The sequence below is a fragment of the Erpetoichthys calabaricus genome, chromosome 4 (assembly GCF_900747795.2).
Source record: "Erpetoichthys calabaricus chromosome 4, fErpCal1.3, whole genome shotgun sequence".
NCBI classification, from domain to species: domain Eukaryota; kingdom Metazoa; phylum Chordata; class Cladistia; order Polypteriformes; family Polypteridae; genus Erpetoichthys; species Erpetoichthys calabaricus.
Genome location: NC_041397.2, coordinates 82633192 through 82921549, shown reverse-complemented (window position 1 = coordinate 82921549; position 288358 = coordinate 82633192). Strand labels below are relative to the sequence as shown.

Sequence of the window (288358 nt, the reverse complement as noted above, 5' to 3'; positions counted from 1 at the left end):
TTCTATGCAGATTATTGAAAATCCTGCTGCAATCTTTATATGCAACTTAAGGTTTTGCAGGACTTAATATAACAAATGATATTACTGACATTAGTTCAAGACTAATATTAAAAGACAGTTCCCCAGAGAGTCTTAAAAACATTTCCTGTAAAGATTCAAGGGAAATCAATGTAAAAATATTTAGCATTGTGCAAATAGCGCGGCTGCACTCTGTGTAACTATATTAACTTAAACAAATACTGATTAAAGGATTATTAGCGCTGTAAGAGTCGGCTATTAATATATGCATTTTCACTTTCTCTCCTTGTGCTCCAGGTCAATAATCTTTAAGTAGCATTATGAGCGAAACATTTAAAGATGTAAGTAGTGTAATTTGTCCCATAAATATGGAAATGGAAGGCAAGTTGTTGCTGAATGGCTGCATTGAGTGTATTCTTGGCTAAAGTGTTACCTGTATCATCATTTCAGTTTTGATTGTATGATAAGCTCATATCATTTTTCCACATTTTACAATGATTTCAAAAGAAGTAAAGAACGTTCCAGTTAAATAATAGACTAACCGGTAGGCAAAGATGCCATTAATGATACCCACTTACTGTACATACTGAAAAAATAGACAAAATGTTTAAAAATGTATGCAGTTTACTCAATGTTACTGGAACTGCAATGATCAGACTGACAGATTCCATGCTAAAAAGTATGTAAGAATCAACTGAAAATCAATGTTAGTTGGCTATCTTTACAATCTTTTGGTTATTGTTGTTAAGGTTTTCGAGAATTTGAAATGCGCTTTGCAAATTAAATGTATCATTATTACTATGACATGAAATAACTTACAGAATTTATTCTAAGAATACTCATTCATTTTCTGAATTCACCTATTTTAAGAACACCATAGGTGCATGGTCCTGGACAAGGTGTCATGCCATCTGGGGGCACATTCACTGAGACAAAAATGAAGTGCCTTTCAAGTTTAAAAATAGATAGACTGATAATCTAACCTTCAGATCTGTGAAACATGGAAGAAAAACAACTGGAGTACCCACAGAACACCCAAGCAGAATATGTGCAAATGTTCCACCAACCATATCTAGGCTGAGAATTGAAGCGAGGGCTTAGAGGCAGTGTGTCATCATGCTGTGCCATAAAGGGAGCTGAGAGTCAGTTTTAATAATAACCATAAATAGATTGTGAACTGTGCTCATCAAAAAGAACCTACAGGTCAAAATCTAAATCACTTTCAAATAAAAAGTTAAAATAAAATTGAATTAAAAAATGGTAAACAACAGGAAAAGAAAAAAGGAAGCATTAGATAGATAGATAGATAGATAGATAGATAGATAGATAGATAGATAGATAGATAGATAGATAGATAGATAGATAGATAGATAGATAGATAGATAGATAGATAGATAGATAGGAAACCAGCCCAGACACCAACACAAACAGACACAGGAGGTCCCAAACACACATTTGTAATCACCATATTTACAATATTTACAGTTCTGCACACAACACAGTGCCCCCTACACCAAACACCTCTCTAAAGTCCAGGCATCTCATAGTCCTTTCTTTAACCGCCTCTGCTCCTCTGTCCCGAGCTTTGTCCTCTTCTTCCCGACTCTGGCTAATGACTGGAGGAAGGTGGCCTCTTTTATATCCACCTGGACATGCTCCAGGTGCCCTCTGACGATCTTCCTGCGGCATTTCCTGGTGTGGCGGAAATGCCGCATGAGCACCCAGAAGCACCCCGGGTATCCCTGGTAATCCTTCCAGCAGCACTTCCAGGTGTGGCAGAAGTGCGGACATCCAGGGCTCCTCAATTTTCCGGGCGCCCCCTTGTGATGGCCATGGGCCCCAATAGGGTTGAGCTTCCTGCTCGGTTCCTGTGGCCCCCATTATAGACCAGGGTGGCTGTCCTCTTGTGGCCCAGGGGAGGCATAAGCCCCTAGCTGACCACCACAATAGATAGATAGATAGATAGATAGATAGATAGATAGATAGATAGATAGATAGATAGATAGATAGATAGATAGATAGATAGATAGATAGATAGATAGATAGATAGATAGATAGATAGATAGATAGATAGATAGATTGATTAATTAATTGTGTCCAGGGGAAATTTGGCTTTTCACAGAAGACCTTTAAATAAATAAATAAATACACAGAAACAAACAAAAAAACAGTAAAATGGATATTCTGTAATAGGCTAAATGAATATTTTTGTAACGCACTTTCGTAAGAGATAACACAAATTTATCATAATGCAAAAGCTGAAATGTCACCATTGAAAAATGTAATATTATATAATTTTCTACATCTTCTCATTGAGCGCCAATAAAGCCCCACTTCACAACACTCAGCAAATGCTACTTATGAAAAGTTACACAGGTAGATTTTTCCTGAATGTTAGAAATTTTTCAGCAAGTTCTGATATTTTTTCATCATGGTTTTGGATCATAAGGAATTCAAATATATTTTTGCTTTCTACACATATATTTGTTTAAGCCGTTGTTCATTTTCTCGTCATTATGTTTTGAAAGTTCACTCAACGCCATTTTGTTGAGGCAGCAACTTGTTTCTAGGTCACAGATGTCACACGTGATGATGTTGTCAGCATAAGCATATAAAGATTGTGGATCCTTCAAAATGTTTGCTGAGAGTGTGTGTTTGCTAAAGAATGTAGGACTAAGAATATTTCCGCTTAAGGAGTTTGAGGTTGGATTTAACATTTCGGCTTTTTGGTTTTGACCCAATGCTTTGCTTAATTGCTAAATTTTTTGTCTCTTCCATTTCCTATGGTTTTGTATAAAAGCTGTTCCTGCCTTGACAGAATAAATGTTACAGTGGATTCAGAAAACATTCACATTCTTCACATTCTGCACACTTTATTCTACTGTAGATGTAATTTTAAATGGATGCATTTTCCATTTGTATCCATTAATCTACACTCGATAACTCATCATGACAAAGTGAAAATGTGTTTTCAGAAATTATACAAAATCCAAAAATAAAATCTCTTATTCATATACAGTAACTATTTAGACCCTTTGCTGTGGCACTCCAAATTGTGGCCAAGTACATCCTGTTAGTTTTAGCTATCCTTGAGCTGTGTTTAGAACTTGACTGGAGTCCATCTGCATTAAACTGAATTGATCAGACCTCATTTAGAAAAACACACACCTGTGTATATAAGGCCCCACAATTCATACTGCATATCAGAAGAAAAAACAAGCCATGAAGTCCAAGGTACCTGCTACAGACCTCCGTGATAAACTTCTGGTGAGACATAGATCAGGGCAAGGGTATTCAACCATTTCTACAGATTTGAGTGCTCCCAGAAGCACAGTGACCTCAATAATTTTGAAAAGGAAGAAGTCAGGAACCACCAGGACTCCTCCTAGAGTTGGCTGTCTGGCAAAATTCAGAAGCACAGCAAGAAGGCCCAGGGTCAGGGAAGTGAGATGGGAGAACCTGTCATTAGTACAACCATGTCAGTAGCACTCCCTCTTGAGTAAAAGACATTTAAATGACTCTAAGAGCTGTTCTGATGTGACAAAAGCAGAACTCCAAGCACTATGTCTGGTGAAGAAGCTCATCAGCTGCCTAATACCATCTCTACAGTGAAGGATAGTGGTGACAGCATTGTGTTATGCAGGTGCTTCTCACGGCTTAGGACAAGGAGACTGGTCATAATTGAAGAACAGATGAATGTAGATGAATGTAGCCAAAAATAGAGAGGTCCTTGAGGATAACCTCAGACTGAGACAGCGCAACAATGATCTGAAGCGTAAAGCCAAGCCAATGCTGAAGTGGCTCCAGGACAAGTCTCTGAGTGTCCCTGAGTGACCCAGTCAAAGCCCAGGCTTAAACTCAAAGAACATGTGTGGAGAGATCCGAAGATGGCAGTTTACGACCTTTCCCATCTGATCTAACAGAGCTTGAGAAGACCTGCCCAAATACAGGTGTACATTAGACCTTAGAAACTTATGAGTCTAAACAGAAAGTTATGCCAACAAGACCCCTGCAATCAAGCTTAAAAAATTAATGCATTTGCATTTTAGAGGTTTTAGAAAACCTTCAGGAAATTTAAACATGAATGGTTAATATTGTAGTGTTCTACAAAAGGAATACTATAAGCCAAAGCAGCATTTTCTGTAAACTTATTTCCTTTTTATGAGGAAAGCTTAAGTATATATTTTTGCAAAATGTGCCTAAGCTTTTTCCAGACATAATTTCAGAAATGAGGAAAAAAGAAGAATAATCTAAAATAGCAATACTTAAAAGAAAAATGTAATTAAGGTTATTAAAACATAAACATTTCTCAAAGGGTGACAACAGAAAATATTAATTCAGCTAGTGGCAAGTCATATAAATTAATTAAAATGTAGTTTCTTGCTGCCTGTAACCAATTTAAATATGATTTTTCCTTTGTATAAAAAAAGACCCTAATCAATAGCTTTATCAAATTTCACAATGAGTCAATTTAATTTTCTTCCAGTCAAACAACACACTGGGGCTTTCTACATCATTTTCATTACTTTGCTCCAAGTCATTGATTGTGATTCCAATTTAAAATTACTTATAGCTGAAATGCAAAGGAACAAGTGTGTAATACTGGCTAAAAGATGTGTTCTTTACTGCTGTAAACTGAAAATGTCACTAAATGTACTCTTTGTAACTGGATTTAAAAAGATTACTCTGGGGAAATAATTGTATTAGTAATGTCCTTTAAATTTAACAGAAGATATTACTGAAACAAACATTATCTTTGTGCACTGAAACGTACTTGAATTCGGCCACTGAGTATCCATTCACTTATTTTCCAGCCTGTTTTCTACAAGTCAGAGCCATGGAAATCCAAAGCCGTAACCATTTTAATCACAAGAAGTCTGACAAATGAAATCATTCAACCCGACAAACATGCTTCTCCTTAATTTTCACCAGTGTTTTCTATTTAACTGAAAGATTTCACAGGTGGCGCAGTGGTAGTGCTGCAGCTTTGCAGTAAGGAGACTGTGGAAGATTGTGGGTTAGCTTCCTGGTTCCTCCCTGTGTGGATAGCGCTTTGAGTACTGAGAAAAGCGCTATATAAATGTAGTGAATTACTATTTCTGCTGGAAAAACTTTAGTGATTCCCCTGAGAATTTTGAAGACCTGGAGCAGGACACCACATGCCGTGTTTTCTCATAAATATTAAAGGTTTATTCCCCTCAGCCCATAAAATTAAACACATTGGGCCAGTTTAGAATTACCAGTTAATCTAAAATGCCCACCAATGGGATGTAGTAGGAAATTCAGAGTACTCATAGAAAAACCCAAGGAGAAACAAAAAACAAAAAAAAAAAAGTCATGTAAACTCAAAAGAGACAGTGACATCGTGAATTTGGACGAAGTCCCCTAGAGTTACTAGTCACTACACCGCCATGTCTCTAGCAGAATTCAATTTTATTTATTATAATCGTGACTATTAATTTTTTTACCATATTACTGTGTTTTGGATAGATTAATGGCAAAAACTAGGCATGAAGTGATTTTAATTGTGCCTTTATATTTTGTTATTATCGTTTTATCTGACATTGTGGTGCAGCCATTATGATTTGGTTCTTAACATTCAAAAAACTCAGGAGATGATCATAGATTTCAGAAAACTGTCATCTGCTCACCTATCACTTGCCATAAATGGGTCAGCTGTTGGGAAGACAGAATCATTTAAGTTTCTGGGCACGGTGCTGTCACAAAACTTTAAGTGGGACAATAACGTCACGTGCATTTTAAGAAAGCCCATCAGAGAATGTTCTTTTTGCATGAGCTAAGGAAATTCAATCTCATTCAAGAAATATTGGTCCAATTCTACAGAGCCGTCATCAAGTTCATTCTGACCTTATCTATAACTGTCTGGTTTGGTGCTGCCTCTGCTTAGGCTGAGGCCAATCTGCAGTACATCATCAGAGCATAGGCTGTAACCTCAGAGCACACTTAAGTCCTAATATAAGTCCAGGGTAAGGCCGGGTTTATACTTCATGTGACGCATGCTCCAGTGGACGCTCCTGCTACACAAGTATTTTACTGTTTATACTTGCGTGCGTACTTTACGTAAATCTGGAGGAATCCAGCAGGTGGCAGTGCGAGATATTATCATGGTGAGAACAGGTTTGGCTGTGTTGTGAATTGCCTAGAACACCCATTAAATTCCAATGACACCTTACCACAATATCTCTGAAAAGGATGTTTAATCATTAAATCGATCAATCCAGGGATGTGTCCATTCCAGCAAGCATTGGGCACGAGGCAAAAACAATCCCTGGATGGGGCCTCAGCTCATTGCAAGGTGAATACAAGCACTCACATACATTGGAGTCATTTCAGCGGCACCAAACCAGCATATTTTTGGAAGGAAACTGGAGCACAGTGTGGAATCCAAGCAGGGAATACCAGCGACGTGCCATCGTGTCACCACCATGTGTGTAATTATGAACAGTATTCATTATTTAAACGAAATTAACAATTTATCTGTAAAATGTAACATACATACTTTAATGCATTTCATCATGAAAGTGATATCAAGTATAAATCTAAAGATTCTAAATTTGCAGAGAGAATTGGAATATCATACATTTAATGTGTTCTGTGTGGTGATCTATTGCTGTTTGCTGTAGTGATTAAAAACTGGGATGACGTTTACAACGGTCTGCTTTAATGATAAAGTAAACTACGAAGTTAAAGTGGACATTTTGAGATCAAAGCCAAAATTTCCACTTTAATCACAAAATACACGTTTTCACCATGTCCTTAATTTTTTTTTCTCAGTGGCTCAAATACAGAGCTGTACATTATGTTGCTGCTGTGAAGTTGCGAAAAAAAAGACGGCACAGAAGATGGTATGTGAGACTTTTAAAATGTATTATGCATTATGTGAAATGCATTATGATTGGGAATATGCAACGCTTGAATATAAAAACACCACGAATGCATCTGTATGTCGGCATTTTGCTTCACCACATAGAACCATTCATCAAACATCGAAGCACGCACATCGATCCCCATAGGATCTGCATAGAGGCTTTCTGTCACAGAGACTCTGATGTCATGTTCTGAATTTTAGCACAATGCGCCCCCTGACTTTTTGCTGGTACTGCAACTCGTGCACGCGTTGCGTTAATTTCTGAGGGCCTGCTCAGAGGATGCGTCAAATGAATGCTGGGAACGCGTGGCAGCCATGATGCGGGCGCGTACGCATTCTGAGCGTGAAGTATAAATGAGCCCTAAGGAAGAGGGCCGCAAAGATCATTGCTGATGCAACTCACCCAGAACATCATCTGTTCCAAAGACTTCCCTCCAGCAAACATCTTCATGCAGTGAAAGCTAAAACAACATGTCAGCTAAACAGTTTTTTTTCCATGTGCAGTTATTCTTACTAATCAGGTCTGATCTTCTACTCAGTATCTATGTACTGTATACCTGCACACTGGACTGCCTGGACATTTTAATCCTACTATCTCCTTTATGTCTTTGGATTGTCTTTGTATGTTGCATCATATTTTATCATTTTATATTTTATCTTCTTATATTTATCTTTTGTAATCTGTGTTCTCCTCATATGTTACCAATAATCATCATCATCATAATAATATGAATACATTTTATTTCTATAGTGACTTTCCCATGCTAAAGGCAATACTATCAAGACAAATTCCTAGTACACATTAGTGTACATGGCCAATGAAATAAATTCTAATTCTGATTATGATTCTGGTTCATTACAAATTTACTTGCACAGGCTCACAGCAAACAACATACCTGACAAAAGTGCTCAGATGGTCTAGATACAAAGAATTAAAAAAATAGTTTTAATAAAGGGCTTGTCAAGAACATTAATAAAGACTACTTTACATAAGGATGTGATAAGAAGTTAAATATGATTAAAAATATTAAAATGAAAAACAGAATAGCCAAAAACTGGACAATGGATGTGCAAGAACTACTACAGTAAATGCAGTTTTGCAGGCTATTGTATTAGGAAGCTTGTGATCTTTAAAAACTAAGAGTTAAAAGAGAGATTTCTGAAAATATTAGTTACTTATTCATTAAGGTTTGAACAAACTGGAAACCAGTGTCTTTAACCATTTTAAAATGTTTTGCCCATTTTAACACTCGTAAATCAAATCAAGTGTTAGCTGGCATGAATAATATGTGAATGAAAGATGGAAATTTGACACTCAGACAAATGTGAAATGGTTGAAGAAAAAATGTATTTGTTACAGTTTATAAATATACTGTATATATCACCTTCTGGCCTTGTCAAAGAGATAAGCACTACCAACCTGGGGCACCAGAGGGTGGGATCGCTAAACACTTTGCTTCTTTTTCCACCCACAGCTTTGAGAAGACGCCGAATGAAGGAAACTAACTGTGCCCCTTCCAGTCTGGGAACTATATAAACAGGGTGCGCCCAGGAGGAGGTGTCTCATTTGGAACAAGAGCAACCAGAAAGATGGGACTTCAAACCACAAACCAATATACGAACATCCTTCTATTAGCTAATGGCTAGAAATATTTCTGTTAATTTCTGCACCATTGACCGTTTGTTCTTTTTGTTACAACATTTTTTGAGCAAACAGGATGGCCCAGTTTACACCCAAACATTTCATCTGCGTTTCTGTCCTTACAACTGGTCATTGACTACAATATAGTGTATAGCATAAGAAAATAAACAGACAAGAGATCATTACATTTTAGGGCACCAGATCGTGATCTCCAAGAGTGAAGTTTGAAGGAAAAGAAGTTTGGCAGAATGAGTCTGTTGCAAGAGTAAAGTTAAAATGGCGGCAATGGTGGTTATGAGGCCATGTTGATGGAAGAAACTGGAAGTGATGGCATCTTCATGCTGTCGATCTTCTGGTCTGCAGCCAAATGGAGAGGAGAGCCATCAGGTGACTGCTCCAACTCTCAACTCGGCTTGGAATTATCATTTGACAAGCCCTGAAGTTGTCTCCCAAGTGCAAGTGTGTGACACTATATGTATGCAGTATGTGAGGGGGACACAATTAATTCATGAAATTATTACAAAAAAATCATTTATCATGAAACTTACAGTAATTCCTGTTTAGTCATCTTCAAAATGCACTACATTTGTCGCAGCGCCTGTACTCGTCTTTTCTTACCTTGTTTAGAGCCCCCTGCATCTTTTGCTGGATTTCTTCCATGGTAACAAATCTTCCCTTTAGTGTCAATTTAAATTTTTGGAACTAAAAGAAGTGACAAGTGGTGAGATCTCATGAATACAGGGGTGCAAAGCAACAAATATATTGTTTTTGGTCAAAATCTCTTTGAGTGATGGCACAGTGTGTGCAAGTTCATTGTCATGATCCAATGTACTGTTTTTTGTGTTTTTATCCCTGATGCTTTCTTGTAGGTGCCTCAGCAGTTCCATGTAATGTCACTGATTAGGTAACAAACTCTCATCGGTGCTGAAAAATGCAATCATCGTAGTCTCTTAAAAATTTGTCATGGTGACTTAGAGAAAATAAATTGCCAAAGTTCCCTGTGCAATTGTAGAATAAATGTTCTTGATCAACTCAGCATGATGCCACATGATGGACTGATTGGCTTGACTGTAGGCATATGATACCTAGCAGCATGTTCTAGAAACACCACCTGCTCCCATGCCATTGACCAAATCTTGGAATATTTTGGGTCCCCCCATCACACATATATGGGAGACCCTGTTTATTTGACAGAATGAAAAATAGAATTGTGGCATCTACTAGCATCACAAAGTTGAAACGGCATAGTTGTAGGAGTGACGTCTACTCGCTTGCTCACCTGGTGGACAACATCTTGTTGGTCATTTGTGTTTTTATTCTACCTGATCGGAAGGACCAATGCTGGTGACATGGTGGAAGCGATGCCAGGATCCATCCTGTTGGTGTTCCTCCATTCTGTGGGAGGAAACATAAACCTTGTGAAAAAGCGTTCCATTCCACTACTAGTACCATGGTGCACCCATAAAGTGGTTCGCGTAAGATACTCACCAAGATTATATTGACAGAAGGTACACTTAGGAAGCGTGGGTCATAAGAAAGTAGCTATCAACAATTAAGCCCACTAAAAGGATGATGGGGTCATATGAGCACAGGACAGGTAGGTAGCTCAAAAGCAGTTAAGTGTGCCAAAGTTACTTTGATAATTTAACGATGTACTGAAACCAGGGGCTGCTCTGTCCTTGGGTCCCATGGTGTTTAAACAAGAGGGTTGCAAGGGGAACCACACAGCATTTCAGTATAAGGGTTCATACTCCTGCACATTAGTTTGTGTGAGTTGTGGCCCTGACTCTCCCTGTTTAATGCTCTAACACATAGAGGTTGACCAAAAAACCAAGGAATCCAAATTAGTAAGCAGCAGCTTATCCAAGTGAGCAAGTTATGCAGCAGAATTCGGACTAAGGGTATCACATTACACAGTGGCATGGTCACTCTCTCTCTGTCTCTGCCCGTCACTACATTTGGATTCCAGTCTCAGTCCTTGTGTTTGTGGACTTGGCACGTTATCCCTTTGTACTCATGGGTTACTCTTGGTAATCCAACGTTGATCCACATCATAAAGACATGACTGTTTAGTGCTCATGTAGCTTAGTGTGGGTATGTGTGTGCTTGAGTGTGTCCCTATGGTGAACTGGCACCCCAACCCACAGATGACCCCCCTCCCCCACCTTCCCTTCCTCTTATTCATGATTACCTTTAATTCTGCCAAGAAAGACTCTGCCTAAACACAGTCCTATAGCATATTGGAATAAAAAAAAAGAAAATGTACAGCTGGACTAAATGTCCACCATTCTACAGGATGAAGGCAGTAATGGAGAGAGCGAGAGGCATGAGAAACATTAAAGGGCGACAGGAACTGCAGCTCAGGTAAGCCAAGACACTGCTATACACAAAAAGGTACTGAGGGTCTTCCCAGGTAACCCCAGGCAGTCAGGTTTCTTTTTATCCCACATTTCTGTCCTCATTGAATTCATTTTTTATTCTGGATCAGAGACCTTCACCTGCTTCTGTAACTATATCGAGATTATAAAAAATTAGTCTATTTATATACAGATAAAATATAAAAATTCAAAAAGATGAACAGTAATAATCATGCTCATCGTTATTTTCTTAATCAATAAATACAATTTCTTATTTTCTGAGCATGTTTTTTGCACAAATATAGATTATGCTGAATGACGCCGTCTTCAGCCACCTACCATGCCATCCATGCCCTTCGCTGCCACAAGGAGATTTTTTTTTTTCTTTTTCCTTAAGACTGCCTTTCGCTGTACAGAACACCTACAAGATATTCTGGGCTGTTTAATCCTAAAGGCGTGTAAGGAAACCCGCATCATGAGTAATGTAATGGCTGTAAACTATGATTTATGGAGAAAAATCACATGCTGAAGAAATGAGCAGAAGCCTAATCTGATTTATGGATCTAATTTTGTTTGGCCACTGTGTTACATGGGATTTGTGGTACAGTGGAGAGTTGTTGTATAAATTTACCCGGCAAGCCACAATAAACTTAAAACAATCAGCACCACTGAAAAGAAAAGGCCATGCATTTAAAAGCGAATCGTTTGTTTGCCGCTTTTTTAATTTTCTAACAAAAAGCTCCCTCATGAAGTCCTTTTGTTGAGACGGATGATACGAGATTGCTGAAGATAATGCATGTGCATCGCCTGTAAGAAAAAGAGATCTGATTAAGACTGTTTTGGGGTGTTATTGTTTTATATATTTGATGTGATCTTGTTCATCCTATAAACTGCGGTGTAAGGGTCCATGCTGATAACGGCACAATGTGGAACAAATGTGCATGTTAGGTCAATCATTGCCTCTAAACTGGCTCTGTGAGTGGGTACATAATGGTCTCCAATCTGGAGTCGACTGCTTGTGCCCAGTATGGCCAAGATATCATCTGACTCCTCAAAATCCTGGACCAAACATGGAGGTGTTCATCAAGCGGATGGTAGCATTTTGATGTCACCTCCAGCCTGTGTGCTTAACAGCCATCATCAGTTATCTCCTCACTGTCAGAGTTTTGAAATCCAGCCCCTACATACCCCCATTTCTCACTGTTTTGCGGTATGGGGCAAGATTATCAGCATTCAGACCCTGATCATCAGCTGTTTATTTGAATTAGGTAACATCTGTCAATTGCATATTGCAGATTTGGCTACTAAGGATTATTTTTTCCTTTATATGTTATCATTTTTATGTAGAGAAGAACCATAGTCTATACAAAAGAAGCTTTAGAGCTGTTCATATGTAAAAAGACATACAGGTATGATTATTACAGTAACTTTATTAACTTAAAAGAACATCACAATGGCACAGACACTCTTAAGTGTTCACATTGCCAGCCTCATGTACTCACAACTGTAAACCTACTTTTGCCCACTCTGTATATATATACTGTATATACTGTATAGTATATATTATATATATATATATATATATTATATATTATATATATATATATATATACACACACACACACACATCTATAGCTCTCTTCTGTAAGTTAATTCCCTCATTCATTTTCTCAGCTCAGTTATGAAAGTTTGGGGAGTTGTCCAGCAGCACTGGGCACAAGGCACGCAGCCGGCACAAGATACACTCCCCCCTGGGCCATTTCAGAGCCACCAATCCAACTAATTTGCACATTCTGATGATAAAGGTGGAAAATCGGGACATCTGAGAAAAAACCTGAGCAGATAATAAAACACATGCAAAATTGGAAATCTGAATTGAGTTGTGTTCTGAAGCAGCAGTGCCAAACATTGCGTCACTGATATATGAATTTATTAAGGTACAAACAAGGTGGAAATTGTCCATGGGGAGATGTTGTCTTGAAGGGCTATTGGAAAATTTGTTCAGCGGGCAAATTAGCAATGTAATAGTTCATAGTAGTGTTTTATAACAGAGTAGTCACTGGAAAAACACACATTTAAAACAATTTGTCAGCTAATTGGAATTTAAGTCAAGGGTGTACCGGCTTCTTGAAGCTGAGAATGTTTATCTTTCGATAATCTTGTTTAGAAATATTATTAGCAATAAAGAGGGTGGCAAAGTGGTTAGTGCAGCTTCCTAACAACTCAGCTTGAATTCCAGTCTGGCCACCTTCTGTGTAGAGATTGTCCTTCCATTTTTATGTGGGCTCTCCCTGAGTAGTCCAGTTTTCCTCTGGCATGAAGTAGATGCACTCAATAGGAGGAATGGACCTTCTAAACTTAAACCTTGAAATACCTTGGTGCCTCTGTTTTGCCCAGTGGTGCTCGGATGGACTCCCCATGACCCTAAATTTAAATTATAAGGTTAAGAAGTGATGGATTTTTACCATAATAAGATTTCTGCCTGAAGCTGTAAGGAAATTTTCACATGTGCATGGTGACACATTGGCTATAAAATGCATGTATTACTTTTGGACTTTTTTATATAGCATAGCCTTACAATACACTGTCTTAATGTACTGCCATTCACCAGGACTTTGTCCGACCGATAAATGCAAAAATTATAATGTTAAAATAAAATTCTTTACACCTTTCTTGTTAATTGCAAATAAAAAAGAAGAAAGTGACTCACCTTAAGTTAACATACTTAGAGGCCCCATTAATGAAAATTCCAGCTACGGGCCTTTTCTTTATTCACTTCAGGCTTGACCTGCCCATTCCATTGTGGGTTACATTGCTGCAGCCGCTCACTTGTCTTGTTAATCTTGACTGGACAGGGTTTAAGCAGCCCACTCAGAACACTCAGTTTTGTTTTTAAGTTGTACCACTGGCTTCGATGGCATGTTTTGGGCTATTGACTGTAAGAAGATTAATCTTTTCACACTTTACTCTGGTAGACTGCATCAGGTTTTGCCTTTGGATTTGTTTACACATGCGTCTGTGATAAGCCGAATCTGCAGACAACTTAAAAGTGGCGATTAGTATAGTTATATATAGTTTATTACAGCAAATAAATAGTTCTAGAGGTAAAAATTACTTACCTGTTATTTTAGCACTTCAGCAAGGAAAACGCACCAGTGTTTGGTGTCCCCTTGTGAGTCGGCCCACTAACTTGAATGCCACACTCTAATTGAAGAGGCCTGACAGCAAAGCACATGCCTGAAGCTGCTGCGGGAAGGAAAGAGCAGAGCGCTGAGTTAAGAGATTGCTGGCAGATTGAATAAGTGCGTAGAGAAAAAAATGATGATGTGAAGTAGGTGAAAGTTCACAACGTAACTAACCTGTAGAGGTAAATGTGCAGCCGGCACGACGTGGTTGCAAACACGTAAGTGAGCACATGGAAAGTTGGAGGTTTAAAACAGTGACACTGCATCTGATCAGATGAGGACGTAGGGTCCATAACTCAATTTTGATTTGCATTGGAGGACCCCGAAAGATGTGAGAAATAATTAGCTAGGGCTAGTAGTATAAACCTGAAGTCCACACCGCCTGGGGTCATCTTTTGACCGATCTTCAGAATGGCTTTATTGCTGAGTTGGTAGAGGAAAGAGAAGAGCGTTTAAGTCTGCAAGTATTAGTAGGGATAGTTTATTTTGGATTTGTATATCTATTTGGGTGGAAGTAATCTGTGTTTATGGGTGCTCATTTTTCCATTATTGTCTTTGTGCATATTTGTTTCAGTTTTTGTTTTTGATTATTTTTCTGTCTATCCTTCGTGAACTGCCTGTTTAAGAAGAACGATAAAGAAAAGACTTTTTTTTGGATTTTCTTGTCACTTTTTTGCTTTGGAGTCACTGTACCTGAACTTGTTTTTCTTGTTGACGATCCGCTGTGGCAAACCCCTAACGGGAGCAGCCGAAAGAAGAAGAACTGTATATCTTTGCCAGGCATTACTGTAAATGGTTATTGGCACCTCTTGAATAAACCAGAATTCTGTTTTTTTGAACAGCCATCATTGTCTGTGTCTCAATTTTCCCATTCTCTTGTCATTCGATTACAGACCCAGGTGCCCAGGGTCTGAAACTGTGTAACAGTGCCATTGCATGGGGCACCACAGCTTCATCCATTTGGGGCCTACTTCTCCAAGTCCTCCGGGTACTTAAACAAGTCCTCACTCTTATACCACAGTATAGTTGGGGTGTGAATGTCTCCTTACTTTGACTAAATACAAAAATTAAAGACAAATTAAACAGAGTAGCTCAATTATCACATGCTATAAATTATGGACTACTGTAAAGTGTATTAACCTTATCTGAACTCATAGATGATCTGTGTGGGTGTCGAACCATTTGATGCTGTTGGATGCCAGAAGCTATGAGTTTCATGGATGGGGCCAGGGCCGGATTTATATGAAAAGAGGCCCTAGGCTATTCCACTTATGAGGCCCTTTCACCTTCCATTTTTAAGTTTGTAAATTACATGAGAGATAATAAAATTTTGCTAACAATTTGAATGTAGGCCCCTCTTGATCTTGAGGCCCTAGGCTGAAGCCTAGTTAGCCTATAGGAAAATCCGGCCCTGGATGGGGCTTACCTTTATGAGGGTTAGCTTTTCCATTCAATTCAGAAAGAGGAGCTTATAAAACCAAATAATTTATCTGACACACAGGCTATGCTTTTGCCCTAAAGTCTTCGGGGCCAACAGAAAGATTTCACTGGCACACATTGCATTGTCTAGGTGATTCTCTCTGTCTATGTTTCATCACACCTTGAGTCGTCCTCCACTGCTAGCGTAAGCCGTGTTTGCTGAAAGATAGTGATTAGTTTTTGTTTTTCTTCAGTGAGATACACATGTCACTGATCACACAAGATCGCTGTTGAAATGTTATTTGGTCCTCCCAAAAAGAATTAAAGATTAGTTCTACTTTTTTGTGGACATAAAGAGCAAACAACACTATGTATTGCATCACTCCAAGTACAGTTCAACCACAAAAATGCCATTTCTGACTGACCCAGTTATTTTTTTTTAATTTATTTTATATATCTAGGCAGACAGAATTAAATCAATATAACTTGGTCATGAAATAACATTATTTTGTGTAGCATCCATCCATCCGTCCATTATCCAACCCGCTATATCCTAACTACAGGGTCACAGGGGTCTGCTGGAGCCAATCCCAGCCAACACAGGGCGCAAGGCAGGAAACAAACCCTGGGCGGGGCGCCAGCCCACCGCAGGGTGCACACACACACGCACACACCCACACACTAGGAACAATTTAGGATCGCCAATGTACCTAACCTGCATGTCTTTGGACTGTGAGAGGAAACTGGAGTCCCCAGAGGAAACCCACGCAGACATGGGGAGAACCTGGGTCTCCTAACTGTGAGGCATAATTTATTTCTCTTCATTACTATTATTATGGTACATTGCTTGCTTTTCCTTTTTACAATAAATACTTGGATTTGTTTTTATTCTTATGATGTGAAGTCTGTGAAAAAGTATTTCTTGGGCTTTGCCAGGAATTGCTGATGAAGGTCTTTGTTCACAGAGATTTGTAGCATGGGTGTTGGGGGAGTGCTGTGGGCGATGAAGCTCGTAGTTAGGCTCTGATTGGTTTATTGTGTAAAACAGTACTATCTACAAGTTATAGAAATTGTTTTTACCAAACTCTGACATTGAGAACCTCACAACAACTTAATCCCTGGACAAGACAAGAGGCAACATGCTGAGAGCACCTCAACTAATCTTGAGGGAGTAAGGGTGAGGAGGTGGGTACAAAAGAACATCCTAACTGCTACAACCACCTTCACCCTGCTGATAATCATTTGGGCTCTTCTAGAAGAGCCCGGAGAGGACTGTACTGAATGATTCCTTAATACAGTTTTGCTAGAGGAAATACTAACCACGAGGAAATAAGGGATCAAAATAAATACACAGGCAAAAGGCAAAGATCGTTCTCGAGTAATCAAGAAAGAATAAGGGCATCAGAATCTAAACTATAACCAAAAATGAAAGTCAAAAGGATGAGTAAAAATCTTAAAACATGAGATCAAAAATGAAACGGTTCTTCCAAGAGGCTCAAAGAGGTTTGGTACTGTATATTGTCAGTCTCCAGGTTGTTACTGAGACAATGAATGAACAAATGACAGCACCCATGAAACACAATCAAAACATGTTATTTATTTTTAAGCACCTTCAATATGTGCCAAAATAAAAAACCATCACAGAAAACTTAATTTCCATAATCAAAAATCCCAGATGGGTGCAAGAAATACAACAATATCCATTTGCAAGACCAGAAATAATTAAACAATAAATTGAGATTATAACAAATACATTTTTGTCATGATGGGTTTTTGTTGTTGTTCGGGTTATTTTTTCACTATTGCAGTAAGTGGTGCAACTTTCCCAGCACTGAACCTGGTCTGTTCATGGAACTAATGGTGCCTGCTCAGCACAATATACTCTCTATATATGACTGAGGTGTAAAGTTAGTATTGTAGCACCCTTCAGAAAATTCTAGTAGCACTGTTTTTATCCAAATTGTCCGACCAGAAGCTTCCATTCCAAAGGGTGTTCATGTGAAACTTCTGACAAGGAAACTAGTATTTCTAATCTGTCTGATAGCACACAAACAAAGCATAAAATGTGCAACAACGTAAACGCAGGTCTGGACCTGAAGTGAGAGTTTCATGTGTCATACCAAAATAATAAAAGGGTAATGGCAGTTTGACATTCTGCCCCAACACCTGTCCAACTCTGAAAGAATTAATCCGTTTTGAATCTGTGCATACTGTATGTTATTCACATCCACTTTTTGGTGTAAGCATATTGTTACACTCAAATCCAAGTAAAGTTTTACACAAGAGCAGCGTTTGGGGGTGGCAAGTGGGGCGACTGCCCCAGGCCTAGGACTTAAGGGGTCCCCACTTTTGTGATTCGCGTGTCCCGTTCAAGCGGATGTGTCAAGTTATATTCTCCAATATATATATATATATATATTGGAGATGCTTCTAAGAGGAACCCTTTTAAAGTCCCTCTTCAAGGTCAAATTCCGTACATGTACGTCTTTGAAAACATTCCATAGTCCAAATATTATTGCACAAAAACATGTATCACTAATGATAACCGGCTGACATGACATCAACGTGAGTAATGACTATGACATCCTGCATATCAAGTCTTACTTTTCTAGAAGAGGCCCTGCTAATTTCCGCATGACACCGCATCACATTTCGCACTGTCGTGGTATTGTCATAAATTATGAATTGCACTTTTTAAATAGATTATATCATTATATTTTGATAAAGTCCGCGTGTTATCTTGCAAAAATTTAGCTGAATACTGTAATGAGTAAATCCGGTGTATGTTAACATTATTTTTATTAAATTCTCGCTCAAGTTTATACAGTTCACACATACCGGTAACAGCGTTTGACGTAACTGGCCCCACGTGGGGTTGGTTAGTCCTAGGCCCCGCACACCCCTAAGGCCGCCTCTGGTTTTACAAAGGAAACCTCTGGTGCGGAATTTTCTACTTGGAGCGTTGTGTTGGTACTCAAAAACCTTTGGATTTTGGAATTGAGGATTAAGGATACTCACATTAGTAGCACTAAAATTAAATTTTAGACACAGGTATTTTATTATTAATAATTGTTAACTTTCATCTTTGTTCCTCATTGTATATTATTCTGCACTAGTCAGTAAATTTTTAAAACTTCTGAAAAGTTAGTGATGCACTAACACTAAAAATATTGTAACATGGGGACTGAACCTGAGACAGACAGAAGGTGGAGAGAGGCAGAGAGAGAGTGAGAGAGAGAGTGAGAGAGAGAGAGTGAGAGAGAGAGTGAGAGAGAGAGAGTGAGAGATAGAGAGTGAGAGATGCTGTGCAGACTCCTGTGTCCAGACTGATTTATGCAGCACTCACCAGTTACAACCCACACTTTCTTGAAAATCAGTCATTTTGGGGTGTTGTTAGCAGGCAGTCTCCACCAGGGCAAGGATCAGCTCAAAGAAGCGGAGAGTGAGAGGGTTCTGTGACCTTAAATCCCACTGGCATTAAGTGGTATGGGTAGTGGGCACAGAATAGGAAAAGAAGGTTGGGTAAGCAAGACAAGAGAGTAGAGACTCGCCACAGGATTACTGAGAGACAAAGCGGTGGAAATTAAATGAAGCCTGTTTTTTTAAGGCTGATTCTTCCAACCCCCATTTTGATTTTTTTTTTGTGTTTCTGAACTTGCAGCGCTAGTCTGTAACTACACTGACACAGGAATACGTTTGAGCAATGACTGCACAGTATTTTCAGTTATATTTATTTAAAAACTACATAAAACAATTTGAAGGCAATCTTCAAAACTGAAATTGATTTTTTTAAGAATGTCAACCTCAACAGGAGTATAACATCCCCTAAGGGGGATGCAGCCCTCGGTTTAAAAACTATTGGTCTCAGAGAATGCTTTGTTAAGTTTTTGGCTCATTTCCCTATAATTCTGACCAGGAAAGCAGGTTTTGAAAATGAAGAGGACTTAAAGTAAATAGAAAAACTGCAGGTTGGCATCCAGGATGCATTGGCATGAGCTCTGTGGAGGAACAGGACCTAAGCGGCAGTTCACCCTATTCAGGCTTTGCTTTACGTCTCGTCTTTTGTTTGATGCAGCACAGAGATGGGTTTGATTCCCATTTTTCTGAAAAATAAAATTACAGTTTTTGTGTAGGCTGAAGAAGGAAGAATGAGAATAAAATTTGACAGTTTTGAGAAAGCTTGAGCTTCTTTTCTTCCCAACAAGCAATATGTCCTTAAGCGTAAGCAGATTGCATTGACACACAAACGCATGGCTCTGAGCAAGACGTGTGCTGTCCCTGTGATCCCCTTCTAACAGTGGACATTAATCGAGTAGAGATGGAGTTTCCTGTGACATTTTTCCATATAACTCAACAGACCATTGACAATACAATATTCTGCCTTTATTTCTTTGTATGCGCAGAAACTGACCGCTGAATTTTTACCCACAAGGAGGAGATGTGTGCCACACCTGAATGATTTTAGTTTCCACTTTTAGCTCAAGCGCGAAGTTAACTGAAAAAGGCAGGTTTAAAGGAGGATGCCATGGAAAAGATCTTAAATTAATCATGTTCCTGCTCAAGTTGCGGTGGATTATAAGCCATGAACACATAAAATATTTAAGAGCTTCTTTGGAATTGGCAGGAGGTTATGGCACAGAAAGCAGAGGAGAGTATTTTGTCTTTGAGAGATACACGAAAATTGCATAAACAAGAGCATTCAAAGAGCATTTTGTTACATGCAAGACTGCAGAGCCCTCGAACAGTGGGACTTTCTGTTTTTTTTTTGTATAAGAAGTACTTTGCTGCCCTGCTCATTTTGCTGAAAGGAAAAGGTACTTAGTAAATGTTACATTTTTCCAATCTGTATATTGTTTGTGCTCAGAGGGGAGAGGAGACATAGAGTGTTTCATTTTGGAAGACTAAGCACGGACTTCCAGCTGGGCCAGTTTAAGTAAAGCTTTAAAACGCTACATAAATCCATGTAGACATGTCAAAGAATTTCCTTGAGATTAAATAGCATCTGGTTACAGCCTTGTACCCGGGGCTGCTTGGATAAACATACACCCAATAAAAGGTAAGGCTGATTAAGGAAATGAATGGGTCTTTCAATATACAGGGTGAGTCAAAATTATGTTAACATTTGAATGGCGGAAACAATTTATTCACAAAACATACTTCATATGTGCAAGATGATTTACAGGAATGTCTCAACCTGTTCGCCATCATGTTCAACACACAAAAACCAATGAGCAACAGTACCATTTGAAGCCCAGACACACATTTTGTGGGGAATAGATGATAACACTTTCCATATTCTGTCCTTCAGGTCATTGATATCCCAAACTTTCCTGCTATACACACACTCCTTCATCATACCCTATCACCAGAAATCACAGGGTGTCCAATCAGGGGAGTATGGAGGACATGGCAAAGGTCCACCATGACCTATCCATCGACCTGGAAAAGTGTGGTTGAGATAAAAATAATCCATTAGCATTAACATAATTTTGACTCACCCTGTATATATGTCAAAATTAAAATTTGGGAGTATAAATTGGTGTTAATAGAAACAGAGCAGTTCAGGGCACAATGGTTTGTTTTGGTGCCCTTTGTGATGATGTGGGTTCCATTTCATGCGCCCATCTCCTTTTTTGGAGCTCTTGTACCCGACACCGTCGGTAATGTAAGCAGATGAGCTGTTCAGTGAAGACATCACGAAGCAAGGGAATGGTGCAAAAAGGTGCAAAGTGCTTTTATTAAAAACAAAAAAATCAACACAGTGTCCAAATAAATAGTGCAGTGCAATCAAAATGTTATTAAATAAATAATCCAATAAAAACAGGTAAAAATCCCAGATGTTTAAAACAAGGTTAAAATGAGATTAAAATCCTACTGACGTCATTGGGGTCACACCAGCCAAGCTCCGTTTCTTCCCAGTCTCTCCAGCTCTTTCAAGGTATGTTCAGCGGGAGAGACTTCAGCCACCGCACATTACCGAGTCCCGTCCTGGCTGCCTCCACCGGCATCTGCCTGACCACTTGGGGTCGGTTGTCCTCCCATCTTACTTCTCAAACTCAAAGTCGTCCCTCGGATCCCTAGGGTGGACTTGTCCCTAATCGTACCCACTCTATTAACTCAGTGGGCACAATCCTGTCCCACGAGCACAGATCACTCACTCCATCTGGGACCCCTGACCGTGCTCACCTTCTCTTTCTCAGCTGGCTGGCTCGTCCACTCTTTTTTTCCTGTTGCTGCTCTCTCGCTCTCTACCTCTTCCTTTCTTTTACTGTCCCCCCTTTCGCCTCCCGCTTCTGCTATTTATCCTGGGGATGTGGCTCAGGTGTGGTGATTAGCAGCTCCCGGCTTCAATTACGGATGCAGATGGTTCCTCACCTGTGCACAAAAGCAAGGAAACACCCACCTCACGTACAGTCCAGGAACTGCTCGGCCATACTACCACACCCCGTCTTATAAGCCACGAGTGCGGCGATTATTTATTTAAAAACTGGGCTTTCGTTCTGAGCCGTGGACCTGCTATATTACACCCTTGGGTACTTGCATACATAGATCCCCCAAACAGGCCTGTGGGGCTCAGAAGCCAAAAGGCCAGATGGAACCTCATGAAAATTAAGCTAATTATACGCAGGAAGTTTTTCATTCTAATGGCCATAGGAAGTGAATTCACAAATATCTTGAATCTGATGGTATTGCTAATGTGTTTCTGAGGACAAAAGCCAGACAGGAGCTTCTGTAAGACAGGACAACTGGTTTATCAATTATTACTATTCTTTATTTCTTCTCTAGCTGTGTTTTCTACTGTATTTTGATCTGGTCATTGTGGTGGCCAATGTTGGTTGGTTGAGTTAGGATATAATGCAGAGGTCATGTTGAGGCTGTAACATTATTCTTTCTAGCTCTAATGATTCTCTAACCAGTCAGAAAAGTTTCAAAACAATCCCATAGCCAACATGCAGCTCATTCATATGGGCAGTACCTAAGTTAAGTAGAGGAACATCTGGGAAAATATGGGAAAATTGCTGTAAATTACACAAGTAACCTGAATTGTAGACCTTCAAATAGGCATTTAAGCGAAGAATATCACAGTTTGCCAATGGGCTTCCTTCAGCTGATATGTTTTATTTTCACACCCATAATTAATAAATCTGGGGTGGGCACCGTTGCTGGTTTAACTGCCATTTCTCTTTCACAGAGGCTGCTAATTCAAGGTGCAAACCACTCCCTGTCCCTGTGCATAACAGATGACAAGAATCAATATGGCGGTGGGGCCTGTTTTCCCAACACCTGCGATGATGTCACTTCCAGTTCAGTCAGCCGTGATGACGTCACTTCTGTTTCCAATCTACAAAGTCCAACCCTTTTTGCAGTCAGAGCATAATATATGGGTGGCTGCCCCAAACCTTTTTATGTCTCCTGTCCATTCTTGTGATAGGCCACAGGCATATTGTTGTTGATGATGATGTGCCAGTCACATATTCACCAGTACTGGTTTTTCACACATCATCATGTCAAAGTGACAATGGCTCATATTTTTCAACACCCCAGCTTTGGATACCGTTAAAACCAAAAAAAGATTTTGGTTTTTTAACTAGGGTAAAAATAAATGGTTATTATTAGGTTGTTTTGGTAAAGCTTTTTGATTTTTACTTTTCACTTTGGGTGTTCCTGGTTTTCAGCTTTAAGTTAGTTCTTCACTTCCTAGTGTAGAGGCCCATCCTTTTACAGCTTGAGATCCTCATAACTGACCATAAAACATCGGCAATGTATACAAGGACTCAGTGTTAGGAAAGTTACTTTCAAATAAAATAAAAATTACATTGTTATGTTCTGTACTTTGGCCACTAGGTGGAGCTAGAGAAGATGAAAAGGAGAGAATGATAAGGAAAATCATAAGTTTTGGAGGACTAATTGTTTCCTGTTGTTGGATTAAATGTTTAACTTTTGGGCACTGAGTCTTTTCATTTTACCCTCTGACAACTTAACATACATACAGTAATCCCTCGCTATATCGCGCTTCGCCTTTCGCGGCTTCACTCCATCGTGGATTTTATATGTAAGCATATTTAAATATACAGTAATCCCTCCTCCATCGCGGGGGTTGCGTTCCAGAGCCACCAGCGAAATAAGAAAATCCGCGAAGTAGAAACCATATGTTTATATGGTTATTTTCATATTGTCATGCTTGGGTCACAGATTTGCGCAGAAACACAGGAGGTTGTAGAGAGACAGGAACGTTATTCAAACACTGCAAACAAACATTTGTCTCTTTTTCAAAAGTTTAAACTGTGCTCCATGACAAGAAAGAGATGACAGTTCTGTCTCACAATTAAAAGAATGCAAACATATCTTCCTCTTCAAAGGAGTGCGCGTCAGGAGCACAGACTGTCAGAAAGACAGAGGAAAGCAAACAAATCAATAGGGCTGTTTGGCTTTTAAGTATGCGAAGCACTGCCGGTACAAAGCTGTTGAAGGCGGCATCTCACACCCCCTCCGTCAGGAGCAGGGAGAGAGAGAGAGAGAGAAAGACAGAAAAACAAACAGTCAAAAATCAATATGTGCCCTTCGAGATTTTAAGTATGCGAAGCACCGTGCAGCATGTCGCTTCAGGAAGCAGCTGCACAGAAGATAGCAATGTGAAGATAATCTTTCAGCATTTTTAGACGAGCGTCCGTATCGTCTAGGTGTGCGAACAGCCCCCCTGCTCACACCCCCTACGTCAGGATCAGAGAAAGTCAGCGCAAGAGAGAGAGAGAGAGAAAGTAAGTTGGGTAGCTTCTCAGCCATCTGCCAATAGCGTCCCTTGTATGAAATCAACTGGGCAAACCAACTGAGGAAGCATGTACCAGAAATTAAAAGACCCATTGTCCTCAGAAATCCGTGAACCAGCAAAAAATCTGCGATATATATTTAAATATGCTTACATATAAAATCCGCGATAGAGTGAAGCCGCGAAAGGCGAAGCGCGATATAGCGAGGGATCACTGTATATCGTGGATTTTTTGCCGGTTCGCGAATTTCTGCTGACAATGGGCAAGAAATAGCAAATATTTTTAAATTATTCTATTACCTGCCTTTGACAGATAACGTATCTCGTAAATACTTGAAAGTCATATATTTTTCGTTATTGGTCCTAAATTAAATGCTGAACTGCTGACACATAAAGGCGTCCTCATTTTTGTGTTTAAATACAATTAATTTAAAATTGGGTCAGTATTAATCAACACGGATAATTTAGGAAACTGCACACTATAGCCATGGAAGGAATCATTTCACAAAAAGAGTTCTGATGATATCTCACACACTCAATGATAATCTTTTCAAAAATGCACCAAGTACTTTTCAGAAACATGATGGGGTAGCCTGTTTGTGTGACAGTGAACGTATGATGACCCTAAGAACACAATAATTACTAGAGCAATTATAAAACAAATATTAGCTATTAACTTGGTCATATGTCTTTCAACATGCAGATTTTGCAATGAAAAATGAGTATAGACTCCATGAAATACCAAATGTAGGACATTGGGCTATAGAAAGAAAAACTGCAGGCAGAGGTCTCACTCTACATCAAGTTTACTCCATAGTTAGTCTTTAGTGCCTTGAGTGTAGATAATTCAGCTTCACAAGGATCTGTTGCTGGAAATGGCTTTAAAAACCTAATCATTTTAAGTAACATGCAACCAAATATTTGATAAGAAACAATGTGAAGAAATCAATTTTAAAGCGCCATCACAGGACAAGTCCACAAGGCTGTCTTGCTCCTTTGTACTGTGCAGATTTATAAACGTATTTTCAAATCCAACTGAACTGAACATCTGAAAGCAGAAGTCACAAAGCTGGATTCTCGAATTCTGATGACCCTCTTTAATCAGTTTAGTAACTGAATCTGGTAGCTGCATCTCTTCTGTTGTTAAATTTAGACTAATTTTCAAATAAAGCACCTCAAAGTTTGATTTGTCCATATGTCTGGATCAAAGTTGCAGCTTTTTTCTTGTGGCTTCTGCTTGAATTTGGACTTTAAAAGTCATCCCTGATTTGCTGTACAGGAGAACTCACTGACAACATCCCCAGGATAAGCCAATTTAGTGAGTCATTTAAAATCATAGAAACAGTTTGATAGCTCATATTTGAGTTGGATGAACAAAATTCTTATGTCAGCACACAACACAAAATACCAAGTATGTATCTTGGCCTGAGAAAGCCATTGTACCTAAAATATGTCACAGAAGCTGAACATGACCACTATAACTTTCTTCACATGGCGCACGGAATAAATCAGACTGCAGAGGCCAGATCTTTATGAAGTCGACTATTTTAACTGCTTCATCCAAGATGCTCTTATGGTCTGTTGACATGTTTTTAGGTATCCAGCACTTCCCTATGTAAACTGCAATGTACAAATGTTACAAGCGAAACAGAAAGCTTTCACACACATCATGAGCCCACTGTGTTATCCCATCATTGCTAGGTCTCCATCGGTGCTTACTCCCTCCAATTTAGATCATTCTGTCTTATCTGACACAATAAATACATTCAAAATATCAAAAATGGCTATAGAAGTTGAATGTGTGAGTAAACGCTTTGTGCACTTCCACTTCATGTTCGTATCTAACATACACAAATCTCTGTCCTCTGGGATGAAGCATGGAAGCAATGAGGAATGACTTAAGCAAATTTATGTTAGGTAGAATGCCCATTTGGTGCTGGGCAGTGTTTTTGGCCTTGGAACACCTACAGATTTTATTTTTTCTCCAGCTTAATTGGAGCTTTTTTTTGTCCTTGGGGCGATCTGACCTTATTTTCATGTTCATCTGTAGAAATTTACATTATAATCTCTCTCTATATATATATAAAATCTAATGTCTGTCTTTCTGTCGTTTTCATGAGAGAACTACTTAATGGATTTAGATCAGGATTTTTTTGTATAATTTGCTTGGACATTTCGGTTGATTTTTGCAACTTCTCTCATTGCACTAAGTATCATAGTTCATTTGCAGGAGCGATATATTCATGCTAATCTGAAACAGAGGCTATAGCCCAAGGGAAGAGGGAACCGGGCAGGGCCCTCCTCACTCAGGCGTCAGCCTCAGAGTGTACCTTGCCTCTGCTTAGCTAGCAAATGAGAGAACTACTTAATGGATTTAGGTTGGATTTTTTGTATAATTTGCTTGAACATTCCTGTTGATTTTGCGACTTCTCTCATCGAGCTAAGTATCACAGTCCGCTTGGAGGAGCAATATACTCTCGCTAATCTGAAACAGAGGACTTAAGTTATGTCTCATTTCATCAGTCCTTATGTGGAACCTGGCCCGGACACAGACAGGTAGACATGGTAAATTCACCACCACACGTTTATTTACAGTCTGTTATTTACATTAATAAGTGCACACAAAAACCCCCAAAACTCCCCCAAAGTCCAGGCCTCTTTCACTCAATGCCTTTCTCCTCTTCAGGCTGCCTCCACTCCTCTCCACCAAGCTCTGTCCTTCTCCTCACTCGACTCTAGCCCTGAATGAAGGGAGGCGGTCCCTTTTATAAGCACCCGGATGTGCTCCAGGTGTTTCCCGGCAATCTTCCACCAACACTCCCCAGAGTGGCGGAAGTGCCGGCTGCATCCCCGGAAGCACTCCAGGTGTCCCTGCTCTTCTTCCAGGTGTGGTGGAAGTGCTGAGGTCCAGGGCTCTCCAGGAATTGGGGCGTCCCCTGGCAGTGACCACAGGCCCCTACAGGGTTGAGCTTCAAAGCTCTGCACCTGTGGCCCCAACGCAACCAGGGCAGTCGCCCCCTCATGGTCTGGAGGAGACACAAGCCCTCCTCCGGTCCTCTTGGGCGTCCCAGCTGGGTACCACCCCCAGCCGCGTGCCACACTTAGTTTAACAGTATTGCTTGAAAGTGATATGAGATTTAGCTTCTTGAAGTCATTCTCTCCTCACGTGACACCAGCCGTATTTTTGGCAACAGGCAAAATCGAAGTCTCCGCAGTTATACGAGACTTTCCTGTCTTTCCTGTAAGTTGCTCTGCACGGTAGGATTTCTTGAACTGCTCTAGTATTTTCACTTCCTATTCAAGCTGATTGAAAGATCATTTGCTCGCTCTTGTTTTCCTTAAGTTAGTTTTCAGATAAGCCAATAGGTTTGGACACATACTCACTATGCTTTGTCTCCTGGCATCAACATAAATCATTTGTTAGCACTTCAGAACAAACAACACATAGCACCAGTGGCTCATTCTCAGGTCTGACACATGTAAAGACCACCTTGCTGTCTTACTGATATGAGAGACTAAAGATGGACTTGTTACTTGTATGAGAAGCAGATGTCAGCCACGTATTCACGTCACACATGGTATTTCAGCAGGCATATTACATAAGGCATTTTTCTGCATTTGCTTTCTTTCCATGTTGCTAGGTGGGTTTGTGAGTATTATGTTATCTTGTCCTGTATCGTTTTTGATGGAATGGCACCCTGTGTAGGTCCCAAAGCTGCTGCTGAGATAAGCTCTAGATCCCTGCTACACTGGGTTGGGATGTACGAATGGTCTGAAGCACTCGAACATGGGATTCCAGCCTTTGTGATTACATATTTTAAATGCTACCTCAACAGCACTTATTTCTCTGAAAATTATTTAAACAAACATCAGTGGAATTGATATAGTTGATCTTTTAATGTGGGAATAGCTTGAAAATGAGAAGATGATTAAATTAAAACAAATTTTAAAAAAATGTTTGTTTTGAACTGACTTCCTTCTAGTACTGCTTAATGAAGAAGATATAAAAGTATGGGTGAGAGTCTACGAGTTTCATGAGAACGTTGCAAACACCCTGAAGGCGAGGACTCCAACAGAAGTACATTAGAATGAGAGGGCTACATCTGTGAGGCAGCTTCAGGCAGTTTACAGCTCGGCCAGGCCCATCATACTCAAAGAAATAATGAGTGTGTCACGGGCAGTGGAATGGAAGGAGGAAAACGTTGTTTGAAAAATAATTGTGTAGTCTGTAATTAATGATGAGTGAAATTGCATACACTTTAGCTCCTAAAATAAGTTTTGCATGTGATTTTGCATTTGCGATAAACAAAACATCACTAAAATAAATTGTTTGGGGTGCAGGGAATGCCACTCCCTAAAGGCTATTCCAAAGCTGAAACCTACAGCCCTCCTATACCGCTACCACCTTACGATCTTCCACAGCTCCATCCATGCCATTGAAGGCCGTCTCATCTGCCTCACCCACTGCCCACTTTCCACTTCGCATGGCTCATTCTGGGTCAGAGGTAACACCATCTGTGCTGACTTGCCCATATCCATAATCTGATCCAAGCCAGGATCCTTCAAGATACACACCCAGGTCAATGGATCTTGTGCTCTCTGTCTGCACTCCCTCTTTCTAGGCTATGTACCACAATACATTTCTCCAAGCTTCTGTACATGGAGAGAGAGGTTGCAGATTAGTTGAAAATATATATGATAATGGTGTGAATATCGCTGAATTGTTTTGCAAAGCGAAACTAAAGTTTCATTACAAATTCTACTTTGTGTGAATCCTTTTGCTCATCACTGTCTATGGGTAAATTCTTATGAAAAGACCAACATCTGTTATTTAGGGAGAGCTGTGTCAGATCCATGTGGTACTTTATCTTTTTTGAAAATATATTAGTCTAAAATGGCTTATAGCCTAAAAATATTCTTGAATAGAGAAATGATGATGTATTTTGTGAAATATTCTGTGGAATTTTAGCTCCATTGAATCTTAAACTTTGCAGGCACTTAAGTGTGCCATCAGCTATCCTTTCCAAATTTCTTTTGGTTTGAAACTTTTTAAATATCTAGATGTAACATAAAGGGGGTGCAGTGCTCTATGTGTCCATAATAAAACAGAAAAGTATGACATAATTTTATAGCAAAGATGAAAACAATACAAGTTTTCTAATTCTACATCTTGTGTATTAAACTGTGACAATGCAGACATGTTGCCACTATTAACAGTTCCTTGCAGCGTTCTAGTTTTTTATTTATACTAGGTTTGCAGTGAACTATAAAAGACAACATTTTATAAATCCATGTAGTATAAAAGTCTTCTTTAAATCAACTAAAGGCCTGAGACTTGTATGGATTGGCCCAACTTGTACAGAGAGGCCTGGCTTGCATGAATTCTAATTAAAATTATTAATCCTATTAATATGAAATTAGACTAGAGGGAATGCAAAATAAGTAAAACGAGCAAATTCCGTCCAAGGGACAGGTATCTTCATTCGTCCATGTATACACTTTACGCCAGAGCACACCATACCCCACCATGCAAATAAACCCCTTGAGGCAGTCTTGCTTAGTTTTCAATTTAAAAAACATTATCAGGTCCAAATAAGTTACATGATAATGATCTTGAGGAAAGCATTTAAATGAAGTAGGCAGCAAAATGCTTTCCCGGGAAATGGTAGGGAAAAAGATGCGGAAAACTGGTTCCTCATCCATCAGTATTAATCTCACACATTACAAAGGCCCCTTCCATTTATCTTGTAGACACAAATTAGAAATTCTGGAGTTTTAACAAATGAGCCTGCAAATGTAAACTTATTAGGCCATATATTTTTACTACACACTGTGCTGCGGCCTCCACAAACCTGTCCCTTCAGTGTGTTTTCTTATTTTTTTGTTATTGATGGAAGCTAACTAATCACATTTTTAATGCTGTCTTCAGGGAGCACAGCTTGAGTGAGTAGAAGGAATAAAGCACACCAAATAAATCCAGCCTATTAAATGTCTAGATTATGTGTCTTTTATAGATGTCAAGCTTGTTTTACACACATGTAAAGAGTGCAATTAATTAATGCGAAATTAAAGGAGACCTGACAAAACAAAAAAAAAGAGAAATAAAAATCTTTTATTCTATTGCCTTATTTTCTGATGCTATAATATCATCATGTTAATGTTTGCATATATCCCACACATCCATCCATTGGACCATTTTTGTTTAACTTGGGGTCTATTAAGGGTTTCATGTTCTATCATATTCCACTTACAGTACGTGTGATACCAGCATTACTTTGTGGTAGTCAGGAGGTCAATGCTAGTCTATTGCTGCTATTTTTCCAGCAGAAAATGTCACTGTGATGGAGTGGCGCAGAATTGTTCCAGTATTTCACTCTGGGCCCATGACTAAAAAGTTTTAAATGTGCGTTGTGACCTCCAGGGGGCACCACCAATTCCCCAAATCCCATACACATCCACACTAAGACAGTCCCAAGTGCAAATAAACATTTTGCATTCACAAAATACCTTTGTGTAGTCCACACCACAATGTTCAATTCACAATACTCCTTCTTCTCCTCCAGGTGTGCTTCGCTCTCTGCCTCCCGACTCTGACTCCTTGGTCAAGATGATGTGGCTCCTTTTATCTTTGACCCTGCACTACTTCCGGGGGTAGGACATGGTCTGCAGGAAACACTTCCGAGACCACAGGAAGGACCATATTTCCCTGCTGCGCCCCCTTGTGGCGCCCATGAAATCCAAAAGGGCTGTATTCTGGGACACCAATTCCCATGATACCCTGCGTGTATCCAAAGGAGATCGAAATCCCAGGGATGCTGCCCTCTAGTATAAGGGGAGACATAGCACCCAGATGTTAGTGGTCTTCCCAATGTACTGGCCTCCCTGCCAGGTAATGCTTTCATCTAGTCAGGGAGAGTCCGCCCTTCTGTTTTCTTTTATCATAACATCCCGTCTGGGCAAGGAATCACCCTCTGGGATGCCCTTCCATCTCCTGTGGCACTCACAGTTCTATCTTGGATCTTTTCTAATTCCTATACACTTTTAAAGTTTTACCAGGCAAATATTAAGATACACTTGTCAATATGTAAGCAAATCTCAGAATCCATTTGTGCACACTTAGCTAAATCGCCAGTTGTCATCATTCCCTTGACGTGTTTTACTGTAATTTAATTTCAGATGACATATTATATTCTTGACAGAACAAAAGTGTTTTTATTACGAAATCAAATGCAATTTTCCCAGATCTGTAAGTTATGCCAGTCTTAAATGCCAAAATGCATTTTTACTGTAATCAGTAGAGTGCTTACCATAAATAGTTGTAAATTTGTATCATTGGGGCTTGAAACCAGCCTGGCTGATACACTCTTTTTACTATTCAGCCGTGATGGATTAAAGTCATCAAAAAAGTAGTGCTTTAAGTAGAGTCATTAGGATATACATGCGCATCCTTTAGTTTGATTTTTTTTTCCAGCCGCTGAATCTTTACTGTGATTTATGAATGCGTTTTTGTTTTTAATATTGAAAAGTCAATGATGCTTACATCTTGGTTTCACAGCTTGCTCAGAAATCCACAAAATCCCTGTGTCAGGAGGGCTTCGCTGAGATTTAATACACCAGGAGACGGATTTCTCACTTAACTGTTTGTGTCTTGTGCTGCCAAAGTATTCTGTTTAGGTTGAGGGGCTTATCTTGGATTTTCTTGAGTTTGTATCTTAAAGTTCTCGCCAGTTAGAAGGCTGGTCAAAGTCAAACAGCTTATATTGCACTTTACACAAGGAAACTTGATTTTGGAACCAACTGCTGTGCACACTTTGACAATACAATCCAGTAATAATCACCCTGATGGTGCACATTAGCATGTTATTTCAGTGGATCATGAAAATGTTCACAACACTTCAACATTACTTGTCATTTTACTCTCCATCTGTTTATCTTGGGAAGGAATCCCAGTGGAGATATGTCAGGTTTTACTGTCTTTCTGCTTCTCTCCTGCTAGGAGACTGTGCCCACAGGCCGTTAAAATGAACAATTCGTGATAGTATACCTTCCAGTCAGACGTTTGGGAAAAACATGAAGGAGCGGTGGATCGGTTGATAAATATGAACAAAACCCAATTCAAAATTAGCTTGGTTGATGTGACAATAAAATATTACATAAATACAATAAACGGGTATTACTTTGCTGTTACACATTTTCCTTTTTAAAATAAGAGCTGAGATCACTCCAATGATTCCAATGGATATCCTTTATTCATCAGATCTGAAGGAGCACTTGACGTAAGTACAGTTACAGTTAAACAAATGACAAATATTAATTGCTTGGACTAAGCTTATGAAGACTGAACTCTTGTATAAAACACACGTTACATCACATTATACCACCCCATTACCTCCTATGCATAGGAAACTCTCTGAAAGGTGTGACAGCTTAAAGATCTTGTCATTTGATAAAATCTACTTTATGTGAATAATACAATGTAAGAAAGAGATCAATATTTAACAAAAACATTCTCATTATTTGATCTCATTATCGCCATCTTGAATGCAGACGGCAAGAAAATCTTTGTTACATAGAAAAGTAAAAAAAAAATGAACAAAGACAAAATGAAGGAAATGTCCTTAACAACTACTCCAAATACTATACAACTGGCAAAAGTAATTTCTGACTAAACATAAAATTGACTTTCATTTTACATATCAAAATTATGTGAGCGATCAGTATTACATTACAGCTCTATGAATTAAGGTTGCATATTTTCACACTGGGAGCTCCCGTTTTGTTGGTGCTCATATGATATTGCCCAATGGGATGCTGGTATTGCTTGGCCATGTTTCGAGCACTACATGAGTGCAGTAAGATGTGATGCCTCCAGCGTCTTCCCTCAGTAGTACATTTGCTGTGACAGATACCTGGGCATCCTCACTACATGCCCATACCATCTCCTTGGGCTTCTCTCTGTCTGGTGGAGCAGTGGTTCTGCTCCAAGGTCCTCCAATCTGCTGTTGCAGACCACAATTCATGATTAATGTATCCTGTCCTTAGCCAGGTGGGAGCGGTTCCCTCATTATATCATTAACTATTAAGCAGGAAGAAGGTCTGGAACTGATTCCAAGTGTGGAATTTACATTTAGAAGCTGTCACTGTGAGCTCTCAATATGAGGTCCAAAGAGCTGTCCATGCAAGTAAAAACAGTCCATCATTAGGCAGAGAAAACAAAACAACCTTCAGAGAGATAGCAGAAATACAAAGAGTGGTTAAATGAACCATTCGGGATATTCTTAAAAAGAAGCAACACACTGGTGAACTCTGCAACACCAGAAGGTCTGGAAAACCAGAGATGACATGACAACTGTGCTGGATGATTGCAGAATTCTGTCCTTGGTGAAGAAGAACCCCTTCACAGAATTTAGCCAAACCAAGAACACTCTCTGGGAGGTAGACCTATCATTGCCAAAGTCTACAAGAAGTCTCTACAAGACTTCACAAAACTAAAGACAGAGGGTTAGATAGATAGATAGTTGACCACAAGGTTCAATCCACTGGTAAACCTCAAGAATAGGAAGGACCGGTTAGACTTTGTCAGAAAACATTTTTTAAAGCCTGTTCAATTGTGAAACACTTTTCTTTGGACAAAGGAAACTAAGATCAATGTTGGAAAGAGGAAAGTATTGAGGAGGAAACGGCTCATGATCCGATGAATACCACATCATCTGTGAAGCATGGTGGAGACAGTTTTATGGCATGATCTTGCATGGCTGCAAAAGGAAGTCAGTCAATGGTGTTTATTGATGATATGACTGTTGATAGATGTAGTAGAATGAATTCTGAAGTGTAGAGGGCTATACTATCTGCTCAGATTTAGGGGAATGCTGCAAAACCGATAGATCGACACTTCACAGTACAGATGGACAATGAGCCAAAACACACCATGACAGCAAACCAGCTGCTTTGCAAAACAAAGGAGAGGAAGATTCTTCAAAGGCCAAGTCAATAAACTGACCTCAGCCCAATTGGACATGCATTTCACTTACTGAAGACAAAACTGATGGCAGAAAGCCCAACAAAGAATCAGCAACTGAAGACATCTGCAGTAAAGGCCTGGCAAAGTATCAGCAGGGTGGAAACCCAGCACTTCGAGAAGGCCATGGGTTCTAGTCTTCAGGCAGTCATGGACTAAAGGATTTTCAACCAAAAATTAATAATGACCATTATATTTATGATTATCTTAGTTTGTCCAAATATTTTGAACCCCTGGAAATGGAGGGGTTGTGCAGAAAAATGGCTGTCATTCCTAAATGGCTCCTATGATATTTATTGGTAATCCCCTTAAATTAAAGCTGAAAGTCTACACGTCAATCACATCTTGATTGCTTTGTTTCAAATCCATTGTGATGGCGTACAGAACCAAAATAATTAAAAATGTGTCACGGTCCAAATATATGGACTTGATTATATTTAACATATTAACAGAGTGGAACATGTGAGGGAAACAAAATGGCAAAGATTGTGGAATATAAATTATACTGAATTTTTAGGTAATGTTCAAGTAATGAATCTGAGACAGCCTGCACTTCCATTGGGGTTGATGTTTTGGGGATCCTTCTTCTTTTCACCCTTGAATAGAAAATGTGGTCCAGATATGACCGAATAATGTATTAATGATTCCAAAATGTAAATATATACATACATACATACATTATATATATATATATAGTGTAAAGCAGCCCAAACACAATAAGGCAGACACCGATGGTTCAAACCCAAACACACATTTTGTTGTACATTTTCTATTATTTACAGTGCATACACAACCCAGTGCCCCTGTACCAATTACCCTTAGTCCAGGCCTTTCACAATAATGTCTCTCTCTTTGACAGCCTCTACTCCTCTCCTCCGAGCTCTGTCCTCTTCCACCCGACTCCAGCTATCGAATGGAGGGAGGAGGTCCCTTTTATGTTCACCTGGACGTGCTCCAGGTGCCTCCTGATGAAGGCACACCTCTGGGTGTGGCGGAAGTGCTGACGGCCAGGGCTCTTCAGGCATCTGGGCGCCCCCTGTTGGTGACCACGGGCCCCTATAGGGTTGAGCTTCCATGCTCTGTTCCCATGGTACCCATAACAACCAGGGCATCCCCCCCCAGCCGCTCGCCACAATATATACTGTGTGCATATATATATATATATATATATATATATATATATATATATATATATATATATATATATATTGTGACAGATAGGGGGCGCTATCGCTCCCTTGAACCCTCGGACACCACGCCAGACACCAGGTAAAAGTCCAATAATTATTTATTTTATAATAATTATGTGCACCAAGCACCCTCCTCTCCACAATACTCATATAAATCAATACAATACACTAATCAATAACACTCCACCACTCCCAGACGCGTTGCCACCCTTCCACCCAGCTCAGCTCCACGCTCTGGTGTTTTTCCCAGTCTTTTATAGTCCCTAACCCGGAAGTGTTTCCCATCCTTCAGTCCATGTGACTCCTTATCACTTCCGGTCAGATAAAAAGTCCTCTTCTTCATCCTGGAAGCACGTCATTCCTCTTGTCCATGTGACATGTGTCCATGTGTACTTCCGGGGCATAGGGCAAATAGTCACTGCTCCTCCCTGCAGTGCCTTCTAGCAGCCCCCGTGGTATCCAGCAGGGCTGTAAAGGAAAACTCCAATGTCCATAATTCCCTACTGGCATTCGGGACACCTCCATACTGCAGGGAGGGCTCCACCTGGCAGCCTGGGGGTATTGGCCGGGATGAACGGCCGGCCATATATCACTATATATATATATATATATATATATATATATATATATATATATATATATATATATATATACATACATCCATCCATCCATTTTCCAACCCGCTGAATCCGAACACAGGGTCACGGGGGTCTGCTGGAGCCAATCCCAGCCAACACAGGGCACAAGGCAGGAACCAATCCCGGGCAGGGTGCCAACCCACCGCAGGACACACACAAACACACCCACACACCAAGCACACACTAGGGCCAATTTAGAATCGCCAATCCACCTAACCAGCATGTCTTTGGACTGTGGGAGGAAACCGGAGCGCCCAGAGGAAACCCACGCAGACACGGGGAGAACATGCAAACTTCACGCAGGGTGGACCCGGGAAGCGAACCCAGGTCCCCAGGTCTCCCAACTGCAAGGCAGCAGCGCTACCCACTGCACCACCATGCCGCCCTATATATATATATATATGTATATATATTGTGTATATATATATATATATATATATATATATATATATATATATATATATATATATATATATATATATATATTCATAAATATATAAATATAATTTACAAATATTTACAATATATACAAATATATATAATGTAATATACTATTACATTTTTTTCATTAAAGTTAAAATCAATATGCAAACTATGCACAGTATATTGAAGGAAACAAATGGCAAGGTTACAGTGCTGGCTATCACTGCCCCAGGGTAATGAGTTGTGACTTAAATATCGATGACGCTGTCACTTGTATGACCATTGGCGTCATTTTCAATCAAAGTGTATTGTAATGGGATCTTCAATACCTACATTTTATAATTTGCATAACAAACTGCTGACAAATATGCCTTATGTGTCAATGTAAAAGAAAATGATGTTAACAAAGATGGAAATCATGAATTAGTATAAACAGCAAAAAACATGTTTGCTTCTATTAATTCTGCAATCTAAATGGTATAATTTATGTGTGAACTATTGGAGTACTTCGAATTCATGAACACAAGTGATCAGCAATTGTATGAAATTTTTCGATGGGAAATATGTTTTACTGTTTAATACCTTTAATATGTAATATAGGAATGTAAATGGAGGTTTGTGTAATGAGTCTGGTTATTTATTTATTTTTATCACATTTTTGCCAGTCTGGTTGCTGATTTCTTGGTGATGACTCAAACCAAGCCTACAAGATTTTCAAACTCATTTTGTCAAAATAAAAAGTAACATTTTGAACAATTGCACAGCACTGTGCGCTTATTTATTGAATCCTTGATTTCTTCTGCTCAGAAATGGTGGATTAGATTTTACATAAAGGTGTTTGTAGTGAGCACTGTGATACGGTATCTCTAAATTGGCCGACTCTTGTCGTTATACAGTGTAGCTGAGACAGTATCAGGAGGCCTGCAGTCCCGTATGAAGGTCCTGAAAATATGCAAGTGATGTGTGACTGTGGCAATTGTACATTTTTTTCATATATTAAGTGTACTGTGGACTAAGGTAGGTGGAAGGGACATTTTCTGTGTGTACTTCTGACCAAACCATTCTTTGTAAACAAGACTATTTGTACTCAACATTTCCAGAACAATCATCATGGAGCTGATGGGATTATATGACATGTAACCTTTTTATTATTAGCTTTAATATTTAGAAGTTTAATTTCAATGATAAAATGTTTGCCAAAGACTTTCAATCTGTCTAGATCAGGGGTCTCCAACTCTGGTCCTGGAGTGCTACTATGGTTTCAGGTTTTTAGGCTTTTCCTAATTAGTGACCAGTTTTTGCTGCTGATTAACTCTGTCATAATTTTAATTGACTTACTATTAAGACTCATCCCACTTAATTATGTATTTATTCTTTAATTAGCATTTTCCAATAGTGCCCCATTGTTTCCATTGTAAAGTGGCAGTGAAGGTAAGATATGTTTTTTAATTTAATTTACAGAGAGCGCCTAACTTTAGAACACAATTTTGTGTGGCAAATGCTTATATACCATGTTTGTGAAGACATAACTTGACTAATCCTTTAATAAAAACCTTCTCAAGGGCGCTATGGACTTCAGACTGGACCAAAGGTTCACACTCCAACAGGACAATGACTCTAAGCACAAAGCAAAGACAACACACGAGCGGCTGAGTTATAAAACTCTCTGAATGTTCTTGAGTTTCACAGCCAGAACCCAGAATTGAACCCAACTGAACCTCTCTGGAGAGACCTGAAAATATCTGTCCACTACTGATCTCCATCCAACCTGACAGAGCTAGTATCTGAAGAGAAGAATGGCTGGAAATCCCCAAATCCAGGTGTGTAACGCTTGTCGCGTCATAACCAAGAAGACTCCAAGCTATGGTGCGGCAACTAAGTCCTGAGTAAAGGCTCTGATTGCTTGTCTCAATGTGATAGTTCATGTTTTAATTTGTAAAATATTACCAAAGTTTCTAAAAATTCCTGTTTTTGCTTTGTCTTTCTGAGGTATCGAGTGTTCCTTTATGTGGGGAAAAAGTAAATTGAAATGAGTTTAGCACAAGGTTGTAACATATGTGAAAAGAACAAAGGGGTCTGAATACTTTGTGAGCGCACTTTATGGGGAACCAGCTTGAGACATTATGTGTTTTCTGACAGTTTGCATTAGCCTACCGAAAGAAAGTGCAGAAAGTGGTCATAAGGGAATGCCAATGATAACCAATGATGTGCAGCTATGTTGTAGAATTCAAATGACATACATTTGGTAGGCCTAATGAGTGCCCAGAAACCATTTGCATATCGTAACACGCGGCTGGGGATGGTACCCAGCCGGGAAGCCCAAGAGGACCAGAGGAGAGCTTGTGTCTCCTCTAGACCACGAGGGGGAGACTGCCCTGGTTGCTTTGGGGACCACGGGTACAGAGCTTTGAAGCTCAGCCCTGTAGGGGTCTGTGGTCACCGCCAGGAAGCACCCCGATGCCTACGCAGCCTTGGACCTCAGCACTTCTGCCTCACCCGGAAGTGCTGGGGGGAAGAGGAGCAGGGACACTGGGAGTGCTTCCGGGTGCGGAGCCGGTACTTCCGTCACACTGGGGAGTGCCGGTGGAAGCTCATCAGAAGACACCTGGAGCATATCCGGGTGTGTATAAAAGGGGCCGCCTCCCTCCATTCGATGGCTGGAGTCGGGTGGAAGAGGACGGAGCTCGGAGGAGAGGAGTGGAGGCAGTGAGGGGAAGAGAAAAGCATTGTGTTGAGGGCCTGGACTGAGGGTGATTGGTGCTGCGGCACTGGGTTGTGCGTGATCACTGTTGTATATAGGATTGTAAATAAACGTGTGTGGTGACTTTAAAACATGTCTACCTGTCTGTCTCCGGGCTGTTCCCCACAATATCATAATTTCAATACCATCAGTCTGTGCTGCTTCTCTAAAACATTTGAAAAATTTTGACTGGCATAGGCCATTTGGCCTAACAATCTTACTAACACCATCCTTCTTGAATCTCTAAAATAATATCAGATTGAGACTTGAAAGTCCCTAAAATCTTAATTGCTACTGCACTACTCTGTAATTTTTTCCATGTGTTTATGTGTAAAATTAACCCTGCAAATGTGTCCACATGATGACTCAAGGCAGGGTGCATTTATGGATCCATGTTGTTTATATTTATTTATGCCCCCATCTGCATTTCCCAGCAGAAGCTGAGTTTCATCAGACTAGATAAAATTTTTCCAAACTTCATCCAAGTAGTTTTACTGAACACATGTGACATGTCCACTGTAGGCACATCTTCCTGTTCTTAGTTGACAGGATTGCAACTTACATGGTCTTTTGTTGGTGTTGGCTACAGGCATCAGGGTTGAAGAGGAACTTTCAGAGATGTCCTACTACATACCACTGTTATTTGAACCTTTGTGCTGTTTTTGTTAGCTTTTCAGCCACTCAGTTGATGTTTTTTATATATTGCTCCACTTTCATCAAACTCTAGAAACTATAGTGTTCAAAAATCCCTGGATTGCAACTGTTTCAGAGATACTTCAGCCACCAGGTGCTAAAATCCACAATACCAAAAGCAAAGGTCCTCTACATGTCAATATGGAAAGGCAAGGGCAACAAACACTAATCAGCAGTTGCGATAATAAAGCATGGCTGGCCCAACACGGGAAGTGCCCCTGGAATGAGGTGTAGAGCTACCTTAGGCCAGAACACTAAGAAAGTTCAAGTTAAGAGGTTCTCTCAGTCCAAGAATTTGGCCTGTGGCAGCCACCGGCCAAGCACCATGACTCAGTGACCACTGGTTTTACTAACACAAAGAAGTTGATCATCGTGGAGAGCAATAGAAGAACCTGTCATCTCATCTCATCTCATCTCATCTGTACTTCTGCGTGTGCAACGTAAAGGCTGATCTCTCTTCCAGCATCCTGTTCCTGTGTACACAGCCAGACCGTTACATAGGTGAATTTGAAAAAAGGCTAACAATTGAGAGAAACAAGTAAAAATCTGAAATGAGATAGAGGAGGTGAGGAAGTACAGCTTTTACTGAGATGTTTGAGTTATGAAACTGGGTGAGCCACCCAGATAACAAGATAATAACCTGTTGATGAAGGCTAAGGGGAGCGCAAGCATTATCCCTGCATCAGATTCCTTCTGAAGCCGTACTCTGAATTTTGCTACAAACTGACTCACATATTTTTGATATTCAAGTTTCTTTTACCTTGTTCCATTTTTAACATCTATTGTTTCTTTTGCAGGAAATCAAAAAGATTACATCAGTGAAGTGAAAACAGCACCAAAGATATCAACACAGAGATGATGTAAAGTACTGAGTTCCAAAATCAGGAGTAGTCTCCCCTAGACTTTCTCATATACTCAGATATGGGGATGAATATTTGAGGAGTAAACCACAAGACAATGATTATATTTTTATACAGTATTATGTGCATTAAAAAAACATCAACAACAAATCAAATCAAATTAATAATATATTGAACAATTATTATAAAAGTAAAGTTGAATTAATCAGACTCTGCAACTGCATATATAAAGAAGTACCACTTACGGTTAGCGGAAATAGCTCAAAAGTGGATAGAAATGTATATTTTGTACCTAATACTTGTATGCAAAATTTGGTTGACCTAAATGAAAGTATACTCAAGTTATCGTGTTTACATACACACACACAGACAGACAGACACACAGACATAATTACAAAAATGGTATTTTCAGACTCATCAAGATCCAAAACGTCGAGATTGATGAAAATCTTGAAATCAAATTTTTGGACGATTGCAATGGTTTCCCTACAAGAAAGTAAATCAGACTTAGTCGGGTCTAAAATGTCGAGATTCATCAAAATCTTGGGGTCGAATTTTTGGACGATTGCAATACTTTCCCTATACTTCATCTACGAGAAAGTAACAGATAGGCCTCCTTCAAGTAACAGATATGTAAAAATGACGTCAACTTCCAGCATCTTTCATTTGACCAAGAAATAGAGATACTGTTGGTCACAAATCTCTGTGTTGTACATATGCAACATGTGTTATGTTAGTGTGGGAATTTGTATGACGTGGTGACGGAGACACAGGGGACATTCAAGGGAGCATCCAGGAACTAGCCTACATAGAGGAAGACCTTTGACCCTGGCAAAGCTCTGTGCATCACCTCACAGCTGTACCGACCAGCGGCCCAGCTCCTCAGCCTGTCCGCTAACGACTGGATAAAGAGGATGCGTCAGCATTTCTGCAGTAATGGCTGCACTTTTACAAGACCAGCATCACTTTATTAAATGGGGATTTTTCCTACTTGGGACCACAAACGTTTGTACCGTTTTTGCCTGTTCTTTTACAGACTGATGTTTTCAAGCATTATCATATTGTCTTGTGACATTAATCATAAGTGTTTTCTCCAAAATGTGCTCTGTAACAAACACTGTTTACTGCCTCAACACTTTCATGATAATATAGAAAGACTTTTTTTGGTACACTGTATTAATCCCTGTGGGGAAATTGCCTTTTTGTATGACCTTGGGGGAATCAGAGTGCAGGGTCAGCCATTGTACAGAGATCCTGTACCAATTTTCAGGTTAAGGGCCCAACAGAGTAGGATCCTTTCTGTCAGAAACAGGATTTGAACCATCAACCTTTCAGATAGCCCTGCGGTGGGTTGGCGCCTGGCCGGGGATTTTGTTCCTGCCTTGTGCCCTGTGTTGGCTGAGATTGGCTCCAGTAGACCCCCGTGACCCTGTGTTAGGACGAGTGGGTTGGAGAATGACTGACCTTTCAGATACCAGCACAGATCCTTTTCCTCAGAGCCACCACTCCGCTAAATGCATTTACACAAAAACCTCAGTTACAACAGCATGCTGCTCTTCAGTCAGGTGCACGATTGTTGAATGACACCTGAATGATCCAAAACTAAACTGACCAATTACAAAGGAAACATGAAAAACCAGCAACAAAATGAGAAGTTTAGGCCTATTACATATATATTAAACTTTCTTTATACAGTGCACCTGGAAAGTATTCACAGCGCATCACTTTTTCCACATTTTGTTACATTACAGCCTTATTCCAAAATGGATTAAATTCATTTTTTTCCTCAGAATTCTGCACACAACACCCCATAATGACAACGTGAAAAAAGTTTACTTGAGATTTTTGCAAATTTATTAAAATAAAGAAACTGAGAAATCCCATGTACATAATTATTCACAGCCTTTGCTCAATACTTTGTCGATGCACCTTTGGCAGCAATTACAGCCTCAAGTCTTGTTGAATATGATGCCACACGCTTGGCACACCTATCCTTGGCCAGTTTCGCCCATTCCTCTTTGCAGCACCTCTCAAGCTCCATCTGGTTGGATGGGCATTGTCGGTGCACAGCCATTTTAAGATCTCTCCAGAGATGTTCAATCAGATTCAAGTCTGGGCTCTGGCTGGGCCACTCAAGGACATTCACAGAGTTGTCCTGAAGCCACTCCTTTGATATCTTGGCTGTGTGCTTAGGGTCGTTGTCCTGCTGAAGGATGAATCGTCGCCCCAGTCTGAGGTCAAGAGCGCTCTGGAGCAGGTTTTCATCCAGGATGTCTCTGTACATTGCTGCAGTCATCTTTCCCTTTATCCTGACTAGTCTCCTAGTCCCTGCCACTGAAAAACATCCCCACAGCATGATGCTGCCACCACCATGCTTCACTGTAGGAATGGTATTGGCCTGGTGATGAGCGGTGCCTGGTTTCCTCCAAACGTGATGCCTGGCATTCACACCAAAGAGTTCAATCTTTGTCTCATCAGACCAGAGAATTTTCTTTCTCATGGTCTGAGAGTCCTTCAGGTGCCTTTTGGCAAACTCCAGACGGGCTGCCATGTGCCTTTTAGTAAGGAGTGGCTTCCGTCTGGCCACTCTACCATACAGGCCTGATTGGTGGATTGCTGCAGAGATGGTTGTCCTTCTGCAAGGTTCTCCTCTCTCCACAGAGGACCTCTGGAGCTCTGACAGAGTGACCATCAGGTTCTTGGTCACCTCCCTGACTAAGGCCCTTCTCCCCCGATCGCTCAGTTTAGATGGCCAGCCAGCTCTAGGAAGAGTCCTGGTGGTTTCGAACTTCTTCCACTTACGGATGATGGAGGCCACTGTGCTCATTGGGACCTTCAAAGCAGCAGAAAATTTTCTGTAACCTTCCCCAGATTTGTGCCTCGAGACAATCCTGTCTCGGAGGTCTACAGACAATTCCTTTGACTTCATGCTTGGTTTGTGCTCTGACATGAACTGTCAACTGTGGGACCTTATATAGACAGGTGTGTGCCTTTCCAAATCATGTCCAATCAACTGAATTTACCACAGGTGGACTCCAATTAAGCTGCAGAAACATCTCAAGGATGATCAGGGGAAACAGGATGCACCTGAGCTCAATTTTGAGCTTCATAGCAAAGGCTGTGAATACTTATGTACATGTGCTTTCTCAATTTTTTTATTTTTAATAAATTTGCAAAAACCTCAAGTAAACTTTTTTCACATTGTCATTATGGGGTGTTGTGTGTAGAATTCTGAGGAAAAAAATGAATTTAATCCATTTTGGAATAAGGCTGTAACATAACAAAATGTGGAAAAAGTGATGCGCTGTGAATACTTTCCGGATGCACTGTACACTGAACTTTCACAAATATTGAGGTATGTGGGGAAATAAAGAACAGTTGGTTGTGATTTTGTTGGAAAACTTTTATTCTGCAGCATTCTCTACACTCAATAAGAAGGCCGCCCTCATAATTTCTTAATCTCATCCTTCACAATCCAGATCTGTAACACATCATTGAATCGCACATTTTTAACTGCCCAATTATACCTTATAAAAAAAGCTCCTTGCTTTGATTCCCAGATGTGTAATGGCGATTGAACGGAACACTTTACATCCATCCATCCATTTTCCAACCCGTTGAATCCGAACAAAGGGTCACGGGGGTCTGCTGGAGCCAATCCCAGCCAACACAGGGCAGGAACCAATCCCGGGCAGGGTGCCAACCCACCGCAGGACACACACAAACACACCCACACACCAAGCACACACTAGGGCCAATTTAGGATTGCCAATCCACCTAACCTGCATGACTTTGGACAATGGGAGGAAACCGGAGCGCCCGGAGGAAACCCACGCAGACACGGGGAGAACATGCAAACTCCACATAGGGAGGACCAGGGGAGTGAACCCGGGTCTCCTAACTGCGAGGCAGCAGCGCTACCACTGCGCCACCGTGCCGCCTGAACACTTTACATCTAAAGTCAAAATCTTTTAATGTTACAATATAATCTGCAGTGGTGAAATCATCCTTGATTTTCGTGTTCTCATTAGGAGTTGAAATCTAATCCATCACCATGTAGAACCAAGCAAGTATCAACCCTGGGAGAGACACCAGTCTGTCACAAAACACAGTCATACACACACATCTACACCAGTAACATAAAAAATAGGACGTGGGAGTAAATGGAGACCATCTACAGACAGGGGAAAATGTAGAAATTCCACACTGGAAGGGGCCCAGGCTGGAATCAAGTCCAGGCTCTGGGGGTGTACGACATGAGCACTAGTTACTCAGCCAGCAAGTCGGGCAAGCTTGAAATATTCAAGGCAGTTAACATAGTAATCCAGATTAGCTTTGTGTGAGTAAAATGACTAATTACAGTGGATTCAGAAGGTATTCAGACCCCTTCACTTTCTATAGAAGATTATTCGTGTTATAATTAAATGCAATTCATTGTGTTAACTGCATTATAATGCAATGCATATGCACATGGTGGATTTAATTTTGGCACGGATTTATTTATAATTAAAAACATATCAACCAAATGATTGATTGATTTTCGCAATGGCATACAGTTTTACTGTTAGATTAAAATCCAACACAAAAGTTCATTGCATTTTAATTAATGCCCATAGATTGTGCGTCATAACTAAAAGGAAAAGTATTGCATTTTGCTTAGATTCTGAGTGCGCTGGATTTCATTTCACGACTACACTTTAATCATTCGAAAACTGAACATAATCAAATGACCAATCAGTGGGAAAAGGTGGAGCAAGGGGCATCAGCAATTGGGGTAAGAGGTGTACCAGTCATGAGTTAAGTATGGTGAATGGGGAGTAGAAAAAGCAGGGGATCCACTCATCTCATTGAACAGGTGGAAGCTGGCAGAGTAAATGATGATTTCATTCTCTTCCGTGTCGAATGGTTGCTGGAAAGTTCCAGTATATTAGAAGCAGCAACAGAAGTAGAACTGCTACAGTAACATCCTTAGAACGCACTCAGGAGCTGCAGCATACGACTATGCAGAACATGAACCGGGGTGTCCGCACTCCTAAATATGGTTTGTAGATACCTGCAGATGGGGATTGGGGTACTGCCTACTGCTAAACTTCTTCAAGTCTAGGTCAGGACTATCAGAAGAATGGAACAATATGATATAAAACGTCATTTGAACAACTTAACATAAGAGCAAACTCTTTTAGCAAGACTTAAAACATGCTTCTTACTATTTTGGTTTATCACTCCACCCTGACATAAAAATTATTAACAAGAGGAATGCCTTTTACCCCAACTGTTGACGTCCTTTAATGTCCTTCTTCCAATTTTGATTAGATGTTAAATATGATGCTCCAAGTCCATGATTCTCGGCAGGACCTCCATAGTAAGACACCCCTCTTATATTCCTCCAGCCCAGGAAGGGGATGGGGTTAAGTTTTGCTTTCTGGTAACAGGTTGATGCTGTGGAGGAAATCAGAGATACAGTTAGCGGCAGTGCCCACCCTCTGTTCGGCCGTGGGACTGTTTAGCTTACCTGAGCCCACTGGAGGTAAAAACAAATCCAAAAAATTCAGAAATAGCACAAGTACAGCAAAACCACATGAAACTTACCAACTCCCTAGCGCATTTGAAATGAACCGCCAGGAACTGTGGAAGACCCCCTGGTTATATTGAGCAGAGGCCAGTTGCAATGATTAGCAGGTGGCCCACCCACAAAATCCATGGAGCTTAGCACAGGCTAAGAAAATACAGCAGACAGTTAAAGAAAAGTAACATTCACATAAATAACCGGCTCAACAATGAGCAAAAAGGACACAACACAAGGATTTAAACCCCAGGCCTGGCTTAACTATAACAACCCCATTTTGATTACCAGGCTTTCAGAGCCCACGTATTTTACAGTTAGAGGGGAAAATGGATCGATCTCAGAAACTTTCAGCCCAAAGCATGAGGGGGACCTCAGTCATCTGCACACATCAACACTCCACCACACTTGCTCAATTAATATTGAACATTCAACACACATACATTTGATTAGAAAAATAGAATAACTAGAGGAAAACTCCATGTAGACATAAGGAGAACAACAACATTTATTTATATAGCACATTTTCATACAAATGATGTAGCTCAACGTGCTTTACAGGATGAAGAAAGAGAAAAAAGACAAAATATATAAAAAATAAAATTAGGCAATACTAATTAACCTAGAATAAAAGTAACATCCGATGGCCAGGGAAGACAGAAAAAGTAAAAAAAACTCCAGACAGCAGGAGAAAAAAACTAAACTGCAGGGGTTCTGAGGCCACGAGACCACCCAGCCCAGAACATGCAAGATCCACACTGTGACTGCAATGGCATTCAGACCGTGGACTCTAGAATTTGAAGTAATAGTGTTCACTTCTGCAGCACTGTTTCACTTGTGTAGAAATTTAATTTACCAGCAATAATCAAAAACCACTGAGATGTGACACAATGACTGAGTAGCCCGCTAAACGGAGAACACTATTGATAGGCGAATGAACAGGTGAGTGTAAAATCATTTTAGTTGGCCTGAAACTGAAAAGTGGAGACAACGGGTGGCAACAGGTTGCAAGTTTAGATGTGTGTTGATGGGTGTGTTGCTGGGGTGTGACTTGGCACAGCAAATGTTGATGAGACATCATCAGCCTCTGACTCGGCAAACCCTATTCCTGTCTCCTTGCATTCACACAACTTGACAGAGCCACTGACTTACCCCATCTTAGAGAAACCGTCAACAACTTTTTACAGGTTGTAGGTTTGTGTAGTACTACAGCTATAACTTTATTTCTTTGGTCTCTTATTATTAGAGGACAACCTGTCCAAGTCTTTAGAGTCCTGGTGCTTCCTGTCTTGCTATATGGTTGCGAGACATGGATGCTATCCAGTGATATGAGACAAAGACTGGACTCCTTTGGTACTGTGTCTCTTTGGAGAATCCTTAGGTACCGTTGGTTTGACTTTGTGTCGAATGAGTGGTTGCTCTTGGAGTCCCGAATGAGGCACATTACCTGCATTGTGAGGGAGCGTCAGTTGCGGCACTATGAACATGTGGCGCGTTTCCCCGAGGGTGATCCAGCTCATAAGATCCTCATTGTTGGGGACCTGAGTGGCTGGACCAGGCCAAGGGGTCGCCCACATAACACCTGGCTGCGGCAGATAGAGGGTCATTTCTGGAGGGTGGGACTGGACTGCGTGTCTGCCTGGGGGGTTGCCAACCGGGATCCCAAGTTGTTTCATCGTGTAGTGGGTGCAGCAACGCACTGTACCAGTGTATGCTCCCCAACTTGACTTGACTTGACTGTTCCCACCAGCAAAGTAAGGAAATGGAGCTTAGAGGCTGTAATGACTCTGAATGACTGAAATAATTTGTGAGTCACATGGGGATGACATTGAGCAACTCACTCACTCAAACCCTTGCAGAAGGTGAACATGGCTGCCAGATCCTGGTGGGCATGTCTAACCTGCTCCATCAGTTCTCCATGTTGCACATCAAGCTCTGATCTCCCAAGCTTCCAAAGGATCGACAAAGTAATTAATTAACTACAAGAGACAACGTCAGGTCAGGCCATAAGTGTTAATAAGGAGAGAAACTTGAATTTGTGAAATACCACTAACAATAGGCAGTCTACCGAGCACTAGTGACAATGGCCATGAGCTGCTTGAGGAAGGTGCAGGAGGGCTCCTTTAGGATGAGTGGCTCCTCGGCCCCTCACTGATGTACTAGCAATTCTTGTGAATTCAAGTTCCGCCTGCATCTCTTCAATTTTTTTTGATCTTTCCTCTCACTTGCAGCAGTTCAATTATTTGGAACCCCTTTCAGAGAAAACACCCATTAAGACGTGGTAGTCATTTCATGGGTAAATTGTCGCTGTTTTGATAAGCTTTAATAGAAAGCTGTAAAGGATCTGCACCTACAGTGCCCTTTAAAACTCTGAATGCGAACCGTATAGCGCTGCAAGTAAATAAGAGCTCACCTCGCTAAACAGCGGCATTAGTACACAACACTCAATTTCATGCACCTCCCCTTGTTAATTTTACTGCAGACAAGTAGATTTTTTTTTTAAATACAAAAACAATTAAATGGAAACATCTGCTGTTGTTTGGTTGTTTAGGAGAGGAAAAAAAATCACCTAAGTGCAATTGCAATGTCTCTTCTCATTTCCTAATTGTGTGTTACCCTGCAACATTCGCCTAATTTAGCCAAGTGGATGAGCCCACATTAAAAGCTGGTGGGCTGGGTAAGTAATCCCACGGGGCAGTCGCAGGCTACTTTGTGTTTAAAAGCCACATGCAGAGAAGTGTAAGCTGAGGCAAATTTGGGAAAGTGTCGCAATGATAAACACAGGACGGCCTGCAAATCAAATTTTTCACAATTAGCTGAACAACAGCAGTGACAGGCTCGGTGCTGAGCATTTTCATTTCTGGCCTCTGATTTGGTTATCTGTCCTGTTTTATGCAAATGTGATGTGACAGTCGATGCTGGGAGCACTCACACAGGCCGATCAGTCACAACGGGGGCTGCGGGCGGCACAGCTGAGGGGCCAGGATTAAATGGAGTGAACATGCATGGATAAATGGCAGGGTACGCTGCTGAAAGGCTCGTAAGCAAATTTAGGAGTTGTCCCCCTCCAGCTGCCAAAAATACAAATATAATTGTCACCAATAACAAATGCCAAAAGGATAATCATCATAAAGTGATAAATGATCGCAGTAGTTTATGAATCTTAAGCGATACAAGCCTTCTGACTTTTTTTTTATTTTCATCACCTCGCCCTGCAGCGCAGCATTGTGTAAAATCCACACTTCTTGACAAGCCTTAGGTACACATCATTTACAAAGGCGCTCTCCTTCTCTCCCTACTAAAATGGAGTCGTTCATCCACACTTATTTACTAATATTTTGCTTTCACTGTATCACAGATATTAGTTCAGTGTCATTCATATAAATGATACTTACTTCACCCTTTAGTATTGCTTTCCAGTTCTTTGTCTTTCTCTTGGTCCTGCTGAAACTCTTTGCAATATTTCTTAGCTAAAAATAATCTATGAAAATGGAGTAGCTAAGTGGAGTAAGGGTTAGGGAAAGGTTTAGGAAGCACAACCTGAACACCACCCGTTCAGCACTGACTCTGAAGATGCTACTGTGTCAAACATGAAACTGGTAGGCTGGGTGAGTTGATCTTTGAAAGATGTGTCATCAAACCCAAGGTTAGATCTGATATGCCTTCATTGTGGCCAAGTCGCCAGAGATGAAGTGAGACCTTTTTTGATGAAGGATGGATGGATGGATTAAACCCATCTTTAGAATAGATGTCCCAGTGTACAATATGTCGTAACAACGCTGACTCTGAGGACGAGTCGCCAACTGCATGAGTGGCATTTTATCATTCAGATGAGAAGCTCCAATGCAGAGCCTGCCAAAGTTGTATGAACTTCAACTAGTGCAGCAACAGAAAGTCACATGAAAGAGTGATGGAAAGAGTAAAAATCCATTAGGTCAGCTATGGCAAGCACTAGTGTGGCTCTACATGGTATCAGCAGCAGGATGATAAGAAGACTTACATTCTAATTTAGCAAAATACCAAGTACCATGGATGCCCAATGGGCTGGAGGAGGAGTATAGGGACCAAGGAGCTGGTGGTGGATTTTAGGAGGCCCAGACCCCTCATAGACCCAGTGATCATCAAAGGTGACTGTGTGCAGATGGTGCAGACCTATAAATATCTGGGAGTGCAGCTGGATGATAAATTAGACTGGACTGCCAATACTGATGCGCTGTGCAAGAAAGGACAGAGCCGGTTATATTTCCTTAGAAGGCTGGCTTCCTTCAACATCTGCAATAAGATGCTGCAGATGTTCTATCAAACAGTTGTGGCGAGCGCCCTCTTCTACGCAGTGGTGTGCTGGGGAGGCAGCATTAAGAGGAAAGACGCCTCACGCCTGGACAAACTGGTGAGGAAGGCAGGCTCTATTGTTGGCATGGAGCTGGACAGTTTAACATCTGTGGCAGAGCGAAGGGCACTCAGCAGGCTCCTATAAATTATGGAGAATCTACTGCATCCACTAAATAGTATCATCTCCAGACAGAAGAGCAGCTTCAGCGACAGACTGCTATCACTGTCCTGCTCCACAGACAGATTGAGGAGATCATTCCTCCCCCAAACTATGCGACTCTTTAATTCCACCCGGGGGGGTAAACGTTAATATTTAACATTATACATAGTTATTGTCTGTTTTTCACTTGCATTATTATCATTCTTTAATTTAATATTATTTATTGTATCAGTATGCTGCTGCTGAAGAATGTGAATTTCCCATTGGGATTAATAAAGTATCTATCTATCTATCTATCTATCTATCTATCTATCTATCTATCTATCTATCTATCTATCTATCTATCTATCTATCAAAATAGACTTCTGGGAGGTTGCTGAAGAATCTCACAGTTGAGATCTTAGATCTTGACTGCTGTTTGCAGCATTAGTACAGGAAGGAAGACAGTTGACAAATTACTACCTGTGTGATCAGTGCTGAATTTTAGATTTTCCTATATTGGACAACATTTTGCAGAACCATCATTATGGTCGCATTCCATGTTTCTAGAAACGCAGTCTTCAGGGTTGAGACCTTGTGTTTATCTGCACGATGGGATAAAAGGTCAACATCTGCATCAAGTTTTATCCGATCTTCAAATAAATTCTTTAAAATTTTAATACAAACTTTCTCTTGGTTATTGATCTTCATGTCTTGCCTGGTTTTGACTTCTTGCTTGATTTTTTGAATTTGATTCTTGCCTCTCATCTGAGTTTTGGTCAACTTGTTTATATTTTATTGGCTTTTTTTTTGCATTTTGCACGCATCTCTCAGTTTGTCTCAGAAACCGAGAGCCACAACGCTATCTCTGAAGCTCCACTACTGCTTCTCCATTTGCTAAATTCCATTGGTCTGGTGACTGTCTCCTGGACGAGCTTCAGAACAGAGTGGGTTATGGAACTGGGAAAAGTGGTTTAGACCCACTGAGGCAGAGTGTGAGGCAGACCTTGCAATGAGACTGTGAAGGGAGAGGACAAGGCTGATCATAGGGGTGTAACAAAGCAGTCAAGGAAGGAGAGTCTCAAAGCCGTGGCCCAGGCACTGGTTGCAGTGTTAGTTCTGGGAAGAAACACGATCAATACACCTGTACATGTGCAGCTCCAGAAGAGGAAGTTTGTCTGCCCACATATTATGGACAGATCAGTACTGACTGACAGAGCAGGTAGTGATGTGTGATGCGCTCTGCAATGGCACCTAGCATAAAGCTCAGACTATGGGCATCCTTGTAACCAAGTGTCCAGAGTGACATGACAGAGAGACACAGACACAAGCTTCTTTAGAAAAACTAGGGGGCTTTGCCCCCTGCTTGCATCGCTTGCCAACCCCTTGCCATGGCCAGTGCTATGCTCTGTTGAGTGACAGGGGGGCAGAATGCACCCCAAGAAAATGTGATCGGTCCTCCAAAAGCCCTCCTAAACAGTGATACAATGAGAAACAAATTGTTTTTTTTACCTCCTCTTTGCTCGATCAGCTGCTGGATTGCTGCTGCTGCCGTGCCGTGTGATCTACATTTGGCACGGTGCTTCAGACATTTAAAAGCCTGTACAGTAGCTGTCCTTTTGTCCAAATGCCTTGTCTCTCTTCTCCCCCAGACATCCTCAAACACTATTCAATCTCTTTTCGCTGTTTTGTTATTTCACCGAGTAATATTTTCCGTTTGATTGCACCAATACGATCTTTACTATAATTTTTTTGAGACTTTCAAATTTTCCTACTTCCATTATCTCTAACCTGCTATGCATGTGTATCACACCAGCATTTTTGAATTCTTTACGACGTTCTACTTTGTCTTTTTCCAGCCCCGGGCTGTAATTTGCACATAGATTATTATTGTTCTTTTTGCATTCTTTTCTCTCCAACGCTTTTAGGTCTCTTTTTGACGCACTGCTCTTTCTTCTTTGTTTAGTCGTTGACGTGTCATCTAGAATGTCTAAAATTTTAAAGCGCTGAGAGCACAGGAAGTGTGTCTGCCAAAAGCATTCCAACAACTGAGAGGTCAGATGACCATGGTCTTGTTTGAAAATGGTTGTAAGTAGGGCGAGACTTGCAAAAGTCAAAGTCTCACGGGACTTGCTTCCAAAGGTTGTAAGTATGACGTGACACGACCATCTCACGGGATGTGAAAGTGTCTCTCTGTCTCTCTTCAAAAGATCATGTCTCGTTGCAGGAAAAAAAGTCTTGTCTCCTCCCAAGATTTTTTTTAGAATAGAGAGATACTAAAGCTATTTACTGTATGTGTGGCAATTCATAATCTTGTATGAGTATCATCGTGGAATGTGTGAAGCCTATCAGGTACATTTACTAGGTTCATCTAATCCCGCATTTAAAAATGAACACACACACACACACACACACACACACGCACGCATACACACACGCACACACACACAGATACACACCTAAGCACACAGAGATCCTATCCAGACAAATTTTCAGGAGATGACAGTTGTGAGTCACCCGCCAATATTGGACATTGGACCCTATTCACATAAGTATATATAAGAGTGAGGCCAAAACATCTGTCACTCTTAGTACTCGATATAGGAACTCACGATCACCAGCACTGACAAACATACAGGTGTCCTCATGACCCATGAAAGCTCAGTCACTTTGGTTATAGCTGCACTGTTCCCACACCTGGTGTCCTACTTCAGTCACTCAAGATATAAAGACAAAGTATAACAATGTAAAAGCAATGAGGCATTTATTAAAATACCAAATAGAGGAAGATATAATAAAAAATAAAATAGATAGCAAAGCCTAGGTGTAAATAGTTATAGAAAGGCTTACTGAAAAATTAGCAGGAGTGGATGTCATCCTGGTGGCGTGTTCGTTTAGTGATCGGTGTTACTCATAGGTTACATTTACTGATGTCCAAATCAGATGGTTGCATGTCTCGATCTCTGATGTCACTTCGTATGGCATTCCAATTTCGTTGGCCTTTTCTGGTCCCTCAGACGATCCACATTTATGTTAAAATACACACATGGGTTTATGGGACATGTGACATTGCACCCAGCTAATTGGCTGGCTCTCTCTATGATGGAATGTTTTTTTGTTTTTCATACTGCTTTCCATTCCCAAGCTATAAACTAATTGAATCAGTTTCTGTTCCATACTTATTTTATGTCCTCAGGTTGTAAAGCAAATTGAAACAGCATCCCTAAGTTTTTAAATTACTGATAGATAGATAGATAGATAGATAGATAGATAGATAGATAGATAGATAGATAGATAGATAGATAGATAGATAGATAGATAGATAGATAGATAGATAGATAGATAGATAGATAGATAGATAGATAGATAGATACTTTATTAATCCCAAGGGGAAATTCACATACTCCAGCAGCAGCATACTGATAAAGACAATATTAAATTAAAGAGTGATAATAATGCAGGTATAACAGACAATAACTTTGTATAATGTTAATGTTTACCCCCCCCCACTCCGGGTGGAACTGAAGAGTCGCATAGTTTGGGGGAGGAACGATCTCCTCAGTCTGTCAGTGGAGCAGGACAGTGACAGCAGTCTGTCGCTGAAGCTGCTCTTCTGTCTGGAGATGACACTGTTTAGTAGATGCAGTGGATTCTCCATAATTGATAGGAGCCTGCTGAATGCCCGTCGCTCTGCCATGGATGTCAAACTGTCCAGCTCCGTGCCTGCAATAGAGCCTGCCTACCTCACCAGTTTGTCCAGGCGTGAGGCATCCCTCTTCTTTATGCTGCTTCCCCAGCACACCACCGCGTAGAAGAGGGCGCTCGCCACAACCGTCTGGTAGAACATCTGCAGCATCTTATTGCAGATGTTGAAGGACGCCAGCCTTCTAAGGAAGTATTGCACAGAGCATCAGTATTGGCAGTCCAGTCCAATTTATCATCCAGCTGCACTCCCAGGTATTTATAGGTCTGCACCCTCTGCACACAGTCACCTTTGATAATCACAGGGTCCATGAGGGGTCTGGGCCTCCTAAAATCCACCACCAGCTCCTTGGTTTTGCTGGTGTTCAGGTTTAGGTGGTTTGAGTTGCACCATTTAACAAAGTCCTTGATTAGGTTCCTATACTCCTCCTCCTGCCCACTCCTGATGCAGCCCATGATAGCAGTGTCGTCAGCAAACTTTTGCACGTGGCAGGACTCCGAGTTGAATTGGAAGTCCGATGTATATAGGCTGAACAGGACCGGAGAAAGTACAAACGTGCAGTTCCCAGGACGCACATACTGAGGTCTGTCTGTAAGATAGTCCACAATCCATGCCACCAGGTATGAATCTACTCCCATCTCTGTCAGCTTGTCCCTAAGGAGCAGAGGTTGGATGGTGTTGAAGGCGCTAGAGAAGTCCAGAAACATAATTCTTACAGCACCACTGCCTCTGTCCAAGTGGGAGAGCGATCGATGTAGCATGTAGATGATGGCATCCTCCGCTCCCACCTTCTCCTGGTATGCGAACTGCAGAGGGTCGAGGGCGTGGCGGACCTGTGGCCTCAGGTGGTGAATCAGCAGCCGATCCACGGTCTTCATCACGTGACGTCAGAGCGACAGGCTGGAAGTCATTCAGTTCACCTGGACATGATACCTTTGGGACAGGGGTGATGCAAGATGTTTTCCAAAGCCTCAGGACTCTCCCCTGTTCCAGGCTCAGGTTGAAGATGCGCTGTAGAGGACTCCCCAGCTCCAATGCACAGACCTTCAGCAGTCGTGGCAATACTCCATCTGGACCCGCTGCTTTGCAGACACAAATATGGTACAATACAGAAAAAATGTTTTAGATAGAAACACTTTTAATGTGATTTGCCTCTGCAGCCATATTGTTTTGTTTTTAGGAGTCCTGTAAATTCAGTTCATCCTGGTTCATTTGAGCAAAAGTTAAAATTTAATATAAGCAGTCTGTCCAGGACTAACAGTTGGAGGTTCCTGCCCTTTTTGTCCTCGCCAAAATTGCTCAGGTCAAAGAGACTCCACTGAGCTCACTAACTCATGTCAACAGTTTGCCATATATATCGCCTCTATTTCTCAGGATTTTCTGAGAACTTCACTCAGCAGCCATGGCCACACCTTCTTACACCTGCAGGGACTCTCAGAAGAACACATGGCAGATCCAAACAATTCTCAGTAACAACTATGGCATCTGTCCTTCCCAGGTCCTTGTCACCACTTCACTAAACAATCGTAGGACTTAACCCCAGAACACAGCATCACCCTCTTTCCCTGTCACAAAGCTTGCAGAAGGCTGCTGCACTTAATATCTCTAACCACACCATACCAACAGAAGCTGATCCCTCAATAGCGCTTGTAGCATTTTACGTATCCTCTCCCCCAATCCTGGTTAGACAGCTCTCCAACACCACCCATAGACCTGCATGTTGTGAAATCTCTGGGAGGCGAGAGTGGACAACCCCTTTAGAACTGGTTAGAACATGCAAAGTCACCATATGGACAAAATGTGGGTGAAAGATTCAAACTTGTGATGCTGGATCTGCAAGACAGCAGCGTAAAGTCCTATACCACCATGATGCCCACTGAAGACTGTTAGTGCATGTTAATTACTAGCAGGGCGGGTCTTTGTAATGTCATCTATCTATCTATCTATCTATCTATCTATCTATCTATCTATCTATCTATCTATCTATCTATCTATCTATCTATCTATCTATCTATCTATCTATCTATCTATCTATCTATCTATCTATCTTGTGTTTTTCAACATTGTTTATCACACCACCGTTGAACTATTTAACACAGAAAACATCTAAAAAATAAATTTCAGTTCATTTAGATGGTTTGTAAAGTTCATGTAGCATAAGGGAAACTAATGGGTATTTTAAAATTGTGTTACTTGATGGTCACACAGAAATCCAAATCTTTGAAAGATTGATCAGTTATGAAAATGAAGAAACAAAGGCCTGAAGTAGTAGCAGAGATATTGAAGCGATTGCAATGCTGCATTTTGTTACTTTAGAATCTGATCTCTGAAACTTACATTTACTCCTTTAGCAGATGCTTTTATCCAAAGTGACTTGACTTTGACATGACTGTTTCTTTACTTACTAGAAGTGTTTAAAGTTGAACTGGATTTATAATCTCACTCCTAATCTTTCTGGTCCCATGTGTCTAAAAGTTTTAATGCAATCTTTTCTTTTTGAACAATGAACCATTTCTTCATTTAAAACTTATGGCCATTTGTGTTAACTCTTCTTCAATGCATTCTACTCTGTGTTGGTGTAGTCAGCAAGGCAGCCATGTAACTTGATGGAGGTTGGCTTAGCCGGCGGTTAGCGTTCATTACAGAACGTGTGCTTGTCCCTCTTTTGTTTTCTGCTGTTTGCTTTGTAAGATGTCTTGTCCACTTTGAACAGTCCTGCTGACCCTGCCTGCCTGTGAAATCCTAAATTCTTGTAACAAAATCAACAGTCTGAAGACATGGCAAGAGTTAAAAAAAACATCACCACACAGCGAACATGCAAAGTGGAAACTTGATGACTATGTCCTGAATTCTGGATATCAGCAAACTAAAGGTTAACAATAATGAAACAAAACATGAATCCCCCTAGACCAACCATGCCCCTCCACCTCTGCCGACCAACACAAAAGGCTGCTGTTTGCTGGATATTTATCCTCCAAAGCTTTGGTTTCTTGGTCTACTGCCCAATTATCCCAGCTGTCATTTTTTTTATGTGTGTGCCCCCCACAAATTAACAAGCTACAGATGCATACTTTATGGATCCTCTCCATCAAGCTATGTGCTGAATCTGAAGCAAACGTACCCATAGAGATTACAGATCTGGACTCAAGTCAGTAACAAGGCTGACCTGTCCTTCAGCTACTATCGCCATTTTCACTGAACAGACTGCAGTGGTCAACATGATGCGTACACTGATAAATTCAGCACAGATTTAGGACCATTGACTGAATGCTGGTATACTCCTGGGTGTTCCTCTCCGGCTCCCCTCAATGCTCCGACACTTTTAAACATACACCAGAGGGCACAATATGACAAGAATACAATAAAGACATCAAAGTCTAGAAATAACGGTGGCCATTATTTTGTGACTTTGATATAAATACACTTATTACTGAATTATGTATATTGGGTTCATATTTTCTCCCGGTAGAACAAAAAGGATATAATAGCATGGAAAGTGAGATATTTCCAGAGAGTTATGAGTGAAGTGTGTTTTGAAAGGACCAAATGAGATTAAATCTTTTCAGGCTGAGCAAATATATAAAGGGAATAAAGCCAGTTGAAGTCTTAAAAATAAAAAAAAAATGTTTCAGAGAGAACAAATGAGGATAGGAAAGGGTAGCTGAAACACCTGATAAACACTACTGGCCATTGACTGGGAAAATGAAGGAATTAAAAATAAAGCAGCAGGAGCCATGCATACCATACTCATCCTGATAATTTGAGGAATTTTAGTTTGTTTGTAAGGACTGGTGTGAGAAGACAAAAAATAATAATAATAATAATAATTCAACCACAGTCTCCTTAGTGCTACAGTGTTGTGGTTATTTATTTATTTATTTTTTTGGTAATCAAACTTTTATTAAACTAGGGGGATCTGCCCCCTGCTCGCTTCACTCGCCAACCCCCGGGTGGGCGCTATGCACTAAGCCACTTTGTGGATCTGCTGCTTTCGTATGGGGATGCGGATATACAATTTAACTCTTTGACGGCTGAATATTTTTTCCAAAAAACACAGTTTTCTGAAAAGCACACAAAGAAACGGTTTCACACATAAATCAACATAAAACGTCTGTTGCTATGTGCTGTGGTTGCTATTGGCGTTGGTTGTTCGGCATCTCTGGAGGCAGTGGCTGTGCGGGGGCACCTCAATGGCCTGTAGGAATGCACGGTGGGCTGCCTGCCTTAGCACAGCAGGTGGGCGGCGGTGGCAGCCGCAGTGTGACGCAATATGGTTTGTACCACTTGTCATCATAAGTTGTGGTCCACCCAGGCGAACGCAGCTACACAAACGTGTTCAACACCACGATCAACTGGGGACCGATCGGCTGATGCTGGTACCTCACGTTCGTATTCGATCTCCATGCCTTGAGCATGGGAAAGGCGCTATATAAATAAAATGTATTATTATTATTATTATTATTATTACTTGCATCAAACTCCAAGTCTTACCAGTCAGAGTCCGATTCAGCGATAATATGTAAAACGTCCATGGCGTATTTAGTCTCTCTCCAGATGCTGATGACATTTTAGAAGTCGTTTGCTCTTCGCTACTCACGCAGGGAATCGCAGTTAAATCAACAAAGCTACTTAATTTTCCTTCTAGCAAAGAGAGTCAAACTTAAAGGTAAGGGCGAGTTTTGTTGCAGTTTACAGCTGATTACCATCCTCTACCCCTGAAATTTGGCAAAAGTCGACATCAGTCCTGAAAGAGTTAAACAGATTGTTATTTTCATGTGAATTGTTACATATGAATAATAGAACTATTTTACATTACAGCAAGTAATTAAGCATAGTAAGAAATACTAAAATGTACAGTAGTAAATTGAAAGAAAATTATGTTTCATGCTGCATCAGAGGTATTCGTTGCGTTATACATTTTCGTTTTGTTTGGCTTTGAAATTAACACGCAAATACTTTTTAAACTTAACACTTTTACTGTAAACCTTCAGTAAAAACAATTTTTTGAATTAAATTTTCGTCAATATTGCATTGAATTTTGATTCCATGTTTGGACTTACATCGTGAAAGCACAACGTATAACTGCCTGTGAGTGAATATCATTTCTTTCTCTCTAATAAATAAACCAACTTTTTCGAATGTTTGTCCCTGTGATTTGTTAATTGTCTTTACAAAATCTATTCTAACAGGAAACTGTAAACATTTTATTATGAATCGCATATCAAGATCTCCTTTGTTTTCTAATGTTATCCGCAGAAGATGTACTAGATTACCTTTCATGTCGCCTGTTAAAATTTTACATGTCAGAATTGTTCGACGGCATAGTCTACTGATACGAATTTAACCAATTTGCTGTGTAACCGAGCGACTATTTTTGCGTTAATTCGCTTGACTTCATCATTTCTCGGTGCTAGGATTGCCCGTGTACTCATTTCTTCTGTTGATAACCCTTCGGGATGAAATTCTTCAATAAGATTTGGACATAATAAGTCTTATTTTATTGGGAACTTAAAGTGAGGAAAATGTAAAAATTTATAAGAGCTGAGAGTGCAGGAAGTGTGTCTGACAAAAGCATTCACACAAATGAGAAGTGAGAGGACCGTGTGTGTGCTTGAAAATGGTTGAGATGAGGACGGGACTTGAAAAAATCTCTTGGCAATAGTCTCATCTCAAGATTTTCTTTTATAATAAAGAGATGAGTATAAAGTGATGTGAAAAAGTAAGTACATCCCTTGTACTTGTGTCTCATGTATGTTTGCTGTCATTGTCAGGTTGTGCCTTCTCAACATTACAATAAATAATCTGAAATTGGTAAACCTATGATTTACCTGGAAAGGAGCACCTGACTTGGAGGGCCAATAGAAATCTGAAAGGGGAGGGGCTGACCATACCTAAAAAGGTGACGTTGCAGCCACTAGACAGAGTGGAGAAGAGAGGCAAGGAAGAGCACCAGAGAAAAAGTTGTGGATGTTACAGGACAAACTACGCTGCCTACAGGAGGATTTGGGTGAAGGATTATGGAAGGCCATAATGTGGATTCTAATAGTAATTCCAATCAGCCAAAACAGCTAATTACAAAACTCCTCAACTATATCTTGCCCACCTGAAGCTCACACATGCTCCCAGTGATATAACGTATAATGATCTGAAGCTGGTTCTCGAAGCCATCAATAATTTTTAAGCAACGGGTAATGTTGCTTCTATAATGCCCTTTTCACCCCACAATACACTGTGGCTTTTCTTTAACTCCGGCTGTGTGATCCATTTATTGACTAACTCCCGCACCCAATGTTTTATTACACTGAGCCCTTTGTTCATTTTATGGATTACTAAAATGTTAGCACCTCGGTGGGGGGCGGTTCACGTTGACCACCCGTTACCATGTGCTACAAGTTTTTCCCGCCCTGTCAAGTCCACATTTCCTGTGTTTCTAGCTTTTCTTAGTTGTACTAACATGCATGCATGTAAAGTTTACTTGTGGGCTGGTTGGGACGTGCCAGTCTGCAAGAACATTTTCTTTTTCTTGTCTTTCTTGGTCCTCATCATTACAGACATGTTCATTATGAGGATTTTGGGATCTTTACCAGAAACTAAAGTTTCTGAAGATTTTTTCTGTTGTTGGAGTGGGTTAATAGGATGCCTGCACATTTGCCTGAGATGGATTTTATTATCAATATATCTGATTTCTCAGACTTATGCGTTGGAGGTGATGGGTGGGATATCAAGTTTTCTAATTAGCTTGATTCACTATTATATATTGGGGTGGGTGGCTCTGTGAGTTTTTTTTATTCCACCTCCATTATTTCTTTCTCAATTCCCTGGTTACTGATTGCTATCGAGTCTCTTCCTTTTCTTTATAATGTCTAATATAACAGTGGCATAGTGGAATATTGGGGGTCTTGGTTCAAATATCAAGAGATCCAATGTACTTAATAGCTCATACTGGAAGAAAGTAGACATTGCGTTTATATAAAAATTCACATTTTAAATTTTCTCAGATTTGGAAACAGATGTTACTTTGTGGCAGTTTCTTCTTCGGCCACTAACTATAAATATGGAGTGATTCTTCTTCTGTCATTATCACCCTCTCAAAATTCTAGGATCTGGTTGCGACTCTGAGGGCAGATTTTGCTATTTACTAGTCAATATATGTGATAGGAAACTTGCTTTATGTCCTGCCTAGTTATACCCCAACTCCTGTCAATATGTTGATCATTCCTGTTATGATTCTTAAAGATTTTGAAATAATTCCTGTCATGGATTTTTGAATCCTTTGTTGTCTAAATCTCCTATTCCTGTATGCTGTCACATTCACATGCAACTTGTTCTCTGTGCAGGTTTGTTTCTCACCTAAATTTGACAGATCCTTTCAGGTTGATAAATCCCTCAGCCTAAGACTGATCCTTTTTTCCTGCTTCTCTTCGTTAATCTCATACTAGACTAGATTACATTTTTGTCTCCAAATTTCTAACTGGTTCTGTATGTAATGCTTCCCTTTGGTCCATTTCCCTGTCAAACCACAAAAACTGCTACTCCATTTATCTTCTTTTCCCGAGTGTGCCAAATATTAGTGATTTCATATTTTTCTGAAAAGCACTACATTTCTAAAACATCTAAACTAGAGGTCTTTATGATAACAGCGGCTCTGTTGACAATCCAGGCATTGTTTGGTTGGCTGGCTATCAAGGGTGAGATCCATGATTTCACTTTTACTTTTGTCAGTGGTTTTTCCCATTCAAGATGTGCTAAAATAGAGGAGCTGAAGTCCTCACTGACATCTTTGGAAAGCTCTCGTCCTAGTATAGTGGAACCAAACCACAATGTTAATGTCACGCGCAGAACTAAATTCTCTTCTCCGTCACCATGCCTAGTTTGAAATAAATCGCATTTTGAGCTCATCGTTATGTATCCACTGCCAAGCCCAGTAAACTAATGGAACTAAGACTTCACCATTGTGACACTTTCAGTTCAATCTCTGCAAAAAGTCTGGCATTTTAATTACTATATCTTCTGAGAAAATTGCTTCTTGCAAATCTATTCAGAACTATTTGCAGATGCTTTAAATGCTTCTCCTTCTGATATTAAAATTTTTGGATAATTTAAATCTCCCCAGACTATCAGATGAAAGCCCCAATATCTCTCCCAGACCTTGAGGAGGCATTGAACTCCCAGGTTCCAGGAAAGCCCTTGGCTCTGATGGGATGCCACCAGAAGTTTTATCCACATTTTGAAATCAGTTATCGGTCCCACTTTATTAAATGTCTAATTCTGATATTTCTATGAATAAACTGAACCCCTGCATTAATCAAGAACTGATTACACTTCCTCACAAACAATACAATGATCCTACTAAATGTTCCAATTATTGCACACTAACTAACTCTCATGAATGCAGAAATCAAATTACTAGCACAAGTCCATATGGGTTGTCGTCAGAAAATGGTCCATAAATTGATAGCTCCAGCAGGATGTGGGTTTATTATATTTTGTCAGGCTGTGGACAATACCTGATGCCTCATTTATGTTTTAGATAGAGTACAAACCATATTTAATCGGACCCTCCTGTCACTTGAAACAGAGAAGGCCTTTGATCGTAAGACGTGGGCATTTGTTTGGCAGGTCTAGGAGGGTATGGGGTTTGATGGGTGGTTAATTAATATGGTTTACTCTTCTCCCACTGCCACCTTCCTAACAAACTGAAATATTTCCAAACCTCAACATTTATGTAAAGGTACCAAACAAGGATGTCCCCTACGACTCCTCATCCCCAACATTTCAACCTGTCTCTAAAGCTCCTTGCTGTTGCCCTCTGCAAAAGTGACCCGATCTTCCCAATCATTATTCATAACACTAGACATAAGACTTTCCTGTGTGCAGATGATGTTCAACTTTTCTTAGGCAATGGCCCTTCTTATCTACCTCTATTTCTTAGAAATCATTAGCTGGATACAAAACAAATTGGTACAAATCTGTTCTCCGTCTTTTCAATTCCAGTTTGCGATGATTAAAATGAATGTTGTTACTGGTTTTAATTTTGTCAGTGCCAAGCGTCTTCACTTTCTTTAACCCCTGCTTAAATTTTGAGCTGAGATTCTTATCCTCCTGTCCAATTTTCTTCAGAACCCTAAAAGAACTACAATTAAAAAATTCAACACCAATTAAATTCAGTACTAATATGATGCAGGAGTGTCTCTTCCAGATTACGACCACTATGCCTCTGGTTTACCTCTGCAACCAACATCAATGTCTCATACCATCCGCTTTCCCCTTCTTGTTCCTTAAAATTAAAAACACACTTTTGGAAATAGGGTCCCTTAATTTCTTATGCCCGAATGATTTGGTACCACAGCAGCTAGGCACATTAGCTCTTTCTCAGATTGCCACGACCAGACCCCCATTTTTAAAAAAATGATCTTTTAGGGTTGGTGGACACAGAATATCCTTTCCCTGTTGGGCACATATAGATCCAAGTATAGTGGGAATCATTTTTGATGATGCTGGGCTAATTGCATTCAACATTTTCTATTCCTTTAACTTGTCTTTTTTCTAGAAACATGTAGTGTTCCATGATAATCCCACCTCTCTTTTATCATTCTTGGTATGAACTGTTTCATTCCATTATTCTTTTTAAGAACCTAATTTCTATACTTTACACTATTCTTACCAAAGACTCCTACCATCCCCCTCACAATTTGCTCTATTTGGCCCCTTGATCTTCCCTCTGCTCTTCCATTGCCCAAAAATGTTGTGTCCTCCAGTTTCCATGCTCAAATCGCGATGTATAAAACCTAAACTTGTCATAAAGCCACACACATTTTCACGCTAGCTAAAACCCTGGCATACACAAGATCTCCACTGGGTTTTGCAAACTGGTGGCACCCAGCAGCAAAGCAGTGCTTTTGTTCCAGTGTAGTTTCCTTTTCTTTTTTAGATCCACATCCCTGACGCGGCTTTATCATCATATACACTGAAATTAACCACATATTGTTGATTAGTTTAAGGCATTTGATTGTAATTAACCTGTAACAATATAATGGTCCATAGAATGTCCAAACTATTCCAAATACCATAGCTGGTTTAGCATTGTTACTCTCACTGCACCTTCTTCTTCTTTCAGCTGCTCCCATTAGGGGTTGCCACAGCGGATCATCTTTTTCCATATTACTCTCACTGCACCACTCAGAGTATTTATATCACTGTATCCGAATGTGGAATCACAGCTCTACAGCAGCTGATCGGAAAGGTAGGGCCGCTGCTATTTTTAACATACAAAAATGATTTAGATAGGAATAAAAGTAACAAGCTGGTTAAGTTTGCAGACTATACCAAGACAGGTGGATTAGCAGATAATTTGGAATCCATTATATCATTACAGAAGGACATAGATAGCAAATTTAATGTCAGTAAATGTAAAGTATTAAAAAAAATGTTAGGTTTGAATACACAATGGGAGGTCGGAAAATCGAGAGTACACCTTATGAGAAGGATTTAGGAGTCATAATGGACTCTAAGCTATCGACTTCCCGACAGTGCTTCAGAAGCCATTATGAAGGCTAACAGAATGTTAGCACTAGAAAAGGTCCAGAGAAGAGCGACTAGGCTGATTCCAGGGCTACAGGGGTTGAATTATGACGAAAGATTAAAAGAGCTGATCCTATACAGTTTAAGCAAAAGAAGATTTACAGGTGACATGATTGAAGTGCTTAAAATTATGAAGGGAATTATTACAGTGGATAGAGACTGTTATTTTAAAATGAGTTCATCAAGAACACGGGGACACAGTTGGGAACTTGTTAAGGGTAAATTTTGCACAAACATTAGGAAGCTTTTCTTTACACAAAGAACGATAGACACTTGGAATAAGCTACCAAGTAGTGTGGTAGACAGTAAGACGTTGGGGACTTTCAAAACTCGACTTGATGTTTTTTGGAAACAAATAAGTGGATAGGACTGGCGAGCTTTGTTGGGCTGAATAGAAAACTCTAGACAAGAACAGGCCAATGTTCTAAAGAGAATTATCGGTATACAGAATTGAGCACACGCTGCCTCAGCCATGCTGCCTATTTGAACTTCTCTCATATGGCAAATGCTTCAGAGCTTTTCCTGTACTGACCTTGCGGTTCACAAACAGTTTCATCCCAAGAACTATGAACGCAATCAATCAATCCATCAAGTGCTCCTTGTATAACTGTTTGTACTTATAAGTACAATTACCTCACTGTAAACTTGTGATAGTTATAATATTGCACAACCTGCGGCACTTTATAAAACATGCATTTAAATATGACTATCATTTTTAAGATGAAATGCAGCAAAATATGTTTATAACATTATACAGACACATTTTAAACTTCATTTAAATAATGTATATTGTAAATAATTAAACATGTGAGGACATGGTGGACAGCGGTAGCGATGAGCTAGCACCCCGTTCATGGATTGTTCCTGCCTTGTGCTGTATGCTTGCTGGGATAGGCACGACCCTGGATGGATAGATGGTTGGAATAATTAAACACATACTACGAAGATATTTTAATGTTCCTTAAAAGTTTTGAAGAATCGGCGTTCTAAGCTGACAGATGGCTTGTCATCTACTACAGAGCTGATCGTGTGGCAATTGGTTACTTGGAGAAAGAAAAGGAAGGGCAGTAATTGGAGGTTTGTACATTTGAGAGAGACAGTACTACTGCAATAAATTATTTCATCAAAGGTTGTGCATGGCGCAGGAAGCATTTTGCAGGAGGCAGGAACAATCTCTACACGGGGCGCGAGCTCATTGCTCATACTGCGCTACCATGCTCCCATGTTTAATAACATGTTCATGTTCCTATCATGAAAATATCAAGTATACATCTCAGTACTTAAATTATTCAGAGCTGTAATATCGAACTTTAGTTACGATAGGATTTGAGAAACTAGTAAATTAAATGATTTTAAGATGAAGTTTACGATGTTCTACTTAAATGACAAAATAAACTACACGATTAAAGTGGACATTTCGAGATTAAAGTTGACATTTCGAGCTTTTTTCCCCACTGTGTCCCTATGTTTTTTCTTTATTCTCTGTACCCTAATAAACTTTAATATCACACTTAGACGTTGGGCCACGACTCGCCTTTTCACGGCAACTTTGATATATGACTTCTTTTTTATTTTGGGCACTGTGCGACTTTGTGAACTTGAGCTTTCGAATTTCTCCGACACTCTGTCACTCAATCAACTTTCTTTTGTTGTTTATACCACTGTTTAAACCAACAAATACTACGTTTTTCCTTGCCTCCACTTGGTATTCGCTGAAATTCTTCTGTTTTCCTCTGTGCTTTTGCCATTGCCTTTTCACAGAACGCTGAGCTTAAGGGCTATTTATATTGATTTCCATATTCAAAGAGGCGTAATTCCCGGAGGAGTTGAGGCGGGACAGTAGGCGCGTGCACGTTACTTTTCACGCTGACTGGGATTTATGGAGCGGAAGAACGTGGAAGTTGGCTTATGCACAGATTTATGCATCTGGATTTTTTTGTGAGTACGCACATTTACGCTTTTGTCCGTACAACATATTTTAGTGTGAATTCTATGTACGCCGTTATGCATGAGGCCCCTGGTCTTTTGTCTCCAATACTTTAGCTAAGATCGTTTTCCCCTTCTGCCTCATATTTCCCTTCTTACAGAACTATCTGCATTTACTCTCTTTTATGTGCCGCAAACAACATCTAAACTGGCTCCTTCAAAGTCTCCAGATTTAACTTTGGCCAAATCTGTTGAAATCTCCTTTGAATTTGGAGCTTTAGGATCTGTCACAATCTTAGATTAACTGCTTATCTAGTGTTACTGTCAATGAGTGGCTGCTGGTCATTGGTCAGTGACTGGATGGCTGTGGACTTGTAATTTTGTTTTCTTTCTTATTCAAAGAGTTGTAGACATCAAAAAATAACTCAAGATATGGGGCTGATACACATCATTCAACGAGGTCAGTCAGTCATTGTCCAACCCGCTATATCCTAACACAGGGTCACGGGGGTCTGCTGGAGACAATCCCAGTCAGCACGGGGCACAAGGCAGGAACAAATCCCAGACAGGGCGCCAGCCCACCGTAGGGCGGGCACACACACACACACACGCACAGTATGGCACACACACCAATGCACCTAACAATTCTTACATATTACCTTCACAATTGTGTCACATGTTAAGAATTTATTTGAAAGGCACAAGTCTTCATAGTTTGAGCAACTAAGATGTTGTGCAACAGTCACATTTTCAACTACCTTGGCTAAAACCCTGATCAATTAAGTGCCTTTTACAATTAAGCATGATTAAATACTTTAACCATCTGATGACCCTACCGCAACACATTAGCAATTATCACAAATAGGAAAACATTACATTCAAGAATAAAACAATTTAAATGTTAAAATTAACTGTAATCATAAAATTGAAAATTCACCTCCTTAAAACAAAAAATTCCATTACCAACCGCTCTGCATTTGCATGGCACTGTAAAAGATGATGGTGTGGTGATCACTACTGATAAAAGAATGTATGCATGAACACACTGCTGTTTACAAGAATTCCACTAATGTGATGTTTGTCTACATTACAGGCCAAACTAAACTGCCTCATATCCACCTTATTCTCAACAGCAAACTGGGCACCACTACTTTTTTGACACATTCTTTTGACTTGAGCTTTCCTCATCAAGGGTATACAGTGCAGTACATGATACAAAAATACCTCATTACCTGCTCCATTAGATATTGTCATGATTATACTTTTTGATTGAAGACGACCTTGAACCAAGGGTGATTAGAGCAGAAGTGTTATGACAGTCAAAACATGGATGCAGAGTGCCTTTTGTTAATCCGATGTTGAAATAGAAGAACTACCATTTTAAGCTGTGGGTGCATAATTTGAAAAAGCTGCTTATGAAGCCACTTGTGCTCCTTGCACTTTTAAAAGAAGCCAACAGATGTACAACCCTATCAAGAAAAGAAACCTGCTATGAAACACCCATTTAAAAAAATGCAAAAAAGAATAGGTATGTGGAGAAAGCTTTTAATCAATTGTCAAACTTCACCCATTTAAAAAAATGCAAAAAAGAATAGGTATGTGGAGAAAGCTTTTAATCAATTGTCAAACTTTATACTACCCCAGGAAAAGTATGGACGCACAACATTTTGCACTGTCTAAGAATACTGTGTTTGAATCATGTAGTGTGCGTGTTGTTTGAAGATATTATTATAGGTTATCCTTTCACAACTGAGGGCTGTGCAATTCTAAATTGAATGCAGTTCTTTATCATTGTATAACAGTTTATACAATATTTAAATCTGCTTTTTGGAAGATGCTCAAGGGGATCATAATAATCAAATGCAAAGCGAGAGACCCGGTGCCAGCAAGCACTGGTATAGGGATTCTTGCAAATTATTGTTTTTCACTGTACACATTCTGGTGCACTGCACACTTGAAAGCCCACCTGTCATAATGGTATGGTAGCACAACTGCACCTATTGCTAGATCATTTTTGAGGAACAACTCCTACTCAAGGATGTGCTCAATGGCATTAAATAAGCATGTTTGCCTTAGATGTCATGCAAAATTATAATTGCAAAGACAACGGCCTTACCCTTTACACAATACTGTGGCATTATCACAGGGCTTTCCTTTGTCTGCAATAAAGAAACACCCTTTCATCACCACAGCATCTGACAATGGAATGAGCACCCACACATTATTGTTCTTGCCTTTATCTTAACTTTTACTCTTCCATCTCAACCTATTAACTTGGAGTTTGGGAGAACACACACCAGTTTACTGCTATGGAAGTACTGCCACTCTGGTCTGGTGCTCTTGTAATTTTGCATTGTCTTACTTTTCACTTGGTGGAAGAAAAAAAAGTAAAGCAATTAAAAATATCCCTGTGCAAAGCAGGTGGACACTTGTATAAAGCAGTCCTCCTAGTGTGGATCTGGAAACATTAGGTTATCTTATCTTGATATTGAAATGGAACTGTGCTCCAATACTGGCTGGATGCTTACCATTAAGTTGTCTGTAATAGTGAATTTTGATTTTATTGTGGAGGTGTTTATAGAAAAGTTGGGCATAAGGTGGATTGGCAGCACAAAAGGCACGCATGCAAGTCATTTAAGCTCTTTACCTAAAAGCAGCTTGATGATGCATGGAAATTGAACACTTGCATGGAAGCAGATGAAAATGATATGGCAGACAGGCAAAAAGTGAATAACAAGATCTTGCCCATGCTCAGTTTCACATGAAAACAGTGGTAACGTTTCTCTACTTGCTCTTTATTGGTTACTATTCACAAAGACTTCTTAATGAATATAATTTCTATGAATCAGTAGTACAGTTATTCAAGGGTCCAAAGAATGAATAAACAAATGAAATTGTTTCAAGTATAATTCTTGAATTTGCATACAATATAAAAATATATTTATTTACATGTATTTGATTTCTTATATTAACACTATAAAACTGATGTCAATACGAAAGAAAATACAAAATATGTTGTCAAGTAAATATACTGTATACACAGAATTTAAAGCAAAACACAATTAGTGACTCATAAGAAGCTGAAGTTTTTAGATTGCAATTACACTCTTCTTGAATACTCTTGTATGCAACTGCCTTAAAAGATGCATAATCACTACCAAAGGCAATAGCTTTCAATATTAAGTTTTTTTAGCCTGTTATCTTCTGTATAGGGCACATTGTAACTGATGGTCAGGTACTGGCAGAAAAAAGCATCAATATGAGGCATACATTCGCTGACCTTTGTTAAAGTTCATATTTTATGGGTCCCTTGCTTTCCAGTAAAAGCTTACGTTAGTATTTAAAAAAAAAAAAAAAAAAAAAAAAAAAAAAAAAAAACATTTTCTCAGAAACTTGTGTATTGCATGTACTTTCAGAAACCTCTGAAAAGGACCGACTCCAATGGTTATGTGATGTACATTTTAGCAGTATGATATTCTTTGTTCCATTCATTTTAAAGGGAGTGTTGTGTATCTGTGAAAAAGAAAAAATAATTAAAGCAAGCATAACAATATGAAAAGGGCAAATGGCAATATACAGAATGGGAAAAAATATCTGAATGTTACAAAGTGCAACTGATACAAGGTTTAACATAAGCTTGTAGGATACAAAATATGTAATGAAAGTTTTTTTTCATCTTGTATTATTTTATAACTATACAGTACATGAGTGATTCTGCTGACATTGGGGGGGGAAAATAAAATACTACTTCCACTACATGTCAGATACAATAACATGTTATATTTGTACTGTACTAATAGTAACACTACAAATTCCACATTTTAAAATAGTGCAGTGTATTTTAGGCTTTGATAAAACTATATTAAAACATACTAAACCCAGAAAATAACCAGATATCTGAAGGTATAAATGTGTTATATTTATATTGTTAGTATGATTAGTAATCGGAAAACAGAATTTATCAAATGAGCAATCAAGCATTTTCAGAATTTTTGTTTCTTTTACTTTACATTAACTATAGTTTTAGATTTACTGCATACAAAACTAACACTTGTTCAGACAGCACAATGCAAACAATCTGTAAAGAATTAAAGAATGCAAAACATTACATACAAACATACTTATCTTTATTATTATTATTGCAACCTTAGGTAATATCTTGTTTCCACTGAAATTCAAAAATATTTTTGAAGTACATGCTTACCCCAGCTTCATGCTAATAAAGGCACTGATCATTCAGTTTACTTTGTAAAGACAAACAAAGTCAAGGTACATATCAGGAAAAGGGAATATGTTAATATTTAACCCTTTTCAGGCAGGTCTGAGATCTTGAGTTGATAAACATTTACTACAATGCATCACTCTCTCATTGTTGTTAATGTGTATAAATGAATATACATACAGTGTGTGTGTGTGTGTGTATATATATATATATATATATATATATGTATATAAAATCTTCATTTGGATCTTGATCTTTGTTTGTCCGTGAATGAATTAGAAGAAGCACTAGATGGCAGTAGAGAGACAGCTAAAACATAGGCATTGCATTAAGAATCTCCTCCAGGCTTATACTACTGAAGACTGTAGTACTCCAGTCACACCTCAAAACACTGACATTCAAACTAAACAAATTGTTGTGCTTTAAATTAACTTTTTTTTATATATATATATATAATCTTCATTTGGATCTTGATCTTTGTTTGTCCGCGAATTCCACGCATGCGTTGACCACATTCCAGTTTAGTACGTTGTTGTTACTCATGGATGTCAACAATGTGCCGGTATAACGAAAGGGGTGGTGGACAGTGTTACGCTGGTTAGCTCCTGAGGCCTGGTTAGAGAATGAGATTGCCGAAGATAAAAGGTACGTCCCTACGTAACATATGAATGAAAGAAAGACAGTGGGTAAAATGAATGACAACGTAACAGCACATTCCGGAAATTATTATTGTTACGTTGTAGCCAGCAAGTGCTGCGCATCTCACAGTTGTACCGTGGCTTGCTCACATGTCAGTGAAGTGATCCCTATTTATGCTTTAAAGAGCCTGGATACCTAAGTGTCCCCCTTTTATAACCATTGTTCCGTGTATATTGCCTTACTATTTGGATTGCCACAAAGCAACCTGCGAGATTGGAGAAAGGTTGAGAAGAGATTGTGAGAGGAAACAACGGCTTCGTGAAAACGAGACGACTGAACGGAGAGAAGCAGAAATGCTCCTACACCACCACATTACTACTATTTGGACATTGATTCCGAGTAGGCCGTTCCTATCAAATCAATGTCCAAGGGTTTTCTTTTGTAATTTTGTTTCCCTTATAAAAAAAATCATAATGCTGTGCGACGAAGGGCCCAGTTCACAACTGGCAGCCGCGTTTAGACAGGGAGCCCTTCACAGACAACTTTAACATGCGCAACGTAGTTGGGCGCACATGGCTAGTATATATATATATATATATATATATATATATATATATACACACATACACACACACAGTACTGTGCAAAAGTTTTAGGCAGGTGTGAAAAAATGCTGTAAACAAAGAATGCTTTCAGAAATATAAATAATGATTGTTTATTGTTATCAATTTACAAAATGCAAAGTGAGCGAACAAAAGGAAAATCTAAATCAAATCAATATTTGGTGTTACTACCTTTTGCCTTCAAACCAGCATCAATTCTTATAGGTTCACTTGCACAAAGTCAGGGATTTTGTAGGATTAGTCAGGTGTATGATCAACCAATTATACCAAACAGGTGCTAATGATCATCAATGTCACACATAAGTTGAAACACAGTCATTAACTGAAACAGAAACAGCTGTGTAGGAGGCTTAAAACTGGGTGAGGAACAGCCATACTCTGCTACCAAGGTGAGGATGTGGAAGACAGTTTCATGTCATGGCAAGATTGAGCACAGCAACCAGACACAAGGTAGTTAGTTATACTGCATCAGCAAGGTCTTTCCCAGACAAAGATTTCAAAGCAGACTGGGGTTTCAAGATGTGCTGTTCAAGCTCTTTTGAAGAAGCACAAAGAAACGGGCAACGTTGAGGATCGTAGACACAGTGGTTGGCCAAGGAAACTTAGTGCAGCAGATGAAAGACACATCAAGCTTATTACCCTTCGAAATCGGAAGATGTCCAGCAGTGCCATCAGCTCAGAACTGGCAGAAACCAGTGGGACCCTGGTACACCCATCTACTGTCCAGAGAAGTCTGGCCAGAAGTGGTCTTCATGGAAGAGTTGCAGCCAAAAAGCCATACCTCCGACGTGGAAACAAGGAACAGCGACTCAAGTATGCATGAAAACATAGGAACTGGGGTGCAGAAAAATGGCAGCAGGTGCTCTGGACTGATGAGTCAAAATTTGAAATATTTGGCTGTAGCAGAAGGCAGTTTGTTCGTCGAAGGGCTGGAGAGCGGTACAATAATGAGTGTCTACAGGCAACAGTGAAGCATGGTGGAGGTTCCTTGAACATTTGGGGCTGCATTTCTGCAAATGGAGTTGGAGATTTGGTCAGGATTAATGGTGTTCTCGATGCTGAGAAATACAGGCAGATACTTATCCATCATGCAATACCATCAGGGGGGCGTATGATTGGGCCCAAATTTATTCCACAGCAGGACAACGACCCCAAACATACAGCCAAAGTCATTAAGAACTATTTTCAGCGTAAAGAAGAACAAGTAGTCCTGGAAGTGATGGTATGGCCCCCACAGAGTTCTGATCTCAGCATCATCATGTGTGTCTGGGAGTACATGAAGAGACAGAAGTATGTGAGAAAGCCTACATCCACAGAAGATCTGTGGTTAGTTCTCCAAGATGTTTAGAACAACCTACCAGCTGAGTTCCTTCAAGTGCGCAAGTGTACCTAGAAGAACTGATGCTGTTTTGAATGCAAAGGTTGGTCACACCAAATATTGATTTGATTTAGATTTCTCTTTTGTTCATTCACTGCATTTTGTTGATTGATAAAAAGAAATGATTAACACTTCCATTTTTGAAAGCATTCTTTGTTTACAGCATTTTTTCCACACCTGCCTAAAACTTTTGCACAGTACTACTGTGTGTGTATGTGTGTGTGTGTATGTATATATATATATATATATATATATATATATATATATATATATATATACACACATACATACAGGTCAAAAAAATTGAAGGTACACTATTTAATCCGAGTATAGCATCAAGTCAATGTACTTTTGGGATATTGATATGGTCAGTTAAGTACCGGGAGGGAGGGTGTTAATCAGTTTCAGGTGTGTTGTGTCTCCCACCACAGTCACAGACAGGCAGTTACTCTACGAGAGCTGGACGGGGCTGTAGAAAGTCCTTAACTCATCAGTAGGACCGGTATCTGCTCCTTTGGGCAAGGAGGAACAGGATGAGCCCTGCCAGAGCCCTACAAAATGACCTCCAGCAGGCCACTGCTGTGAATGCCTCTGACCAAACAATCACAAACACACTTCATGAGGGTGGCCTTAGGGCCCGACATCCTCTAGTGGGCCCTGTACTAACTGCCCGGCACCGTGGAGCTCGATTGCCATTTGCCATAAAATACCAGAATTGGAAGATCCACCATTGGTGCCCTGTGCTTTTCACAGATGAGAGCAGGTTCACCCCGAGCACGTGACAGACATGAAAGGGTCTGGAGAAGCCATGGAGAACGTTATGCTGCCTGCAACATCATTCAGCATGACCGGTTTGCTGGTACGTCAGTGATGGTCTGGGGAGGCATATCCATGGAGGGACATACAGATCTCTACAGGCTAGACAACGGCACCTTGACTGCCATTAGGTATCAGGATGAAATCCTTGGACCATTGCCAGACCCTATGCTGGTGCATGACAATACCTGGCCTCATGTGGCGAGAGTATGCAGGCAGTTCCTGGAGGATGAAGGAATTGATAACATTTGACCGGCCTCCACGCTCGCCTGACCTAAATCCAATAGAACACCTCTGGGACATTATGATTCTGTCCATCCGACGCTGCCTGGTTGCACCTCAGACTGTCCAGGAGCTCAGTGATGCCCTGGTCCAGATCTGGGAGGAGATCCCTCAGGACACCATCTGTCGTCTCATTAGGAGCATGTCCCCATGTTGTCAGGCATGCATACAAGCACGTGGGGGCCATACAAACTACTGAGTACAATTTTGAGTTGCTGCAATGAAATTGAGGCAAAATGGACTAGCCTGCAGCATTTTTTTTTTCACTTTGATTTTCAGTGTCTCTTTGAATTCAGCCCTCTGCTCATTAACAATTTGCATGTCAAGCAACAACACACTTACCTATTACTGGTTTACTCAGTCACAACAAAAAGGATAATATTAAAAATAAAGCTCCATAAAGCTTAAATTTAACAGTCAGAATTTAAAATATTAGTAATATTACCCATAAGTTAAGATAAGTGTAACATACAAAATCTTGTTTTCAGAAATGTAAGGTTAACACCATGACATTTAGCTACCACACACGGCTAAGTCCATGAATCCACTTACTAACCGGCAAACCACGTCCTCCAATTCATAACTCAAACTCTTCTCTGTAGATAATATAAAAACAGGTCTACTGTAAGATTTGAAAAATACACATCAATATTCAACACGGTGCCAATAATTATATATTACTTACCTACTTTCCATGTCTGTAGTGATGATCGTTGATACATTTTGAAAAAACAAATTACATTTTCTTATAAATTAAATTTACAAAATTTCTAAGAAAAAATATAACGTACAATTGTAAAATTAAAAAATGGTATTTTTTTCATATGCAATGAAAATGGAATGGATTTTAGCTCTTTTTGTGAAAACATGGGTGGTGTTTGGAATGGTTTTTTTTTTTTTTTTTTTTTTACATTTTTTTTTCTTATTGCTTTCTTCTTTTTCTTCTTCTGTATCAGACCATTCCATTTCTTTATTTTTACATTTGAAAGAAAAAAGTCCAAAAAGACTTGTAAGCATAGCAGTCATACAACGCATCATTAAAATCCATACGTAAAATACATACACAAAACCAACAACCAAGAGGCTAATACTACAAATAGTAAAGCCTACTATGCAAGATTATCTGTGCATTACACTTTTTTTAATCAAAGATGTAACATACAATTGTGGTTGTCTCAAAACTCAACACATTCAAACAATTTCCAAGTTTTACCTCATTCCATAACAATATGGAACCTAGCTCTCTCAATAAAACAAATTTGGTCATTAAATTGACCAAATATATTAAAAGAAAAAAGGAGAGCATGTGCAATCTTTTTAAGGTCACTGAAAAATTTACATAAAGAAAACCTTTACACCTGTGCCTCCTACAATATGTACAAGAGAAGTTCAAACATAAACCGGTTAATGACATCAGTATTTTTTCTGTATTTCAAAAACAAAATTTTCCAATCAAACATTGTGAGGTGTTTAAAAGAAATTTAAAAACATGTCAGATAAAGCAGTTTGTCATCGGTGGAAAAAAAAAAAAATAAAAAAAAATTCAATTTTATTGAAATTATCTCCTCCACGATCGAGACTCATTGTCATCATCATCTTCATCATCATCTTGAAGTAAAGCATCATCTACGAGGGAGTCTTCTGGAAACTGGAGAATAAACAAACATGATATGAATTTTAATACATTTGCATTTTAAACACACATACATACGAGGTTGTGCTCAATAATTTGTCTGAGTATCACAAATTTGTGTTAAAGATCTGAACTTGTCACTGAAGACGTGGCATGCCACTCGTGCATTCTGAAGTCATTACTTAGCAAGCACTAAGAGAGAGTGAGGATGGCAAACACCTGCGAGTCTACAAACAAGTTGATCACAACGGAAGTGAAGAAGCCAAAGGAAATCTACAAGAGGTCGAATGCTGTATATTGTGATGATGCTCCTTCATATCATAAGGTGAATTTTTGGACCAAGGAATTTAAATGGGGTCAGGAGTTTATTAAAGATGACCCTAACACGGGATGTCCTGTGGAGGCATCTTCATAGGAAATGTGCCAAAAATTGGAGGCCATGATTATGGATGATTTTTGTATTAGGTTAATGTTATAGCCCATTAACTAGGTTTCCACAATTATCCATACTCACTTGATGATGTCATAGGTTAGTTCCTAATGGGTTTTCCCAAATGCTGACACCAGATTAGAAAGCATGTTGCCAGGAAGTCAGTCATGAGAACACAAACCTTCATAGAGAAAGTTCCACTGACTTTTTCTCATGGAGTGTTATTTGGGATTAAACATGGGTTCAACACCATGTCTCTGAAACCAAACAAAAGTCCGTGCAATGGAAGCATAACTGGTCTCTGAACCACAATTTTTTTTGTGTGTACATCAGTCAGCTGAAAAAGTCATGGTAACTTGCTTCTGGTTATAAAGGGTGTTCTGTTGTTGGAATTAAAGCCACACAAGTCAATCATCACTGGAGTAACTTGCGCTTCAACTATGAAGTGATTAAATGAAGAACAGAAACATCATGGGAAACTGTCAGCAAGCATGTTGCTGCTTCACAACGATAATCGAAGGCTACTAGCAGGGAATGGCACTTCATAGAGCTAAACCATTCAAAATACAGTCTAGACCTGGTCCCTAAAGATTATTTTATCTTTCAAAACCTGAAGAAACTTTACATAATGACCTCAAGGAGGCTGTCATAAGTTGGCTGGAGGACTAAAATGAATCGTTCTATCCTATAGGAACTACATCACTTGAGGCTAAGAGGACAACAGAAGTGTGTTGAAATCATTGGGGATTACATATTGAAAAGTAATGAGGTAAGTTTGACAATCAGATTCTATTTTCATAGACAGGCAGATAAATAATTGAACACCCTTGTAACACACTGTAAAATATTCATTTCAGTACTCCTAGAACAATTATAAGTATAACATGATTTTAATGTTTTTTTTTGGTATAAAATACATCTCTCAAAAGTAAAGGCTCTTTCATTCTACCTTTAAAGGAAGGCTTGACTTAATTTTTTTTTTTATAATTACCCCCAATTTTGTTTGTAGGGAGCAAGAAAAAAAATTAATCTCGTGTTTTCATGGAGCATGGCCATAATGTTTTTGATATGGAAGCATATGAAGACCAATGCTGGACAACAGAAAATACATATTAAAAAAAAAAATCCATAAAAAAATCTTGTTACTCGTGTCACATTATCCTCATGTCAAGTCATCAAATCAGATGCTCACAATATGCGTAACTTCTGCTAAAATACTGTTAAATAAGTAACTCCCAAAAATGAAAGTAGTCCACAAACAGTAAGGATCACGGTTTTGAAATGAAGATGGGACTCTAATGAATGGGTGGGGGGAGGTGGGTGGAAAAAAAAAAGTGGCAAGCCAATTTACTCATGCTACTTTATCCTAGACATTGTGCAGCTTTGTAGTATGTTGGTGATTAACAATGATGCCCTAGATACTTAAGATTTTTTAGACATATTCAAAGTGTATTTTAATTTTTCTTTGAACAGCACATTATCATAGATAAAATTGTTTAATTACACATTTTGACAGCAATGTTTTCATAATGCTATAGCTTTGTGTTACAAAGAAAGACACTAACCTCCTCTTCATCAGGTTCTACTTCTTCAGGTTCAACAGATGTAAAGATGGTCACAGGCTTGTGCCATGCTAGCCTAAGATTTTGACCTTTGAAACGGGCTCCATGAAGTGCAGCCTGAAACGTGTACGAACAAATTAGAAATGTACTCTTCACACTTACTAAAATATTAATACACAAACCTAAAATGCTTATATACAGAAAACAACAGTTTTGTTTATGTCTCAAATGATCAAAATTCTCTACAAGAAAAAGCCAAGTATGAAAATATACAAATCAAAATATCACTACTTTCAGTATAACTTTGTATTACATAAAGCAACATCAAATCACATTTTTATCGATTTATAACTCACAACAGGCAACATGACTAAGAGAAAAATATTTTTTTCCTATAATAAGCTATATTCAAGCACACAGGCCTGTCTGCTCTAAAACCACTTCCTGTTCTGAAGCTGCATACATCAGTCAATGGGAAAAGCATACAAATAACAAAACAGTATCTTTTACCCACTTCACGCAAATGTTAACAAAAAACACAACTGAAAACACATTTTAGAATGCAAAAATTCAAAAGGCCAGTAACTGCTGTGTCCAACACACGTTTGTTTACAACCAAGTTTATCTACCTAATAACTTGACTAATCTCTAATAAAGAATTTAACAATACATAATAATATGTTTTTATTGAAGAGATTAACATCTAGTTGAGTTGGATTACAATTGCTAAACTGAATTTTAAATGCAAATCCAGAAAATCTGCACAATGTCATGTTTTGTATTTGAAGTATAATAGATTTAAAGTTACTGCCAGGCATTTACATCATTTTAAAAGAAGTTCAGCATACTCTTCTGCTCTTATTGCAGCAAAATACTAAAGGAGTATTGGTGAGTAATGTTATCAAAGACCACCTACATATTGTGTGTCCATTTACCACCATTATGTTGGTGCAGTTTGGGCACCTGGACATTGTACCTTTTGAAACATTTAACTTTTTAGTGGTGTTGGCTTAAAATCTTAAGCATAAATTGCTGTCATTACATATAATGCATTTAGTACTAGGGTGTTGTACCATGTTAGCCATTATGAATGTAGTGAAAAGTCTAGCAAAATGACACCTTTTATCGGCTAACTAAAAAGATTACAATATGCAAGCTTTCGAGGCAACTCAGGCCCCTTCTTCAGGCAAGATGTAAGGGGCCTGAGTTGCCTCGAAAGCTTGCATATTGTAATCTTTTCAGTTAGCCGATAAAAGGTGTCATTTTGCTGGACTTTTCACTACATATAAAGCATTTGAAATTGGAAAAACATGTTTAAAATGAATTGGTAAAAGGAAATCTAATTACTACTCCACAGGGTGATATTAATCCTAAACATAGATCTAACTGCAGTTCAAAGGGTGTCATTTACTTAATGTTATGTCGCTTTCCCTTGCTATACATAGGACAAACCCTACGTTTTATTTATCGAACTACAGGACACCAAAGTTACATCAGAACCAAACCTATGAAGCACCCTATATCTAGGCATTTTCCATACATCCATCATCCAACCAACCATATCCTAACTACAGGGTCATGGGGGGGGTCTGCTGGAGCCAAACCCAGCCAACACAGGGTGCAAGGCAGGAAACAAACCCCGGGCAGGGTGCCAGCCCACCGCAGTCTAGGCATTTCATTACTACAAATCAAAGTTTCAGACCTTCGATTTACCATTTTCGAAATAGTAAAACCACACCCCATCGGGGTAATTCCGACAATCTGTTGTATGCAGGGAAACGCACTGGATTTTTCAATTAAAGATTTTACACCCCATTGGTCTGAATGAGTCAATTGACTGGGTGTATTTTCTGTGATATACAGTACCCCTGAGTGTCTACAATTTCTTGTTTTCATATCTGGTCAAACAGACGGAGACTTCTGTCTTATGTATGGAATCATGTGTTGATTTTGTTTCTGTATAATTTATATGCTGGCGAGGTAAGCTTCACCTTTTGTTATTGAGTTTCTTTCTGAAGTGCTTATACATTTTTGGATACATATATTTTTATTGTTCATACAGCTTTCGACTTTTGTAATTTCATTGAAGGTGGATCTACTATTATTAGCCCTTATACCCATATAACAGGTATTTTAATTGGTTTTTGGTGGTTAACACTTGTATGGTATTTTTCACTTATTCAGTGTTGTATGTATGTATGTATATTATATATATATATATATATATATATATATATATATATATATGTACACACACACACACACACACACACACTGTTTTCCATTTTTTATTGTTTGTTTTTGGTTACACTGACTTTGAACTTATCTTTTCACGGTTTACTTTTGTTCAGTTTTCACAGATCTATTAACATATGTAAAACTAATTCTCTGTTGGGTTTACAATTTTTGTTGTATTACATGTGGGATATTGAAATTGGGTATGTAACTAGTTTGCGGGAACATTTTGTTTTTACATATATTAATTGAATTGTGTTTACTACTTTTATTGTACTGCGATAGGCTGGCGCCCTGCCTGGGGTTTGTTACTGCCTTGCACCTGTGTTGGCTGGGATTGGCTCCAGCAGACCCCCGTGACCCTGTGTTAGGATATAGCAGGTTGCAAATGACTGACTGACTTTTATTGTAATCCTATGAGATTGATTTGTCTTATGTATAATACTTTTTTCAATAAAAATTGCTTTTGGATTATTAAAAAAAAAAAACAGAGGGTCATTATATACTTTGACAATTTTTTTCTTGTAAATTCATTAATTTTGTAAATATATAGAAACTAGTTTTGGTTTGCCGACTATTTTTATGTTAACAGAAATAATCTGTGAACTGTTTAGAACAGATGCTAATTTAATAAATAGAAAACTCTGATGTGAAATGCAAAATATCAACAAACATCACTTTTGCAGATTTTATTAACTTCTTTTATTAGAAAAGTATCAATATAAGAACCTAGACTTCAGGTTTGTCTCATCAACTAAATTTTGCAGTGTCAAACCCTGTCTCTCCTTGTGAACATCACTTTAGTAATTTTTACTTGGTAACAGAAAAAGAAGTCATTAGTTTTATTTCTCAAATGAAACCTATTACCTGTCTCTATTACCGAACCACAACAAAACAAGTGAAAAGCTACAGGACTGCTCTGGCAGTACTCATTGTTAGCATTATTAATAGTATGCTGTTAATCCCTACCAACACAGGTGCAAGGCAGTAACAAACCCCAGGCAGGGCGCCAGCCTATCGCAGTACAATAAAAGTAGTAAACACAATTCAATTAATATATGTAATGCGGGCTCTGCATCAGTCTGTCGTGGTGAAAAAGGAGCTGAGCCGCAAGGCGAAGCTTTCAATTTACCAGTCGATCTATGTTCCTACCCTCACCTATGGTCATGAACTATGGGTAGTGACCGAAAGAACGAGATCGCGAATACAAGCGGCTGAAATGAGTTTCCTCCGCAGGGTGTCTGGGCTTTCCCTTAAAGACAGGGTGAGAAGCTCAGTCATCCAGGAGGGATTCAGAGTAGAGCCGCTGCTCCTCCGCATCGAGAGGAGTCAGATGAGGTGGCTCGGGCATCTGATCAGGATGCCTCCTGGACGCCTCCCTGGTGAGGTGTTCCGGGCACGTCTAACCGGGAGGAGGCCCCGGGGAAGACCCAGGACACGTTGGAGGGACTATGTCTCTCGACTGGCCTGGGAACGCCTTGGGATTCTCCCGGAAGAGCTAGAAGAAGTGGCCGGGGAGAGGGAAGTCTGGGCATCTCTGCTCAAGCTGCTGCCCCCGCGACCCGACCTCGGATAAGCGGGAGACAATGGATGGATGGATGTTGACTTGTCACAGTTCCTAATGAATTGAAATTGCCAATTATCAGACTGTTACTAAAAAGAAAGAAAAATCCAAGCTAGACCCATATATGCTTTAACAATTATAGACCTATTTCAGTTTTGTCTTTTCTTACTAATACTTGGACAAAATAGTTGTCATGCAGCGTCGGTTTCTCTTTACCAATAACAATTTACTTGATGAAAGAAATTCCATAGTACAGTAATTATGTGGTTAGATTTAAGTACAGCATTTGAAACAACTGACCATTCTATTCTATTGCATAGGCTAGAAAATAATATTGGGCTCTCAGACACTGTCCCTTGTGAAGTTTATATTTATCAAAATGACTTTAGTACATAAACAAACACAGTGACAGTACCCCAGTATTATATATAGAAGTAGAGTTGTGTGGTAGACCTGTACTAAAATTTTTAAAACATATGGTACCAGCATTTAGTTTTTTTTTTGGTACCCAAATTAATGTAAGTTTTCAAAATCTTGTGCTCAACCTCTTCATTCTTCTGCACTAAAGACTCCATAGGGGACCACCCTGTGGTCTTCAACGTGCTTAAGACTACACAGAGAAATCCGCTATTCAACGGCCTGGAAAAAATCAAAGGGGAAGTGCTGCTTGCATTGACACACCAAGGAAGGAAGGCACACTATCACACAGCCAAAAGGGAAGCATGAGATTGTGCAGCACACCAGGATAACAGGAGTTACCCGATTATTGTCTTTGGTACCATTTCAGTACCAGTACTTAGACCCAAAAGCTGGTATTAATACTGAAATCAAAATTTTAGTACCACTTAAACACAATTCATAAGTTTAATATACTATCTTGCAGGGTTCAATTCTCAAATCTTCACTGTCTTCATATTACATTAACCTATTATGAACAATTATAAAATATGCCATTCATTTTCACTCATCTGCAGATAATATCAAGCTACACTTTCCTTTTAGAGCAAATGCTGCTACTCAGATACTGTCCTAAATTTTTGTCACCGAGTTAAAGACAGTGGATGGGTGATCAACTACTAATCTCAGAATACAGATTAAAAAAAGATATTTATTGGGGAATTACTGATGAATATCGAATAAGACAACATATTCTGTCACTTTTTAACTGTCAGACTAACCATTAGTTTTACTGAAACAGCAAGCAAGTTACACACATTCTTTGACACCAGTTTGCATTGTGTGTTTTAATAAACAATCTAAAAACATTTTTCCATCTTAAAAATTAGAAAATTATGATGTTTTCAAAACATGGAAGATGCAGAAAATTCATGCATTTTTTTCTATTTGGATTGACTACTGTAATGTGTTATTCAGAGGCTATTCAAACTGTTCTGCATACAGCGTCCAGTTATTTCAAAATAGTGCTACAGGAATTGTTACAAGAATTAGAAAGTATATATACCTCCTGTTCTTAAGTCTTCCACTTGCTTCCAGTTAAGCTTAGAAATGATTTCACAATTCGTCTTACACAAATATTTAAATAACCAAGGCTATTTACTTACAAACCTGAGTGTGCATGAAGATCTCAAAGTGCTGGCCTGCTAAAGATTACAAGGAATAATAAAATAACTGTTTAACAATTTGCATGGTTATACAAGACATGCCCCCTTTGGTTTCATCTTTTAAATACAGGCTGAAGACTCATTGCTCTGGTCTACCACATCCTGATAAGAGCTGCTGATGAACTGTATATGCTTCATCTCTGTGTTAGTTGTTTGTACAAAAACTAAGTAATGCAATAACTATGAACCATTATTAACCCTCATCTATTTCTCTTCTCAGTACTCTGTTGTGGCACCAATTTCCCCATTATTTTAGATAAAATAATCTTCTTGGATAACTTTAATATTTACATAAATGTGGAAACCAACATTTATCACCATGGTTGATTTAATGGGGTCTCTCCAATCAGTCTAAATTACCATTTTCACCTATGACTTTTACCTCTTATTAATGACTAAGATTGAAATCATAATTCAAATTTGCTGAAATGGGGTTCCAACACAAGAATACTTGACACACACTAGATGACAGGGTAAGAAATTCAAGTCATCCTGGTCTATCGAACTGAACATGTCACTGAGAACCTTACCAAGACAAGTGGATAGAGATGGGTGAGAAAGAAAACCAGTTTTATATATATTATTTAATTGAATAATTTCAGGTTAATATCCAGCATAAAGGTGAGGTAGCTGTAGCCTGGTCACAGTTTGTGCGGAATAAGGTACTCTTTCGAGTTTCCTCCCTCCCTCCCACAGCTGTGTGCATCAGGTTAAATAATGACTTTAAATTTTATCTTTAGAAAAGTGTGCATGGGACTTGGTCAGACAGTTGGTTTTCATGCTAGTTTTATTGTTTTTTGTGTGATCTGTGACTGTTTTCTCATAGTGTTGTTTCATAATTACATTAGTCAGTACTGTGTCTCCCTATGCCATACTCAGTCTTTCTGTGCTGTAATGCCATGTGTGTGATTTTACTAAGTATTGTTGGCTTTTTCCCTACAGGAGACACAGCATAAGCATTTACGGTCATTATTTGGGCTGCTTGTTGACAAGAATATAAACATAGTTCTTGACAGCTTGATTAATAGTTATTAATTTCTACTGTCATTCTTTGAAATTTGCCACATCCAGCACAATTACTCATTAAGAATAGGAGGAATCCTTTAGAGAAGTACGATTTTAAAAGTTCATCTTGCATACTAGGCCAGAGGAGTCTGCAAAAGGATGAGCATGACAAACAGCAGATGCTTGATGTATTTTAATTAACCAAACTAATAAAATGGCTGACACAATTGATTAAAATAAATACAAACAAGCATCAAGACAAGAAAACTGTTTATATTTTAAACTTATCAGTTCAAACAAAAACTTACTATTCTTTTCCAGTAAACACCATGCCATGAATCTATTAATAGGTTATAAATGATATTTTTAAAGATGCAGAGGACAGGAAGATATGGAAAAAGATGATCTGCTGTGGCAACCCCTAACGGGAGCAGCCAAAAGAAGAAGCACAACAATTATTTTTATTATGACTAGCAGGACCTGTGCACTTTGCTTCACATAGAAATGGATTAAATACAGTTTTAACAATACATGAATGTTACATTATTAAATTTCTCCAAATATTTAAATGAAAGTTTCCTTATATACCATGTTTTAAGTTTGTCCTGTCGGACTCAACATGTTACATAAAACTGGTCGTGTGAAAAGCAAGACATGTGCAAATCAATGCTAGTAACCAATGGAGTTTGCCCTTGAGCTTTATTCATAGTTAAAGCAAAGCAAACTCTAGGGATCACTGGAATCAGAGGAATAAATTCTTATTCACCTTTTGCGCACACACACAGTGATCAATGAGGCCTCAATAATATTGGATTGCAATGCAGTCACTCTCAAATGGGTACATGTACATAGTTTCAGAGCATTTAAATTTCAAAACAACATTATTGATGCACTACCTTTAAGGAACAGTTTATTAGGAGCTATTCCGGGAGGATTAAGGGAATTAAAAAATTCAACATGATAATGAACTGCTTCTTCATGATCCAAAACAGAATAGTAAAATATTTACTATTATCATTTTTAGGCAATAGTATGGCTCTTTCACATAACCACGAAACAGTTTTTTTATATTATCCTTGTAAAGTTTATCGGCTAGTTAGTTTCCAAGGTAGTTCAGAATTACTATATATCCATTAGCAGTCTCTTATTTGCCCATTCCAATTGTGAAAATGCATCAGCTCTCTGCATGAATGCCTTTGTAGATTTCGAACTGTGTTTTAGGTCATTGTCTTGTTGGAATATCCAACCCCTGTGTAACTTCAACTTTGTGACTGATGCTTGAAAATTATCCTCAAGAATTTGTTGATATTGGGTTGAATTCATCTGACCCTCAACTTTAACAAGGGCCCCCAGTCCCTGAACCAGCCACACAGCATGATGGAATCTCCACCAAATTTGACAGTAGGTAGCAGGTGTTTTTCTTGGAATGTGGTGTTGTTCTTCCGCCAGGCAAAGCGCTTTTTGTTATGACCAAATAACAAAATTTTTGTCTCTTCAGTCTAAAGAAATTTGTTCCCAAATGAATCTGGTTTGTCTAAATGAGCATTGGCATACAACAAGCGACTGTTTGTGGCGTGAGTGCAGAAAGGGCTTCTTTCTCATCACCCTGCCATACAGATGTTCTTTGTGCAAATTGCGCTGAATGGTAGAACGGATGTAAAGATACACCATCTGCAGCAAGATGTTCTTGCAGGTCTTTGGAGGTGATCTGTGGGTTGTCTGTTACCATTCTCACAATCCTGCTCATATGTAGCTCCTGTATTTTTTCTTGGCCTGCCAGACCTGGGTTTAACAGCAACTGTGCCTGTGGCCTTCCACTTCCTGATTATGTTCCGTACAGTTGAAACTGACAGTTTAAACCTCTGAGATAGCTTTTTGTAGCCTTCCCCTAAACCATGATACTAAACAATCTTTGTTTTCAGATCTTTTGAGAGTTGCTTTGAGGATCCCATTCTGTCACTCTTCGGAGGAGAGTCAAAAGGAAGCACAACTTGCAATTGACCACCTTAAATACATTTTCTCATGATTGGACACACCTTTCTATGAAGTTCAAGGCTTAACGAGCTAATCCAACCAATTTGATGTTGCAAGTAATCAGTATTGAGCAGTTACATGCATACAAATCAGCAAAACTACAAGGGTACCCAAATGTTTGCACAGCCAGTTTTTCACATTTGATTTAATTTGATACAACCAAATACTGCTTCACTAAAAATCTTTGCTCGGAAAACACTCCAGTACTCAGATGTTCCTAGGAAATGAAAGACATACCACTGTTAAATTATTATACAGGCTGAGAGGGGTTCCCAAACTTTTTCATATAACTATAGGTCTAATGGCAACCTAAAAGCTGATTGAACAGTTCCACTGACGAAATCGCCCTGAGAACAGCGAGGGCCAAACTATCCCGCACCATCAGAGCAGCAAAGCGTGCACATGCTCAGAGAATCCATGGACTTTTCTTACATGACAAAGATGCACGGAGCATGTGGAAAGGCATCCAGGATATCACTAATTACAGGACAACACCACCTACCTGTGACAGTGATGCCTCACTTCCAGATGTACAGAATAGTTTCTATGCACGGTTTGAAGCACAGAACAACGTGGTGATGAGGAAGACCACCTCTCCTCCTAGTAACGAGACATTAAATCTGCCTGTGGCCGATGTGAGAAATACTCTACGAAGAGTCAATCCATGGAAGGCTGCAGGACCAGACAATATTCCTGGCAGAGTGCTAAGGGAATGTGCAGACCAGCTGGCAGACGCTGTTACAGACATCTTCAACATCTCCCTGAGCACCGCCATCGTCCCAACCTGCTTTAAAACCACCGCCATGGTTCCCGTGCCAAAAAAAGTCATAAGTGTCCAAACTGACTACCGTCCCGTTGCACTCGCATCCATTATTATGAAGTGCTTTGAGAAGCTTGACATGAGGCACATCAAAACCCTGCTGCCCCCCTCACTGGATCCCCTTCAGTTTGCTTACCGCCGGAACCATTCAACAGATGGTGTAATAGCCACCACTCTCCATCTGGTTCTTGCTCATCTGGAAAATAAGTACACCTACATTCGAATGCTGTTTATCGACTACAGCTCAGCATTCAACATGATCACTCCTCAGCAGCTGACGGAAAAGCTGAGGCTGCTGGGACTGAACATCTACCTTTGTAACTGGATTCTGGACTTCCTGACTGAGAGACCTCAGTCAGTCAGAATTGGAAACAACATCTCCAGAACCACCACACTGAGGCCCCGCAAGGCTGTGTGCTCAGTCCATTACTGTTCACACTACTGACTCATGACTGTGCAGCAACGCACAGCTCTAATGACATCATAAAATTTGCCGATGACACGACTGCGGTGGGTCTCATCAGCAACAACAATGAGTCAGCATACAGAGAGGAGGTGCAGCGGTTAACGGACTGCTGTAAAGCCAATAACCTGTCTCTGAATGTAGAGAAAACAAAGGAGATGATTGTTGACTTTAGGAAGACTAAGAGTGACCATCTGCCACTGAACATTGACAGCTCAACTGTGGAGGTCGTCAATAGCACCAAATTCCTGGGTGTCCACCTGGCAAAGAACCTCACCTGGTCCAACAACACCAGCTCTTTAGCCAAGAAAGCCCAGCAGTGGTTCTACTTCCTGCGTAGGCTGAGGAAAGCCCATCTTCCACCAGCTACTCTAACAACATTCTACAGAGGAACCATAGAGAGCATCCTGAGCAACTGCATCACTGTCTGGTTTGGAAATTGCACAGTCATGAATCGCAAAGCTCTACAACAGATAGTGAAGACAGCTGAGAAGATCATCGGTGTCTCTCTTCCCTCCATCATGGACATTTACACCACACACTGCATCTGCAAAGCCACTGGCATTGTGCATGACCCAACACACTCCTCACATTTCACTGTTTACACTCCTACCATTTGGAAAAAGGTACCGAAGCATTCAAGCTCTCACCACCTGAATGTGTAACAGTTTTTCCCCCCAAGCAGTCACACTCCTGAACACTCATGGACCAGACTGGTATCTGATATATGTGTTCTGTTCTGCAGTGTTGTACATGTTTGCACATTTGACTCACATGCACCTTGTTATATATGTGTCTTTATGTTATGTGTCGTGGATTCTTTGTTGTCCTGTGTTTTATGTAGCACCATTGTCTTGGAGGAACGTTGTTTCGTTTCACTGTATGCTGTACTACTGTATATGGATGAAATGACAATAAATACTCTTGACTCTGCTTGGACTGTTAGATTCATTGGCTCGGCATCTAATCCTTGCATGTGCAGGAGTTACGAAATGTAAACAAAGGCAAGATGATATCGATATCTCATGAGGGAGAGAAGCGAGTGCAGAAAAGAAAATATTCAGCAGACGATGTTCTGTGCATTATTGCTGAGTAGGACACTGATTTTTCAGAATCAGATTTTGTTGACAGTGATCAGGAGATCAAGCAAGAGAGTGAGGAACTGGCATCAGCTGATTGGACACCAGCCGGAGGAATACCCAGACATTGATCCGTGGGAGCCCAACTGGCTACTGGACTTCATAAGACGGCATGGCTTGCTATTAGCAACGACAGATTACCAGCTGCTGGACTACTTCAGGTTGTTCTATCCTGAGGCTGCTTTTCGGCTACTGTCAGACGAGACAAACAGGTATGCAGAGCAATTTTTTTGAATTGCAGGCTGCGCTTGCACCTCATGACCCCCTACAGAGGGGGGGACGCTGGCGCACGCATGCTGCTACCGCTCCTTCCTGTTAACACTTCGTAAAATTCGCCTTAATCCTGCACGTTTTTACGCTTGTTTTATTTCTTTATTGTATGTATAGTTCGTGGATGCAGCTGACTCGAATTGTATGGATTTGGATTAATTTTCATGGACTTTATGGACTCTACCTTGACTGGGAACAACTGAATATGTGGATCACAGGACGAGACCTACGAACATTTTTGTACCTGGCGATCTAGGAGCCTGGGATGATCTGTCTCATTGATTATAGCTGATATGCTGGTCTGCTCTCGATTCATTTTATTGTACTTTACGGCTAAGTAATACCCAGCGTTACTTTTGTGTGGCTGTATGTTGGAACCTCCAAATCCTGTTACCTCCTCCGGCTATGCTTTCTGCTGCTTTGCTATTGCCACTCATCTGCTCCACCGCAACCGCCCATCTCACCAGCTCCGCTGTGCTGCTTTTCCACTGATATCAGATAAGTATTGCTCAGTATCATGCTAAAATATTCTCACAACAAACTCCTTCATATTAAACTGTTTGTCCAGAGCAAATGGTCTGACTGGAATATCCTAAAAGACCACGGTATTTTGCGGTGCCGGAAATATGTACATCGCGGGTCAGGTCACTGCCACCGCCGGGCTGCGAATGAAAAGATTACAGGCAGCATTTGCTCAGGAATATGCCATCCAAATGTGCCAAATTTACAGTATGTGAAAATAAACTTCGGCCACGGCTCTGTGGAAAAAGAAGCCTCATTAACTAACATTGCATTGTTTAATTTGAGATCTCTTAATGGCAAAGCATTGGTGCTGTCAGAATTCATCATTGACACCAAACTTGATATGCTGTGTTTAACGGACACTTGGCAAAAACCAAATTAATTTACGTCTCTCACGGAGGTGACACCACCTGGCTACACTTTCCTCACAGAGCCTCGTTGCTCAAGACAAGGCAGAGGACTTGCAGTAATTGTCAGAGTCGAGTTAAATATCAAAAGAATCCCAATTGATTGTCCATTGTCTTTCGAGTGTCTGGCTCTTAAACTAAGGTGGCGCAGTGGTAGCGCTGCTGCTTTGCAGTAAGGAGACTGTGGAAGATTGTGGGTTCGCTTCCCGGTTCCTCCCTGTGTGGATAGCGCTTTGAGTACTGAGAAAAGCGCTATATAAATGTAATGAATTATTATTATTAATAATGGAATCAGGTCCTGTCTTACTCATTGTTCTTTATCATCCTCCAAAATACAATGCATCCTTCTTATCTGATCTGACTGAACTATTAACCCACTTACTGTAAGTTCCTTTTCCCAGAGAGTCATTCTTCTTGGTGATTTCAACATTCATATTGACATCCCCACATCAAAACTGAGAAATGAAGTCCTATCCTTACTGGACTGTTTTGACTTGACACAACATGTTGATTTTCCCACCCACTCTGGTGGCCATATATTGGATGTGATCTGTACATCTGGACTATCTGTTGCCAACACTTACAGCACTGATTTGGGACTATGACCATAAAGCAGTGCTTTTCACTGTCTCATTACCTTTCCCTCCTCTCACCTGTAAATGACAAATTTCTTTCCGAAACCTTAAAAATATCTGCCCCTCGATCCTTTCTGGATCCATTTCTGATCTTTTACGGTCTTCGCCTATTCCATTAACACTAGATAGTCTTGTGGACCACTATAACACAGCCCTTCATTCAGCATAAGATAAAACAGCTCCTTCAAAGCATAAGGTGGTTTCCTTTAAGCATTCAGCTCCTTGGTATAATTCAGAATTGCGATCTATGAAAACAGCAGGCCGACGCCGTGAGAGAATGTTACGTAAATCTGGCCTCACTGTGCACATCCAGGCTCTCTCTGACCACCAAAAAGCCTACAGAGAAGCACTAACTGCTGCCAAGAACACCCATTATGGGAGAATAGAAAATGGCCACAATAACCCAAGGGTTTTGTTCTCTGTAGTTAATAAACTACTCCAACCTGCATATAGCAAAACCACCTCTTCTACTGAAGTCTGAGAAATTCCTCCACTTTTTCCGTAACAAAATTAAAGATCTAAATAATCCAACTAACAAATACATCATCTGTTTATATCTCTTCCTGTTTTCCCACTCCATCCAGCTCCTTCTCTAAGTTCTCAACAGTCACATCAGCTTTTGTTAATGACCTGGGGCCTCATGTATAACGCCGTGCGTAGAACTCACATTATAACATGGTGTTAGCACAAAAGCGGGAATGTGCGTACGCACAGAAAAATCCAGATGCAGGAATCTGTACGTACGCAAACTTTCACGTTCTTCCACTACATAAATCCCGATCAGCGTGAAAAGTAACGCACATGCACGCGCCTTCTGTCCCGCCCCAACTCCTCCCAGAATTACGCCTCTTTGAAAATGCAAATTGATATAAATAGCCTTCTGAGAAAAGACAATGGGAAAAGCACGGGGGAAAATATAAGAATTTCAGTGAATACCAAGTGGAGGCAAAGGAAAAACGTACTATTTGTTGGTTTAAACAGTGGTATAATCAACAAAAGGAAGTCGCACAGTGCCCGAAATAAAAAAGAAATCGCATATCAAAGTCGCCGTGAAAAGGCAAGTCGTAGCCCACCATCTAAGTGTCATATGAAAGCTTATTAGGGTACAGAGAAAAAAAATAGGTACACAGTGGGAAAAAAGCACGAAATGTCAACTTTAATCTCGAAATTTCCACTTTAATCACGTAGTTTATTTTGCCATTAAAGTAGAACATAAACTTCATCTTAAAATCTTTTAATTTACCAGTTTCTCAAATCCCATTGTAACTAAAGTGGCAATGCTTTGTTCTGTATTTGATCTTCTATGTGCTCTACATGTGTGAATCACTACCTGCTTCTTAAACGGGCTTTCTCTTTCTCCTATAGGACACATAATCCATTACATTCGTGATATTACAGCTCTCTGAATAATTAAAATACTGAGATGTATACGTGATATCTTTTTCATGATGATAGGAATGAAAGCATGTTATTAAACATGGGAACACGGTAGCGCAGTGCTTGTTCATGTCTCACGCAAGAGGCTTGCGGCGCCATGCGCGACCTTCGATGAAATAATTTATTACAGAAGTACTGTCTCTTTCAAACGTACTAACCTCCAATTCCTGTCCTTACTTTTCTTTCTCCAAAAACCCAATCGCCACACAATCAGATATATAGACGTGAAGCCATCTGTAAGCTTAAAACGCTGATTCTTCAAAACTTTTAAGGAACATTGAAATATCTTCGTAGTACATGTTTAAATAATTATATCCGTGTATCCTTCCAGTGTTGCGTCAGCACCAGCAAGAATACAACGCAATGCGGGAACAATCCCTGAACTAGCTAGCGCTGCGGCACCGTGTCCTCACATGTTTAATTATTAACAATAAAGATTATTTAAATGAAGTTAAAGTTTTTATCTGTATAATATAATCAACATATTTTGCAGCATTTCATCTTAAAAATGATTTCGTCATCATATGTAAATACGCGCTTCATAAAGTGGCGCAGGTTGTGCAATATTATAACTGTAGTGCAAGTTTACAGTGAGGTGATTGTACTTATAAGTACAAACAGTTCTACAAGGTGCACTTGATGGACTGATTGAGTGCATTTATAGTTCTTGGGATGAAACTTTTTCTAAACCATGAAGTCCGTACAGGGAAGTCTCTGAAGCGTTCTGCCGTGGCTCAGGCAGTGTCTGCTTCATGCTGTGTACCGATAATTCTCTTTCCGATCAGCTGCTGTGATTCCCCACTCAGATACAGTGATATAAATACTCTGAGTGGTGCAGTGAGAGTAATATGGAAAAAGATGATCTGCTGTGGCAACCCTTAACGGGAGCAGCTGAAAGAAGAAGAAGATGCAGTGAGAGTTACAACGCTAAAGCAGTTATGGTATTTGGAATACTATGGCTATTCCCTGGACCATTATATTGCTGCAGGTTAATTACAATCAGATGCATTACACTAATAAACAATATGCAGTTAGTTTCAGTGTATTTATAAAGCCATGTCAGGAATGTGGATCTAAGAAAGGAAGGGTGATCACACAGGAACAGTAGCACTACTTTGACGCTGGGGTGCCGCCAGTCTGCAAAAACCGAGTGGAGAAATTGCGTACGCCAAGGGATGAGGTACCATGGAAATGTGCGTGGCTTTACGCCAAGTTTAGGTTTTATACATCGCGATTTGAGCGTGGAAATGTTCGTACGCAACATTTCTGTGCGTACGCACCATTTATACATGAGGCCCCTGCTTTGTAAGATGAGGCTGACTACTTGTGTACTAGACCCCATCCCCAGCATACTACTTAAATCCTGCCCTTTATGTCATAATCCCGACTATTACAACAATAATAAACTCATCCCTTGACACTGGCTTTGTGCCGCTCACTTTTAAAACCGCTTCAGTAAACCCAATGTTAAAAAAGTCTGGTCTTGATGCTGATATCATCTTAATTTTTGGCCTATTTCCCACTTACCTTTTCTGTCACAAGTTCTTGAGCATGTTGTAGCTTCCCAACTCACCAAATACTCAACTTCTAATAATCTGATGGAACCCTTTCAATCTGGTTTCAGAGCACAGCACAGCTTTGAAACTGCTCTGCTACGGGTAACCAATGATTTGCTTATGGCAGACGACTCTGGACAAACCAGCATATTAATTCTGTTAGACCTCAGTGCAGCATTTGACACTGTCAGACATGACATTCTACTATCCAGAATGGAGAACATGCTGGGTATCTCTGGCACTGCTCTCCAGTGGTTCAAGTCCTATCTGACCGATAGCCAGTGTTTGTTAGTCTTGGCAACAGCAGGTCCAGCACAGCGCCAGTCATTCAAAGGAGTTCCTCAGGGCTCTGTCCTCGTTCCTCTGCTTTTCTGTATTTATATGCTTCCCTTTGGCCATATTATTCATAGCTTTGGACTGGGTTATCATTTTTATGCAGATGACACTCAACTCTATTTCAATGTTAAAAGTGGAACTTCATCAGAGCTTTCTCAGCTCACAACTTGCCTCAGTGAGATTAAAACCAGGATGGAGCAGAACTCTTTAAAATTAAATTGCAACAAAACTGAACTCCTGCAAATTGGGACTAAAGTGCAACGTAATAAAATGAGCTCCTTCCCAGTCAATCTTGGCGGTGATCTCATCAGACCTGCCTCTACTGTAAAGAATCTTGTTGTCATTTTTGATTCCTCCCTTTCTTATTCCACCCACATAAATCATATTAAGAAACATTCTTACTTTCACCTCAGTAACATATTACATGTTCACTCCTTCCTCTCCTTTTCTAACGCTGAGAAACTTGTCCATGCTTTCATCACATCCCGCATCGATTATTGTAATTCCCTACTGGCAGGTGCCCCTTCTAATCTTATATCACAGCTCCAGCTTATTCAAAACTCGGCTGCAAGAGTCTTTACACAGACCAGCAGCAGCGAGCACATAACACCCATCCTGCTTCGCCTTCACTGGCTCCCTGTGTCGTAAAGAATTGAATATAAAATTCTACTAATAACCTACAAAGCCTTAAACGACCTTGCGCCAAACTACAACAGTGACCTTCTCCATCACTATGTGCCTGTCCACCCACTAAGGGTCCTCTGATTCTGGCAATCTTGTTGTACCATCTACACTCCATGGGAGACAGGGCCTTCAGCTGTACTGCGCCCGGACTCTTGAATAACCTACAGAAATTAATTAGATCAGCTGACTCCATGAATTCTTTTAAAAAACAACTCAAACCTCATCTGTTCAGGAATGCTTTTAGCTCTACTTTACTTTATTACCCTTCTCTCAGATTACCTCTATGTCAAGTTGCTCATGTAACCTGTGCGTGTGTGTGTGTGTGTGTGCTAGACCATCAATTATGTTGTCAGTAAATTCAGAGAAAAAAATAAAAGCCTATCTTACTCTTTAGTACATTGCTATATACTGTATACCCTGCTGTTCTGTTTTTAAACTCTGTGAAGTGCCTTGAGCATGGGAAAGGCGCTATAAAAAAAATGCATTATTATTCTCGTTTTTCAAAGTGGAAACCCACAACAAAAGATGAGATGAATGGCTTTGTGGCATTACAAATAGAGATGGGACTAGAATGGTGATATAACTTCAGGGAGCATTGGTCCAAATGTGCTTTGTCCCCTGGTGACTTTGGACAGGTTATGCCGCGTGATAGGTACATGCTGCTGCAAAGTTTTATTCACTTCTGTGATAACCAGAAGCAAATCCCAAGGGGTGAGCCAGGCTATAACCCCATGTATAAAGTTCAGACCCCTGCTGGATATTGTGGAACCAACATATAAACAATTTTATCAGCCTGGCCATGATTTGTCTGTAGATGAATCTATGATAAAATACAAGGGACACCGTTTTTTTCCGCCAATATATGCCAGACAAGCCCACAAAGTATGGCATAAAGGATTTTGTACTGGCAGAAGCAAACATTGGTTTCTGCCTGAAAGTAATTACATATACAGGAAAGTATTTCTTTCAAAGAGAAAACTGTCCCTTGATAAGTCAGGTAGTGCTGGAGCTGCTTCGGGGCTATGAACATTTGGGTCATGTTGTGTACATGGACAATTTTTATTCATGACCAGAATTGTTCATGGAGCTACACAGCAGGGGAATTGGAGCTTGTGGCAAAGTGAGGGTGAACAAGAGACACATGCCTTCACAGTTGAAGCCAGACAGACAGGCTGATGATGAAGAGGTGATAATATGGTTTCCATGCGGGCAGAAAACTTGGTGGCAGTGGCATGGCACGATGTCATACAGGTGACTTGTCTCTCTACAGTACACACTAACAATATATGTGAGAAAGTGCAGCAACAGACAATTTAAAAGGAGGCACCAGTGCAACATATATTGTAAGAAGTGCAATGAGGCAATGCATGCAAATGGCTGCTTTGAGTGATGTCATACTTTGCAGGACTTTGCTGTGTAACATGTATGTGAAATCATATAATATGCAGGCTCATACAACATGCAAGACAGTAACATTTGTCAAAAATATTTTTGTTGATTTGATATGTTAAACCATTGCTTTGTGTTCTTTTTAAAAAAAGTTAATTTTTGGAAAAATATATGCCCTGGGAGAAAAGAAACAAAAAATAGCCCTAAAAGAGTTAATGAGTTTAGACCTTTTCATTTTGTTCTTTAATATAATGGACACTCCATGCCTGAATGTGAATAGTGAGCAAGCTTATGTTTAGTACAGCATCTTACATTTTTAATTTTAAAAAGAACAGAAACTGAAGAATTTACCCCCACTGGCTAGTAAACAAATGGGCTTGCTAGCTCTATAAAGACAGACAAATATATGTATTTTTATATTAAATGAAAACTTGTTAAGCATGTTAGCCTTTTATCTTCTTAAGCATTTTATGAATGTTTTATGACATTTCATTTCGTTAATAAAAAAACAACTGTTAAAACTTGTGGTCTGCAGTTTAATTACATAAATGTTGCTTTAAAACAGAACATAGGGAATCTACATTGCTGGTTTTCCAGGAGCTTAGTGTAAAAGTATTTTTAAAAATCTAATAGGATAAGGATAAAGAAAAAAAAACTCAAATCGGTATTGTAATCAGCTAATTCTAGCAACACGAAATCAGTGACAGATATCGGCACAAAAAAACAAAACAAAACAAAACAAAAAAAAAAAGACTGATTGGAGCATCCCCACCAATCACATAAACTTTAGCCAAGAAGTTCTTTCAAAACTCAGTTTGTAAGTTAGTTTTATCAAAATAAGTTGTCTAGCAAAAATGTCTGTTAAAATGTCTTAAGAGGAACTGAGGTAGTCATTTCAATGACAATAAGCTTAAAAGTATGACTTTATGGCATTATTTTAAAATGATGTCAACTTGTCTGATCTGCAAAGAAACAGTTGCTATCATGAAATGGAAAGGAAGCACAGTACTTTCAAGGAATCTTATCCAACACATTGTTCCTGGCACTGGAAAACCAAGGCTTTGAAAACAATCTATTATCACAGCAGGAAGATACTCATACATTCACTAACTCAACAAGAATGAGCAACAAGTGCTTCCCAAGAAGCTATATGGATATTGGCTAAGCACAATAAAGTCTTCACTGATGCGGAAAGGTATTTAAAAAAAAAAAAAGTTTCTTATAAACATTTTGTTGGAGTCAGCTAGTGATAAATTGGTAAATAATGTTGTAGAATCTGTGAAAGAGGTACATTTATCAAATGCAACAGATAGATGTTGTGTTCAAATTTATCGAATAATATCCAAAGTTGATTGATGAAACCAAAGAAGAGAGATACGTAATAAACGAATGTTATTAAAAATGTTAATGGATGAGGCATGTACCAGCTCAGTTGACTGTGTAACATTGTGTTCTCAATGAAAAAAAAAATGTTTATGAAATAATTCCATAATAGGATAAAATGAGTGTAATGATAGTCTTTTTTACTTTGAAATAATGATGTGATTGTAAATTTGTTAAACAATGTAGCATTTTAAATAACAGTCATGATACCTGCAATTCAGTACAGAAATTCAAATGCTTTTTAAAGAGGCAAACTTGAAATTATTTAATTTCAATATGAATTCTCTCCAGCCACTACCACATCACGTGATAGGAAAATAATAAGCCACAGGAAATAACCAGACTGGAAGTGCATAATTTTGCAAAAAAAAAAAAAAAAACAATAAATAATTTTATGAAACTGTAATACTCTAATGAAAAGACATAATCAATGACACCACCTCACGCGACTGTAAATTGACAATTATTTTCATAGCACTACTTTAGCAGAGTTTAGAGTAAGAAACATTACAGTTTTTATCAGGTGTTAAGAAAGATGTGTTTAAGATGTTAAGAAAGGAGCCATTTAAAAATACTGAGTTCAAGACTTCAGTACCACATTTGACATAATTGATGCAAAACCACTGACAAAATTATTTTTTGTGAGTAAATTATCACTTTAATTCATGCACACTGAAGTCAACTGTAACACTACTAATAAACCTTTAAATGATTTAAGATAAAGGTCCACAAAAACATAAGATAAAAAGAATTCTGGTAACTCACTGTGTAATTTATTACTTGTGTTTAGGGCTGCAAATAATGATTCTGACAACTGATTAATCTGGTTATTTTATTGATTAATTGATTAGTGGTTTAAAAAAATTAATTTGAAATTAAACACAAAGTTCATGAAATGGAACTTTACACCAAATAAACAGATTTGTATAAATTTTTCAGAAATTTTATACATTTATATAATAGTCATTTAGCCCGTTACAATAACGGGCGCTAGAACAATAGTGCATAAACATTAGTAGGAACAGTCTATATTAAATGGCAAGGGACTTTGACCTCATTCTTTTTGTTGGTCGTATTTTTCTTTTCTTTCAGCCTTTCTTTTGTTGATGTTTACTTGCTGAGCTGACCGTTCTTTGTGGGCTGCCGCCGTGTATTGTGTGTCTTGTCTTTTTTTTTCTGTGACAGTAATACTGTCTTGTACGGCTCTATTCAATAAGGGCGCGTAGATAATTTAGTTCAAATGGCTCTGGAATATGTGAAGAGCAACAGGTGCAGATCTTTATTTACGAGCGCCTTTATTCGCTGCGCCCAATTGAGGTCGTCCTTTGGAGGCTCGCCTTTTTGTGCGCACCCTTATTGAAGGATGCCTGTGCGCGCCCTTATTGAAGGATACCGTCTTGTACGTCCGCTGGCTTGTACGTCCGTAATATACCTTTAATTTTCTCTGGCGGTAATACAGGCGTGCACGTCGGTAATATGCCTTTAATCTCCTCTGACAGTAATACTGACTTGTATGTGGCTGTAACATGCGTCACTGTATTGTGTACCTTTAATTTCCTCTCGCAGTAATACTGGTTTGTATTTCCGTAAAACGCCTCTAACTTTCTCTGACAGTAATATCGCGCATAGCACCATGCCCCGTGCATGCGCACTTCACCAGAAGACACCCACACACGGACACCTGGACGCACATAGGGATTTTATATATATAGATGAATTAAAAATAAACAGTAATAAATAGAAATAAAACAGTTGAACTTCTTGCCCTGGGTGTGCGATGCACGTATACACTTTCCTTAAAAACACAACAGTTTTCAATAAACTAAAACTTGCAGTTTGGCTTATATATTCAGAATCACACTAAGCACACACTTCAAAATTAACCATGTAGCTTACCCCCCCCATGACACTTTCTGTGAAAGAGAAGCTCTACTGGCAAAACATGTAAATATCTGACTACCAGAACATTCCACCACAAAAAACTTTGTTGCCCTATCATGACTATCAGGAGTGTACTGTTAGATTTTCATGTCTGAAACTGTGAACCTGCTGCAAAATCTGTTTTACTGGCTAAACTAGGCATGCTGCAGCAGAACTTGCACATTAATCATGTCTTCCTCCAAACTGTATAAAAGCCAGTTGAAATCCGATAGCCAACTAGTCTGGAATTTTCATTTTTCCACCCCGCTCCTACCTTTTGACTCTGAATAAGAGATAAGACTTTCAGTCGTGGTTTATGTGCTGTTGGATTCACTGCTGCAATTGTTGAATTTTCAATTTAATTTGCACACAAGACTGAAAAAAAAGTTTTCTGCTTGGACTGGTACTTACAGTAAGTTTCTTTGCAGCCATTTTTTTGTAAGCACACACACTAACGTAATGCAAGCTTGTAATGCAGCACCATAATTTTAGCAGTGTGACCAGGACATAAAAAAAAAAAAATATGGCAAGTGAAAATGTGAATATGTACTAGCTAGTGGCACATATTTTTAGTTACTTATCACAGAACTCTGTCACATGTGCTAGTGTTTAAATTGCTCGTGCATTGTAGAGGGCTGGACTATGACTGGAATTATTCTTCACTTCAAACCGAAAGTCATATCATTAAGCCTAGCCTAGCAAATATTGTGTTCACATACCTATATCACATAACGCTGAAGTGACATTCAGCTTACTAGGATGACAGCAAGTTTTACTCCTCCACTGAGCCAGTAATGGTAAGTTTCTTGTTCAAATGTTTGTGCATCTCCGATATGCTCTTGTGCCATATGAAGTCAGACCTACACACTTTGCATCTCACCCACCTTTTTTTTCTGCATTCAGAGTAAAGTGCTCCCAAACTTTGAAAGTCTTAGGTCACACTGTCTTTTCTGCCACTGGCTTACTGTTTTCAAATGTGTTCCCAGCTGACAGAAGTAGTGACACAATTGCGTGCCACAATGTATTAACACTAGAATTACCACAGCCTACGGAAAAACTCGTAGATCCGTCCCACCTTAAATCGCTTCACACTTCTCCATCAGCGCCTTTTGTCCTGTAAATGTGTTGATAAGCAGCAAGCAGCCTACAATCGCATCCCCCACTGCCGCACAGTTTTCTCAGCTCAAATCGGTTTACCTGCGTGCCAGTTGCTTGGAGTTGTATAGAGTGAAAAGTCAATCAAAATGACACCTTTTATAAATACTACAGTTAGGTCCATAAATATTTGGACAGAGACAACTTTTTTTTAATTTTGGTTTGCCACAATGAATTTTAAATGAAACAACTCAGATGCAGTTCAAGTGCAGACTTTCAGCTTTAATTCAGTGGGGTGAACAAAATGATTGCATAAAAATGTGAGGCAACTAAAGCATTTTTTTAATACAATCCCTTCATTTTCAGGGGCTCAAAAAGTAATTGGACAAATTAAATAACTGGAAATAAAATGTTCATTTCTAATACTTGGTTGAAAACCCTTTGCTGGCAATGACAGCCTGAAGTCTTGAACTCATGGACATCACCAGATGCTGCGTTTCCTCCTTTTTAATGCTCTGGCAGGCCTTTACTGCAGCGGCTTTCAGTTGCTGTTTGTTTGTGGGCCTTTCTGTCCAAAGTTTAGTCTTCAACAAGTGAAATGCATGCTCAATTGGATTAAGATCAGGTGACTGACTTGGCCATTCAAGAACTTCTTTGCTTTAATAAACTCCTGGGTTGCTTTGGCTGTATGTTTTGGGTCATTGTCCATCTGTATCATGAAATGCCACCCAATCAATTTGACTGCATTTAGGTGGATTTGAGCAGACAGTATGTTTCTGAACACCTCAGAATTCATTCGGTTGCTTCTGTCCTTTGTCACATCATCAATAAACACTGGTGTCCCAGTGCCACTGGCGGCCATGCACGCCCAAGCCATCACACTGCCTCCACCGTGTTTACAGATGATGTGGTATGCTTTGGATAATGAGCTGTTCCATGCCTTCTCCATACTTTTTTCTTGCCATCATTCTGGTAGAGGTTGATCTTGATTTCATCTGTCCAAAGAATGTTTTTCCAGAACTGTGCTGGCTTTTTTAGATGTTTTATTTATTTATTTATTTTTTTAGCAAAGTCCAATCTAGCCTTTCTATTCTTGAGGCTTATGCGAGGCTTGCACCTTGCAGTGCACCCTCTGTATTTTCTTTCATGCAGTCTTCTCTTTATGGTAGACTTGGATATCGATACGCCTACCGCCTGGAGAGAGTTGTTCACTTGGTTGGCTGTTGTGAAGGGGTTTCTCTTCACCATGGAAATGATTCTGTAATCATCCACCACTGTTGTCTTCTGTGGACGTCCAGGTCTTTTTGCATTGCTGAGTTCACCAGTGCTTACTTTGTTTCTCTGCATGCACCAAACTGTAGATTTTGCCACTCGTAATATTGTAGCAATTTCTTGGATGGGTTTTTTCTGTTTTCGCAGCTTAAGGATGGCTTCTTTCACCTGCATGAAGAGCTCCTTCAACCGCATGTTGTCTGTTCACAGCAAAATCTTCCACATGCAAGCACCACACCTCAAATCAACTCCAGGCCTTTTATCTGCTTAATTGATAATGACATGACAGACTTGCCCACACATGCCCATGAAATAGCCTTTGAGTCAATTGTCCAATTACTTTTGAGCCCCTGAAATGAAGGGATTGTGTTAAAAAAATGCTTTAGTTGCCTCACATTTTAATTCAATTGTTTTGTTCACCCCACTGAATTAAGGCTGTAAGTCTACACTTCAACTACATCTGAGTTGTTTCATTTAAAATTCACTGTGGTAATGTACTGAACCAAAATTAGAAAAAAGTTGTCTGTCCAAATATTTATGGACCTAACTGTATATCGTTATTTGGAACACATGCATTTCGTGTGTGTTCCGTGTCTACAACGATCTATGTAAACACATCGTCAAAACAGAAACGTTTTTCATGTTTTAGTAATAATTGACAAAATGTAGAGATGAAGTTTATAATGTGTGAAGCCTGAAGTCCAAATATCAAAGAAACACTTTCACAACAGGTACAAATATAACAGAACAAATGCGCTCAGTCAGTCTGTAACAGCCGGTGTAAATGTGTGATACTTGTAAAGGTTAGCTTTGTTTTTTTTATTTTTATTTTTTGTTCAGTTTCATTTTCTGTCTCGTTCACGATTCCACCCTACCCACCCCCTTTCCATCTGACACTGCTGTTTTCACATAAAGACGCACTATAGCTCAAATGTTATTTATTTGGATCACATAAAGACGTGCTATAGCTCGAATGTTATTTATTTGGATCACTAAAGACGTGCTATAGCGAGCTATAGCTCAAATGTTATTTATTTGGATCACATAAAGACGCGCTATAGCTCGCATGTTATTTATTTTGCCAATGCTAAATCTTCCAGATCTAAACACTAGCATGGTGTATGTGCCCAAAAAAAGTCTAACTGCATTCTTGTACCATTGCTTGCGTACTAAAGTGTTAGCAGGTATTTTTCGTGACATTACATGTGTAATTTGTGAGCATGCCTTTGACGATCAAACAGAGGAAGCTCTGCAGTTCACTTGTGACTTTATGCTGTAGATCTGGCTCTTACATACAAATGACGGTGCATGTGCCCAAAACATTAACATTTATATGTTACTTACATAAAAGCCAGAGCTAATGTTATTTACCTATTTACCTTGAGTTATTTACTTACATGACTAGGGTTCTACATCGGATCAAGAATGAACTTTTGCCATCGCTGTACTTTGTATATGTACATGGGAAGCTCTGCACTGGAGACTTTATGCTGTAGGAAGTAAGTAAATAAATAAAGGTAAATAGGTAAATCGAATGTTATTTACCTTGAGTTATTTACTTACATGACGATGGTTCTACATTGGATCTGGCTTTTATGTAACATATAAATGTTAATGTTTTGGGCACATGCACCATCCTTTGTATGAAAGAGCCAGATCTACAGCGTAAAGTCACGAGTGCAGAGCTTCCCATGTACATATACAAAGTACAGCGATGGCAAAAGTGCATTCTTGATCCGATGTAGAATCGTCAGCATGAGTTGAGTGTACCTCTGTTATAGTGTGTCTATTTGAAAACAGCAGTGTCAAAAGCCCAGGGGGGTTGGTGCACGGGGAGTTGGGAACGTGAATGCGGCTGAGAGAATAACAGAATAGAAAAAAACAAAACTAACCTTTACAAGTATCATAAATTACACTGGCTGTTACAGACTGGAATCAAATGTATGTTTTTATTCTAAAATAGTAAGAATACGAGCAGCTCTGTTCTCAAAACAGACTCGTCCGGTATCAAACCCGCGAAGCTTTGATTACAAGTCAGCAGCTGATACCGTTGCGCCACCGAATCTCGCATTCCAATTGCGTGTCAATGTCGCAGGTAAATGCGGGTTGTTTTTCTGCAGTTATACAGTATTTTTGAATAAAAGCACATTTGTTCTGTTATATTTGTACCTTTTGTGAAAGTGTTTCTTTGATATTTGGAATTCAGGCTTCACACATTATACACTTCATGTCTACATTTTGTCAATTATTACTAAAACATGAAAAACGTTTCTGTTTTAACGATACGTTTACATAGATCGTTGTAGGCACGGAACACACATGAAATGCATGTGTTCCAAATAACGATATAGTATTTATAAAAGGTGTCATTTTGCTTGACTTCTCACTCTATACATCTCCAAGCTACTGACACACAGGTAAACAGATTTGAGCTGAGAAAACTGTGCGCCGGTGGGGGATGTGATAGCAGACTGCTTGCTGTTTGCTGCTTATCAACACACTTACAGGACAAAAGATGCTGATGGAGAAGTGTGAAGCGATTTAAGGTGGGACGGATCTACAAGTTTTTTCATAGGCTCTGGTAATTCTAGTGTTAAGCCTAACGATGTAATCAACTAATCAATGAAAGTGATCATTGCCAATGTTTTTAATAATCAATCATTGTTGATAATGTTGATTAGTTGTTACAGCTCTATTTGAGTCATGTACCCAATAATATAACCTTGCTTCACCATATCTTACACGGCTAAGCATTTTCAAACTTTCACACACCAGATTGAACACTCATGGAAAGTGATGCCACTTGAAACAGTCAGTACATACGAAAAAAATGTTAAAATGGACGCTTACAGTGGGTAATGTAAATACATTTACATTTTCTGCTGCTAAAATAGGTTCTTGATACTGCACCATGAATTTTCATGTAAATCATACTAAAAAGGTATATACACATTATATATTTTCATTTCACAATTCTAAAGCCATAGGTGGGGAAAATAAAATTAGTACACCCCTACTGCTTCCATATATATTACTAAAGTAATTAAAGCTAGGGTGCTGCTGATCAAGTGATTTATGAAAGTTAATGAACAATGTTAAAAACTTAACATAAACAAGTTATTCCACTGTTTATTTCATAAATAGTCCCCATCTGTTTTAGAAATTTAACAGAAAAACACAGCTTTAAATTTTCACTTTTACCTGGTTAACATGGACCAGGACCAGTCCCCTCCATATTTTAAAGTTAAAAAAAAGGGATACAGAATTATTTCATGGCAGACTATCTTTTAAAAATGACTCAAGGTCTGTGCATTCTTCAATGCTGACAACAGAATAAAATGTAATGGTGGATGAATCATAAAGGAGAATCAATAATGAAAGTTCATAAGATACCAGAAACTATAGGAAGTGGTTATGGGTCAAGTGAATCCATTCCAAATAAACTGTTAAACATAATGAAAGATCTGTGCATTTTGGGTTGCCAGAATAAATTCTTAAAAGTAAAAATTTGTTGCTTCCAATGTTCCAGAGACAACTTAAACTAATGAATTTGAACTGGGAGAGTATTTTACCACTAAGGAGGAAACTGAGATACATCTCTGTGACTGAGCATCCAAGCATTAATCGAAATAATTTATCCCATTGATACTCTGCCAAAAAAATCCACGGTCTAAGCCAGTTGTGACATGATCGTATGCACAACCTTTCTTCTACAAACAACAAACTATTGAATCATGGAGTATACTAACTTCTTCCAAAATAGCTTCTGTATGTAAGCGTCCAATTTCTTAAATATAAAATGACATAGAAATGTGTTATGCTCATTGCCCACTCTGATTAATTTACCAAACTTATAGACATGTTCATCAAATAGTACAACAGTTTCTGATATCAATATGCTAAGCTAATGTATTTGATGGTTTGTGAGGAAGTATGGTCCTGAAACCTGGTAGTTCTAGTCTTAAGAGACATTAGCCATCTACCAGGTGGATGAGCATTAAAGGAAGAGGAGTAGCAAGTGATGGGTCAGACAAGAGGTTAATAGATTTCTGGTTTAACATGTAATACCATCACACTACATGAATTTTCCAGTGATTTACCATTGCAGACTTCAGTGACATAACTTTATTAACAAGTTGGAAGCAGGTGCAGCATTTACCTGTGACCATATGTCACATAGTTTGACATCCTCAGTGACCTAGTCAGACCAGACCAATTTGCTACTTACCCCAACAAAATCAAACAGTGATAAGTGTTAAAATTGTGTTAAGTTGTAAGAGTGGGCTTATGTGTATGAGAACTGACAACCAATGAGTGCCTAGTGGGAAGTACAATGCAAAAAATGTGACCCCCAAAGACAAAAGGCATATGAGTATTTGTATCTGCCTGATGTCTTACGTTAGTCGTGCCAAGATAGAATTGAAAAAGGAAAATAAAAGAGCTAAGATTGCAGGTGACCTCGCTGAAAACCCTTTGTACAAGTGCCACTGTTACCAGGCAGCACATTTTAGGGTGCCAGCATGCATCAAGCTTGCAATATATTGGAAACATGAAACTATGCTGAGTTGTGTAACTTATCATCCTCTGCAATTCTTAGCCTTGAAATCGGACATCTTCAAGGCAACTGCAGATGTTAAGTTTGACATCTCCGACAACTAGAAGTTGTGTAATATGTTGCTAGCTTAAGTTTAAAATGACTCTACAGGAGGATGACCTTATGGATATGGCAAACTAGCTCTAGCTGTTTCTTGTTCAGCAAGAAGTAAAATCACAGCACACAGAAATTAGGAATTCAAAACAGTTCAGGGTTCCCACTCTTTTTAAGGAATCATTTTCCAGGACATTTCCAGGAGCTTTTTCCAGAAATTCATGACAGGATCTGGTCATACAGTCATACACTTTAGTCGCAGGCTTAACGCCATTTTAATTTCTCTTTGATTATGCAGGGACTTAGTGTCACCGATATGCTAAATTACATAAAGGCAACACCAATTAATGCACTGATGTATAATGGAGTTGTTTGACCTCTTTTTGTTACACACTGTTTTAAACTGCAAAACTCTTTTAAAGAAATAAATGCCTCTTGGATTGTGGAAAACTATCCAAACACTGACATATACTGAGCAATTCCATAATGTTCAGTATAGAGCTGTTGATGACACCATGAAATAGGCTACCATAGTGACCTAATTTCAGTAAAAGTTACTTGCATATAACATATTATGTCATTGTTTGTATCAAATAAATTTATGTATAATGTTTGTATTAAACAAAACTGCATAAAGCCAATTTATTGCCTATATCATGTGTATGATGCCTATAACACTAATATATGCAACAATTGGCACGCGACAAAAGAAAGTCAGAGTTAACTTTCAACTGGTAGCTTTACTGGGAATACAGCAGCTGTATAATTTGCATAAATCAACGACAAAGATTATAATAAAGAACTTATCTTTGTGGGAAAAGAAGCAAAATACATCCATTTTAAATCATGATAGCCTTGCCATCAATTCCTGAATTGAAAACTTGGTTAAACTAGAAAGAATACTAGGAACAAAGGATAAGAGCCTGAACTCCAGTATATTGGAAAAAAAAACAATCTATAAGTCACTATAGTGTAACCTATGAAAAAGGCATCTGGTGTAGGCCTAGGTTTAGAAACAATGCTGGTGTTGCTCCTTGAGGTCTGATAAAACTGCATCCAGACCGATGACCTCTTTCTTTTTTTCAGCAACACTTTTACGATAGGCATTAGATTTTGTGAGCAGTGTAAAGTCCTGTTTTCTCTCAGCCTTCTCTGCCATTGCATCTGCTTCTTCTTGCATTGCCTCAATGCTAGTGATTATTTTCTGTCTCTTTGCTGCCACTTTTTTGATTTCAGAGTGGAGCTCTTCTCTTTGCTTGTCATTTTCAGGTATTGGACATATCGCATCCTAGCATTTCTGCAATGCTGTAAGAGGGGCTTTGGCAATACTCCATCAAATGAGCCACCAGTCAAAGAATCATTTATAAATATAATTGCCTATACATGTCTCAGTAGGTGGAGACATTGTGCAGCAGAGGCCACGACCTAGCTCAGCTGTCATCATATCTAGACTTACGAACAGCAAGCTGTTTCAAACAGAAAAATTAAAAAGCGAAAACAGAAATAAAATTCCAGGACAAGAAAGATTACTTCCAGGACATTTGGCCATTTCGATCAGTTTCCAGGTCATTTTAATGACTGGAAAATAACCCTCAAAATTTTCAGGTTTTCCAGGACGCGTGGGAACACTGACAGTTTCAATAAAAGACCAGTAAAAAAATTATTGCTTCATGTGGCACTAACGTTTGTCAAGTATCTGAGCATCAGAACTACTGGATAAGTTTTTCTCAAACACGTGATGGTGTCTAAGAACTTAAACCTCCATAACCTTTAAAACCTGGGAACTAAGGCATATAAGGAAGTCCTAATGTGCACTATTTAAAGTCAATCATCAGCATGGCTTTTTTTTGATATTCAGCTTCAGGTTATTTATGCTACACAAAATGAAGAAACTGATTACCTTATTCATGTTTAGAAACATCATAATTTGAAATGACCTTTATAACATTGGCGTCAACAGTGAACTTGACCATTTTTATTGAATCTGCATTAACCCGATTTTCATTTCAAGCATAATAGACAAAGAGTGTTGGATTGTTCAGAGATCAGATAATTCATAAGTAAACTGGCTATTTTATATATTTTAAGCAATATTTTATATACATACGAGACATTAAGCCCGTTACAATAACAGGCGCTAGAACAGTAGTGCATAAACATTAGTAGGAACAGTCTATATTAAATGGCAAGGGACCTTGACCTCATTCTGTTTCTTGTCTTAATTTTTTTTGTCAAAAAATATTTATGCAAGAAGCCTAAAGTAAAATAATAAAAATAAAATAGAAACTTATATATGACAATACAGTAAGTATAATTAATATTACATTTATCCTCTCCTCTGTGGCTGTTGATTGATATGTTGTGTCTGTTTGAAGATCTCCTATCCTGCCTCTCTTCATTTTAGCTTGCTGTGGCGTCTCTCCAGCAAGTACTTTGCAGTTCCCCAGCAAGTATTTTAATCTGTGCTGGCGTGGAGCTGATTATTGTATGTGTAGCGTCTCCCCAGCAACGGATTTTATGTGCGTGGCCGCAAGTACCCAATCAGCACTCTCCCAAGCAATGATGTCCTTTATTAAAGACTGGAACGCGCATGCGCACTTCACCGGAAGACACAGACACATGGACGCACACAGGGATTTTATTAAAGAGGATCTATACACATATACATTTACACATATGCTGTAAATATACATATATAGTCATATGAAAAACAAAGTACACCCTCTTAATTCTATGGTTTTATGTACCAGGACATAATGGTCCTTGGCAGGTCTTAAAAAAGCAGAAGGTACATACAACCTTAGAACAACAACACATCATACATTACACAGGAATTAAGAGGGTATGTGTGCTGCTAAATCAAATGAACTTAGTTAACTGATCATCAGCAAGTATGACGAACTACATAAAAGAAGAGGTTTTGGTAGTTTGCTGGTCTGGAGCATTCAGGTGTGTGTTAACACAATGCCAAGGAGGAAAAACATCAGCAATGACCTCAGAGAAGCAACTGTTGCTGCCCATCAATCTGGAAAGGGTTACTACAAGGTCATTTACAAACAATTTGAAGTCCATAATTCTACAGTGAGATAGATTATTCACAAGTGTAAAACATAAGGAGTGGCCTTCCCAGCAAATTCACCCCAATGTCAGACTGCACAAAGCTCACGGAAACTGCAAAAAGCCCAGGAGCTATAGTATATCTCTGAGTTTACAGGCTTCAGTTAGCATGTTAAATGTTGAAGTTCATGACAATGCAATTAGAAAAAGGCTGAACAAGTAAGGCTTGTTTGGAGGGGCTACTAGTAGAAAAGCCTCTTCTCTCTAAAAAGAACATGGCGGCATAGCTTAGGTTTGCAAAGCTGCATCTGAACAAACATCAAGACTTCTGGAACAATTTCCTCTGGACAGATGAGACCAAACTGGGGATCTTTGAGCATAATGCAATGTACCACATTTGGTGGCTGATCCATGATCCCTGGTATGCGATAAATAGGCCCGACACCACAGTATGAGAAACATCCTCATATCATAATGCTTGCTTCACTGTCTTCATAGTGTACTGTGGCTTGCATTCAGTGTTTGGGGGTCATCTGACAAACTGTCTGGGGCCCCTAGACAAAAAAAGATCAATCTTGCTTTCATCAGTCCACAAAATGTTGTGCCATTTCTCTTTAGGCCAGTCAATGTGTTCTTTGGCAAATTGTAACCTCTTCAGCATGTCTTTTTTTCAACAATCGGACATTGCGGGGGCTTCTTGTCGATAGCTTGGCTCACACAGTACTCACAGGTAACTTGGCTATTCTTTGATCCATTCGAATGGTAGTTTTCTGTTTTCTTCCACGTCTTTCAGGTTCTGGTTGCCATTTTAAAGCATTTGTGATAATTTTAGCTGAGCAGCCTATCATTTTCTGCACTTTATATGTTTTCCCCTCTCCAATCAACTTTTTAATCAAAGTAAGCTATTCTTCTGAACAATGTCTAGAATGACGCATTTTACTCAGATTTGCAGAGAGAAATGCACTATAACATGTACAACATTTGCTGCCTTCCTTCTTTATATAAGGCCGTAATTGACACCTGTTTTTTCACAGAATGAATGATCTCACTAACTGAACTCCACACTGCTATTACTTTGAACACACTCCTTCCAATTAATGATTCAGCTACACAGAATCAGCAGCATGCATGTCATGACTGTTGGGTATGTTGGTTTTCTATTATTCTACTACACTGACTAGTAAATTATTGGCCATGTACAAATATACTTTCTACCAAAAACAGTGATTTGATCAGGATAGTGATGTCAGAATGCTATTATTTTGAACACAACTGTATATATATATATTATATATATATATATATATATATATATATATATATATATATATATATATATATATATATATATACATACACACACACATATATACAGTATATATATTAATTATATATACACACACATACGCACACATAGTGTACTTACAGCTTCAGCCTCAGCTCTTGTTTTGTATGTTAAGATGGCAGAAAGTAAAGAATCATCAATATGGCAGTCTTCTATCTCCCCAAATTGCTGGTATGAAAAAACAAAATTATTATTAAAGCAGTCATCTGAATTTGGTAAATATTCAAATTAATTTATGTATTTAAATTAAATTGCTGTTCCTCTGTCTCATATGCATTAGTTTAATCCAAAGTCTGGAACTGAATGGAAAATTTCCATCCATTTAATTATTTAACTTAGCCTACTTCATCCAATTTAGGGTCCTGAAGTACAATTGCCTGTTCTAGGAGCACTGGGTGTAAGGAAAGAACCAAATCATGGATGACATTACCAGTCAATCAAAGGTTACTTCCAATACACTCGTGCTCATTCAGGACCAAAGCATAGTTTCCATTTAATCTAACAAGCATCCTTCTGCAACTAGAAGACTACTGGAATATCCAGAAAAGATCCCAAGCAGAGGAAGGGAGAAAATACTAAAAATCTACACAAACCATTACGAAGCTGAGATCTACCTGCAGTCTTGGGGAAAAGTGGAGCATCAAGACTTATCTTTCTTACCATGACACTATTTTGGAACCTTTTTTATATTAAATTCCACACATTTCATGCAGGGCCTGTATATTATAAAAGTTTAACAAATTACTTGTACATTAAACATTAATTCTGAAACTTGATTGATAAAAATATAAAGAAATGGATCAATTGCAAAACAGGTATAAGAGAAACATTAAAATGTTACCTAATTACAGTACTTAAAATATATGTAGTTAGCAAAAGTTCTCCTCAAGGCAAAAAAAATAAAATTCACCTTGAAATCAAAATTATTACATTATTTTGTATACAATGTTACAAATTAATCACTTACTGCAAAGTGAGGAAGCAAGTCTTCTCTGTCTATTTCTGTAAAACCAGAAATTTCTAAAGCTCGTGGCCGGTGGTCAACAACAGCATGAACGGGAGCACCACGTCCTCTTCCACGAATTCCTCTGCCACGACTCCTTAAAACACCTCTTCCTCTTGTGTGTGTACCTCTTCCACGTCCCGAGGACAAGATTCCTCTTTTTGCAGCCTGTAAAAGGCAGATAAAAACAGTCATGCACAAAGTAGACATATCGTATTGCTTTATATATATTTAGTTTAAAATAAATGTACATGGCCTCAAGGAACTATAATGCTGCTTTAACAATATGCTTTGGGTAAAGCATCTTCCAATGAGTTTTGACACATTCTGTTGAAAATGAGCAGATCTCAATTCATCCTCTTAATTTTGTCAGCAATTACAACCTAGCCACAGGGGATGCACAAACCAGTGTGTTTCTTTGTGCCAATCCCAAGCCCGGATAAATGGGGAGGGTTACATCAGGAAGGGCATCAAGTGTAAAATTTTGCCAAATCAATATGCGGATAACAATACAAATTTCCATACCGGATCGGTCGAGCCCTGGGTTAACAACAACTACCACCAGTACTGTTAGCCAACAGGATGCTGGTGGAAACTGGGCTATCGTTGGCCGAAGAAGAAGAAGAAGAAGAACAAGAAGAGGGGGGGAGACATGTCCGGAGGCAGGAGGAGAGGAGGAAAGTAAAGAGAGTGGAACTGAGGGTAGGAATTTTGAATGTTGGCAGTATGACTGGTAAGGAGAGAAAGTTAGCAGATATAATGGAGAGAAGGAAGGCTGATATATTGTGCAAGCAAGAGACTAAATGGAAGGGTTAGAGTAAGGCCAGGTGGATTGGAGGTGGATTCAAATTGTTCTATCATGGTGTGGATGGGAGGAGAAATGGAGTAGGAGTTATTCTGAAGGAACAGTATGTTAAGAGTGTTTTGTAGGTGAAAATCGTGTCAGGCAGAGTAATGATTATGAAGCTGGAAACTGGAGGTGTGATGATGAATGTTGTTAGTGCATATGCACCGCAAGTTGGGTGTGCAATGGGTGAGAAAGAAGATTTTTGGAGTTAGTTGGATGAAGTGATGAACAGTGTACCCAAGCGACAGAAAGTGATTATTGGAGCGGATTTCAATGGGCATGTTGGTGAAGGGAACTGTGGAGACGAGGAAGTGATGGGTAGGTATGGTGTCAAGGAGAGGAATGAAGAAGATCAGAGGATAGTGGATTTTGCCAAAAGGATGGACATGGCTGTGGTGAATACGTATTTTAAGAAGGAGGGAAAAAGGAACATAGGGTTACGTACAAGAGTGGAGGAAGATGCTCACAGGTCGATTACATCCTATGCAGAAGAGTCGATCTAAAGGAGATTGAAGACTATAAAGTGGTGGCAGGGGAAAGTGTAGTTAAGCAGCATAGATGGTGGTCTGTAGGATGACGTTGGAGATTAAGAAGAGGAAGAGAGTGAGGGCAGAGCTAAGGATCAAATGGTGGAAGTTGAAAAAGGAAGACTGCAAGGTTGAGTTTAGGGAGGAGGTGAGACAGGCACTGGGTGGCAGTGAAGAGTTACCAGACAGCTGGGAAACTACAGCAGATGTAGTAAGGGTGACAGCAAAAAGGGTGTTTGGCGTGACATCTGGAAAGAGGAAGGAGGAAAAGGAAACCTGGTGGTGGAATGAGGAAATACAGGAGAGTATACAGAGGAAGAGGATGGCAAAGAAGAAGTGGGATAGTCAGAGAGATGCAGAAAGTAGACCAGAGTACAAGGAGATAAGGCGCAAGGTGAAGAGAGAGGTAGCGAAGGCTAAAGAAAAGGCATATGATGAGTTGTATGAGAGGTTGGACACTAAGGATGGAGAAAAGGACCTGTACCGATTGGCTAGACAGAGGGACCAAGCTGGGAAATATGTGCAACAGGTTAGGGTGAAAAAGGATAAAGATGGAAACGTACTCAAGCGAGGAGAGTGTGTTGAGCAGATGGAAAGAGTACTCTGAGAGGCTGATGAATGAAGAGAATGAGAGAGAGAGAGAGAGAGAGAGAGAGAGAGAGAAAGAGGTTGGATGATGTGGAGATAGTGAATCAGGAAGTGCAACGGATTAGCAAGAAGGAAGTAAGCACAGCTATGAAAAGGATGAAAAATGGAAAGGCCGTTAGTCCAGATGACATACCTATGGAAGCATGGAGGTGTTTAGGGGAGATGGCAGGAGTTTTTAACCAGATTGTTTAACACTAGAATTACCAGAGCCTACGAAAAAACTCGTAGATCTGGCCCACCTTAAATCGCTTCTTAAAACCCTTCTCACCTCTCCGCCAGCGTCTTTTGTCATCTAAATGTACTGATAAAGACAAGCTGCCAGCAGCCGGCTATTCCATCCCCCCAATGACTTAGAATGTAAACAAGCTTTTCCCAGCTCATGCCTTGATTGATTATCTGGGAGTGAAGTGGAGTTTTAGAGTAGAAATAATAGATTGTTATTTGCAACACACGCATTTCATATGTGTTGCATTTCTACAGTAATCTGTGTAAACACATTGTTAAAACAGAAACGGTTTACAATATTCTAGTAGCAAATGACAAAATGTAGGCATAAACTATATAATGTATGAAGCCTGAAGTCCAAATATCAAAGAAACACTTTCACAAAAGGTACAAAAAAAAAAAAAGCCACCGCCAAAAAAAGCAGTCTTAGTGTGCGACTTTGACACGCGTTAGCTATCACTGCTTCCGTGGCGTAACAGTATCAGTTGCTGACTGGGAATCCAAAGGTCGTGAGTTCGATAATGCACAACTCCATTTTGAGAAGTGTTCTTATTTTCACTAATTTTAGAATAAAAAGATACATTTGATTTCAGTCTATAACAGCCAGTGTAATTTATGATATTTGTAAAGGTTAGCTTTATTTTTTTTTTTTAAATTCACTTTTCATTGTCTCAGTCGCGTTCAGGATACTTCCCTACCGCCCCCCACCTGACACTGCTGTTTTCACATAAAGACGCTCTATAGTTCTGCAGTGTATCACGATACATACGACCACGTGTTTTTTTCCCCCAATATTGCCAGTCCCCACGTGTTGCTGTATGCTGTTTCTTTTGTACTCCCGGACATGCAGAGGAAAGCCTAGTAAAGAGCAGTAACTTCAGAGCTATATGCAATCATCAGACACTCCCCATCTGATACTGCTGTTTTCACATAAAGACGCGCTAAAGCTCTGTAGTGTACTGAAGTGTCTACATGCACTTTTCGTGGCATTATACGTGTATTTTTTGAGCATGCCCATGTAGCTCAAACACAGGAACATATGTTGATGTAAAAGTATAACAAAACAGGTGCACTTTTATTCAAGACTATAACCAAAGAAAAAAGAAAGCAAGTTACAGTAGGCGGTTGATATGACAGCTTGCGTGGTGCAATGCTAAGAACTGCTGATTTCCATTCTGTGCTATATAACTGTTAACATTTGAATCTGATGATTGCATATAGCGCAGTCTTATTCAGTGTGCGCAAGAACATGCAGGTGGCCAGTTGCTGCGTGCTACAACGCACATTTTAAAAAAAGAAAGAGACAAATATATGTGACGTTTTGAAGAAATCATTTTATGACGCGAATAATACCAATCAGAAAACATCGTCGAAGTAATGCAATATTATTTGAAAACGAACAGCGTCAGATCGGGTGTGAAGTTATACTGGCACTGTTTGAGTCAGATCAGAGGCTGAATAAGCAGAAAAAGCTCCTGTTCTGACTCTAAGTAAAAAAGCATGAATTAATCAACAGAAATAACCGCGATTGACATTTTAAAGATAACGATTTACAGTGCATACCAATTTATAAATTCAATGTCCGTTTGAGGGAAAAAAAAAAAACACTTTCTTCAAAGCTGGGAATCGAACTCGCGTCTCTGTAGCACGACAGGGCTGTTGTGCCCCAAGTCAGCAAACCGTAGCGTTAAGCCACGGAAGCTGTTGTAGCATCCTTGAACCTTTTGTGAAAATGTTTATTTGATGTTTGGACTTCAGGCTTCACAGATTCTATAGTTTATGCCTACATTTTGTAACATTTATTACTAAAATATGAAAAAGTTTCTGCTTTAGCAATGTGTTTACACAGATTACTGTAGAAACGGAACACACATGAAATGCATGTATTCCAAATAGCGATCTATTATTTTCATTCTAAAACTCCAGCAGTTCAGTCACTCCCAGATAATCAAACAAGCCATGAGCTGGGAAAACTTAGTGAACGTTCTGCGACGGTGGGGGATGGAATAGCCGGCTGCTCGCTGCTCCTCTTAATCGGCACATTTAGAAGACAAAAGAGAGGTGAGAACGGTTTTAAGGTGGGCCGGATCTACGAGTTTTTTCGTAGACTCTGGTAATTCTAGTGTTAATGGAATCTTGGAAAGTGAGAGGATGCCTGAGGAGTGGAGAAGAAGTGTACTGGTGCCGATATTTAAGAATAAGGGGGATGTGCAGGACTGCAGTAACTACAGGGGAATAAAATTGATGGGCCACAGCATGAAGTTATGGGAAACAGTAGTGGAAACTAGGTTAAGAAGTGAGGCGATGATTAGTGAGCAGCAGTATGGTTTCATGCCAAGAAAGAGCACCACAGATGTAATGTTTACTCTGAGGATGTTGATGGAGAAGTTTAGAGAAGGCCGGAAGGAGTTGCATTGAGTCTTTGTGGACCTGGAGAAAGCATATGATAGGGCACCTCGAGAGGAGTTGTGGTATTGTATGAGGAAGTCGGGAGTGGCAGAGAAGTACTTAAGAGTTGTACAGGATATGTATGAGGGAAGTGCGACCGTGGTGAGGTCTGCGGTAAGAGTGACGGATGCATTCAAGTTGGAGGTGGGATTACAACGGAGATCGGCTCTGAGCCCTTTCTTATTTGAAATGGTGATGGACAGATTGACAGACGAGATTAGACAGGAGTCCCCATGGACTATGATGTTTGCTGATGACATTACGATCTGTAGCGATAGTAGGGAGCAGGTTGAGGAGACCCTGGAGAGGTGGAGATATGCTCTAGAGAGGAGAGGAATGAAGGTCAGTAGGAACAAGACAGAATATATGTGTGTAAATGAGAGGAAGGTCAGTGGAATGGTGAGGATGCAGGGAGTAGAGTTGGCAAAGGTGGATGAGTTTAAATACTTGAGATCAACAGTACAGAGTAATGGAGATTGTGGAAGAGAGGTGAAAAAGAGTGCAGGCAGGGTGGAATGGGTGGAGAAGAGTGACAAAGTCAGAGAGGCGAGATTGCATTGGTTTGGACATGTGCAGAGGAGAGATGCTGGGTATATTGGAAGAAGGATGCTAAGGATACTGCTGCCAGGGAAGAGGAAAAGAGGAATGCCTAAGCAAAGGTTTATGGATGTGGTGAGAGAGGACATGCAGGTGATGGGTGTAACAGAGCAAGACACAGAGGACAGAAAGATATGGAAGAGGATGATCCGCTGTGGCAACCCCTAACGGGAGCAGCCGAAAGAAGAAGTTTTGTCAGCAGTTACCTCATCACTAAATACAAGGGAACCTGTTCCAGTGGAAGCCATACCTGCCCAAGTCATAATGGTTCATCATGTTTCACAGACGAGGTGGTTTTCTTAGGAACATTAGAATAATCTAGACGAGAACAGTCCATCAGCCCAATAAAGCTCGCAGTTCCTATCTAGTTAGTTCTTCTAAAATAGCAAAGTTGAGTTTTGAAAGTCCCTAAAGTCCTACCGCCTACCACACTACTTGGCAGCTTATTCCACATGTTTATGATTCTCTGTGTAAAGAAAAATTTCGTAATGTTTGTGTGAGATTTACCCTTAAGAAGTTTCCAACTGTGTTCCCGTGTTCTAGATGAACTCATTTTAAAATAACAGTCTAGAACTACTGGACTACTTCCCTTAATAATTTTAAACACTTTAGTCATGTCAACACTTAATCTTTTGCATAAATCGAAAAGGCTTAGATCTTTAAGTCTTTTCTCATAATTCGTGCCCTGTAGCCCTGAAATCAGCCTTGTCACTCTTCTCTGGACTTTTGTTAGCACTGTTATGTCCTCCTGGAGACCAAAACTGTACACAGTTCTCCAGATGAGGCCTCACCAGTGTGTTATAAAACTTCAGCACAACCTTCTTGGATTTGTACTCTATAAATCGTGCTGTAACACCTAACATTCTGTAAGCATTCTGAACACTGTCTGGCAGTTGATAGTGAGAAGTTCTTCTTAATGGCTTCTGAACGCTGCCTGGCAGTTGATAGTGTTGAGCTAACTACTTTTGATTTTCAGACCTCCCATTGTGTATTCAAACATAACATTTTTAATTCCTACATGTAATACTTTACAATTACAGTCGACCCTTGATATACGACCGGCCTGACATGCGAACAACTTGATTTATGACCAAAATTTTTGTTTTGATTTACGACCAACATCTTGCGTTATGACCTGAATCCGGTCATGTGTATCCGCTTGCGCGATTGTAAACAAACAGCCGAGAGCGTTCGTAAGCGTCAGTCGGAGCCCAGATACATGTGTTTGTGGATGTAATTTCGGTCAGTGCAGTGATTTATATAATTACTTTCGATAATTGCTAAGGAAGGAAGGTAACGAAGGTAAAGAAAGCGATCACAATCGAAACGAAGAAGGAAACTGTGCGGAAATATGAGAGTGGTGTTCCGTTTGACCAATCTCACTAATATATACAACATGTCGAAATCCACCATCTCGACAATTTTACAAAGAAAAGATTTGTATAAGCAGACTCCTTCCAAACAACCACCTTCCATTTAATTCTCCTCCTCCTCCTCTCTTCCTGCAGCCCAAAGATGTCAAATTAAATGGTGAGTACAGTATGAAATTGTTGTTTCTGGTAGGCTAGGCACTTTTTGGTTAGTACATTAGAAAAATTATTGGTGTTTTGGTAAATTATGCACATTATACAACCCTTTTTTATTATGAAAAGGTTAAGTAAGTGTTGCTGTGGGAGGTTCGGAACGCATTATGGGTATTTCCATTATTTCTTATGGGAAAAATAGTCTTGACTTACAACCAGCCCTCGCAAATGAATTGAGTTCGTAAGTCAAGGGTCCACTGTACAATAAATTTCATCTGCCACAAACCTGCCCAAGCATGTATGATGTCTAAGTCCCTCTGTAAAGATATAACAGATTCTAGATTATCTGCCAGTTCATCTAGCTTGGTATCATCTGCAAGTTTAACTAGCTTGTTACTAATATTCTGATGCAAATAATTTATGTATTAAAAATAGCATCTGCCCTAGCACCAATCCCTGCAGAATATCACTTTTAATGTCAGCCAATTCTGATAGGGATCCTTACACCATTGCCCACTGCCTCCTGTGTGAGAGCCAATTTTGCATCCATCTACAAAGAACACAGTGAACTTCCACTTATAGTTTGATACGCTACCTCTCATGTGGCACTTTATCAAATGCTTTCTGAACGTCAAAATAAATATCGTATGCTCCACTTTGATCATACCCTTTTTGTTGCTTCCTTCTAGAATTGCAGCATGTTGGTAAAACATGACCTGTGTCTTCTGAACCCATGCTGAGTGTTCAACAAAACCCTTGTTCTTGCGATGTGTTGATCAATCTTATAATTAATAATTATTTCCATTAATTTGCCTATGATGCACATTAAGATTACCGGGCTATAGTTGCTTGGATCTGCCTGGTAACTCATTTTATATAATTGGATAATATCTGCCATTTTCCAATCCTTCAGAATTTCCTCAGTGCACAGTGACTTCATAAAAATATGCGTCAAGGGTTTAAATATGTACTCGCTAACCTCCTTAAGAACTTGAGGGTAAGTATTATCTGGTCCTGGGGCCTCATGTATAAATGATGTGCATGCACAAAAGTGTTGTGTACACCTGTTTCTACGCTCACATCGCAATGTATAAAAACTAAACTTGGTGTAAGCCAAGCATATTTTCACACTAGCTCAAACCCTTTTGTACACAAGTTCTCTGTTTGGTTTTGCAAACCGGCGGCACCCAGCATCAAAACAGTGCTACTGTTCCTGTGTGGTTTCCCTTTATTTTTTAGATTCACATCCTTGACTTAATCAAATACACTGAAATTAACTGCATATTAGTTTAAGGCACCTGATTATAATCAACCCGTAACCATATAGTGGTGCACATAATGGCCAAACTATTCCAAATACTATAGCTGCGTTAGCGTTGTTACTCTCAGCGCACCAATAAATATTTAACCCACTGTATGCGAGTCTGGAATCACAGCTCTACAGCAGCTGATCGGAAAGAACATTATCAGGATACAGCATTTAGCACACGCTGCCTCAGCCATGCACACTGTCTACTTGAACCTCTCCCATACAGTACGGCAAACGCTTCAGAGCCTTTTCTGTAGGGACCTCGCCTCGCACTTCAGAAACAGTTTCATCGCAAGAGCTCTAAAAGCACTCAGTCTATCAAATGTTCCTGGTAGAACTGTTTGTACTTATAAATATCACCTCACTGTAAACTTGCACTACAGTTATAATGTTGCACAACCTAAGCCACTTTATACAGTGCGTATTTACATATGACGACGACTGGCTTCTAAGTCGATTGAGATTTTCAATCAATATCTTCTTGGAGCTCGGTATAATTTTAAGATGAAATGCAGTAAAGTATATTTATTACATTATACAGATACATTTTAAACTTCATTTAAATGATAGATAGATAGATAGATAGATAGATAGATAGATAGATAGATAGATAGATAGATAGATAGATAGATAGATAGATAGATAGATAGATAGATAGATAGATAGATAGATAGATAGATAGATAGATAGATAGATAGATAGATAGATAGATAGATAGATAGATAGATAGATAGATAGATAGATAGATAGATAGATAGATAGATAGATAGATAGATAGATAGATACTTTATTAATCCCAATGGGAAATTCACATTCTTCAGCAGCAGCACACTGATACAATAAATAATATTAAATTAAAGAATGATAATAATACAGGTGAAAAAAAACAGACAATAACTATGTATAATGTTAAATATTAACGTTTACCCCCCCTGGTGGAATTAAAGAGTCGCATAGTTTGGGGGAGGAACGATCTCCTCAATCTGTCTGTGGAGCAGGACAGTGACAGCAGTCTGTCACTGAAGCTGCTCTTCTGTCTGGAGATGACATTATTTAGTGGATGCAGTGGATTCTCCATAATTGATAGGAGCCTGCTGAGCGCCCTTCGCTCTGCCACAGATGTTAAACTGTCCAGCTCCATGCCAACAATAGAGCCTGCCTTCCTCACCAGTTTGTCCAGGCGTGAGGCATCTTTCCTCTTAATGCTGCCTCCCCAGCACACCACTGCGTAGAAGAGGGCGCTCGCCACAACTGTTTGATAGAACATCTGCAGCATCTTATTGTATATTAATATATATATAATAATATATAATATATAAATAATGTATATTGTTAATAATTAAACATGTTAGGACATGGTGGACAACGGTAGCGATGAGCTAGCACCCCGTTCAGGGATTGTTCCTGCCTTGCGCTGTATGCTTGCTGGGATTGGTGCAACCCTGGATGGATAGATGGATGGAATAATTAAACATGTACTACGAAGATATTTCAATGTTACATAAAAGTTTTGAAGAATCAGCGTTCTAAGCTTACAGATGGCTTGGCATCTACTACAGAGCTGATCGTGTGGTAACTGGTTACTTGGAGAAAGAAAAGGAAGAACAGTAACTGTAGGTTTGTACATTTGAGAGAGACAGTACTGCTGCAATAAATTATTTCATCAAAGGTTGTGCACAGTGCAGCAAGCACTTTGCGTGAGGGCAGGAACAATCTCTGGACGGGGCGCCAGCTCATTGCTAATACTGCGCCACCATGTCCTCATGTATATTACATGCTTTAATTCCCACCATTATGAAAATTATATCAAGTATACATCTTAATATTTAAATTGTTCAGACAGCTGTAACATCATGAATGTAATGTATTCTGTGTCCTGTCGGCGGAAGAGAGAGCCCATTATAGAAGAACGTAGTGATTCACACACAAAGTACATAAAAGAACACACAGAATACTACAATGGGATCTGAGAAACTAGTAAATTAAATGATCTTAAGATGAAGTTTATGACATTCTACTTTAATGACAAAATAAATTATGTGATTAAAGTGGAAATTTATGTAGCAGAAGAACATGCAAGTTGGCCTATGCACAGATTTATGCATCTGGATTTTTTTGTGCGTATGTACATTTCTGCTTTTGTCCATATGCCATGTTTTAGTGTGAATTCTACTCGCAGCGTTATGCATGAGGCTCCTGGTGATTTGTTTGATTTCGGCCTATTTAATCTAAGAGGTTCTTATCCCTCTACAATTTCCAAATCACTCAGCAACTTTTTAGCATTCCGTTTTACCGTTGGGAGGTTATCCACTTCCTCAAAAGTAAACACCATCGTAAAATATGAATTTACAGCATCTGCTACTTCACTGTCTGTATTTTTTAATTCTCCTTTTCTATTCCTGATGTACTTCACCTCATCCTTGAATGTTCTTTTTCTCCTAAAATACTGCCTTTTAGCCTCCCTAATATCCTTCTTAATAGTTGCCCTCATTTTTTCATATACCCTATGATTCACATTGGAGTTATTAGTTTTATACATCTTATAGAGCTGTTTTTTCTTCTTTGCAGCTTCTTTTTCAACTCTTTATTAACCCACTGCAGACCAATCACTTTCTTTCTCTATCACCTTTCACCACTCTGGTATGGGTGTATTTTGTTTAATCTGCCCAACAAGAAATTGTTCCAAAACTTTTCCTTTTTTGGTACTTACTGGAAAGCTGGCATTTCTGCTCTTTACGTTTACCAATGGTCTGCATTGGGGAGGGGGGCTATAAACAAGGCTGTAATTGCTAACTCATTTACCCATTTTTTAGTAATACACCCTCGATTTAATGTTGACAACTTGCAGTAAAAGAGTGTATCCATTGGTTTAATTTTAAAAGCACTATGGAATGACAGCCATATTAATATCAATTGTGTCACTATCCAATAATTTATGGACAGCACTGTACATAAGCCCGTTGCATATTAGTAAATCTATATATAGCTCCAGTAATGTTACTCTACATCAGTGTTTCCCAAACTCGGTCCTGGTGAACCCCTGTGGCTGCAGGTTTTTGTTCCAACCAGCTTCTGTTTTTAATTGAACTCCTGGGCTAATTAAGTGAACTGATATTTCCCAAGTTCTGGGTTTAGGGAACAATATAGAAAATTAGAAAACTAAGTTTGCTTAAAAAAAAAAAAAAAAAATTTAAATGTACCAAGCAGTTACAGTCGACCCTTGATATACGACCGGCCTGACATGCGAACAACTTGATTTACGACCAAGATTTTTATTTTGATTTACGACCAACATCTTGCATTACGACCTGAATGCAGTCAGGTGTATCCGATTGCGCGATTGTAAACAAACAGAAACATTCCTATTAATGCAGCACTCATTCAAGGTACCTCCCCCAACTAGAGACACACTGAAGAGTGTCTGAAGTCCAAACTCTGGAAGACTGTTTATCTGTTGCTGGGGCAACAGCCGGCTCAAAGCTGTGCTGAGTCTCTCAGCCAAAGCAAACAGAAAAGATATCGATGGGTGATAAGCAAGGGACATTGTAAATGCAGTTAACAGGTAACTTTATCACTGATCTGCTGTGTCTGTGTATAGCAGAGTGGCAGATCATGCTGCAATAAATAAGTGTGCCGTTCCAGTTTCAAGCTGAATAAAGCTGGTTTTGCTAAAGTACTCAACCTCAAAATCTTTTATGATTTGCTTCTGTGTCACTTCACTGCAGCGCTATGAGTCTGTTGTTACCCTGCCCGGCAACGGACAAACAAGCTTCGATAGACGTGGCAATCGCGCTTCAGCATTTTGGGGGGGGGGGGGGTTGGGGGGAGTCTCAAAAGAGTTCAGAAACCTCACAATATGAAGGAAAAAAAAAAGGATGATTCAGCCATTGGATTTGAGCATCATTCGCACCTTGAAAGTGTATTATCGCAAGGAAATGCTGAGAAAAATTCTCGTCAGAATAACTTGTAGGCAGGAGGAGATTAAAATTAACGCAAAAGAAGCTATTGAAATGATTGCAAATGCCTGAGCGCAAGTTAAAGAAAGCCTTTAAAAAACCTTCCGTTTCATTCTCCTCCTCCTCCCTTCCTGCAGCCCAAAGATGTCAAATTAAATGGCGAGTACAGTATGAAATTGTTGTTTCTGGTAGGCTAGGCACTTTTTATAACTTTTTGGTTAGTACATTAGAAAAATTATTGGTGTTTTGGCAAATTATGCACATTATACAACCCTTTTTTATTATGAAAAGGTTAAGTAAGTGTTGCAGTGGGAGGTTTGGAACGCATTATGGGTATTTCCATTATTTCTTATGGGAAAAATAGTCTTGACTTACAACCAACTTGAGTTACAACCAGCCCTCGCGAACGAATTAAGTTCGTAAGTCAAGGGTCCACTGTATATGGGAATAATGTATTTTTTTTCTTTTTAACAGTATTTTCATCTTGATTTTCATTCTACTTTTCTAGGTGTTCTAATTGTTTAATTGATCCATTATTTACTAATTAGTGGGTCTGACTCTAAAGTAGTTGCAGCCTTTGATTATTCAGTTTGCCTGGGTGTCTGATCTGCTCGTTTTAAATTGTCATTATTAAGATACAACGAAGAGGGAAAAGCTGCACAGAGAAAGGGCAAAGTATAATGAAATCAACAAAAGAGGGTAAAGCATTTAAATCTATAGCAAAAGTAGAAATATTTCTAAATGTCTTATAAATGTAAAAACCATGCTGCTGTGCTTTTCTGAATGTCGAATGAAAGAAAAAAACAAACAAACAGCTAATTAAATGAGATCAGTGCTATCAGGTGTTGTCAATGATTAGGAATCCGGCTGGAACAAAAACCTGCAGCCACAGGGGTTCACCAGGACAGAGTTTGGGAAACACTGCTCTACATAAACCTAGACAACTCAATGTACCATTAAAAGAAATCTGTTATATTTAAAAACTGTCACCTTTGTTACTTTCTGCTAAATATACTCCTCTTATTGATTTAAGTTTGCAAAAATACATAACCCTGTTCGCACAAAACCAAGCCTGAAATAAAGACATTCATTGGTAATTTTAAGCTAACCTGCGAAGTACTGTAATTTTGTTTTGCAAACAAATGTAAGGGCACCATCTGCTGTCAAAACTAAGAACTGCACACTTCATTATTTATTTCAACAGCTAAAGACCGTTTCTTTTATTAACATATTTTCATGTTTATAATTACAAACAATATTTACTGTAAAATGTATTATTTCCTATAATATAGTTATTATAATGAAGGTTCAACTTCCACTTATGGCTTGTTTGGTTGTAAACAAACCAAATTATTTTTGCAGTGAATGGTACAGTTGCATTCAAAATTACTGCACTCCCACTGCTAATTAGACTTATTGGCAAAAATTTGCCAGCTTTAAGCGGTTTGCAATAAACATGTTAAACAAGAATAATTTAAATAGCTCAAATAGCTAATAATAACAGCGGTTTTTCTACATTCAATACAAAATTCCACTTTTAATAACTACTGCAATCTCAAAATTATTCAACCTACTGCACAGAAACCCCCATAAGAGCACACTTTTGCAACTCATGTCTTGTTGCATCAGGTGTGTTTCAGATAGAACACACCAAATACGTGGACTTGCTGGGAGTGTGTTCACAGTGACGTTTGATTGCATGTTAGAAATATGGGTAAGGCAAGAGAATTCTCCAAAACATTAAGAGATCACTGCTTTGCACAAAAAAGGAAAAAGGCTACATAAAGATATCAAAGGCACTAAATGTTCCTAGATGAATAACTGGAAGCCTGTTTCGCAAGTTCAAAGTTAAAGGAACACTAGCAACACTACCTGGATGTGACAGAAAGAGGAAAGTATCAACAGCTGCCACCAGAGTTGTAAGGTGGCAGGTGGCCAAAAACCCTTGAATGGCTGCTAAAGACCTGCAGCAAGACTGGGTGGCAGCAGGCACAGAGGTTTCAGTTTCCACATAAGGCGCATACTAAACATGTTCTCTATGCCAGAACTCCACAGCGTACACCACTACTGACCCAAAAGCACAAGAAATGTTGGCTCCAATATGCTAAAAACCATATAAATAAGCCACAGAAGTTTTGGGATTCTGTTCTGTGGAGCAGTGAAGCAAAACCGCTGTGGAGCAATGAAACAAAACTGGAACTTTCGGGCTTATGGACAAGTGTTATAACTGGAGGAGGAGGAAGAATGAAGCATATGCTGAAAAGAACACCCTGACTACAGTGAAGCATTGTGGTGGTTTAGTGATGTTCTGGGGCTGCTTTGGTTCTTCTGGCACTGGAAACCTGCAGCATGTGGGTGACAAGAAGGATTCAATTAAGTATCAAGAAATCCTAGGAGAAAGCATCATGCCATCTGTGAGGTAGCTGAAGCTTGGGCATCACTGGACCTTTCAAAAGGACAGCGATCCCAAGTACACCTCAAACTGCACCAAGGCTTGGTTTCAGAAAAAGTCCTGGAAGATTCTACAGCGACCAAAAAAGTTGATGCCTGACTTGAACCCCATAGAAAATGTCTGATGGGATTTGAAGAAGGTGCTTGCAGCATGCAAACCCAAGAAAATTAGTGAGCTTGAAGACATTACCCATGAGGAATGGGCTAAGATTCCTGAGGAACAAGGCCAGAAGCTGGTGTCTGGCTATGCATCACATTTGTAGCAGGTCATAACAGCAAAAGGGTGCTCTACTAAGTACAAGAGATGTTAGTCATGAAGGGGATGAATAATTTTGAGTCCGCAGTAGTCATTAAAGGTGGCATTTTGTGTTGAATGTGAAGAAACCACTTGTAATATTAGTTGTGCTAAGCTATTTAAATTATTCTTGTTTCACTTGCTTATTGCAAACAGCTAAAAGTTTGTAAATTTTGCCAATAGGCCTAATTTGCAATGGTGGTTGAATAATTTGGAGTGCAGCTGTATATGTATTCATACTCATGGTCTTTTAGCCATTAAAATTGGCCTTAAATTCAAGTTACCTCAAGCTGCAGCTCAGTGTATTTCTTTCTCAGTAGTGTAACATCTTCCCCGGCCTGCATTTTTTTATACAAGTCCAACTCTGTGTCAAGCAACTCTTTCTGCATCTAATTAAAAAATAAAAAGTAAACAATTATTATATTCACTGCTTAGATTAATTACTGGAATGTTTGAGTTTCTTTTTTCTTACCTGTGTCTTTGTTTTTATGGCTTTTTGAGGAATACCACTGGAAACAGCTTTAAGTTCATCTTTGAGCTTCGTTATGCTTTCTGTTAATGCTGCAAGAGTTTTCATTATATCAGCTTTATCTTCAGATTTCATGGATTTGTTTTTCTCCAATTTTGATATCAAAATCTAGCAACAAATAAACAACTGTTAAAGAACCTTATTATTGAAGAACAACTAAAATATCAGATATATAAAGTTCTCTAGAGATTATAACTTTTAAAAAGAAAAAAATGAAGACAGCAAATGATTACTGTTTGCACCTTTTGTGTTTCAATATGCTTTTCAAGGATTTCTTGCTTCTTTTTCCGGACATCTTGCTGAAGACGTAATGCTTCCTACAATTTGGAGAGAATATAAAAAAAAATCAGGTGTGGATTAATTTTTTATGTTGACAGTTTTGCTGTGCTCTCCTTGTCGATTTAGCTAGTTGAATATGATGATACAACACGATTTAACATACTAACTCACTAGAGTAACATCAAACAGATCAGTATTGGATTTGATTGTGATGTGTGTATACATCACAATCAAAAATCAAGTTTAAGTAAAAAGACAACTGTAAATATTATATAACCTACAAAAGTAAAAATGAAGTAACAATAAAAAGCACTCAATAAAAAAATGACTATGTACAGAGCTTGCAACAATATACAGTACTAGGCATACAGTGTGTTAGTTATAAGAACACAATGATAACTTGAAATGCAAGAGAAATGCTAATGTACAAATTAATACTGAAAGTTTCATAAACAAATTAAAAAGAAGTTAGTTCCAGAAGCCTCTGAGCTAAATAACAGTTTAGCAGGGTTTTAATACAAGGATTTTTGTTTTATTATTTTTTACTGAATTTATTAAAAGCAAGTAAAATTCCATACAAACAAGTCAAACTTAACAAAACTAAATTCAATTCAACCTCCACCCAAGAGAGGATGTCCAACGGCCAGAATAAAATTTTAAGAGTAGAAAAGAGGGAAGAGAATCCTCCCCCCCCCCCCCCCCACCCCAATATAAAAGCTTATTCTAAAATGCTATTGATTAGATCCTGCCAGATTTTAAAAAGCTGTTGAACAGATCCTTTTAAGTGAGAATTTAAATTTTTCCAATTTGAAATAGTATATAACATCAGTTACCCACAGACTTAAAAAAGGTGGGCTAGGATTCTTTCATTTGAGTAAGATAAGTTTACATGTTAATAATGATATAAAGGAAATTATAGTTTGTTTGTCTTTCTCCACTTTAAGCCCATCTGGGAGTTCACCAAACACAGCTGATTAATGGATTAGGTGCGATTGTGACACCAAGGCTGCCTAATAGACATTTAAAGATTTTGGTCCAGAAAGATGTTAATTTGGTGCACACTCAAAAGATATGGCCCAAAGAGGCTGGGGCTTGACTGTAATGTTTGCAGGGTGGATCTTGCTCTGGAAACATTTTGGACAATTTTAAACAAGACGTATGTGTTTGATAAAATATTTTAAGTCAAATAATTCAACGTTTTGTGTATATGGAACTAGAGTGAATTCTGTGCAAGGCTGCCTTACTCTTTTCTGAAATGTTAAGTAAGAGATCCTTTTCCCATTGTACACTGGGATCTTTGAAAGGAAGGGACTTTAAAATGTTTTTTTATAGATCATAGAAATGCAGTCTGAGTCCTCAAGACTGACCAATATTTCTTCCAGGAAAGAAGTAGGTGGGAGGTGAGGAAAATGGGCAGATTTTGTTTAGCAAAACTTCTAATTTGGAAATTGTGGAAAAATTGTGTTGATGGGAAGGTAAATTTGGAGTGTAATTGTTAGTAGGATGCAAAGCCATTATTTATGTACAAATCTCTACGTGATTTAATTCTGAATGTTTTCCAAACATTATGCAAATTTGAGAGGGTGGAAAAAGGTGGTTGTCATGAAGAGGTACCACAGATAAAAACTTCTCTGTGTTGAAGTACTTCCTACATTGGTTCCATATTCCAAGTGAATGAAGCACAACGGAGTTATTATATTGATGATAATTTGTTTTTACTGGGGCACAAAGTAAGGAATGTAAAGATGTACTGCAAGATTTTATTTTTATTACGAACCAAATCCTGTGTGTGTTCATCTACAGTAGAACCTCTGATCACCAACATTTCCGAACACGTACTAATCGGGTTATGATCAAAACGTTTGCCAAACTTTTGCATCTGTTCACGACCACACGCTCTGGTGGCGAACAAAAACACTGATGGCCAGTTTCCCTTCAGGTTCGTATACATCAATGATTTCCACGTGTTCAGTCTCTCCCTGTACATCGTTCTCAGTCAGACGTGTGCATTTGCTGTGAACTCTTTGTGCTCTATGTTGTGTGCTTTGAATTAATTTGGCAATTAACCATGGCCTCTAAGCAAGTGAAGACTGGTAGTGTTGGTGAGAAGGTTAAAAGACAACTGAAATCCAATTAAAGAAAGAAATCATTGAAAAGTATAAGCGTGGCATTCATGTTACTGATCTTGCTGCCGAGTACAAGAAGTCGAAATCTACTAGAAATCTATCAATTCCTAAATCGAAATCTTCTTTTGCAGAGCCGAACTTTCCCTCAAAACTGTAACCTCCTCTCCACCCAGCTTCCCCCTCACTTCCGTCACACCAGAACTCGACTCATGCAAGGATAGTTTTCTTGGCTGTTTATGTTTAGTTTTTGTATAAATGAAGGACTTTTCAAACTTTAATTTTTTTCCCTGTGCTTAAAACTCATAAAAAAAAGTGTTTACAGCGAGTAGTTCGTAAGGGTGTAGTGCAAACTTTTGCAATGTTAGTTTTCTCTGTTGTTCAAGGTTTTATCAGTGTTATTCAATGTTTTTACATTTAGTTTAATATTACAATGTGCATTCTATGGTATAACTAACTGTTTGTGTACTTAAAAATCTTTACACACAGTTCATATGGGCTGGAACAGATTAATTGTATTTACATAAAATCTTATGGGGAAATTAATGGGGGGGTTCTGGAACAAATTACGGTCGTAACCAGAGGTACCACTGTATTTGTGTCTATATCCAGGTTTTTACAGCTTGTATATTTGCACCCAGCAATAAAATTGAAAGTTAGGTAAAGCAATGCCACATTCTGCATTAGGTCATTATAGGGTAGCCCTTTGGATGAACGGATGTTTTAAATTCAAAATAAGTTTATGATTAAATCTAATTTCTTAAAAAATGATTTGTTAATGTATAAGGGGATGCTCTGAAATAGAAAAACAGTTTAGGAAAGATATTCATCTTGACAGTGTCAATTCTCCCTGCTAAAGTAAGATGGACGATAGACCATCTATGCACATCTTGCGTTTTTCCATGCAGACAGAAAAATTTTGTTGAAAAAAAGCTTTATGTTTACCCCTAGGTATTTCAACTGATCTGCGATGATAAAAAGGAAAGTATCCAATCTAATGTTGTGTGCTAGAGAGTACACTGGAAAAAGCACCCTTTAATTCAAATTAATTTTGAGTCCAGGTGTCTTTTGAAATTCTGCTAGTGCTGTTAGGACTGCAGGCAAAGTATTTTGTGGACCGGAGATAGATAAATATACGGCGAATTTTGGATGTGGTTAAAAAAAATGCCCCAAAACACTTAAATTTCAAACTCAGCTTAATACATTATCTAAAAAAGAATGTAAAGGTAAACCCATATACTGCACAGTACTGTACTGCTATGCGTTCTGCAGTGCTAGAATGTAAAATACCGATGTTACTGTTATATGTACTGTAATTCATGCAAGCATTCATGTAACTGATGCCATGGATGAAATCACCGAGCCAACTGCGGTTGAACTCAGCCTTGGCCGGACCCACATGCACTCACAAACAGACAAAAACAAAGCAAACCGGTAATCAAACAGCAAATAAAGAATGCAATGAAAACAAATTAAATAAATGAAAACAACGATACCACCCCTGTTCCCCTTATGGCAATTACAAATTAAATACAACAAAGCATCAACAAAACACATACAGTAAATCATGAAAAACGGCAACGGATGAAATGTAATGATGAAAATAGATAGTCCTACCGCTAGTTCTTGAAATGGTGAAGACGGGTTCGGGAGGGCTCCTGTCTTTGCAGGATGGCCATGAATCCACTTACAGTCCTCATGTAACACAGGCAGACGGCAGACAATCCAGGCACACAAACGATCCAAGACAAAACGAATAAGTACAGGTAACCCAACTGAAGGCAGGCAGACAGAAACTTGTAACACAAATTGCAAAATTTTTTTTTTTTTTTTTGCTTTTGGTCACTGGCCCCCTTTTTAAAAGTCGCGCTGACATCCTTTGACCCCAACAGCTCCAGCACCCTCAGCAGAAGACCAATCGGAGCCACTGCAGGGACTGCTGGGAATTGCAGTTTCAAATTCTATTGGCTACTTTCAACATCCCAAGCTGCGTTTTCCAATACAGTTGCTTCCTGATCTCTCTACAGTGCAGTATTGCTACGATAAAAGCCATAAAAATTGCGGAGGATATTTGCGGTTTCCGCTAATAATTAATAGAAATGTTCTAAGGAAAAATCTGTGAATGACTGAGTACACGAACTCACGGGGGTCTACTGTAGATATAGATACATAGATAGATATAGATAGATACAGAGATAGATATAGATATATAGAGAGAGAGACAGATGAACTTTATTTGTTCCAAGAAGAAATCCACCAAAACTTTAAACAACTGTTGTGGGTTATATAGTATATATTGTAGGAAACACAAAGAACGACGGTGTTATATGGCACCCCATATAATTGTTAGAGTCATTTGACCAAAAAACAAAGACAATCCAATTGTAAAAGGCAGCTAGTGCATCAGAGTAATGTCTTCTTCACACAGACAGACAGACAGACAGACAGGAACATAAGTATTTGAACACCCTGAGTTCTCCCACTTAGAAATCATGGAGGGGTCTGAAATTCACATTGCAGGTGCATTCCCACTGTGAGGGACAGAATGTAAAAAAAAAAAAAAAAAAAATTCAGGAAATCACATTGTATGATTTGTACAGAATTTATTTGTATTGCACTGCTGCACATAAGTATTTGAACACCTGGCAATCAGCAAGAATTCTGGCTCTCAAAGACCTGTTACTCTGCCTTTCAGAAGTCCACCTCTACTCCACTTAATAATCTTAATTAGTAGCACCTGTCTGAGCTCTTTAAAGACACCTGTCCACCGCACAGTCAGTCAGACTCCAACTACTACCATGGGCAAGACCACAGAGCTGTCAAAAGACACCAGAGACAAAATTGTGGACCTCCACAAGGCTGGAAAGGGCTACGGGGCAATTGCCAAGCAGCTTGGTGAAAATAGATCAACTGTTGGAGCAATTGTCAGAAAATGAAAGAGGCTAAAGATGACTGTCAGTCTCCCACGGACTGGGGCTCCATGCAAGATCTCACCTCGTGGGGTTTTACAGATGATAAAAAAGGTGAGGAATCAGCCCAAGCCCAAAACTACATGGAAGGAGCTGGTCAATGACATGAAGAGAGCTGGGACCACAGTTTCAAAGGTCACTGTTGGTAGAACACTATGCCATCATGGTTTCAAATCACGCAATGCACGGAAGGTTCTCCTGCTCCAGGCCGGTCTGAAGTTTGCCAATGACCATCTGGATGATCCAGATGAGGCATGGGAGAAAGTCATGTGGTCAGATGAGACCAAAATAGAACTTTTTGGTCTAAACTTCACTCGCCGTGTTTGGAGGAAAAAGGAGGAGGAGTTGCATCCCAAGAACACCATCCCTACTGTGAAGCATGGGGGTGGAAACATCATGCTTTGGGAGTGCTTTTCTGCGAAGGGGACAGGACGACTGCACTGTATTAAGGAGAGGATGAATGGGGCCATGTGTTGTGAGATTTTGAGCAACAACCTCCTTCCCTTAGTCAGAGCACTGAAGATGGGTCGTGGCTGGGTCTTCCAACATGACAATGACCCGAAGCACACAGCCAGGATAACCAAAGAGTGGCTCCGTAAGAAGCATATCAAGGTTCTGGAGTGGCCTAGCCAGTCTCCAGACCTAAATCCAATCGAAAATCTTTGGAGGGAGCTGGAACTCCATGTTGCTCAGCGCCAGCCCCGGAACCTGACAGATCTAGAGGAGATCTATATGGAGGAGTGGGCCAAAATCCCTGTTGCAGTGTGTGCAAACCTGGTCAAGAACTACGGGAAATGTTTGACCTCTGTAATTGCAAACAAAGGCTTCTGTACCAAATATTAACACTGATTTTCTCAGGTGTTCAAATACTTATGTGCAGCAGTGCAATATAAATAAATTCTGTACAAATCATACAAAGTGATTTCCTGAATTTTTTTTTTTTACATTGTCTCTCACAGTGGGAATGCACCTACAATGTGAATTTTAGACCCCTCCATGATTTCTAAGTGGGAGAACTTGCAAAATCGCAGGGTGTTCAAATACTTGCGTTCCTCACTGTAGATAGATAGATAACTGTATTGTCTGCATATAGTGATATTTTCTGTAATCACTCTTATCTCAGAAGCATTTCGAAAGTGAGCAGCCAATGGTTCAATGGCGATTGCAAATAGCAGTGATCCTGGTCTAGTACCATGTTCTAGTTTGAAGTCATCTGAAATAATGCTGTTAATACAAACTGAAGCTTCAAGACTGGGTATACAGTAGTTTGATCCATGCACATATGTTCGGGCCAAACCCAAATTTATGCTATGTAGTGAGAATAGGTAGTCCCTTTTTACCATATCAAATGCTTTTTCTACATCTAAAGATAAGATCTCTGGGATGTTAGACTTTGTGGGTGAATATATTACATTAAACAGGCGTTGAAGATTGGAAGCTAAGCATCTGCCTTTAATAAATCTAGTTTGGTCTTGTGGTATTACCGAAGGAAGCACTTTCGCAATCCTTGTAGCTAGAACTTTGGAGACTGAGTATCTTTAACACCATTATTCAGAAGCGAGATTGATCTATATGAGGAACATTGTAATAAGTCCTTATTATTCTTAGGAAAAATGGTAATTAATGCATGGCGAAAAGTATGAGGTAGACTTTAAATGTCTCTGGGTTATATAAATGTTGCTAATAAATGCGAACTTCATTGAATTTTTCATAAAATTTGGCAGGGTAGCAATCAGGGCCTGCTGCTTTCCCACTCTGAAGTAAGTTTATAGCATCTAGTAATTCTGAGAGTTTCAGAGGTTTATCCAATTCTTCTGCATTGAGAGTATCTAGCTGTGGTATCTAATGCATCAAAAATCACATTAGATTGTGTCTTGTACACATTTAGAAACTACTGTTAGTGCTTATATTTAAACATTTTTATGGTCAATGATTTTGTATCCATCTGTTGGTAAATGCTGGTACTGTACTGCGAACTTCCTACTTATGGATTTGTTGAGCTAAGATCTTACTAGCCTTCTCTCCGTGTTCATTGTAATGATGTTGCAATTTAAATATGAGTTGTTCTGTTTCTTTTGTAGTCAAGAGGTTGAGCGCTGAATGCAAAGCCTGTCTTTTCCTATAAAGTGCCTCATTTAGGAACCTGGCATGTTGATCTGCAGTATTCTGGTAATTTCACTGATCAACTCTTATGCCTTGTTTGTTTCCAATTTATTTTTGTGGGAGAGTTACGAAATAATCTGTCCTCTTAAAAATGCTTTCAGATTTTCCCATGACTATTCCTGCAGAGACCTCTGAGGATGTATGAAAAAAAAAAAAAAAAAAAAAACAAACAAAAAAAACCCAACAATTTGTATGGATATAAATTCAGTACAGTTCTTGTCAGCTAATAAAAGTGGGTTAAGACACCAGATGCAACATGAGTATGTGGGGCATAATGATTTGAGCTCTATGATTAGAGGGGTGTGGTTTGACATAACAATAGCACCATACTTGCAAGACTTGATCATGGGCAAAAAATTGTTATGTATAAAAAAGAAACAATCAGTTCTTGAGTAACAATGATGTGTTGGTGAGAAGGAGGAATATGCTCCTGAGTTTGGATTTAGAAATCTCCAAGGGTCTGATAAGTTGTGATCAATTACAAAATGTGTAACAGTTTTTGTAGTGTTAGATGATCACTCCTGTGGCTGAAGACCTATCAAAGTCTGAATTTAAAATACAATTAAAGTCTCCAGCCAAAACAAAACAAAGGCTTTGTGACTCTACCATTCCACAGTGAGAGGCATCGTCTCAAAATGGCTGGTGGTGGTGTTGGTGAAATGGTGTGTGGGATATTTTCTTGGTACACTTTGGGTCCCTGTACCAAATGAGCATCATCTAAATGCCACAGCCTATCTGAGTATTGTTAATGACCATGTCCATCCCTTTATAAATGCAGTGTACCCATCTTCTGATGGCTACTTCCAGCAGGATAATGCGCCATTTCACAAAGCTTAAATCATTATAAACTGCTATCTTGACCATGACAATGAGTCACTCTACTCAAATGGCCACCAGTCACCAGATCTCAATCTAATAGAACACCTCTGGGATGTAGTGGAACGGGAGATTCACATCACGGATGTGCAGCAGACAAATCTGCAGTGACTGCACTAAAGTGTAAGTATTTTAAATATTACAGTAATGTTTAAAGGAATATGCTTAGTAAATTGACTTGGGTTTGTGCAAACTGTGCACCATGATAAAGCATAGAACACTGGTTTTAATTACAGTGCTCTGTCACAACACAATGCATCAAGTGTAAGGTAAAAGGTGTTTGCCTTGGTCCAGATCTACCAAAACTCATCTTAACATGAACTACGTTTCAGCCTTTGTACCAGAGTGCTATTTATTTAAATTCTAAATCTAAAATAAAATTTGATATCCAATGTTTAATTTTATAGTATCATTGACTATTGCCAATAAAGTTGATTTATTGTTCATGAATAAACAAACAGCAAAACAAGCTGCCATTAGATCGGTTACCAAAAAATTCCTTCAACTGTACCTAAACCAGTTTGGCAGTAAGACTATCTTGTTCAAGGTCAGGACTGTTACTGAAATCAAATCCATAACTTAAATCTTTTAATATATTAACAAGCAAAATACAAGAGCCTAAAAAAAATGACTCACCTGTTTCTTTTTCAAGGCCTCACTATGATCCGTACCACTTGAGTTTGGAAATGATCCTACTTTGTGAGCTGCTTTCAGAGCAGCAGGGTTATAAACAGTCTTTGTAAGACCTGTTGAAGTGGACAGCACCTTTATATAAAACAAAAAAAAAAATCCTCGCAGTTAAACAGTATAGTTCTTCTAGTGTTGTTTTTTTCAGAGAAAATATCTTAACTCTACTGAAATAATTGATTAACAAGCATATCCGACGTAATGCACTTAGTGTGTAAGCAAATATAATGATCTAAATAAAAACCATTCATTCATTTACAGAAATGCTAAAAATGAATTTTTAGAGGCACAGAGAGCTGGAGCCTAAATCAAGAGTGACTGTTACCAGGTATATATTTATATTTTTTTTAATTTAACACTTTCTTGTTTACCAGTTATCGGGTTATTTTCTTTTTGTCTTTTATGTTTTTTTTTTAGTTTGTTTAATGTTTTGTTTAGACAAAGGTAGTGGAACCCTCTGATGCTGCTTCCTGCTTGTGCTGTTTGGTTCTTCTTTAGTTTGAAGTTGTCAGCCCCAATACACTCACATGCATTAAATGGCCAATTTGTGGTCACCAACTGACCTAAAATTAACCCTTAAACAACTAGCTATAGTCAGTTCTCAATTAAATTTGCTAGAACGCGGGGCAGAGTAATTTCGGTGACATACATTCGTTGAACGCCGCAACTGGCTATAGTCGGTTCCCAGTGCAATTTTCCAGCATGCTAGAGCTGATTGGTCAGTGCTGTACATTCATTAAGCAGCCAGCTCATGACCACTGCCGCCCCCTAACGAATCAGCATCACTGTCCCTGGGATTCAGCCGCTGCACTAGACTAGCCTGCAAGCATCAGCGTTGGCCTCTGTGTACTTGCATGCAGCCAGTTCAAGCGCAGTTGGCCCTGTGACTTACTGAATTTCATCAAAGGCATCAGTTGCACCTTGTACATAAAAAAAAAAAAAAACTACTGCAAAATTTATTATAAGTTTTTACAGTTCATTGGCAGTGTGTAAAATGATCAGTGTTACAGTAATTGTGTTCTTTGCATGAAAAAAACGTGTTCCATTAAAATTTCACTTTTTCTTGGTGAATTGTGACGTTTCATTAAAAAGTGCAGCAAAAAAGTATTTGACTTCTGGGGATGCATTAACTCCCCAAGTATGTAGCGGTTTAAGGGTTAAAGTTATTGGGAATAGGGAGGACAATCCACACCAGCACAAAAGCAGGAACCACAGACATCTAGAATAAATCAACCTAGTAAAATTTATATTACTTTAGGACCTTAAAGTCTTGACATGACCTTTTATTTTAAAAATGAGACCAAGACTTGAAAAGCTATGCTGGGGCGAATGACCTGTTAAATGACAACTGTATCATGTACTACAGTGGCGGTAAACATGGCAACTTACGGTAGGAGGTCAAATCAGATAACTTGCCACATTAGTGGAATCTCTCTTCTTAGCTTGCATTGTAATTTCTTTCCCATCCAGAAGACAGAGTTGAGAACTATGAGATAATTAAATGCATGCATGCTTGTATTTGCGTCACATGTTTGCAGAGGAGTACATCCATAACAATATGGATAGAGCATTACGTACTATGGATAAATAGGCTGAAGTAGCCCATTTTGCCAATTTCTTCACGAGAAGGGTTATAATGAAAAGGGTACAAAACAGGAAGGTTAAAAAAAAAAACAAAGAATGAATATTTCATAGTCAGGTAACAATAAATCGACTATTTGTGCTATAGTTACTTTAAAGTTGCTGTAAACACTACAATTTGTATACTGCATTACAATATTTTGTCACTTCTGCAAATTGGTAAACTCACAATTATGGGTGGTGAAAAATAAATGTAATAAGCCAAATCAATCTCAGAAGTCATTGCCCCCACAATGTTTATGATGAATCAACATGCAAATGACTAAATCCTAATACGGTGGACTCATATTTACTTTTTTACAGTGCTGCTCCTTACAATTGTACCAGATCAAGGTTAAAATGTAATGAAGCACCAAATGAGTGCATAGTAGCTGTTTCTCCTTTGGTTTATGCTTTACTTACTGCATGGTTAAGATATACCCAGAACAGCAGAAATTCTAGGTTAAGTTAGTCTCATTTGGATTGACTCCTGTATTTTAATAAATGTTAAGAAAATTAATGCTAAAACGCATTGTATGAATACATATATGGACAGCAAGAAAAAAACTCATGGAATGAAACGGAACACTTCCTGAATGTGTCGATTAGGATTAGAATGAAGATGAAACTCTAATATAATGTAACAAACACTTCCCTGGAAAGACTCCCTTCTCCACTTTTGAATCACTGGTCACCAAATGACCTCTGTAAGTCACCATGTGTTACTTCTGAGCTAACTTATGCATTAAAACAAGTTTGCGTCTTACAGATTGTGCAATTAAAATGTGCATTCCACATTTGCACGTGCAAGCTTCTATGACAGGCTCATGCAGCATATTATCTCCTGAATTATTTATTGTAATTAGGTGTGGAAGTGTAATTTTTCACTGTTACATTAGCATTCCAACCCACATTTCACATATTCCATGTCCTCTATGCTCTCTCAAAGTAGTCATAACCTAATATCTAAATCAAGTCTCATAAATTAAAAATCACACTTATAATATCCCTCCTTTCTCTTAAAAAGCCTCACTGGTCAGTTTCATATGTATACAATTAAGTGGTATTGAATGTATATTTTTCCCAACCCAAGGTAAAGGATTTCTCTGAATAAATAATAAAAAGCCAAGACTGAACTCTACTGCATGCCTTCCCCATGAATTCCCCCATGATGTTTGTGTGGAATTTGAACGTTTTTCTTGTCTGTGTGGGTTTTTGTAATTACCCTAAATTTCCATCTCAAAATAGGTTAGCTGCTTATTCCAAATATGTCTCTGTGTTTGTATTTTCCTCCCACAAGTCCAAATTGGATTAAGCAGACTTTTATTTTCGTGACAATATTAGGCAGCAATGAAGTGTGCCGGAAGTCTGTTATAGCAACATGCCAAATATGTAATGGATATAAAAAGATATGCAACTAAGTTTAAAGCAAAGTATTTATGAAGAAAATGCATTTAAAAGTCTTAATATATAATAAACATTGTCAAGATCAGTCCAGAGTACAGAAAGGTATGCAAATACAAGATGCACAGAGCACCTGGTGGGAGTCAGTAGCATGCACAGGCAATCTTACACTTTAGACTAGGACAGAGCAGTATATTCATTATAGCTGTGTGTTGGCTTTTTGTATGCATGTGCCCTGTGTGCTTGTTTGTGCCATGCTTGATTGGTGAGAACTGGGTTTGACTTCTTATAGTGCAAAACAGTGCTAATCTGTTTGCTGTCATCTTTTGATTATGCACCCTAGGGCAAAATTCTTATGAATCAAGAATACTGTGGGCTTTGTAATCCCATACCTCCAGACCCCTGATGATGCTGCCTTTTCAGCCTGGATGTTATATCTAAAAATCTGAATATAATCCTATATTTCAAGTGAAGGTCAAATCCAAAAAAATCAAGCAGTTAGAGGTGTGACCACCATAATATTAATATAAAACTACAATATGTTACAGATTTGACATAACTTAGGCTAGTGACACACTACATGAATTCTAACTGGATTCCACAATAAAGTTAACAACTTCAGTTGCAGAATCTCAGTCTTGAGGATGTCAGATAACATGACTAGAAGATAACTTTTCAGAAATGGATCGCATTTCTAAAGTATTTCAAGCATGCTGCATTCTGAAAATCATTGTGTTGCCTGATGGAAAGCATCTGCACAGACACTGGTACTAAGTATGGCAAATTCAGCCATAATGTCTTTGTTTTCTCTATCATTCTGTCATGATAGGACAAACAAGCCTCTCTTCTGTTTGTATAGTCTAAAATTCCAATTTTCCTCCCTTTTTTTGTGGCTGCTAATCCAGGTGGTGTGTGTTGTGTGCAGCAACACGCTATCAATGTTTACTCATTACCTCTGGGTGAGCATTCATTGGTTGTCATAAAACACCACTATGAGTTAAGAGAAAAATCAAACTCATCTGATCTTTTCTCAGCGAGTCATAGACAGGAATGACTGAACTGCTGGGAAGGTCACACAACATAACAAGTGGCCACGGAAGAGTGCTACTACTATCTGACTCAATAAGATGATATTAAAAAGAAAATCACTGGAAAAGCTGTGTAGTTTGACAGGTGTTTATATGTTCTGTATGATTTGCACCATTGCTATAACTAACCATTCAGGCCAGAAGGTTTCACTTCATCCCATCTTAGCGTACACACACCCAGCCACCTTCCTTATCACTCTCCCATAAAAGTATTTTTTGTGGAATGCCTTGGAGACTGTTGAACCATAATTATATTTAATCACAGCCACCAAATGCCCTACTCAGTCAGAGTACAAGTTGTTCTTTAGAACATTAGAACAATCTACTGTAGATGAGAACAGACCATTCAGCACAACAAATCTTGCCAGCCCTATCCTCTTAATTCTTCCAAAATTACATCAAGTCGAGTTTTGAAAGTCCTTCTGTCTGCCACACTACTTGGCGACTTATTCCATGTGTCTATGGTTCTCTGTGTAAAAACGTCCTAATGTTTGTACAAAAAGTTCCCAACTTTGTCTCCTTCTTGATGAACTCATTTAAAAAAAACAAACAAAAAAAGTCTCCATCCACTGTATTAATTCCCTTCATAATTTTGAAAACTTCAATCATGTCACCACAGCCTTCATTTGCTTAAAATGAAAAATCATAGCTCTTTTAATCTTTAATCATAATTCTTCCCCTGTAACCCTGGAAATGGCCTAGTTGCTCTTCTCTGCTTTTTTTCACCCATAGCTGCTATATTCATACTGTTGCCTAGAGACTAAAACAGCATACTATATTCCAGGTGAGGTCTAACCAGTGCATTATAAAAGTTTGAGCATAATATCCGTGGACTTGTACTTTACATACAGTGGGGCAAAAAAGTATTTAGTCAGCCACCAATTGTGCAAGTTCCCCCACTTAAAAAAAAGATGAGAGAGGCCTGTAATTTTCATCATAGGTATACCTCAACTATGAGAGACAAAATGAGAAAAAAAAAATCCAGAAAATCACATTGTCTGATTTTTGAAGAATTTATTTGCAAATTATGGTGGAAAAAAAGTATTTGGTCAATAACAAAAGTTCATCTCAATACTTTGTTATATACCCTTTGTTGGCAATGACAGAGGTCAAATGTTTTCTGTTAGTCTTCACAAGGTTTTCACACACTGTTGCTGGTATTTTGGCCCATTCCTCCATGCAGATCTCCTCTAGAGCAGTGATGTTTTGGGGCTGTCGCTAGGCAACACAGACTTTCAAGTCCCTCCAAAGATTTTCTATGAGGTTGAGATCTGGAGACTGGCTAGGCCACTCCAGGACCTTGAAATGCTTCTTACGAAGCCACTGCTTCGTTAACCGGGCGGTGTGTTTGGGATCATTGTCATGCTGAAAGACCCAGCCACGTTTCATCTTCAATGCCCTTGCTGATGGAAGGAGGTTTTCACTCAAAATCTGACGATACATGGCCCCATTCATTCTTTCCTTTACACGGATCAGTCATCCTGGTCCCTTTGCAGAAAAACAGCCCCAAAGCATGATGTTTCCACCCCCATGCTTTACAGTAGGTATGGTGTTCTTTGGATGCAACTCAGCATTCTTTCTCCTCCAAACATGACGAGTAGAGTTTTTACCAAAAAGTTCTACTTTGGTTTAATCTGACCATATGACATTCTCCCAATCCTCTTCTGGATCATCCAAATGCTCTCTAGCAAACTTCAGACAGGCACATGTACTGGCTTAAGCAGGGGAACACGTCTGGCACTGCAGAATTTGAGTCCCTGGCGGCGTAGTGTGTTACTGATGGTAGCCTTTGTTACTTTGGTCCTAGCTCTCTGCAGGTCATTCACTAGGTCCCCCCCGTGTGGTTCTGGGATTTTTGCTCACCGTTCTTGTGATCATTTTGACCCCACTGGGTGAAATCTTGCGTGGAGCCCCAGATCGAGGGAGATTATCAGTGGTCTTGTATGTCTTCCATTTTCTAATAATTGCTCCAGCAGTTGATTTCTTCGCACCAAGCTGCTTACCTATTGCAGATTCAGTCTTCCCAGCCTGGTGCAGGTCTACAATTTTGTTTCTGGTGTCCTTTGACAGCTGTTTGGTCTTGGCCATAGTGGAAAAGGAGCCTCTTACAGAAGAAGTTACAGGTCTGTGAGAGCCAGAAATCTTGCTTGTTTGTAGGTGACCAAATACTTATTTTCCACCATAATTTGCAAATAAATTCTTTAAAAATCAGACAATGTGATTTTCTGGATTTTTTTTTCTCATTTTGTCTCTCATAGTTGAGGTATACCTATGATGAAAATTACAGGCCTCTCTCATCTTTTTAAGTGGGAGAACTTGCACAATTGGTGGCTGACTAAATACTTTTTAGCCCCACTGTATTGTTCTATATAGTCTAATATTCTATTAGCTTTCATAATGACTCCTGTACAATGTCTGGTAGTTGATAATGTTGAGTCTTTTACAACTCCTAAATCCTTCTCATAGGGTGTATTTTCAATTTTCAGACTTCATATTGTGTATTCAAACCTAAAATTTGCACTTACTACATTTACATTCTTGCATTAGAATCCCTAAGAACATATTTTTACACTTCTGTACAATTACTTGCATTAAGTTGTAAATGATATTTAGTGCCTTTAAAATGGTTTTACACTTTTCTAGGACTTGTGCTTCTGAAAAAAAATTTGTTCATGTCATTCTAATGCTGGCTTTGTCTACGTTTTGAAGCAATCTTTTCTTTTTCTCTACCATACAGTATAATTATTCTCTAATATTAAGCTAACATATACTATGAAATAATTTTACACATATGTAAAGTCCAAGAATAAACTATGTGAATTTGTGAGGTACACTACTGTATACAGTTTCTAACTAGCAAACTTCAACTGATACTTTTAAAAAGAGTGAATACTTTTCTGTATAATTTGATGGTTCCCATTTTGTTGTGTGTAAGTTTAATTTTTATTATTGTTAGTGTGTTAACCTTTGCAGATTAGTAGGAGGGGAAAAATCCTAACATGAAAAAAAAGTATCAATTACTAACTAACTTTTCCTTTAACCTATATATTACAATTGGTGCTCATGTTAAAGTACTGTATAAGACTATAATCCCTCTGAAGATGCATTAATAAAAAATAATAATGTTACCACCATCTTTTAAGGCAGTGACTTATGAAAATGAAGAATTTACAGAGTTAATCTGCTTATATTATATTATACTTTTTTGTAAGGAATTTCTTAAATTGAGAGGAGTGAATTGAAAACAACGAACACTACAATTTACACATCAGCAAAAAAAAAAAGTCACTAGAAAAATGTAGTTAGGCTTAAAAAATAAAAAGAACATTCAAGTGAAAAAACAAATATAAAATAGCAGAATATATGAATCAGCAGATGAAAATTTTCTTACAATGAAATATTTAAGAATAATATACCTTTTCAGCAGTAGCTGGTGCTGGTTTAGAGGAAAAACCCAACCTCTCCTTTACAGAAGGTTTTCCTGGGTTCTGAAAATTGAGATAAATGAATTGTTAATATGTAAAATCACTCCTTTGCCAACTGTTATACAGGTATACTGCTTTACACTTTATTAATAATGCAAAATTCTGGGCTTTAAATACAGTAGTAACCATTAAGACTAGCCTAAGCCTGTACAAATATTTTTTTATTTCCTTCCTAATTAAACATTAAAAGGACTTCAAAAGTATTATGATACAGGATAGAAATAGCACAAATTATAGCATCATGTTAAGAAATGTGCAAACATTACCATAATGAACAAAAAAGTCAAAAAGATTATATTGAGTTTAAAAATGTTTCAGTAAACAAGGACCCCAGACTAAGGTAGAAAACTAGAAAAAAGTAACCCTGGGGGTTGGTGGCAGAATTGGCACTCCAGCCACCATAAAAACACCTCACACTGCTCCACTCCATTTGAACTAGTGTGGTGCTGAGGTGTCACCCATTGCATGGCAGCACTTGGGTGCTAATCTAGGATACTGAGGTGGTTTGTCATGTACTGGGTGCGGCAATGCACTCTCTCTCTATTATATGTTCATCCCAGAAAAAAAAATCCCTGAAATATTATTCTAACAAATGTATTTATGTTTGTAACAGTAAATAGTCTCTCATAGTCTTAATAACTAAAAAAAAGTCTTCCACTCAGTTTATTAGACAGGATGCCTTGCATTGCCCAGATACCCACCAAGGAAACCTTTTTCGTATTCACTCCCTCTCTCTAGACCCTGACATCTCTTTATCCTTCTGGTTTCTAGCATTCACCATGCCTATTCTGTTAAAGAAAAACTACTGTCACATGTTTCATTCTGGGACCATGTGCTATCTATAGACCAGGTGGAGTTGCTACATCTCCATCTCCCGTTCATACATTTGCTCCTCTCTAATGCTCATCCAATGCAAACAGTACACATGTAGAGTATACTACCACCCCCACTCCCTCACCCCCAAGCAGCTTCTATTCCTCAAAACTGGCACTGGGCAAGAATCAACGGACTAGGTTAAGTGATCAGTCATACAGTCCTTTCAGAAATCATTATTCTCTTTTACTAATATTCATGAGATAAATATTATTGAAAAGAAAAATATGTATTCTTTTTCATTATATGACCATTGTTATTCATCTGTGTATGACTCTGCTGCAATTAAGATGATAATCCTCTTCCTGAGTTCCAATATGGTACTTATTTTCTTATTTGGGATGTCAGATTAAAAAATTTCAGAACCCCTGCTATAGAAAAGTCAGTCAAGAAGCTGTTAAGCAACATTGAATGTAAAATAAAAGTTAAATAACCCCAAATGTAGTACTTCATATTTTGGTGAATGTTACATAATAAATAACCCACGCATCATACAGATACAAGTGAGTAAAGGAACATATATGCAAGTACATAATTTGAAATCATTACAACTGATATAGATCAAAACAACATGTATAACATACATAAACATGTATTATGTTTTGGGATTAACATGGTAAACAATCAAAGAGTTTTGTCTTTACTTATGTAAAAAGAGTCAAACAGAGAGTGCATGCCATATTTACTGACTGGTAGCCAGAAATGCCAAAACAGCATTCAACGTGTTAAATGCAATACATACAACGGAAACTCAAATAAGTAGAAGAGATGTTTTTTCCAACCATTTTTGTTTTATGTAATTTATCTGACCAATTCTTTTAAGACACACCTATTCAAAAAATTATTCAATTCTGGGGGAAATTTATTATCACATAATTGTGTGTGCACTTTTTAAATCATAAGGATAACACCCAAATGGGCCTGATCAAAAGTTTACATACCCTTAAATGTTGAAGCTGATAATATACACACAGGTTCATATTAAGAGTAATTAAGGGAGAGTGTCCACATCTGTAACTTCTTTGATTGTAATTACTGTCTGTGTATGAACAGAAAATTTAAATTCATGCAGAGCTACACTGACTCTGCTGGATACCAAGCAATGGGGAAAGCAAAAGTGTTGAATTGTATAAATCAGGATAAGGATATAAAACGATATCCAGAGATCGGAATATGCATGTCAGTAGTGTTAAAACTCTGATTAAAAAAGGGGAAAGGGTTCAGTTGTTACCAAGCCAGGGTCAGGTAGACCAACTAAGATTTCATTCACAATTATAAGGATCATTTGTCGAGAAGCCAAGAAAAACCCACAACTATGTTTAGTTAAGGAAATATTTGATATAGGGAAACAATCTTTCCCTATTAGACCTACTTTAAGAGCTTCTAATCAACAGATGGTGCCAGAGTAAATATTTACAATAACATATTTGTATTTTGCATTTGAATATATAGTGATGCTGTGTACATGAATGGTGATCAACAAACACATACCAATAATTTCTAGAGTCAGATAACTCATAACAGGCAAAGAGTTCTCACCTAAATAATTTCCATTTCTTCATTAAATTATGTCTGAATCCTAGCAGTGATCTACATAAGTAAATAAAACGTTTGTGTGGGGGACAAAATATAAATGTAAAACCCACGATTGAATCTTCTATATGTTTTCCTTTCATTTCTCACACTGAAAAGTGGCAATTTGCTAAACTGGAGATAGTAAAGATAGTTTGATTTAATAACAGTCTTCAAGATTTACTGGACAATACCCAGATGCTCCCGTGCCAGTTTGAGTGATAAAATACCACTAGCATGTTCTGTCATAGAAGGGCTTATGAAAGCACAAAAAAAGAAGACATGATTCAAATTACAATTTATACCAAAAAGCTTACGAGTATTCTTTAGACATGGTGTCTATTTATACAACTTGCAAAAGCAGTAGCATTACAAATCACACACTATAAAACAGTCACATTTCAAATTTACCTGTGTCATGACTGTGTTGGAAGCTTGAGGCTGCATTGGCTCAGCTGTACTTGTTGGTATGGGTCCCAAACGATCCTTGACAGACTGTTTAAGTAACGTAATATTTGATGGCTGTGTTGAAGTCAGAGGTACCTATAAATAATATTTATAAATACAGTAAATGACATATACATATACAGTCATGGCCGAAATTATCGGCACCCCTGGAATTTTCCCAGAAAATGCACCATTTCTCCCAGAAAATTGTTGCAATTACAAATGTTTTGGTATACACATGTTTATTTCCTTTATGTGCATTGCAACCACACAAAAAACAGAAAAAAAACCCAAATCTGACATCATTTCACACAAAACTCAAAAACCGGGCTGGACAAAATTACTGGCACCCTCAACTTAATATTTGGTTGCATGCCCTTTGGAAAAAATAACTGAAATCAAGCGCTTCCTATAACCATCAACAAACTTGTTACACCTCTCAACTGGAATTCCCGACCACCCTTCTTTTGCAAACTGCTCAAGGTATCTCAGATTTGAAGAGCACCTTCTCCCAACTGCAATTTTGAGATCTCTCCATAAGTGTTCAATCGGATTTAGATCTGGACTCATTGCTGGCCACTTCAGAACTCTCCAGCGCTTTGTCTTCAACCATTTCTGGGTGCTTTTAGAGGTATGTTTGGGGTCATTGTCCTGTTGGAACACCCATGACCTCTGACGCAGACGCAGCTTTCTGACACTGGGCCCTACATTGTGCCCCAATATCTTTTGGAGTCTTCAAATTTCATGATGCCTTGCACACAGTCAAGGCATCCAGTGCCAGAGGCAGCAAAACATCCCAAAAACATCTTAGAACCTCCACCATGTTTGACTGTAGGTACTGTGTTCTTTTCTTCGTAGGCCTCATTCCATTTTCTGTAAACAGTAGAATGATGAGCTTTACCAAAAAGCTCTAACTTGGTCTCACCTGTCCACAAGATGTTCGCCCAGAAGGATTTTGGCTTTCTCATGTACATTTTGGCAAACTCCAGTCTGGCTTTTTTATGTTTCTGTGTCAGCAGTGGGGTCCTCCTGGCTCTCCTGCCATAGCGTTTCATTTCGTTCAGATGACGACGGATAGTTCGAGCTGAGACTGTTGCACCCCGAGTCTACAGAACAGCTTGAATATGTTTTGAAGTTGATTTGGGCTGTTTATCCACCATTCGGACTATCCTTCGTTGGAGTCTTATCAATTTTTCTCATGTCTACGTCCAGTGCCATGTGTTGTGAACTTCTTGATTATGTTGTGCACAGTGGACAAAGGAACATGAAGATCTCTGGAGATGGACTTGCAGCCTTGAGATTGTTGATATTTTTCCACAATTTTTGTTCTCAAGTCCTCAGACAATTCTCTGCTCTTCTTTCTGTTCTCCATGCTTAGTGTGGCACACTCAGACACACAACAGAAAGGTTGAGTCAACTGTTCTCCATTTTAACTGGCTTCAGGTGTGATTGCTATATTGCCAGCACCGGTTTCTTGCCACAGGTGAGTTCAAACGAGCATTATATGCTTGAAATAAAACGATTTACCCACAATTTTGAAAAGGTGGCAATAATTTTGTCTGGCCCATTTTTGGAGTTCTGTGTGACTGACATGATGTCAGATTTGCCTTTTTTTCTCTGTTTTTTTGTGTTGTTCCAATGCACATAAAGGAAATAAACATGTATATACCAAAACATTTGTAATTACAACAATTTTCTGGGAGAAATGGTGCATTTTCTGGGAAAATTACAGGGGTGCCGATAATTTCGGCCATGACTGTATATATACACAAATATAAACAAAGCTCTCATTTTTTTTTTTAAATTAAAACGAAACCTTTTCTACAGGAGGTGGTAAATGTGATGCTGAGTCTTCCCGATGCCAGAACATCTTAATAAACCGATTGTTAAGCACTGCTTCTGTACTTGAAATAGCTCTTTTAGCCTCTTCATGAGATGAGAACTGAATTAGGGCACCTTCTGGATCACCATGATAAGCTACCTAAAATAAAAGAAAAAAAATGCTAGTCACCAAGTACCTTACTTTTATTTTTTGGAAGCGCAGAAGTAAGCTTATAAGAAAATTTCCTTAAATTAATCGCAGATGCAGAAACAGTTACTTTAAAAATCTGAACTTATCATTAATATGGAAAGATAATGTAGGGAAGGTGCTTTAAAAACATTATCAGCCCGCTCTTGCATTATATAATGGAGCTTAAGGGTACCAAGGGTGCCAATGTGAGACAAAAAGCCTGAGAACTTACTGAATGTCAATTTATCAACCCAAAAATGTTAGAGTATTGATCCACATCTTGGGATAACATACACATCATAAAATAGAGTATCCATGTCATTTTAGGAAGAAGAAAAAAAAAAAACTAAAAAGAAAAACATTGTGAGATTCAACCATCTCGCTTCACTTTATTGCTCGTCTTTCTCCATGACACCCTCCAGGACCAGGACATGGATTCAACTGGAAAAGTCATAGCCATGTATCTTTATTAACACAATGTTGATTTCCCAAATGAGAACAGCCCTCTCTGTTCTGTAGACAACTGGACAATAATCACACAATCGCTTATATTCCTTCATTATAGGGAAGCATATGTCATTATTTCACAAAGATATCACCAGCTGCCACTGGATTGATTTGCTTTGGTGAAAAATATTACTGAGAATGAGTGAAGCATGCATTTAAGTGTCAAGAACTGAACAGATGCTACAGTCATCCAAACCATTCATCCATCTACCTAACCCACTTACCCAAGGCAAGGTCACAGGGCAGGTGGAGCATATGCCAGCATGCACTGGATGCAAGGTATGAACAATCCCTAGACAGTTGACCAGTCAATAGCTGGGTGAACATTCACACACTAGTACCAATTTAGCAATGCCAATTTGCCCAAGTTTAATAAATCTGAAGTTTAGTCAATTTAGTACAGGTGTTTTCACATAGGCAGACTGATAGCTCAGAATTGTTATTCCTACCTCATAGCACCACGGTCTGCATTAAATTTGCATGCTCTCTCCATGTATTTACGGTTTGATTGGTATTAGTGAGTTTACTCACTCAAAAACGTTGATCTCAGTTCTTTTATTAATAAAACCTTAGCAATTTTGACTGATCATGCCTTAAAACATTTCATAATTGGTTTGTGGCCTTTCACTCTGCTCTTTTCATTTTCTAAATTTTTTTTTTTTATTATTATTATTATTATTGTGCATGCACATGACACGCCAAGGAAAGTACAACATGCAGGTAGCTTGGCTCTTTCAAAGAATCTAAGGATTTTACTAAAAATACAATATAGTGTAATAAGTAAGATTTCTGTTTATGTGTGTAATGTACAATTAAACTTATGTGTGCAATTCACCACGACACGGCTACTTAGGATGAATCCCACTCCATAGGCTTGGTAAAATAGCACAAAAAATAATTGGTGAAAAATGGGTGACGTTGAGGAAATAATAAAAATATGCTTTGAGTGCACATCTATCTTATTACAAAATATTTCAGACATAACTGCTGAAGAAAAAGAATTGCAGAATCAAAAGTAGGACATTCACCAGCTGTGTTTAAAACCATCTTAAATATTAAAAACAATAGGTTAGGAAATGAGGAACTTTTTCTAAATTAGAATAGAATCCATCATTTTAAACTAAGTGACTGTTTAGTAAATAGATGCAAAAAGAACTCTTCCTCTGAATGTCAAGAAGATTAAAAAATATAATATTTGAAGGCAGAAATCTGTATGTTCACCGCTCAGTTTTCGTGGAAGTAGTAGAAAGTGACTGAAAAGAAATACTTACGAACTCACGTACATAATAATCTAAATTGAAATTTAAATACAAAAAGATTTATTCTAAATCCTATCAGCACTTATTTCTCATCCATAAACTTAAGACTATTTAAGTAGACCGAGACTTCACTGATTATTCTTTTGTTTGACAATTTAAGTTTTAAAAAGAACCAGCAGGTTACCAGGAATGCCAACAAAATTATGGGAGCTGATGTGGCAGATTTGGCAATGTGTCAGAGGGTGATGGAAAACTGGAAAGCTATAAAAATACTGCATCTGTTCTTGTAGCTTACAATAAGGGCTAATGGGGACTTGGATCTACAGCTGAATGAAAATGCCTTAAAACTTAATACGTCCACTTTGAAGCAGCACAAGTTTTGACTAAGAAAATATGCTTTCCACATTTATGAGACATTCCTCTGACAATAAAAGGAAATTATAAATACAGTTGAACCTTGGATTGCGAGCATAATTAATTCTGGAAACATGCTTGTAATCCAAAGCGCTAGTATATTAAAGCGAATTTCCCCATAAGCAATAATGGAAACTCAGGTGATTCAATCCACAACCCAAAACTATTCAAATAAAAATGATTAATACAAAATATAAAGTAAAAATACATAAAACAAACTAACCTGCACTTTACCTTTGAAAAGAATCATGGCTGGTGTGAGGGAGACGAGAGAGAGGAGGGTTATTGTGTAGGATGACTTTCACTCTAACGGAATCCCTGCTATCTGTATCCCAAGGAACCTAGCCAATGACAGTTGCTTTTGCCAGAAGAGTCGCTACTCTTTTGGGATTTCACCTAATGGGACGACCCACGGTGTCCCGAAGCAACCGCAGGCTCCCAGCACTGTAGCAGTTCGCTGTTTTGGGGGGCAAGACAAGGACTTACACGTTACAACACACACACGTGGTCACAATGCTACAGTAAGCAGTATACGCTCGTACGGATGTTGACTATATGAGTGAGGCACTCCGACTGAGACCAAGAATGGGAGACGATTACCCACAATCTTGCACTGAGAGAGAGAACCACCATCAGCTCAGTTGTGATCACGTGATGCTCGGCAGACAAAGCGTATACATACTACTCGTATTGCAAGACCTCACTCGTTTATCAAGTTAAAATTTATTAAAAATTTTAGGTCGTCTTGCAAAACACTCTGAGACCAAGTTACTCACAATCCAAGGTTTTACTGTAATTATATTATCAGATACTTGTACCTATTTTTCTTTAGGTAAGAATACATTTCCTTGTCGCTCATCTGTTCATTGCCCACGTCATAAGTGGAGTTACGACAGCAAGGACACAACACCCTATAGGACACGATCCAATCTCTAACGGGGACACCAACAATTTTTCAATTTTTACATGCTTATATCAAAGTGCTTTGATTACCTTGGGGGTGTTGATTAAATGTTATGTAAAATTAATACTGTATCACATGGGGGACCGAGACGCCAACAGAGTATCGCCAGTGATTTGGTTCCACTTTTAGCACCGCCTATAACATTGGGTTAGTTCTTATTGCTTGCTATGGACCTTCTCAATATTCTCTTTCACTTTAGCACAAGTTATCAATCCACAGGTTGCATACATTTATGAAACAATGAAAATGGATGGATGGATGGATGAATGGATAGATGAAATTAGCTTTTACATATCAAGATCATGGTTCCATTAAAATGAGTTAAATGTATTGGTTTGAATCCTACCTGGCAGGGAGAAAATTCTTTGTTAGTTGTGGTAATTATAACTCAAAGACACATGATATTCTATATGGTGTTCCACAAGGCTCTATCCTGGGTCCACTGCTCTTCTCAATCTACATGCTTCCATTAGGTCAGATTATCTCAGGGCTCAACATGAGCTACCACAGCTATGCTGATGACACACAGCTGTATTTATCAATAGCACCTGATGACCCCAAATCTCTTGATTCGCTAACACAATGTCTAACTTGTATCACAGAAAGGATGAATAGTAACTTTCTCAAATTAAATAAAGAAAAAACCGAAATCTTAGTGATTGGCAATAATGGATACAATGAGGCTATTAGAAATAAACTGGATGCATTAGGATTAAAAGTCAAATCGGAGGTAAAAAGCTTAGGGGTAACCGTTGATTGTAATCTGAATTTTAAATCGCATATTAATCAGATCACTAGGACAGCATTTTTTCACCTAAGAAACATAGCAAAAGTTAGACCTCTTATATCATCGAAAGATGCAGAGAAATTAGTTCACGCGTTTGTTTTCAGTCGGCTAGATTACTGTAACGCACTCCTCTCAGGACTACCCAAAAAAGACATCAATCGTTTGCAACTAGTGCAGAATGCAGCTGCTAGAATCCTTACCAGGAAAAGAAAATCCGAACACATTTCTCCAGTTTTGATGTCACTACACTGGTTACCTGTGTCATTCAGAATTGACTTTAAAATTCTGCTTATGGTTTATAAAGCTTTAAATAATCTCGCCCCGGCTTATATATCGGAATGTCTGACACCTTATATTCCAAATCGTAACCTCAGATCCTCAACTGAGTGTCTCCTTAGAATTCCAAGAGCAAAACTTAAAAGAAGTGGTGAGGCGGCCTTCTGCTGTTATGCACCTAAAATCTGGAATAGCCTGCCAGTAGGAATTCGCCAGGCTAATACAGTGGAGCACTTTAAAAAACTACTGAAAACACATTATTTTAACATGGCCTTCTCATAACTTCACTGTAATTTAATCCTGATACTCTGTATATCTAATTCATTATAATAACTATTCATTCAAAATCTGTACTAACCCCTACTCTCTCTTCTGTTTCCTTTTCCGATGTCCTGTTGGTGGTGGCGTGTGCCACCACCATCTACCCAAAGCACCATGATGTTCCAACAATGATGGATGGATTAAAAGCCAGAAATCTGTATGACCATCAGCATCAAGTGACTCCGTGAGAACCCTAACTACAAAGAGGACTATTTCATTTATGTTAGGTAGAATGCCCAAAGGGGACTGGGCGGTCTCGTGGCCTGGAACGCCTACAGATTTTATTTTTTTCTCCAGCCTTCTGGAGTTTTTTTTTGTTTTTTCTGTCCACCCTGGCCATCGGACCTTACTCCTTTCTATGTTAATTAATGTTGTCTTATTCTAATTTCTTATTTTGTCTTTTATTTTTCTTCTCTCCATTATGTAAAGCACTTTGAGCTACTTTTTGTATGAAAATGTGCTATATAAATAAATGTTGTTGTTGTTGTAATGTTTTACAAACAGGAAATAAAAATATTAAATATACAAATACACAAAATGAGGTAAGACTGTCATACTTTTTAAGTACCAGTTATGAGAAGGATTTTGAAGTTGTGCTGGGCTCCACATTGTTCACAACAGTAGACTTTGCGCCCTAGGAACTATACCTGAACTATTCTATAACATTTCAGTATTAACTCTCTGATGCTGACCTTGCTGAAGTTTCTGATCATAAAATAAGTCATTATGATAGCAACCAACAAGAAGAATTCATAATTAATTGCAGAATTACGGTATATGAGGGTTCCTCTAGATTGCACCTTTCTCTTGCACAATTTGGCAGAAAAACTGATCAGCACATTGTCATCTCATAACAGGCTTAAGTTTTGAGTTTGGTATTTTTCTGTCCAGCTGTTTAAGCTCTAGACCGCCCTCAAGAAACTGTGACACACAGACACAGATACACATCCATCATCAAGGTATTGATGTTTTAAGCATTAGGGGACACTAAAATGTGAAGATCCGTCAAAAACCGTATATCAAAAATGTCCGATGAATCTAAAAGCTTTCGCTCCACCCCCATTGACGATAGGCTATGGTAGGGGAGGGTGCGAAGCAAAAAAAGGACATAAACACAACCAAAATATACAGATAAGCGATAACTAGTCTGATTCTAGGGATGTATAGTATGAGCCATGAGAAAAAAATGGAAGGAACCAACTTTTTTCAACTTAGGTATCAACAGTGGCTGCTTTTAGTTTAAAATGAATTTGTCATCAACAGCACAGTAACAAAGTTGGTAAAGGATAAACTCTGCATTCAAAACAAATTATTTCTTCCAACAAGGAACAAAAGATACATATAATAAATTACTAAGCACTGCAGTGGCATACAACCTAACATTTTGGGAAACTTCAACTCTTGAGTTGAGGTATTTTTTTGGGAAAAAGTTGGATGAATAGAGACTTGAAAGATATATTAACTGAAATGCATGTTCTCGTCAAAGCCGATATCCTTGTGCTTACTGCAGCAGCTGCACCTTTTAGAGGAAATTAATTACACATTCACTGCTATTGATTTCAACTGAACATTAAGGAGATTTGCCATTCAGATGTAGTAGCAATTACTTAAAATGATAAAGAAATTATGCAGAAAAAAGCATATACCTGAAGATTTACAATTGTTCCAAACTTGCTGAAATGTTCGTTAAGTTTGCTGATATTATTTAGTTCTAAAGGTATCTTGCGCACTTCAAGCTTTGTATTTTCGGCTCCAAACTGTATTTTTTTTTGGAAACCCTGGTTGTTAGGTTTATTGAAATTCTGCCTGAAAAAGAAAAAAAAATCCTTTATTCACTCTCAAATGACATTCCTTTTAAACGCAAAATATAATTTAAAACAAAATGGAACTGTTTAAATGCAGGCAATAATATGACAATTAGGGTCATAGATTAATTGAAAACATGCATCCAAATTTGATTTCAGAAAGCTTAAAAAGTATGGCAAACCACAGCTTTAGTATATGGCAGGTTTCAAACTGTATCTTTTATAAGAGATATTACTGGGAATGGCTGGTAAGTAGTGTAGTAAATCATGACACACACCCATCTGTATAGTCTACAGAAAACAAAGGTGTTTGCAAATGAAGATATGCATTAGGTGTGCACCTGGTCTGGGATACCATAGGGCTCAACATAAAAGTTCTGGACCTTTTCACTCATGCATGCTAAGAACATGAACTCAGAAATGAGAAAGAAAGGATGGCAAATTGCACAATATGCAATAAGGCTTCAGGAATGTCACCACTTAGTAAAATGCACAGAAATCATTACATTTTTAAATCAAATCATTATGCTATCATTTCTATGTTACTTTTGAGTCCCAGATAGTCAAAGCATATTGAGTAAATGGAGAAGGCACATGTGTAAATGACAATTAAAACCAGCCAGCATAGCACAAGAAAAAAAGAAATGTTTTGATCAGGTTTTTACTGGTTTTAGATTAAGATGGAAATGAGCCAGACAATCTGAGCTATGTTTAATGTTCTTAAGCTGAACCAAACTGTGTTTCTAAGTGAAGCAAGATGTGTTCCCTGCTAACATTAAGCAAGAAACAAACCAAAAACTGTGTTGAACTTGTGTATTGTGTAAATATTTTTCCATATGATTTTGTAACCTGCAAAGAAATTAAAAAGCTCAGTATTGTATTTTAAAGGCTGAGATACAGTACACTTGCTACACTTACATTAGTGTGAATAATGCTTCTTAATGCAATGCTCACTTAAGCATCATCAGATTTTGCCCTTTCCTCATTTTTTCTTAAAGGTTGTTAAAGTTTCTGCTTCAGCTACATGTCTTGATATTTTGTTGCAGATTTCCACAACTCTTTGCATAAAGAACTGCTTCCTAGCTTCAGTCCAAAATGGACTTCTCCTTAATTTTCACTAGTGTCTCAAGTATGAAATTCACAGTCAAGTTGAAAGATTTCTGCTGGATCTACTTTATCAATGCCTTTGAGAATTCTGAAGACCTGGATTAGACCTCCTCTGTTTGAGAATAAACAGGTTTACGGTAATTTTCTGAGGCTCCATCAACATTATTATGTTTTCATTTAAAAACATATACATTTGTCTTTGTTTCTGCCTTTCATCCACCCTAGTCCATTGTTTTAGACCCCTGCAAATTAAAACTTTTAAAGTGCTCTCTAAAGCCAGATACTTTAGTAAACACTGCATCAGCAATATGGTGTGGATGAGGGAAAACTGAATTTTCCCTTCACAGAACAAAAACATTTCCAACATAGTGAACATATAAGAGTTGCTTTCTATGGTACTGGTTGTGCTGCTTACCTGTATGAATCTAAATTGCGTTTAAGTTTAAATGCTGTATATGTGCACAAAAGGCAAATTTACCAATTGTGATAAATACCATGGTACGTGGTGTTGCCCTGGTCATGAAATATTCAGAGCCCCATGAAAATCATATTATAAATAACTGAGATGACAGCTTCTAATCATTAATCTGTTTAGTAAAGAGGAGCAAATTCCGCTGCAAGCTTAATAACAAGGCGCTTAATAAAGTGGACATGTGTAGATTGAGTTCACAATATTACAGGACAGAGAGAGACATGAAAGCATAATGAAGTAAAGCGAAGCTTTAGACAGACAGACACACACACATGCATTTATTTATTTTCTGTATGTAGTTAAGTTTTCCAAATATTGCCAGTTCTGAAGACTTTACTTTCAACTGTAATCAGTGCATTAATGTGACATAACTACTTTTCACTGAGGCTCCCTAAAGAATTTATTTTTCTCTATGGTGTGAACATACTTTCAGAGTCCTGTGCGTGCTGGTAATTTTGAAAGTGCATAAAGCACAAAGGAATCTGATTTTCACAGGGCTGCAAATTTTTTCACTTCACGGTCTCTTCACTTTGTTACCACAAATGTGTGCATGCCCAGTGTAGATGAAGCTCAATGTCACATTAATTTTCGGGAGCATTAACTATTAACATGGTGACACACATAGTTGCAGCGGCTTGGTGCTCTCCCCTTCGGAGTTTTGTTTTGTATGTGTTGATTTTAGTTTGTTCTACATCCTGTTGGGCGAACACATACTACAACCAAGACGATCTTCTTAAGATCGGAGTCTGTTGTGAGGAGAGTGTTACGGCAGACTTTATTCACTCGCACAGCGTTCCGGTGGACATAGCCAGGACACCCGGCTCCACGTGAATTACAATACCCGGAGGCTGACGACAAAGGCGGTGCAGAGAGGAAGCAAGGATGCAGGGCCAGCACTAGCTAGACTATGGAGACAGCCTCACAAACAAACCTTTGCTTCCAAGCCTTTTCCTCGCTAACGCCAGATCTATTGTCAACAAGATGGATGAACTGAGGCTTCAGGTTGCATCAGTCCACATGAACAAGAACAGTAGCTTGTTTGTGTTTACGGAAACCTGGCTTCATTCATGCATACCGGACTTGGCTATTAAGTTAACAGGCTATACATCGCGGCGCTACGACAGGACTAGAGACTCTGGAAAGAGCAGAGGAGGGTGTGTGTGTATGTACATCAATAATAACTGGTGCACGGACGCAGTGATAGTGGATAGCCATTGCTCCCCTGACTTGAAGTACATGACTGAAATGTAGACCTATCTATTTACTGCGGGAGTTCAATGTGGTAATGATCACCGTTGTTTACATACCACCAGCTGCTAATGCTAACTTGGCTCTGAGACATTTATACAGCAGCATTAGCAGCCAAGAGCCGTTACCCTGATGCAGTGTTCATTATCACAGGGGACTTTAATCACATGGATTTAAAAAGCAGTGCTCCCCAAACACCACCAGCATGTAAAGTGTGCTACTAGAGGAGCCAACACACTAGACAAGATCTACTCAAACATCAAGCTGGGCTACAGAGCTAAACAGCTTCCACACCTGGCCCAGTCTGACCACATGTCACTGCTGATGATTCCTGCTTACACCCCTCTCCGTAAATCTGCTCTTACCACCACAAGACCCATCACAACCTGGCCTGATGATGCCTCTCTGCAGCTGCAGGACTTCTTCAACAGGACTAATTGGGACATTTTTAAAAGTCCAGACCTGGAACTCTACACCAACAGTGTATTGCGTTATATCAAAACTTGCATTGACACTGTTACAGTGGAGAAATGTATCCGTGTCTATCCAAATCAGAAGCCCTGGATGACGAGAGGTTCAGTGGCTGCTAAAGGAAAGGAACACTGCCTTTAAGTGTGGTGACAAGGCTCTCTACAGCATGACACGGCCCAACATGAAGAGAGGCATCAGAAAGGCTAAGAGGGACTACAGGAGAAGGATTGAGGAGCACCTGGACAGTAATAACAGCAGGCAAGTTTGGCAGGGAGTCCAGCACTTCACCAACTACAGGACCAGCCATGGAGCTACTGAAGGTGACACCTCAATGGCAGAGGAGCAGAACCACTTCTTTGCTCGTTTTGAGATGGAACTACCAGAGGCAGCTGTTACACACGCAGCAGCAACTCATAACATCACCCCCTCCCTTATGCTGGAGGAACACGAGGCGAGACGCTCATTCCAGGCTGTCAATCCTAGGAAGGCAGCAGGTCCTGACGGTGTCCCTGGACATGTGTTGAGGAGCTGTGCAGAGCAGCTGGCTGGGGTCTTTACAAAGATCTTTAACCTGTCACTGTCCCAGGCCTCAGTTCCTCCCTGTCTGAAATCCATCTTACTCCCTTTACCAAAAAAATCACCCATAATCTGCCTGAATGACTATAGGCCAGTAGTGCTCACCCCGGTGTTGATGAAGTGTTTTGAGAGACTGGTCCAGAGTCATATCATGTCCTTCATCCCTCCCACCTTTGATGCACACCAGATTGCTTACAGGGCTAACAGGTCTACTGAGGACGCTGTTGCTGCTGCTCTCCATGCTACCCTGTAGCCATCCTCCCTCACACATTGGTGTGCAAGCTGCTAGCCCTGGGACTCTTGTATTCCACCTGTATATGGATTAAAGATTTCCTGACAGACTACACACAAAGGGTTAGGGTGGGCCCTCACATCTCCTCGGCCATCAGCATCAGCTCTCCTCAGGGCTGTGTGCTGAGCCCCCTGCTCTTCATGCTGCACACATGACTGCACCCCCGCCCGCCACAGCAACATCATCGTCAAATTTGCAGACACCACTGTGGTGGGGCTCATCTCTGGGGAGGATGAGTCCACCTACAAGGACGAAGTGGAGCGGCTGAGAGCATGGTGCACTGACAACAACCTACTCCTGAACACAATTAAGACCAAGGAGCTCGTTGTGGACTTCAGGAAGAAGAAAACGGACATCAAACCACTGCACATCAGAGGGGATTGTGTGCAGAGGGTGTCAGACTTCCATGATGTGGACTCCCAGGAAGTGGAAGACCTGTCCTGGGGTGTGAGCACAGCTGAGCTGGCGAAGAAGGCTCAGCAGAGACTATTTCCTCAGAAAAAATAACATCCCCCAAAATGTGCTGGTGTCCTTCTATCGCTGTTCTATTGAAAGTATCCTCTGCTACTGCCTCTGCGTGTGGTTTTCCAGCTGCACAACAGCACAGAGGAAAACACTCCAGCGGATTGTAAAGACTGCCCAGCAGATCATTGGCTGCCCTTTACCCTCTCTGGATGAACTGCACAGCTCCCGCTGCCTCTGGAAAGCAGAAAATATCTTAAAAGACTCATCACACCCCGCTCATAACATGTTCCAACTGTTGCCATCAGGCAAAAGATATAGGAGCATCAAAAAAAAAAAGACTAATAGACTGAAAAACAGTTTCTACCCTGTTGCTATTAGGGCACTGAACGCCACCTAATCACCTCTAATGCAGCAGTGCAATAGATGACATCTTCTGCAATAGTTTTCATATGCAATTAAGGTCTTATGTTGAATGTTTGTGTTCTACCTTATTATCCTTTTGTAATTATATTTATTTATAGTTTGACACCGCAGGGACTTCTGATTCTTCCGCTGCTTTTCTCAATCTACATGCTTCCGTTAGGTCAGATTATCTCAGGGCACAACGTGAGCTACCACAGCTATGCTGATGACACACAGCTGTATTTATCAATAGCATCTGATGACCCCGATTCTCTTGATTCACTAACACAATGTCTTACTTGTATTTCTGAATAGATGAATAATAATTTTCTAAAGCTAAATAAAGAGAAAACTGAAATTTTAGTGATTGGCAATAATGGATGCAATGAGGCTATTAGAAACAAACTGGATGCATTAGGATTAAAAGTCAAGACGGAGGTAAAAAGCTTAGGGGTAACTGTTGACTGTAATCTGAATTTTAAATCGCATATTCATCAGACCACTAGGACAGCATTTTTTCACTTAAGAAACATAGCAAAAGTTAGACCTCTTATATCATTGAAAGATGCTGAGAAATTAGTTCATGCATTTGTTTTCAGTCGACTAGATTACTGTAACGCACTCCTCTCAGGACTACCCAAAAAAGACATAAATCATTTGCAACCAGTGCAGAATGCAGCTGATAGAATCCTAACTAGGAAAAGAAAATCCAAGCACATTTCTCCAGTTTTGATGTCACTACTCTGGTTACCTGTGTCATTCAGGATTGACTTTAAAATTCTGCTTATGGTTTATAAAGCCTTAAATAATCTCGCTCCATCTTATATATCGGAATATCTGACCTTATATTCCAAATCGTACCTTTAGATCTTCAAATGAGTGTCTCCTTAGAATTCCAAGAGCAAAACTTAAAAGAAGTGGTGAGGCGGCCTTCTGCTGTTATGCACGTAAAATCTGGAATAGCCTGCCAATAGGAATTTGCCAAGCTAATACAGTGGAGCATTTTTAAAAACTGCTAAAAACACATTATTTTAAGATGGCTTTCTCATAACTTCACTTTAATTTAATCCTGATACTCTGTATATCCAATTCATTATAACAACTATTCATGGTGGCTCTAAAATTCGTACTAACCCCTACTCTCTCTTCTGTTTCTTCTTCCGGTTTCTTTGTGGTGGCAGCTTGCGCCACCACCATCTACTCAAAGCACCGTAATGTTCCAACATTGATGGATTAAAAGCCAGAAGTCTGTCCGTGAGAACCTTAAATACAAAGAGGACTATTTCATTTTTGTTAGGTAGAATGCCCAGAGGGGACTGGGCGGACTATTTCATTTTTGTTAGGTAGAATGCCCAGAGGGGACTGGGCAGTCTCGTGGCCTGGAACCCCTGCTGATTTAATTTTTTTCTCCAGCCGTCTGGAGTTTTTTTTTTTTGTGTGTTTTTTTTCTGTTCTCCCTGGCCATCGGACCTTACTCTTATTCTATGTTGTCTTATTTTAATTTCTTACTTTGTCTTTTATTTTTCTTTTTTTCATTATGTAAAGCACTTTGAGCTACTTTTTTGCTATGAAAATGTGCTATATAAATAAATGTTGTTGTTTAGAGTTTCAGTATGGACAGGGATCATTTTGTAAATGAGGCGAAAATCTATTTTTAGTAGTATGAATGTAGTCAGAGTCTGTTGTTAAATCTTGGGATGCACTTCTTTGCTGTCCTCTGCACAGCTACTATTCGTTGTTTAAATTGTGCTGTTTACAGTTTTATTTATTGTTTTTTGAAATTTTATTAGGAGCACAATTAACATTGCTAAACATTTGAAAGCTGCAAATTTGTCAGTCATATTGCTTTCTTAACATGCTGTTATTACAAAAAGGTTACTAAAAAACCCGGTTCGGTACAATAACACAGTAGCTGTCTCTTCACTTCATAGCTTTGCATTCTAAAAACAACAAAAAAAAAAAAACAAAAAAAGTTTACATTTCAGATATAACTACTGACTGAAAGCTCTAGTACCCCAAGTGCTCTAAGGACTAACAGCTCTAAAATCAGAAAGTAGATGCGGTTAGACTCAAATGAACTCTGAATTATACAGTGTACCAAATGGATTCTAATTAATGCAAACATCAGGTATATGATCAGACAAAAATAACCCTAATATCTAGATCAGGGGTAGGCAACGTCGGTCCTGGAGTGCCACAGTATGTGCAGGTTTTTGTTCCAACCCAGTTCCTTAACGAGAACTCAATTATTGCTGATGAAGCACATATTGCTTAAGTGACATTTTAATGCTTCATTTTAGTGGTCTCGCTTGTTAAGGTTCTCCAACCTTAATTGCTTATTTCAATCTTAAACTGCTGCATTCAGTGTTTTAATTGCTCCTTATTAGCAATAAGATGTAAAACAGGGGTAGGCAATGTCGGTCCTGGTGAGCCGCAGTGGCTACAGGTTTTCATTCAACCCAATTGCTTAATTAGAAACCAATCATTGCCAATCTCAGACCTTATTTAATTTTATGGCTTGTTAGTCTGTGCAATGTAAGGCTTTTATATCGTAGATTTTTTTCCTTTCCAAGGATATCATCCAAATGATTTGAAGCCTAAAACAAATCATTTTCAGTCTGTCACATTTTTCTATTAAGTGTTTTATTAAATCAAACAGTGCATGATGAACACACACAGATGTAATCGGAAAAAAGCTAGCTGGAGAACTGCTGGCTGCTTTGTCTTTTACATCTTATTGCTAATAAGGAGCAATTAAAACACTGAATGCAGCAGTAAGATTGAAATAAGCAATTAAGGTTGGAGAACCTTAACAAGCGAGACCACTAAAATGAAGCATTAAAATGTCACTTAAGCAATATGTGCTTCATCAGCAATAATTGAGTTCTCGTTAAGGAACTGGGTTGGAACAAAAACCTGCACATACTGTGGCACTCCAGGACCGACGTTGCCTACCCCTGATCTAGATGTTACCAACTCTAAACCATTCTGCACCCACTGAATCATGATCTCAGCATATCCCCACAGAAATCAAATTATCCACTCCAGATTTTAAAGTGTGACCACCTATCTGCTAAACTATAATTAAATTATGTAATTTGAATTTAAATATGAAACCAAATATCAGCAACCATTTATAAATTTTTTAAAGTCCACTGCATGATTGTGTTAAGTGATTCTTTGGGTTAACAAGTCGTGTTAAATTTCAGCTTTAGGCTTAAATTGATTATAGCATAAATGACTCCCTTAAATAATGATTTTTTTTCAAGACTATATCACAATGTATAATTCAACTATAGCACACATAAAAAAGTACAAAAAAACAACTATAAATTTGAAGGTAGAAAATTACTTTTCAAACCATGGTTTTTTCTGAGGAATCACATTCTCTGCAGCAGTAGGTCTTTTTCGGGATTCAGAATCCAAAACTATTCTCATGTTATTGTTTAAAGGTTTTTCTATACAAAAGGGGGGAAAATACATTTAGCAATTAGTAAGGATTAAAGCCTATTTAACTAGTAAGAAAAACAGAACATCATCAGGAATAGCTCCATCAGGTCACTGTGACATCAAGAAATTTCACTATGGTATTTAACATTTACAGCATCTGTGTGCGTTTTTAAATATATACCCACACACACATAAAGACTATATTTTTACAATAAATTATTACAGTTTCATAAAATTAAAACTTTGATCCTCAGTATTCAGATTCCGGCTACAAATTATAAATAACACAATATAGTAGGCAATGTACGTTAGACAAAAAATTACATTTGGTCATATACAATTCCTCACTATGTTTATGAGGCTTTACCTAAAACATTAAAATATACAAAATGAATGGATTACATACTTTGTCTGTACTAGGTCCTATATTCTTGTACATACAGCTGCAGTCAACATTATTGGAACAAGTTCATTTTATGTATATCATGTACACAGAAGTGGGTAGTAACGAGTTACATTTATTTGAGAAACTTTTTAAAAAAATTGTACTTCTAAGAGTAGTTTTACTGCACCATACTTTTTACTTTTACTTGAGTACATTTGTAAAGAAGAAAAGCTACTCTTACTCCGCTACATTGGGCAACACTCGAATTGTTACTTTTTTTTCCATTAGACACGCTATATTTTTGCCAGAGAGAAGCCACCAGTGGATCTACTGCATGACTATTTCACCAATCAGACATAGCAACAATAATCACAAGACTCCGTTTCACCAATCAGACGTAGCAACAATAATCACATGGCTCCGTTTCACAAATCAGACGTAGCCATGCAGTCACATGATTACATACAAACTGTGGCGGCATAGCGGCACAAACTCCTCACAGACAGTGGACAGGGAAAGAAAGAATACAAGTGGAACCTCGGTTTGCGAGCATAACTCATTCCGGAAATGTGCTCGCAATCCAAAGCACTCGTATATTAAAGGGAATTTCCCCATAAGAAATAATGGAAACTCAGATGATTCGTTCCACAACCCAAAACTATTCATATAAAAATGATTATTACAAAATATAAAGTAAAAATACATAAAACAAATTAACCTGCACTTTACCTTTGAAAAGAATCATGACTGGTGTGAGTGAGTTTCTAAAGGATTTCAGCCAATGGGACAACACGCGGAAGAGCGTACCGAAGCAACCGCAGGCATCCAGCGCTGCAGCAGTTTGCTGTAAAAGCGAATCTGAAAAGATCGCTGTCATGCTATAAGCACCTGCCGTTGATGGGTGATATAAGGAACATTATAAATGTGCAGGGCACAGTATTACTTGGCCACTAACCTGGGCATGACCCTGCCTGACTGCTGTGTCTGTGTATAGGACAGTGGCAGATCCCACTACAATAAATAACCGCGCTGTTCCGGTTTCAAGCTGAGTAAAGGTGGTGTCGCTAAAGTATTGAGACTCAGCTTCGTGTTTTGGGGTGCAAGACGGGGACTCACACGTCACAGCACACACACGGTCACAATGCTGTAGTAAACAGCATACGCGTGTACGGATGTTGACTATATGAGTGAGGTAAGCCGAATGGCGATTGCCCACAATCCCGCAGCAAGAGAGAGAAGAACCATCAGCTCAGTTGTGATCACGTGTTGCTCGGCAGACAAAGTGTATACGTACTACTCATATTGCAAGACCTCGCTCGTTTATCAAGTCAAAACTTGTTAGATTTTAGCTCGTCTTGCAAAACAAGTTGCTCGCAATCCAAGGTTCCACTGTACATGAAAAATGAGAGCCAACTCCTGCTGAAGCGTAACCATCACTTCACTGAATGAAGAACAAGCACGTTTTAACCAAACATGCACAGACAAACACACAGTCAAGGTAAAGTGAGACTTCTTGTATGTGCACAAGCTGCCCTGTTCTAATGTTATTTTCTATCAGCTGTGCTATTTGGAGGGCAAGTGAATATGCAGTATTATACTGTCAGTGTACAGTATATCTTGTCACTAAGTAGTTTGCACTGTTCAAACATACATGTTACCTACTGTAGGTATTGGCTTCAAAAGCTTTGTTGTGAAAAACAGATTTGGAACTTTGTGTTATTTGTGCATCTTTATTTTGTAAAGATATTTATTTTTTACTCATTTTTTTATTATTTGGAAATAGCAGAATTTGCACATTATTTTATATTTTTGTCTGTCTTATTACAACATTTCTAAAAAATAATTTATTCATGATCAAACAAACATGTTACTCAGTACTTGAGTAGTCTTCACCAAATACTTTTTTACTCTTACTTGAGTAATTTTTGGCATGACTACTTTATACTTCTACTTGAGTAATATTATTTTGTACTTGAGTAATATTATTTTGAAGTAATGCTACTCTTATTTGAGTACAATTTTTGGCTACTCTACCCACCTCTGCATGTACAACAGTACAGGACCAAACAATAACAAAGTATAAAAATGAAGATTTCATAATTCAAGTTTGGGCACTTTTTTTGATTGATTATTATCAGCCTGATTAGAATATGTAAATTCTTCCAAAGAAATAAGACTATTCCGGAGATAAACTGTCAGTACTCAAAACAAAAGACGTATCCAATAATTAAACAATAAACAGTAGCTGTAACCCTTAAAAAGTAACATATTTCTTGTTCCTTATTGACAATGACAAAGACAAAAAACAACAAGAGAGCTGTCTCAGAATGTCAGAAAAACTATTACCACAAAACATGAATATGTAAAATGGTACAAGGCCATCTCCAGAGACATTGGGATTCCTGTTTCAACAGTTCTGGATGTTAATAAAAAGTTTACAGGTTCAGAAACAGTCAAAAATCTACCAAGACATAGTAAGAAGAGGAAAAATACACATCTTAGAAGGTTGGTGAAAACTGTTGGAAAAAAAAACACCATGCCAAAATATCCAAAGAACTTAAAGCTAACTTGCAGTGATTTAGTGTGAGGGATTCAACCCATAACCTACAATGTGTGCTATAACAAGGAAGACTTTATGGCTGCAGGCCAAGGAAACCCCCACTTGCCCAAACCTAGCTAGATGAAGCCAAGAAAGTATGTTAAGTTTTTGGATGTGGCTGCAAGGGAAAGAGCTAGGGGATCCAAGATGATCTAGACCTTCAAGGAAGTTCCTGTGGATCTAAATTCAGCTGCAGAGAGTGGCAGGGAGATATCTCTGACCATTACCCCATCATCCCAAGGTGTTCCAAGATTAAAGGGAAGACAGGTGGGGGGGTTTAGGGTTGTCTGGTTGATGATCCTACAGCCTGTACCTTGGCACTGACAGAGATATGACAGGCAGCAATGCCTTGTGGGTTTTTAATTATCTGTTACAAAAACTAACATAAGGAAATGGATACACTACCTACAGTTAAACACGTCAGAGGTTCATAATATTTGGGGCTACTTTTCTGCCTGTAGTGTAAGAGGTCTTGAAATTAAGGGAATCATGAAATCAGAAGATTATCAGGGCATTTTAAAGTGGAATGTGTTACTCAGTGTCAGAAAACTAGGTATGACTCAAAGATCAAGAATCATTCAGTAGGACGACGACCCAAAACACACATTTAAAAGCACAAAAAAATAATGAAAAATGAAAAACTGACAGTGTAAAACTGGGCAGCAATTCAATTCAAAACATTTAGAAAGAGCTAGGAGAAACCAATTGCAGAAAGATGCAAGAAACTTATAGATGGCTACAAGAGACTTTTGGAGGTTGCCATTATTTCCAAGGGTTGTGTAACCAAGTATTAGGCAAGTGTGCATTTAATACTATTCAAGCTGTATTTTCATTTTCATGTGAACAAACCAAAATAACCCCTTCACACTAGCAAATTTTGATAACCCCAGTTTAGTTTATTCGCAAGTTGGCAACAAACTATTAAATGGGAATATTTTTGGAGCTTGCCGAACGATCGGAGGAACTCAAAGCTATTATATCTATTTTTTTTATTATCAAAAATAACTAAAGACGTGAAAAAAAACTGAACTGTAGGTCTTCTCATTCCATTCCAGATATCAATGCAGCTCTAAGTGCCAGAATGGATTCTGGATGGATTAAAAGGACCACTTGCCACTGCAGGCTTGCTGTTTTTATAGGTGCACTTGCTGCTGATGCGGCAGTGCCAGCTCATAGAGTAGGAGACTCACCCCTGGCTGATGCAGCTTGTCAGCACCATTACAATATTAAGAATTGTGAAAATTATTTTCAGTACAACAAAAACTGTGTTAAAGCTTGACCTATTTAAAACAGGTCCACTTACCTAAAGTAACTGTGTGTTATACTTGTCCCTGTTAGTCTTATTATTTGCAAATATGAAGAGGTTAATGTACATACAATTTGAACAAACATTTTGCTGTAGAACTGTAGTAACTTTGAACATCCTGTAAAATAATATGATGATCAAAAGTTTCACATTTTCAATTATTTCTGAAAACACTGAGCTTGATGTACCTAAAAATAATGTTAATTACAGTGGCAGTACAAAAAAAAAAAAAAAAAAAGACACCACTATTAAAAATTACTCTAAACACACTTACCTGCACTGCTACAGACCATCTCAAACTGTATGGTATAATGCAAAGCAAGGTTACAGGAGTACAAGATGATGAAGAAACGAAAAAATTATACTTTATTTCAAAAGTTAAAATAGTACTAGTGTGTTGTACAGTGTTAGCCATTATGAATGTAGTGAGAAGTCAAGTAAAATGACACCTTTTATTGGCTAACTAAAAAAGATTACAATATTCAAGCTTTCAAGGCAACTCTGGCCCATTCTTCAATTTTTCAAACATCACTTTACCTCTAGGCAAAAGATCCACTTCTCCCATTGTAAGTCCTATTAAGTTTGGTCTTTGAGCATGTACTCTATGCCTATACATGGGTCTTGTAGAGCTGGTTAAACTCGGTGCCTCTGGGTTATATACATCTGGTTCATAGGTTTCTGAGGGAAAATGAATATTGAAGCATTGTATTAACTAGTTCTTGCACTGTGAATATTACTGGTTATGTAAATTAATATTACAGACAAAACACAATCTCCCACATAAGCAAGCAGTAGAAATTAGGGATGCTCAGATCAGCCGATTTCCAATAATAAAAAAAAGACTATGATCGTTAAAAAGGCCAATCACAAAAAAAACTATACCTTCTGTCACTGCTTTTCTAAGCTTTACTGTAGTTTAGTTGTAGTGCTCCTTTACATAAGGTATTAAGGTGGTTGGGCCAGCTAGCGTCTTTTTTTTTTGTGACAAACTTCTTGTTTTATTAGTGAATGAGAGGCAATTGGTATATTAGCTGTTACGTTAAAGAAAGTGGAGTAAAACCGAAAAAAAAATGTAATCAGAGAAGTCGTATTGTGAAACTAGACATATGGCAAGAACAGCTACTTTAAGGAATTCAGACCTTTATTTTGTACTTTAAATTAAAACTGACACTGCTTGAGTTTGGACAGCGTTCTAAAATGCAGCAGCTTACACTTTTAATTGTAAAAAGAAAACATGGTCAGCCAATCAGCAAAAATCCACCACCCCTTCGCAATTGTGAGAAGCAGATGATAGGCATTTTATAGAGTACCTGTCAAATAATACAAAGAGTACACGACAGGTGTTTCACCCTAATTGAGGCTCATCAGGTTTACTACTCTGATCTACAACATGTCAAGTAAGCGAACCACCCGCCATGGTGTAATGTCTCAGGCTTCGCCTCAGGAGCTGATGTCCGAGATTTGATCCCTGCAAGGGGAAACAAATGTACATACACCTGATGAGCCCCAATTACGGTGAAACAAGTGTTGTGTACTCTTTGTATTATTGGACAGGTACTCTAACACACACACATAGCTGTTCATTTTTTATTAACAAAATGAAATTCTAACACCTGTGGTCTATTGTTTAATTATAAAAATACACTTTAATATAGTACATGAAGCTTGTACTTGTCTGGTAATACAAGAGATTAGTGTAAAAAGTTTTTTAAAGTGATAAAGAAAAAAAAAAAATTGAACTGGTATCAGAATCACCCAATCAAGTGACATGAAATTAGTGCGTGCTTGGAAATCCTGATCAGAGCATCCCTAGTAGAAAACATTTTTCAGGTATCTTTTGAAAACATTTCGATGACACAGAGATATGAAAAAAAATTTACTGGACTGATTTTTTCTTAAATAGTAAAATGCCAATATTACTGTGACAATTTTTCCCCGTCAGGACAAAACTGCATTTACACAGTGTTTAATAGTCAATGTCTTAAACTGTACAATATACCTTCAAAGTTCTCTTATGGGCTTCTGGGCATAATCTTCACTGGTTCTAAAAGACCTAAATACATACACTACAGCATACTTAACACTGTTTATTTTGTCTAAGGCTGTACATGAAGTGCAATGTTGTGTAAACACATTTTACAGTGGATATCGATAAACAATAGGCAACCAACAACATTTAACAGATATCTATAATATCATTTTTAGAAAAAAAAACTCAAAATAAAAAACTGGTTGCATAAGTGCACACAATGTTTACTATATGTGTTGAAACTGCTTTCCGATTTCTCCAACCATATCCCAAATAATACACAAAGACAATAAGCCCTCATCAGATATTTAATATCAGATCACCTGTTCTATTAGAAACTCATTTCTATTCTGAATGAAAACATTACATTTCTTTTTTTAGCTTTCCAACGAGCTATAGGTGTCCCAAGTGGCGTTAATAGGAAATATGTTACAGCTCATAAGAAAAAACTCAATTATCTTTTTATCCTCTGCCCACAGTGATAAAAGTACCAATATATCAAGAGTAAATTTTTTAAATTACATATATTTCAGCTCGGGAAATTCAGGTGTAATTCACATGCCAAGCTGCATTAAAATCAAAAATGATGATGTAAAAAAAGTTTTCTGAAAATTCATTGAATTAAAATGGAATGACCCCATTGTCAGATGGCTAATATGCCATTTTGTAAGGAAATTTTTTTTATTTTTATCTGTCTTCAGAGAACACATTTTATGCATTTACTGCCTATCCACATACAAATAGGATACAAATGCCTATTGTAAACAATGTATTTATGACATGTTCTATCACATGGTTCAAATCATCAGCAAAGTAATATCCACTGGCAATGTAAGGAATCAGTTCTCAACTGCCAATGATCTTATCACAAACCTTGAAACTGCCCTATCATGTTCTCACCTGTCTCACTCAATGTGGCATGTACAGTAATTCTGTCTGTGGGGTTCCAGACAAAAATTCACCTCAAGAAGCCATTGGCTTCTAAAACAAAAAAAATTAGGAGCTAATTTTGATTGACTTTGATTTAGGTGCCAAATAATCAAATGTGTAAAATATTCTTTTTTCAATCTCCTACCTTTCTAACCTCCATGTAAGTGTGCCTAATTATTTTCCTTCTGTGCAGTGCACCTTGGCACTTTTGTGTCCATCTTGATAATTTGGGTAACAGAATGTTATAACAACTTTCACACTACACAAATCATTAACAGCAACACATTTTATTTGGGCTCTGGTACTGTGTCACTGAATGTCAGTTTTAGAGGGCCATCCAGTGTAATTTGGTCTTGTTCTCCTCTTCTTTGAAGTGACCCAGCAACATTTTACAATACATTTTAAAGAAATTCAGCAGTCCAAGCAGTGAACAATAATTGAGATTCATTTAAAAAGATAAATTTAAAAGATTCATTTAAAATAGGTTTAGCTCAATGTTAGCTGTCTGATTGTTCATTTTGTAAACAGAAGAGCATTTCAACAACAAAGGCTCAGATGTGGAAATAAGTTTTCCGTCCATTGGAAGCAATGGAGAGGCTCATTAAATATGAAAATGATAAAGAAGACTATCTACAATTTTTTAAAAATACATTTTGAACAATTTTAGCTCTACAGTGTTCACTTTGCAAGCAGCTTACAGGGACACACATTTCTACAGCAAAAGCTCAACTGTACAAATAACTATCCCCTCTGGGGGAAGGGTTGGTGGGGCACAGTAATAGGAATGTTCTACAGAAAACTGCCTAATAGACGTATTAAAGACACTGTGCACTATTTTAACTACCCAGTATTTACTTTTGCAAGGGAGCACAGCAGACAGATTACCAATGAATGGTTTCTTTGAGTTCTACAACAAAGCCTTTCCCTTGAAAAATATGTAAGTGTATATGCAGCATTTAATAGTTTTGATGACGTCATTTTTATTGTAAAATGCAGAAAATAGTAAAAAATAAACCCTTCTATAAGTAGGTGTACCCTAATGTTTGACTGGTACTGTATATTTGAATTAAAATACTAATATTATTCAAGATATATTATTATATTACACATTAAAAATATACTCTAATACTGAATATTCAAGTAATCTGGAAAGCCTCATCTATTTCCACCCTACCATGGGGCAGAGGACAATGTTTTCTAGTGTTATGGAAGTGGATATGGGATTTGAAGTAGATGAAGCAAATAACCATGCACCAATGTACTAAAACTACAAAATAAAGTTTAAGGCCAAACTTTAAACATCTCTATGAACACACTGAAAGAAGCTGTGCGAGGGCTAATTCAAAAAAGCAAATAAAAATAATTTTACACAGAAATTGTGCAGTTTTTGAAATAAGTGTTTAAAAAATTTACTTATTCTTAATTATGCAATTTGACACATTTTTAATTTAAACTTTACCACATGGCTATCAGAAATTTTAAATATTCAAATATGTAAGGGCAAGTCAGGTATTTCTGCTAGTACAGCATTTACATATACATGATTGATTTTTTTTACTTTTTATTTTGAAAGCATGGCTAAATAATCACAGGAAATATAGAAAGGGTGGAGGTTCCTGGCACACAAAAGGAAAAAAATGCATGAAAATATATAAGCCCGACAACAAAGATTAATACATCACCTGAAGTGAAAAGCGGAGGTTGTGCTTGAGGGGGTGGATGATGAATTCCTGATGTCACAATAGTAGGTACAGAGCTTGTAATAGAATTAGGCGGTGCATCCATTCCAGCAGGTTGAAGTGGTGGGAGGGGAGGTGGTGGACCTTCCAAAAATATTACATAATGGTTATTATATATAAATAAAGCAGAACAGTTAAAGGACTACATGAGCATTTCTCCATATGTATGATTCTAGCACATAGTACTTACAGACAAACAAGGTTACTGCCGATTAAAACTAACCACTTATTGAAATGAACAGGAACTTTAACTTCAAATAGGTGTTAACATTCATTAACACATGGGAAAGGCACAACTTGCACTTTTCAGATATGCACAAATAAACACGTCTTACTAACTAGTTTCAAATCACAACCAGCAAAATTATCACTATCTGAAGAAAGAGTCATCACACTATCAATATGTTTAATGAATGAAAATTTAAAATGGACTGCAAAGAAACAAGTATTAATCTCTTTAACTCAGAGATGCTACTGTATTATATATCAGTGTGTACAAACACAGATATTTTCCTTTCAGCTCTGAAGTCAAGAGTTCTGCTCTTTTTAAATAGGTTAATAAATAAAATGCATTTTAAAACATATTTTAGAGATATTCACCATATTCTGATTCTGCAGGCTGTACAGCAGGAATAACTATGATTGACATTGTTCAGATGATTTCATTACCATAAGTAGTAATAGTGTAAAAAGAGTCAAATCAGGCTACTATTTTGTATTATAGAATAACTGCCTTTCGCATGGGGACATGAACATGCTAGCAGTTGTATGAAAAAGACTCGAGCTACAGACTTTCATACTTGTCAATAAAATACACAGAATGTTCTGAATCAATAAAATTCACACTCAATATCTAAACCTTCTTAGGTTAGAAAACTGCATTAAATACCTGCAACAGGTGGAAGGCTTGGCGGAAGCGGACCAGGTGGAGGCACTGGTGGCCTTAAATTCACAGGAGGTGGAGTCATTAAAGGAGGTGGTGGTGGAAGGCCAGGTGGAGGTGGTCCTTCAATTACAGGAGGTGGCTGTGCTGGGAATGGCAGCATACCTGGTAGATTCACATCCTCAACAACAACAGGATCACTTCCATGGTCAAAAGGGCACATGTCCCCTCTCATGCAAAAGCCTTTTTCTAAAGGAATGAAAAATTGTTTGATTGATCACCTCTGAAAATAATTTACAATGTTACATTGACACGCTTTCAGTTTACAACACTGTTAAAATATTACCTCATGAACATTAAAATTAACTTGTACAATGTGTTAGTAAGATCAGAGCTGGAGTACAGTGATACAAAAGAAGCAAACACAAATGTAAACACCACCCAGGAAAGAGTAAATAAATGCATCTGTCAATTCAAAAGCAACACCCTCCTATGGAATAAAAACTTAATGCCTTTTGCCTGGGACAGAGCTGCTATGCACAGACACAACTATAGCTTTATATATTATACTAGCCAACCCGCGGCGTAGCATACGCCGCATAATTATGTATTGATGGGTGAACACTTCATGAACGACACAGTTGTCCAAATGGCGTGAGTTTGAGGATACGACTGTGAATGAATGAAAAGATAGACCTCTGGAGAGAGCAACATATAACTGTCCGTGACTGAAAGTGAGATTGTCTGTGACGAAGAAGGACACACTGGTGAAAGTTACTTCGTCGGTAGGGATAAGTGTCAGTAATTGTAGATTAAGGCGTAGCGAGTCTTTGTTGTGGGGCGGCACGGTGGCGCAGTGGGTAGCGCTGCTGCCTCGCAGTTGGGAGAACTGGGTTCGCTTCCCGGGTCCTCCCTGTGTGGAGTTTGCATGTTCTCCCCGTGTCTGCGTGGGTTTCATCCCACAGTCCAAACACATGCAGGTTAGGTGGATTGGCGATTCTAAATTGGCACTAGTGTGTGCTTGGTATGTGGGTGTGTTTGTGTGTGTCCTGCAGTGGGTTGGCACCCTGCCCAGGATTGGTTCCTGCCTTGTGCCCTGTGTTGGCTGGGATTGGCTCCAGCAGACCCCTGTGACCCTGTGTTCAGATTCAGCGGGTTGGATAATGGATGGATGGAGTCTTCGTTGTTGAAGCTTAATATAGCTTGCGTACTGAGATGTTCCGGAGTCACAGTTGAGAAACACTTTTTTAATGTCTTTTAAGCACAGGGGAAAAAATGAACATGTGAAACAACCGTAATTTAATAATTCACCAAGAAAAGTAACATTGCAACAATGCTATCTACAACCCGATTGCTGTAAACAGAAGTGAAAACAAAATCGAGCCCGGTGCATTCTTTAACTGCCTTGTAGCACAGTAGTAGTGTTGCTGCTTTGCAGTAAGGAGACTGTGGAACATTTTGGGTTCGCTTCCCGGTTCCTCCCTGTGTGGATAGCGCTTTGAATACTGAAAACACCGGTATATCAATGTAATGAAGTATTATTATTCTTATGCGTCCAGCACTCTCTCTCTCGTGTGTGTGTGTGTGTCGCTCGCTTGCACATGTTCCTGCAGGCATACGCCGCATAATCATTTATTGATGGCTGAACACTTCCGGAAAGACACAGTTGTCTAAAAGGGGTGGGGGTTTGAGGATACAACAGTAAATGAATGAAAAGATGGAACTCTGGAGAACAACATACAACTGTCCGTGACTGAAAACTGGTTTTGGCAGATACATGCATATCTTTTTAAATGTTTTTTAGGCAGAGGGAAAAAAATGAACATTTGCAAAATCCGTAACGCTGCTTTCAGTAAGTACAATGCACACGTGTTTAATTTGTTGGCCACTTTTTTGCCAGCTGTCTTTTCTGGTTTGGGCTGCTTTTGCAGTGTTACTGCTTGTGTATATTAAATCTTGAAATCCTTCGAGTAACTAATTAACTAACTAACACCCACCCACACACATAGCTTGTGTGAAAAAAATGCGCTCGTTCTTTCATAATTTTGTTGCAGCCTATCAAAGACTTGCTGATCATGTTTTCTAGACTCAATATATATTGGCTTTTCACTCAGCGCGGGGGCACGCATTCATCTTGGATTATTACATCCAGGTAGACTAATCTGCTACACGGCTGCGTTTGAAAAACCGACTTATCCCGGATGAGTTTCACCAGCTGTAATGATTAGGAATCTGGTTGGAACAAAACCCTGCAGTCATAGGGGTTCACCAGGACCGAGTTTGGGAAACACTGCTGAACAGAGACGAAACTGACTCAGGTGAGGAGTTGGAGCGGGCAAAGTAGTTGGAGCTATTGATTATTCAGTGTTGTTTGCCTGGGTGTCTGATCTGCTCGACGGGATCAGAAATAAAAGGAAAACAATGTGAAGGCAATGTCACAGGTGTTCCTGTAGTATAGTGGGTCTACAGCTCCCCTTCAAAAGGCCATTTGTAAATAAATAATCATCGCGCTCACAGTGTAGCGAGGGGCGTGGAAGTGTGGCTGAAACAGTTTCTGGGTGGAGTCGTGCTGCGGGTGTTTCTCCCCTGTGCAGTGTGCGAGCGAGTGAGGAGAGAGAGAAAGCTAGTACGTTGGAGTGAGCAAGAGCAGGCTCCAAGGCAATGTGTTCCTGTGGTATAGCGGGTCCATAGCTCCCCTTGAAAAGGCCATTTTTAATCAGGCGACTGACAGTAGTGGAGTCAGGCACAGAGAAGGTCAGCTGCTGAGAGAGCGTCTCGACTGTTGCAGGGCCTGCATCGGTGAAGCAGGTGAGACGCTAATGAAACAGAGGCACAGGGCTTATGGGTTTTTAAAGACTGCTTCCTTCATTGTGTTTTAACCTCAGTTTTAAAGGATTGTTTTAAGGATCCCATGGGATACCCTTCGCAAACTGTTTTACACGCTGCATATAGCGATTCACATCCGTGAGAAACATGCCTCTATGAACAGTCAACGTGGCTCAGAGGTGCATGTGGACTCTAGCGCAGACGAACATAAATGACGCCGTTATTTCTGTGTCGTCGCGTCCGAGTTGGTGGGCGTGGCTCTGCGAGTTGTCGTCGTATCCAATGGTCTTAGAGTTGGTGGGCGTGGCTCCGTCCTGCATGCTTCCATGGGTGTCTTGCTTGCTCTGGAGGCGGCTTAGTGAATTATATATATAGATGTATACCTTTGTTTAAATTATGTTTTAAATCCAGCAGAACTTTTTTTCTGGTAAAGAACTGAACACTTTGACAAGGTCAACACTATAGACTAATGAAGTCAAGATTAATATTAAAATCAAATAAATTGTTGTGTAAATATGGAACAAGCTATTAAATTACGTAGAAGATGGTAAAATGTCAACTAAATGATTTCCATGGCATGAACAGGGTTTCAAGGCACATGTTTAAAGAATACTTATTTTACTGGCAAAAAGAGGCATAGTGTACAAAATAGCTGTAAGCAAAAGATAACACAAGCAATAAGCACTACTGTGGTTGCAACTGGTATGCAAACAAAAATACAAAAAAACTGTCAAGAATATTTATTCAATCTTGTTTTTCCACTGCTAGCATGCATGCCCATACAAAATGAGCACAAAGCATCAAGGATATCTGTAAGGGCCAGGTACTACAATATATTTGCACAGACAAGTAATCAAATATGTTTTCAAAAAGGGAATTACACTCAAGTCAATGGCAACAGGTGCAGAGCTTCTGTACTATCTACCATTAATAACCAATTTAGGAAAAAGCAATATTAATTTGCTTTCACAAACAATTTTTTAAAAAGATCGGTTTTGAAATTCTGAATATATACTATATGGACTTTGAATGGAATGCTAATTAATGTCTAAATATATAAAATACATTTAAATGTATTTCGATCCAAAAATAATTACAAATTGGGGCATCAGCAAGATTGTCAGCACACAAATTTTATTTGCCCCAACATACAACTATGACCATTAGCCATTTCCTTCAGAATCACCCGTTTTTCCTAAAGATACAGATTTCGGGAAAGCAGAATTTATAATTTATAAATTTGCATAGTTGATACTTTCTACTTTTCCCAGAATTAAGACTTGCATAGTTGATACTTTCTACATTTCCCAGAATTAAGACAATTAAGAATCTTTTAAGCCTTTTCATTAGCATTGTTATTCACACTTGCTATATTTAAAACCAACTAAAAAGAAAACGCAATGCAGTTTTTCAGAAATTAGATGCTTTTCAGGCACTGATGTTTCTTTTCATTATGTTGCTCCATGTGTGGACTTTAATATTTACTAAACTGCAATCATTACAGATAAATGAATTGATCATCATAATGATCATTTTTTTAATATACACAAACATGTAAAGGGGTCTGTAAATTATAGAAAGGTAACCTTGCCAATGTGACAAATTAATCAGAAGGTATGATGCTAATAAAGAGCTGGAAGAAATCCGCACAGATTTTGATGATTAAATTGTGACAAAGACTTTTAATAGATTTTCATCATAAGAGAGATTAATTCACCATGTTATTATCAAACGATTTAAAAAAAAATATCTATGAGGATTATTTTCTGCAGTTTATAAAAATTTTTGGCCTCTATCAAAAGCAATAAAATAATAAAAATCCACATTTAGTGGTAGTGTATAGCAATCACAATTAGTACATCACTGATATGTACCTTAAATGGTTATGCATACATATAGGCTATTCTTTTTAATATTTAAATCTAGATTTAGGCTGCATTTACCCACACTGAAGCTGTATTTGCAACACGAGATATTATATGAAATGCTGACAAAACCCTTCTAAACGGTAAGCATCCAAAGACAACCTACAAAACAATACTGCAGATGAAGGTCATACACAAATGTTTCAGACCAACAAGAAATTAAGGTTATTTCTGGTTACAGAAAGAAAGAGATAGAGATGTGTTTGAAATTGTATCACTTCTTAGATTAAAGCTTACTTGAACAAAATTGTCAATGACAACATTCAAGTGCTGTGCTGTCTTTTTGGAAATCGGAGCCATGCATAATTTGGGCCTGTTTCACCAATCAGATGTAGCCATGCAGTCACATGACCACACACAAACTTCCTGCGACTGTAGCCTGTGAGAGACTTTTAGTCATGTGGGGCTCCTGTTCACTGCTAAACTGTCACAGCTTCACTGCAAGAACCTTGACAGCCAACTCCTGCTGAAGCTTAGCCATCACTTCACTGAGTGAAGAACAAGCACGTTTTAACCAAAAATGCACAGACAGTCATGGTAAAGTGAGACTTCTTGTACATGCACAAGTTGCCTTGTTCTAATGTTATTTTCTATCAGCTGTGCTATTTGGAGGGCAAGTGTGTGACTATGTCGGTCCCCTACAGACTCTTCTTTTCTTTGATTCCCCCTTCTATTTTTATGCCGACCCGTATATATACACTCCCGTCTCTGTGGGCCTTAATCACATGCCACAGAAAGCCAATGAAGCAACTGAGAACGATCGTACCCGCACGTGCAGGTGCGACTCGCTCCAACTACCTCATTAACTCCCCGCGGTCGTGCAATTGCGCCTACGAAGAGTGACACACTGTAAGTAGTTTGCACTGTTCAAATATACGTTACCTACTGTAGGTATTGGCTTCAAAAGCTTTGTTGTGAAAAACTGATTATTTTTACTCATTTTTTATTTTATTACAGTGGAACCTCGGTTTGCGAGCATAATTTGTTCCGGAAATGTGCTTGTGGTCCAAAGCACTCGTATATCACAGTGAATTTTCCCATAAGAAATAATGGAAACTCAGATGATTTGTTCCACAACCCAAAACTATTCATATAAAAATGATTAATACAAAATATAAAGTAAAAATACATAAAACAAATTAACCTGCACTTTACCTTTGAAAAGAATCATGGCTGGTGTGAGTGAGTTTCTAAACTCTTGTGGGATTGCACCCAACGGGACAATACACGGAAGAGCGTTCCAAAGCAATCGCAGTCTCCCAGCGCTGTAGCAGTTCGCCATAAAAGCGAATCCGAAAAGATCGCGGACATGCTATAAGCGCCTGCCGTCGACGGGTGATACAAGGAACATTATAAATGTGCAGGGCCCTGCCTGACTGCTGTGTCTGTGTATAAATAACCGCGCTGTTGCTGTTTCAGGCTGAATAAAGCTGGTGTTGCTAAAGTACTGAGACTCAGCTTCATGTTTTAGGGTGCAAGACAAGGGACTCGTGCGCGCGAGCACACACACGCGAGCGGGCGGGCGAGCGCACACACACAGTCACAATGCTAATGCTGTAATAAACAGTATACACTCGTACGAATGTTTACTATGAGTGAGGCACGCCGACTCAGACAGAGGAGACGATTGCCCACAATCCCGCAGCAAGAGAGAGAAAAGACGCATCAGCTCAGTTGTGATCACATGACGCTCAGCAGACAAAGCGTAAACATACTACTCGTACTGCAAGACCTCGCTCGTTTATCAAGTTAAAATTTATTAAAAATTTTTGCTCGTCTTACAAAACACTCATAAACCAAGTTACTCGCAAACCGAGGTTCCACTGTATTTGGAAATAGCAGAATTTGCACATTTTTTATTTTTGTCTGTCTTATTACAACATTTCTAAAAAATAAATAATTTATTATGGTTGCTCAGTACTTGAGTAGTCTTTTCACCAAATACTTTTTTTTACTCTTACCCGAGTAATTTTTTGGATGACTACAGTAATCCCTCGCTATATCGCGCTTTGACTTTCGCGGCTTCACTCTATCGCGGATTTTATATGTAAGCATATCTAAATATATATCGCAGATTTTTCGCTGGTTCGCGGATTTCTGCAGACAATGGGTCTTTTAATTTCCGGTACATGCTTCCTCAGTTGGTTTGCCCAGTTGATTTCATACAAGGGACGCTATTGCCGGATGGATGAGAAGCTACCCAATCAGAGCACGTATTAAATAAAACTCCTCAAATATATATTGTGAGCAGGGGGGCTTTTCACACCCCTAGAGGATACGGATGCTCCTCTAAAAAACGCTGAAAGACTACCTTCACATTGCTCCCTTCCTTGCGGCTGCTTTGCATACTTAAAAGCCCAAACAGCACCTATTGATTTTTGGCACCTCTCTCTCTCTCCCTGATGCGCACTCCTTTGAAGAGGAAAAAACGTTTGCATTCTTTTAATTGTGAGACGGAACTGTCATCTCTGTCTTGACATGGAGCACGTTTAAACTTTTGAAAAAGAGACAAACGTTTGTTTCAGTGTTTGAATAAAGTTCCTGTCTCTACAACCTCCTGTGTTTCTGTGCAAATCTGTGACCCAAGCGTGACAATATAAAAATAACCATATAAACATATGGTTTTTGCTTAGTGGATTTTCACCTTTCATGGGGGGTTCTGGAACGCAACCCCCGCGATCGAGGTGGGATCACTGTACTTTTTACTTCTACTTGAGTAATATTATTTTGAAGCTAATCTTACATGAGTACAATTTTTGGCTACTCTACTTACCTCTGCTACTGTGGTACCTTATATACAAGCAGGAAAGCCTCCATACCTGCCTTCATTATTGTTTGTATTATTTCAGTACAAGTATTTTGTACAGAAAAATCACCAAGAGAAATTGTAATCTTGTTCATGTAAAAAAAAAAAAAAAAAAAACAAACACCTGTATGTACAGTAAAATATACATCTTAATTATTTATCATCTTAAACTACACTGACCAAATCAAAATTTCATGCAGATTTCTAGTTTATTAGACTATCATGTCCCCTCCACATCCACATGATAAATGCACATGCACTTTCGTCAGACTTACTCTGTGTTTTAGGTTGTAATATTTTGGCCATCAGGTGGGGAAAAGACATTGTATTAAGAGTGGCAAATTAAAAAAATCACCCCACCACAATTTTAAAAAATGAATGGGAAGAACCAATTTTTTAAATACAATCAGAAAAAAAAATGTTAGTAATGCAGATTTCTGAATCTTCAAATGCCTCGTTACCATCATGCTTCAAAAATCTGCATACTTAAATCATTTTTGAGCATTTAACTATTACAAGAGTATACAGATATTCCATATTTGGAAACTTTTTAATACATCAGTGTGCATGGTTACTCCATTGATAAATAATGATGGCAATCATTCTTTTCAGTTTCTGCAGCCGGTTATCACCAGGTCAGTGAGGAAGTGGTCACCTCTGGCAATATACTCTTTAAAAGGCTGCTTTGAAGCTACACACTGGGAGTTCTATGAACACAGTATGTTACATATATTAATGAATGTAACTGGCTGCATTAATGGGTATATTAATTTTTGTGAAGACACTGTCATTCCATCAGACTGTTTACCATTTCACCAACAATAAACCAAGGGTCACCAATGAACTGAAGCCACTTTACCAAATTAAAGAGAACCTTCTGGGCTGGAGATAGGAGGGTAGTGCTGGGAGGTATACCAGTTCATACCAAAAACCATTTTTTACTTCTGTTATATGGATTTTTCTTGTACCGCAATACCGGTTTAAATAGCCTAAACAACGTTCTGAACGTGGCGCAGCGGGAAACTGTTTTTTTCCTTTTTCACTGCTACACCGCTAAACAGGCATGCAATGGAGTACATGCGTTAGTGGAGGTATTGCGTGGTAAAAATGGACAGAGAACATTCCGAAACTGAAGCTGTAACAGATGATAAAGTTGAACATGATTACACAGAAGAACTTTTACCAAAAAAGGGAGTCATGTCTGTTGTCTGGAGATACTCTGGTTTTAAAAGGTCGGATGTAGACCATTATTATTTTGAAATGTGTGACTGCTGTTTCTATAGTACTGGATAATACTACAAGCCAAGTAGCGCCCCCCCCCCCCCCCACCCCCAAATACTTGAATACTGGGTAATGTTCCTGGGTACTGTGTAATAGTGTGATGATGCCGGTCCCCTACAGACTCCCTCTTCCCACATGGGAGTCTGTTGAACCAACACCGTCCTGTTTTGTTTTTGTTAAATATTTTTATGTAGCACTTTGAGATTTACTACTAATACAAAGTGCCTTATAAATAAAATGAATTATTATTATTATTGCCTTACATCTCGCTCGCCCCACTCTATGCGCTTAGTCAGTGGGGCAAACCAGCCCCTAGAGCGCCTCAGCCTGCACTCCCTCACAGAGCCCCAGGTAGTGCTGCCTTCTCCTTCCTGGTGTCTGGTTCGTCTCCCATGACTACCTTTTCCCTTCTTTAACCTCTTTCTGTTCTATCTTTTCTTTTTTCCTTCCCCCCTATCCTGCCAGCCCATAAATATACATCTCCATGGACGCAGCGCCTTAATCACACGCCTTAGGAAGCCGATGAAGCAATTGAGAACGATCGCACCTGCACGTGCGACTCGCCCCAATTACATCTTCGACTCCCCGTGGTCGTACAATCGTGCCCATGGAGATAGACACAGCAAACTGGAATATAAAAACTGCCCATATTTTTTTTGAAGCCGCAGACCCGCTATACCACAAATAGCATTATAAATACAAGTTGCAGTGTTACTATTTATGTATATAGCTTAGCTTGAAGCAAAGTCCATATTAATGCAATTTGCAAAATAATGGATCAGTTGGTAAAGATGTCATCACCAAGTTGCATTTATTTTATTTTATTTGTATTTGGTGAATACTGTGTAATTTACCTGGGCTTGAAGTCTTGAAGTAATAGTATTATTACTGGAAGTTGCACTATTATTTATTTTATTGTTATTTTTTAGTTTAAATATTATGCTGTTTAATTATGGTAAAGTTGTTTAAAAATTCACTTTAACGTGTCAGTGGACATAGATTGTTAACATTAACAGAAAGTGCAGTTAGTTTACAAAAAATATTGACTATTTATTCCTTTTCTAAGATAGGTTCAGTGCAATACAACTTTTGATAAGCATCTCTGGATATTTTACTAAGTCTAAATGCCTCTTTGGATGGTTGAAAATATGTTGTCAAAATTATAGTTTGTTTGCAAAATTTGTTCAATAAAAAGGTTCTATATTTTGACTGCAACTGTCATGCAATGTGATTCCTTCTCTTCATTAGTGCCAACCCCTTGAAAATGATCACTTTATGGGGCCATGCAAATCTTTATTAATACTTGTGTGCACATTAAAATGTTTTTTTGTACAATGCTCATGACAGTGCAATAGGTTATTCTTAGCCAGTCTACTGCAGTAATTGCAGTGGAAAATGTGGTTAACATCCACTCATGCATGAGAGAAAAAAAAATACCGTTGAATACTGTGAAACCGGTATTTTAGTCATACTGCCCAGCACTATAGGAGGGGAATGAAGAGGGTGCAGAAAGAGCTCAAGGAATCAATCAAGGAGGTTAAAGAGAACTACAGGAAGGAACTAGATGCCAAATTGGAGGCAAAACAGCACATGAGAGGTATGGAAACGAATCAAAAATATAAATCTTTAAACAATTCAATTGCTAATCAGAAGTAGGAAGTACAAAGAGGGCTCTTGAGTTAAACTGATGCTTTAACAGATTTGACTGTGGCCTTCCTGCTCAGAATTTGCCCACTCAGATACCTGGGCAATCTAAGGCATCACCAAGATAGTGCACCCAACAGTCTTAAAATGACTACCAACCACTGACTTTGACTTTACAGATTATGAAGATCTTAGAAAGGTTAATCTTGGCTAATTTGCAATCACAGCTCAGAACAGCATTAGACCCTCTGTAGTTTGCCTAAAACGACCATATAGATGACCACACGACCCACCCTTATTTGCTGAATAAAGCCTACACCCATCTGGAAAAAACAGTAGCAGGAGGAGGATATCATTTGACTTCTCTAGTACATTCAACACCTCACAGAACAAATTGCAGGGGCAAAAGCTCCAGTCAGTGAGGGTTGATGATACCACTGTATTGTGGATAGCAGACCATTCACTGGTGGACCTCAGTTAATGCAGTTTAAGAACCATGCATTGGACATAGATATGCACATGGGGTTCAACAGGGAATTGTACTGGCTCCCTTCAAGCTTACCCTGTACACTTAAAACTTTAGATACAATAGAGAATTATACATGTCATCTGCCAAAATTTTCTGATGACACATAGTTTTGGGTGTATCAGTGGTGGCAGGAGAATGAAAACTGGACACTGATGGAGGACTTTGTTGAAAGCTGTAAATTGAACCATCTGAAGATCAACCTTAGTAAGCCAAAGGAAACAATCACAGACTTCAGGAGGTTACGCCTAGTCTGCCTTCAGTCTTCACTGATGATGATGTGGAGGTAATTGATGACATACGTTTACCTTGTGGTGCAAATACCAACACAGAGGCTGTCAGGGTCGTCTCTGTTTCCTGGGAAAGTTGAGGTTGTTTGGTGGCGCAGCTGTTTTAATCGAATCTGCGCCTCCGGATTACAGTTTTACTCGTGCAGATCGCCAAGGAAAGAGAGGTGGCGGACTAGCAAACATTTACTCAAGCAGGTTAAAATGTAAAAATGTCAGTTTTGGTAAATTCAAGTCTTTTGAGTATCTCGCCATTGTTATTCAGGGAGATTCTCACGTTCTAGTATTATCCGTGTATAGACCTCCTAAATTCAACGCGTCTTTCTTTGAGGAATTCTCTGACTTGATGTCAATCTTAATTACGAACTATGACACACTCTTAATAGTCGGCGACTTTAATTTTCATATAGATAATCAATGTGACCAAAAAGTAAAAGAATTTATGAACCTCCTGGACTCTTTTGATTTGAGACAGCTCGTTAATCAACCTACACATAAAGCAGGTCATACGTTAGACTTAGTAATTACTAAAGGACTAAAAGTTGATATAAAGCAGGTCATTGATACGGGTCTATCAGACCATTTTCTTCTACTTTTTAATATAGAAATAATGATAGAAAACACTCATGAGAAGTATATTGTTAAAAAACGCTTCTTTGACTCATCAGCAGCTTTAAAACTTACAAACATTCTAAGCAATCAGTCCGTTTATAGTGCCAACTATAATAGCGAGGATAATGTAAATAGTAAGGTGGAAAGATTTAATACTAAAGTGAGGGCTGCTGTTGACTCAGTTGCACCTGAAAAGACAGTTGAAAAATTTTCTAGCATTGTTATACCATGGAAGACCCAAAGAGTGTCTGATTTAAAGAGAACATGCCGTAGAGCTGAGCGTAAATGGAGGAAGACTAAACTAACTATTGACTATGAAATATTAAAAGTTAAAATAACAGAATACAATAACACAGTCCGTCTTGAGAGGCGCTGCTATTTCTCTAAGATTATAAATAACAATGCTAGTAATCCCAGAGTCTTATTTTCGACGATTGATCGTCTGTTAAACCCAGGTAACTCAAAGGAATGCCTCCTAAGTACTTCCAGTAAAACCTGTGAGGCTATCGCTGTATTTTTCAATCAAAAAATTAATGATATTAGAAATAACATAGTACATCTCCCCAACACTAAGGATCCTCCTAAACCCCAGTACTCTGTAATAAACAAATTAAATTCTTTCACTAGGATAGATTTACCTGATTTACATAAAATAATTTCTCAAATGAAACCCTCCACCTGTGCCCTTGACCCAATACCAACAAAATTTTTCAAAGAAGTATCGGGCGTGCTAATTGATAATGTTCTTGACATAGTAAATTCGTCATTAGATACGGGGGTCTTCCCAGACTGTCTTAAGACTGCTGTAGTTAAACCCCTACTTAAGAAAAATAATCTCGACCCCTCTGCTCTTGAAAATTATAGACCCATCTCTAACCTGCCTTTAAGTAAAATTCTAGAGAAGGTAGTCATTATGCAGTTAAATGAGCACCTCAATAAACATGCTATTCTTGATAAATTTCAGTCAGGTTTTAGAACAAATCACAGCACAGAAACTGCACTTGTTAAAGTAGTAAATGACTTGTGGGTAAATGCAGACAGAGGCCATTTATCTGTTCTCATCCTCTTAGATCTGAGTGCCGCATTTGACACCATTGATCATAATATTCTTAAGAATCGCCTTAGTCAATGGGTGGGCCTCTCTGGCAGTGTCTTAAATTGGTTTGAATCCTACCTGGCAGGGAGAAAATTCTTTGTTAGTTGTGGTAATTATAATTCAAAGACACATGATATCCTATATGGTGTTCCACAAGGCTCTATCCTGGGTCCGCTGCTCTTCTCAATCTACATGCTTCCCTTAGGTCAGATTATCTTGGGACATAACGTGAGCTACCACAGCTATGCTGATGACACACAGCTGTATTTATCAATAGCACCCTATGACCCCGAATCTCTTGATTCGCTAACACAATGTCTAACCTGTATCTCAGAATGGATGAATAGTAACTTTCTCAAATTAAATAAAGAGAAAACCGAAATCTTAGTGATTGGCAATAATGGATACAATGAGGCTATTAGAAATAAACTGGATGCATTAGGATTAAAAGTCAAAACGGAGGTAAAAAGCTTAGGGGTAACCATTGACTGTAATCTGAATTTTAAATCACATATTAATCAGATCACTAGGACAGCATTTTTTTCACTTAAGAAACATAGCAAAAGTTAGACCTCTTATATCATCAAAAGATGCAGAGAAATTAGTTCACGCGTTTGTTTTCAGTCGGCTAGATTACTGTAACGCACTCCTCTCAGGACTACCCAAAAAAGACATAAATCGTTTGCAACTAGTGCAGAACGCAGCTGCTAGAATCCTTACCAGGAAAAGAAAATCCGAACACATTTCTCCAGCTTTGATGTCACTACACTGGTTACCTGTGTCATTCAGAATTGACTTTAAAATTCTGCTTTGGTTTATAAAGCCTTAAATAATCTCGCTTCATCTTATATATCGGAATGTCTGACACCTTATATTCCAAATCGTAACCTCAGATCCTCAACTGAGTGTCTCCTTAGAATTCCAAGAGCAAAACTTAAAAGAAGTGGTGAGGCGGCCTTCTGCTGTTATGCACCTAAAATCTGGAATAGCCTGCCAGTAGGAATTCGCCAGGCTAATACAGTGGAGCACTTTAAAAAACTGCTGAAAACACATTATTTTAACATGGCTTTCTTATAACTTCACTGTAATTTAATCCTGATACTCTGTATATCCAATTCATTATAATAACTATTCATTCAAAATCTGTACTAACCCCTACTCTCTCTCCTGTTTCCATTTCCAGTGTCCTTTTGCGCCACCACCATCTACCCATAGCTCCATGATGTTCCAACAATGATGGATGGATTAAAAGCCAGATGATGTTCCAACAATGATGGATGGATTAAAAGCCAGAAGTCTGTATGACCATCAGCATCAAGTGACTCCGTGAGAACCCTAACTACAAAGAGGACTATTTTCATTTATGTTAGGTAGAATGCCCAGGGGGGACTGGGCGATCTCGTGGCCTGGAATCCCTGCAGATTTTATTTTTTTCTCCAGCCATCTGGAATTTTTTTTTTGTTTTTTCTGTCCACCCTGGCCACCGGACCTTACTCCTTTTCTATGTTAACTAATGTTATCTTATTTTAATTTTGTATTTTGTCTTTTATTTTTATTTTCTTCATTATGTAAAGCACTTTGAGCTACTTTTTGTATGAAAATGTGCTATATAAATAAATGTTGTTGTTATACCAGCTACTCTTACCAGTTTTCTATCAATCTGTTATGGCCAGTGTATTTTTTCTATGCAGCAATGAGCTGGGGAAATGGCAATAGTGCAGGTGATACAGGTCACTCCCTTTATGAGGTTTTGGCAAAACAAAGGAGCACAAAGAGTACAAGAGTCCAGCTCAGGGCGGCGAAGGAGCAGTACAGGAGAAAACTGGAGCAGAAGTTGCAGAATAACAGCATGAAGGAAGTGTGGGATGGGATGAAGATCATCACTGGCTGCAGCTCGAAGCGGGGTAACACCATTGAGAGAGACGTGAAGACAGCAAACCAAATGAACAACTTCTTTAACAGGTTTGACCACCCTAACCCACTCTCACCTCGGAGTACTGCACCCTCCACCCATACTTCTGCTGATTCCAGCATAGGAGAGACATCTCCACCCAAAATTACAGCAGCGCAGGTGAGCAGAGACCTGAAGAGACTTCGTGCCAGCAAAGCAGCGGGTCCAGATGGAATATCGCCACGACTGCTGAAGGTCTGTGCGTCGGAGCTGGGGAGTCCTCTACAGCGCATCTTCAACCTGAGCCTGGAACAGGGGAGAGTCCCGAGGCTTTGGAAAACATCTTGCATCACCCCAGTCCCAAAGGTATCACGTCCTAGTGAGCTGAACGACTTCCGGCCTGTCGCTCTGACGTCACATGTGATGAAGACCATGGAGAGGCTGCTGCTTCACCACCTGAGGCCACAGGTCCAACACGCCCTCGACCCTCTGCAGTTCACATAACAGGAGAAGGTGGGAGCAGAGGATGCCATCATCTATATGCTACGCCGATCACTCTCCCACTTGGACAGAGGCAGTGGTGCTGTAAGAATTATGTTTCTAGACTTCTTTAGCGCCTTCAACACCATCCAACCTCTGCTCCTTAGGGACAAGCTGACAGAGATGGGATTAGATTCATATCTATTGGCATGGATCGTGGACTATCTTACAAAGAGACCTCAGTATGTGCGTCTTGGGAACTGCAGGTCTGACATTGTGGTCAGCAACACAGGAGCACTGCAGGGGACTGTACTTTCTCCGGTCCTGTTCAGCCTATATACATCGGACTTCCAATATAACTCAGAGTCCTGCCACATACAAAAGTTCGCTGACGACACTGCTATCATGGGCTGCATCAGGAGTGGGCAGGAGGAGGAGTATAGGAACCTAATCAAGGACTTTGTTAAATGGTGCTACTCAAACCACCTATACCTGAACACCAGCAAAACCAAAGAGCTGGTGGTGGATTTTAGGAGGCCCAGACCCCTCATGGACCATGTGATCGTCAGAGGTGACTGTGTGCAGAGGTTGCAGACCTATAAACACCTGGGAGTGCAGCTGGATGATAAATTGGACTGGACTGCCAATACTGATTCTCTGTGCAAGAGAGGACACAGCCGGCTATACTTCCTTAGAAGACTGGCGTCCTTCAACATCTGCAATAAGATGCTGCAGATGTTCTATCAGACGGTTGTGGCGAGCGCCCTCTTCTACTTGATGGTGTGCTGGGGAGGCAGCATTAAGAAGAAGGATGCCTCACGCCTGGACAAACTGGTGAGGAAGGCAGGCAGGCTCTATTGTAGGCATGGAGCTGGACAGTTTGACATCTGTGGCGGAGTGACAGGTGCTCAGCAGGCTCCTATCAATCATTGAGAATCCACTGCATCCACTAAACAGTATCATCTCCAGACAGAGGAACAGCTTCAGCGACAGACTGCTGTCACTGTCCTGCTCCACTGAGAGACTGAGGAGATCGTTCCTCCCCCAAACTATGTGACTCTTCAATTTCACCCAGGAGGGTAAACATTAACATTATTCAAAGTTATTGTCTGTTTTTACCTGCATTTTTATTAAACTTTAATATTGTTTTTTGTATCAGTATGCTGCTGCTGGAGTATGTGAATTTCCCCTTGGGATTAATAAAGTATCTATCTATCAATCATTAAGTAACAGACTGGGACAACTGCATTGCTTCAGGGAGTGTTATGTGAGGTCATTTCTACCATCAGCTATTAGGCTCTTAGTCACCCCTTTGCCAAGGTGGTATTATTCCTTGTGTGCTGAAGATGCCATCAAATCAAACTGATGGAAACTATAAACAAAATCAGTTAAGTAAATGCTGGGTGAATAATGCTAAAATGTAAGAATTTTTTTAACCAAAAATGATATTTGGGTTTGTAAGTGAAAATTGTGCAAATAAAGTATATGGATTCTACTAATGTTTCTTTTTTGGAAACACCACCAACAGATGGCAAATTATTACCCGTGAGATGACATGCTTTCAGTACACTTTGAACAGAGGAAGAAAGGCAATGGAACATTACACCACAGTACTGTTACATTATCTTCTTCATTGTCTTACTGGGCTAAGTTGTTTTTAAAACAAACAAATCTAAGTTTAGGCTTTTTAAAATTTTTAAAATATAGGACACAATCCATGGCAGTAACTATAATCTTGTTTGCAGGTACACAGTGGCAAAACATTAGCCTTCTACCATATCATTCGAAGTTCATGTCATTATTTGATAAGATTTCACACATACAAAGAAGTGAGGTGTGATTAAAATGTCATGAGCCAGATCTGCTGTAAAATCATAAAACTTATTTTCACAGAACTACTGTAGGCACCAATATCTATCATAAAATGTTTTCTATGACAATTAAGTGTTTTGCTTGTGTTTGTGCAACCACTCATCTGCATCTTCATCCATGCAGTTAATGAGTCCAACTGCTACTGAGAGGTGTAATTCCAACATGAATTTTGGTAGAAATTATACTGGCCAGATAGTTTGAGAATTTTAGGAAGGTATAAAGCTTTCAGGGATTGGGTGAACAGGCAAGCATTTTGCATATATTGATATTGGGAATCTGGCCAATACATCTTGTGTGTTGTTCATACAGTTAGGTCCATAAATGTTTGGACAGAGACAACTTTTTTCTAATTTTGGTTCTGTACATTACCACAATGAATTCTAAATGAAACAACTCAGATGCAGTTGAAGTGCAGACTTTCAGCTTTAATTCAGTGGGGTGAACAAAACGATTGCATAAATATGTGAGGTAACTAAAGCATTTTTTTAACACAATCCCTTCATTTCAGGGGCTCAAAAGTAATTGGACAAATTAAATAAATGGAAATAAAATGTTCATTTCTAATACTTGGTTGAAAACCCTTTGCTGGCAATGACAGCCTGAAGTCTTGAACTCATGGACATCACCAGATGCAGCGGCTTTCAGTTGCTGTTTGTTTGTGGGCCTTTCTGTCTGAAGTTTAGTCTTCAACAAGTAAAATGCATGCTCAATTGGGTTAAGATCAGGTGACTGACATGGCCATTCAAGAATTTTCCAATTCTTTGCTTTAATAAACTCCTGGGTTGCTTTGGCTGTATGTTTTGGATCATTGTTCATCTGTATCATGAAACGCCGCCCAATCAATTTGACTGCATTTAGCTGGATTTGAGCAGACAGTACGTCTCTGAACACTGCAGAATTAATTCGGCTGCTTCTGTCCTGTGTCACATCATTAATAAACACTAGTGTCCCAGTGCCACTGGCAGCCATGCACGCCCAAGCCATCACACTGCCTCCACCGTGTTTTACAGATGATGTGGTATGCTATGGATAATGAGCTGTTCCACGCCTTCTCCATACTTTTTTCTTGCCATCATTCTGGTAGAGGTTGATCTTGGTTTCATCTGTCCAAAGAATGTTTTTCCAGAACTGTGCTGGCTTTTCTTAAATGTTCTTTAGCAAAGTCCAATCTAGCTTTTCTATTCTTGAGGCTTTTGAGTGGCTTGCACCCTCTGTATTTACTTTCATGCAGTCTTCTCTTTATGGTAGACTTGGATATCGATACGCCTACCCCTGGAGAGTGTTGTTCACTTGGTTGGCTGTTGTGAAGGGGTTTCTCTTCACCATGGAAATGATTCTGCGATCATCCACCACTGTTGTCTTCCGTGGACGTCCAGGTCTTTTTGCATTGCTGAGTTCACCAGTGCTTGCTTTCTTTCTCAGGATGTATCAAACTGTAGATTTTGCCACTCGTAATATTGTAGCAATTTCTTGGATGGGTTTTTTCTGTTTTCGCAGCTTAAGGATGGCTTCTTTCACCTGCATGGAGAGCTCCTTTGCCCGCATGTTGTCTGTTCACAGCAAAATCTTCCACATTCAAGTACCACACCTCAAATCAACTCCAGGCCTTTTATCTGCTTAATTGATAATGACATAACAACGGACTTGCCCACACCTGCCCATGAAATAGCCTTTGAGTCAATTGTCCAATTACTTTTGAGCCCCTGAAATGAAGGAATTGTGTTAAAAAAATGCTTTAGTTGCCTCACATTTTAATTCAATTGTTTTGTTCACCCCACTGAATTAAAGCTGAAAGTCTGCACTTCAAGTGCATCTGAGTTGTTTCATTTAAAATTCATTGTGGTAATGTACAGAACCAAAATTAGAAAAAAGTTGTCTCTGTCCAAATATTTATGGACCTAACTGTAGCTTTTGTTTCACACAGTCATAATGGAATACTGTAGCTGTTTCCATGCTTCACATAGTTTATGAGGGTTGATCAAAGGAGGTCAGAGCCTGAGCTATTAACAGAAATACCAGTACAGCATAATCCCAAAGCTTTACTTGGACACTAAGATGAAACATTCTGCCTAGTTGGTATAACCATTCTGCTTTGACTGAATTGTTGTTTTCATCACTGGCATAACCCATCCCACAGAGGTAGCTGATAGCCAGGTCTGAAGACCAGGGTGGGTAGGTTTTTAAATCCTCATTTTTACACAACAGCCTTTTCAAAACATTTAACAAGGGACATTGCCTTAAAACAAAAGGGAGGTATTCAACAGCTTTCCCAGCTGCTGTTTCTTTGAAAGAATACAGCATAATACTCTCTAATTAGCACACACTTCTGTTGAGAACATTGGGGCGGAGTGGTGGCTCTGAGGCTAAGAATCTGCGCTGGCATCCTGAAGGTTGCCGGTTCGAATCCCTATCACTGCCAAAAGAGATGTTACTCTGCTGGGCCCTTGAGCAAGGCCCTTAACCTTCAATTGCTCCAGGAGCGCTGTACAATGGCTGACCCTGCGCTCTGAACCCAAGGGGTATGCGAAAAGATGCATTTCACTGCGTGTTGTCCTGTATAACTATGTATGTGACAAATAAAGAATTATAAAAAACAGGGCATTCAGCCCAAAAAGCTTGTCCATACTATTTACGTAACAAAATAATAAAGCTGAGATTTTAAGATCCCCAGGGTCTTACTCTTTCTGGTCCTTTGCATGAAGAAAACTTTCTAACATTTGTGCAACAGTTGTTTTTAACAAGTTTCCAGCTATGTCCCTATGCTCTTGTTGTAGACAATACTATACTTTAAAAGTAACAAGTGGAATCTACTGTACAAATTTAATAATTTTAAACACCTGAATCATGTTCCATCTTAAAAGATTTTCATTTTTTTCCAAGTCAATTTTTTTTTTATTTTTTATTATTACTAGGGGGCTTCGCTCGCCAACGGGCACTACGCACTAGTCATTTCCTGGATCAGCCACTTGCAACAATCATGCTTTGCTTTTGAATAAACACAAGTATCAAATCTGTCTTTGATATCTGAGTCTTTCGAAACTATTAACGCTGACAATTCTTCACATATTGGTTTATTATACATGCGAGCGTGATCTTTCAGATTCATATAGAAATCCAAGAAAACTTGTGTTTTTCAGATACATTTCGTGTAAAGTGCGATACTTTTGGACGTATGGATTTGTATCCAATATTGGCTGTAGAATTTCTAATACATCCGATCGTTTAACTCTTTCGATTCTATGTTGCATCGCTTCTCGGTGATCATAAATATAAACCTGACCAAATTGTGGTTTCTTTGAAATTAAACTTGTAGCTGCTTTAATTGTTGCGGGACCACAGATTCTCATAGCGTATGATCCTGAATTGTGTAAATCAATGTTTTGAGCATTGAATGATGCAAACGCGAACAGATTATTGTAGATTCAGATATTTTGCCTCTAGAGTTTGAGGATTGCACTTTCACCAAATAATAAATCTTTTATTTCTCGTAAATACGCCTCTTCATCGGGAAGAAACACCACTTTTCTCTGATGGCAACACAAATTAGATGATCTACAAGTCTCCGACTTAAACTTTAAACAATATCTCCATACCTCTGTTGTATCACCATATTTTCAATCTGTTTTCGCTGTTCTGTTATTTCACTGAGTAATAATTTTCCGTGTTAGTGCTAATGTGATCTTTACTATCAGTTTTTTGAGACTTTCGAATTTTAGTAGTTCCATAATCTCTAACCTGCTCTGCATATGTATCACGCCAACATTTTTTAACCTCTTTATGACGTTCTACTTTGTCTTCTATTCTGTCTTTTATTTCTGCCCCTGCTTGGACCTGTTAGGTTTTCAGTTCCACTTGGTCCAGGCTGATTATAACTTTCCTTATTTTTCAATTTTTGCACTTAGATTATTATTGTTCTTTTCTGATTTCAACACAGCCATCTACTGAGTTTGCAATGGAGCCAAAAGCCAGTTGAATGGAGCACTAATATACACGGAAGTCATTAATACAAAACAATTTAAATTGAAAAAACAGTAACAAAATGCATAATTAATGCCATACACAGAATTAGTAGTAAATCTTGAGAGTTCATTAAATAAGAAGAAAGTTACCGTCATAGTCCCTGCACCGTTTTTTTTGGCAATGGTCCTCTTCCATAGGAGCTATGATCGAGCTGTTCTTCAGGGAACTCTGACCAGCTTTCAGTTGTATTGTTACCATGATGTGTTGGTGCTATGACAGTTATAGTGCTACTAATTGATGGAACAGGATAAGGGCCTGATGATACATTTGAAACCAATGGTCCTGGAGTATATGTAGTCTCTGATTGTTCAGTCCGTTCCTGTCTGTCCAGTTCATATTTTGATTTTCCAATTTCTCTTTCTAAAAAAATAAAAAGGAAAACCAGAGAGAAAACAGTAAATGAAATGTGAAGAAATCTTATGCTCATATTGGTGTGGAGCATTATCATGGTCTCCATTAATTGTGTACATTTGCCTCATATGTACAACTTTTTCTTTGAAAATCAAAAATGCAAACACATTAAAACCAACCTGTCCATTATTTTTATTAACATACCTTTAACTTAAGATTGAAGACAGCTACAGTGCTCTACATAATGTTTAGGACTAAGACACATCTTTCCTTGATTTAATCCTTTGCTTCAGTGTTTAAAATTACAAATCAAACAACTCAGAGGTGATTAAAGTGCGCATTGGAGACTTTCACTTAAAGGTATTTCCATACATTTTGCCCACACCATTTAAATTAAAACACGTCTTCTACATGGCTGTATTAGAGTCTTCGCAGAGCATCACCAGAGAAGATACTCAGCACCTGGTGATGTCTATCAACCATAGACTTCAAGCAGTCATTACATGAAAGGGACTTGCAACAAGTAATAAACACGACTCCTTTAATAAACCTACCACTGCTATGTTCCAGAAATTACAGTACCCTAAAATGGAGGGACCATGCATAAAAACTTATTTTTACATGGTAAGACCAAAATGCATGTAAATACCTTTAAATTAAAACTTTGCAATGTGTACTTTAATCATGTCTGAATTGCTTGATTTGTAAATTTTACACCTGTGGAGGAGAGAAGTAAATCAAGGAAAAATGTGTGCCTGTTCCAAACATTATGTAGGGCACTGTTATGTTAAGTGTATAAAGTTATTTACTTTTTATATAATCAAACATACAAAAAATGGAAATAGGGCTAAAATTTGTATTTTAAAATAATTGTAGGTTTCTAACATACATACTGTACACACACAAGTGTATACAAAATAAAGTTGCAATGGTAAAGATGAAGTTCAGTATTTTAATCAATATGTTTTAAATGCAAAATTAAAAATCAGTAATGTAGTGGAGGTTTTTTTTTTTTTTTTTTTTTGGTCTAAGTAGGGAAATTCTGCTACTTGGGTAACGTGCTGAATGCAGATGGAAGTAATGGCATAGCAGTGACAGCAAAGGTTATAGGTGCATGGCACAAATTCCATGAGCTGGGTCCCACTATGGCTTCTAAGGGAATGTCATTGAAGAGAAAAAAAATTACAAATGGTGTGTGTAATAGTAATAGTGATATGCTCTATGGGAGTTAGATGTGGCTGACGAACCTGGAAAAAACAAAGATGAGAATGATTCGGTGGATTTGTGGAGTGCCACAGAGGGAGAGGAAGGAAAAAAAAAAAAGACCCGGGTCCTCATGTATAAACGGTGTGTACGCACAAAAATGTTATGCAAGAACGTTTCCATGTTCAAATCGCGATATATAAAACCTAAACTTGGCGCAAAGTAGGGCTGCACGATTAATCTTTTTTTTCTCATGATAACAATATTTATGACCCACGATCAGTTAATAAATATCGTCGCGATTTTACAGTATAAAGACCAAACTGTTTTTTATGGGCTGAGTTTACGGATTGGACTGCGTCACTATGACGTTACTGCATCTAGATTGCAAGCGCTTTCTGAAGCAGTAGAAGTCAATAGCAGCAATAACAGTCAGTCAGAATAAACATATGATGGCGGAGCAACGTGAGGAAGATGCAGAAGTGCGATCGTTAGTTCCTAAAAAGGGGTCATACTCAGTTGTCTGGAACTATTTCGGTTTCAAGGAATGTGATGTTGATTAGGTACGAGTCTTGTGCAAACTTTGCTCCTGTTCTGTCCAAACGTCCCAAGGTAACACAACAAACCTCATCAACCACCTTAAAAGCCACCACAAAGTACACTATCAAGAATTTCAACGACTGAAGGCACAAACAGCAACAACAAAAAATTACCAGCCATCCACAACACAGACAACAATATCAGGGACATTATTCAACGCAATACCATATCTGCCTAGCTCGCAAAGACACCGGGAAATAACAGATGCGATCACGTACCATATAGCCAAGGATATGTGTCCAATAACCACCGTGAGCAGTGAGGGGTTTAAAAAAATGATCGCAAAACTTGATAAAAGATATAGCATTCCCTCACGCAACCATTTTTCCAATGTTGCGCTGCCCTTGCTGTATGCGAAATGCCGAAAAGAAATAGAAAAAGAAATTCTCAGGCTCAGCCTTAAATATTTTGCTGCCACGACCGACTTATGGTCAAGCAGAACTGCGGAACCGTATTTGAGCTTGACAGTTCATTTTATTGACAGCGAGTTTGAGATGAAAAGCAAGCTTTTGCAAACTTCGTTTTTCCCACAAGACCATACAGTAGAGTTTATTGCAGTGGGCCTCAAAGAAGCGATGTCCGCTTGGGGCTTGGTGGAAGAAAGACTTGTGTGCATCACAACGGACAACGCAGCTAATATGATTAGGGCAGCATCTGTGAATAACTGGCCGAGGCTACACTGCTTTGGTCACAGACTTCATTTAGCCATCGGTAAGTTGTATGTTTTTTTCCCAGATATATTGAAACAATTTGACAATTTAAAAATATTAATTGTTGTTGTTGTTGTTTTAGTGATATTATAATCGGGGTGCACATAACTGGTACGCAGGTACGCATGCGTGGCAAAAATGATTAACGCGTAACGTCATTTTGTTACTACAGCGCTTACAAAACAGAAGAGCTCTTGACTGTGACCGTTTTTTGACAGCGTGCGATTAAAATTTCACCTTCACCATTTGTTTTATGTCCTTTCGGTTTAGGTACTGCGTTTATGTTCGAAAAGTGTTTATTCCTCCGACTCAGGACCCTATTCTGCACCGGCGGAAAGCACCATACAAAGTGGTTTCGTTTTGAAATAAAATAATTTTGCGTGTTTTCCGCTTGTGGCAGTGGTAATTTTTAAATGAGGCGCAGCTGTGCGCATTTCTGACTACTTTAAGACGGCCAAATGACAGTGCGCTCTTCACCAACAGTCTTTAGTCAGTGACGTTATTTATTAAACGATATTTAAGCGCCACGCACTCACGTGATATTAGATACGTACTCAAACAGCATTTTATTTTATTTCGGTTTTATCACAAAAGAACAACTGAATCTTTCATACCATTTTTAATGAAACGGAATACATTTGTTTAATGCATATTACGCTCAAGACGCAACCTTGTGTTCCGTCAAGTTGCACAATGACGATAAAAACCACAAAACCTTAAGGGAGCGATCTGCACTTATTAAGACCTCGCTGCGGAGTGCGTACCAGACACCAGCTCCTGCTACTCACCTGAGTAACACACTCAAAAAGTTATGTGCACCCCTGATTATAATGACACATTATAATGACAATGAGTCATATGTCTACAGTATAATAATCATCATTTTTATTCTGTTAATCTATCAAATTAGATACATTTAAAAGTTAAAAAATATTTGATTAGTCAAAAACTATTATGTTAATGTTTGTGAACCCAGATGAGTTTAGAATAAGTGAGTGTTTATTATTTATTAATAAATGTTTGATAATTGTCTTATGTAGGTGTATATAATTAGTGAAATAAAAAACTTTTTTTTTTTTTATTTCTGATCAAAAGTTGCATAAACAACAAGAGTCTTCCTGTGTCTTACTGTTTTTTTTCTGATCATGTTTATTTCCTGAAGAGAATGCCATGAAGGATCCAAGAATTGACCGGGCTGTGGGGCTCCGTAAAAAGTTGGTGAGCTCCTTCTCTTACAGCTGGAAGCATAAGAGAGAGTTTTTAGCTACACAAAAGGAGATGAAACTCCCAGAGCACTCAGAGTGTTCAACAAGGTGGGGATCACGTCAGGCCATGATAGAGAGAATCATCGAGCAGCAAAAGGCCATTGCACATGTCCTGTCCTCTGACAAGAAGTCTTGTCATCTTATCCCAACATGGCAGGACATGGATGTACTAGAGGCAATCAACAAATCCTTGCACCCTCTAGTTAATTCTACAGATGCACTGTCTGGCGAGAATTACTTCAGCATGTCATTTGTTAAGCCAGTTCTTCATCTTTTCAACGCATCAATCTTGAAAGTTAAGGATGATGATACTGACCTGTCAAGAGCAATCAAGTCTAAAATTTTGGAGTACCTAAACGAAAAATACAGTGACCCAGACATCCAAGCTCTATTGGACATGGCACCTACGGTGGATCCACGATTTAAGATGAGATACACGGCTGAGGACAACAAAACAACAATTCAATCCAGACTCAAAGCTGAGATGCAGACTTTGGCAATGATGGTAATAAAAATGAGCTGCACTGAGATCTGTATTAGTGTTTTGAGTCTCAATTAGTTAAATTTGTTCTAAATGCCTTTTTCTGTGTTTAGGTGCCACCCCAAGAAACAGCACAAGAGACCAGCGAGGAGGATGCTGAAGCTGGATGTGCCCCAAAGAAAAAGATGACTTTAGGAAGCTACTTTAAAACTGCTGAACAAGCCTTGCCACCTAACACCTAAATCCAGTGTGGCCTGTGAGCTGGAATCTTACTTGCAGTCAAGCTACCTGGATAGTGAGCGGGACCCATTAAAATGGTGGAAAGAACATGAAAAGATCTACCAAAGGCTTTCAAAAGTGGCAAAAAAATACTTGTGCATACCAGCCACAAGCTCTCCTTCAGAGAGGGCTTTTAGTTCCGGTGGAAATGTAGTTACTTGCTTGTGGTCTTCCCTAAAGCCCGATCAAGTTGACAGGCTTGTGTTCTTAGCCAAAAATCTGTAACATGTTGTAAAGAAGCAGTTTAATTTTATTTATTTACCACAGCTAAGAAAAGCTCTCCATTCTAAACATGTTCGGTTTGTTTATTTTTCTTTATTTGTGGCTGTAAAGTGCAATAAGAATACACAAGTGAATAAAAGTTCATTACCAAAGGAATAATCGTCATTATTAATCGTGATAAAAATTTTGAGCAAAATAATCGTGATAATCATTTTTTCTGTTATCGTGCAGCCCTAGCGCAAAGCCACACACATTTCCACGGTAGCTAATACCCTGTCATACGCAAGTTCTCCGCTTGGTTTTGCGGACTGGCGGCACCCAAAGTCAAAGCAGTGCTACTGTTCCTGTGTGGTTATCCTTTCTTTTTTAGATCCACATCCCTGACATGGCTTTATAAATACACTGAAATTGACCGCATATTATTTATTAGTTTAATGCATCTGATAGTAATTAACCTGTAACAATATAATGGTCCACAGAATGGTCAAACTATTCCAAATACCATAACTGCTTTAGCGTTGTTACTCTTCTTTCAGCTGCTTACGTTAGGTGTTGCCACATCGGATCATCTTTCCATATTACTCTCACTGTACCACTCGGAGTATTTATCTCACTGTATCGGAGTGTGAATCACAGCTGTACAGCAGCTGATCGGAAAAAGAATTATTGGTATACAGCATCAAGCACACGCTGCCTCAGCCATTCGCTATTTGAAATGCTCTCATACAGCAAACGCTTCAGAGTCTTTCCTGTACTGATCTCGGAGTTTACAAACAGTTTCATCCCAAGAACTCTAAACGCACTCAATCAGTTCATCAAGTGCTCCCTGTAGAACTGTTTGTACTTATAAGTACAATTACCTCACTGTAAACTATTTGCATATGATGACAATATCATTTTTAAGATGAAATGCATCAAAATATGTTTATTATATCATACAGATAAAACTAACTAATACATGGTGCCGCAGCACTAGCTAATTCACGGATTGTTCCTGCCTTGCGCTGTATTCTTGCTGGTGCTGGCGTGACACTGGATGGATAGATTGATAGAATAATCAAACACGCACTACGAAGATATTTCAATGTTCCTTAAATGTTTTGAAGGATCGGCGTTCTAAGCTTACAGATGGCTTAACGTCTATTACAGAGCTGATTGTGTGGCGATTGGGTATTTGGAAAAAGAAAAGTAAGGACAGGAATTGGAGGTTAGTACGTTCGAAAGAGACAGTACTGCTGCAGTAAATTATTTTAATCGAAGGTCACGCACGGTGCAGCAAGCATCTTGCATGAGACATGAACAATCACTGCGCCACCGTGTTCCCATGTTTAATAACATGCTTTAACTCCTATCATCATGAAAATGATATCACGTATACATCTCAGTATTTTAATTATTCAGAGAGCTACAATATCACGGATGTAATGGATTCTGTGTCCTGTTGGAGGAAGAGAAACAAAGCATCTATCATGCTACTTTAGTTACGATGGGATTGAGAAACTAGTAAATTAAACGATTTTAAGTTTATGATGTTCTACTTTAATGACAAAATAAACTACTTGATTAAAGTGGAAATTTAGAGATTAAAGTTGACATTTCGTGCTTTTTCCTCCACTGTGCCTTTTTTTTTTTTCTCTGTACCCTAATAAGCTTTCATGACACTTAAGACAGTGGGCTACGACTCGCCTTTTCACAGTGTGACAACTTTTTTTATTTTGGGCATTGTGTGACTTTGTGAACGTGAGTTTGAGAGTTTCTCCGACACGCTATGTCACTCGATCAACTTCCTTTTGTTATTTATACCACTGTTTAACCAACAAATAGTAAGTTTTTCCTTGCCTCCACTTGGTATTCGATGAAATTCTTCTATTGGTGGAAGAATGTGGAAGTTGGCATTCGCACAGATCTATGCATCTGGATTTTTTTTGTGTGTAAGCACATTTCCGCTTTTGTGCTTACGTCATATTATAGTGCGAATTCTACGCACGGCGTTATGTATGAGGCCCCTGGTGAGCTGATGATGGGTGTTGTGCTGTGGAGAAACAGACTTAATGCAGTATGGTTATGTAGAACATAAGGCAGAGGGATAACTGAGTGAAGGGGTACCTCAGAATAGAGGTGGAGGGGGATGAGGCCCAGAGAGAGGCAGAAGATAATGTTGTTGGAGGTGGTGTGATATTAAAAGAATAGGCCTTGCCTTGTGGAGGGGACAGGATAAAGATTTGTAGGGCAACCAACTAACCCATGTAAAGCTGGAAAACAGCCATTAAGCCAGGCTGACATCTTCATAAATTACTTCATGACACTGTACAGCTAACTAATGTGCCACAAAAATAAATAAACAAAATCAACTTTGAATGAGGATCATGAATCCAGTTTCTAAAGTAATCATCACAGCAAGACAGCCATCAAAATTGCAGGAGCAATAACGTATTATTGATCTATTTCATGTTAAACTGTCCTAAAGAAAATTTTGGAAATAAAAGTGAATGTTTTGAAATAGCATCATTGTGCTATACTATGTAGAAAGGTCAGCAAGGAAATAACAGTTAAATTTCTTTATTTCAATCTGTCACTGTTGGTGTTGATTATGAACACACTGTATATTTTACAGGTGAAGATGAAAAAAAAAAGTCATTATAATAAAAGAGAAACTCAAAAACATGGCAGTTACTTTCCATTGCAGTTAATGAGAAAAGAAACCATCTTTTACTTGTTGTAATGGATGCTTAACAGTGCTTTCATAAAACAGCAGTGTCAGGCATCTCAGGTTCAAGGGTTAATGGTAATAGAATCAGGAGCAGAAATAAAGACAACCAGAGTAATATTTGAGATTCTGTCAGTAGTATAACTGTTGATTAATAGAAATAATGAAATATTTGTTCCAAAATACATTGTGAAATGGTGTGGCTATCAATTTTACTAATGACAATACAAAACAATGATTCTGGAAAAAACAGATCTGTACAATACAGCACTACTGCATAACATGTTTAGAGCAACTACTAGTAAAGGGTAAAACAAGCAACTGTTTTCTTATATTTATCAGTTTTTTGCCACTGCAGATTGTTTTCAATACATTTAAACTATTTTTAAAAAATACATCAATCTGACTGCTGTAGATATGACTAAAGTGAATTTACCCAACTGCAAGGAAAATGTGCCAATATTTCATTGAAACTTTGGCGTTTAAAAAAAAAATAAATAAAAATTGGACAATCTTATCTGTGGTTCTCGTTTAAACTGTATTTAATGCTCAATTCATTTTGTCTTGCAAAATTTTGTGTGCTGGTGATTTTTATAGTATATTTGCATTAAAATAATCTTGTAAATTTCACTTTATCATTTACAGCTTTTAAAAGGCCAATTTTTCTGGTTTTGACTCTGAAGTCAAAGTGAGCTCATTTAGACAACAGCTGTTGTAATACTTAACCAAGTAAATCACTTTAGATCAAGACTTCAGATTCACAAATTTCTCTCGCAAATTATTGAAATGACCATTGCACCATTGTAAGTTACTCAAAACGAACAGTTTTTCTCCCTTCTTCTCGGAGTTTAATGCGTTTTGCGGAGTTAGGCGAAGTTTGCAAATATTTCAGTGATTTTGCTGAATTCAACTGGGTTTGTTCATCACAAGTAGTTAACATCCACTACCAAAGAAACTGAATAATTAAATAGCTTAATTTTCACCACACATTTTTTTTTGTTTAAAAATGTAACTGTTATAGGATTTGCTAGCAGCATTTGAATGGATAGAGAACTTGCATAAAAACTGGATTTGCATTAGACTGAAAAGAGCACATATGAACTTTCTGGTTATGGACCTAATCTGGGAAAAGTTTAGGTTTAGGTTATTATGTCTTATACAAGTGTAAGAATAACAATATGCAGAAGATTAAAAAAAATAATTCTTATAATTTGAAAATTTCTCCAATTATAACCATTATCCTACATATTTTAATCAACTTTTATATGATTTGTCATTTTCTTTCAATAGTTAAACTGGTTCAAAATTTCACTTTAATGAATCTATGTATTTGAATTGAATTAATTTTATGGGCGCCCCATGATTTTATTTTTAGTTACATATGACCAACAAAATTCAAGTACAAATTTTTTTTTTTTACTTTTAAGTGCATTTTTGAATAAAATTGTGTCACTTAATCATTTTTATACTTTTTTGTAATTTAAAATGGTGGAACCTTGTATACCAACAAGACGTCGACTTTCTTTAATCCAGAAATGAATTTTTACAAAAGTTAAAAAAATAATTCTGATAGTACATCTGCTTAGCTATTAAATGTTTTCCCATTTTCCATGAAGGCATGCTAACATATGAGAATACTGCCCTGCAATGTGTAAAAAACACACACACACAAAAAAAAAAGTGTATAATGAGCAGTCATTGGTATCCCACTGCAACAAATGGTTTTGAAGTAAAGTAGCCTAGAATGTGAAGCCTGTGCACCCAGTCTGGAAGCTGGAAAAAAAGTAACTTGAAAGTTGTATACAGTAGACCCCTGCAAAGTCGTGGTTCAGGGTTCGTGGACTCAGTCGTTTGCAGATTTTTTCTTAGAACCTAACTATTATTTGTTAGCGGAAAGCGCAAATATCCTCTGCAATTTTTTATGGCTTTTTTCGTAGCAATACTGTGCTGTAGAGAGAACAGGAAGCAACCGCTGAGGGAAACGATGTTTGGGATGGTGAAAGTAGCCAATCCAAGAGCGTTATTCATTTCTCCTTGCTGCTGAATGACTGCTGCCATGTGACGCGTCTCCTGGTGAGTGGGTTTACCACTGCTGAGGGAAATGCGGTTTGGGATGGTGAAAGTAGCCAATCCAAGAGCGTTATTCATTTCTCCTTCCTGATGATTGATTGCTGCTTTGTGACGTGTCTCCAGGTGAGTGGGTTTAACACCACGGTTTGGGATGGTGAAAGTAGCCAATCCGAGAGCGTTATTCATTTCTCCTTGCTGATGATTGACTGCTGCTTTGTGACGCGTCTCCAGCCGAGTGTCCTCGTGTTTACCATTTTGTTATTGTTTTGTTATTTTTAAATGCACATGATGTCGTCGAACTGCTCTGCACCTTCTAAGGCTTCTGGAACTGAGCCTAAGCGCCAGAAGAAGATTAACACACTCCAGGAGAAGGTCGATTTGCTCCAGGAACTAAAAAGTTATGCTGCAGTAGCGCGCCACTATGGCATTAATGAAAGCACCGTATGCTACATAAAAAAGAACAAATCAGTTTCTGTGATAGTACCAAAAAGGAAAAGACCGTAAGGAATAAAAATATCGTCAGGATGGAAACTGCCTTGGCACTGTGGATCACCAACTGTAGGAAGACGGTAACATCATCCGTGAGAAAGCACGGAAATTGTACCAGCTGTTCGCTACAGCACACAATGTAGCAACTTCCTATCACAATGTTCCTGAAACTTATAAAGAAAAGTCAGCACAAAATCCCACCAGAAGAAGACCCATACAAAGATACGACTCCTCCTGAAGCGCCTAAAGAAGAGGCGACACCCGAGGAGTTTTAAATCTACTAAAGTTTTAAAGCTACTTCATCAGTATCATGAATTACAGTACGTATAGCGGTAACATCGGTATTTTACATTCTAGCACCGCGGGAGACATAGCAGTACAGCACTGTACAGTAGACGGGTTTACCTTTACATTCTGTTTTTAGGTAATGTATTAAGGTAATTTTTTAGGTAATGTATTAATGTATTAAGCTGAATTTGCAATGAAATTAAAGTGCGTTGGGGGCATACTGTATTTAGGGTTGAAACTATAAAAATAGGCATTTAAAAAGCATTTTTTAACCACATCCAGAAGTCGTGGTTTTTCACAATTCACGGGTGCTCTAGGAACGTAACCCCCGTGAATTTTGGGGGTGTACTGTATAGACTGAGAATTCATTCAGAAAAGAAAAAAGCTTCAAAGTAAAATTAACGGGAACACACATGACATACAAAGACCAACTGACTCAAATTTATGCTGTAATATTTTGAAATTTATATTAAAATATTAATACTAACTGAAACATAACATTGTATATTAATTTGCACTTCTAAATTTAAACAAAACAAGGACCTTATACAATTGCAAAAATAACTATATAATACATTTGCTTTTATTTATGAATTATACAGGTTTGTGCAATGTTGTGCTTTGATGCAGTTCTTACTATGTACACTCTTGTGCAAATTAACTGAAAAACTCTGAAAACAAAAATCAGTTCTGTTTAATTTTTTTGTTTTTACTATGAATAACATTCATATACTCCTATTAATACATGATAAGAGTTCCTCAACTCTTGAGGAGCATCTTGACGCAATTTGGCATTGAATCTACCAATTTTGAGTAGTATAGGAGGATTTTGGGTTACCTGTACTAGACATGAATTAGAGTCAAAATCATCATCTCAATAGTTATGCAGTCCATTCCACGCGTTCAACAAGATCTGGCGCCATGTCACACGTTAAAAGAAGTGAAGAAATTCTGATGATAATCAAATGAAAATACCGGAGTGGCCTGGAAACTGTCCTGATGTGAACCTAATTGAAAATTTGTGGTCTGTTTATAAGCAATGACTTTGTGGAATGGACTGCATAACCATGGAGATGATGATTCAGGCCCTAATTCCAGTTTGGTACAAAGACCTCAAAATCATCCAAGAATGTTCAACATTGGTGGATTCCAAGCCAAATCGTAACCAGATGTTTCTCAGGAGATGAGGAGGTCATATCATGTACTTTTATGAGTATGTGAATGTTAGTCATAATAAAAAAATTAGCAAAACTGATTTTTATTGTTTTCAGAGTTTGTTTCAATTAATTTGCATTAGGGTGCAGTGTGCTCCCTAGCGTCTTTTAGCCGGGCCGGCTAATTTAGTTGACAGCCACAGATCTACAGGCAGATCTAATGATCTGCAGAGATGGCAAGGGGCGAGTGGGCAAATATTTTAGAAGCAGGATCACATCTGTCGAGGGGAGAGGTGTGCGGCGGAACGTTGCCGTCACTCGATGCTGAACAAGCTAATAGCAGGGATGAGGTGGAGCGGAGTTCACAAGCAAAGAGTATGGGGAGGTGGGCTTTCGAAAGGGGGCTGTACATGGTAATAGCGGGGGCGGAGCGGCAGTTCACTAGCAAAGCGGATGTGGAGGTGGTTGGGCAAGAGGAGGACTGATAAAATAAAAAAAGTCTAGTGGAACATGCCTGTCAGATATCAGAAAAATGACGTCTCTGTTCTCAGTGTCAGTGCAGTCTGTGTAGTGTACAGCTACTCTCTTCTTGTTCAGTACTTAGCAAACCAATAAATATACACATTTGTTTAAGAATTAGGTGTGTTCTGTGTGCAAAAATCCTTGCAGCACTCACTGTGGTTCCTGTTAAAGTGACTCCCTCTGCAGTTTTAATATTTGCTCATATTTGGACCTGCGTCCATATTGGAAAAAATGTGCAGAAACCCTTGCAGCACACACTGTGTCCTGAGCAAAAGTTTTGTCACTGAATTGCTGAGGGTTTTGTTAAAGTAACCCATCTGCCATTCCTTTTTTTGTTCATATCTTGCCCTGCCGTAGTGCAAGTGTGCATTGAATATCCAACAGGCTCCCACTTTCCCATTCAAAAGTCTTATTCATAGGTACTTTGAATTTTTTCCAAACGTTTTTACCAACATGAGTAAAAAAAAAAGTGTTCAGAAAACAACACTGCTCAGTTTTTTCAGAAAACAGATACCACAAACTAATGACGGTGCAGCGTCAACTCCTGATGTGGCAATTTCAGACAAAGACATTGCAGAGGCTTGTCCATCGGGGGAAATCTCTTTAGCACACACACTGCCAATTGAAAATCTAAGCACTGCTTATCCGGCATCAACCAACAATGGTTTAAAGATTTTGATTGGCCAATGGTGAAAGGAAATGGTATGTGGTGCTCATTGTGCATGAAAAATTCAAATTCAACATTAGGTTTCCCATACTTTTTTTTCCCCATTGTTTTCATTTTTCTTCCCGACAGCGACAATACTTGTGCCTCTTGGTTTAGGTCATAACTATTGTTATTTAAAATTTTTGTTAGGGTTGCAGGATCCTGAATTGAATACTCCTTAAATTTAATAAAAATATTCTGGCACAAGTGGCAAACCTTAAAAAAGGAAGTCATATTGAGCAATGGAAAATAATCCTCTTTAATAAAATCCCTTTGTGCGTCCAGGTGTCCGTGTGTGTGTCTCTTCTGGTGAAGTGCACATGCGCTGGGCACGGTGCGATGCGCAATATTACTGTCAGAGAAAGTTTGAGGCGTTGTTCGGAAATACAAACTAGCATTACTGCGAGAGGAAATTAAAGGTACACAGTACAGTGACGCATATTACAGCCACATACAAGCCAGTATTACTGTCAGAGGAGATTAAAGGCATATTACCGACGCGCACGCCTGTATTACCGCCAGAGAAAATTAAAGGTATATTACGGACGTACAAGCCAGCGGACGTACAAGACAGTATTACTGTCACAGAAAATTAAAGACACACAATACACGGCAGCAGCCCACGAAGAACGGTCAGCTCAGCAAGTAAACATCAACAAAAGAAAGGCTGAAAGAAAGAAAAATACGACCAACAAAAAGAATGAGGTCAAAGTCCCTTGCCATTTAATATAGACTGTTCCTACTAATGTTTATGCACTACTGTTCTAGCGCCCGTTATTGTAATGGGCTAAATGACTAGTTAGTTAGAATTAACTAATAAAAATAGTGCACATTTAATTTTCCCCACCACCAAATTTCCCCGTCCCGCCACACCCGGCTACTTTATCATGCCACTCGGCTGGAAAAAAATTTCTGGGGAGAAAACTGAGGTGTAAATAACAATTACTTTGTCTATCTTCCCTAAAGAAACAAGCATTAAAATCATTAATTCAATGCTGTTTAATTCATATTAAAAACAGTGAAGTAAACAAGGAAATTATGCAAATGCCTATGGAAATCGAGAATTAAGGTTAGGAATTCTTGTACCTCTGCTTCGAGTTTTACTTTGACTCCGACTTCTGCTCCGGCTTCTATCTCTTTCTCTAAGACGATCTTTGCTCCAGCTACGACTGCGACTCCTGCTATAGCTTCGACTTCTGCCTCTTCTCCGGTTATATCGATCCCTATATGAGTCCCTTCGAGGAGGATTTCTATCATAATCCCTCTTCCTTGAGCGGTCATCTTTTTTCCTGTCATCTCTATTTCTGTTAGATCAAGAATAAAAAAATATTTAAGACAATAATAAAGACACAAAGCTTAAGCAAAACCAAAATAAAATATTTAAGTAACATGAAGGACTCAAAAATCTTGAAAAGCATAGGTAATTTCATAAGATGATGCTATAATGATAAAGAATAAGTTAATCCCTATTAGGTCAACATAATTACAATATGGATAGGAACATTGTTGCATATTTTTCACAATAGTACCAATTGCAGAAATGTTTTAACACAACATCTGATAGATGTATCTAATGTTTGTGATATAAACTAATTATAAATAGAGTACACCTTACGTAGTGGTTCTTAACTTTAGTCCTTGGGACTTCATGTGGCTCTAGGTTGTCATCCCAACAAATTTTTTTTAAATGGATTTTTACATTAACTAAGAAAGCTGTTACTCCTCAGTGTGCTTTTAATATAAACCCAGAAACTAAAAACTAGTTTTGCTTATTATTTTATTGAATGAAACTGGAATTTACACACTCGAGGATTATTACTGCTTTTTACTATTTGTTGATTTTAAATTTCCTGGTTATTTATGCCATTACTGACTAATAAAAACACAAGAGAGTAAAACTAAGAAAAAAGATGCTTTTAGCAGTCAGATTGCTGTTTGGTTATAAAAAAAAAAAAAAAAAAAAAAAAAAAAAAAAAAAAAAAGAGTAAACAGAAAACTGAATTAAAAAGAAATTGACAACCTAATTAGTTAATTTTGTAGAACAGTAACACTAAAGCACTTTTCGAAAATAAGAAATAAAAAGGACATCTTATTAAATAATGAGGTAAGTTAAATGTTTAAAATAAAAATAAAAATTGACTTGCTGATTGTGATACTGGTTGAAAAGAACAACTGCAGCCTATCTGAGGCCAGCACTGAATAAGAAACACTGATGTAAAGGGTAAAGAATGTAGAATAAAGACTATACAGTATGTATAGGATTATACATAAAATGTCACTACATTACTTACAAATAAAAATCTAAAGTAAACTCATACACACAATTGTTTGTGCAGCATCGATAGATGAAAGGCAGTTAATTCAGAATGTTACACATCATGAAAATAATCACAATAGTAAAAAAAGGAGTGCTTTAAGTTCCATCTAATGAAAAAAGTCAGCAAAACTGCAGGTGAACCTTGAAAATAACTACTTTTTATAGTTTTTTCAAATTAACAGAAAAATTCTACAAACTACATTGGATTCAGTATGCAGACCCCTTATCTTTCTGCGCAAGTTGTGTTGCAGATTTAATTTTAAATGTATAAATTTGACATTTTTTCCCATCAATCTATACTCAATTACCCATAATGACAAAGTGAAAATATGTTTTCAGAAATGTTTGAAAATTTATTAAAAATCAAAAACTGAAACCTCTTATTTATATAAGTATTCAGACCCTTTGACTTGGCACTCCAAATTGTGATCAGGTGTATTCAACTTTGCTTTAACCATCCTTGAGATATGTCAAGAACCTGACTGGAGTCCTTGGTTAGGGTGGTGACCAATAACCCAACAGTCACAGCTTCAGAAGTCCCTGTTGGAAGGATAGCCGCATCATTCCATCAATCAGACTTTTATGACGGGGTAATACTTGCTTGGAATTTGCCAAACGGCATTTAAAGGACTCGAGACCAACTTCTGTCTCATCAGACCATGAAGTCTTTGGGCAGAATGTCAAGCACTATGTTTGTCAAAGACCCAGAACTGTTCATCACCTGACAAATACAATCTCTATGGTGATGCATGATAGTGGAAGAATCATGTTATTGGGGTGTTTCTCAGTGGTAGAGACAGGAAGGCTGGTCAGCGCTGAGGGAAGGATGAATGCAACTAAACATATACAGTCATATGAAAAAGTTTGGGAATCCCTCTCAGCCTGCATAATAATTCACTTTCAACAAAAAAGATAACAGTGGTATGTCTTTCATTTCCTAGGAACATCTGAGTACTGGGGTGTTTTGCAGACAAAGATTTTTAGTGAAGCAGTATTTAGTTGTATGAGATTAAATCAAATGTGAAAAACTGGCTGTGCAAAAATTTGGGTCCCCTTATAATTTTGCTGATTTGAATGCATGTAACTGCTCAATACTGATTACTTGCAACACCAAATTGTTGGATTAGCTCATTAAGCCTTGAACTTCATAGACAGGTGTGTCCAATCATGAGAAAAGGTATTTAAGGTGGTCAATTATAAGTTGTGCTTCCCTTTGACTCTCCTCTGAAGAGTGACAGCATAGGATCCTCAAAGCAACTCTCAAAAGATCTGAAAACAGACTGTTCAGTATCATGGTTTAGGGGAAGGTTACAAAAAGCTATCTCAGAGGTTTAAACTGTCAGTTTCAACTATAAGAAATGTAATCAGGAAATGGAAGGCCACAGGCACAGTTGCTGTTAAACCCAGGTCTGGCAGGCCAAGAGAAATGCAGGAGCAGCATACATGCAGGATTGTGATAGTGGTTACAGACAACCCACAGATTATCTCCAAAGACCTGCAAGAACATCTTGCTGCAGATGGTGTATCTGTACATCGTTCTACAATTCAGATCAATTTGCACAAAGAACGTGTATGGCAGTGTGATGAGAAAGAAGCCCTTTCTGCACTCACGCCACAAACAGAGTCACTTGTTGTATGCAAATGCTCATTAAGACAAGCCAGATTCATTTTGGAACAAAGTGCTTTGGACTGATGAGACAAAAATTTAGTTATTTGGTCATAACAAAAAGCGCTTTGCATGGTGAAAGAAGAACACCGCATTCCAAGAAAAACACCTGCTACCTACTGTCAAAATTTGGTGGAGGTTCCATCATGCTGTGGGGCTGTGTGGCTAGTTCAGGGACTAGGACCCTTGTTAAAGTAGAGGGTTGGATGAATTCAACCCAATAGCAACAAATTCTTCAGGATAATGTTCAATCATCAGTCACAAAGTTGAAGTTACGCAGGGGTTGGATATTCCAACAAGACAATGTCACATTTCGAAATCTACAAAGGCATTCATGCAGAGGAACAAGTACAATGTTCTGGAATGGCCGTCACAATCCCCTGACTTGAATATCATCAAAAATCTATGGGATGATTTGAAGCAGGCTGTCCATGCTCGGCAGCCATCAAATTTAACTGAACTGGAGAGATTTTGTTTGGAAGAATGGTCAAAAATACCTCCATCCAGAATCCAGACACTCATCAAAGGCAATTGGAAGCATCTTGAGGCTGTTATATTTGAAAAAGGAGGCCCAACTAAGTATTGATGTAATATCTCTGTTGGGGTGCCCAAATTTATGCACCTGTCTAATTTTGTTATGATGCATATTGCATATTTTCTGTTAATCAATAAACTTAATGTCACTGCTGAAATACTACTGTTTCCATAAGACATGTCATATATTAAAAGGAAGTTGCTACTTTGAAAGCTCAGCCAATGATAAACAAAAATCCAAAGAGGGGTTCCCAAAGTTTTTCATATGTCTGTAGAGGAGGTTACACAACCACAGAATAGCACAACATTTCACTTTTCATCACGACAATGACTCGAAGCATGAAGTCAAGACAACGCTGGAGTGGCTTCAGGACAAGTCTCAACTGTCCTTAAGTAGCACAGGAAAACTTGAACTTCATAGAACATGTATAGAAAGATGAGAAGACAGCAGTTTACGTAAATATCCAAACCTATCTAAAAGGCGTGTGAGAGGATTTGCCATGAACATAACTGCCCAAATACAGGTGGAGCAAAGCTCTACCTACGAAGGCTCTAAGCTGTAACTGGGGATTCCACAAAGTACTGAATTAAGGGTCAGAATACTTGTGTGAATGAGAGATTTCAGTGTGTGATTTTTAAAATAATTTGCAAACCTTTCTGAAAACATATCTTCACTTTGTCATTGTGGGTTACTGAGTGTAGATTGAAGAATAACAATTACAAATGTATCCATTTAAAATAAAACTCACAACATAAAACATGGAGAAAATGAAGGGATTTGAATGCTTACTGAATCCACTGTACCTACAGGTGCTGGTCATAAAATTAGAATATCATGACAAAGTTGATTTATTTCAGTAATTCCATTCAAAAAGTGAAACTTGTATATTAGATTCATTCATTACACACAGACTGATGTATTTCAAATGTTTATTTCTTTTAATGTTGATGATTATAACTGACAACTAATGAAAGTCCCAAATTCAGTATCTCGGAAAATTAGAATATCAATTAAGACCAATGCAAAAAAAGGACTTTTAGAAATGTTGGCCAACTGAAAGGTATGAACATGAAAAGTATGAGCATGTACAGCACTCAATATTTAGTTGGGGCTCCTTTGGCCTGGATTACTGCAGCAATGCGGCGTGGCATGGAGTCGATCAGTCTGTGGCACTGCTCAGGTGTTAGAGCCCATTTGCTCTGATAGTGGCCTTCAGCTCTTCTGAATTGTTGGGTCTGGCGTATTGCATCTTCCTCTTCACAATACCCCATAGATTTTCTATGGGGTTAAGGTCAGGCGAGTTTGATGGCCAATCAAGAACAGGGATACCATGGTCCTTAAACCAGGTACTGGTAGCTTTGGCACCGTGTGCAGGTGCCAGGTCCTGTTGGAAAATGAAATCTGTATCTCCATGAAGTTCGTCAGCAGCAGGAAGCATGAAGTGCTCTAAAACTTCCTGATAGACAGCTGCGTTGACCTTGGACCTCAGAAAACACAATGGACCAACACCAGCAGATGACATGGCACTCCAAACCATCACTGACTGTGGAAACTTTACACTGGACCTCACGCAACGTGGATTCTGTGCCTCTCCTCTCTTCCTCCAGACTCTGGGACCTTGATTTCCAAAGGAAATGCAAAATTTACTTTCATCAGAGAACATAACTTTGGACCACTCAGCAGCAGTCCAGTCCTTTTTGTCTTTAGCCTAGGTGAGACGCTTCTGACGCTGTCTCTTGTTCAAGAGTGGCTTGACACAAGGAATGCAACAGCTGAAACCCATGTCTTGCATACGTCTGTGCGTGGTGGTTCTTGAAGCACCGACTCCAGCTGCAGTCCACTCTTTGTGAATCTCCCCCACATTTTTGAATGGGTTTTGTTTCACAATCCTCTCCAGGGTGCGGTTATCCCTATTGCTTGTACACTTTTTTCTACCACATCTTGTCCTTCCCTTCGCCTCTCTATTAATGTGCTTGGACACAGAGCTCTGTGAACAGCCAGCCTCTTTAGCAATGACCTTTTGTGTCTTGCCCTCCTTGTGCAAGATGTCAATGGTCGTCTTTTGGACAACTGTCAAGTCAGCAGTCTTCCCCATGATTGTGTAGCCTACAGAACTAGACTGAGAGACCATTTAAAGGCTTTTGCAGGTGTTTTGAGTTAATTAGCTTATTACAGTGTGGCACCAGGTGTCTTCAATATTGAACCTTTTCACAATATTCTAATTTTCCGAGATACTGAATTTGGGACTTTCATTAGTTGTCAGTTATAATCATCAACATTAAAAGAAATAAACATTTGAAATACATCAGTCTGTGTGTAATGAATGAATCTCATATACAAGTTTCACTTTTTGAATGGAATTACTGAAATAAATCAACTTTGTCATGATATTCTAATTTTATGACCAGCACCTGTATGTATGTTTGTATTTTATATAAGCCAAATAACCATAAAGGCAGGCACCTTATACTAGGAAAGCAGAACTCTTGGTAATTTCTTAAGACATACTGTAAAATGTTATTTCTTGTAAAATGTTCTCATTTATTTTTTTTAATCTAAGAAAAAAAAAGGGACTAAAAAAGGCCAGACACACTCCATAGATGCCAAAAAAAATTCTGCTGCCTTTCTAAATACTGTATCCAATTTCTTTTACATTATAGTATTCTGTAGAGAACAATATTCTTTTCCTTACAAAAAAATTTTGCCACTTAAATTGAGGCTTCTCCTCCAGGATATTCTTAACTGCACTGTACTTTCTGAAACTCGCAACTTTCGCCTCTTATTGGAGACCAGGTCATGGGGGAAACAGTCTTAGCAGTGAGGCCCAGATATGCCTTTCAACAGCCACACTAGTCAACTCATACTATGAAATCCCTAGTCGTTTCCAAGCCATTTGGGACAAATAGTCCTTTCCCAGAAGGCCCTGCATCTTCTACAAGGTCTACTCCCAATTGGATGTGCCAGTAAAACCTCTGTAGGGCGGTTCCTGCAGGGCATGGGTATCAGATACCTGAACCACCTCAAATGATCCCTCTCAATATGGAGGATCAGTAGCTCTACTTGGAGCCTCTCCCGGCTGTGTGAGCTTATCCCTATCTCTGAGGGAGAGCCCAGACACCCAGTGGAGAAATTCATTTAGGATACTTGTACCCATGATCTTGTGCTTTTGGTCATTACCAAAAGCTCATGACCATAAGGGAATACAAGGAAGTAGATCAACTGGTAAATCTACAGTGTTGCCTTCTGGCTCAGCTCCTTCACCACTGCAGATCGGTATAGCAATCGTGTAAATGCAGTCGGTGTCCGATCAGTCTGTTGAACTCTGCATCCCTTATTAACATATTCATGAGCAAGACCCAGAGATATTTAAACTCCTCCACTTGAAGTAATTACTCATCTTCCACTCCAAGAGGACAGTCCACCTTTATCATACTGATGACTAGGGATGTCTCAAGAACTGATATTTTGGTACTAATCTGGGAATTTACCTGTTCCAGCTTTTTTTTTTCTTACAGCATCAGTAGTACCAAGAAAGTGAACTCAAGCACAACTGCAAGTAGACGATTATTCCATAAGGCACAATAATGCATGATAAAAACTGAGTAAAAACAACATATAAAAATGTATTACAGTGTTAAAAATACAGCGCTGTGTGATTCATGATGAAAAAAGATAAACAGCTGAGGTTACATCTGGAAATAAATTTGTGTTTGTGTAAGAAAAATTCGCAGCATGAGTGCAGGAATTGTGTGTATTATATATATATATATATATATATATATATATATAAAAATAAAATCAAAACACACACACAGGCTTACATTATTGTCCCTTTTATCCAATTATGGAATTACTTCAGAAACAGATCTGTGCATCATTTGAGAGCAAAATAACATTATCGATCAAATATGCTATAATCGTTTAATTTATACTGTCACACATTTGTAAGAGGAGATGAAAAGGTAACAAGAAAATATGTGCATGTAATAATGTCCTACACAGTCCTGGTATACAGTGATCCCTCGCTATATCGCGCTTCGCCTTTCGCGGCTTCACTCCATCGCGGATTTTATATGTAAGCATATTTAAATATATATCGCGGATTTTTCGCTGCTTTGGGGGTTTCTGCGGACAATGGGTCTTTTAATTTCTGGTACATGCTTCCTCAGTTGGTTTGCCCAGTTGATTTCATACAAGGGACGCTATTGGCAGATGGCTGAGAAGCTACCCAACTTACTTTCTCTCTCTCTCTCTTGCGCTGACGTAGGGGGGTGTGAGCAGGGGGGCTGTTCGCACACCTAGACGATAGGGACGTTGCTACCTTCTGTGTACAGCTGCTTCCTGAAGGACATGCTGCACGGTGCTTCGCATACTTAAAAGCTCAAAGGGCACGTATTGATTTTTGACTTTGTTTTTATCTGTCTCTCTCTCTCTCTCTCTCCCTCCCTGCTCCTGACGGAGGGGGTGTGAGCTGCCGCCTTCAACAGCTTTGTACCGGCGGTGCTTCGCATACTTAAAACAGCCCTATTTGATTTGTTTGCTTTTCTCTCTCTGAAACGCACTCCGTTGAAGAGGAAGATATGTTTGCATTCTTTTAATTGTGAGACAGAACTGTCATCTCTGTCTTGTCATGGAGCACAGTTTAAACTTTTGAAAAAGAGACAAATGTTTGTTTGCAGTGTTTGAATAACGTTCCTGTCTCTCTACAACCTCCTGTGTTTTTGCGCAAATCTGTGACCCAAGCATGACAATATAAAAATAACCATATAAACATATGGTTTCTACTTCGCGGATTTTCTTATTTCGCGGGTGGCTCTGGAACGCAACCCCCGCGATGGAGGAGGGATTACTGTACTGTATATGCTCATCAGTCCAAGAATCTGTCCTTTTTCTCAATATTGTATAAAGTTTAGGGTCGCACAGGGAGACATCACATTGCTCTATAGTTACGCATATAGGACTGTGGAATGGACAGGATAATGTGGGAGGAGTGTCAGTACAAACAACAGCTGTAGTAAGTAAACATTGATGCAAAGCTCAAAAGTGGCTATTTTGCTTGTCTACAACATTGATAACATGAGTTGCTCCATGCTAATACTAAAATAAAATTTCTTTAGTGTTTCAAAGGTTCAAAGCTCTCTTTTTTATTAATACGATGTGTATGGTGTTAACAGAGACATGTAACTGGTGAAACACAATTAGTACAAACAACACAGCATACTTCATTGACAAATATGAATCTGAAAACACAATTTATAATTTATTAGGCTTTTGAAGGCATTCATTAGTGTAACAGGTAAGTGAAAGTACACATCATATTAGAATGGTACATTTAAGAATGTAATACTGTCTCACAATTATAAATTTGAGTACATGTAATGACAGCCTGTAAAGTAATTTTCAAACTCTGGATTAAAAAACAGGCATAAGCAATAACAAAGTGTGACAACTCATGTAAGACACCTTGAAAACAGCAAAACAAAGGCTACTTAACAGGAATTCTGAAATAAAGGATTAGTGTAAAACTGACAAGTTTGATTTCACACAGGAAGCTCTAAATTTGTGAAAATGTGAAAAAACAGGAGGGACAGAAAATTAAAGCACCAGGATTTTCAGACATTTGAAATTTGAAATAATATGTCTAATCTATTAAATATGACTATTTTTTAACCTGCGAATTATTCAAATATAAATCTTACAATGACAAATGCTACAAACTAACCAACTGATTCACTGACAAACTAGACTTGGTTACAAAAACTTTTTCTAAGAGTTGGTTTAAATGAAAATATCTAGAATTATCTTGAAATTCACTAATGTAACAGTACAAAATGTATATGATAATGTTTTCATTTTAATATTCAGTATTTTTAAGCAGTATATGAATGTATCAGAATAAAGTTAGAATGTGCGCATAAGATAAATAAGATGGTTCATGATAATTCATTCTATACTGTATGAACCAAACACTGAAATCCCCCATTTGCACTCTGAGGATCCCCATCCCTGCCACACATTAAAACTTAAGCATTGCACTGTATACTGATATTTATGAATGCCAATACCAGTTTACTTAAGTGATAGTTGGTCAACTACTTAATATGCCAGTATTTTAAAGCTATTGTTACTGTTAGTATTTATATATTTTATATTGTGTTACAGAAAAAAAGCATAATATTGCTCACTTCAATAAACTTCTGTTTTTGCTGTGGTATCAGAAGATATCAAGTATCGTAAATTTTCACTGGTAGTGGTAACAAATACAAAAATAATGGTATTGTGATTAAGGGCCTCAGAACCCCGTACTCTATCAGCAACCCTCACAGAATACCTAGAAGGCCATGGTCATATGCCTTCTCTAAGACTACAAAACATGTGTGGACTGACTGAGCATACTCCCATACATACACCCTTTCAGGATCATGAGGGTAAAAATCTGGTGCACTGTTCCATAGCCTGGATGGAATCCACAATGCTCCTTCAAGGTCTGAGGTTCCATAACTGGGCAAAGTTTCCTTTCCAGTAACCTGGCAAAAGCTTTCATAAGAAGGTTAAGGAATGCAATTCCCCAATAGTTCAAGCACCCTCTCTGTTCCCCCTTTTGAAAAATGAAGACCACCAAGTGCTGCCATTCCAGGGGCACTGCTCCTGATGATCACGCAACAATGAAAAGGAGCGTTAGTCAAGCCATGCTAATCCAAAAATGTCCAGATCCTTTAACATTTCTGGGCAGATCCACCCCCATGGGAACTGTAACTGTAGAGATGCTTAACTAGTTCAGTTAAATCCCCCAGGGAAATGAGCATTGCTCCTTCATCAGCTTCCAATTCTGAAGGAGCGCATTAAGATGGATTTCTTTAAACTGTTATTGTAAATGCAAATGAGCTAGCATCCTAAATATCACCTGTCTTTACTCACCTTAAAAACTGCTATCATTTATTTTCTGATAGTTACAAGTAATGATACCATACTCTTAAATGAATTATCTTCTTTATTTCTACAGAGTGACAGACTACAGAAGGACTGTGAGAAAAGAGATTTTAGGTTACCTCCTTTGACTACCACAGCTAAAAAATAATCTTGATAATTTTGTGCTAACATTTAACTCCATTTCATGACTCTCAAATTCAACTGTTACTCCTCCATTTCCTGTGGGCACAATAGGGCTTATTTTATTTCTAATACATTTTTTACCTATATGTGTAACTTTCTCTGGTTTGGGTTTTAGTTTCATATCTAAGAAGAGGATTTCCATTTATTTATATCTTAGAACTGATCCTTCTGCACACTTAACTTTTAAAAAAAATCCAGGCCGGGCTTGGTTCCAACCTTTTGCACTAAATTTATAAAGTGTGTATTGGGTCTAGAACTAATCTTACTTGAACAATTGGTACTGTCATTATCTGGGTACACCTGGTAATGTACAACTTTGAGTATGCCCATTTACTATTTTTGGGTTAATCTAGTAGCTGTCATTGCACTACAACACTAAATACATTTTACATTCTCCCCAAGTAAATACTCTACTTAGGAAAGACAATTCATTCTAACACCATATGAACTACATAAAAAAGAAAGTCTGGAGAAATACAAATTGAAGTATGATAGGAAAGATATCTGGCAGCTGGGTGGAATTTAATTTCTTCTGCAATATGAATTTTTGAATCATTAAACTGTCCTATTGAGTGTAAGTTTATATATATTGATTAGCATGTGCAAATAAGAATTACCATAATTTGTACATGTAACAATGAAGACTAATGATGAGCAAACCCCCACTGAATGCACTTTGCCTCAAGTTTGGCAAAAATCACTGAAATGCCTGGGAACTTTACAAAACACATTTAAGTCAATGGGGAAGGAGGAACTGAACTTTTGATTAGAATTGTAATGGTGCAATAGTCTTTTAAGTGTCCCTGAGGGCTAGGGAAAAGTCTACCAACAATTCTGGACCAATTACTAAAGCCAAATATGTGTTCTAAGTTATGAGGCAGCAGTGCTACCCACTGTTCCACCGTGCCTCAAACAACAAAAGATGCAGATAAAATGAATACCACAAATAAAAAATTATAAATGCCCATAAACTAGTAATCTATACTAATTAATAAAAGGCAAAGCCCTCACTGACTGACTGACTGACTCATCACTAATTCTCCAACTTCCCGTGTAGGTGGAAGGCTGAAATTTGGCAGGCTTATTCCTTACAGCTTACTTACAAAAGTTAGGCAGGTTTCATTTTGAAATTCTACGTGTAATGGTCATAACTGGAACCTGTTTTTTGTCCATATACTCTAATGGAGGAGGCAGAGTCACGTATCGCGTCATCACGCCTCCTACGTAATCACTTGAACTAAAAACAAGGAAGAGATTTACAGCACGAGTCAAACGCGGGAACGAAGGTAAATGACGTTAATTTTTGAGTGTCTTTTAATACTGTGTAAGCATACATATTAACACATGTGCAATTAAACGTGTGTATTTACGGGGTGATTTCTCAGGCTTAAAAGCTCGCCTTTTCTCAAACGCGGGAACAAAGGTAAATGACGTTAATTTTTGAGTGTCTTTTAATACTGTGTAAGCATACATATTAACACATGTGCAATTAAATGTGTGCATTTACGGGGTGATTTCTCAGGCTTAAAAGCTCGCCTTTTATTAAAAAGGTAAATGCTAACTGTTTTCATTCTGAAGGGCACAAACCACGTTGGATTTTGTAATGATAGTTGATTAGTAAGGTCTACTGCGGTGGGTTGGCACCCTGCCCAGGATTGGTTCCCTGCCTTGTGCCCTGTGTTGGCTGGGATTGGCTCCAGCAGACCCCCGTGACCCTGTGTTCAGATTCAGCGGGTTGGAAAATGGATGGATGGATAGTAAGGTCTATTAAGGGATACTTACAGAATGATTAGTAATGCCTGTGAATGCCGATGCAAGTAGGAGAATGGGCGTGAACTAAAGAACGATTAGTAACTTGTACAGTAAATGTCTCTAAAGTCTGTCTATTAAAAAGTTATTATATCTTTCAATCCTGTGTATTGATTAAACTACGAACCTAACAAGATCACTACATGGTGTCAGAAGTGGCGGATTGGAAGAGGAATCTGAAGAAGAGGTTCAGCTTTTGAACGAGTCGCGTGTCTGTGAGTAACCCGAAAACGTGATCAGAAAGCGCTAAGACGTTCTAGCAAAAGAGAAAAAAAAAATATGTTAGGATTACAGCCCCCACCAAATCTCCAGTTAAAGGGAAATGTAGCTGAAAATTGGAAAAGATTTAAACAGAGATTTGAGTTGTATCTTGCTGCGATTGAAGCAGATAGGAAAAGTGAAAAAATGAAAGCGTCTATGCTTCTACATGTAATTGGCGAAAAGACGCTAGAGGTGTATAACAATTTCCAGTTTGAAGAAGATGGAGACAATATGAAATTGAACAAAATAGTTGAAAAATTCGAAACATATTGCAACCCAAAGCACAATGTGACGTTTGAGCGGCACAAGTTTTTTTACGTTTCCAGAAAAGCGGAGAAACAATAGACCAGTATGTGACGGAATTGTGTAATAGGAGCTGTTCTAAGAAGAAACCGTCAAGACATCAAAGGACCAATAACCTCTAATCAGAACACTAACACCAGTGAAACAAATATTAACGAGAAAACAAGTATAAATCAGGAAAGAACATCTCAACTGCAAACACAATTAACCAGAATATCAAAATGTCAAGTAAAACCACCAGAAAGACTCATTGAGACACGTTGAGGATTAAAGGAACATTTTCAATTAAGAAATGCTGAATTCCTTTAACAGTTGTGCTTTTTATACATACTGTAGTTTGAATGCTGGGTGTATGCCTGAAATGTTCTGGATAGTTCAGTTGTTTGAAGTGATAAAGAATTAAACGTGTGCATTTACGGAGTGATTTCTCAGGCTTAAAAGCTCGCTTTTTATTAAAAAGGTAAATGCAAACTGTTTTCATTCTGAAGGGCACAAACCACGTTAGATTTCAGCCGTTAAAACGCGCAAAAATGTCGGTACTCCAGATAAATAAGCGCAACATATTATCAGTTGTATTGTATGCTTACAATACATATAGAAATGTGTTAATCGTTAACTAATAGTATCGGATGGTGTTTTTCGACTCGCTCCTTGATTTAGACGATTGCATGTCTTGGTTGGTTTGCATAGCTTATTGTCAATATCTTTACACCTCTTTTTAAGACTTAATGACTGAAACGGGCTTTCATGAAAAAACTTAGGGCTTTGCTACAAGATACACCCTCCACAAGTTAAGGAAGTAAAAATAAAAGGTATATATTTCTGTTTTATTTAGACCTTTTGAGTTCGTATGCATAGCCCCATTTGGCTGTTTTAGGTTTTTTTTTTTCTTCAGTAATATTTAATCTCCTTAAAGAAAAACAACATATGCATTTTACTTTTTTTGTATCGCTTTAGTAATATTTTAGTGTAAAAGGATAATGAGTATTTAAACCTTTTATGTTACTTTATAGTTATTTTACACAATGTTGAAAAATTTATAAGAAAGCTACATATTTTGGCAGCTGCTGCTTTAATTTTCAATGAAATGAAAAAAGCTCTCCAAGGGAAAACCTCAATGAAGAAGAAACAGTTTGCACTATCTAAAAAGGAGAAACCCTCATTTATAAAGGTTTGCTGCAGATGACTTAACTGAAAATAAATGAATAGTTCCTATGTGTATAATACATATTTATCTATTTGACTTATGCCTTTATTCCAGCAACTTGCAACATCTAAGGTACAGTTTGTTACATTACTTTGGTTTTTTGCAGCACAGGCAGGTGAAGTGACTTCCTCAGGGTCACACAGTGGTGTCAGTACCAGGATTTGAACTGACAAGCTCCGGGTTTGCTGAAATATTACTGAAGAATGAAAAAAAACGAAAACGGGCAAATGGGGCTATGCATACAAATGTCCATCCATCCATTATCCAACCCGCTATATCCTAAATACATGAGCCAATCCCTGCCAACACAGGGCACAAGGCAGGAAACAAACCCCGGGCAAGGTGCCAGCCGACCGCAGGGCGCACACACCCACACACCAGGGACAATTTAGAATCGCCAATGCACCTAACCTGCATGTCTTTGGACTGTGGGAGGAAACCGGAGTACCCGGAGGAAACCCAGACAGACACGGGGAGAACATTCAAACTCCATGCAGGGAAGCGAACCCGGGTCTCCTAACTGGCACCTTTCACTGCACCACCATACTGCCCACATACAAAACTTAAAAGGTTTAAATAAAACAGAAATATATACCTTTATTTTTACTTCCTTAACTTGTGGAGGGTGTATCCTGTAGCAAAGCCCTAAGTTTTTTCATGAAAGCCCCTTTCAGTCAATAAGCCTTAAAAACAGGTGTAAAGCTAAACTTGCAGCACCGCTATTCGATTAGAAAGCGTGAAGCTGTGATTTGTCGTCTCCCTCCCATGTAACAATCACAGCCCGTGTTACAACGCACTATGTATGTATGTATATATGTATATGTGTGTGTTTATGTATGTGTGTATATGTATGTGTATATATATGTTGATATGTGTACATATATATATATATATGTATATATATGTAGATATGTGTATATGTAGATATATATGTATATATATGTAGATATGTGTATATGTAGATATATATGTATATATATGTAGATATATATATATATAGATATATATAGATATATATATATATATATATAGATAGATATATATATATATATATATATATATATATATATATATATATATATATATATATATATATATATATATATATATATATGTATATATGTATATGTATATATATGTTTACATAACCTCTTTAACACACTACTTCTCCGCTGCGGAGCGTGGGTATTTTGTTAGTGTATATATATATATATATGTAGATATGTGTATATGTAGATATGTATATATATGTATATGTATATATATATATATGTTTATGTGTGTGTGTGTGTATATTGCTGTCTTTTATATATATATATATATATATATATATATATATATAAAAAAGACAGCAACACTCATAACAATGACAACACAATTACATTGACAATCATGTTACGTTATTTTTAAAATGTTTCCTTTTCTTTTTCATAACCTCTTTAACACACTACTTCTCCGCTGCGAAGCGCGGGTATTTTGTTAGTAAGTAAATAAAATATAGATCATTGCACTCAGAGAGTGCCAATCTTGGGACACACATTTTCCATATCCTGAAGTGGCGGTCTGGGACTCTGTTGTTCCACTGCTTGAAGTCATGGCTTTGGAAACAGAAGGAACATCTTTTTTGTTTCTCCATGTACTAGGGGGCTCCGCCCCCTGCTCGCTTCGCTCGCCAACCCCTGGTGTTGGGAAATTACAAAGAGCGTGATGTATGAATGAGATATAGCATAGTGTGAAGGTGTAGATGACGCATATAGGAAGCAAATAAAGTTGTCCATGTCCAAAAACGGGCTTAGAGAGGTAGATGCCAACCTTGTGCATGGTTTGTCCTTGTGATTTGTTGATGGTCATGGCAAAGGCAGGTTTAATGGGGAACTGGCGCCGTTTAAGTGTAAAAGGTAATTCCAGGTCAGAACTTGTAAGGTCAATTCTAGGAATTAGAACAGTATTGTTAGCATGTGATCTTGTAAGAAGTTTTGCTTCAATAACATTGTGTGTCATGGTGTTGACGACTAAACGTGTACCATTGCATAAACCCTGTTTAGTGTTAAGGTTTCTTAATAGCATGATTATTGTTCCGTTTTTAAGGCTAAGATTGTGTTGTGGTAATCCGGCAGGGTTAATAGTGTTCAAATATTCTAAGGGGAAATTAAGATGGTCATTGTCGTCATCAGAGTCAACTTTGTCAGAGCTTAGAAAGAGCTGTGCGTCTCTAGGAAGTAATGAAATGACCTGGTTATTAATGTGATCAACATTAATATTTTTTGGACATAATATAGTTCGTTGTGTTAAAAGGGGTATTTGGTGTAATGAGATTGCTGTTCCAAATATCTCCATAACTAAGTCGTCGCAGATAAAGGGTTGAGGAATTGTAATAATATCTGGGTGAAGTCCATCTGTATTGGTGAGTGTACCATCTCCCAGTTGTAATAACAAATTGTTATATTCGGGATCTGGACATCGCATGTTTTGTATCAACTGTATCTTTTGAAAGCAATGTCAATTGTCTGAGTATTTTAAGGTGGACTGAACAATAGCTGAGCGCATGGCATGTGGAACAATAGCTAAGCACTGTCTAAAATCTCCTCCTAATAAAAGTACCTTTCCTCCAAAGGGAATATTATTATTCATCAACGTTTGTAGAAGTTTATCAATGGTGTTGAGTAAGTGACTGGATGCCATTAGATGCAAAAGCAAATGAACTATTGTAGGATCTAATGCAGTTCATAAAGTTTTAACTTTCAGGTACATCGTTAGTTAGAAGCTTCTGTAGATATTCAGGATATGAATGTAAAGGAGGCAGTGTAATTTGACCCATTTGACAACAACATGTAAATTCATTACTTGTATTGCCAGTTGTTTCTTCAGGGAAGTTAAGTGAATGACAATGATTGCAAATGACATTCATTAATCCCAATTCATTTTCCTGAATAGTGGACTCATTATTGAACGAGTTGTCAGGTAACTGGCGTAAGCGTTTAGCAGGTGTCTGTCGTTGATGTCCGTGACGTGTATCTTTTGCTTGTGCCGTTTGAGAGGCGCGTCGTTGTATGTCCAGTATTTGGGATGTGTTGTTTTGGAGCTGTAATCGATTTGCCTGTGCTGTGTGAGAAGCCCGTTGTAGTTTACGGCGTGCATTGTTTGTATTGAGCCTTGCCCGTTTTTGTATGTCGGTCAGTTGAGCTCTCTGTTTTTGGAGCCTTGCCTGCTTGTTTTCCAGCATTTCAGATGCGCGTTGTAGACGTCTGCGTTTATTTATTTTGTCCATTCGCTGCCGTTTCTGTATGTCTGAGACGGGAGGTGTTTCGATGCAGCACTTTGAGACGCGCAGTGCATGCGTCTACGTTTATTGTGTCTGTTTATCTGGGTTCGTTTCTGTAACTGTGTTAGTTGAGCTTTGCGTTTTTGGAGCCGAGACATTTTTTCTTCCGGAGTTTCAGAAGCACGTTGTAGGCGCCGACGTGTATTGTTTTTTTTCATGCGGGTTCATGTGTTTGGTCCCGTTACCCGAGCCGTATCGTTTTGTACCCGTGATCGTGAATTCATGACTTGTTTGTTCTTCAGCGTTAGAAATATGGATATGTAATAAGGAGGATCGCACTCACTGTTAATATGGAGCCTTTTCTGCGGTTGAACGATTAATAGTGCCTCATTGTAATGAGATCCACCTATGCTGCATAGTGTGAATGTGTTGAGATGACGTATGTTTAATACAGACGGTTCGTTCAGAAATGGGGCTTTGTGTGTCATTTCTTATTTATGTTAGTGTGGTCGTGGGTCTGAATCGTCCTTTTTGTGTACGTTTCGTGTGCTATGTCCGTAGTCTGTCCCGTTTCGTGCCCAATGGGCTTTGTGTGGCGCTCGCGTCTTTTTTTTTTTGTGTGCTAGGGGCTTGTTGCCTGAGTTTTTATTTCTGTTAGTGGAGGGGGTGTTTGTGTGTCGTGGGTGTGAATCATCTTTTTTGTGTGCGAACCGTTTCGTGTGCTATGTGGCGCTTGCGTGTGACTCCTTTGTTTTTGGTGTTCTAGGGGCGCATTGCCTCATTTCAGTTACTGGAGGGGGGCTTTGTGTGTCGTGGGTCTCAATCCTCTTCTTTGTGTGTGTTCCGTTTCGTGTGCCATGGGCTTCGTGCGGCGCTGTGTGCGGCGCCGGCGTCTGACTCCTTTTTTCTTTGTGCTATGGGCGCGGCGCCTCATTTCTTATTTTACGTTGCTTTCCATCCGGTTTCTGTTGCTTGGAAGGGGGGTTTTGTGGGGGCGCCTGCGCAGTACGTCTTTTGCGTCCACGGCCCATGTCCGGATGTCCCTGCGTCCATCCGGTTTACCATTCTCGTTTAGCAATATGGATAGTGGGGCAAAAAAAGTATTTAGTCAGCCACCAATTGTGCAAGTTCTCCCACTTAAAAAGATGAGAGAGGCCTGTAATTTTCATCATAGGTATACCTCAACTATGAGAGACAAAATGAGAAAAAAAAATCCAGAAAATCACATTGTCTGATTTTAAAGAATTTATTTGCAAATTATGGTGGAAAATAAGTATTTGGTCACCTACAAACAAGCAAGATTTCTTGCTCTGGTCACCTACAAACAAGCAAGATTTCTGGATCTCACAGACCTGTACCTTCTTCTATAAGAGGCTCCTCTGTCCTCCACTTATTACCTGTATTAATGGCCCCTGTTTGAACTCGTTATCAATATAAAAGACACCTGTCCACAACCTCAAACAGTCACACTCCAAACTCCACTATGGCCAAGACCAAACAGCTGTCAAAGGACACCAGAAACAAAATTGTAGACCTGCACCAGGCTGGGAAGACTGAATCTGCAATAGGTAAGCAGCTTGGTGTGAAGAAATCAACTGCTGGAGCAATTATTAGAAAATGGAAGACATACAAGACCACTGATAATCTCCCTCGATCTGGGGCTCCATGCAAGATCTCACCCCGTGGGGTCAAAATGATCACAAGAATGGTGATCAAAAATCCCAGAATCACACGGGGGGACCTAGTGAATGACCTGCAGAGAGCTGGGACCAAAGTAATAAAGGATACCATCAGTAACACACTACGCCACCAGGGACTCAAATCCTGCAGTGCCAGACGTGTCCCCCTGCTTAAGCCAGTACATGTGCAGGCCCATGTGAAGTTTGCTAGAGAGCATTTGGATGATCCAGAAGAGGATTGGGAGAATGTCATATGGTCAGATGAAACCAAAATAGAACTTTTTGGTAAAAACTCTACTCGTCGTGTTTGGAGGAGAAAGAATGCTGAGTTGCATCCAAAGAACACCATACCTACTGTAAAGCATGGGGGTGGAAACATCATGCTTTGGGGCTGTTTTTCTGCAAAGGGACCAGGATGACTGATCCGTGTAAAGGAAAGAATGAATGGGGCCATGTATCGTCAGATTTTGAGTGAAAACCTCCTTCCATCAGCAAGGGCATTGAAGATGAAACGTGGCTGGGTCTTTCAGCATGACAATGATCCCAAACACACCGCCCGGTTAACGAAGCAGTGGCTTCGTAAGAAGCATTTCAAGGTCCTGGAGTGGCCTAGCCAGTCTCCAGATCTCAACCTCATAGAAAATCTTTGGAGGGACTTGAAAGTCTGTGTTGCCCAGGGACAGCCCCAAAACATCACTGCTCTAGAGGAGATTTGCATGGAGGAATGGGCCAAAATACCAGCAACAGTGTGTGAAAACCTTGTGAAGACTTACAGAAAACATTTGACCTCTGTCATTGCCAACAAAGGGTATATAACAAAGTATTGAGATGAACTTTTGTTATTGACCAAATACTTTTTTTCCACCATAATTTGCAAATAAATTCTTCAAAAATCAGACAATGTGATTTTCTGGATTTTTTTTTCACATTATGTCTCTCAGAGTTGAGGTATACCTATGATGAAAATTACAGGCCTCACTCATCTTTTTAAGTGGGAGAACTTTCACAATTGGTGGCTGACTAAATACTTTTTTGCCCCAGTGTATCTGTGCAGCAGAATAAAGACACCTTGTAAGTAGCAATAAATCTTTTATTATTTCACACGTGTCCTGTGTTTTCTAACGAGTACATGGCTTCATTAAGGCTTGTTTAAAGATGTTCCTGAGAACATATGCTAATTTCAAGCCATGATCTGTAAACTGTGGACATGAGGATGACAGGTGAGGAATTCACTGTTTATGGAGAAATTCAGTTTTTACAGATCTGTCCCGGGTAGTAACAACAGTCTTATAGATGCATTAGCTTCTGAAGTTCAACTTAAAGTGTAAAGCTCACTAAATACTTAAATGTTTAATAATATCACTCCATGAAGAATCTTGTTTTAGTGCTTCAAAATAAAAGCTACTCTCTCAGCTGATACGGCAAGGCCTTGCCAATTAGTCTGCAATCAACTGTTGTAGTTAGCAGGAAAAATGAACTTAGATCAGACTGTCTTTCAACAGGTGAACAAGTACACCTGTTGAAGTGTGATAACAAGTACAACAATGATAACAAGTACACCTGATGAAGTGTGATAAAATACAGTAGGTACACCAGTGGAATGAATCTCTCAAAGAAACTGTACTACAAGATGGGAATATTTTTATTTTCCTTTACTTATTAGTTATCACTATGATGAAAGTTAAATATTCAGACATTCATTTTTATCCGCTAACCCAAAAAAACTTAATTGTTGAGACACCTTTATAAAAATAAAAAAAAAAAAAAAAAAAAAAAAAATTGACTTCTTAAACCCAGATGTTACCAAAATTGTTTCGGAAACATTCACTTAAGCAACAGCTTTAACATATCTGGTTAATGGAGGGAGAATGGGTGGCACTGTGGTTTTACAGAGCTAAAATAGACATGGTGGTAATTTTTACAGCTTATCTTTAAAACATGTCACCCACTTTCACAGAAAAGCATGTGTCAATCAATTCATTCCTAAACTTTGCCATTAATTCCCTACTAATGCAAATATGTAATGAATATTTTTTTTCTGTTTCTCAATTACTCATGCTCATTCCAAAAAATCTAAGATCAAAATATTACTTTTTTCCTTTTTAAATAAATGTTGTTACGGGAACAAAAACATTTTACTTACCTGTTATCCCTATATCGTGAACTTGACTGCTGTGGGCTATGGATCGCTCTTCTTGAGAATTTTTTCTCCCTCTCCTCTTCCTTATTTATCTAATTGAAACATAAAAAAAGTTACACTGTTAATGTCTTTACCATCCATGCTTCCATTATTTGAACGTTCTTACTTCATCACACAGTATTATCTAGAATCACTTCATTAAAGTGCATCCGGAAAGTATTCACAGCGCATCACTTTTTCCACATTTTGTTATGTTACAGCCTTATTCCAAAATGGATTACATTCATTTTTTTCCTCAGAATTCTACACACAACACCCCATAATGACAATGTGAAAAAAGTTTACTTGAGGTTTTTGCAAATTTATTAAAAATAAAAAAATTGAGTTCAAAGGAATTGTCTGTAGACCTCCGAGACAGGATTGTCTCAAGGCACAAATCTGGGGAAGGTTACAGAAAAATTTCTGCTGCTTTGAAGGTCCCAATGAGCACAGTGGCCTCCATCATCTGTAAGTGGAAGAAGTTCGAAACCACCAGGACTCTTCCTAGAGCTGGCCGGCCATCTTAAAAGAACGATTGGGGGAGAAGGGCCTTAGTCAGGGAGGTGACCAAGGACCCGATGGTCACTCTGTCAGAGCTCCAGAGGTCCTCTGTGGAGAGAGGAGAACCTTTCAGAAGGACAACCATCTCTGCAGCAATCCACCAATCAGGCCTGTATGGTAGAGTGGCCAGACAGAAGCCACTCCTTAGTAAAAGGCACATGGCAGCCCGCCTGGAGTTTGCCAAAAGGCACCTAAAGGACTCTCAGACCATAAGAAAGAAAATTCTGAACTCTTTGGTGTGAATGCCAGGCGTCACGTTTGGAGGAAACCAGGCACCGCTCATCACCAGGCCAATACCATCCCTACAGTGAAGCATGGTGGTGGCAGCATCATGCTGTGGGGATGTTTTTCAGCGGCAGGGACTAGGAGACTAGTCAGGATAAAGGGAAAGATGACTGCAGCAATGTACAGAGACATCCTGGATGAAAACCTGCTCCAGAGCGCTCTTGACCTCAGACTGGGGCAACGGTTCATCTTTCAGAAGGACAACGACCCTAAGCACACAGCCAAGATATCAAAGGAGTGGATTCAGGACAACTCTGTGAATGTCCTCGAGTGGCCCAGCCAGAGCCCAGACTTGAATCCGATTGAAGATCTTGAGAGGTGCTGCAAAGAGGAATGGGCGAAACTGGCCAAGGATTGGTGTGCCAAGCTTGTGGCATCATATTCAAAAAGACTTGAGGCTGTAATTGCTGCCAAAGGTGCATCGACAAAATATTGAGCAAAGTCTGTGAATACTTGTGTACATGAGATCTCAGTTTTTTTATTTTTAATAAATCTGCAAAAACCTCAAGTAAACTTTTTCACGTTGTCATTATGGGGTGTTGTGTGTAGAATTCTGAGGAAAAAAATGAATTTAATCCATTCTGGAATAAGGCTGTAACACAGCAAAATATGGAAAAAGTGATGCGCTGTGAATACTTTCCGGATGCACTGTACATTTAACAAGTTCAGCTGTTAGTGAAAGATCCATCAGTGACACAGTTTGGAATTCTTAAAAGACACAATGGTGTTTGCCAAACGTTTGGTCTTTAACTTATATTGATGCACGTATCAAAAGCAGGCACACCGGAAGACTATTATGAGCATCTGTATTCCAAGAATAGCTTTGAGGGTGATCAAAACGTTTTTAGCTTAACCTATTATAATAATGCACTATCTAAATAATTTGTTACTACTTACCTGAATTTGTAGTGATGGCCAAGATAAATTCTTAATCTCATACCTTCATGGAGAATTCAGATAAACTTTCTGATACAATGAGCTTCAATAGGGCCAAACATGAACAGCAGCAATCAATATTGCAACATCGATTAAAAAAAATCTCAGGTTACTTGTGTCAGACAATCCACATGTCAGTTTCCTGTCACATGCTTACAACATCCAAAAAACACTGAACCGTTGTAAAATATTTTTAAATAAATACACTTGTAAAACAAGAGTAGTACACAAAAGCGAACTGAGTTTAAGTGAATTCAAGCTTCTGAGTTGAATACAGTCTGGACTTTGGGTACACATCTGTAAATTCTGAAGACAATCTATTCATGGGGTAATTTGGAGGGAACTGGTCCTGGTAAACATTGGCTATGTGGGAATGAATCTCCCATAGCATATGTTGTCAAGTGTCACAGATTCAAAGACAGAATAAGAAATGTTATAGGGTTTTGGCCATCCATGTTGACTTCTAAAACAAAGAACAAACACAATGCATGTCAAATGCTCGAAACATAATTGCCATGTTTTAGAACACAAGCTACAGCGAGGAAAATAATTAATCGAACGCATCAACATAAATATATTTCTAATGGGGCTATCAACATGAAATTTTCACCAGATGTCGGTAACAACCCAAGTAATCCACACATACAAAGAAATCAAAACAAATATTACACATAATTTATGGACTTAAAGTGGAATAACACAGGGAAAAAGCATTGAACACATGAAGAAATGGAGGTGTAAAAAGGCATGGAAAGCCAAGAAATCCAGTTGAAATCTGTCAGTATGTTGTTTCAAAGAAAACAATAAGTAAATGCACTCAACCGTCATGGCCTCTATGCACGCTCACCGCGCAAGACTTCACTGCTGAAGAAAAAGCATGTTGAAGCTCGTTTAATGTTTGCTGCACAACATTTGGACAAGCCAATGAAATACTGGGAGAATATAGTCTGGTCAGATGAGACAAACACTGAACTCTTTAGATGTCACTGCACACACCATGTTTGGAAGAAAAATGGCACTGCACATCACCCCAAATACACCATATCAACATGCTGCTTTTCAGCATATGGTACTGGCAGACTTTACATAATTGAATGAAGGATGAATGGAGAATTATACTGGGACATTCTTGATAAGAATCTACTACCATTTACCAGGATGCTGAAGATGAAGAGGGTGGACATTTCAGCAAGACAATGATCCCAAAAACACACCCAAGGAAACTCTCATCTGGTTTTAGAGCAAGAAAATAAAGCTGCTAGAATGGCCCAGTCATTCACCTGACTTGAATCCAATTGAAAATCTATGGAAGGAACTGAAGATCAGAGTTCATAGAAAAGGCGACCGGAACCTTCAAGATATGAAGACAGTTTGTGTGGAAGCATGGGCCAAAATCACACCTAAGCAATGAATGCGACTAGTTTCTCCATATGGGAGGCATCTTGAAGCTGTCATTAACAAACAATGGCTTTTCTACTAAGTATTAAATAAAGTTCAGTAAGCGTGTTCAATACTTATTCTCTGTGTCATTCCCCTTTATTACACATAACTTAATTCATGGACTTATTTATTTTGATTTCTTTGTATGTGTGGATTACTTGGGTTGTTACTGACACCTGGTGAAAATGTCATGTCAATAGCCCCATTAGAAATATATTTACTGAGAAAAGCATTGACGGGTTCAATCCTTATTTTCCCCGCTATAACCAGAAACATTAGCACTGTGCAATAGTTTTCAGGTTTACGCTCAAACGTTTCTGATCACCTTCATAACGTGCCCTCCATAATGTTTGGGACAAAGACACATTCTTCCTTGATTTACTCCTGTGTTCCACAGCTTAAAATTTCAAATCAAACAATTCAAATGTGATTAAAGTGCACATGTAGACTTTCATTTAAGGTTATTTTTATACAGTTCTGTCATACCATGTAAAGATTATACTTTTTTCTACATGGTCCCTCCATTTCAGGGCACCATAATGCTTGGGACAATTGGTGTCACAAGTGTTTGTGATTCCTCAGGTGTGTTTCATTGCTTCATTAGTGCAGGCATAAGACACCTAGAGCTGTTTCTACCCTTTGGAGTCTGAAGTTGCCAAAATTCAACATGAGGACAAGAGCAGTGCATCCCCGGAGAAGATACTCAGCAACTGGGGATGTCTATGAATTGCAGACTTCAAACAGTCATGGCAAACAAGGTATATGCAATCAAGAACTAAATATGACTTCTTTAACACTAGAATCCCTAAAGCCTATGAAAAAACATGCAATCCCGGCCCACCTTAAATTCCTTCGCACATCCCCATCAGCATCTTTTGTTTTGTAAATGTGTCAATCAACACAAGCATCAAGCAGCCTAACTAAGAAAGAAACATTTTTCATATTTTAGTAGTAATTGACATAATGTAGACATGAAGTGTATAATGTATGAAGACTGAAGTCCAAATGTCAAATGAACACTTTCATAAAAGGGTACAAGTATAACACAACAAGTACACTTTTATTCAAGAATATAACCATAGAAAAAGAAATTGGGTTAGGGTATAACACTGACACGACTGCTTGGGTGGTGCGGTGCAATGGTAAGAACTGCTGACTCGTAATCAACAGGTTCCTGGTTTGAATCCGGGCACGTTTATTTTGAGTAGTGAGCTGCTGTCATTGTTACTATTACAGGAAAAAAAAACATATTCCTGGTTTGAATCCGGGCACGTTTATTTTGAGTAGTGAGCTGCTGTCATTGTTACTATTACAGGAAAAAAAAACATATATTTGATTTGAGTCTGTAACAGCCAGTGTACATTTATGGCACTTTTTTTTTTTTTTTTTTTTTAATTCAGTTTCACACATTTACAAACACATTTACAAAACAAAAGGCACTGATGGAGAGGTGTGAAGGAATTTAAGGTGGGCCAGGATTCCGAGTTTTTTCATAGGCTTCAGGAATTCCAGTGTTAATATACCTGCCATTCTTATGTCCCAAACAAATTAATGCATTGAAATGAGGAGACCATGTAGAAAAAGTTGTCATTTCTACATGCGGTAACCGAAATGTATGCAAATACCATTAATTTAAAGACTCCAATGTGCATGTTAATCAGATTTGAAATGTTTGAGATGTAATTGTGAACTGTGCAGCAGACATGAAAATCAAGGAAAAATGCATCTTCGTTCTAAACATTATGGAGGGCACTGTATGCAGTTTCTGATTGGCAGGTTCCTTTCATATGTCAGTGATGGGTGTGTACCCTAGCTTTGCCATCCTTTCCTTTCTCAACCCTGATTCAAGTAGAGATAATGTTTTTTCCTTGCTACATATTTCATCATTTAGGACTTCAGACTAGATATCTTAACTTTGAATGGTGTTAAAACATTTCTTTCAAATGTAGCAGGAGCAAACAGGAGAACACAGTTGAAGCATTCCTAGCTGGCATCAAGTCCTTTATTGCTCCTCTTCCCCAGTCCTCCCTATAATGGCAATCTCTCATGCAAAGCAATGCATGCTACTCCCAGCCCAGCAGTGCAAGGCAACTTATTAGGCAGGAGAATGGAAAATGGAATGCAACATCTTGTCTTCATTTTAAACAAATACTACTAACCATTTTAATACTGAATCACTGCTAACACACAGTATATGTCAACATTAACAAAACAACAAAACTCAATTGAATGAGGTGGACTATGTAATGGTTGATCCTGTTGCATACTTTTTTTTCCCACCACAAAAAGGATGGTCATACTAAACGTGAAAGATACAAAGACGGCAGAACGTCATATCTAGCACATTCAAGTAAGAACTACCGTATACTGTCCATACCTGACAATAATGACCCTATAAACCTACAAATCATATTTTCCACAAGGCTAAATTCAAGATGGCGACTTCACTGAAGTCTCCTCTGAGCCAGCACACTCAAGTTTCTCATTTATCTTTTTTAATAAAAACAGGGTGTTTTTGCCATGTCCAGGACTACTAGAAAGAAAATTAGCTTGGATGAGAGTCTGTCAGAGTGGGGAAGGATTTGAAATACATTTTCTAAAAGCAGAAGTTAAACACTGTAACAGTGAGGAAAAAATTAATACATGGAGAAAACACCCATTACTGGAGTGCAACAGAATAAACCACACAAGAAGTCTACAGACAAACTATCATGTTCTAAATCTCCTGTCACTATTCTGAAGTGTGGAAGCAATTGTGATGAGAGAATCAGTCCAAGAAGGAGAAAAAAAACCCTGAGGAACTCCTTTTCAGAAAATGATCATGGACATGTGAAAAAAGTATTTAAAAGACAGTTCAAAAGGTTTGAATACAAGTCATTTTTGCATAGCTCAGCAAGCACTGCTTTTTCTAAGATTTGAAACTGAAATAAGCAGTTCAGAAAATGAAGAATAAGTCCAAAAAGAGTCTGAGTTCTAATATATAAAGATATCATCATAATCTTCTGTTCACTACAATAGTTGAATGGGCCTTATACTACAGGTGAATCTTAATAAATTAGAATATCATCGAAAAGTTAATTTCAGCAATTCAATTCAAAAAGTGAAACTCATATACTGTAGATTCATTAAACACAGATTATATATTTCAAGAGTTTATTTCTTTTCATTTTGTTGATTATGGCTTATAGCTAATGAAAACCCAAAATTCAGTATCTGAGAAAATTAGAATATTGTGAAAAAGTTCAATATTGTAGACTCATGGTGTCACACTCCACTCAGCTAATTAATCTAAAACACCTGCAAAGGTGTCCTGAGCCTTTAAATGGTATCTCAGTCTGGTTCAGTAGGCCATACAATAATGGGGAAGACAGTCACTGACACCCTCCACAAGGAGGTTAAGCCACAAAAGGTCATTGCTAAAGAAGCTGGCTGTTCACAGAGTGCTGCATCCAAGCATATTAATGGAAGGTTGAGTGGAAGGAAAAAATGTGGCAGAAAAAGGTGCATAAGCAACGAGGATAACCGCAGCCTTAAGAGGATTGTGATGCACAGCCCATTCAAGAATTTGGGGGAGATTCACAAGGAGTGGACTGGGGCTGGAGTCAGTGCTTCAAGAGCCACCACACACAGACGTATCCGGGACATAGGCTACAACTGTTGCACTCCTTGTGTCAAGCCACTCCTGAATCAGAGCCAACATCAGAAGCGTCTTACCTGGGCTAAGGAGAAAACAGACTGGACTGTTGCTCAGTGGTTCAAAGTCCACTTTTCAGATGAAAGTAAATTTTGCATTTCATTTGGAAATCAAGGTCCCAGAGTATTGGAGTATTGTCAAGAGGAAGATGAGAGACACCAGACGAAACAATGCAGACAAGATGAAAGCCACTATCAAAGCATCCTGGGCTTCCATAACACTTCAGCAGTGCCACAGGGGCTGATCGCCTCCATGCCAAGCTGCATTCATGCAGTAATTCATGAAAAAGGAGCCTGACCAAGTACTGAGTGCGTACATGGACATACTTTTTAGTAGACCAATATTTCTGTATTAAAAATATATATTTTTTATTGCTATTATGTAATATTCTAATTTTCTGAGATACTGAATTTTGAGTTTTCATTAACTGTAAGCCATAAGTATCAAAATGAAAAGAAATAAACGCGTGAAATATATCACTCTGTGTGCAATGAATCTATATAATAGATGAGTTTCACTTTTTCAATCGAATTACTGAAATAAATTAACTTTTCGATGATATTCTAATTCATAACTGTACTTCAGGTATGTACCTATCAGAAAGAAGCGGAGATTAAGAAAGTCCCAACTACCATTTTCAGTTTATGACTGAGATAGATTATTCATTTTAAACGTTTCCATTTAGTTGAATGCCATAATGATAAAGTACTTTAAGACTAGTCCTTACCTAGGGCTGGGTGATATGGAAAAAATTTTATCACAATAATTCTTTTCACATTAGTCGATGTTGATATATACCACGACATAAATGAAGCTTCATGGTTCCTTTTTACTCCCAAGTGAGATGTGAAGATAAGGTTAATTTTGATTTAAATATTTATTTTCTGTGAGTTGTTGAAAATGACAAATGTACTGTAGAACATTATACAACTGTATTTTAAATAAATAAAATAGGTATATATAATAAACTAAAATCTTAATTTTGACCAGTCAAAAGCTTCAAGTGTTACAGGAGAACACAAACAAAATGCACAACTAAATTATTTAGTCATTTCCAAATAAATAAATAGGTAATAGAAAATAAAAAAAATCTCAATTCTAATGAGTCAAAAGCTTTCAATTTTTACAGGAGAACATACAAATTTTTTGGTTAATGCCATATAAATAAAATAAAATTTTAATTCTAAAATCTTAAATCTAAAACTAAAATCTTAAAGCTTTCAAGTTTTATAGGAGATCACAAAGTAAATTCTTCGGTCAGCTGCAAATAAAGTAGTTATTAATTGGGATAAGGACTGTAAAGTCTTGCATTATACATGCTGTAAAGAATGCCACTGCTTTAAATGGTACAAAAGATTAGTGGTATTACCTGTAAAATGCTTTGACAGTGTATTACAGTAATGAAAATAAATGCTAAATGATGAACAAATTGGGTTTCATTATTAATATCTATGAAAGATTTTAATTCATCAAGTTTTGATTCTAAGACAAAAGTACACTACCTAGAGCAAAGTAGTTAGAAAAGGGGAATTTAAAGATCATACTAAAGCTAGCAGACAAATAATTTTTGCACAGTGAACACTTCTGTTTATGAACACTGTCATTCTCTTATTAGTCACAACAATGGTAAGGAAAGACATATCAAAATGTATCATCATCATGAAGCCGACATTGAGTAAAGTATCAGTATACATCATAATAGATAACACCACTACTCAGTAATGCACTATTTTCTCCAACCATTATTAACAATGAGGGTCCATGTATGTTTTTTATTCTAAGGTAACTGCTTAGGTATTCCATCATGAAAAATAAGTAAGCATATACAGCATAAATAATGAACATACAATTTTAAAATATATATATATATATTTACTTCCTCTTTTTTCACATCATCTTTCTCTGGGCGTGGATAAGCATCAGTTCGTAAATTTGTTGAAGGTTGCTCAAACTGAGGTAGATAACTTTTTGAATTCACAGCATCAAAAAGCTTGTCAACAAACGACTGTGTTTCTGTAAAATAAACCAAGAAACAACTTTAAAGTCGCTACTAAAACTGCAAACAAAGTCAACAATCAATCACTGAAAATACTATCCAATTACTTGAGGATAGAACATTCTTGTGCACATGGAAATTAAGAGGTAAATTAAAAATCATTTTCCTGAAAGGATTCAAAACCATTAATTCATATTTGTTTTACTCTAGAAATAATCAGTTATTAACTAATTTAGAGAAGCAAGATACCTTTCTGAAGAAATACATCCAGCTGGTCAATGCACAGTGCTTTCAGCTCTTTTTCACTTTTATCTTTCTTCACTAAGGCAACAACATATTTAGCAAGAGCCGAAGGGTCAGCATCACATCTGAAAGAAACAAAATGTGTAAAAATTAAAAATATAAATTAGGTTAAAATTGAGTGCAATGTTCTTTCATAACATACTGTACATTTTAAAGTTTTCTAAAAAGGGGTTGCATGGTAGCACAATAGTTAGTGCTGTTACTTCATAGATCCAGTGTCCTATGATCAAATCTGTGCCCAGTCATTTGCATGAACACCCTGTGTCTCCATGAAGTTTTTTTCTCCCAGTGTCCAGTTTTTCCACTTACATCATCAAAGAGAGACTAGCGATATTAACAGATGATTTCATATTGTCCTCTGTATGAGTGTAAGCATGGGTGTTAAAAATAAATTTCTGTCCAAAAAAGGTTTCATTCAATTCTAACCATATTTCATCCTCAAGGTTCCAGACTGTGACTAAAATAGTCGGAAATCCAACAACAGAATTATAATTTGCAACAAAAATTTAAAGTTTAGTCGCTAACATAACATTTAGTATAAGTACATCATCAATCCCTTTACTGCTGTAACTGTACCCTTATGGAGCTACTACTGAATCTATGTAGTGTGAGATCATTTCTACTGTACACTGGGTCTCCAGGAAGCAAAGTAGATGTATTGGATTCACATCTGCTTTGCACCCTGGAGACTTGGTGAAGAGCAGAAACGATCTCACACTACATAGATTCAGAAGTAGCACGATAAGTGAATACTTTGAGCACAACTATATCCTATGTATGCTTTACATACTTTAGCGTCACTAGAAATAAAATCGACCTTGTTGCCACTACCACAAGATAAATTGCTTTGCACTTCCTTTGGTAAAAATGTTAGATGCAAGGCTAGCAGAGACTAAAATCCAACTGTATGTTGAATACAATGATTGATGTCAGTCTTAACAAACAGCTTCTTTTGTACCTATTACACACTGAGGCATAATTGAGGAGCCTTAAATTGAAACATGGGCTTTTTTTTTTTTTTTTTTTCATATAAAAACACTGCTAGATATACTTGACTTTCATAGAAATGACAATAATAACGCAAATGCTTTTCCTATTGTAAAGGGGTTAAAGTGTAAATGCCTTCATCACTGCATATGACAGTGTATACTGGCAAAAAAATAAAATAAAGCTAAGCTATAGCTATGCACTACATAAATACAGGCTTCTGTAAACCTTTTATGTGCTGGCTGATCCTCTATGGCAACATGTAGCATCTCCTTGTGGTCTTTGACTACTATAATTGATCCTTAAAATTCATATAGAGTTGAATGCAAATATTGTAAACAGTGCGTCTAAATGACTATCTAAATCAAGCATTTTAAACCAGGGCGGAAATGTGACTTTTCTTTCAAGGCAATCAGGGGATTTCAGTGAAAATTGAGTTTTTCAAGACTATGAACTACTAACTCATTTTAAAAAAAGGTTAAAAAGAAAAAAAGAAACATAACACTGGGTTTGTCACAAGCATAACAATGTTCAGGACTGTATAATTATGAAGTGTGTCCCCAAGGAGACTCCTTTAGTCAAGGTCACATCTCGAGCCTGTGAAAAAATCTGCTGAGAATTACTTTGAAGTGGTGTCCAACCGATAATATTAGTTCCTGATATATCAAACTGATATTTGGTTTCCCATATATATATTAGTATTGGTTAAACCTGCATCAGTATTATAAAATGCTGAACTCTTTTGTGCTTCTGAATGTTACATTTCAACTGAGTTCATCCTCCCCGGGACTAAAAATAACACAGAATTTTACAGAGGATGCATAAAATCATTCTTTTACTTACTGTTAAACTTGACAATTTTCCTGTTAAAATTCTGTATTCCATGTTTTTCTGTATTTCCCCTAGTCTTCACCCCTGTCAAAATGGCCACTGCACAGCCTATTCCAAGTGTTCATTAGGTTTTCACTCTGTAACTATGATCATCTTTGTTTGAAACGTCAAGCATTTACCCAGTAAAAAAAAAAAAAAAAACTAGAAATTTCGCTTTCAAATGTTTATATATTTGTCTCTGTATGCCACAGTGACTGCTTAATAAAGCTCTTACACTGAGAATTTGCAAATAAGCATTCACAACTATTCCAGCATCTGTTCTCTTATCAGAGTGATGTGCACGTCATTATTTAGTTGGATTTTGAAACTGCTCAGTCTGTCAGTTTTTAAAAGAGGAGGGGTTTGACCTTCTAGGGCATATAGACTTTCCTCCATAAACTGAAGCGATTGCCTGATAAGAGAATTTTTCAATAAATGTATGCCAACCTTCGGCATTTGTCATAAACTTAAGAGCTTCTCCCAAAATGTTACTTAAAATCCTTCAAGTGTCCCTGCTGGAGCTGGATGTTTGGCTGCAGTGAGGACAGTCTGTTACTGTTGCTCTGGAGCCAATCACACTTGCTATGCAAATAATCTTTTCCAAAATGCCTTTGGCTATGAATATACTTGGTATTGTCGAGGGAAATGTCATTTCTTCATGTGTACTGAAGAAAGTTTCATGTTACACATCCTTACAAAGCAGATATGTTAACTTTTACATTGAGCTGTAAAGAAAAAAAAAAACTCCATTTGTGTTTAACATAGTCCTTACTGGCCCTCTACAACCTGCGAGAAAGTTGTCAAACTAGTGACTTCCTTAGCTGAATGTGTTCTGATCAAAAAAAAAATTATACAAGCAGACAACTGCAAAAATTAAAATTTACACTTTATATGCACTGAGAGCCCTGGAGCTGTGTGTGCTGCATGACTGCCTTTACACTACTGATTTGTTTTTTTTTTTGATATTGGTTGTAAGTAGGGTGTGTCTTGCAAGACTCTCATTCTATGTTCCCGTGAGACGCACCGTGGCAGGTCTCTTTCGTCTCGCGGGTCTTTAAATTATCTTTCGAGAAAGATCACGTATCGTAGACTATCAGGACAGGGGACAGGATTTCTTTTTATAATAGAGAGATACAGATAGTATGCAGACAAATACAATTCAATTTAATTAATTTCATTAATGAATGCATCAGAACACACGTCTGCACTGATTCATTTCTTCATTCATTAATTCCCTAAAAAATGTCTTACTTCATATAACTACAGGATAAGAGTACATAACTTTGTTGCCAGTTTATTCCTCATATTTAAGCTGTTCATGTGAAAACACTGCACACTTAACTGTTTCCAAGAAAAAAATCAAACATTAACACACCAGGAATATGAGTTCAATATTTATTAGTAATCAGTCATTTTTATAACCCAACATATTAATATCATTGTCACTTTCAAAATATATCAGTCAGGCCTTACTTTAAACTACTGAAAATAAAATTTAATATAGCCTACGTGATTGTGTGCATAGAATTACAAAATACAGGTTGAAAAAAAAGATGGAATTGATGTAGCATGTGCTGATTTTATTGGGCACATTGCAAACTAACAAAGTGTCAATGCTGTGGTACTACAAATGTAAACTACATCTCAATCACTACAAACGGTAGCAATAATGTGTCAGGTAAAAAGATAATCTTCAATTTGAGGTAGACTGAACCAGCATTAGCAAAGGTGCATCAGGTGGAATAGTGCACTCATAAGAGGAGCGACAGGATAACTTGCACTTTCATTTTAATGTTGTGATTATTCTAATGGATGCTGTTGTAACAATTACAAAGGATTTCAAAAGTTTTAATTTTAGCCCAACTACCCATTTTCTGGATCCATTTAAGTCCAGCACAATGCCGAATGGAGTTATTAGCTTATTCTAGCAAAAAAGACAGCTACATTCTAGTGCTGGGCACACTATACGATAAGACCTTTATTCATCCACACATCACAATTTCAACTGACACTAATATAAAAGGCACAAATGGAAACTTTTTTTAAGTAAGTATTTGCAGTAACAATTAATGGAAGGTGGAAACCAAAAAATCTGCCTACATATGTATCAACATCTTTCTGCAAGTTACTGCAAAACTACATACAAAGGATACACTTGGGATTAAATTGCAGATGTGCTAAACAGTATGCTTTTCAGTTTCCATAATGCTGTGTAACTAATTTCCAACTAGGTAAGAAACAAAATTAAAGTAATGTTTTGATCAGGCTTTGAACCACAGTGTGCATGATGCTCTATTTGTCTATAGGCATAACCACTATAAGGACAACAAAAGCTCTTGATATACAGTAATCCCTCCTCCATCGCGGGGGTTGCGTTCCAGAGCCACCCGTGAAATAAGAAAATCCGAAGTAGAAACCATATGTTTATATGGTTATTTTTATATATTTCAAGCCCTTATAAACTCTCCCACACTATTATAAACATTTCACGCACAATTATACAGCATAAACCCTTTGTATTCTCTTAGATATTAGGTAAGATTTGTTGAAATTATGCATGTAAACACAGTTTACATACAGTAAAACCTAAATATTATTTTAAAGATATCGAGCGTCTCCGATATCACATATGTTACAGCCATTACGACAGACAGGTCACCAGCAATAAATACGTACAATGCAAGAAAAATTGTATACAATAAAATGCGTGTACAGTGACACTAAACTATGTACATGTAATAAGTACTGTACGTAAATAATTAATTATGGTTACTCACCAACAATGACACGACGACTTGTCCGATAACGATGAGTTTAATTTTACTGCACAACAAAGGATAGCGTAACAGCTCTTCTAAAGGAGCCTCTTCAGGCGACTGTTTAGCACCGCCGTTGTTCTTCTTCCATCACTCTTCAATCCAAATCCCTAAAGCAGATTCCATCCAGACTACAGCCTTTTCACGTCCACTTGCAACTCGTTTTGCACCCTGATTAAAGGACACTGCGGCCGTAGATCTTATATGCTTTTCCTCCTTTTTATATAAAAAAAATTCGTGGACTCATTGATGCTGTAATTGTGTCCTGCAGCGGTGTAGCTGTTTCCTTCCTTCAACATATCCAAAACTTTTACCTTTTCTGCAATCCTGAAGCATTAGCAGTAATGTGCATTAATGCTGAATGAGTGAGATTATACTTCCTGGTTAATGCAGCACTCCGTTACTGAGCCAATCAGCAGCACACAGGAACTTAACCGCGCGCTCTGATTGGGTAGCTTCTCAGCCATCCACCAATAGCGTCCCTTGTTTGAATTCAAATGCGTCCCTTGTTTGAATTCAAATGGGCAAATCAACTGAGGAAGCATACGTACTGTAGACCGCAGACATCCGCGAAGCAGTGAAAAATCCGCGATATATATTCACATATGCTTACATTTAAAATCCGCGATGGAGTGAAGCCGCGAAAGACGAAGCGCGATATAGCGAGGGATCACTGTACTTAGTGTTGTGCCCGAGAGTCTCTCAGGCTCAAAATCCAATGTAAACATGGTTAACTCCAAATGTTTCTCGGGATTTAGCTGTTAAAATGCAATGAAGAGTGTTAAGCCCCAATAACTCTCGGGTCAGTATTCTGCTGCCATCTAGTGGATAAAATAACATTTTGCTGCAAATAAAATTATGAATATTTTCATACATTTAGCCACTCTATGGTAACTCAAAGTTCCTAAATGGAGAAGATATAACAGCATGTAAAAAATAAATAAATAAAAAAAACCTGTAAAGAGATTATAACAATGTGAATTGGTTTTCAGATGCTGGCACAGGTAGTGAAACTGGTGCATATGGTACTACATAATTGAATCACTGTGACATGCCTGGTGTATTCAGTTTCCTAAAGGTTCACTATGGTGCAAGTAGGTGCTTGGCAAAAAAGCAGAGGGACAAGAAAAAAGGCCCTAAGCACTGTTCACAATGCGGACACGGTTATTTGTGTTAGGGAAAATGCGGACGTCACTAAGCCTTAGTGGTAGCCTAAGACAACAGAAGGGGTGCACAGTATTTTAAATTGGTTGTATATCAGTCACAATGTGTACAGGCAATTGCAAATAAGACTGTGTGTCTGGCGTCGGTCACTGGTATGCATACTTTAACTGCCAGTAAAGAGTAGCATAAAACAAACTTCACTGCAATTAGTACAACATCTAAAGATAAAAATGTGTTACTACATAGAAAGTGGTCATCTAAGCATGTGCGGTGCTTGTTATGTGCCCTCCTGATTCTCCAGCAAAACAGGTCTCTGATAAGCAAAGTTACATAACAGGCTTGATGTTCTCTTGCATAATGTATGAGCAGGCAAACAGCAGGTTGAAAAAGGTACCATATTGCAAAACTCACTTTGGCTACTTAACTTGCACTATAAATATACTCTGTCAGCAGTAAGGTAACTCACTAAAAATGTGCAAGCCCTCTGTCAATTTCGCAAGTTCTCCGCTCTGTGTTGATTAAAAACAGCAGCCTGATATATTAAAAAAAAAAAAAAAAAAAAAAAAAAAAAAAAAAATAATAATAATTTTGTCTGAATCATTCGATGTTCTTGTATCAGTTATAAGGTAAATTGTATTACTGCCCATTTTATTTTCATTTTCAGTGTGGCAATTGAATTGAGATTCCCAATTACAATAAAGGATACTCAGTGTATGTATGAAAATTGTGCAAAACTGTTCACAATAACTTAAACTTGTTAAAGACACTCATTAGTTTAGCCCTCTGCTTCACTGTGTGCCTTTCTAATAGTGTGAAAGATGTGAAGTCAGTGCCCATCTATATATTACAGTATATAAGTAGTGGCATGGTGAGTCTTTTTACATTACATAGTTACTAAAAGTACTAAATATTGCATTATACTAATCTTTAAAGTATTTTGTTTCACCTTAAAATACATTTTTATTAAAAGCAACCTACAAACTACTAAGAAAAAAACAAATAATTGTAAAACAAATCAAAATATTTGCCTTTGAAGAAGAATTTTTTTATATAGATTCAAATTATACAAATAGTGATGTTTGTTTTGACAGTAGTCATATTTAGTATACTACTGTATTTAATGCGGTAGTATGCAAAATAATGCAGTTGATGCATGGCACAAAAATATAAAAAAATATATTCCCCAAGACACCATCTACCATCTCACAACCAGTGAAACAATAAAACTGAGATAACTTCCAAGTAAAGACATGCATGAGGTGGTTTTATAGGTGAGAGAATCATGTAGGTGAAGGGACCACAGAGTTTGAAATTACAAAATTAAAATAATGGATGCAGCACAAGAATGTGTTAATTTTCAGGGTGTTATGAGAGGTGAGTAAATAGGGCTGTGGTCATTATGTTGTAATCAAAAAGCAGTTTCAGTGACCATGAACAACTGGTTTGTGTTTCACCACATATTCACTGTTACAGCATTAAAAAAATCTTCCAAAGACTGAAACAAACCTTAGACATCCAGAACAAGACAGTTTAGCGAATACTTTATCACGGTTTATCTTTTCGTTGTATAAAATATAAATAGTGCAATTTTTTCCTTTTCTAAGGAATAATAGTTACTTTCATACATGGTTATCTGAATTGCTAAATGAAAGTGGGACATGCTGAATTACTTGGAAAATCATTTTAAAAAAATATTGTGAGGCTCATTTGAGAACCCCTTTTTTTTTTTTTAAACAATGTTATTTAAGACAAGGTAAATAAACTGCATCAATTAGCTGTTTTGACTATATTATTCCTTAACTCAACTTTATTAAAACTTATATGAAATGTTTAAACAACTGCTAGTGGTAAAGCTAGGAAATTTGATCCCCATTTTGAATAAACATTTCCTTTTCTTTCCAGTTTTCTCCTCTAGTAATATTCAAGTAAGAAATATGCTTTAAAGGAAACAAACACACTGTTTTTCACGAGATGGCCAATGTTATTTATCTATTTATAGTTTAGATGCCATTAAGATAATAATCCTCTCCTTGGTTCGCAGTATGGTACAAATTGTATTTGGGATCTTAGATTAAAAAGTTTAAGAACCACAACCATAGAGAAATAATGAGACAAGAAGGTTTTTAAGAACACTGGAGGCAAAATATGAGTTATCCAACCGCACACACAGTACTTAATATGCTGGTTAAAGTTACACTTTTAGTTTCTTTGCAGAGGAAGCCAGATTTAATTATCAAACGCTCCTGACATCTGATGGAGGCCCTGATGCCAATATACTCTAACAATGTTCCCATGGCCTTTGGAGAAAAAAAATAGCCCCACATCATCACAGAAGCTCCACTATACTTGACATTGTGGAACATATTCTTTTTGGTATAACCAAGCATCTTTAAACACCAAGCACACCTTGAGCGTCTGGTGTCAAAAAGTTAAATTTTCATTTCACATGACAATAGATGATGGTTCCATTCAAAGTTCTAGTAGCATTTAGCAAACTCCAGGCATTTATATTTATATTTATGGTTAAATGACAGAAAATGCTTTTTTGAGGCTTGCCCTCCAAATAATCTATTGTCATGGAGGTGGCATCTGATAGTAGTTTTGGTGACTTGGTGACCCTTAGAGCTGACACAATCATGAACTTTTAACTGATGATTAATTGTCATACAAATAATTGTGATTAACGATTTAATTGTCTTTATCTGTTCATTTTATACCACTATTATAGAGTATGCAAGCTCTAGTAATAGTTTAATACACTACACCTTATGAAGAAGAAACATTTATTGGCATTGTACACTGCACCACATAAATAAAAATTGCATTTCTGTTTGCCTTTTAGTCTTTGTAGACAAAGATTGTACAGGGAAGGTATGACGTAAATGACAACCAATAACCAAGTTACTACACTCAAAACAAACACTGTACTATGGCCAAAACAGGCAAAATTCCCTTACAGTGAACCCTCGTTTATCACGGTTAATCCATTCCAGACTCTACCGCAATAAATGAATTTTCGCGAAGTAGGATTCTTTATTTTTAAATCGAATATTTTCGCAGTTGGAGTATAGAAAACCTGTTTACGACCTTCTAAATACGTTTTTTAACATTACTAGAGCCCTCTAGACATGAAATAACACCCTTTAGTCGCCATTACACTCGTATTACCCAATATATTAGACAAAATAAGAGAAAATAAGACATATTAGACATTACAAATATATTATTATTATTATTATTGTAGTGTACATTTAATTACACACATACACACAGTTCTTACACACAACCACTAACCTATGAAGGCATGAGCTCAGTAGGAGAGTCTTCAGGTTGTAAACTGGAGCGCTGATCGCACCCTCAGAGGACACAGACGACCCTGGGAAAACCCCTGAAACAGCTGACAGTCTACCTTCACATTGCTCCTTACCCTTCTTACTTGCGCTATAACGCGCGATAAACCTCTCACGCGGTACTCCGCTTACTTAAAAGTATTGTGCAGCACCTCTCAGCTTTGGAATTGGTTGTTTTGTCTCTCTCTCTGACATTCTCTGCTGCTGGCGGAACGGTCATCTCTGACTTGTCATGGAACACGTTTAAACTTTTGAAAAGAGACAAATGTTTGTTTGCAGTGCTTTGAATAAAGTTCTTTTTTTTCTACAAATTCCTGTGTCTCTGTGCAAATCTGTGACCCAAGCGTGACAAGGTGGTGCAGTATCTTCAGCAGGTGCGCGGCTGAAGAACATCTTGATAGGCAGTTGCTGTCGCTGTCTTTTCATATGCGTGAGGAGGCTTTTGTAGGGTATTGCCATCTTTGATCATAGCCAAGAGTTTCACCTTCTCCTGGATGGTAAGCATCTTTCTCCGGCGCTTAGTTTCATTGTCAGAAGGCTTAGAAAAAGCAGCACGTTTAGGAGCCATCGTGGGTCTTAGATAAAAGTTCTCAGAAAGCGCATGCGTAGTGATGTAAGCGTGTATGAGAAAAAAATCGCAACAGAGTGAAGCCGCGAAAGTCGCAGCGTGATATAGCGAGGGATCACTGTATTCCATAACCACAGCCAAACATGCTCTGCATTGGCTAGGCAGATTCCAGACTAGGAACACTAACATATTTACCTTGTCTGGCATAAGGCAACATCTCATTAGGGTCACAATGTTGCCACCCACACTGAACATTCTCTCAGACGCAGTACATTTTGCACAAATGTTATGTGAAGCTTGTGTGAGGTCAGCGATCAAAACAGTATTTGTATACTTGTGGCAGCCCATGCAATCAGCATGTAGATATTCTTCTGGTAACAACCTGACAGTGTCTGATCAGTGTCACATACCTAACAATGTCACAGCAGAGGAGAAGGAGGTTAGACACCATTGATGGAAGAAGAATCGTGCCTGTTATTACTGGCTTTAAGAGAAAAAAGATGAAGGTGCAATATCATATCCATTAATCAAAAGAGGTAAAAAGAGGGTGAGAATAATATTCTCATGAATGGGTGACCTACATGATGAAGAGATCATCAAATATTTTACATGCCTATCTTGCACTTTGATGACCTGTGGCATCATATTCAGCCATTCATTCATTACTCTGACACCTACCTAAACAGGCTATCCTAAAAATGCGCCACTTTGGAAAACTGAGCGAGTGTGAGCAGCTGCATGTCACCACCTCTGGCTTAATTTTTGCCATGCAGCTCTTACAACCAGTGTGGAAGCGTCAAGTCAAAAAGTACTGAACAAAAGAATGTATATTATACTAATTATGTGGGTTGGGGTTAGGGTAAATTTAATCCCCTCAGTTTAGGGCCAAAGAGACCTCAGGGGGCTAATTTTTATAGCCAGCTTCTTTCACCCCATTAGATATCTGAGGCCACCTCATGGAAGTGGTCTCTCCCAGATACAGACCAAGGTGATCTACAACAATCACAAGAAAATTATCTAATTTGGTTGGCACATGTTGTTTTGTTAATAATTATTGCTTGAGGAGGGAATTTTTTTCACAGAAAAAATGAATTTCAAATTAAGGATGACCTTCTCTGTCTTTTGTCTGACTTTTCTGTGTGAGATTAAAGTAAAACGGCAATTCTTTTTATAACATTTTTATTTTTGTTTTCTCAGGGGTGCCAATAATTGTAAAGGTGACTGTATATAGGTAAATGTACTAGGGTCTGTGATTAACACAGTAATAAATCAAGAGCTTTATATTTTCTTATGTAAAAAGTCAAATGGAAAGAGAAGAGTCTATATTTATTGAGTGACAGAGAAAGACATCAACACCAACATGTATAACACAAAAAACAACCCGTGTTATGCGACATGAGTAATGTGAGATTTTTTCCCCCATTTTCCAATGTCAAACTTCTTTCACTAAATTCTGCAGGAAAACATGATTAAATATTTATGATTAAAACATATGTCTTGGCCACTACTACAAAGTATATTTGATAAGTAACGTAAAATTAATATTTTGGGTGGAGTATTAAGATTCAGAATTCCTAATTGTTTAGAGTAGTAGCCAAGAAAGAATGAACACAGAGCTAAAACAGAAAATTTTTACACAAGTGTGCTTTTATCATAAAACTGAAATAAAAAAAAAATCGTTCAAATGACATGTTGATGTGAAGGTCCGTGTCTGAGGAAAAGTAACATCCACCATACATATTGCAGTGTCTGTTTGCTCAACAAGAAACTAAGAAGAAATGATTCACAAGTGTTTGTGTCTGCTTTTAACTTTTACAAGGATGATGATGATGATGATAATAGCAGCAGCTCCCTACTCAAACCGCTAAAAGCACGGAGGACCTGGCATTCAACCCCTTTATCTCCTTCTGCCTTCTAAGCGGTAGATTATTCACTGAACCAACTGCATAGATCTGAGAAGGAGCAGAGTTACAATTGTGAAAACTACTTGAAAATGGAACTTGCAAATACACAAATTCATGTAACACTTTTTTTTTTTTTTTAACTTTGTACTGACTGATATTTCACCTCCAGTAACGTGTCAATTGAAAAATTTGTTTTTCTTCAGTTTAATAATTGAATAAAAGCACACTTGTTTTTTTATACCTTTTGTTAAAGTGTTTATTTGACATTTGGACTTCCGTCTTCAGACATTCTACACTTCACATCAACATTATGTCATTATTACTATAGAACATAAAAAAAATTTCTGTTTCAGCTTGCCTCGCATTTCCTATCATTCTATACTTAATACAGATCGTTGCAGACATTGAACACATGAAATGTATGTATTTCAAAATCACGGTATTTCATTTATCTACATATTTCCTTAGCACTAACTGCGAGATAAACACTTTAACACAGACTTCAGCTATGACAACTCTAGCTGCCTAATGCCTTCATCTGGCTGAATGAGGAGTCGGGAGAGTGCAGGCTGCGTGGTGTTAATTGACACATCTGCAAGACAGAAGCGGGCAATCGGTGCAGTGATAAGCAGCCACAAACATCCCAGTGTTTGTCAGGGAAATTTAAAGAGGTCAGAGAGACCACGAAAATTTTCATAAGCATCAGGGATTCTAGTGTTAATTGTTCAAATCCATCCCTCCTTTTTTTTTTTTTTTTTTTTTTTTTACATCTGTACAATAGTGCAGGGTGGTATACCGGTTCATACCAAAAAACGTTTTATATTTTTGTTATGATATGGATTTTTCTTATACCGCAACACCGGTTTAAATAGCCTAAACAATGTTCAGAACTTGGCACAGCAGGAAACTGTTTAAGGGGGGACCTTTTTCACTGCTGCACCGCTAAACACACATGCAATGGAGTACATGCGTTAGTGGAGGTATTGAACGGTGAAAATGGACAGAACATTCTGAAACTGAAGCTGTAGCAGACGATAAAAGTTGAACATGATGACACAGAAGAACTTTTGAAGAAAAAAGGAGCCGCTGCCTGTTGTCTGAAGATACTTTGGTTTTAAAAGGTCGAATGTGGACCATTATGTTCAAATGTGTGAATACTGTTTCTATACTACCAGATAATACTGCAAGCCAAGTTGTACTTGTTTTATTTTTTTTCAGTACTGTGTAAAGTGTGACGACATGCTGACTTTATTCTCGACATTTCCACTTTAATCTCGACGCTTATGACGAGAATAAAGTCAACATGTTGCTTTAAGCTAAGCTATATGCATAAACAATAAAACTGCAACTTGCATTTATAATGCTATTTGTGGTATAGCCCTATGGAAGCATGTTAGGGCCACGGTGAAGAAAAAAAAACTATGTCTAGAATAAAGTCGACATGTTGACTTTATTCTCAACATTTCTACTTTATTCTCGCCGTTTATGTCGAGATGAAAGTTGACATTTTGACTTTTTTCTTGTAATTTGTCATTAAGGTAGAACATCGTAAACTAAACTTCATCTTCAAATTAATATTTAATTCACTAGATTTTCTCAAATCCCATTATAAGTTACAGTGCATCCAGAAAGTATTCACAGCGCATCACTTTTTCCACATTTTGTTATGTTTCAGCTTTATTCCAAAATGGATTAAATTCATTTTTTTCCTCAGATTTCTGCACACAACACCCCATAATGACAATGTGAAAAAAGTTTACTTGACGTTTTTGCAAATTTATTAAAAATAAAAAAACCGAGAAGTCACATGTACATAATTATTCACAGCCTTTGCTCAATACTTTGTCGATGCACCTTTGGCAGCAATTACAGCCTCAAGTCTTTTTGAATATGATGCCACAAGCTTGGCACACCAATCCTTGGCCAGTTTCGCCCATTCCTCTTTGCAGCACCTCTCAAGCTCCATCAGGTTGGATGGGAAGCGTCGGTGCACAGCCATTTTAAGATCTCTCCAGAGATGTTCAATCGGATTCAAGTTTGGGCTGTGGCTGGGCCACTCAAGGACATTCACAGAGTTGTCCTGAAGCCACTCCTTTGATATCTTGGCTGTGTGCTTAGGGTCGATGAACCATCGCCCCTGTCTGAGGTCAAGAGCGCTCTGGAGCAGGTTTTCATCCAGGATGTCTCTGTACATTGCTGCAGTCATCTTTCCCTTTATCCTGCCTAGTCTCCCAGTTCCTGCCGATGAAAAACATCCCCACAGCATGATGCTGCCACCACCATGCTTCACAGTAGGGATGGTGCCAGGTTTCCTCCAAACATGACGCCTGGCATTCACACCAAAGAGTTCAATCTTTGTCTCATCAGAATAGAGAATTTTCTTTCTCATGGTCTGAGAGTCCTTCAGGTGCCTTTTGGCAAACTGCAGGCGGGCTTCCATGTGCCTTTTACTAAGGAGCTCTGACAGAGTGACCATCGGGTTCTTGGTCACCTTCCTGACTAAGGCTAGGTAGAGTCCTGGTGGTTTCGAACTTCTTCCACTTACGGATGATGGAGGCCACTGTGCTCACTGGGACCTTCAAAGCAGCAGAAATTTTTCTGTAACCTTCCCCATATTTTTGCCTCAAGACAATCCTGTCTCGGAGGTCTACAGACAATTCCTTAGACTTCATGCTTGGTTTGTGCTCTGACATGAACTGTCAACTGTGGGACCTTATATAGACAGGTGTGTGTCTTTCCAAATCATGTCCAGTCAACTGAATTTACCACAGGTGGACTCCAATTAAGCTGCAGAAACATCTCAAGGATGATCAGGGGAAACAGGATGCACCTGAGCTCAATTTCAAGCTTCACAGCAAAGGCTGTGAATACTTATGTACATGTGCTCTCTCAATTTTTTTATTTTTAATAAATTTGCAAAAACCTCAAGTAAACTTTTTTCACGTTGTCATTATGGGGTGTTGTGTGTAGAATTCTGAGGAAAAAAATGAATTTAATCCATTTTGGAATAAGGCTGTAACATAAAATGTGGAAAAAGTGATGCGCTGTGAATACTTTCCGGATGCACATATATATATATATATATATATATATATATAAAATTTGAAGTGTTACTTGAATTGATAAGGTGTGTTCAAATATGACTGCTGAACAGATATGTTTGTGTGTTACTGAAACCAGACACAAACAAACTCCACTGTTACTTTATCTTGCGTTTTTGCACTTATGTTGTACTACTAAGCAGATCTGATCTGCAATATCTGATTCAAACTGCACTACCTTTGTTATCAAATATTTATTCGTGATTTGAAATTATTAATTCTGATGATAAAAGTTTTTCAGGTTTGCATTTGGCATGTTATATTTTTTAAGAGTAATCCAAAATTATTATTGTTGACCAATATCTTATTTGTTCTGCCACTTTTATTCTATTAAAGGGATTCAAAACCACAGGATGGCTTGTTACATGTGCCATTTACTTTCTCCATCTATATCCAATAATATTCATACCATCCCAAAATATGTAGTTAATTCCATCAGCCTAAAGTAACAGATGTTTCTATAGATGCTACAAGTTATTTATTAGTCAACAAATTAAAAAAATAATCGCTGTTAAAAAAAAAAATAGCAGTTAGGTGCTGCCCTACTAAGTTGTTAATTTGTTAATTTAACCAGACTAGAAGATCTTGATCCCAACTGACAAAGACTTGAAACACACAAAGTTAACTTCGCAATCCATATTACTAAACGAGAATGGTAAACCGGATATGGACACATAAAGAGGTTAAAGAACAGGGACAAACACATGCAGAGCAGGTTACAGAACAAAGCCCCCCTGCCCAGAGTAAAACCCCAGAGTAAAACGAGAAAGACTACGAACCGTTTGACATGCCGCAAGCAGGATAAAGCGAGGTCAGAAATAAAACAGAGTAGGAAACAAAGTCAAACTTTATAAAGGGATTAAAGAACGGGGACGAACACATGGAGAGCGGGTTACAGATGATAAAAACTGCAACAGCTTCAAAAAAACCTAGGCACGAAACACATGCACACCGAGATACAGAATATAAAAGGCAGAAACAACGACAGTTAAACGTCCACACCACACAGCAGGGGCGGACCCGGAAGGTGCAGGCGCCTACATCGTCCGTCAGAAGGCGCGGTAAAGTACAAAAGGCAAAGGCGCCTACACAGCATGGTAAAAACCGACATAATACGGAAGGTGCAGGCGTCGCCGCCATATTGTGAGTGGCACTAATGCGTGGTGAAAGCGCAGGAGGAGACATAGTAAAACAAGAGGAGTCAACGCCCCGCCCCTGAAACGTGACACACTACGGAGTCCACAAAGGTTCATTCATCAAACCCGAAATGGTACGGACACGCGTCTGAAGCCGCGAAAGCAAAACTGTCTCAGCTCCAAAACCAAACAGCTCAACAACTAACACAGCTTCGACACCGAGCCCGCGTGGACAGATCTAATGAACGTGGACGCCTACAACGGGCGTCTCAAACTGCGTAGGCAAAGCAGGCACAGATTCAACACGACACAGCTCGAGTAACCGAGATACAAACACGCGCCTGCCTAGATATAATTAATGAACGCAGGCGCCTACAACGTGCGTCTGAAATGCCGCAGACCACGCAGGCACTGCTCCAAAAAGAAAGAGCTCGACTAAACGAGATACGAAGTGAAACTGGAAACACTACAGAGTCCGCAGCGCTCCACAATGCACCGCATAATAGTTCGGAAAGAGCTTCGTAGTAACAGTGCGGAGACCCAGAGTGACACGGGCCAACACTCCGTATTAAACATACGTCATCCTCACACGTCCAAACTATACAGCATACGTGAATCACATTACAGTGATAAATTATATTCACCACGGACCAAGTGTCATTGAAACAAAAGCAGAATAAAGCAAGATCAGAAATGAAAGACAGAGTAGAAAGCAAAGTAAAACGTCATAAACATGTTAAACGAGGGGGCCAAACACATAGAGAGTAGGTTACAGATAATGCACACCGGAATTGTAAAGCTTCAAAAAAAAAAAAAAAAAAAGCTTGACTGACCGAGATACAAACTGAAACGGGAAACACTACGGGGTCCGCAGTAGTCCACAGTGCACCGCATAATAGTACGGACGGCGCTCCGGATTAACAGTGGGGGGCCCCAGAGTGACACGGGCGAACGCTCCGTATTAAACGTGCGTCATCCTCACACGTGGCTGCCCAGCAGCCGCGGGTTCAAAACGCCGGGGATAGGCGAGCGAAGCGAGCAGGAGGCGGAGCCCCCTTGTTATAGCCTGTTCCGAGGAGACATGATGCCGTGTTAGTAATGAAAAGGTGTTAGGAGTTCATTCAGGTAAAGAAGAGGGATATTCTACTCACTAATCATGCCACTGGAGAATACAGACATGCTGTAGGTTAATTAGTACATGAACATAAGAATATGCATATTAACCCTATAAGCTGTGTTTAAAATCTTACACACTGACCAGACACTTAAGTGCCTTAGCTAGAGGTGCGCAGTATACTGGTACTAAAAAGTAAAGAAAACCCAAGTTTTAAAATAGTACAGTACCAGCAGTTTTCTACTTTTGGTAACAGTAGAAAACACTAGGTTTAAAAGACCCTGTGCTCAGCTCTTCATTCTTCATCACTCTCCAAAACACTTGAGATTGGAACAGTATCAAATTTATTTTGGTACCAGTCCCGAGTTCCAAAATCTGGCATCAATATCGAAGTCAGTGCTGTTTGAAAAAAATGGCACAAAGCAGACCTGTCTGACAACCTTTCAAATGCATTAGAGGAAGCTCAGCCTCAAAGGAATACAAAGGTAGCAGGGCTACTAAAAACAAAGTACTTCAATACTAGATCAAATAGCAATAAATGAACTGAACAGTGAGTTTATGGCAAACACTGGGTTTTTGACAACTGAAGAGTGTCCCTTAGCATGGTAACTAAAATGTGAAGGAAGGAAGCAGGAAATGTACTACTTATATTTGAAGAGTCATTACTTGCCAAGTATTAGATGGATGAATGAATGAATGTAGTGTAGCCAGTCCTTTTACATGGCTAAATAAGTACAAGGACACAAACATACAGTTGCAAAAAATTAGAGATTACTGCATCAAGAAAATATGTACTTCAGCTTGTTATAATTGATAATCATAACTGCTTAAACTAATAATACACAAACAGCTGCCGTTCTTGACAATACCAAATATTGTTTATAGTCCATTTTCAAAAACTGACATGAATCAAGACTAATAACTTCTCCAAAAGTCAATATGTAGTTGTTCCACTCAATGAGATGACAGAGTTGTAGATTGGAAAAGCCTTGCTTATTAAAAAACTACACTTAAAACTTGGTTACATCTCTTCTAAAGAAAGATCTATTTAAGTTAATCAAGGTCTGATCTAAAGAATGAATGATGAAAAAATCTTAATTACAAAAAATATCCACCTGTAACATGCATGAATGTCTGTTACATTCCAGTACCTGGTAAACCCATTACTGAAATTTCTAGACTGGCACAGAAACATGTTAAAAAGGAATTGACAGGTGCTAAACAAAAAGGTAGGAGTTCAACTAAAACAGAAGTTGGTTGAGACAAAACCTGTAGCCACAGCATGCCCTGTGAACTGAATTTCAGGTCAAAAAATTGGATGTAAACTGGTACTGTTGCCATTGTCTCTTGGATTGAACATCCCACAAAGATCAAGGCAAGAGAACAGCATGCAATGATGAAGAAGAAAAAGAAGCACAAGGTAACAGCAAAGGGCATGCAGAAAACTGTAACTTGGCCAAAGACTTAATGTACATGTGTCCACCAAAGGAAAAACACTGGAATAGAACAAAGGTGTTCATGGAAGGTCATCCAGGAGGAAACTACTCTCCAAATGAAATTTTATTGCACACTGTTTTCAAAAGACCTCCTGTATGTTTCATAACACTTCTCTGACAATATTTCTATGGATGGATGTTACCAAAGTTTTACTTTTCAGCAGAAATGAGCAAACTACGCATTGAAGGAAAAAAATCACTGCACACAAGGACAACAAAGACCAAAATCTCATTAAAAAAACATGAAGCGTGTTAGAAGAAAAAAAACCACAGTTTGGGACTAATTTACTGCCTCAGGGCCTACACAGCTTACTATTATACAAGAAACAATATAATCAAATTTGTATTAAAACACTGTGCAGCCAAACATAAGGGAAGCAGTCCATTCTGAAGTTGGTTAATTAGAAGAGGAAAAAAAATAAAAATAAAATACAAACAATGATGCAAAACACAACATTTAAAGAACAGCAGAATAGCTTAAGCAGAAGAAATGTTCTGTCCTAGAGCCCAGGTCTCAAATCAGTTGAGATACTGTGAAATTACATGAACATAGTTGTTAATGCAATGAATCACAGAAGCATCAATGACCTGAAACAGTTTTATAGAGAAGAATGATCTAAAATTCCTCCCTATGTTTTGTTTAAATCTGATAAGCATTTATAGGAAATATTTGGTAGAGATGATTGCTTCTAAGAGATACTACCAGATACTAAACACAGTGGTTCACATTCCTGTTGGGACTATCAATGTTTAAACAGTGTGTTCATCATTCATAATAGGTAGGAGAATTGATTTTTGCTGTATTAGTTTAGTCAGATTGCATTTGTCTATTATTGTGACCTAGCTGAAAATCAAGTCACATTTCTACAAGCAATTGCAAAGAATTTGCAGTTTTTCTTGCATCTGTAAACAATATCAAACATCTGTTCACCTATGCGAGAGGCCTTGAGAAGAAATTAAAAACAGTGTTTACAGCTATTCTGAAGAAACACATGGGAAGGCAGTAGAGGTGGGCGCTTTAGCATTATGACTGAATAATGATGTGACGTTGCGCCACTGTATGAATTTTTTTTAGTATTGTTGGTACCGTGATAAATTCTTAAGTCCATCTTTTTAACTCAAAGTTCAGTTGTGACACTCAAATCTGCTCAGGGTAGAATGCTTATATATTATATATCTCACTGACCAGTCATTCAGTGCCTTCCTATCTTTTACAGTATATATGAACCTGTGTTTTAACTGGATAAAACTTAATTTAAAATTTTATTTCAATTTTCTTTTTATTTCCAAAATGCTGTGGCATTTGCCCACTTTATTAAGTTAAAAGGTGCAGGATTAGGAAATAAAATGTGTGATTCACTCTATCCACTTCAAACAAGAACCCTAGAGTTGTTACTTGCATATCAATTCCTTGCGTAAGTTGTATAATACAGAGGTGGGAAGTAACGAGTTACATTTACTCCGTTACATTTACTTGAGTAACTTTTTTAAAAAACATTGTACTTCTACGAGTAGTTTTACTTCACCATACTTTTTACTTTTACTTGAGTACATTTTGTGAAGCAGAAACGGTACTCTTACTCCTCTACATTGGGCAACACTCGACTCATTACTTTGTTTCATTTACACATTTATATACGCTATATTTTAGTTGGAGAGAAGGCGCCAGTGGATCTACTGAATGACTGTTTCACCGATCAGATGTAACAACAATAATCACATGAATCAGTTTCGCCAATCAGACGTAGCAATAATCACATGATTCCGCTTCACCAAACAGACATGGCAAGAATAATCACATGACTCCGCTTCACTAATCAGACGCAGCCATGCAGTCACATGACCACACACAAAATCCTGCGTCTGCAGCCTGTGAGAGACTTTTTAGTCATACAGGGCTCCTGATCACTGCTAAACGGTCACAGCTTCACTGCAGGAACCTTGAGAGCCAACTCCTGCTGAAGCTTAAACACTTCACTGAATGAAGAACAAGCACGTTTTAACCAAACATGCAGACACACACAGTCAAGGTAAAGTGAGACTTCTTGTACGTGCAGAAGCTGCCTTGTTCTAATGTTATTTTCGATCAGCTGTGCTATTTGGAGGGTAAGTGAATATGCAGTATTATACTGTCAGTGTACAGTATATCTTGTCACTGTAAGTAGTTTGCAGTATTCAAACACATGTTACCTACTGTAGGTAATGGCTTCAAAAGCTTTGTTGTGAAAAACAGATTTGGAACTTTGTGTTATTTGTGCATCTTTATTTTGTAAAGATGTTATTTATTTTTAATCATTTTTTATTTTGTTATTTGGAAATAGCAGAATTTGCACATTATTTTATATTTTTGTCTGTCTTATTACATTTCTAAAAAATAAATAATTTATTATGATCAAACAGTTACTCAGTACTTGAGTAGTCTTTTCACCAAATACTTTTTTACTCGAGTAATTTTTTGGATGACTACTTTTTACTTCTACTTGAGTAATATTATTTTGAAGTAAAGCTACTCTTACTTGAGTACAATTTTTGCCTACTCTACCCACCTCTGATATAGTACTAAGGTGCTATACCATGTTAGCCATTATGGATGTGGTGAGAAGTCAAGCAAAATGACACATTTTATTGGCTAACTAATAAGATTACAATATGCAAGCTTTTGAGGCAACTCAGGCCCCTTCTTCAGGCAAGATGTAAATGGTAAAAAAGCTGTAATTCCCTTATTGTGCCTCATTATTACAATCACAATTTTCTTTCTTGCCACTTCTGAACAGGACATAAAATTCTGCTAACCAGTTCGATATGTCCCTAAACAGTTCAAAATTACACACTAAGGGGCAGCATTTAATCCTCAGTCTATTCAACCTTTTATGTATAACTGAATAAAAAGCTAGCAGTGAACAAGGGTTGACCTCAATAGGATCCATAATCACTTGCTCACCTACCAGCGATTGGAGTAGTCTGGTTTTATGCCCAAGAAGTCTACCGCATCCTGGCCCTGAGGGTTCTCATGGAGTGCAAACACGAATATCGGCAGAATTTCTTTGCAGCCTTTGTTGATTTTCGTAATGCATTTGACTCAGTTGATTGAGGTGCCCTGTGAGACATCCTGAGACTTCGTGGGATTCTCTCAAGGTTGGTGGATATCACGGCTGGCCTGTACAATGGTACTGTGAGTGCTGTGCAGAGTGGAGGCAGAACCTCTGCGTTCCTCCCAGTTGATCATGAGGTTCGTCTGGTGTTTGTTCTTGCTGCTACTCTAGGTGTTCAGCAAGGTCGGGGATCCAGCAGCTGGGCAGCATCTGTTGGTGAGGAAAGATCCACTGATCTTGACTTTGCCAACTATGCTGCTATCTTCAATGGAGGCTCTGGAGAGACTGAGTGAGAAGTTGGAATGTCTGGGCTTTTGAGTGTCCTAAATAAAAACCAAGATCCAGAAGCCTCAAGTATAAACAGTAAGTATGCACAGAAATGTTGCCTAAGAACGTTTCCACCTTCAGATCGCGATGTATAAAATCTACACTTGGCGTAAAGCCACGCACTTTTCCACGGTACCTCATACCCTGTCGTATGCAAGTTCTCCGCTCGGTTTGCAGACTGGCGGCACCCAGCGTCAAAGCAGTGCTACTGTTCCTGTGTGGATACCCTTTCTTAGATCCACATCCACGACGGTGGCTTTATCAAATACACTGAAATTAACCGCATATCGTTCATAAATTTAATGCATCTGATTGTAATTAACCTGTAACAATATAAGGGTCCACGGAAGGAAGGTAGGTAGGTAGATACTTTATTAATCCCAAGGGGAAATTCACATACTCCAGCAGCAGCATACTGATACAAAAACAATATTAAACAGTAATAAAAAAATGCAGGTAAAAACAGACAATAACTTTGAATAATGTTAATGTTTACCCCCCCGGGTGGAATTAAAGAGTCGCATAGTTTGGGGGAGGAACGATCTCCTCAGTCTGTCTGGAGATGATACTGTTTAGTGGATGCAGTGGATTCTCCATAATTGATAGGAGCCTGCTGAGCGCCCGTCGCTCCGCCACAGATGTCAAACTGTCCAGCTCCATGCCTACAATAGAGCCTGCCTTCCTCACCAGTTTGTCCAGGCGTGAGGCGTCCTTCTTAAGGCTGCCCCCCCAGCAAACCACCGCGCAGAAGAGGGTGCTTGCCACAACCGTCTGATAGAACTTCTGCAGCATCCTATTGCAGATGTTGAAGGACGCCAGCCTTCTAAGGAAGTACAGCCGGCTCTGTCCTCTCTTGCACAGAGACTCAGTATTAAGAATGGTTGAACTATTCTAAATACCATAACTGCTTTAGCGTTGTTACTGTCACTGCACCTTCTTCTTCTTCTGTCAGCTGCTCCCGTTAGGGGTTGTCACAGCGGATCATCTTTTTCCATATTACTCTCACTGCACCACTCGGAGTATTTATTTCACTGCATCTGAGTAAGAATTACAGATCTACAGCGATAGGAAAGAGAATTATCGGTATACAGCACTCGCTGCCTCAGCCATTCGCTATTTGAACTGCTCTCATCCGACCAATGCTTCACAGCCTTTCCTGTTGTGACCTCACGGTTCACAAACAATTTCATCCCAAGAATTATACACGCACTCAATCAGTCCATCAAGTGCTCCTTGTAGAACAGTTTGTACTTGCAAGTTACTGTGAGGTAATTGTACTTATCATACAGTTATAATATTGCACAACCTGAGCCACTTTATAAAGCATGTATTTACATATGATGACGATATCATTTTTAAGATGAAATGCAGCAAAATATGTTGATTATATTATACAGAAAAAAACTAACTAACTACATGGTGCCGCCGCGCTAGCGAGCTTGAGCTTCATTCACGGATTGTTTCTGCCTCGCGCTGTATTCATGCTGTGGCTGGTGCGACACTGGAAGGATAGATGGATAGAATAATTAAACATTACGAAGATATTTTGATGTTCCTTAAAAGTTTTGAAGAATCGGCGTTCTAAGCTTACAGATGGCTTAACGTCTATTACAGAGCTGAGTGTGCGGTGATTGAGTATTTGGAGAAAGAAAAGTAAGGACAGGAATTGGGGGTTAGTACGTTTGAAAAAGACAACTTCTGTAATAAAGCATTTCATTGAAGGTCACGCATGGCGCAGCAAGCATCGTGTAAGACATGAACAATCACTGCGCCACCGTGTTCCCATGTTTAATAACATGCTTTAACTCATATCATCATGAAAATGATATCACGTATACTTCTCAGCATTTTAATTATTCAGAGAGCTGTAATATTACGAACGTAATGGATTCTGTGTCCTGTCAGAGGAAGAGCACGTAGTGATTCAGGCACATAGAGCACATATAAGATCAAATACACAACAAAGCATTTAACGTGCTACCTCAGTTATGATGGGATTTGAGAAACTAGTAAATTAAACGATTTTAAGATGAAGTTTATGATGTTCTACTTTAATGACAAAATAAACTACGTGATTAAAGTGGAAATTTCAAGATTAAAGTTGACATTTCGTGCTTTTTTCACATTGTGTGCCTTTTATTCACTGTACCCTAATAAGCTTTCATATGACACTCAGACGGTAGGCTACGAGTCGCCTTTTCACACCGACTTTGATATGAGACATCATTTTTATTTCAGGCACTGTGCGACTTTGTGAACTTGAGCTTTCGAGTTTCTCCGACACGCTATGTCACTCCATCAACTTCCTTTTGTTGCTTATATAACTGTTTAAACCAACAAATAGTACGTTTTTCTTTGCCTCCATTTGGTATTCGCTGAAATTCTTCTATTTTTCCTCGTACTTTGCTATTGCCTTTTCACAGAACGCTGGGCTTAAGGGCTATTTATATTGATTTGCATATTCAAAGAGGTGTAATTCTGGGAGGAGTTGGGGCAGGACAGCAGGCGCGTGCATGTGCGTTTATTTCCACTCTGAGCGGGATTTATGTAGCGGAAGAATGGTGAAGTTGGCGAACGCACAGATTCCTGCATCTTGATTTTTCTGTGCGTAAGCACATTTCGGTTTTTGTGCTTACGTCATGTTATAGTGCAAATTCTATGCACAGCGTTATGCATGAGGCCCCAGGCCTTTAATGACCTTTTAGGCATAGCAATCAGCAGTGTGTGTCTGTCAGCAGAGAGAGTGTCAACCTTGTTGAGAGGTTTACTTACCTGAATGTCACTGGTGACTCTTCCAATGAAATCATTGGATGGATTGGGTGAGCAACTTGGGGGGGGCTTGCATAAGGTCACTGGAAAGGGGTGTGTGTCTTTAAAGTCCTGTTGCTTCCTATTCTTGCTATATGGTTGGGAGACATGGACGCTACTCAGTGACCAGAGACAAAGACTGGATTCCTTCTGAACTGTCTCTCTTCGGAGAATCCTTGGATACCACTGGTTTGACAGTGTCGAATAAGCGGTTGCTCGTGGAGTCCCGAATGAGGCACATTACCTGTATCGTGAGAGAGCATCAGTTATGGCACTATGGCCATGTGGCGCGATTCCCCAAGGGTGATCCAGCTCACAGGATCCTCATTGTTGATGACCAGAGTGGCTGGAGCAGGCCAAGGGGACGTCCACGTAACACCTGGCTGGGGCAGATAGAGGGTCATTTCCAAAGGGTGAGACAGGACTGCGAGTCTGCCTTGGGGGATTGACAACCAGGATCCCGAGCTGTTTCACCATGTGGTGGGTGCGGCAATGAGCTGTACCAAGTCATGCTCCCCGACCTGACCTGACTGAACTAAACACTTCCAAGCAAACAAACTCAGTGTTTACAAACTGCATTAAAAGCAATAATACTTGGTCCTGCATCTTATAAACATTTAACACATTAAAAAAATGTGTTTGGGCAAACACAAGTATGTATCTGTAATAAGTCCATTAACTTTTAGTCAATGGCAAAACAACACTCTCATAAAGCATTTCCAAGGAGTCCAAACAAATTACAATCTAATGTAAGAAATATGAAGGATGTTCTAAAGTGGGAACTTGCAAATATCATTCAAATGAAGTTGACACAGCACACCACAAAATACTCTAGAAATACACTGAAAATACCAGTATTCAAACCAACTCTTCAAACAGCAAATATAAGCACAAACTATCACCTATTAGCATTACTAGAAACTCACCTTTTCATTTGGTTGCTCTCATTATGATCACTAACATTAATTACAAAAACTAAATTAATGCCTTGTGTCATTTTCACTCTATGTTTAAGAGGCAATGCTGATTCTTATATTGTTGAAAGCATTTAAATAGGAGCGAGTTTAGTCTTGTCTATCACATGACAAATCAACTCAGGATCCAAGATTAGGACCCGAGTGCAGCCATGCAACGGGTAACACCTCAGCACTACACTAGTTCAGATAGAATGGAACAGTGTGAGGTTTTTAATGGTGGCTGCAGTGCCAATTCTGCCACCAACCCCCAAGTTTTCCTTGCAGGTTGGAGGGTCTACTTGCAGGGCTGGATGCAGATTAATGTCATACCCAGGACAGAGCAATTTCAGGTTAAGGGCCTTGCTCAAGGACCCAACGAAGTAGAGTCAGGTTTGGTGTTTACGGGATTCGAACCGGCAACCTTCCAATTGCCAGTGTAAAACCCTAGCCTCAGAGCCACCACTCCTGCAGGTATAAATGTGTGTAATGTAAGCAGATGAAACAATCAAAAATTATACAATAAAAATTAACACTTCTGTGAATCCATCCGTCCAGCCCACTTACCCACAAAAAGTCCATGACTAACCCAGCAGTCCCTGACACAACAGGCAGAAATCCAGTGAAGGACACACTAATCCACCATAGCGCACATTCACACATCAACACACACAGCAATTCATAGATGTCACTTGCCACCTTACCAAAAGTCTTAAGAATATATAAGGAAAAACTGAAGCACTAAGAGGAAACAATACATACACTGAACAAGGACTGTAATAAACAATCGTACTTTGGAGATCCTAAAATCTCAACTTCAATTAGGCAAGCATATATTGACTAGCTGGATTAGGCTTAATAGCCTGTTCTCTACAACAGAATTTGTTTTTTTAATTATCAATGACACAAATACAGTTCCATGAAAGGTTGTTTTTGGAAAAGTATACAAAAGTCCTGTGTTTTATTTACCATCATCAGTGAAATATGAGCATGTAGGTTTAACTCAGAGTTGACATAGAGACATCAATGATCTCCAAAACAAAACAACAGGAAGTCAGAAGACCTGAAAATGTGCTAGCTGCAGTCTATGATTACAAAGGTACACCTTGCTTCTACATTATAAATCTTAATCTGGTATATTAAAATGCTATTCACAACATACTTCAGAGATCTTATGTATTCTCTAACCTAACAACACAACAAATACTTTACAAGAGTTACAATAAAAATTAGTTTTAAAAAAATACTTTAAAACTATGTCTTCAATGCACTGGTTGCCCATTGATGGTTCAATGAGTAGTGCTAACCTATATGCCTACATTACTCTAAAGAGCTTCTAGCAGACTGATCATGCATCAGGTTTGCCATAAAACCTATGACTAAACAGGATTAAGTAATGGTGCATGTCAGCTATAGAGATGGTGGTGGTGGTGGTGGTAGGTGGTTCTCAGAACCATAAAGAAACACTGCCAAGAACTCACTGGATCTTGTAGAAAGATAACAGCATCAATATCAATGCTTTTCAACAGAAAAAGTTCCCCACAATTACTGCCAAGGTAACCCCTTGAACAAAATGTCAAAAATTCACTAATGTGAGACTCTTAGCGCACCCAAACAATCATCATACCTGCCTTTCACTCATCACTGTGCTGTTTTGATCAGGTCTGTCTGGTGTCAATCAGCAACAGCACAACATCCTACCAACCACACTTGACTACCCAGTAAAGGCTATATCTGATATCAGCAATTCACCCTAGCCATCAACATTTGGGAAAAACCCTCCTAAACCAATTATGTTAAGTTCTAGAACACCAACTACAATTTGCTAAATCTTTTTCAAATTATTGACTTTTTGGTACCATACTTGAAAAGTGCTTGACCTAACATGTTACATGACACTTACCAGTCACAGGAAATTAGTTCAAAATAAGGATATCCATCAGCAGTTCTGAGGCAAACTGCACTTATTCTTTGGGTTAAAAGTATGGCAATACAATGCATTGTATAATTATATAGGCGAGTTTATTTTAACACAAAAAATAACTTCTAATTTTTATTAGCATGTTAACATAAATGTACCAATCTTTTCGTACTACAAAAACAGCGTGATTAATAGATTGGAAAATACCTTAGCTATTTTATCTCCTAAGCATAGCTATCACAATTAGAATACTTTGGGGGTTTTTTTTTAGCAATGAAGGAAAAAAAGTCTGTTTCTACTTTTAAAAGAACTGATGTCCTGATCAACACCAAGAAGTCTAAAATGGCTTATGTAGCCATGGCATTTTAGCTAAAAACACCTCTGACTGATTTACTACTTTAAGGATGTAATTTACTGCACAAAATACAGTTAAAAATGTCCTAAAAACGGGGGTTTTTCGTGTCCTAAAGGCCAAAAATAAAAGGTTTAACGTCTTGCAAAATTATACCTCACGACGGGTCGAAGATGGTGGATAGGTAAAAACCGCACAAAAAAAAAAAAAAAGTACTAATGGCACTAACTGTTAACCTTCAGATACGAATTAGAATGTTCCTCACATTTGATCTTTTAGTAAAACGAAAGTTTTACTTAACTTTTCGAAAAGGAGCGGGCAACGAAGAATAAATGCAAGTCCAATGTTTCGATTTTTCCGTGGTATTAATTCATTTTTTGCATGCAGCCCACATCTTTTCTTTTTTTCTGTTTCTACTCATCTATTCCTCGAGTCCCTGGTTATTCCAGTCATGGACGAACTGGGCGGGGATTCCATAGTTTTACGAAAATAATGAGGGTTATTCCATTCCTTTTTAACATGTTTAATACAACTATTAAGACATTCTAATGCAAACAGCTTATCACAGCAGTATCAGTGTATCTAGTAAAATGCAGGAACCAACCATTGGACGCTGCTCACGCGTTTATGAAAGTGTGCATTTTTAACAAATTGACGAACAATGACATATGACATATGTTGCCAGGACCATGAAGCAGACGGGTAATGAGAACTGTGGTAGTCAACATAAAAGAGAACTAGAATGTTTAGAACTACTAATCCCACAAATAGTTATGCCCCCACTCCTGTACAACCATTATCCATCTCGATCAAGAAATATGACAAGTTGTTTACCTGAATATTAAGCAAAATTGTTGATCACATTCAGAAATTAGCATCCGATATACGCCAATCGTTAATAAAACCTTTAAAGCCAGCAGAATTTACCCCAGAATTTCACATGTGGTTAATTGCAGAAGTATCGGACAACACGACAATAAACAGCGTGGAGCCCTGTAGGTAAACACCACACATGTAAACAAAAGCACAATAAATGCGAAACCACCTTGCATTTTGGACTTGCACAAACATGTCCTGTGGCAGTTTGGAAAACTCGGGTAAATGCGTCTGAAAACAGATAAAAGTATCCCTGATACTTACATTGGTTCTAGCGTCTTGGACAGCCACGACTTCAGTGCGTCGAGGTTTTCTATAATCATTTTCTAAAAATATGAACAGTCCCCGCCCCCCCAAATCGTGTCCAAGGCAGAGCCCCCGTCTGAAGTGTAGGCTCAGTCAAACAGGGAGAGAAAGTGTGGGGTTTTAACCCCCTTCCAATTGCAAGTTACAACGTGCCGGAACAGAGATCTGCAAAAAGAAGGCCTAAGCAGCACCTTTGCAACAACAGAAAAAGTGTCTTTAATCCCACGGCAACAAAAGTTTTCTTTTGCAGGGGTCTCCAATATATAAACTCCAAAACAGAACTGTTTTTTGCAGGGGAAATTTAACTAAATTAAACTAATACTGAATCTGAACAATTCCTCTTGCAGGACTTTTTACTCCTTATTCGATGAAAATGGCGGCTGCGTGCTCTCGTTCAAGACCACGTCTCGCGGGATGTAAACATTACTTTGCGCATGCGTATTTTCTGTGAATAAGAAACTCTAATCCCACATATCGTTGAATTTGTGTGACGGTAGGTAAGCAATACTTTATCTTCCTATACCCAAAGACATGAACGGATATGATGAGTTTCCGTTTCCATCAAGAGCAAAAATACCTCGGGTTAGCGAGCACATTATGGTAATTATTCCAAACTATGACTTATGAAGTAATTTTTTTTTCTTCATTAGTATACAATAAATGAAAGAATCCCACTTCATAATTATTCATCCATAATATTGTATTTCTGAAACTTTTACAGAGTTTATCCCTGAAAGAAAAGGTACAAGGTAGGACACAACCCCGAATAGGTCGCAGTCTTACAGTACTTACTACTGGACATTAATTGGGCTGTTGTATAAAATATTCACTTGCTTCAAATGCCAGTTTCAGGTACCGAAAACGATTTATGTAATCATAACTCCAGCAGTAATTTCTCGCACTACTTACTGTATGTCCAGTCAGGTGATATTTTTTTTCAGCATTGCTGACTTTGCGTTAATGGATTTGGAAAAAAGTACCGTGGCAAATGTATTAATTACATTTCGTTTTCAACTTTTACTTTACATTGCAGGCTTTTACTACTTAACTGTACACCAATCCTTTGGTATTTGTAATCACTCTATCCGAAAGTTATTCTGTTATATTTGTATCCAAATTTCACTATCCACATTGAAAACTCCAGTTCTTAATCTGCCTCCCATTTAAAAGCATGTGCGCTCCGGCAAGAAGTTTAAATTGTCCACCAGTCCAAAAAAGATGAAGACCCCTTCACATCTAAATGTTATTAACCGAGCTAAACCGACTGTAAAGTTACTTGCCATAGCTTTCATCTATGCGTTTTGCCAGCGAACAGTTTAGAAAACTCCTGCCTGCAGCAGTTTTTGAGCGTTTTTGGCCAAACACTCGTTCCATTGAAATCAATCGTAACACTCATAAAACGATGTTAAAAGATAACAAAAGGGGGTTTTGGAAGCCTTTTTAAAGTAAGCAAATTTTAATTCTTGCAGGAAGTAGCTTACTGAAACCAGAAAAAGAGTGTCGTCATGCACGCGTTTGCATCAGTCCTCTTGTGCCAGCTATTGAGGTGACAGATTAAGGTAAATAGCCTACAATCAAGAATTCAACAAAAGTTCTATATATACATTTAGTTTTAATCAGGTTAAAGTTTAGTACATGTTTTAACAAAAGGGCAGAGTGGTGGCGCAGAGCTCTTCCTGACAGCGCCATAGGGGATTTGCATGTGCGGCACAGGTAATAATAATACTTAGGTCAACATGCTCAATAATACCAATAAGTCATGTGCCCATGTGTTTCTGGACTTATTGGTATTATTGAGCATGTTGACCTGAGTACAGTATTATTATCTGTTTTAACACTTAATACTTAAAATTTAACAGTGATTCTTATGAATGAAGAAAATATGTTTAGTCCTTTGTGAAGTAAATTAAATCCACCCCCTTTTCTATCCCCAATCTGAGCTCTGGCCGTTCGGCCACAAGATCACACTGTTTAAAAATATCTTTAGCAAAACACTGTGTAGAAACTAAACAGATACTTTATCAATACGTTTCTGTTACCAGATTGCATATAGAACACGTTTTCTCCTTGGCTGTGTGTTTGAGCCCTGAAAATGATTGGCGCACTGTGCCCCATGTTTGCTTCTTGTCTTAACACCCAGTGTTGCTGCTATAATCACTGGCTCCCAGTGACCCTAAATTGGGTAGATTAAATGTACCCCCTGCCGTGGGCTGGCGCCCTGCCCGGGGTTTGTTTCCTGCCTTGCGCCCTGTGTTGGCTGGGATTGGCTCCAGCGGACCCCCGTGACCCTGTAGTTAGGATATAGCGGGTTGGATAATGGATGGATGGATAAATGTACCCCTCAGCCCATTCAGGACAAAATGTATATGAATATAAGGTATGCTGAATTCTTTTTGAGTAGGTTACCACAGTGCACAATATATAGTTCCTCGTTAGCTGTTAGTAGATGGCCAAATGATGTTGCACTGACAGGTTTTTTTTGCAAAATGGCTCAATTATTTTTTTTACCCATATATCCTTACTTTTTTTGTGCGTATGTGTAATCATGGATTTTATAAGGATGCTGCTTGCTTCATAGAGAGTACAGAGTTGTCCTGTCGACTCCCTTTGCTGCAGAACAGTGTGAACCCAATATGTGCGCTCACAATGCTAATGATACCTGCTCTTCAGTGTTGTGATCACCAGGATTAAAAGCAATAACATCATAGAAGAAATTCTGAAAACACAACAATCACCTTACAACACTAGGACACATCATTGACTATAAAATGGAAATGGCATAAATCATACTTTCCCTGCAAAACACTTCTTTGAAAACACAGAAAAAATGCTTGAAAACACTTGCAAAACACCTAAAAAACACCCAAAATCACTGAAAAAGTTTAAAAAATGCCTAAAAAAGCAGTTAAAAAGCTTGAAAAATGCTTAACAAATGCAGAAAATGGGCCTGAAGATCACACCATCGGCTGTCTGTCTCAGGGCTGCATTTTATGCTGTCACTGCTTAAAAGTGTTGTGCTTTTTATCTTTTTGCTATTATTTTTGCCCCATGATTAAATAAAAAATGTTTTTAAAAAAGTGAAAAAGAATAGTGTAACCGCTCCTCCAGCATCCTCTTCTTTTACTATCCAAACGTAGTTTAGTTTTTCAGTTGGTATTTAACCATTCTTTTATAATTTTATTTTGCTAAGCATTATATCCATACATTATGTGTTTTAAAAGATAATGTATTAAACTAAACATGTAATCTTATTAAGCTTATTAAGTGTTAAACAAATAGTCAGTTAGTGTTTATGCAAAAATCCTTGATGGACTGTAACACAGGCGTTTTCATGTGTGTGGACATTTTATTTACCAGGTCAATAACTGGTTTCTGAGGGTACTGAACTTTCTGAAAGTTAATACAGGATAAAATAAAAGCATGACTACGGTCTTAAATTGGTTTCGACACCTTTTTGACATATAAATTTCACTAGACCTGCTAAAGTACAATGATTTTTCTTGGTATTCAACAAGCCATTCTTACTGCTATAATATTACATTCAATAGTTTATGGAGTTAAAATGTCATGAAAAATGTGAAAACCTGGACTTGCATGATGTGTTCTCCTAACTAACATTCTTGAGCATAAGAATGGACTGTTAAAAGTTTTAATAAGTTCGGACAAAATAAGTGCTCACTACTTCTGTGCAAGCACGGATTAAGACTCCAAACTCACTACCTCTATCGACGTCATGCCCACCAGATGCACTTATATACTCACAAATTATGAACGTCACATATGCAAATAACAAGTAAGGTACAGAAATTAAAGTAGAAAATAGTATAAAACTTTATATCGAGTCAACTTCACCTTTTTTTTTTGTTCATTTGTTTATCGCAATGAATGCAACAAATTGATTAATGCAAAAACACACATGCCGGAATTCAACTTGTGTTTTGACACAGAGTTAACAATAATAAATTAAACTTTTTGAAAGGCTTATACCATTATGTGGTAAAAATGTGATATATCACTGAGTGTTTTGGTGCCAAATAAAGTAAAAAACGTCAAGGGATTCTTCATTTATATTTGGCTTTTTTGGTGGGTCTTATCTCCTGCATTTGCTTTGTTGTCTGTCACATTGTTGGTTGTTCCTGTCTATGTCAGCGACTCTGCATGACTGGATTTCACATTGATGTTAAAACTTTTAGAAGCAGTGATACCAGCCCTCTCTTGACTATCCATAAGATCATTCTCATTAGTCTCAACTGCTGTATTTGTGGCTTGTTCAAAGTACTTATTCAAATCATTATTATATATACTTTTTAAATGGCTGGTATAGTTTTCAGCAGAACAGCGAGACGAGACTTTTGCCTTGAGATTTTTTCAAATCATGCCCTCTTCTCAACCATATACAACCACACACACAATACTCTGACCACATTTGTGTGAATGCTTTTGACAGACACAGTTCTTGCTCTCTCAGTTCTTACGGTATACAGTAAATTTTAACGTTTTCCTTACTTTAATTTCCCAATTAAAGAAGATGTATTATGTCCAAATCTTGTTGAAGAATTTCATCACGAAGGGTTATCAACAGAAAAAATGAGTACACGGGCAATCGTAGCACAGAGAAACGAGGAAGTCAAATGAATTAACGCCGAAATTGTTGATCGGTTACACAGCAAATTCTTTAAATGCATATCAATAGACTATGCTGAAACAGTTGGGGGTGATCTTGTAGAAGATGAAAACATCAACTTACAATATCCCGAAAATTGTCTACAACTGTTAACACCGCCCTCTCTTCCAGCGCACAAATTACTATAGAAAGGAGGATGTATCCAAGAAAGGTAATGTAGTACATCTTCTGCGGATAACATTAGACAGCAAAAGAAATAAAAGACAAAGAGTAGAAGACAAAGTAGAACGTCGTAAAGAGGTTCAAAAAAATGTTGGTACGATACACATGCAGAGCAGGTTAGAGATTATGAAAGTAGTAAAAATCGAAAGTCTCACAAAACTGATAGTAAAGATCACATTAGCGCTAATAAATGAAAAGTACAGTATTAGTGAAATAATAGAACAGCGAAAAGAGATTGAACATATGAACATAGGTGATATAACAGAAGTATGTAGATATTGTTCGGTTTTAAAGTTTAAGACTTGTAGATCGTCTAATTTGTATTGCCATCTGGGAAAAGTAGTGTTTCTTCCCAATGAGGAAGCGTATCCGAGAGAATTAAAAGATTTGTTGTTTGGTGAAAGTGAAATCCACAAACACTACAGGCAAAATATCTGAATCTACAATAACCTGTGGTCCCACAGCAATTAAAGCTACTACAAGTTTAATATAGAAAAAAACACAATTCGGTCAGGTTTATATTTATGGTCACGGAGAAGCGATGCAAAATAGCATCAAAAGAGTTAAACAATCGGAAGTATTAGAAATTCTACAGCCAATAATGGATACAAATCCATATGTCCAAAAGTATCGCACTTTACACAAAATTTATCTGCAAAACCCTCACATGCATTTATTGGTTACTTTGCAAAATAAATTATTACATCCTGATAATGTAGATCATTTTGTCTGTGCTGAAATTCCAAACAGAGAAACCTACAGTATCCTGAATTATGGTACAAAGTAATTAAGCACATGTCTCACAGACCTCATTTAAAAGATTCAGTATGTTGGGACTCAAAGGAAAAAATGTGTTTAAAGAAATTTCCTAAAGCTTTAGTTAATTCAACAGATATGACTAAGGCTGGCTTTCCTGAATATCCACACAGAGATAATCGTCACAAACAACACACTAATCACAGAAAGAAAGTTGTTAAAATTGTGATGATCGATAATTCAGTGATTGTACCATATAACCCGTATTTGCTCAAACGATTTGGTGGTCATATTAATGCTGAGTATTGTGCATCGGTTATGAGTATTAAGTACATTTACAAGATTATTCATAAAGGGCACAATAAAGTATGCATGAATGTATCCAAAGAACAGTCTCAGAACGAAGTTCAAGCATATTTAGATACTCAGTAATTCAGTGCAATAGAAAGCAGGTGGCATTTAATGGAATTGCCAATGCACGGTCAAAGTCAATCTGTTGAATTATTACCAATTCATTTACCAGGTCAGAATATGATTCAATTTAAAGAAGGCAAAGAAGCACAAGCTTTACAGGTAGCGAATAAAACAAAATAATTGGCTTATTTTGAACTTAATAAAAATGACTTTTTTTTTAATTTATTACGTTTGACTATTTTTTACTATGGTTAATTACTCTCTGTAATGTAAAATAGTTATGTTCTATTATGCATATGTAACATTTCCCATGAAAATAACAATGTTTAAATTGTGTATCCGCTAACCCATACGCAACCGGCAGAGCCGTGTAATGGCTGTGCCGGGGGTTGGCGAACGAAGGGAGCAGAGGGCAGAGCCTCCTAGTACAGTATAACAATAAATCTGGATTGACGTAACTTGACAATTTCATTTGACATCTTAAAATATGAAGATCTTCACATTCAAATGACAAACTTTAGACAGCCAACTGAGTTCAACAAGACACATGTACATGACTTTTTCAAAATTTTCTTTATCTGCATGGGTTAGTTCTGTAACAGTGGTCTCCATTACAACTGTCTGTGACTTTTCACACATAAACATATTGGTTATATTAGATAGTGTACTTTCACTATAACATGGAATCGTGAGTTTTATCTTGATTATCAATGCTTATGATATATTTTGCCAAGTGTCACACTAACTCGTTAATTAGTGTCCAGATCAATATCAAAACTTTATGTTACCAACAGAATGTTTATTTTTCTTTTCGGTTACCTTGTGCTTGAGGCTTTCTGACATAATGTTTTTCTGTAAAGTTGTTCATTGGTGGAAGATCTGCAAATTTCTTACATAGTGTAATTGTTCATTACTACTTTTTGCCTGTGGTACACAGTACAAGGTTGATTCCTGCCTTGACCCCAGTGCTCCTAGAACTGGCTTAAATCACCAGAATCAAATCACTACACTTGAGTTATTTTAGAAAATCGAAGGATGGGCCACATTTTGTACTTTATCTGCAGGTATATACCACATTCTTGCCACATCTGCTGTATCAAGTTATGCTTAAATAAGTATGTTTGTATGTCCTCAATTGTAATTGAGATCCCGTGCTTTTTCCATTACACTTCCCAAGTGGCTAAAACATGTAACTTATGTTGAGCTAAATACCTTTCAACACAGTGGTTGCTTCGTAATGCCTACAGCTTTGTCACAGAAGGGGATACAACATATTTATACACATTTGTAACTGTGATTGAAGGAACAGTTAAAACAACCATGCATTGAAATATTTCACTTGAATGACAGTAAATAATCAATATATGTAGCACGTAAATATCATAATTCTTGGTGTCCTTGCATTACAATTGGAATGTTTTTTTTTTTTACATTCAAACCAGACTAAACATCATGGCATATAATCAGTCTGCCATTTTGTTATACATTCACATATTTTCAGATATGACTTATTAAATCAGAAGCAATCATTGTCTGAATAGATTTCATGTGGTGGAAAAGGTGAGCGTGAAGCACCACATGCTTTATCCTGCACCAGCTACTGCAATAACAGCCTTGATACCAAGGCCTCACTGCTGCTTAATCTTTTTTTTTTTGCTCTTTCTTTTGTCTTTTTTTTCTCAGCTACTGCAATTTCACTGATTATTCACTAGTAATTTCAGTGTCGTTTTTTATCTGATGTTTAGATGTGTCCAGTGGAACACTGCCCAGTGTCCTATGTTCATCAAATTGCACCATGAGAATCATAGGCAACGGCATGTCTCTCTTTTTAGATAGATAGATAGATAGCAGAACAAACTTTATTTTATAGAGTTTCAACATGCAGTACAATAGTACTGGTCAGGTGACTTCAAACTTATGCTTAGTAATACAAGGATTTATAGGCCCCTTTAAAAAATGACAACCTGTTCTTTCAGTTCCTTACAAAACACAATTATCCACTTCTGTCAAAGTTTAGTTTGGGTAATGCTTTTTAATATAACAAAACAAAAATAGTAGTCTGTAATTTATTCATAATCTACAAAAGGAACAAATCACAATACTTTATTTTTGTGATATGAAATCCCATATATCTACTGTATATTTATAAAGCACAAGATCTGTTTACATGTTTTTTATATAAAGCTTTGTTTTTCAAGCCACATAAGTAAAATTTGACACACAGGTGCTTCTAACCCTAAGTTAGGTTTTTGACATACTGTATATGCCCTCATGTGGCAGTGGGGGCAGCTTGGGGTCCAAGCAAGGGGCAGAAATACTACAGTAAGATCTATCAGCAGAGAAATAGTAATGCATGGGGTGTGATGGTTAGCATGCTTGCCTTTCAACGAAGAAAGCTGTGTTTTATTTCAACTCATTATGTTTCAGTTGTTCTTTAACTGAACCTTTCCCTCAATGTTTTTGTCAAGGTCCCAAGCTGCCCCAGATGGAACTATGTTTTCTCTGGAGCTGTTTTTTGGAAAGTGGAATTGCAAGTAGAGTCCATTACCATTGCATCATTTTCACAACATGTTTAGCATTGTTGCTCTGTTATTTGTGAGCTGCATAAATCAGGTTTTTGTTATACAGTATAGCATTCAGTGTTTGCATCAGGTTCAGAATGAGTGTGTCATTCCCCAGGTTCCCATAGCCCTGAGCATCTTCCGTTTTGCAGGACATCAATAGTCTTGAACCAAGATAGACTAGGACAGTGAGGACACAAACTACAAGTTATGGTGAAAAGTGCAAAGTGTATTTATTCACAACAATCAAAAATGAAACATGTTGAAAAACTGCATGACAATAATTCTTCCCATAAATAATCATCTTTAAAATCAGTGCATTTGTGGAAGTTAAAAGCCCATTAAATAAATCCAATAATTTTGTATGAACAAAAGCTATATCAGAATCGTCTTTTTTTCTCTCTCAGCCCCCAGTACAAATCTCTATACCATTTCCCCAGCTCATCAACCTGGTCTTCTCAGCAGAGCTGAAATGCCAGCAAGCATGGTCAACAGTTTTTGTCTCTTCTCCCCACTACCATCCTTTTGGCGTCCGTAGGGACCCATGGAGTCTGGCTTACTTTTCCCACTACTGTCCTTCAGCATATGTAGGACAACTATGAAAGCAATCAACTGTTCATGCTTCTCTAATGCTCAACAGGTGCAAATCCACCCCTGCAGCACCATTGTGAGGTGCTCAGACCCTGGAGCACTATCGTGAGATGCTCAGACACCTTTTGTCCTTATGAATGTAGGTACTTTCCATAATGACCCACATAGTGTCAATGAGGGATGGCTGAGCTGTGAATGAGCAATCAGCCAGTTTCTCCCATTAAATACTCCAGGGCTGCTCAGGTTTCTGCCAGTGTGTACCTATACCCACAAAGCCTATGTCTGACTTTTTTTTGTTTTTTTTTTAAACCTGGCACCACCAACCTGTGTTGGTGTTACCGGTGTTCCCAGAAGGAGGTGTTTCATCTCGCAGGGCACCTTGGATATCATTGAGAGGAGTCGCAGCGCACGGCTCAATGGCAACTCTGGTCTGTACCGGGAACTGAGAGGGACAGCTGTGAGGGCTCTGAGGGCAGATAAAGAGTAGTTTGTTAGAGGAATCTTTGAGCAAGTGACACACCATCTGTGGTCTAGCGACCCACGTCCTGCTTACAGAGGAATCAAAGCATTGTGCACATCTGAATCTGTTCCTTGCAGAGTCGCAGTCAGGGCAGCTGATGGAACGGTCCTTACGGATGACACTGCATTTGTGACCCGCTGGGCTACTTTGAGCAGTTGTTCAAAGCTGATCCTCCGGCTAGGACGTTGGATATCTCTGAGTCCACGGTTCTTGAGGATGATCCTCCAATTAGTTGTGAACCACCCAGTCTCACTGAGATTGCACTGGTGGTGAACCAGTTGAGGTGGGGGAAGGCTGCAGGGATCTGTGGTATCCAGGGTGAACTTCTCCAGGCTGGTGGTAAGGCTGTCCTCCTGGCATTGCAAGCAATCTTTGCTTCCATTTGGGAGACTGGCATCATCCCAACTGACTGGAAAACAGGACTTGTCGTCCCTATCTGGAAAGGGAAGGGTGATTGCCTGGATTGCAGCAACTACAGGGGGATAACACTGCACTCGGTGCTGGGTAAGGTCCTTGCTAGGGTCGTCCTCAATAGGATCCGTGATCACTTGCTCACCTACCAGCGACCAGAACAGTCTGGTTTTACGCCTAAGAAGTCTACCATCGACCGCATCCTGGCACTGAGGGTTCTCATGGAGTGCAAACACGAATATCAGCAGTTTCTTTGCAGCCTTTGTCAATTTTCACAAAGCGTTCCACTCAGTTGATTGAGCTGCCCTGTGGGACATCCTGAGGATTCGCGGGATCCCCTCGAGGTTGCTGGACTGGTACTGTGAGTGCTGTGCAGAGTGGAGGCAGGACCTCTGCGTTTTTCCCAGTTGATTCTGGGGTTCATCAGAGGTGTGTTCTTGCTCCTACTCTGTTCAATGCTTGTATGCACTGGGTGTTGGACAAGGTCGTGGGGTCCAGCAGCTGTGGGGCATCTGTTGGTGAAGAAAGGTTCACGGATCTTGACTTTGCTGATGATGCTGTGATCTTCGCGGAGTCAATGGAGGCTCTGATCAGGGCACTCGAGAGACTGAGCGAGGAGTCTGTGTGTCTGGGCTTGCGAATGTCCTGGATAAAAACCAAGATCCAGGCTTTAATTACGTCTTGGGCACAGCCATCAGCAGTGTGTCTGTTTGCGGAGAGAGTGTTGACCTTGTTGAGAGGTTTACTTACCTAGGCAGTGACATTCATGTCTCTGGTGACTCTTCCTATGAAGTCAGTAGACAGATTGGGAGAGCATGGGGGGGGTCATGAGGTCGCTGGAAAGGGGTGTGTGGTGCTCCCAATATCTATGCAAAAGGACAAAGGTCAAGTCTTTAGAGTCCTGGTGCTTCCTGTCTTGCTATATGGTTGCGAGACATGGACGCTATCCAGTGACCTGAGATGAAGACTGGACTCCTTTGGTACTATGTCTCTCCAGAAATTCCTTGGGTACCGTTGGTTTGACTTTGTGTCGAATGAGCGGTTGCTTATGGAGTCCCGAATGAGGCACATTACCTGCATTGTGAGGGAGCGTCAGTCACGGCACTACGGCCATGTGGCGCGTTTCCCAGCAGGTGATCCAGCTCGTAAGATCCTCATTGTTGGGGACCAGACTGGCTGGACCAGACCAAGGGGTCGCCCACGTGACACCTGGCAGCGGCAGATAGAGGGTCATTTCCGGAGAGTGGGACTGGACTGCGTGTCTGCCTGGTGGGGTTGGAAACCGGGATCCCGAGTTGTTTCGTTGTGCAGTGGATGCGGCAACAAACTGTACCAGTGCATGCTCCTCAACTTGACTTGACTTGACTGGCACCTCCTTGGTCCCATGACATGCTGCATCACACACCACCAGTAAGCTACCAGTTTGTATGGGATTGATTCACGTTCAGACCAACACGTGCAAACTGGAAGGCAAGGTCCGTGGTGTGTGTGCTTTATGCAAGTTACCACAGAGGCAATAGAGAGAGAGAGAGAGAAGTGCGATCCAGCTGCCCAGATCGGCAGATCAGTTATTAAGTAGCAGTGAAGGCAGAAGGTGGTTGGTGAATGAAAGGAACAGTCCAGAGGGAAGCGTAAAGATGAAGTTGTATGTGAACGCAAGAGAAGTTGCTGCTGTGTGCAGGGCTTGAAGTAAAGTTTCCGGCATGTGACCAGAACTCTCGGGAGGGCCTGAATTATGTGTGACACTTTGTGTTGGTATTCATTCTTTCATGGGGACTAGATGTTTCCTTTTGTGTTATTTTTTTAACACACTGATTTAAAAAATGTTTTCAGAAACTAATGAATGTTTTTTATTTAGCTCTCTTGCTTTTAAAGAAGTAATTTTAACTGTATTTATTTATTCATCCAAAGACATTGATTTTATAAAATGAAACACATCAGACACTTTAATTGTTTGTGCTTTAAATCAACTTTCTGCAATTTTTTACCCTAAATCTTGTCAGTCTCCTTATTTGCTATTGGTCCACCCTTGGTCTATGACAGGGGTATCCAAATCCAGTCGAGGAGGTCCACAGTGGCTGCAGGTTTTCATTCTGACCATCTTCTTAATTAATCACCAGTTTTTGCTGCTAATTAACTTCTTTTGTCTTAGCTTTAATTAATTTGACTCAGATCCTTTAGTTATTTCTTTTTTCCTTAATTAGCAGCCAAATGATAATGATACCCAAAACGAGTCATCACATGACCAGCTAACCACAGTATCTGAAAATAAAGAAAGGTGAAGGTCTCAGTAAGACTGATGTGCTCATGTCAACAAAACATTTTGACAGTGTTCTTAAGAAAAATAGAAATTCAAACCATTTTGGAAATGTCTGCAGTGGCAGAATGAGAGCAGAAATAAGTGTTGGAATTAAATAGCAGATTTAATTAACAGCAAGAATTGGCTTTTCATTAAAAGACTAGTTGGAGTGAAATTGGTTGGAGTTTGAATCCCCAATTTAGTTGGTCATCGCTGGCTCATTTCACATCTCATTTCTTTTTGGTTGCCATTAAAGGAAGAAAAGAATAAATTCTGAGATCTGAATTCTTAAACATAGGGCTATTAAAATGAAGGGTAAAGAAGTTAATTGGCAGTGAAAACTGGTCACTGATTATGAAAACGGTTAGAATGAAATCTTGCAGTCACTGCAGTCCTCTAGGACTGGAGATGGACATCCCTGGTCTATGATCTACTAGATGCCATGATAAGGGTAAATACCATGGGCTGCTGGCATGGGGCATCACAGAGTAATTGTTCCCACAACTAACTCAAATCTCATGACAAATTGGTTTCATCAATCATGTTTAATAATAACAACAGAGAAGTTTGGAGAACTACCCAGGCAACACTGGGAAATATGGATACAGTTAAAGATGGTGAATTGTGTGAAATATTAGTTGTCTATTGATAGACAAATATGTCTACAGAGTATGTGATGGTTAGCACACTTTCCATTCAAACAAATGGGTTTTATTCTAGCCCATTGCATTTTGCTTTATCTTTACTCACATTTGCTTTTTTGTTTTATGGACTCACTTGGTGGCATTTATTGCATCTTGCTCTGTCCTCTGCATCTTGCTCTGTTACACCCATCACCTGCATGTCCTCTTTTACCACATCCATAAATCTTCTCTTAGGCCTTCCTGTTTTCCTCTTGCCTGGCAGCTCTATCTTTAACACCCTTTTCCCAATATACCCAGCATCTCTCCTCTGCACATGTCCAAACCAACACAATCTTACCTCTCTGACTTTGTCTCCCAATCTTCCAACCAGAGCTGATCTTCTAATATACTCATTTCTAATCCTGTCCATCCTCGTCACACCCAATGCAAATCTTAGCATCTTTAACTCTACCACCTCCAGCTCCGTCTCTTGCTTTCTGGTCAGTGCTACCGTCTCCAACCCATATAACATAGCTGGTCTCACTACCATCCTGTAGACCTGCCCTTTCACTCTTGCTGATAACTGTCTGTCACAAATTACTCCTGACACTCTTCTCCACCCATTCCACACTGCCTGCACTCTCTTTTTCACCCCTCTTCCACAATCCCCATTACACTGTAGTGTTGATCCCAAGTATTTAATCTCCTCCACCTTCGCCAACACTACTCCCTGCAACCCCACCATTCCACTGACCTTCCTCTCATTCACACACACGTATTCTGTCTCGTTCCTACTGACCTTGATTCCTCTCCTCTCTACAGCATATCTCCACCTCTCCAGGGTCTCCTCAACCTACTCCCTACTCTCATTACAGAGCACAATGTCATCAGCAAACATCATAGTCCAAGGGGACTCCTGTCTAATCTCATCTATCAACCTGTCCATCAACATTGCAAATAAGAAAGGGCTCAGAGCCGATCCCTGATGTAATCCCATCTCCACGTTGAATGCATCCATCACTCCTACCGCAGACGTCACCACTGTCACACTTCCCTCGTACATATCCTGTACAACTCTGACATACTTCTCTGCCACTCCCTACTTACTCATACAATACCACAACTCCTCTCGAGGCACCCTGTCATATGCTTTCTCCAGGTCCACAAAGACACAATGTAACTCCTTCTGGCCTTCTCTGTACTTCTCCATCAACACCCTCAGAGCAAACATTGCATCTGTGGTTCTCTTTCTTGGCATGAAACCATACTGCTGCTGACTAATCATCACCTCCCTTCTTAACCTAGCTTCCCCTACTCTTTCCTATAACTTCATGCTGTGGCTCATCAATTTTATCCCCCTGTAGTTACTACAAGTCTGTACATCACATTTATGTGTTGTAGCGGGTCCACAACTCACGTCAAAAAGGCCACTTTTTAAATAAATAATCGCCGCCTTCGCAGCTTAGAGAGGGGGCGTGGTAGTGTGGCGGATCAGTTCCCAGGGAATTCATGATGCGGGCGATCCTTGCTTAAGTGCACAGGTGAGGAGTCGTCCACATCCATAATTGTTCCCGGGAGCTGCTGATTGCCACACCTGATCCACGTCCCTGTGATAAATAGAAGCGCAAGGTGGCTAGCAGGAAAAGGAAAAAAGAAAAAAATGAGCGGAGGTTAAGAGAAGAGCAGAAGGCGGCAGGAAGCAGACAGGAGAAAGCCGGTGTGTGAGTGAGCGAAGAAGGCAGCTGAACAGTGAGCCCTAGCAGGGTGTTTGGCTGACACCTAGGGCAGTCGGTAGTGGTCGCTCCTGCTGAGCGTGTAGTTGAAGAGCAGGAGTGACTGAAAGAAGGATGGCTCGCTGCGGAAGACAGCGGGAGTCGGGAGGCTTGGGAGGTGGATTCCCTAGCGTGAGCATCCTGGTTTCTGGGAAACTAAAGCCTCTGTCTGGGGAGAGCAGAACTGAAGCCAGGGATCAGGAAACCTCCAGACCATCAGGCAGAGAAGGTCAGCTGCAGCTAGGGTGACTCCCCTGGTACATTGCCTGGATGGGAGAAGCAGGGGAGTCACCAGAAGAAGAAGGCACCGTGTTTTGTGATTTTAAAAAGACAGCTTCCAGCCATTGTTTTAACCTCGTTGTTTTAAAAGGATTTTTTCAATTTATTGGATTTTAACCTTCACCAGTTCACTTGTTTTATTGGATTATTTATTTAAAGATTTTTGAGATGCACTGCACTATTTATTTGAACACTGTTTTGTTTGCTGGTTTTAATAAAAGCATTTGGCACTTTTGCACCATCCCCTTGCTTTGTTTGTGCCTCATTGTCTAGCTCATCGATGACATTAGCAATGGCGTCAGGTTCAGAGCTCCCAGAAGTTGAATGGGAGCAAGGAGTAGAACCCGCATTGTCACAACTTAGCCTTAAAAATCAGTACTAGTACACTTCTTCACCACTCCTCAGGCATCCTCTCACTTTCCAAGATTTCATTAAACAATCTGGTTAAAAACTCCACTGCCATCACTCCTAAACACCTCCATGCTTCCATAGATATGTCATCTCCAACGTCATCCTACAGACCACCATCCTATGCTGTCTAAGTACACTTTCCCCTACCACCACTTTGCAGTCTTCTGCATAGGATATAATCTACCTGTGTGCATTTTCCTCCACTCTTGTATGTCACCCTATGTTTCTCCCCTTCTTACAATACGTATTCACCAAAGCCATGCCCATCCTTTTCGCAAAATCCACTATCACCTGACTTTCTTCATTCCTCTCCATGACACCATACCTACCCATCACCCGCTCGTCTCCTATGTTCCCTTCACCAAAATGTCTATTGAAATACTGCCCATTACTTCATCCAACTCACTCCTGAAATCTTTTTTCTCATCCATTGCACAACCAACTTGCGGGGCATATACACTAAAAACATTCATCTTCACACCTCCAATTTCCATCTTCATAATTATTACTCCGTCTGACACTTGTCACACACGTGCGCATGGGAGGCAGCTAAAGGGCTTGAGTAAAGGCAATTCCGAATCAGACCAGGATGTGGCAGAGTGCACTGACTCTTTTTGTCACTTTCCTGCAGACCGTTCACGGGAGATTCCACCTGGCCCTCTTGACATGACTTCCGGTTCCGAGGCTATGGAAGAAGACCTTGCTGGCTCTGGCCCCTATGATGTCATGTCTGGGCTTGAGCCTATGGTTGAAGACCCTCATGAGCCAGACCCCTTTGACCTCACTTCCTGTCTTCCCCTTTAAAAGCCTTCACCTTTTCCCTATTCCCTCAGTTCTGTTTTGGAATTGGTTTTGTGCACATCAGTGCTGTGTAACATACTCATGACTTTGCAGCCAGGATACCAATTATATGGATGGCTGCCCCAAACCTTGCTATGGCTCTTTGTGGCTTTTGTGACACACTCTTTTCACTTCCAAAACATTCTTGACATACTGTTCCTTCAGAATAACCCCAACCCCATTTTTCCTCCCATCCACACCATAATAGAACAATTTGAATCTACCTCCGATCCACCTGGCCTTACTCCCCTTCCATTTAGTCTCTTGCATTCACAATATATCAACCTTCCTTCTCTACATCATATCGGCTAACGCTCTCCCCTTACCAGTCATACTGCCAACATTCAAAGTTCCTACCCACCGTTCCACTCTCTTTACCTTCCTCCTCACCTCTTTACTCCGAACACGTCTCCTCCCTCTTCTTCTCCTTCTTCAACCAACATTAGCCCAATTTCTGCCAGCACTCTGTTGGCTGACAGTACTGGTGGCGGTTGTTGTTAACCCAGGACTCGACCGATCCGGTATGGAAATCTGTATTGTGGTCCGCATGTTGATGTGGCAAAATTTTACACCGGATGCACTTCCTGACGTAACCCTCCCCATTTATCAAGGCTTGGGATCAGCACGAAGAAACACATTGGTTTGTGCATCCCCTGTGGCTGGGTTGAGGTTTCTAATACTAACAATATTTATTAATTAAATGCAACAAGTTTAAAGATATTATTGGTAGTATATGAAATTACATTTGACCATTCCACCTTTCCCCATTCTCAACTGGGTAAAGCCTGATATCTCAGCTAAGTTTTTATATAAAAATATATGTAAATTGAGTGGCATAGTGGAGAGTATTGCTGCTTCATAGGTCCAAACACTTGTGTTCGCTCTAGGGTAAGAACTGCCTGAATATAGCATGTATTTTCAGCCCATGTCCAAGTATGTTTGTCATAGACAATGTGATTTTTTTCTCACATCTCAAGGAGATGCATGTTAGGTTGAGGTCTAAATTATTTAAGTACTAGGGGGCTCCTCTCCCTGCTCGCTTTGCTCGCCCACCCCCGTGTGTGGTTTACCAGATATACAATTTAAAGAGATTGTTATTTTCATGGGAATTGTTACATATGCATTATTTTCACTTTTACTTTAAAAACTTTTGTAAAAACAATACTTGTCCTTTATTTCTGGCCCTGTGCGTGGTTACATCTCTTTCTCACAAGACGTATAATGCTGTTCACGTTGTGAAGGGGGGACGGCTGAACACAAGCTAAGGATATGCTGTCAGATCATCTGCTGTCTTTCTGCTGCTGGCGAGCTGCCTGTTCTGCTTGTCGCATGTCCTTGTTTTAAGAGCTGGGAGCACATGATGCGTGTCTGCCAAAAGCAATCCAACAACTGCTAGGTTAGATGTCTATGGACTTGATTTAAATGATGGCTCACTGCCTTGTCTCGTGTGACAGTGTAAAAACAATAATTGTCCTTTATTTCCCGCACCGGGCGTGGTTAAATCTCTTTCTTGCAGGACGTATAACACTGTTCGCGGCGCTGCCCATCGATCATTTTAAAGCCTGTACAGCCGCTGTCCTTTTTGCCACTTCGTGTCTCTGCTGCTCGCTTTGTAATCGCTTCTCCGTGATCATAAATATACACCTGACCGAATTGTGTTTTCTTTGAAATTAAACTTGTCGTTGCTTTAACTGTTGCGGGACCACAGATTCTCATAGCGTATGGTCCATTATTGTGTAAATCTACGTTTTGTGCATTGAATGATGTGAAGGCGAAAAGACTTTGTTTTCTGCTCTTTGCTTTTATTTCTGACCTCGCTTTGTCGTGCTATTTTTACAATTACACCTGGTCCTGATGATTAATTTCCTTTTGTTTGCGCAAATGCGATCTTTTAGTCGTTGACGTTTCATTTATAACGTATTGTCCTTTATACCCTTTATATGCACTGAGACCCCTGGATCTGTGTGTGCTGTGTGCCTTTACACTACTGATTTTTTTTGCTGGCCGTACTCTGATATTGCTTGTAAGTAGGGCGTGTCTTGCAAGAATCTCATGTTCTATATCCCCACGAGATGCTCCGTGGCCATTCTCTTTCGTCTCGCGGGTCTTTTATTTGTCTTAACGTGAAGATCACGTATCATCTCCTAGTCATTCCTTCCCACCGAATTTTTTTTTATAATAGAGAGATGAATAAGTCTACAATGTTCTACCTACCTTAAGTCCATGACTTACACATGCAGGTACAGACTTTACTTCCCTTTAATTTAACTCAAACAATGGGCAAATGTTCACTATTTTATTACATTTTGGAGGAGGCTCTGTGGAAATGATATGTGATTCACAAACATACTTGTAAATTACCAGTACAATTCATTAAAACTCCAGGCTGTGGAAACACAGGGATTACGCAAAGCACAAAACAAACAGACTAGAAACAACAACACTCTTGCCTTTGTAGGGTTTACTGGATAGGTCTTGAACCTTGTCTGACTGGTGTGGTGGCTTATTCATATGCTCACCTGCCAAATACTGCACAAAGCACTTTGTTTCTTCCATCACAAGCCACCATTCAGGCCTATGATGGTGGTGTCATTAGCAAATTTAATGAAAGAGTTAAAGCTGTGTCTGGCCACACAGTAATAGGTGATCAAGATATACAGAAGGTGGCTCAACACACTGCCCTGTGTTGAACATCATGGGGTCTTTTGGTTAGGGAGTCCAAAATCCAGTTGCAGAGAATCATCCTGAGTCTTATATTGAAGAGTTTGGTGGTCAGCTTTGCTGGTACAACAGTATAAAATGTTGAATTGTAGTTTTAAAACAGGACTATGGCATAACAGTTTTTTTATTATCTAGATGTGCCAGGAATATTACAAAGTGGAAGGGA

The 288358-nt window shown here is 38.6% G+C and overlaps 1 protein-coding gene across 1 annotated transcript; it reads right to left on the bottom strand.

The window, feature by feature from the left end:
* Positions 1-70009: 70009 nt before the first annotated feature.
* On the bottom strand, positions 70010-269538 carry rbm26 (RNA binding motif protein 26). Its single transcript, XM_028799577.2, is given in 24 exon segments — positions 70010-71161; positions 75600-76691; positions 78672-78785; positions 111588-111674; positions 112474-112677; positions 127620-127724; positions 127808-127972; positions 128107-128181; positions 136911-137039; positions 144490-144561; positions 147415-147546; positions 149267-149431; positions 155636-155795; positions 164180-164285; positions 169105-169245; positions 173209-173349; positions 174155-174397; positions 195504-195528; positions 195530-195774; positions 209548-209765; positions 230757-230845; positions 239585-239721; positions 239954-240072; positions 269107-269538. Coding segments are annotated over 23 exon segments (3021 nt in total). The 5' UTR covers positions 269166-269538; the 3' UTR covers positions 70010-71161; positions 75600-76601.
* Between the last annotated feature and the right edge of the window lie 18820 nt (positions 269539-288358).